This window comes from Myiozetetes cayanensis, unplaced genomic scaffold (assembly GCF_022539395.1).
Source record: "Myiozetetes cayanensis isolate MyiCay16 unplaced genomic scaffold, myiCay2020 scf5-8, whole genome shotgun sequence".
NCBI lineage: Eukaryota > Metazoa > Chordata > Aves > Passeriformes > Tyrannidae > Myiozetetes > Myiozetetes cayanensis.
Genome location: NW_026087742.1, coordinates 63509832 through 63798189, shown reverse-complemented (window position 1 = coordinate 63798189; position 288358 = coordinate 63509832). Strand labels below are relative to the sequence as shown.

The window sequence follows — 288358 nt, the reverse complement described above, 5'->3', positions numbered from 1 at the left end:
TTAGTGAATCACAGAATGACATGCACTGCCTTTTTTTAATATCAGAATGTTATTTGTTACTCATTTGTTTTTAAATGTCAGTGACCTTATGCATCCTCATCTGCCACTTTTGTCCCTACCCATGTATCTAATTCCTTCAGTGTGTTTACCAGACTCCCAGCTTGGTGTAACCTACCAAATTTATAGAAATATTCTATTCTGTTTCTAGTGTTTCAAGAAGTTATTAACCAAACCTAGGATAGATATTTATGGCAACCTGATAAAAATGTACTGAATACTTTAGGACAAATCATTGCTAATTTCTTTGAGAATCACTTTTCAAACACGTGTGATGATTTCTTCTATCCCGCATTTCCTTGGCTTGCATGTGGAAATTTCACCACATCAGTGTAAAAAGACTTAAAGCCAAACAATACCATATGTGTTGGTTTTCCATCAGCCATGAGAGAGAAGAGAATTTTTTCAGAGTGGCTGTACAGCATAATGCCAAGTATGGGCACATAATTAATAATTTACATGACAGTCTTCATGTTCTGTCTTGCCCTGTCATTAGAGGTCTGTGGATGGATGTTGTCTGCATTTCTGAGACATATGGTTTTGTTTAACTGTGGTAAACCAGCAATTTCAACTGGAGGAAATATCCTCCTAATAGAATATATTTACAGATATTACCGAGCATGGAGTAATCTAATGTTATTGCCTAGAATGCAGGAGAAGCATTTATCCAGTTAATTCTTGTCATGTATGGGAGACTGCATATAGTTCTATGTAATTTTACCCACCAAACCTTCTGCAAATGAAGTCAGAAAAGGGTTTCCATGCCACGAGTGCAGATCTAAGCAAACCTTCACCATGAAGATTAGCAAAAGTAAAAAGGAGTAATGACTGAAGGCTGTATCAGAAGATGGGAAGGTAGCATTGTTTCATCATTGCAGACGACAGCTAAGAAAAAGTGAGCCTCTGAAGTGTTTGAAGCTGCAGTAATTTGTTTATCTAACAGTAAATGAAAAAAAGAAATCTAATTTCAAGCTTCTTTGATAGATAGATAATTTGTTTTCTCAGAGTCTATGTCATTTACCTTACTCTTTCTAGGCAGTAAACAGGCTTTGCTGAAGGTGCTTCTCACCAAATATTGGTACTTTTAGACAGCATTTTTTATTACCTTTTACATAAAATTATCACTGAAACAACAGTGCTGTGCAAACTTCTTTAGTTCCAATGTTATTGAGCCCAACATTTTTCATTTTAATATGTGTGCTCTCGCTTACTCATTTGTCTCCCAAAATGCTACAGCACCAACTGCACTTTTGCATTCAGATATCTGCCTAACAATTTCTTAAGTTTTTTAATGCAAGGCACAATATGTTGAAATTCAATCTGGCATTTTTTAACATGGCAAATGTGTAACTCATTAGCATAATTTCTTAATTTAAAATAGTACGCACATGCCAAGTGTTCTGACTTCTTCAGCTTTGCATTTGAAAGCAAGGTTCCCCTTGCAACAATGAGATGAAGTCAAGATCCATAGTTCAGAGCTTTGGTAAAACCTGAAGTACGTTAGATGACATGAATTAGTTTAACAAGCTATCTAAATGTTCTGCATCTAGTTAAAGCAAACCAAACTGTATATTAATATGGTTAACGAAGAAAAGTAGACTACTTTTTTGTAGTCTGTATATGACAATATATTTTACTTCTCCTAAATCCAAGTCCATAACCTGTAAGCACAAATGGAAGATGCTGTATTGCTATCCATACTGGGTATAATCCTGTGTAAAGCGCTGGGTCTAAGCCACGTGCTTGCCTGGACAGTTTACTTATATTTAAGACTCAGGAGTTTTACACACACAAACTCTTGCAAAACCTTTAAGTGCTCTGATACCTTGAATCACACAAAAAGAAAAAGCTACACACTTTTCCTCAAGAGAACCTCTTAAAAGAGGTTGTTTTTTCACACCCTGTTGTGGAGGTATGCAGCAAGGCTGTGAAGCCTAGCAGCAAGGAAAGAATGTAAATAAGAAGTGAACATCCAATCATATGTGAAGACTGGTAATAATATATAGGTAACAGAGCTAAGAATAGTTTTGGTATGTAAGATTCTACAGGCAGAGTGTGTGAGTGCAGCTGTGTGAGAACACGATGTAATATACTGGATGAAGCGATAAAAAGCTCAATTTAGGCCATCATCATGAAGTACCCAGTTTTTCTTTAATGGTCGTCCTCTACTTACTACAACACCCTGTCATGTATATAATATTGTTCTCTTTTCTTTTTTGAAGACATTAAAGCAAAGCATAGATTAGTTGAAAGGACAGCTGGCTTGTGATGTCTACAGGCTAAGGCTCTCAAACTTTACCCACAAAGTCTTTTTACTAAGAATGTTTCTGTCACGTATCTATCTTGTAAGCTAATATAGAACAATAGAACGGTACATGTGAAGTTTGCATATGTGGAACTTTGTGTAAGGGCTGAGGACAAATAACTGGATGGGTGACTAGGTTAAGGGCTGAGATTAAGTCAACTAAGCAGGAGGGCAAGAAGTGCTGGGTATGACATGAGAAATTGTCTAGTGCAGCAAATAATAATTTGAGAAGTGAACAAAAACTACAGGTAGCACCATGAAGGATGGGTAGATCTCACAGGAAGTCAAAGGTAATTAGGAGCATTTTTTCATTTGGACTGAGACTGAGATAGACAAAATGAGATAGATGGATTGCAAGAAGGAAGATGTTAAAATGGATGAAAGGTGTGCAAAGTGAGCAGCCCAGGATGTTGGAGGGTACCTGTTGGGAAGCCTCGTGCTTGGTTGCTGCCCCTGGGAGGACCTCAAGCCAAACCCACTGTTCTGCCCATAGCCTACAGATAAGAAGAAACTATGGAAATAGGGAGAAATTAAGCATTGTACAGTTTTTGTATCCTTGTATCTATGTATTCAGCATGTCACATGTAGTTCTGAGAGTATATTCACTGTTTCCAGACCAGTTAGATTTTTTTGTTGTTAGCAATTTCATGTTTGTATCAATTTATTTCTTCTGGTTTTTCAATTGTTTTCAAGGATTGTCAGTACAGTTTTGCATCCAATCCTGACTGAAAAAAGCCCTAAACACCCACTTTCATTAAGAAAAAAATGTTTACTTCAACAGAAGTTACTGCTCTTTATGTCTCAAAATACCTTTCATTGAGTTTTCCTTTAAATATCAATTCACTTTGCATCTTTTCTTAGTTCTAATCTCACTGTCTTAAACTGACAGGCATGAAAAATCAAATATGTAAAAGTGCTTCAGCAGCCCATGTTGAGGACCACCATCTGGTTAACTAATTTAGTCAAGTATTTGTTATTTTACACATCAAATAAAAATCTCCAACCTTTGGATTCAAAATTAAATAACATCTGATGAAAATTCCGTTGTTTAAAATGTTTATGTGTTCACAATGCAGTGGGGTACTTCTTTTAGAACTGCATTATGGAGAAGACAATAGGTAATTTAAATTATTTTGTCTTGTCCCATAACAAAAATGACCTCTTCAACTGAAACTGCATACTTTCACTCTACTGACTGATGCTCTTTCTTATATGGTGGCTTTTATCTACTGAGGCTTTCTAAATTGTGTTTTAATTGGTTTTGTCTCTAAATCACTGCTAATGGGAAATATGCTTTTCTTCCTTATATGGTGAAGGAAAAGCTTTTTCTATGAAATATACACAATATAAGTTTGTGCTAAATTTGCTTGTCCTTTCTCTCTTGGAATGTGCTGGTTGATGTCACTATTTTCTAAGGCTTCCCTAATTATATGTTCTCAGGAAATATCTACTGTACTCTTCAAGAAAAATAATTGCCAGCTGCTTACAGGGCCATTTCTGGATATGTTATATATTGAAGGGGTCTTGGCTTTTCCCCATTCAATTAGTTATTCATTGAAAAAGGAAAAAAGAATTCCAAGGCTTTCAGTAAAATGTTTGAATGTTCTCCCATAGTTCATGGGAGTTCATGTTTTCCCATAAAGCTGAAATTAAATCAAGAGATAATCCATCTTCCTGAAAAAAATCCCAGCAAGTGTAAGATGTAGTTTTATTGCTGTTGGGATGGAAGGAGGTATATCAGCAGAGAAACTTCTATTGACTGGGTTATTTAATCATGGTCTTGTGAGGTTAAAGTGCTTTACCTCTCACAAACTGTCATTAAGGGTGGCTGTCTTGTCTGTTTGTTGACCTCAGTGATATTTCTGGACTAAAAAAGGGTTACTTCTGTGATGAAGGGTTAGCAAGACCCTTGCTGACAAGCCAAACCCTGTGGCTTTCATGTTGGCAAATATTCTCTTGTTAAGGCCTGATTTTAATTTTGCATAACCACAAATGAGATATTTTATCCTTTAACTTCCTGAGTGCAAATGACACTGAACCTCTATATCCACTGCTAAAGGCTTCACAGGGTTGGGTCCTAGCAAAAAGGTGAAATTTCAGAATTTGTCAAGATATTACAAAAAGGAATTGGAAAATTCCTACACCAGAAGTTAAAGTGTATCTTGTACAATGAACTCCAGCAGGCAGAAAGGCAGAACATTATGCTGCTCTAAGGAAATGACGTGTAATATCATTGGAAACAACACAAAAATCAAATATAAGGTCACCAGTTAGTACATGGCAACCCCTAAAAAGGACCCTTCCCTTTCTGAAAATTTTCTCAGATTTGCAATGCACTGTGCAAGTAACTGCAAAAGGAAGTATTCTCAAATATGCATTCTGAATAGTTAGCCACACAAGTTCATAAACTACCCTTAGCAAAATAAAAGACAATACAGGTTATAAGTCCAAAGCCAGCAAAAAGGAGGTCAGGAGCCTTAAAATATTTTAAAACAAAGCTGAATAGGATCATAAATGTGTGAACATCTGCTACTGGTTTCAGAAGTACACTCATAAACAATGGTGTATGACAAAATAAAAAAGGAAATAAAAATGGAAAGTAGCATCATGCTTTACAGCAGTTTGGAATGGAGCATGAAATGGAAACCAGGTACAAAGCAAGTGCCCGAAGATTTTGATCCTCTTCTCCTGCTGCATCCCTTACCCAAGAGCAGGGTGACAGACTCCTCCACAGGGATGCCTTGAGCAACAGCCCTCTAACTATTTCCTGAAGGGTAACAAAACCAGCCCTGAACACACTCCAAAGACCCTTTTTGCTATGATTTTTAGACACTCGAACTTGCAGATATGCATGTTATGGGATTTTCCAGAGTGCATTTTAACAAACCTGTCTCCACCAGCAGCAGAATGTCTGGGCACACTCCAAAGCCTGTGCATGCTTGGCTTGTATCTCTGGCTGCTTCAGGCATACCTGTATAGCATGCAAGGATGTGGCTGGGCAAACATAACCTGTGATCAGAGGAGTGCCTCAGCCTCACATCTCAGCTGGGTTGCGGTGAGACACTGTCACCATTCAGCTTAATCCACAGTGAATCTGTCCTATATCAAAGTATCAACACCTGTGGATCCAACAGGCCATTTTTAATCCCAATAGATATAGTTTGAAATACTTCTATAAATAGGATTTGGAAAGCAAACACACTGTTGTTAGATGTAAGACTGATCAAATCATAACACTTAAATATGCTTCAGCGTCTAAGGCCATGGACCCTTCCATGTTTCTGCTTAGTATAAGCATAAGTATATATCTGCTAGTTCCACCCACTCTTCATGATTTCTTCCTTTACTCTTAATAATCTCATTAGGAATATTGTAATAATGTAATTTGTTCCAGAAACATGCACAATGTAAGTCTTCCATAATTCTATCTTTCATAAGGTGATTTGGTTTTAATTTTAAAAATATTATTACTATAAGACTACTAGGAACACCTTTCTAGTAAAAAATTATCTAAACTTTAAATTCCAGACTCCCTCTGATTTCCCATTGCTATGTTGTCCCCAAAGCAATGAAAGTCTTCCAGCAGAAAACAAATCCACAGCTTAACCCAAGTACAGTCTGCAATCTGGTTGTGCTTCGCACAGCAAATATTGTGTTTCATTTAATTTTTCTGTCATTGGTATATTCCTGGTAGTTTATTTGCCTTTAATTGTAACCACATTTTAGGCTGATGTTTCATATATTTTTTTTTTTTTACAAAAATAACTATCAACAAAGACACCATCAATTTGCCAGGGCTGCTTTGTTGCTTTCTGCAACTGTTTCTCACTTTGGAATCGACTTCTACAACACCCATTAGAACTGTTTTGTATGGTTTCATTATGCTACTTTTCTTTATATCCTACAAAGTTACCGGGTCACTGCTTTTTGTTGATGTTGTTTTTACTAGATATTGTTTCAGATGCACTCATTTTTCTTTTCCATGGGCCTATAATGTTGATCTTTCTGACTCTAAAACCATCTGTACACAGAGATGGACCCTTTCCATAGGCACTCATACAAGTAATCATTTCAAAACTCTAAACATCCAGGTACTGCATCAACAGATCAGGTTGCTGAAGAAGGGAATAGTCACTCTATAAAATGTTTGACAAAAGTTGAATTTTTTATCAGGGTTCTACTTGTTTCCCATTCTACTGTGGTGTTGCTTCAGTTAAGCAGTGGCAATTAATTAAGCTCAATTATTATCAATTAAGCTCATTTTATTTTCTTGTTTGTGGCATGTAATTATCTTTGTTGTTTATTAAGTATTGTTAAAATTAATAGACCAGATTAGCCTATATGATTGTGATGTACATTTAAGGAAGTGCAACGTGTTTCCTGGAAATTTTATTTTCTGGAAATCATGAAAGCTTCCATAGATTTGTAAAACCAATAACCTCTGTCTTATAAAGTGCTGAACAACATCAGATGTAAAGCCAAGGTAAATTAACTACAATGAGTGCAACAGCTGCTTTTGAGGGCACGGTTTTGGGGAGAGATAACATACCTCTCTGTTTTAGCATATGTGGAAGAAGTGCTGCTTATCTTCTTAGCAACCTAAGCACTTCTGTTGCAGTGGAGCCAGGTAGGCTGCCAAAAATGGGAAAGTAGCAAGGGCACATTCCTACCACTGAATTCAACACCAGTAAAGGAATTCCCTATGGCTGGGCATGAGAAAACCACATGGGATTAAAAGAATTAGCATGCTATCTGAATTTTATATATGAAAGAATCTGGGTTTATTATACTTAATTTAAAAGTTTGCTATGCATGTAACTTCTACACATGAATATTCTACTATTAGCTTGGGATTTATGCAGTGGATTCCCAGATCATTTTCAGTTCATAAATTAACACACTGGACTGAGTCCAAGCAAGTGCTCTTTCTGAGTTCAAGCCCAGTGCCTTAGAGAGCACTCGTCAGCTTTCTGGCAGGCGTATGCTGGCCTTGCACTGCAGTGCTTCCAGGGGTCACCGTTGCAGGGCAGATCACACAAATACATAAATCCATGCTTACTTTTCTCAACAGAGGCCTTTAGCACCAGGGTACAGATTATTCTGTGTAATGAGTCATGATTCACTCCCCCCGCTCCTTTCTTTTGGAAACTTAGTATTTGGCACCAAAGGCTTGAGAAGCCACTGTGCCTGACAAGTGTCAGGAGGAGCAAGGCTGTGTAGATCAGCATGGCGTTGGAACTGGGAGACTTTCTACAACCACTCCTTTATTTTGTCCAAGCTATGCTGAATGTGTATGAAATATGCATAAAGTGATCTTGACAACAGGGACCCATGTACACGACCTATCCCAGTGGGGTATATACATTGACTGTCCCAAAGTGTTTTCTTTTTCTTGCTCTCTTTCCAGTGCCCTGTGTGCTTTACTCTAAAGTGGTAAAACTTCAAGGAGAGATACAGGGTAAGTCTCATAGTAGATACTGAGCTAAAGGTCTTCAGACTGAGGCAAAATCCAAGTCTTTTATTTTCTTGATGAGGACAGGTTGCTACACAAGGAATGGCTGCCACTGTCATAGTCTTCCTTGACTCCTTCAACAGTTTTCAAAAGAAAAAATGTCACCATTCCATCTTGACATGTCCTATTCAAAGCACACTCATAATTATCAGACTTAACAGAGAAGATCTGTCAGTCAGCTTAGACAGATGAACATGTGGATTTCAAATGAACGATAGGATAGATGTCAATTTACTCAGCTCTGAAGTGTTTCTGGGAATATGAACCCAGATGCCTAGAGAGGTTCAGAGTAAAAGAGTAAACTACCCACAGAACCTACATACTTTTAGCTTTAGGTGATCTGATCATTGAAATGGCATTTTCTCCATCACAACTTAGGATTTATGAAGCTAAATTCCATTTAAGTGTCATGTCAGATACATAAACCTTTTCCTGGATTTCAGCCAGCCTCCAGGCTAGAGAGCTATTTGGCCTAGTGGTTAAATGGGTATCTTACTATATGAAAGTTATCATCACCCTTTAAAGCAGAATAAGTAAGCCAAGTTCTCCCAATTCCACAGAAAAATTCCCTTAACCCCCTGAAGTCTTGTAACACTTACACTTGTGCATCTTGGATCCTCCCCCTTGGATTTTCCCCTGACCTAGTTAAGTAATACACTTTTGCAAGTTAATTTATAGTATTTTTTGGTAAATGGCAACTAGGGAGCTAATTACGCTATGCTAATGATGTATATTGAAGTTTAAAGAAAATGTCAAAAGATCATGAATTGAGGAAGTTATAACAGGGAGGAAAAGCCTATTTTGTTGACAGTCCCTTCATGCTCTATTTGCAATGGCTCTGATACATGTAAACATCAGTGATCTGCCAGGTACAAATTGTTACATCTCCGAGTATGCATTCGGTGATGCATTCCAAGGAACGGTAGCCCTGAACACAGTTTTGTGAAGAAATGGCACTTAAGTGATTTGATTTCTGTAAAAGCACTGATCTCCCTTCTATGCAATGGGCTGTCTGAAGATTGTTCTAAAGAGAATGTCAGCAGAAAAAGCTTCTAACCTCATTCTTATATGGAGTTACAATTAGAACATCTGACATTTACTATAGAGACTAAAATTGATGGAGGAGATTCCCAGCTCGTGAACTTGTTAACTGTGCTTCCGGTAACTATGGGTGATAAAGGGAAGTAAAAAAAAAAAGATAAAAAGCTTGCTTTTTCACTACCTGCTGCTTTGCCAGGCCTTCTGAAGGTTAGGAGTGCCTTTGTCTGATGGAAATATTAAAGGAATGCTTTTATCATCTATGAAGTGTTGTAGCAGTTTGCAAGTGGACTGGCAATCCTAGTAAGCTCACACAGGTGTGAAACCTCGAGATGTCTGAACTCTCTCCAAATGTATGTCTTTATTTTCTGAAGCTGTCAGTGTAAGACACCCAGAGTAAACAGGAGTTACCTTTTTTCACAGTAGGAAACCTTCCCTTCTCCAGGCTGAACAGTCCCAGCTCTGTCAGCCTTTCTTCATAGGAGAGATGCTACAGCCCCTTCACCACCTTCACAGACATTTGCTGGACTATCTCTACTATATCCATGTCTCTTTTGTACTGGAGGGCTCAGCACTACATCCAGTACTTCGGTATTTCCCACCAGTGCTGAGAAGAGAGGGTTCACCTCCCTTGACCTGCTGTCGATGCCTATTGTTCAGTAAAAGCTGCAGTTGCCAGGGTATTTTGGAAGGAATTCATTGTGATGTGTCACATCAACCCAGATGTGTTGGGCCTTTTGGGTGTTCAGAAGGAACATGTCATTCCTGTATCACTGGCAGAGTCAGCTGTGGGACAAGTACTTTGCCAAGACTGAGGCATCTTTTGATCTACTCAGAATTTCACTTGCTGGGGGAATAGTCAATTTGTAAGTCAATTTGTACTGCGTGGTTTTGAAGCCCTCAATACTTAGTAGGAGCTTAAGATGAAGGTAGGAATGATAACTGTGAATACAGGGGCTTTATTTCTGCTCTGGTTCCATTTTCTGAAAAGTGAACAGTTATGTAAAAACCTGGTTGTTCATCAGGAGTTCAGTGACGCTGGTGAACTGTGAGCCAGCACAGAGATTTCTGAGTTACATTGCTAATGTTTCAGAAAAGGCTGGCAGGCAATGCCAGTAATGTGAATGTGTTCATTACAGTGTCATTAGTTCATTCTCTTTTGCTGGTGTTTAGAAAAGGGTAAATGTTATTTTTACCACTCTTTAAAAGGGAAAGGAACTGATTTCTTTTCTACTAATACATGGGAAATGTCTTACTATTTGTAAAAATATTGTATTATGAAAGAAAGATTAAAATATTTATGTTCATAACTTTGAAATTTCCAATCTATTTTGAATAGATTTTGAAAAATAAATTTTGAATTCAAAGTCTTGATTTATAAATGTTTCTGGAAAATTCAACTATGTGATTTTATTAATCATTAGTAAAATATTTTTTTACAGATAATTTCTAATGAAAAAAGATTGTGTCCTTTAGTGAAATCCTTTCAACTTTGCTAACTTTGTGAGATTTTTAAAGAACCTCTGAAACCTCTGGTGCTGAGCTGAGGCCAATGTGCTTAAAATATATTTACACAGCTCTGTGTCCAGAAAGTCATTCTGTAGGTTAAGTGTGTAATTAGATTGTGATGGGACCACCAATGAATTATTGAGCGAGTGACTGAGTGACTAAAATACATAAAATTGTACTAAGTCATATTACAACCTAATTTCATTTTTTCCCAATAACTGTTGGATAAAAAAATCATTGTGATATAATTATAATGTTATAGCAGTCAGATCCTCTATCAGTTTGTGTAATTGGGTGCCTTTTCACATGGTACTATTAAAATGCAGTTATGGCTATGCTAATTATTAAATTCTGGCTAACAAGCTGTGCTGAAAAAATTTTTAAGGAGTTAATCAATATAAAACAGAGATCTTCCTGTCTTCTCTGTCAAATGAAAATTTTAAAATAACAAGTTGAGGTTAATAAAAAATATCTGATAAGAAAATACTTGACTATTTTAAGCTGTTATTTGATCATATTATTTTCTGGAATTTCATTTTAAAACACAAAATGAAAGATCTGAAAATGCTGAAATAAACATTTCCTCCATTGCTAATCAAAATATTCTGTGAGCTTTATATGGGTTTATATACATGATTTATCAAAATAACAGGGTTTGGTATAATGTATTTGTTATTCTTCTGAACACATTTCTCCCCCTCTATTAAACATTATTTTAGCTTCATTAATTTTGGTCCTTTGGAAGTTCAAGATCAAATCAGCAATGCACAGATTAGCTGATGTGACTGCAATTGCATGGAGATCAGAAATCAGAATGTTGGTGAAGAATCCTAAGCAGCAGTTGGACAAATGACTCATGAGGCTTTTTATATATCAACACACTTTTGTATGGAACTAATGAGACAGGACTAGTGGTCTGAGTGTTACAATGGAATTTTGGTTCTCTTTTTAGAAGGCAACCTACTTCATCTCAAAGTATTTTTTGAATCCTTACTTCACTCTGCTTTCTTTGTAATCACTACAATTTCAGTTAAGAAAATTTAGCTTGATTTGCCTCACATGAACTAGAATCCAAATCAGTAGTGAAGAAATTCTAGTTACATACTTATCTCTTTCCTTTTCTTCTTTTTCTTCAACAGCCTGAGCTGAGATTGTATCACTTAAACTTTGTTTTATAAACTGGACATTGGCTTTTAAAACATTTCCCTTCTTTTCACCAGATAAATTGTCAAGTGATTTGAAAAATACGTAGGTAGTCACAACTGGATAAATTTCTGTTCTGCTCAGTGCTGAAATGCCTAAAAGTCTGGTTCCTGGCTCTGGGCTTAGAAGTTGTGACATTCACCCCTACAGGGAAAGAAGGGCTTTGTCTGGAGCAGGGGGACTCCAACTGGTTTCCTGTTTACCCCACTGAGACACCTAACATGTAATGTTTGTTTTAAACTGGGCCCAGGGTTGCTGGGTGCTGGATCAGCAAGCTACTCGCTCTAGAAGACATTGCTAGTCCAACCTGTGCATGTCCAACCTGTGCATCAGTACCAGGTTATATGTTATATGGTCCCATGTTACAAATTATATGGTCGCATGGGAGGAAACAGCTGACCATCGGAGGCTGGAGAGAGGGCTCTACTGAAGTACACACACTGTTTTTCTCACCAGCTCTCCTCTGGCTCTGCAAATGCTGCAGCTGAAATCTCTTCCATGAACTTGAGAAACTCCAGGCTCTTTGAATGATTTATGGGATTATGTGAAGTTATAAATCTTCTGCTACAGCTAAATGCAATGATATTGTTTGTATAACAGTTTGCGTCAGCTTTGCCTGACCACATCTGTATCAATGCTGAATTGCTGAAGGACTGAGTAATGGCTGTATAGAGAGCATGACTGAAATAACATCAGGCTTCCTGGCCACCGAAGGGAACTGTCCCAGCTTCAGTTGGTTCCCAGGGAATTACCAGAATTTGTACAAGCAGAACCACGAGAGCTACAGTTAAGCTTTAACAGGGTGACCCTCTTTGAAAAAATTAGGATAAACCCCCAGAGGTTTAGCTGGCAGAAATGTCCACCAGCTTTGTCCAGCTGACCTCTCTGTATGGAGGATATTCGTATTCTTAATCATCCTGTAATTTGTGAATAAATACTAATTTTGTTGTTAGATATTTATCATTTATGAAGGGAAAAATGTAATTCAAATGAAGTGATCTCTTCATCATAAAACATTCCCCCACTTATTTAAAGGATGTGATCTGACAAAAAAGGAAAAGTAGCTTGTTTTTTATAAAAAACATAGTAAGAGCTTTCTTGGATGAGGGTGAACACTGGTCTTTTCCCCTTAGCAAACAGTATTCAGGCATTGTAAAATCTCAGAGAGGCCAATTACATTTGAAGGGATGTTTTCTCAGGAGAGACAGCATGGTTGACTACAAAGGAGAACTATAGAAGTTAAATGCACAATAGAGGCTAAAGAGCAGATTATTATTATTAAAATAGAGACAGATAACTGCTCCCACAGTTGTCCTGTGTCTTGGATAAATGTCCTCAATGTCATGCAGGAAATGAAATCATTTTGCAACAAAGGGTGCATTAAAAAAAAAGGGAGAACATGTGGCCGAAGGTGAAAGTGCAAGAAAAGATCACCAGTTATTTGAATAAATAAAATAATGAAAGGAGAATTTAAAATGACAGCCTTTATAATGAAACAGAAACTTTCAACTTGTTCTATGAACACATGAGCTCTGATATCTTTATATGTATTTTTAGTCCAAATAAGTCACTGTGACTTATTTTAAAGCTTCCTGTTATTATTGCCTTAAGGGTTAACCTTTAACGAATTCTAAATATGCAAATTAAAATTACACAACATGTGAATTAAATTGGATATTTCATAGATGTTTTCTTCACAGAAAGATTGATAATAGTGAAAATTACTATGACCAAAACACTGCACTCATATGCATTTACATGTTGGGCATTATCTAATTAATTAATACTATGAATACTCTCTCAACTGACTATCATTCCAACTATTTTGAGATGAATTGTCAGAGTGCTCAAGAAAAGAAATACCTTATTTTCTTTTCCTGAAAATCTTGGCACTCAGGTTCCACTGGCAGGACATTTGTGACACACGAGGTGAATACCAAAGGATGAAAGGTGCTGAGAGAAGGGTCATATTTCCTAAGCTGGTCCATTATGATATTTACTTTTGAGAAAAGTTTCTATATGCAGTTTCAAGTTAATTTTTTCATGTCTTTATAGAAACTAATATTCCTTATTGCACAACTTCCAATTAAAAATGTTATAGGAACTTCTTGACCTCTCTCTCCAGAGCAGCAGAGAGATTTCTGTTTTTCTTTTTCTTGCTCTTGTGGTATACAGTCTCTTACTCAGTATAAAGAACATATGTTTTGAATGGTTCAGCATTTCCTTTAAATAAGAAGGCGAGCAGTGTCTTTTACACTTTTCCTCTTTTATGAAATAGGACAATGCACCAACCAGACACAGTCATAGTAATGTGTATATAAAGCTGTTATATCAGTGACCTCTAAGTGCTTTTTAAGGCTTTGAAGATTTATTATTATTATTATTATTATTATTATTATTACACTGAAGATGACAATCTTTACCAGAAAAAACAGAAACAATGCTCTTGATCTTAGTACTTTTCTTCAGGTGTTTGTTTTGCCACACTCTTTTATGGAGTTTACCAAAAGCTCTGTATGCCTTAGCTAACCTGTTGTCTATTTCTGCATCACTCTTACTGTCTGAGGAGATGATGCTTCCCAGGTAATTAAACTGCTGGGCTGATTTGAGCTCTGTTTCACCAATGGTGATATGGGGATGATGGGAGACTTCCTGAGGTGCAGGCTGATATAAAACTTCTGTTTTCTTCAAGCTGACTTCCAGTCCAAAAAGCTCAGCAGCCTCTGCAAAGCAGGATGTTAAACAATCCCTCAGCCTTGGCCATATTGATCACCACCATTGGTCTACCCTGGCCTCCAATCAGGAGGCCTGGAGACACACCATCTATAACGCTGCTGCTGCTTTTGAGAACACACTCAGGATCACTCTTGAGGAGAAAAGACAACGCAGAAAGAATCGCGTTTTGTCGATATCACCTGGGGAGTCTTTCTGCTGTGCCTTCTGCAACCGGACTTGTCTATCTCGCATTGGCCTTTTTAGCCATCAGCGCACTTGTAGCAAGCGTGGGTAGAGCCCCTCTCAAATCTTCATTCTCGAAGCCTAGCCATGATGATGATAAATTATGTGCATAGATTTGTTTGCCACCTTTCTTCATACACTTTTAAATTATACACACTCTCTCAAATATTTCAGTATTTTTACAGTTAGTTAAAAATTCAGACTGCCTAAATGATTTGGCAATGAAATCTAAATACTAATGATTAATTTTGACATTGGATACCTTAAAAGACTGTACACTCTGTACATCAGGCTTACAATCATTACAATGTCTCTTCCTTTTCTGGGTGAAGAACACTCAGGCCGAGTGAAAGAAAGCAAATTCCCAATTTAGAAACATGAAATAATCCCCTGGATAACTCAAGTGTTTTTGTACTTACTGAAAAGGAGACTCAATTCACTATGGAGAGCCTCACTCTAGCGCGGATTTACGTATGGCAGAAAGCCTTATTGCCAAAGGTTAAACTGCTAGAGACTTTCTTATGGTCCAGGGTGTCTGCATCTGCAGGCAGAGAACACAGGTGTTCTCTGTGCTGGGTGATTGCACCAGCACCTGCATTTCTACCGGCTTGTGGAAACAGTCAGAAAGTGTTGAAAAATGGGTACATGTACTAGTCTACAAATCACTCAAAACTGCAATTTCTGCTACCACCACATAAAGTGCATTTTCAGCTGAGACCAGCTTGTGCATTGAGCCTAATCTAACAAAAAATATAATGATAAGAGCAATCTAATAATATTGAGATTGAGCTGGATAGGATGAAACAGAAACCTTTTCCAGGTGAAACTTGGGGAAGGAGATACAGCTTTAGTGATGGGATATATCTCCCACAGTATAACTCACCATGAGGGATGGAGTCAGTCTGCCTCCTTTGCTTTTGCCACAGTATTCAAAACCTATCCTGGAAAAAAATCCAACACCACCAAAAAACCAACCTACCAACCAACCAACCAAAAAACTGCAGTAAAATATTATCCCAGCTTTTTCTGTCGTTATATTGGAACAATCCCTATAAATGAAGACTGTAGTGGATGATCCAGGATGTTTGGTCTCTTTACTATGTGTCTGGCTGACAACATTATGATGTCTCTGAACCCTTGTAATCAAGCAAATATCTCCATTGCTTCTGGAGCAGACTTGTTGGACTCACCGAACTTTAGATCGTGCTCTTGTTGCTTAAGTCCTTCAACTGTGTTTTGCCCCTGAGACTCGTCCTTTACTAATTTTGTGGGTAGAAACAGATTTCAACTGTGCGGATAGGATCTGTTGTCTTCTCAAAATCTTATTCCCTTCCTTTTCCACACTCGTTTACCTGACTCAGCACAATAATGCTCTTGTGCATACATAGTTGGGTGTTCTTCTATTAGAAAACAGGGGCTGGTGAGATGATGGTATGTATATATTGAGGATTTGTCCCAGTTTCAGTAACAGTGTCACAAATATGCCCCTGGGTCTGGAAAGAGAAACCTCTCACAGTTCAGACATATGTATGATGTTCTCTAAAGCAAAACATTCCTTAATTTTATCAGCAGAAATAAGGCCTAGTATAAGTAAAAAGAGATGAAAAATAGCTCAATAAACATCTATTGTGTTGAAAGGCATAGTAAATAGTAATTTTTTTTCAGGCAGGTCTCCACAGGAAGTTCTTTGTGGCCCTGTGTGATTGTCTGAGTAGCCTTGTACTGCTCTTTTATCAAAACCTGTGTTTTCTCAGCCTTTAGGTTTTCTGACTATGCTGGTAACTACGCTTCAGGGACCTCATGCAATACAAGGACAGTGGTTGTATCCACGTTGTTCGGAGGCAGCTCCCTTGGCTCATCCACACAGAGAATGACCCCAAGCCTTATCTCAACCTTGCCGTTCTTCGTTCTGTGCCTTTCAGTCCAGAGTGTCAGAAGCAATATGAAGTCTGTGTTGCAGCCCAGCAGAACAATGTGTCATGAATACGAAAGCACTTACTGGATGTTTTGGGATATAGTATGAAATCATGTAAAAGGGATTGAGAATGGAAAGCCCACTGGACAACTGTCAGAGGGAGCAATGTCTGTAAACTGAGGATTCAGTGCGAACTATCAGTTGGTGATAGCCAATTTTTGTCTTAAAGAGAATTCCAAAGAAACCCTTGGAGTCCTACACTTCTATGCAATGGACAAAAAGGGAACTCAGAGAGATCTGTAAGTTTTTGGTTGCCTAGAAATATATGTCAGTCCATAATCTTCTTACCAGTGCCTCTCCAGTTGTCCTATAATGATCCCAGTGTATTTGCTCCAGGATGCCTTATCCTGAAGTATTTGTTTTCTTTTTTTTCTTTTTAGAAACAAAATTCATTCAATCTACATTACCCCACCATAAAATTTCCCCTAGAAAGGTGCATCTGGTATTTGTAAATTGGTACATTTCCATATGTGCCCTGTGATGGAAATCCCATATGTTCACCTTAAGGTCTTAGAAGTATTTTTTAAATCTTAGAAGTGAAGAACTACCAAGCTGCTGTGGATATCTGATGTGATGAAAAGAATGATTGGGTTAGGTGGAAAAAAAATGCTAAAAGTGAATTAGTCAGGCCTGTTTCAGGGAGTTCTGGAATGCCATTAACCAAACAGATTCTTTCTTTCTTAGATGCAATATCAGGAAGCCAGATTCCCTGGTTATACTTATGTTTCGGTAAGTAATTTCCTTGAGTAAAACCCTGAACATGAGTAATTTACATCAAGCTGTGTTTTAACTAACTGCATCTGGGACTACAACCTGAAAGTTCAATTTTTCACACTGGTATTTGAAGGCCAATAACTTCTGCAGCTTTATCTAGGTGATAGTCATAACTGCAAACATTCCTATTTCCTGCATACTGAGATGTCAAGAGCCATGATCTGTCTATTTACTGTAGAGCAGATGGTATCTACCTCAGTTTCAAAGTCCAAGAGAAGACTGATGCAGATCCAAACCACCTACCCTTCAGGAAATCCCACTCACGGTGCCTTTTCTTGTAGTTAGTAAGTGCTAGAAGCAATAATATCTCATGTACCAACCCACTGACAACATGCGTTAAAAAGTTTTATTCAGATTCATAGAACAGATCTTCCTCATTAGTCACATAATGAATTAAGGGCAGAGAGACAGTACAAAAAGAAAGGAAAGGGATTATGATATAATCCTGCCTCCACTAAAATTGACAAAATTCCCAGTGGGCTCTACAAGGGTAGGGTGTCTCCTCCCAAATTATATCCACTTACTGTCTCTAATAAAACAGCTGGTAAAATCTTCGTCCAAGTAATACTTTTTGCACAACCCAAATTAAGCTTATGAAGTGACCTATACATCTGGTACTTTGTGGGTCAGTTAATGAATACTTCACTTTCAGCCCTGATGAAAGGTTTGTGTAGCTGGAAGCTTGTTGCAGCTTGAGCCATTGCCCAAAGAAAAATCTCTTGCTTTCCTGTAGATTGTTGAAATGACAAAGACAATAAAAAACCCAATAATGTTATCACAGAAGGAAAACTAAATAATTAAACTGCATCAGTAAAAGTTTACCGCATTAAATAGTGGACAAAAATTAACATAGGGATTTATCTAACTACAGATGAGGTTTGTTAACTTGATCATGATGTTCTTGTGTGACCTGAGAGTACTTAAAAATTGCTGGGCTTGTGTATGACATGCCATCACCCTCATGTTCTGGTGAGCCTGGGTCATACAAGAATTTCCTTCCACACTGTGGCTTCCCTGAAGGGGAGACATGGTGGCCAGAGTGGAGAGTGAAGCCAGACTGCTGGCTTCTGATAGTGCCTCATCACCCATGAATGAATAAAAGAGCATGCAGGAATGGACATACAAAAAATCTGGTTTTGTATCATTGTATCTTCATTACTCCTTATGTGGTAATTTTTCACTGTGAAAATATTTTTAATAGCATTCACACAGAAACCTCAGAGTTAGATCATCACCCCACTATGTGATTATATGGTGGAGTGGAATTTCGGGCAGGGAGAAAACAAAATATCCAAAATAGCTGTTTAGCACTTGGTCTAGGATCTTAGTGTTAAGGTGTCAGTGTAGTGCATTTTAACGATTAAAACAGAATTTACCATTGACCTATCCTTAGAACAGAAGGAGGACAGTCCATAATTATTGACATGGTTAGGTACTTTAGCCTTTCTAAGCCACAGGCACATAGATAGCATCTGACTCTGGTTGCTTATATAAAATTTAGAGGAGGGTTTTTTTTCATATATCTGTTCAGAGTGGCTGGTTGCCATCCTAAGCTCATTTGAATCATACTATGGAACTGGGCTGCAAATTTTGACATTTGCAGTTCAGAACACAACTACAAAATGTGCAAAACTATACACAGGATAAATTCACGGTGACTGGGTAGAAGTCTGTATGGACAGATGAGGCAGACACAATTTAGAGGCAGACACAATTTAAAGATTTCCAGTGAGCAAACAGAAGATGCACATACTTTGCACATATTGTTTTAGGTTTTTTCTCTATGATCAGCTACTACAGACTCATTTTCTCTTGTTAATTCAGTTGTTTGTGCTCCTACTCACAAGCAGAAGTCTGTGAAGCCAGAAGCCTAGGAGCTTTCTGAACTTTGAATCTCAGGGTCTAGATGCCAAGAGCCAAATGACTTGAAATAGTTTCCTTCTGCCTGATTCCTGGTATCATGGCTGCCAATGGACAAAGACTTTCTGAGCAGTAAGATTTTCAAGGATGAAACTGAAAATAATGCTGAATTCTATAACCATCTGCTGACCCACTGACATAGTTTTCCTTGATTCATGAGGAGTGTCAACAGTTACATGACATAGTTTCTCATTGTATTAGTGTTGAAAAAATAATTTGATTTTGGGATAAGGAAAAAAATAAATGTGAGCCTTTCTAGTTCCTAAGAAGTTATTCACAAATGCAATGGAATCTTTAAAGTATATTTTTAGAGCTCTATTTGACCTTACTGGAGTAGGGGTTTTGGACCAGATGACCTCCAGAGATTCCTTCCAATCTTAAGCCTCCTGTAGCTCTATGGTTTCACAGAACCACACATCATGAACTAATAAGGCTTCATATGATGAGGAAAAAAAAAGAAAAAGAAAGTGGCAAACCTATGAGGTTATCCACAAACTAAATCCAAGTCAGTAGTTTATTCAAAACTAAAATTGTTTTTCAAATGTACAGATGTTTCAGGAAAGTATGAGCACGTTAATTACTGTTACATTAACAGAGATGTTTATCCCTCGTATAGTTAAAACAGTTGCCATTTCTGCTGAAGGAGTACTTGGTGGAATATGTCTGCCTAGTTTGATGGCAGTTAAGCCAGAAAGGGGAGTGAAATATGGGAAAGTGGCTCTGAAGACGGTGTGAGAGAATGACTGTGGGAAGGTACCACTCATCTGGGTAAAGCATTATGAACTGTAGTAGTGGGGAACAATCCAGCCTTGGCAAGTAGACTGATAACATGATCTAAGACGACTTTTCCATCTGTAATGTCTCTTGATCTGTAGCTGGAGAAATAATAAAGACACATTTGATATACAGCTGTTTTGTTCCAGACTTGCTTCTGTTTGGATTGTGGCATGACATCTCTCTGGCTCCTGTTTTTAGAGTCCTTTCTGAGGACTGCAGAAGGAGGAGAGCACACATTCAGGTATTGTCCTGATAGAATTAGGGCATATTTTTACACACATGAAGATCCATTGTCTTGGAAACGCTCCTGGGGCTCCTGCAGAGTTGAAGAGCAGGTGCCTTACAGTGGTCACACACAATATTGCTGAGGTCTTGGCACCGTGGGATAGGCCTCTCCAAAGACAACCTCATCCGTATCCAATTTCATATGAAAATTCAAAAGAAAAAAACCAAACCATCAGCAACATATTTCTTATTTTAAAGAAGTTCGTTGCCAGGATTCCCCTTAAAAAATTGTGCTTACTGTATTTCCTGTCTATCACTAGCTGAGATCCAGAAATGAGTTATCCTTCTGCCCTCCTTGGAAAGAACAGACTTTCCGAGTTACATCATATCTGCTTTTTTTTTTTCTAGAGATGTAACAAGGGGGCTCAGTAGCCTCCCTCACCACTCTATCTGTATTTTCCACTGCCACACAGGCACTCTGTAATCATGGTCTTCACAAAAGTATTGTTAAGTCCACCAGACAAATGGATCTAGGCGTCTGTAGACAGATGGATCTCTTCTTGCCATTGAGAACTGTAGGGTCTCGATTTGCTATAGACCATGGTGACAGAGTGACAGGCAGGCACCTGAAATCCGGGGGATTGCAGGGACACTGAAGACCTTAAGAGGTCATTTTCACTTCAGTCATCAACCTGGAGAGACCGGGGTAAACTTCTGCAGATCATACCTTAAGTTACTCCTGTTTATGCCCCTGAACACCTCCCTGTTTCTTGCCAGTAGTTTTGCACTGATGTAATTCTTTCAATTAATAAACATACTGTTTTAATACTGTCTAACATCAGAATCACATCACATGGTTTCAATGTGGTCCTGACTCAGGCCACATGTTCCATTGGTGGGAAATACAGCTGTATTTCAACTGTTAAGTATTTCATTGAGAAAAAAATTAAAATAAAATTGGACTAGTAATTAGAGGGGTAAATGCCTTTGATCCAACCCAGACATGATTAAAACAGCCCAAGAAAGTATCAGGAGGAATTGTAATGAAATGAATGAATATCAGGTAGGCATGCAGAAAGCAGTGCTCCTCATAGCTTAAACATCCGACACACCATGACCAGCAGCATTGTTCATTTCATAGAATCATAGAATAGATTGGGTTGGAAAAGACCTCCAAGATCATCACGTCCAACCCCTGATCCAACTCCAATTACTATATCATGGCACTAAGGGCCACGTCCAATCTCTGTTTAAAAACCTCCAGGGATGGTGAATCCACCACCTCTCTGGGCAGGCCGTTCCAATGCCTGATTACCCTCTCTGTAAAGAATTTCTTCCTAACATCTAACCTAAACTTCCCCTGGCAGAGCTTGAGCCCATGTCCCCTTGTCCTGTTGTTGGTTGCCTGGGAGAAGAAACCAACCCCCACCTGGCTATAACTTCCCTTCAGGTAGTTGAAGAGAGTGATGAGGTCACCTCTAAGCCTTCTCTTCTCCAGACTAAACAACCCCAGCTCCCTCAGCCTCTCCTCACAGGACTTGTGCTCAAGTCCCTTCACCAGCCTCGTTGCTCTTCTCTGGACCTGCTCCAGCACCTCAATATCCTTCCTGAACTGAGGGGCCCAGAGCTGAACACAATACTCAAGGTGTGGCCTCACCAGTGCTGAGTACAGGGGAAGGATCACTTCCCTGCTCCTGCTGGCCACACTGTTCTTGATGCAGGCCAGGATGCCATTGGCCCTCTTGGCCACCTGGGCACACTGCTGGCTCATGTTCAGCTTCCTGTCAATCAGCACCCCCAGGTCCCTTTCCACCTGGCTGCTCTCCAACCACTCTGTCCCCAGCCTGTAGCGCTGCAGGGGGTTGTTGTAGCCAAAGTGCAGGACCCGGCACTTGGCCTTGTTGAACTTCATTTCATTGAGTCAGCCCAACTCTCCAGTCTATCCAGATCCCTCTGCAGAGCCCTCCTGCCTTCTAGCAGGTCGACACTTCCTCCCAGTTGGTGTCATCAGCAAATTTGCTGATGATGGACTCAATCCCCTCATCTAAATCATTGATAAAGATGTTAAACAGGACTGGGCCCAGCACTGATCCCTGGGGGACACCACTGGTGACTGGATCCCAGCTGGATGCAGCCCCATTCACCAGCACTCTCTGGGCCCGTCCCTCCAGCCAGTTCTTAACCCAGCAGAGAGTGCCCCTGTCCAAGCTGTGGGCTGCCAACTTTTCCAGGAGTATATTATGGGAGACAATATCAAAGGCTTTGCTGAAGTCCAGATAGACACATCCACAGCCCTCCCCTCGTCCACCAGGTGGGTCACCTGATCATAAAAGGAGATCAGGTTGGTCAGACAGGACCTGCCCCTCCTAAACCCGTGCTGGCTGGGTCTGATCCCTTGTCCATCCTGTAGCTGCTGTGTGATTGCACACAGGATGATCTGTTCCATAACTCTGCCAGGCACTGAGGTAAGGCTGACAGGCCTGTAGTTACCAGGGTCAGCCTTGCAGCATTTTTTATGGATTGGGGTGATATTTGCCAACTTCCAATCATATGGGACCTCCCCAGTGAGCCAGTACTGTTGGAAGATGATGGAGAGTGGCTTGGCAAGCTCTTCTGCCAGCTCCCTCATTACCCTAGGATGGATCCCATCTGGTCCCATAGACTTGTGAGGATCCAGGTGGCTCAGTAAGTCACTAACTATTTCCTCCTGGAATACAAGGGGGCTATTTGGCTTCCTATCTCTGTCTACCAGCTCCAGAGGCCAGTTGCCTTGAGGGCCACCTGTCTTACTGGTAAAAACTGAGGCAAAGTAGGTGTTAAGTACCTCAGCCTTCTCCTCATCTCTATTAACTATGTTTCCCTCCGACTCCCTCAAAGAATGGAGGTTTTCTTTGCCCCTCCTTTTGTTATTAATGTATTTATAGAAGGACTTTTTGTTATCCCTAACAGAAGTGGCCAATTTAACTTCAAATTGCGCTTTTGTATCCCTGATTTTCTTTCTGCATGATCTAGTTGTCTTCCTGAATTCTTCGTAAGTAGCCAGCCCTCTCTTCCATAGTCAATAAACTCTCTTTTTATCCCTGATTTCCTTCAGAATCTCCCTGTTTAACCAGGCTGGTTGTCTTCCCCGCCGGCTTGCCTTTCGGCACACCGGTATGGCCTGTTCCTGTGCACTCAAAACTTCCTGTTTGAAGCACATCCATCCCTCCTGGACTCCCTTGTTTTCAAGGGTTGTTTCCCAGGGTATGCTCTGGACTAGACTTCTGAATAGGTCAAAATCTGCCCTCCGGAAGTCCAGCGTAGAGGTTTTATTGTTGTTTCTCCTTGAATCTCTGAGTATTGAAAATTCTATTATTTCATGGTCACTATTTCCTAGGCGGCCTTCAACCACTACATCTCCCACCAGCTCCTCTCTGTTTATAAACAGCAGGTCTAGCGGGACCTTATCCCTGGTAGGTTCATTTACCAGTTGATGAAGGAAATTGTCCTCTATACACTCCAGGAAATTCCTAAACTGCCTCTTCTCTGCAGTATTGAGCTCCCAGCAGATATCCGGCAGGTTAAAGTCACCCACAAGGACAAGGGCTGATGATTTTGAGACATCTGCCAGCTGCTTGTAGAATAATTCATCCTCTTCATCATCCTGGTAGGGCGGTCTGTAACAGACACCCATGATGATGTCAGTCTTGTTGGTCTTCCCCCTGATTTTGGTCCACAGGCACTCAACCTTATCGTTGCTGACCTCAAGTTCAACAGGGTCCAGAGACTCTCTAACATATAAAGCCACCCCTCCACCTCTCCTCCCCTGCCTGTTCTTCCTGAAGAGCTTATAGCCTTCCATAGCAGCACTCCAGACATGCGAGTCATCCCACCACGTTTCTGTGATGGCGACTACATCATAGCCTTCCTGCTGCACAATTGCCTCCAGCTCCTCTTGTTTGTTGCCCATACTGCGTGCATTAGTGTACATGCACTTCAGGTGGGCTGTTGATTTAATTCTTAACTCAGGCTTTCCAACCTTAGGCTGATCACTGGAGAGCCCGGTTTCAACCCCTTCCCCCTTCAAACCTAGTTGAAAGCCCTCCTAATCAGCCTCGCTAACTTATGGGCTACAGTCCTCTTCTTCTTCCTAGAAAGATGAATCCCATCTGATTTTAAGAGACTAGGTACCATGGAGTTTGCCCCATGGTCAAAGAAACCAAAATTTTGATGGTGGCACCAATTCTTTAGCCATCTGTTGAGGAGTTGGGCTTTTTTACTCCTCTCTTTATTTAACTCCTCATCCATCCCAGATAGTACAGGAACTGAGGCAAATATCACCTGTGCTCCTGTCCCCTGAACTGACCGACCCAGTGCTTTAAAGTCTTTTTTAATTATCTTGGCACTTCTTTGATTAATGTCCTCACTGCCAGCCTGGACTACCACCAGAGGATAATAGTCTGAGGGCTGAATTAACTCAGGAAGTCTCCTACTAATATCCCTCACCCTGGCCCCAGGAAGGCAGCATACTTCTCTCTGGGATGGGTCTGGGCGACATATAGGGCCCTCAGTTCCCCTCAAAAGGGAGTCACCGACTACAACTACCCTTCTTTTTTTTTTTATACCTGTGGTTGTAATCCGTCTTGTGGACAGGGCCGAACAAGGAGGCTCTCTAGAGGGATCATCTTGGCTGTCCTCTACCTGACTGTCTGGGTCCAGAGTCTCGTATCTATTCTTCAAGGGCACCCTGAGGGGTGATGGGGGTCTAGAAAGAATTCTTTTACCTCTCCCATTAGGGACCTGTTTTCATTTCCCCCCCATCAGATTGGTCTGCTCCATCTGCCTTATGGCAGGAGAGGCAGGGCTTCGCCGTCTCCTGTTGGACTTCCTTAGGGTTTAAAAGGGTTTGACTCCACCAGTCAATTTCCTTTCACTCTCCCTAATGCACCTTAATCTCTCTACCTCTTCCTTAAGTTCTGTTACCAGGCACAAAAAGTCACTCACCTGCTCGCATCGTACACAGCTACCTCCTACACCATCCTCCGGTACCAACATCAGGCTCAGACACTCAGCACACCCTGAGACCTGGGTGGCTGCATCCTTCTTCGAGGGGAGTGTCTGAGCAAACACTCTCCTAGTATTAACAGCAGTAACGGCTTTTGTTTTTCTGGAAACCATTGTTAGCTTTAAAAAGCACACTCACCTACGAGAAGTGGGAGCTGGTTGTGCCCTGCCTGCTTGAAATGCCTTGCAAATTGCTGTGCCACGCCCCTGTTTGTCTGCTCTTATATAGCCTCCCCTAGCACTTGCTAATGAGCTTGACCCACCCCTCACTCACCTGAATCGGTTCCGAGGAGGAGGCAAGCCTGGGCAAGTCTGGGCAAGCCTGGGCAGCAAATGGCCAAGCAGCTCTCCTGGAGGCTCTTATATAGCCTCCCCTAGCACTTGCTAATGAACGGTATATCCCTCAGCAAGTCTGCAGGTGACACAGACCTGAACAGTACAGGTGACACAGCAGAAGGAAGGGATGCTGTCCAGAAGGACCTGGACAAACTTGAAAAGTGGGACCATGAAAACCTCATGAGATTCAACAAATCCAAATGCAAGGGGGTGCACCTGGGTTGGTCATCGCAGATACAAGTAGTGACTGGGAGATGAACTCATTGAGAGCAGCCCTGCAGAGAAGAACTTGCGGCTTTGGTGGATGAAAAGTTTGACATGAGTTGTCAATGTACACTTGCCGTCCAGAAAGCCAGTCATATTGTGGGCTGCATCTAAAGAAACATTGCCAAGAAAATAAAATGCAGGGGTGCTAGGTGGTGAAAGAAGCTGAGGACAAAGTCCTGCGTAGTGTGAATGCACACTGCATGTGCCACTGGATCTAAATGCAAAAGTAAAATCTCCAGTTCTGTTTTTATTTAGCAGTATAGATATGAAAAATAAAATCATAAGTCAAGACATCTGAGCAGGCAAGAGATGCATCAGGTCAGAAAGTGAAGCAAGAATACAACCCAAAGGCATGAGGATGGGCAGTCTTTATGATTCAAAGTGTAAGTGCTGATGCCATTCCTCTGAGTTGCACAGTCTATTATAGAGGTTACTTTTGTTTAACAAGGAAGAAATCCACAAAGGAAAACTTAACGTCCATGGTATTTAACGTTAAAAAAGCAAGAAAAGAAGCATTTAAATATTGTATGACATTAGGAATAAATTAGCATGGCTATAAAGAAGACTGAAAAGCTCTCCTGAACAGAACTTAAATTCTACCTCTCAGTCAAACCCATGCTGGGCTCCTAATGATACAGTGTCATCCTGATCCTAATTACTTTTACCATGCAAAATTTTTCTCCTCTCCACATAGAATCTGTAGCTAATTTTCGTCTTTTGTGACAGCTGTTAAACACAAAACCCATGAATGTTTTAATTAGTGTTGGTAAAAAAGAAAAAAAATATATACTGAAGCAAACTTTTGTTAAATATATGTTAAAAATAGATTATTGGTATACTGAAAAAGAACCCTTGGCAAATATGACAAGCTTCCATTTTCCTGAAATGCTGTAAAAACATACATTTGGAGAAAGGGGACACAGAGGAGAAAAGGGAACCTTCAAAATTTTCACACTTGGGGTTTATGCAAAAGAGAAATGGAGAAAATTTTTCATTTAATTATTAAACATGAAGTCCTGTGCCACCATGAATGTCTAAAAGGCTTTCTACATCCCACACAGTTCAGTAATGCATCTTATGCTATCGCTGGGAATTCTGCAGCTCAGTACTCAAAAAATCAGGTCTTCTTTCATCTGAACTGTGCTTAGGCCTTGGTATCCCTATTCAGACCCTCCACCTGGGATTGGCATTTAGCAGTCCTGAGCTTCAGAAAGTAAAAGAATTAATCACAATACCCATTTATCTCTAGAGATGCTGCCTCCACCAATTATCTTACTAGAATACTTCGTGGTCAAAAAGTGAAATTCATTAGTTCAGTATTGCTATTCTAGATCTTTTGAGAGACGAAAAACATGAAAGGACATACTAGCTTTAGGTTGAAGATAGTCACTTGCATAGCACATTTTCATTTGTCAAAATGGTAACAATAAAACAAATCCTTCCTGACAGATTTCACATCGTCTTTATAAAGGAATCAAATTATTGATTTTATTTTACTGAGTAGTTTTTAATTTCTGCAAAAGAAATAAGAATCATGCATGCAAGAAATGTGGTTTGAAGACTTAAAACTCACTGAACATTATTCATCTGACCAAGACCTACTACAATGTAGGAGAAGACCCTGTCTGAGCTTGCCACCTTAGCACCCATTGTTATGCAATGAATATTTGGACAGTCTAGATTACAATTCTTCTACCCTGGAGCAGAATTTAGTCAACACAGATGATGGATTTTATTTTAAAATACATTATTGCTTCTTTCCAAAGAAATGGTGATGCACCTTGTTCCTCCTGAAGCAGCAATTCTGCTTGGCTCCTCCACTTGGCTAAGATGAGTACCTACAGCTGTGCGAGGGAAGCACATACAAGCTCTCACACAGTCTCTACCTTTTTAAGGCAGAAAGGCTCTGTATGGGTAAAACAATGAAAACAGGAAATTAAGGAGAGAAATTGAGGCAGAAGAAAGTTTGCTGGGCACAAGACTTGTGTTGTACACACAGTTTATATTAGGTAATAAAGGTTGAAGATGTCCCTGCCCATGGCAGGAGGTGGGAATGAGATGATCTTTAAGGTCTATTCCAACTCAAACCATTCTATGATTCTGTGATTTATTGTATATGCATTGGTCTGCACCTCAGCTTTATCTGAAAAACTCTTTGTGGAAACCTTTACTCATTAATCACAACCCTGGCAAAAAAATTTTTTACTTTACTTTATTTTTTTTACTTTTTTTTGTTAGTGTTTCCTTAGTTTTGTGATTGAATTATTTCAGTGACAATGAAAAAGAGTTTATTGTTGTGACAACTTCAAGATCGTTGTCCATCAACCCAGGGGTTGTTACTGTGATGGTATCCATTTGTGGACTGTCACTACAGGAAGCTGTTCTGTTCCAGCAGTCTGTGGATGAACCCTATAGCTTTGGGGTATGGACTTATTTGTAATTTCCTAGAACATTATGACTGGCTTTCTCTCACATGTATCAATGCAGATATAGCTCAATACCCTTTGTTCCTCCTTTCCTGTTATGTCATTGAGTATATGGCACAGGTTAAAATGAATGGAGATGAGAGCACTGTTGTTGTGAGTCTGAAAATCACAGACACTAAGGGCTTTGATAACAGAGAATACAGATGAAGAATTTATTGTATGGTGATATTTAAATGTGAAGATATTACCAATCCATTTTTTTCCCCATGTCCTACTCTTTTTTGAGGAGAGAACACAACCACGTTCATTTCCTAACAAAATTACTGTCCTTTCAAGTTTTACTTGACTGATAGGTCATGGTGGCACAGCAGTGAAGAAAGAAATTTAAAGCCAATGATTAAATGGCAATCAAACGCCTCAGGGAAAGGTGACAACTTCAGTTCACCTTCTAGATAGACCTAAAAGCTCTCATTCTCATGCAAAAGCTATCTAGCCCTCACCAGGGATAAAAACTTTCCTTCCACTAAAGCACTATGATGGTAGATACTGAGGGCACCTTAGTGACAGAGTCTGACAGCCCAGTAAGGCTACAAAACTTATCAGTCCAGTGCTCAAATAGCCATGCCATTATGGGAGCTGCGCTGGTGCTATGTCATTGTGGAATTAGGGAAGGTTTTTAATTGTTTAAGGAGAGTGATGCAGTCTAAGTGCATTAGCATGTGGTAAGTGAGAAAGTGAAGCATCAGTTTGCTTCTGTGAAAGCATATTTTCAAAATATAAATTACAATAAAAATCTAAGGAATATTTAGAATTTGCTTTACTGTTAAAAAATATTTACAAATGAAAGCAAGCAGAGTTCAGGCAAATTCTTTATTAAGGATTTGTTTCAAAACAGGAGTAGAAAAGCAAAATAGATAACACCTCTGAAACTTTGGTCTGCAAAATTAAGGAACTTTGAATGTTTTTTCCACTCCATGAATTTTGTCTTTTCTTAATAAAGGCAAACAAATTTTATGAGTACAAAACTAGAATTATAAAATTGACATAATTTACAGACAATTCCATATTAGCACCAGACATTAGCAAAACATGTTTTGATACTAAAGCTTTCAGACGTAGCCTTGTTTTTGTAAGACTTTTCCATGCTGAGTTAAGCGTTTGCATGCATTTTATTTATCCCTTTTATAATCTGTCTTAATAATCAAAATACACATTTAGGGAAAAGTGGAAAAACACTTAAGAATCTCGGTATATGTATAGGATTCCCTTAATGGGAAGGATTTTTCTTATAAATAAAGAAGTCAACATGGTCTGAAATACATAGCAAGAAGCTCATAGTGTTTGCTTTTCCTCCTTTTTTTTAAGAGCTTCCATTATCCTTGTTACTAGAAGGCAATGTAGGACAAAATAAAAGATACATTTAATACAAGGCATATTTGTTTGTTTAGAAAAGGTAATATTACTGGTGTCATTATGACTTTAAACACATGATGAATTTTGACTTATAAAAAGCATAAAATACTACTGAACCAAAAGTGCTATATTAACATCTCATATTCCCTTAGATTACTCTAAAAGTCACCTGAGGTGATTTTTTTCCTAGAAATTATCTAATTTCATTAAAATTTCTTATTTAGTGGAAATAATAATAATAAAAAAATACACTCTGTATTGTTCCCTGCTCTTTTGTAATCCAATCCTGCAAACACTTACTAGCCAGCATAACAAGGAATCCTGGTTCTACAGAAGTTGATGACCTTCAGCCATTCCAGGATTTAACCCTGCATAGTGCTTTCCACTAAGAGCAGTTAAAGCACCTCCAATGGAATACTCCCAGTGAGCACTTTGCTGGCAGTGAGTATCTGCATCTTCACATCTTTTTGTGGATTCATGGTTCAGTTTACATTATGTTATCAAAACAATGTCATTCTCTAATACTCTCATTTTAAAAAAAAGAGTTCCTCTTCTTCACAAAGACCATGTTGTTAATTTGTAATTCTGTGGATTCTATCTTGGAAAGCTTTTAGGAATAAGCTAGTCTTGTCCTCCGTCTTGCTCCCCCTGCAAAAAATGGAAAAAGAGACTTAGTTATTACCCATAATTATATATAATATTGTTAAACTATATACTGTATTTACTTGGGAAATAGATGTGAAGAGGAAAGATGAAACCTTGTGCTGAGCATTTCACTCTTGTTCTGGCTAGAAAATTAAAATGATTTCTCAGCTTCTTCATTAATCAAAATAACATAGAATCTGTGAGTTATAAATCCCATGGTGGGGAATTCTGGAGTGCCATTTTCCCAGTGGTAAGACTCAAGAGTTAGATCTCACTTTGATGGTTTTATTCTCATCTGAAACACAGTTTGACTAAAGCACATAATCTAAGTTTTTTCAGATATAAGGAAAAAAACCCTAGAAACCAAATAGTTAACAATACCAAGTATTGTTTGTTTTTTTTTTAAGGCAGAAATGCAACTCTTTCCTTTTGAACTCTGTATTCTTAAGAGTATTTTTTCCTCCCGACTTTTAAAAAAACTTGAGAATAATATACATGCTATAATGTTTACATATATGTTTTGCTTTTACCTTGTGTCCTTCTGCTTGGTTGTGCTTTCCGTACCGGTGCTTCTAGAAAACAGAAATATTGCAGTCAGAAGTTATTTGTTTGAGTTTGTGAATTAAACTCATAAATGTTGGAAACCCATCGCTGTCTTTCGAAGTTTGTTGTTTAAGGTTTTCAGTAAATTAAAAATTTTGTCCCATAGCATGTTGACTTGATCACCTGAAACATGAATGCTTATAAATACAATTCACACATTTCTGTCATGTGCACTCGTACATTACATCTTAGCAACATCCACACTGATCTTTTACAGATGGTCACATGATGTAGGCAGGTGCCAGGATGTTTTGCCTATGCTCTTCATTCAGCAAATGTCGTCTGACACTGTCAGTGAGGTACAAGCTCAGGTTAGTGCACAGCCCAGGACTCCGTTTCAGATTTTGGCAGCAGATGTCCAGGTCTGCTGTATAGACATTATTTGAGGGATTATTTATAAGTCATTTGCTTGAAACTCAACCATCACAAGACATTGGCCACATTTCCAGTTGTGTTTGGGGCTTGATTTGTAACTTTGTGAGTCCACAGTACGATTTAGAGATTCATTCATTTTCTCAGACTTCTGTTTTAAAAGGTAGAGCAGAGCAAGGACTATTGAATAGGTACCACCCTTATTAGCAGGTACATCCATTTTCCAAAACACTGACTCAGTGAAACTTTTTCTCATCAAACCTTGAGACATTTTTTTAAACCAGAAGTCTCCTCACTGGGAGGAAAAAACATTTGATAAACGTGAGAGATTATTCTTCTATTACTGTCACAAAAATGTTACTGAGGTATTTGTCCTCATTTAAAGCCATGAAGTATTGTACTTAACAAGCTGCAGTTGGTTGCCTTTTCATTCTGAGTTGTCTTTTCATCCTATGCATAAATTCATAGCCCTGAGATACAGGCTTGACCTCATTACAGCTAAGGATAAACACGGGGTATCTGCACCCCTGTGACAGGAAAAACTTCTAAGCTCTACACTGCCCTGGCAAGGACAGAATATGGTTCATCCATTATATGCTTTCCATACTTATGTTGTCTGCATATAATTTTGCTGTCAGATAAGCCCCATATTTGAAGATCACACCTGTCTTTCATTTTCAGGCAATAGTAAACTTTCCAGCATGCCTTATACTACTCAACACCGAAGCTATAAGACACTATGGTATACCTTCAGTATTTGGCACAGAATTAAAAATTAAAAAAGTAGAAACATATTTATTTAATTTCATTCTCCAAAAGTCATACTATTTTTTCCTATGAATTTAGTTCAAATACTGTCAGAATAACTTATTCTGCATTATTAAAATTAGAATTAGAAAAGGACATACATACAAATAGAAAAGAAACCCTAACGAAGTTACTTCTTAACTTTGAATAAAGATCCTTAAACTATGATTGTTAAACTTGAAGAACAAATTCCTGGTATAAAGCCAGGCTAAATTGTATATGGCTCCTTTTGGACCTTAACACCATTCATGCTCTTCAAACCCAGGAGCTTTCCTCAATTGCAAACAGGATTAAGGTAGAGAAATTCTGAGACCCTGTGAGACATTTACTCAGCCCAGAGGTTATATTCCCTCCACCCTACCCGCCCCTTCACAACACTGAGGAACCCTCACAGCAGCAGATCACATTAACACCGAGAAGAAATAACTCAAGTTAAAAGCAACTCACGTGGTCTTCTTCTGTGTGTGCTGCTTAAAGAAAATTAATTCTTATGGTGCATGTTCCTTCAAATGTTTTACTTAAGAGTTGTGGTTAGACATTTCCTCTTGTCTACTATGCTTGCCAAATCTTCTAGTTACTTTTAGCCACAAGATAAGCCTCAACATTTTTCACTGCAATGCCAGTGAAAGAATTCTGTTCCAAAACATTATAAAACTCTTCTTGCTAAAATACGGGCTTCAGACCTGGTAAATTTTGTGAATAAATACTGTAAAACCTCACCTGGAATGATCACTTTAGACAAAGCAGGTCTTAGTGATACTGGATTTTTAGACAAACTAACCTTCCAGATGAACTTCCTTGATTTCTCTCTCGATAATCTGTGGCTCTCCCTCAATTACTTTAGTAACCTTGGTGTACTCAGTTCCAGCTACAGTAAGCATCAAAAACAAATGAGTTAAATCTGGCAGAGCATTTTTCCAGATGCAAGGAGCCTTCAGTGTAAACAATGTCATTTTAGGGTGTAGGTGTTGCAGGCTACCATGCTATGAATGCCGTAAGGCATGTTACTCTAGGGCTGAGTCATTCATTGCAATCTTGGTTTAAAGTTTTGTTTCAGCAAAGACTGCTGATTATGATAAGCAGTGCTGGATATTTTATGAGTAGAATTAAAGCCCATATGAAATCATTCTTTTATTTAGACAGTAATAATACATTTGTTTGTGACTGTACTGAAATTTAAACAATTAATAATTTTTCAGTAAAAAATAGGTAATTTTATCTAGCCAAGAGGGCCATAAAGCATTATCACCATTATCACCGACAACCCTGAAGCAGCATGTGTATCTGCTTTTATTGGCTAAACACATGGTAAGGTATTATCATGGCAGCCAAGGGTAACTGACTAGATAAATCATGGAAGAGATAGAGAAAAATCAAATTAAAGCAAGAGACAAATTTGCCCATTTGGTCCATTCTGTAAAGCAGGATGCTTATGCAAACTAACATATAATAGCAAGGAAAAATAGCAAGAATTCAAGAGACAATATTGTCTTTTCCTAATTTCCTAGGGAGAAACTATCTCTTTTCCATACACCTGTAGGGTCACAGAAAGATGTATCTCTACAGATTACATCTATTTAATTGTATACCACTGCAACTGATGATGACTGTAATACAGTTGTAATTGTTAGATTCTGTCATCAGACCTGTTAATTTTGAACAGTTCCACAGATAAAGTTTGATCCTGCTTCATTGTTGCCTGGTTTACACCAATAGAACATAGTGCAGTATATGGAGGAATTTTCTTGCTGCAATTTTTCATTTCCAACTTTTATTTTAAGCATTCAGTCCTGAAATAGGCATCATCAGAAAGCAAATCTTTTCACATAGCTGCGACGCTTTAGATAGGGTAAGATGAAAAACTCTATTGAAGCTTTTATTTCTCTCCAATGATTATAGGCAAATCCTGGCTTAGATCTATAAAACTAAGATTTAGGTGTTTAAAACAGAACAAGGAATTACAGTCACCAGGATTCATAGACATATCTTGTCTTTTTTCTAAGGCTAACTCTGTTATCAATTAACATGGTTTTGTTTGGTGGAAAGCTGTTCAGTTGTTCATCATGAAATTTTTTATTTAACTGAAGTTTAAGTCACATTCACAGCATGGTGCTTCTGAAGGACTACAAGATTTAGGTCAGTGAACATATAGCTGGCTGTAAGCTATTTTACTGGTATACAACTTTGTAACTTAATAAAAAGTGAACATAAAATGAAGTGGATTCAGTTAATTTATGTCAAGAAAAACATCCATTTTTGAGCTTCTGATTCAGGTTTATACTAACATTTACAAAAAATCGCATCACTTGAATTCTTTTTTTTTTATTCCCCATTGCTATTATAGATAGTTCTTCTAATCTACATTAGGCAGAGAATATTCAAAATTCATAGATAAAGATTAATTTCATAAGCAGAAGTTCTTTTACCAGTTTTCTACAGCTACTGGTTATATATTGCCAGAACTGTTAGAGTTAAGAGAGCAAGAAGGAAAGGAAACCATTCCTTGGAATGCTATATTTGAAGAGAATTAAAGTTAATGTCTGGATATCCATCACCTGTAAGCACTGAAAGAAGGATGCTAAGCATGCCTTTAATTATTAACTTGAGGGCAATGAACATTCATTTTTAAAGAACTGATAAGTAAAATGAATTTGGCCTGTTACAATGCTTTCCAGTTCATAAATGTTTTACACAGATTAAAATTTGTTGAGGAAAAAAAAAAAAGTGGAATAAATCTTCATTGCTCCCCTGAGTTTTAATTAGGTAACTTTTTAAAGACTGGAAAAACCCAGATAATTTTTTTCCAAGAGCAATACCATTAAAAAAATTATTAATTGAAGTTTGGTACTTATTTCCATTTCCCAGATATTTGGTACTTAATATATAGTATTCTATTTTTTCTCCCATTAAAATTACACCTTGACTAGGTCAGTCTTTAAAATGTTGAGATCAACATAACCAAGAGCTGTTTCAGTTATCATTACCTGTTGCAAAAAGGTTAGTTATAATACACTGAATTACCTCCCTGCAGAAGTCTTTTGATTTCTTCATCTTCCAGTAAATGACCATCACCTTCAATAAATTTTGTCACCTTGGTAACCTCTGATAGGATATAGGTTATGGCAAAAAAATTGATTTACAGAAAACATTTGACAATCTTACCAAGACCATATTACTGAATTAATCCTATCATAGCACTGTGCTGAATTACAAAATTCATTTGTTATGACATCAGATTCCACATAAACACTGAAAACAACATATTTTATGATAAACATAACATCCTATTTATTAGACCCAGGAAGCCTCAGTTATGGAGCTGTCTGAAATGTGAAGATCAGGGACTTAAACTAAAATGTTACATTTGGACATTTCTGAGGTTGTGAGGTTAATCTCTGGGTAAGATTTTGCAGTATATGAGCATCATTTCTTAACACATGGAATATTAATTCATTAATTACTTAAGCTATATATATCATAAATATATATATATATTAAAGAAAGGAAAGAAAACAAGAATACTAACCTTCTTCAAGAAACTTCTTTAACTTCTCTTCGTTGTCTGAACCACCTGCAGTAATTCTGGTATATTTTATTTCAGGACCTGGAAAAAGATTTGTAAGATAGTGGCTTTAATCAGATGTAACAGGATTGCCCTTTACGTTTTTATTTCCTAATTAATACATATGGTGGTTCCATGGTTAACATGATTAACATCTGCTTATATGAGAACTTTATCTTTCACCATTTTCCAAATTAAGACTTTCAACTAAGTCAATATGTTGCTATAACAATGTCTTTTCCTTACAAGTGCTCTGGCAGACAGAATTTTAATTACAGTGTTCAAACTAATATATAACCAGGGGGATCAAAAACTGTCAACAGAGAATTATATATATCTTGTTCTATGCTTAAATATGCCTCACTCCATCTATCAATTTCTAGTATTCTTAAAGAAATATCTCTGTAGTAGGTCAAATAGAACTGAGCTTGTTTATAGACTTTGAGAGTTACTGTATGAGAAAATCAAGGGATGCAGGTGCACACTAATTTTATCTTACATTAGCTGAATAAAAATGTTTAACTTGTTGATGTCAGATCAAGTTCCCATCTTACAGAGAAACAGAGAATATATTTTTCTAAAATGACTGTCAAAAGAGTCTGGGATGACATGTAAAAGTAGGTATCTACACAATGAACATCTACCTTTGGCCAAACAAAACCTGCCTGGACATATAGAACCTAAAAGTTTAGAAAAAAAATAAAAGACTTCCTTCTAAAACAAGTCTTGCAATAAAAGCCATCTCATTCTGAAATGGTAGTGAGAAGCTTGCAAGAGCAGACACTTAGCAAATATATGGAAATAAAAATTAAATAAAGACAAGTTTTTATAGTTTTGCATTCTGTTAAAATATTGTAGTTTCTGTACATCTGTGTGTAGGGCACACAGCCAGATTTTCAGCCATACACAGACAGCAGGAAGCATTAGGGAAAATACATCTGTCCAGGAAATGCTGTTTAGGCATTAGGAGAGAACTTAAAATGTGTTACTTTTGTATGTAATATTGAACTTTGCTAAGAATTAATAGCTCAGCATAATTTACCTTGAATAATTCTTTCTTCTGTTACTTTTTTCTCTGTCACTTCCACAGGTCGTCCATCTATGATTTTGGTGTATGTTTTAATAATTGGTTCTACAAGGATTTTAAAATTTAAGACAATAATCAAATGATGAACTTTCCAGGGCTCTTTTTGAAATGTGAAAACTGATTGAAGCACACAAGGAAATACCACAGCATACTTTATGAAAAATAAAATATATTCAGAGGAGACCAGAAAGTAATTTTTCTTGAAACTTAGGATGGCCACATGTCTTTTTTCCTTAAACCATTCTAGATGTGAATGTCTCAATAACCCTAGCAAAGCAGAAAGCAAAGTTTACCTCTCTGTCTGATAAAATTGCCTTTCTATCACAGAATCACGAACTACATATTTGATTGCAGGACAATAACCAGCAAATAATTATTAGTCAAGACAGATGTTGCATGCAGAGTATTTCTAACACTGTCTTGACTGTAGCTATGGAACACAGCTAGGCAAAAAAAGCCCAATTTTTTAAAAACATGAGAAGTAACAATTAAATGATGCAATAAAATTACAGTACTTCACGAAGGTGTTATTAAAAACAGAACACCTGTCTAACATGTCACATGTGTCACCTAGATAATGTAGAAATTGATGGGAAATAGTTAATATTTCAAATTTTAACTCATACAAATTGAGTTGCTGAAAGCATACCAACCTCCATGAATCACTTTAGTTATTGTCTCCCCTTCCCTGACTATTTTGAACTCAGGTTCCCCTTCAATTAATTTAGTTATCTGTGTGATAGATGGGTCTGTGACATAGAAAGAAAACAACATGTTACAAATAGTCATAAAATATTTATAGTATCTCATGGGAATGAGATGAAGCTTGCATTTTCTCCTCCTATCCTAAATAAACCAGGTTATTGTAACAGGGGGTTTAAATTTGAGAAGTAATTTGTGGCAATACTGTACAATCTTGTGCTTCCTCACATGCAATCTTAAATTTAGATTCTGTTGCATATTTAGTACTTGCCTTTTTTTTTGTTTAGTTTAGTGTATCTGATATTTTTAACATTTGTTGACAAGTCTCAGGCAAAAAACCAGATCCTCAGCAGCAAAACAGGAGTCTTTTTTCTACATATATTTGCAAGAAGGATATTTTGCCATTTTGCTGGAATCTTAAAGAGATTGGTGCACTAGTGATCAGCATGCAAATTATACATTGGAAATGTTTGTGAAGTTGTTTCTACTAATGGTATAAATATCTAAGAGGAAACTAGGCCTTTTAATCAGTATTCATTGAAGCTTCTTTTTGCTTTTTTTGCAAAGTTTTTTTGCTTTGAGAATTTTTATGTGGTTTTTTTTTTCTTTGTTTTTAAGCTACCTAGACTTGGACAGTGGTCACTCAACTAAAAAAAACCAAAACCACAAAACCAAAACACAAACTTCTGAGATCAGCTGGAATGGCTGTAAGGTTATTTATCAGCATTAATGGCTATCATTAGCATGGGTGAGGTCATCTTGATTTCAACTGCCAAGACAATACTCTTAATCTTGTGCATTTCCTGTAGATCACACTGATCCAAATGTATCTCTGTCTGACAGGCTGAAACAGAAGATAGTAAATAAATTCGGAACATACCATTGATGCAGTCAATTAACAGTAATAATATGGTTCTTCTGTAGTGAGTGTTATGGAAACTCCTTCTACTAAAGAAGCTGCTGTAACATAAACTTCCTTTATTCCCTGCTCAGAGTTAGAAACTTAGCACAGTCCACCTCTTTTATATTCCTTAAATATCTCTCAGATATCTTTATATGATTTTATGTACAAGTCGATGTTGCATTGAATTTTTTAAATAATTACTGATCGAGATTTAACAACAGCTTTTACATATGTTTGCCAGATGTAAATTGTTGAAAATGGTCAATTCAAGCTAACTAGTATCCCTCAATAGTAACCAAAGTATACCTTTTTTTTTTTCTTTTGTAGCAACAGCACATAGTTGGATAAATTCAAATTTAGGGAAAAATAATTAATTTATTTACTGCAGATGAGAAAATATGATGGGATCATAAAGATTCCCAGTTTTTATAGACCTCTATTCACCTACTCTGGTTTCTAAATAGCTGAATAAGCCATTGCTTCTTTTATTTTCTAACACATCTGGATGAAAAACATTCATAAATATTTTAAAGAAACATTCTTAAAGATTCAGTCTCATGCTTCTGTTTTAAACTCAGAGGCATTTTTTGCATGTTGAGACTCCATTAAATACCAATATACATTGATACAAGTGATATAAATTAATTATAAATATAAATTACATCATGTCAAAGGTATATTTATTAATCTTTACAAATATTTTTTTATTTTTATATTTCTAAATTACTGTATCTTCTCATGTGATTGATACAGCAGATATATGCAAACCAAAAGGTGAAGCTATAGCTTTTTATATTGTCTAATCCAGGAACAATCCTTTGAATTCAATCTATTGGTTTCAATCAGATTTAACTCTTTACATCTCTTTAATCTTTTGTATCCCATACATGCCTATGTATGGACAATGGAAGCACAACACACTGACAGGAAAAAGGAGACATCACCCTCTAAACTTAGTGGGGAGAGATGTCACTTTTTAAATGGAAATCTCCTTTCCATAGAACTTCCTGGCAAAACTCAACAGGCGCTTTGCCAGTTTTTATCTACAGAACAGTTGAGGGTTTATGTGGTTCTGATGTGAGCTGCTGCTAACTACTATTACTACTAGTAAGCTCAGATGAGCCACAACTGGCTTTATTTGGTCTATCTATATCTGATTTATCACTGGACAGAGAGATCACTCCTTGGAGTGTGTCCCAAAGCAGAAACACTGTACTGACGATGAAAAGGAGTAGTCCTTCAATATTCACTAATTTCTAAAGTTATTTGTTTCTCTTAGGCGAAGAAAGCTTAGTTCTACATTTGACTATAAAAGTGCTCAGACATTTCATTTTTTTCTTTAAGTGACATATTTAGTTTCAGTTAACTTTCAACTTCTAAACATAATGTAAATCTACTAAAGTATATACTCTGGATTTAAGAGAGGAATAGGTACTTTCCTAGAGTGATTCACCCTCATCACAGGAAGATTTCAAAAATGCCTTGGAAGAATTATCATGTGAAATTAACCTATCCATTCTGGATCTGATTTAATGCTGGAGGCTAGGCAACAAAGATCAGCATATATGCTAGATGGTCTCTAATCCTAAATGGGATGAAGCAGACAAGTTGCTGAAAATGTAAGGACATGAAATCCTCCCAGAAACACAGATTAAGCAGTCTGGATAAAATTCTTTGCATGACATTTTTAACTGCCTTTCTCATTTAAGCTCAAACAAATTCCCTTTGAGCATTTTTATTTATTTGGGAAGCTGGATCTCATTAGCTTTAGTTAAGTTATAAATCACAAGTGATTTTAGCAGTCCCATCCCCACATTTTTTTCTTTTCAGTCCCACCACTAAGTGGTTAGGCTTTTGTCTTCAGAAATTAAAAAGAAAGTTTGGCTAAATATAATTTTCAGACATCTGACAGATATTGGTAGTTAGAACTGATTGAAAATCATAGAAAAATGAACCCATGTTTTTTGAAAGTATAAGAAACATGTCTACTTAATTTTTAAAAATAACTGCTTTAATGGAAAAAAAAAAAAAGAGTGTTGAAAAAACCTCACTAGTAATAAAGGAATTTTTTTCAAAAAAAATCATTTAAAAGTATTTTTAAATGCCTTTAGAAAAAGGAGAAAATCCATTTGGGAGAACAACTGTGGGTAATCTTTTTATACAAAATATTTCAGTCAGTTCTAATTGCAATATTTGTATCTTTGCTTTTCCAGCAAAGTCTTTAGCATCCTGGACTTGATATGTACATAATGCATCCCGTTAAAGAAATATATACAATATATATTCTGAATATGCATATGAACATATGCAGAAATATATATAACAAGGGCCTCATTTACCTTCCTTTGTGATGATAGGCTGGACGTTGCTTTCAATTATGTTAATTTCTGAAAATATAGAAAATGGAATATACAGTACATTCCATTCTTACAATTTCTTTATGGGAATGATCAGTTGGATTTGGTCTGCTCATAAGGATGTGGATAAAATCATAATTATTAATGGGTAGAAAAGTAACTCAAAAGGATCTCCATTGTAATTATGAAATAATGATGATGCATGCAAGTCACTTGCAGACAGAATCTACCGCTGTGCCATTTGCCTTTGTTTGTGCCTTATGAAACTCACCGGTCACAAGACCTATGCTAAATACATAATAATAATGGCTTGTACAATTACCTGCACAAAGATTTGCACAAATTGCTGACATATCTTAAATGTGAATATTACCCTCTTCTTTTAGGGAGCTGATCTGGTAAGCAGAGGAAACGCTCTGGTGTTCAGAATTATAGATAGAACATCATAGAGAATATGCATGTGGTGCCCTTAGGAGATCAAGTTGTCCCTCTACACCTAGGACAGACTCAAGCATTCATTGACTATCCCTTATAGTTATTTGACTCATATTCATTCACTGGTAGAGAAGTCCTCACTGGTAGAGGTCCCAGCCTTCCTATTCCCACACTCACCTAAATCAACAACTATAGCTTTCTTGATGTCCAGCATTGACCTCCCTTGCTTCATTTTAGAGGCATCGCTTCTTGTGCTGCTCTCACTGGCCATGGGAGGTAGAATATCTCAAGTTGGCAGAGACCAATAATGATCAACAAGTCCAACTCCCTTCTTCTCAAAGGACCACCTAAGACTAAACCATATGACTAAGCGTGTTGTCCAGAAGATCCTTGAACTCTATCAGGCTTGGTGCTGTGAACGCTTTCCTGGGAAGCTTGTTCCAGTGACCAACCAGCCTCTGGGTGAAGAACCTTTTCCTAATGTCCAGTCTGATTTTCCCTGATGCAGCTTGATTCCATTTCCTCATGTCCTGTCATTGGTCACCAGAGGGAGGAGACCAGCATGTCCCCCTCTGCTGCCCTTCTTGGGGAAGGTGCAGGCTGCCATGAGATCACTCACTGCTCAGCAATGAAGTCACCCTTCAGCCTTCTCTTATCCAAACTGAATAAGCCAAGTGACCTCATCCACTCTTTATAAGTCTTGACCTCAAGATCTTTCACCACCTTGGTCACCCTCCTCTGGACACTGGGCAGAGGAGGGATATCAAGAGTTTGATGCCTTTCTTATATTGTGCTGCCCAAAACTGTATCGGTGCAGAGCAGTGTGTAACAATCACCTCCCTCAAATGGCTGGAGATGCTGTGCCCGATGCCCCTGAGGACACAGTTGGCCGTCCTGGCTGCCAGGGCACTGCTGACTCACATTCAACTTGTCATGAAAGTAGATTATTCCCTTTTTTTTATTCCAGGAGTTTTTTTAACTTCAATATGTCCATTCTCAACTTGTAAAAGCCTAACGTGATGGTTTTAATTTCTACTGTGAAATGTTAGTAGAACCCCACAGAAATTTTATCAACTGTCTAGATTCACATTGCTTCACAAGCCAAAGTTTCAGCATAATCTTTGTCTTCTAAGAGTTTGTTTCAACAGGTACTACTTTCTATGAAGAAACTAAATGTAAACACTGAGAAAGGCTGCAAGAGAGCAAAAAGGAAACCTTTTTTATATTTACTCCCTAAAGAGAAAATAGTTAGAACAACTGTCTCCCATACAAGCATCACACTTGCACATCTGGGAAACAGGTGGAACCCATACACTCTGTCCCTCTGGAAGTATTTATGAAAAAGGAAGGATCTCAGTGCACAGTTTGGTCAATGTTGATTCTTGGAGAGAGAGGCAATGCAACTCTGCTGGGCATCAAACACTGAACCTTGGCTAAAAACTGAAAAACAATCTTTTCCGTATGTATCTTGCCTACCCCAAAGAGTCTGAACAGCTTACTTCAGGGTTATTTTCCAGTCACACATCTGGAAAGGGAAAAAATACATACGGTCGCACAACAGCCAGAAACATTCTGCTTTGAGTCTTTCTCTTCTTTTGCTTCATCAGCACATCTTACTTTCCCAGAAATCACTTTCTTTCGAAAAAGAGATGTACAATTCCAAATTGGAATTGGCAACGTCTAAAATGAATTCTCAAACCCATCTGGAAGTATTTAAAATGAACTTACTGTAAAACGTCAGTGGAATCTCTTTGAAGGTGCTGTCACGAACAAACTATAAAGACAGAAAAGTAATTGTAAAATTTAAGAGAAGTAGCACTTGCATTACAGTTTCCTAGTGAGTGGGAGTAGGATTCACTGCTTCATTGACCTAAAAGTTATGTGGTGCTATTTGTCTGGGTTCTCTCATTCATTGCTGAGGGACGATGTAGTCTTAAGAGCATAGCCGAGATAGATATGGATGCCTAATTTTCCTCACAGGTTATTGATGCTGGTGGCTTTAATGACATAAAAATTTGGCCACTCAATACGCTTTCTAAAGAGGAATTGCCTCAAGGATTTAGAAGTGATTTATTTTCCAAGAGTGATAAATTGTACCTGAACAAAGAGCAGATTTGGGTAAGTTCACACTGGAGTTATCTAAATGCAAATATTCTACTGCTATTTGGCATTGAAAAGCATCAGTTCTAACTATCGAGTGCAGTGTATGATTTGTGATTATATTTGGGTAATTGGGAGCTATTGAATTCATTGTCTGCTGAAGAAAGGACTAGAGAATCACTTATGAATTATAATGTAAACAGTTTCCCAGATCCTGCCATAAATACAAATGGATAATTACTGAAAGAGTACCTTAATCTGAATGTACTTAATCAGCTTCTTCAGGATTGTGAGCAGCTGATCATTTCCAACAGGCAGATCTGACAAAAGAAATAGGCATGTAAGAGGAAGTATACAACTGTGTGCATTTTACTTTCATTTACAGTGATCAGGAGATGTAATCACTCTCAAACACTCACACAAGAATGTACTTGTATATATATTGTATATACATTCTTTCATATCTGTGGAAAAGTCTATGGCTAGTCATGTCTTCCATATGTTTGACTTTCATAGAATTTGAACAAACTGCCATGGTTTCAAGTGGGAGGTTTTTCCACAAAATGAGCAGTGAGGTAAGTTTTCTCTTTCATATCCACATAAGAATTTTATCTTTAAGTTAATTAACTTTTTAAAGTAATTTCAGCTACATAAGATGTAAATAGATTTAAAGGATTGTGTATAAATTCCGTGAAATAATACTCACCTGCTGGATATAGGAGTTTGTCAATGACGTGAATGACACCATTTGTTGCCATGAGATCAGATTCTCTTGATTTCAGTTCATTAACCAGAAGAGTATCATTCACCTGATAAAGCATCAAAAGAGAACTCAAGTTACCAGGGACATTAAAAAACAACCCCAAACCCTACTATAACATTTGGAGTAGTACATCCCACTCTGTAATGTGGATAGACATGGAATGTCAAATTACTGTTACAAGACTGTAGCAGGGAGATTATTTCTATGCTTAACTGTTTTCAAGTAGAGTTTCCCTCCTTGGATGGTTTTAAGAATATTTGTCACACCAGGCTCAAAGCCACTTCCAATGAAAACTCCTTGTGTCAAGTGGTAAAGAAGAATATTCCTGAGAGCATTTTTGTCTCCTATATAAAAAAGAAAAAAAGGAAGGAATAAAAATTAAATGATAAGGAATAGTTCTTTCTGGAAATTCTAAGGATTCATACAGGCTTGAGCTGGAATTACACATAATATGAATGAAAATACCATGAACACATACAATTTGTACCTGTTTAAATGGTGATAAATGTAAACAACCCACCCATATGACAAAAAGGCACTCAGAACATAATCATAAAGGTCTTATGAGAAACCGTATGCAAAAGAACAGAAAAGCAGTCCATTGAGCAGTTAGAAGGGCTGGTTTTGTCTGTTCTTACAGAGAACAGATGCAGCTTGGAGAAGTTGAGAAAGGGGAAAACCACTCAATTTTAGGGATGATTTCCGTATTTCAAAATTTGACATTCTTGTTTGGGATGAAGAGAACAAAAAATCCAACATTTTCAAGACTGTCTTAAAATGCAAATGAATCCTGGATCCCAAGCTAATGTCCTGGTAGGGCTCCCTGGTGCTGTGGATCCATGAAGGTTGAAAGGCATAGGATGGGCTGTAAAAAACCCCATAATGTCCTCAGGAGACAGGGCACCAAGCAGAACAGCTTTAAAACACATCTTTTTACCATTACATGGAATATGGACCATTCTAAGTTTAATACTGGCATTACACACTGATATTGATTGCTATTAGGAGCTTCAGTCTTGATAAAAAAGGAATAAAAATCCTATCTGGTCTTTTTTTTTTTTTTTTCCTGGTGTCTCTTTCAGGGAATACCTTTTTTTTTCCCCCCGTGTTTTGCTCTAATTACTGATAGTATTGTAATTTACTTTCTTACTGAAATGAAATTAAATGATATTTTTATTCCTATTAAAATTATCTGAGATTTTGTGACTGGACCATTCATAGATAACATCAAGTTACATGCAAAGCCTAAATATGGCCACTCCAAAGATGTTCTCACACACTATCAGTCTGTGATAATCTGTTAAAATAATCTTTGTGTCCTTCTTACAGATTAACAAAGTATTTCTTTATATTCCTTAAAAAATTATATATTTTAAAGTTTAATTTTAATGGAGAAAGCAACATATTGTCTTAAAAGAACATCAAGACTTCTAGAAAGTAAATTGACAAAAAAATAGACATCCTGCTGCAAAAAAAAAATTATCAGGGCCAGGGAAAGTGAAATAAACTGAGTCACAATGATAGGAAAAGATGATACATAAAGCCCCTTGAAAAGTAGAATGGCAAATATAACTTTATTTTTAACTAAAATATTAATCCAAAATTACATTGGCCTTGACTACCACTTCAAGTTGTGAACTGAAGACGAAAAACAATGAAGCTCATAAACTCAAGCTTAGTTAATGAAGTAACTACATAGTATAATACAAACAGAACAACGGCATTTATCCAGTTGCTTTGGTTCACAGCCTCATGACACGCTTCATTTCCTTTTATAGCTACCTAATAAGAGTCATCTAGGCTCTCTGTTAATTTACTATTAGTCACTAGAGGCACACCACAATAGAAGGCAACTTAGACCACTACCATAACTTTAAATGGCTGAAGAGATAATTTAAATTCCCTGTGCTTCATTACTGAGTTAAAGGCTGCAAAAGCTGGGGTTGCTGTTTATCAATGCTCTGAACAATAGTCTTCCAAGTAATTAAGAATTCATGGGGTTTGACTCCATGTCTTTAAGCTTTCATCTGAGAAGTACAGGAATGGAAAATATGACTGACCTGGATGTGGCAACCGCTCCTCCTGCCTTGTGCACAGGCCACATTCACATTACTTTTAAATAAACTAAAATTATTTATAGTGCTGTGGCCACAGTCTACCCCTCCAGTCAGAAATTCTGCAGGAGATTTGAAGTATTCACTGTGCATTTCTTCCCTTATGGAAAGAAAGCATGACAATAAATAAACTAGTTTTAAATCTTGCAAAAAATCTGTAACATTCCAGAGTTTGGAAGCGTTAGATGGAAAAAATTTACATGCATTGGCATGTAGCAAAAGATGCTCAATATTTAACTTGGAGAGCAGAGGTGCTATTAGAGATCACTGGGTGGAAACAAAGGTGAGGAAAGATAGCAGAAGTCAATACTAAATATCTTTTAATGCAATGATTACAACTAGAAAAGAAATATGATAGAACAGAATTTGCAGGTTAAAAAAGCTATTAGCAAGGCTGAATGATGACAAGTTGAGGGTAATGAAGATTCTAACTTAGAAGGTAGTAAGACCACGGAGTAAGATAATAAGGAGTGAAGTTTAAATGTGGGTTAGATGCTTCTTTCCAAAAAGATATTTTCTCTACCCCCAAGAAGGAAATGCAATTAACTGCTCTATGCAAAAGGTAAACTGTTTCATCAGGTAGCCTCTGTGTAAGAAGTGCATAAGTTTCCTTTCCAATCGATTTGACCCTTGCTTATAATTCAAGTTTTCTTATGTTACTTACTTATCAATATATCCTTATCGTCATCAGTCAAACCTTTAAAGGCATCATTAGTTGGAACAAAGAGAGTCCATTCTCCAGGCCGTGACAGAACATCATCTAAATCTGCAGCTTTCACCAGGCTGAGGAAAATGCTGTTTGCAATAAAGAGACAAACCACAAATATATTTTGTTAAAATGTAGTAACTATAATTGAGTCCAGGCACCTAGTTCCCTCATTTTTTTCTGATAGTACATCAATCTTCAAACTCTTTAACTATTCACCAGAAAATAAGATAGTGGAGGAGGAAAATGAGAAAAAAAACCAGGATAATAAAAGAAGACAGTCTTAAGAATAGCAGAAAGTGGATGAAGGATTTGAAAAAAAGAAATATTGGGAGTCTGGATCACAGTAGGATTCATCAAGTAAAAACATCACAGATCAAAGTGATGAAAGGAGGATGTAAAGGTTAGTTGCTCTCTAGGAGTACTGAGATACTTGCAGGAAAGGAATAAAAAAACATACTAGAAGGTATGCTGCACCCATATGGAATAGTACCACCCAATAATTAAAACTCCAGGCTCCACAGCACATGTAGCTCTGGATATGTCATCCAATTCCTTTTGTCCTCTTACTCCTTTCATTCTGGCATCTTATTGACTTCCATGTGCCATTAGCAACCATTCTAACATAGAATATGGGAGCCTTTCCAACACATAGCTGGAGAACACTTTTTTTCAACCACACGCTTTTTTTATTTTGAGTAGGCAATAAGCCCTTCAATGCCCTCCTTGCCCTCTAAAATCCAACTACTCACAAACTCAGTATACAACTTTTTCTCAGACCAGCTGTGCTGCATATACAGGTACACTCTGCAGGAAATTCTTAGTGCTGTCAAAACTGAAACTCACCTAAATCGCTTATCATTTCTTAGCATTTCGTGCAATGTCTTTTCTGCTGGATTGATGATCTGTCTGAAGATGTGAATAAAACCATTTCTTCCTTCTTTGCTTCCTCTGACCATGCATGAATTTTCAATGCATACAGCCTTATTGAAGGAGAAAGAAGCATAGCTATTTCCACAATGTTAAAAATAACATTTGAGTATTTCCTACAGTAAAATTGCATGTTCTTACCAGGAAATTGGGTATTGCTTGAGAAAGTAAAAGTAGCAAAACCTAGAGTAAAATAACATGGTGCAAGTATTTTGGAACTTGAATTTTGTTTCCCTTGACAATGCTCTTAATTAGTTCTAAAACTAGCCTTAAACATTTGTAATCAGTGAAGTGCCAAATCCTGTTATGTTTTCCCAAAGAGTTTTCCATGCTAACAAAATTCCATTTATGAAATATCAGATTTTATTTTTTTCCTATCTTAAAAGTTTAAAGATTTTTGCTAGATAGTTGTAATGGTAAATGCTGGGGGTTTCATTCAGCTTTGTCTTTTATTGACTCTCCATTTTCATAGTTGGCATATGTATTGTTAGAAGGCCCCGTTCACTTACTGTGCGATAAACAAAGACTCTAAGTAGTTTTCCTCCAATTGTTTCCAGCTCTTGTCCGTTGTAGAGTTCATTGAGCCCAACTTTCACTTTTATAATGTGATTCTGCAGGATTGTTCTAAGAAGACGTTGATCCAGCTTTAAGGTGTCATCTACAAAGTCATTTAGGTATCAATATATAGCAACATATATAATGAATTTTCATTGAGATAAAGTTAAAAGACTATGGAAATACAGAATCTTTCTTTAAAATGCATGAGTTAAAGCTTGGACAGATCTGTGTACACAGAAAATGAATTAAGTAGTTCCTGCAAATGCCCATTCCTTAAATTGAGTCATGAACTTTTGACATAGCCCTGATTAATTATTATAACTAATATGGCTGATGATTTATGTGTGGATCTAATCCATCTTCTGAATTCCTGCTACAGTTCTTATTAGAATTATTCTTTTCTGCATGCGCACCTTAAAACCTATCCAGATTTGCTTCTGTGGTGGTGAGTTAACACTCAAATTCTTTGGGGAAAGCCGAGATGCCCATGTGGTCACCTCAGCAAATGTGCAAACACCTGTTTTATAGCATATTTATATTAGTTTCTCTCTGTTTTAATGTACTGGAGAATAGTAACTTTCTTGTATGTCCTATTTTTGGCTGGGATAGAGTTAATTTTCTTCTACTAGGTTCTGTCATGCTGTGTTCTGGATTTAGTATGAGAGTAATATTGGTAACACACTGATGTTTTTGGTTGTTGCTAAGTAGTGCTTATGCAAAATAAAAAGGATATCTCAGCGTTTCTTGCTCTGCCAGCAAACAGGTGCACAAGAAGCTGGAGGGAGCATATCCAGGACAGATGACCTTAACTAGCCAAAGGGATATTCCATACCATAGAAAGTCATGCCCAGTATAAACAGGGGGGAGCTGGTCAGGAGGGGTCAGTCACTGACTGGGCATCAGTGAGCAGGTGGGGAGCAATTGTATAGTGTGTAACTTGTTTCTCTTGGGTTTTAATTACATCTTTATTATTAAATTGTTTTTATCTCAATCTATGAGGTTTTTTACTTTTTTTTTTTTTTTAATTACTCTGATTCTCTTCCCCATCCCAGTGAAGGGTGAAGAGGGAATGATTGAGTGGCTGTGAGGTACTTAGTTGATGGCTGGAGTTAAACCACAACATTGTATAAATTTTTTGAGACCAAAAAATTTGTGAATCTAATGGAAGCAATGCAAAGATTAAGGGAACCGACAGTTCATTAATACCTTTCTGCTCCCACAGAACCTGTCTGTGCATATTCTGTGTCTTACTTTAGTGATACTATTTCCATTAGCAAATGATATGACTGAAACCAAGCTGTGCAGTCTGGTGGTTAGGCTTGCTTTGCCTTTCTGCATGGTATGTAATTTAAAAGGATGAAGTATCTCTATTTGGCTATGGCACTCCTTTTGTAAGACTTACAACAAGTGCTGGAAGTGATTTGGAAAACTGTCAGGGTAGCAGACATTCTTGTTTATTTTGACAATCTTTTAGTGCTACTAACCTGAGAAAGCACCATTCAGAGGTGCCAGGAGAGTGTATTGGCCTTCTGGTCTCAGAGAAGATGCCAGACCTAGCTGTGCCACCAGGTCAGTAAAAGTAGTCTGCTGGGCACCCCCAAGCTCAATGACTTGTTTGGCTGCAAATAAGGGAATAAGAAAAGGTATTTTAACACATAATTTCTTCCTATTCCTGATTTGTATTCTCCATGTTTATCCATAACTATTTATCTGAGAGAATCTAGGTAAGATTGCAGAAAGTATCTTCAGGGCAAGAAGTTTTTTATACACATCACTGACCAGAATCAGGAATTAGCACTTGATCAATGAGATGGATAACGCCGTTGCTTGTCACAATATCTTTGCGCTTCACCATTTTCACTCCATTCACAGTCAGGCTTTCACCATCACAACCAATTTCAACAGTATTTCCTTCCAAGGTTTCATAGACAGCTCCACCTGTGATAGCTTCAGAGCACTGGAGAGTATTTAACACGTGGAATTTCACAAGAGCTGCAAAGAAAAGAGCAGGAAGTTCATAAGTGTGTTTGGACACATATTCGTATACCTATAGTTCACATATAGGTATGGGATAAATTATTACATCTATACAATTTTTGGTAGTATACTAGCTTAGCTAGAATATTTGCACACTTTTTTTAAAGTTATTGATATTATACTATAGGCCTCTAAAAAACATTCATGGCCAGAAATATTTGGCAGTCCTTATGTTATGGAAACTCTACTGGTTATGCTGCAACCTGCATGTAGCAGAGTCGTGACTGCTGATGATATGTTCCAAAAGGACCTATGGGTACAGAGCTCCATAGGCTATGCAAAGGTATGAGAAAACCACACACTTAGAAAGCCTTGTGTTTATAGAGGCAGGAATGTCTCTCAGAACTGAACTACTAGGAACATCAATATGCCTATATTTTCCCTGTTCCCTTTAAACTATTCCCTTTAAACTGAAACTAAGTTTTCAGTGGCTTTGAATCCTTAGGGCTACCAGAAAAATCAGAGACAGAAGAAATAACTTCTCCTAGAAAGATGAAAGTAGAGGTGCCTAATTTCAGAGCCACTAAGATAATGTAGTTTCTATCTCTTATAGAATCATAGAATAGATTGGGTTGGAAAAGACCTCCAAGATCATCACGTCCAACCCCTGATCCAACTCCAGTTACTGTATCATGGCACTAAGGGCCACGTCCAATCTCTGTTTAGAAACCTCCAGGGATGGTGAATCCACCACCTCTCTGGGCAGGCCATTCCACTCATCTGTATTTCTCATTCACAAAAAGCTTACATACCTTCAGAAGCCACCTTGTCACCCATGATCCTTTCTAAAACTCCCCTTGGAAGTCTCTCAAAAGCTTCATTAGTAGGAGCAAACAGTGTATAATGACCAGGCCTTCCAAGAATATCCATGACATCTGATGTAATGGCAGCAGCCTAAAAAATAATTGTTTCTTTTTATTCTGATTATTTAAAATATTACCAAAATACATTATCTGTCTAGTTTCCCCTCATGCCCACAGGTACTTTAGTGATAGACCAGGATCAGTTTTATAGAAACATGAAAAACTGAATGGACAAAAAGGGTTTCTTTTTCAACCGAAGCACCAGACACTGTAACTTTATGCTCACGTTTCATTGCCTCAGTGTTTGAAGAGAAGAGGCCCTTTATGTACAGGGACACACTCCATTGTATTGATATGGTCTTCTTTGATCCATAAAAGAGAAGAAGCAGGCTCCTTATGTAAAATACACTTTGCCTTTTTATAAAGTTAGATTTGCAATATTAGCTGGAGTTCTTAATTCAATTTACTGAAGTAACCCCTCGTACTTAGAGGTGTGATAAAAAAATAGAAAATAAATGAGAAAAGTAAAAAAACAAAGCTAAAAAAAAAATCTTTTATTTTTGTCCACTTACTCTAAGAGATGAAAGATCATCCTCGACTTCAATGAAATCTTGAATGGTATTTCCAACAGCCGTCAGGACACGATCAATGACATGGACAACGCCATTGGTAGCAATCTGATTGCCATGGATGATCCTGGCACAGTTAACAGTAACAACCTATATTTGAAGAATCAAGTAGTAGAAGATTAAGTATTATTTTGTTCATAAACATGGACCTTGATTCTTCTAAACTGAAAATGTATATATTGTACATTGTGTATTCACTGTTAGTATTTCAGCTGGATGTTTTAAAAATTTAAAGTAAAATTTTGCAAGATTTGAAAGTCTGGCTAATCTTCTGGAAAGGCAGCAGCAGACTTATTCAGGTTATGTTGATTTCATATTCATTTTATTTTTCATTGCAATCATTCTGATTTTTTTTCCATATCTGGTTAATATGGTGATTGTATTGGTTTTTACTGATGTAATCTGCAGACCAACATAAATATTTTGATAAACATTTTGATGCATTTAAGGCAACAAAGACAAGTGACTTAACTGGGAGTTTTCTAGCATTTATAAAAATTATATTTTTTTCTACACAAGTAATGGATATGTGTTTTCTAAAATCTTAAATGTTCTTATCATGTATTCAAATTCAAATAAAATATCTGATTTAATATTATTTAGCAAACACATGAAGATTAATACTAGATTTTGCTGTCAAATTTACTATGATCATATATTTTGTCCACAAAAGGCCAAAATCTTTATCTTCATCTTTATGAAGAAAGTTTTTTCTTGTTTGAACTTTGATTTCTAAACAGCAAGCAGCACAAGTTTATTTACTCTTTCTTAGTGATTTGTCTAAACGGCAGTCAAAATTTCTTCAAGAGAAAATTTATTTATTTTTGCCAGTGGCAACTGACTTGCCGGATGTCAAACTTTCCATAACTTATTTTCTGAGCTATATAAGGAAATAAAGGAAATAAAGGCTATAACTGAATAAATATATTAGAGGAAAAAAAGAAAATAGACTTACCCCATTAGGATAATGGTTAATAAGCAATTTCTGGCCGTTATACATAGACACCAGAGTCAAGCCATTTTTAAGATCCTTTGTCAACATGCGCTTATTTAGCATGTGGTGGTGGAGAGCATTATACAGTTCAATATTTACATTGTCAACCAAATTCCTGTGAATTTCCTGAAGAAGAAAGGAATTTAATTAATTAGAAGCTTTGAAACATTTTTCCACTCGGAAAAGTTGTACATATTGTTTTGCCTTAATTTTCAACATTTTTAAGGAAACACAATTTTGAGGCCTATTAACTGGCTCTACTGAAATGATCCTTCAGTCTGGTTAGCTCACAAAAGGAAGACAAAAGGCTTCATCACAGACAAGTCATTAGAGGAGCTTTTATTCAATATTTATTTAATTAAAACCATTACTAAAAGAAGGACACCTGAATCACTGACAGTACACAACTAGACATCATGCAGCTGCTGGAATTCCTAAAGGTTTCCCCAAAACTATGCTAATAACACTAACAATATTATTATTTGTCATCCAAGTGCTTAAATAAGAGACAAATATGATGGCTTAGTACTCCTGAAACTAAACTCAGCCACTCTAGCTTCAGAAATGTATGTTAAACATGCAAATTATTTCATTATACTTTGCACATTATACTTCTATGTCTAAAATATCAATATTGTTTCTAATCTACTTTATCATATACTAGGTTCGGTTAAAACATTAGTTGAAGTAGAAACACACTTTAACTCATACACAAACCCACACTTACTGAATTTAATTGCTCCCAGGCTTCATTGCTTGGTGCAAAGAAAGTGAATGATCCTCGTCCCTCAATCTCTTCTCTCAGCTTTGATATGTCAGAGTACTGCTGTGTGGAGGTAGCTCCCACAATACCAAGTGTACCATATACATGATCAATAGGAGCAACTAAAATAAACATGAAATAAGAATGCCGTAAACTCTTCAGTCACCCGGGTTCTCATGATCAAACTTATTTTGTTTCTTTTGGTTGGACAATTGTTCTAAAACCTTTTAAATCAATATTAAACAATGTTCTTGGATTTAAAATTCCATTGTCAACATACTCAAAAATCATCTAAACACATCTGCTTGTTATTTTTTTTTTTGTGTTGCTTAATGAAAAAGTATATCAAATAATACTGAATATTGTAAGGTTTTCTTTAGAAGAGCTCTTGTGCTTTTTACTAGCCCAACAAGAAATGGGAGGCTATCCATTGAATATAGGAGTAAATTCCATCACAAAACTTTCAATGGAGGTGGTCTCCTTTGGTCATGATGGACAAAAATTCATCTTGAGAAGCCTTTTGCTCTTCTTCTTCTTCTGGTTTGTGATCATATTGATTCATCCAGAGATTAATAATGGCCATAGTCTCACAGTTAAAACACTGCTACATGAGAACAGTATTCACCTCTCCTTATTTTAGGCATCTAGAAGTGAGACATTTGCGTGCAATCTAGTTGTTCTTGGCTCTCTCTATGGTTATGGAGAGGAGTAGGCAATTCTAGAGTGTGACTGACTTCATCCTAATGTAAGAATCTGAAGGGAGATTAATTCATCTAAACAAACTTTACTCCACACTACTGAATGTAAAAGGATTACTTCAGATATAGGGATCAAAGCTATGAAATATATTCCTTCTCACATTACTCTCTCCAGCTGAAATTAATTTTATTTATGTAAAACAGAAAAGTATAAATAGGAGAAATCAAGAATTCCTGTCTTCATTTTCACTCCTTCTTAGTTAAAGACTTTTCAATTAAATTAGATTGAAGTCTTTTCAGGAAAAGGAATAATTTAGATATGCCACATCTGGTTTTCTGACCTCACTGGTAAGCCTTAGGGTATTCTGGGATTTGATGGCAATAGGAATAAAAGTTCTTTGGCTTTGGGAACTGAAGACACTAGCATTCCTCACCAATCCAGCATCTGGAAGGAGCTGCATCCAGCATCTGGAAGAGAAAATCAACCTAAACTCCATGATCAAGTTCAGTGTTTGCTGATATTTAACTGTGTTGACCATATACAAATGAGGCTGTCTGTTCTCAGGCAATAATTCTGAAAAAGAGCCAATAATTTCTCAAGATGACCACCTTTGAAAATCTCTGGTGTTGTACTGCTTCCCATATACTGATTTATCCATATGAATGAAAGCTTGTACCTGCAGGACATCCTCTTGTACCATCCATCTTCATATAGCCAGGACAGCACTCATATAGGACAGTTCTATGTGATAAAGACAAAAGCTAAGTTAAATATTATACAGGAGAAGCACATACTAATTTTAGCTAAGTCTAATTTTTTTCTTTTATTATTAATTTTTCATTACAAAGTACATGCTCTCCAGATATTCATCCTTTTTTAATCATTCAGCCTTTTCTGTATTGACAACAAATTGATCGTATTTTACTAAATTTAAAACTTTTGAATTTACAGAATGACTGCCATCATTAAAGTACTAGGAAGGAACATGTGAGGGCATGTAGAACTCATGCAGAGTTACTAAAAGATGATGTGACTAGAACAGCAGTTGAAGAAAATTAATTTATCTATTCTAGGTTGAAAAGATTAGATGACACTGAAGAAAGAGAGCAAAAAGTGAGAACATTAAAAGAAACTCAGAACAGAAGGACTCTAAAGGAAAAGGAAATATTTAAAGGAACAGAATAGAAATTAAAGTGACAACTACATGAGGTCACCCCATACTGGGTTATAGGAACTAAATAGGTATTTATTTAGGAGAAGGCCTTGTGGGTTGTATGGCAATAAAAAGTGGGATAAGAGAGCCTCAGTTTTTTAAGGAAGAATTTGAAGCACCTCAGGAATGAGAGAGCTAATTAAGAACAGACATGAAACAGGTTACGTAGAAGGAAGTCACTAAAGACTAGATGGATGGACACAAGGAAAAGTTTACTGGTAAATGTAGTGAGGATGAAAACCAGACTACAAGCAATAAAACCCAGAGTTAAAAAAGCATGTCATCACAGCATACAAAGAATTTAGCAATCCCGGGAGGTCAGGAACTGTTATATAATGATGTCAATAAAACATTCTCATTATCAAATACATGTAAGCTACACACAATAGCAAACCAGGGCTAAATGATAACTGCATACTGTCATGTTCATTTTAACATCGTGTGTCTTATGACATATGTCTTCTTAATTATTATGACAGAAATAAAATTCTACCAAGACCTACTTGAAAAGTTCTCCTCTCATAAGAAAGGGTAAATTCACTGAAAACACAGAGGTGAATTTGGCTCTTCAGGAGAGGGATGGCCAAAAAATTATACAAACTTACTAAGGTCTAAACCATAAACTTTAATGCATTAGACTTCAGATATTACTTTTGAAATTATAGTACATTATACACTACATGGTTACACTATAACTACAAGGAAAAATTGACATCACGGTTTTACATAATAGATTTACTTTTATAGATGTGGCTGATGTTGGCAGTTCAAAAGTTCTGAACACTAATTCCTTGAAGGTTTTTACTAAGTTTTTACCACTGCAATCCATGTGTTAATTTGCAGAATCTTTGGTGGCATCTGAGTACAATTCTTTAATTTTGCATAAACTAAAGCTAACTAACCACAACCACATTAAAATGAACAACTTATTCAAATGAAAAGTTGGACTCAATACTTTCAACATCCAAACTACTTGAAGAGATTAACAATTAAAAGTAGACTGGAAGAGTAATAACATTACAAAGCATGATTATAAAAGTGAGGATTATAATCCTCACAAATAATTGAAAGCAATCTGATAGAGGTGGTGAACATTAAAAATGTGGTTTTTTAAACACAATCTTTCATTCCTCTGTGATATGAAAATATTTTTTCTCCATTCCCTCATATGCGTTCACATACATGACATATTCACCCTTCTACCATGTGCATATTTTCAACTGAAAAGCCATATATTGAAAGTATTTGTATTTTTTTTTTAGTACATCCCTTTCCTTAAAGCAATTCAGTGAATGGGTATTTTATGGGAATGCAAGAATAGCATACAATTTAGGCTAAAGATTTTCAAATAATAAATGTTATACTCTTACTCCTCCTTGCATTCTTGCCAGAAGTTAATAATACAAGAAAGAATAATCTGATTGAAGAAAACTGTGTATCAGAATAGGAACCAAACTGTTCTCCCAACTGTGTGAACTGCTTTGTCATGAGAAAATATTTTTTCCTTCCTTGTAACAGAAAATCTCTCCCCCTCAGCCCATGGGAAGCTATGAAAGATCATGGTCCTAATTACCTCTTGGAAAAAGGAATGAGGAAACTGAGTTATAACTACAGAGTAAGACATGGAAAGTTTAGTCTTCATACCACATCCAACAGTGATACAATTAATGAAAGACAGGAAGTTGGCTGAATAACGCAGTTAAGAAGAAAATGCTTTTTCAGCCACCCATCATAAGATCAGTGCCTTTTTTTTTTTACCACATATATTGTTATGTAAAGTCCAGGCTTCTTTTTAGTCATCAAGGGTTACTGTAAGTTCCTACTGAGAGTATTCATGTTCCCTTACAGTTTTCTGTATTTAAGTTTTTTAGCTGTTTTCAAAACATGAGAAAGATGCGATGGGATAAAAGGGGTTTGTACGGAGTGTATCACAATAAGATATTACAACAGGATAAAACTCAGTGCAAGATGTGGTTCCTCAGTACCACTTGTATGTAAACATAGTAGACAGGGGAAGCACCACCTCACTCAAGACCAGAAGTTATCTCATCTGTATCCCTACTAGTTCAATATATAATGGTGGCCAAAGAAAGAAAGCAATTACTCAGATAAGAGGCAATGCTGCATTCTTGAGGTTTTGGAGGGGTTGGTTTGTTTATCTATTTTGGGATTATTTTCTTTGGTTGTTATTGTTTGGAGCTTTTTTATCACAAAGTTATCCTGACCTTATCCAAAGGACTATATTCCAATGGAAAAGGACAGAGCAACACTACCTTAAGTCCTTGTTATTCTTGGCTAATGGAGACAGTTTTCAGTTTATTCAAATCAGCTCTATGACTCATCTGTTTCTACTCCTTGCTGGCATGGAGATAAAATACTACGGAGAAACAGTGGAAAGACTCTTGGTCCAGACAACTTTGATTTTAGCAAATCTGTAAGTTACGTGCTGATTGTAAACTTAGAGCAGTAGAAGAAGAATGTACATAATAAAAGCACTGAACATTATATAGCTCATATATATATACAAGTCTGGGAGGACTAGTTAACATGGAGATATTACCATGAGAAGATGTGTTGTTCTTTGGATTAGCATTCTTATTACACTAACCTTTTCAGTTACATCTGTATTTCTGTTTTTAGTATGCAGAATATAAAACTCTCATTAACAGCTAAGACTAAGTTATAGCAGATGCTCTATTATAGCCAGAAAACCCCCTCAAACAGCCCTCAGGAGTTCTATGACTTAACTTACTCTCACACACATTCTTTTCCTCCTCTGTCCCTGCTCTGTGAGTGCTTGTACAATGGTAGGACTGTTAAAATAGGAGGGAGAAGGCAGGTGATAGTTTTATGTAGACTTTCATAACCAAATCCACCCAGCCCCACTGCTCAATGTTTTCCTCTGGTTGGCTGTGCCAGACTTTTTTCTTAGGGCCTTGCACAGGCACTTCAAAATGTTTTACAGCTTACACTCCTCTGAATTCTAGTCAGAATTCTAGTTAGAATAAAGTCTTCACCTGACTTCAGTTCAATGAATCTAAACTGCCTATTGCTTCAAACTACTTTTCCTAACACATGAAGCTTAACACATTTTGCTTCTGGAGCTTGGTAAAGTAATGAATTCTCTCTCAGATTTATTCTGAGAGCAGACTTTTCTCTCATGGGAAGACGTGGCATCTATCTAGGAATAAAACCACAGGAGTAAGTTGTTTCCAAAACTGCCTTTGAGAATATCCAAGTTTCAGTCTGAACCACTTTGAGGAAATACCCTTCTTCCCAATGTGTCTGCAGTAGAATAAAATTTAGTGCTAAAGTTTCAGTGGTATGACAGACTTTATTGAAAAGTTGAAGTATTTTTGATGCTTTGCAGCATGTCCAGTGAAGGAAAAGGGAAGTCAGCATTTCAATGCCACCTGGAGGAGAACTAAAAATTCTAATATAAATTACGAACAGTTAGTTTTGTCTGTGAGAAAAAGAGTTTTCTAATCGTATGTTGTATTATCTGAATAAATGGGGAACAGTTTGGAAGCAGAGGATACTTACGCTTTCTTTCCACAGATGGCTTGCTGGTACCAGTTTCTGCAAGTACTGAAGTATTTCTTTTTTGTTCCCATAACTTGCTGAAGAGCGCAAACATTTGGGCTATGGGTGGAGTGAGAAACATTTTAAAAAGAAGTTTCTGTGCATTTCTGTAAAAGTTCTATATGAAATATTGGCAAATACTGTTTCTGTTGAACTGGTTTCAGTTACCAGGGCAGGTGTGTTTTCAAGCAATCACAGTGCAAACTCTGGGGACTGCCCAGCTGGGTTCCTCGGCAAGCCCACCCTCCCTGCAGCGACAGAAGCTTCCCCTTCGTTCTGGTTTGACCCTGTGTCTCTGGTGGGCAGTGATCACCTGCTGTGCCTAGTCAAGTCTCAATATGCCTTCCATTTCTCCCTTCCCCTTGCAAAGTGAATTACCAGCCACCAGGGACTAAGTGGTGAATGCCATCAGGCTCTTTTCATTAAGGTTTTTGTCTTGTACACATCTGTGCAGCTGACGGTTGTGAGGAGATGGGGAAGAAAAGTGCCTTGTTCTTTATGTAGAAGGAAGCCCTGTCTTCTGTAAATCAATCAGCTATTTTGATTACCAACCCTTTGGACTACCGCAGGCACTTAAATAAACATTCTGGGAATTACTGGGGACCAAAGGCTAAGTTGGCATGTAAATAAAAGAAGTCACAGGCTTCAGATGAGACATACATGTTCCTTAGCATGGTAGTGTACAGAACAGGAATTTCTTATGGTCAAATTTCATGGTGCAAGGGCATTTTGTCCCTCACTTTTATACTTCTGCAATTAAAAATTTCATCAGTTCAAAAGTTAGAACATGTATTTTGCATCACTGGGAAGCCAGTGAACTTTTGTATTTGAAAAGCTCATTGTGTGTGTATGTAGCAGGCAGTAGGAATTCAGCAAAAAAAGATAGGATCGTAAACAATTCTCATTCAAAGAATGATTTTTTTCTTAAGAAGACTACAGGAAAATATCTTTAGACACATGTGTCTCCCTGACACCAGCTGTTCAAATTATTTCTGTGTCTCCAAACAGCCTGGCTTGTAAGCATTGTCTTTTGGAAACCCTGCTGAGCAGCTTGCCGCACTGGTCTAGTGGGAACAGAAGCTTTACAAAGGGTTCCCAGTATATGTTCCCATGTTAGAAAGCATTTGAATAGAGCTCATGATTTTCATTAGGATGGAATAAAGACAGAAAATACTGTGGGATAGGTGTCAACTCTATTCAAAAGTTTGCAAACATATATTAAACATATCTGCCATGCCATCACATTAATTATGAACTGTAATTAATTTCAGTGATTCTCATTCTCATCTATTTTATCCATTGAGAAATGCTGATTTGAGATTTCTCCCCTTTTTGTGAATTTTAACAGTATTCTGTCTACTTTTGAAACTCCCTGGAAAACTTTTTATTTAGGAACAATTCATGTAAAATTAACTTAAAAAAATTCTACTTGAATGACAGTAAGAAGTCACAGTGAAAAATCACATTTAATATAATGCGAGAAGAAAGGGGAGAATAAAGATTAACAAGCTTCCTTTACATTAGAAACAAAAGCCAGTTACTTACCCCTGGTCGCGTGCCCTTATTCGACTATGGGTTAAAATCTTGTCATAGTGAGCAAAAGCAGCTGCTTGTTCAAAAGCAGACAACAAAAAAGCAGAAAAGGTGAATAAGAGAAAGAGCATCTTTAGTCCTCTGTTGCCTCTGGCAAGTCTAGAAGAGAGAACTGGCAAAGGGTTTGGAGAGCTGACAATTTATATGCATGTTAGAAGGTGGTGGGAGGGGACCACGGGATCAACCTGAAACTTCGTTACCACCCTCCTTAGAACAGCAGCATTTGCTGCCAGCTGCAGTCACCTAAATTAGTACTATACATTAACCATATAAGCCCTTTCTTTTATTCCCTGAGTGACTAATTTCTTCATTGTTACACAGAGCTTATAATTTTTTCTGCTGACATAACAACAGAGAAATTTTGAGAAGTTTATACTCTGGCTTACGTTTTAGTATTTATAGCACTGAGGCATCCCGAGGTCACGATCATTGTGAGTGGTTTTATTCAAACCCAGAGGAAGATGTTGTCTGTTCCCACAAGAACAGCATTGCTTTCCTTTGTTTTCCATGTCGTCACTGTTATCAGCTATGAGATGTTTAGCTAAAGTTGATGAAAGTTCCGAATATTCTTGTCAATTATCTGAAATAGCATTTTTGTCTTGAGAAAAAAACACATTCTGATTATGAAGTAGTTTGAATATTCATTTTAATTCTAATGATAACAATGGCTATTACATAATGCTTTTATCCAGAGCTTTATGTAATATATGATTACATATCATATGAAAATCACTATCTGAAAATTTGAACATACACCTTTTTACACTTGTTAGTCTATCCTTCAAAGCCTCTTGTGAAGTAAATGGAAAATGTAATTCTGATCTGTAACTGAGGAAACTGAGGCCGAAGTGGTAGGCTCAGGCCTCCTATGAAGTGACAGTCTCAAGACCCCTGGGGCAGTTAATGTTTAGACTGCAATCCAGGAGTTTGCAATTTTCATGTCAAGGAAATAATTCTGCCATTTATATAGAAGTGTTTGCATATGAATACAATTACAAGGGAAAATCTATAGGTCATTTCAGATCTTTATGAAAATCAAGTGAGTTCTCATGGCAGTGCTTCACTTGAGTTACTTCCTTCCACTAGAGCGAGCAGTGAGGTGAATAACCAAAAATGGATGCAGCATTGGACTGACACACCTGGGAACAGCCTATCACTATAGAACAGAGACAAATGAGGCAAAGAGCAGCAGATGGAGCCAGTGGCAATTTCCTATATGTAATCATAGGTAAAGGTTATAACTAGGTATTGGTATCTAGATAATTTTTGATTAAGGTCTTGTCTTAGGTGACCATAGGACTTCATGGTTTCTAAGACTAAAAGCAGAGATGTTTGGTACTGGTAGGTGGGCTTCTATTCTACCGTGACCTCCACATATCTTACCTGCGAAAAACTCAAGATAGCTCATCTCATCTCTGCTGGAAGCACCAACATCTCTAGACTCTCACTGTGTGAACTCCATGCCTGTAATCTCACAGTGGGATCAGCTGATGGAGGTGTCAGGTCAATTCTGTGATAGAACATCAACAGTATTAGGAGAATGTCAGCGCTGTGCTCCTGTTCCTCTCAAAAGTTTTTATCTATTTCTGGTATTTGCCACAAGAAATAAAATGAGAAATATCACCTCTTAAGTGTCTAGATATGACATTTTCAGCTGCTAATTGGCCTCAGTTGACTGCTCTTTGCAGTTCTCAATCTAAAGATGAAAAAAAATTAGAGGATACTCTGTTAAATTAACTTGACAAACTTCAGAAAGCCCCAGAACTTTGCCAGTAACCTATCTTCTCGGGAGCATCTCTCTCTCTCATCTATCTGTTCAGAGTATGGCTCAGGTTCTTCTCTTCCACACTTAACATGTAGCACCAAAAGTTAGTAGAAATTAATGCTGCTACATTCACTGAGCTCCTGTTGTTTACAAAGATATCTACCACAGTTAAAGATGGAGCAATCTGAGCAGCACTAGGATTTTTCTTTCTTTATTTTTCCAGCTTTCTGATTAGTGATCCAATGTCAAATCACAGAGAATCCCATTTCTTCTTTACATAGACTATAGTAGGCTATAATTTAACACAACCATATAGCAAGCTTGGTGATGTAATTATATTTAATGAGGCAAATATTAGTAAAAAATAGTCAATGAAGACATATTGTTCACTGAAATAAAACAATATGTGGAAAAAATGAAAATAAACTTGATTATCTGAAAAAAAATTCTAAATTGCTGAGTAAGTTGTTCTGGTGAGTTGTATAAAGATGCATATATCCTAAAATGGATTTAAAAATTACTTTTTAAAAAATAATCAGATGGAAATTGCATGCTTATAATTTAAAAACTTCAAGTGAAAACAAAATAGAACAAAAAAGTCTAAAGAAAAAAGAGCAGCCCAACCACATGATTCCTATTCCTCATTTATGTTCATAATAGCCTAGATATAAAAGACAATACTGGACCCAGGCTCTAGTTTGCCTGTGATATAATGATGTGCTGCACAGCACATCAGAGTAAACATTTTTTAATTTACCAACTACAATTACTGCTGTAAATCAGCAACATTTTATTCACTTATGCTCATTGCTACTTTATTTATTTTAATTTGTTGTTTAATTATCAAGGTGGCTACACCACCAACAGCAACCTTAGTTTTTTTCTTCGTTTGGCTAAGTACTTTGTGCTAGTATACTTCCTAAGTGATGTGGTGTTGAAGTCCTAATTATGTATGTTAAAAATTTTAATTATAAAATACATCAAAACACCTAATTGATTTGAAATATTGTTTTAGTAATAAGATTATTTATTATCTACAGCAGAAGGAACATATCCAAAGAAATACCTGGAATAAGAATAGAACAAGTGTTGATTTTCATCTTCCACGAAATGTAAGTTGTGTCAAGAAGTTAAGTCTATGCTGAACAGTTTATTGTATTTCTCTAGAGACCTCTAGTGGACAGAACTCGGTAAAGTCGCTTTCTGAAAACTGTGTTAAGTGTTTACACTAAGAATTTATTGTATGATAAAGCAATTTCTTTTATCATTCCTACAAAGTGTTAGATTAATTATATGATGCAAAAATTCTTTCATTCAAATATTTAGAGGTTTGATTAACTGCTTTTGCATCAAATTGAAGTAGTAGAAGCATCTACTAGTTAATTATGGCTAATCCTACTGTTGATATGCAGAAATTTTGAAAATAAGAATGGAAGTTAATTAAGGGCTTTTCAAACACACTTCTCAGTTAAAATCTGCTGGTGTTTCAGGTCATTTAGAAAGGGTGACATATGTTATACATATTCTGTTGCTTTATTTTGAAACTTTGTTTTATAATTTATGTGTTTGCTTTTTATTGTGTGTGTGCTCAGTGGAAAGAGTAAATGGGCAACAAATTATTTAGACAAAAAGAGAGTGTCTCTATACTGCAGTTGTTTCTTTACTTAGCCTTCCTTGGAAACCTTGCTTTGGAAATTTGGATCTTTTTTGTCATTAATTTCACTTAGAACAACAATTTGCTTCTGGAGTAACCTTCAGTGTGTCTTCTTATCAACTGCTTTGTTTTTAGGAATGCCATTGATCTGTACCAGAAGAAGCCAAACAACTCATTGCTGTTTCAGTCAAACTAAGAGGTTGACAGTAGCACGTGTACAGGAGATTTAGTGTCTGTAAGTGCAAGGCGACACAATTTAGAAGTAAAGTCTTCAGTTGTAATGTAAATGAAAATTACTGCAAATAAAACTATCACCACAAATGAGAAACGGAAATAAACCTCAAGGAAGTAGTTAGGAAAGATATGCTGGTGGTCCTGTGAAGATGATGATCATGGATGCATGGCTTGATAGTCATAGTCAGTCAGTTGAGAAATTGAAACAAATTAGCCATAGAAGGCATTAATTTTTTCTCCACTATCACCACTATGTAGATGCTAATAAACCTGCTTAAAGTTTTCCGCTTATTTTCTGTCACATCAGGATTTTACTTTAAGGTGTCATAGCTCACTTCTGAAACATCACACTCCTGTTTAACTGCTGATTTTTGATGTGATAGCTTTACAAGCTCAGCTTCACATCACCTAAATTTAGCCATCTCAAAGTCAAAGATAGTCTCCTTTTGTCCCAGGTGGAGAGAGGGCAATTCAGATTTTATGTGGAAAGATTTGTGTTCTCTCCTCTAACAGCAAAGCAGATCTGGCACCTAGTTTGAACTGGACTCCTAACCTTTAGAAAGCCCAATGACATATGAGGAGATTCCCTGCCTTCACATCTTTTGTTTGTTAGTTTGTTTTTCAGGAATAGTTACTTTAAAAATATACTATGTTAAATAAGATTACTTACAGTACAATATATTTTCCGGTGATCAGCTTATGACCTGGTAACTAGCTGCTATTTCCCGTCTTAATGACTAGTCCCATAGGGCCTCTTGCTGATACTCTGCATAAATTTTCACTTTTACTTAGGTCATACTATTAAAGCACAGCTACGCCACACCTACAGGAGAAAATTAATTTTCCTTATATTTTTCAGTTTGTTTATTGAAATGTTTTAGACTCTTTTCATAAATCTCATTAGATTTCTCATTGCCAAACTACACAATTTTGAATTTTTAATGTTTCCTCATTACCCAATTTTTGATCTACAAACCCAGGGAAGGATTGTTTCTAATAAATCTCTCAAAAGTCTTTCACAGTATAGACTAATCCTTCTTACGGATGTTAGGAAAAATCTATAGCCCCAAACATCAAAAATATTCTGCTTTCTCTGTGTCAAAGTGACACTAAAAGTCCCAACATATAAGTTGTTATTTACAGTCAAAGTTAAGGGCATATGGCAAAATTTTGTAAAATATTACAGTTCAGCATAACTTATATGGTCTTATTCCTTAATCCTGGATGCTTATTCAGCTCAGTTAAAATAAAATAAGGATTAGGCAAACTCCTTGGAAAATGGGATGGTTGATTCCTCATTCAACAGCAGGTGATGCTGTTGCCATAGACAAACATTTCACTTGGTGAGAGAGTGAACACATCTGATAATGCAGCCTGAGATACATTCCACTGTATTCTCAAATTCCTGTGCTTTTACAGCACATGGTAAGTGTCAGTGCAACACTGAGATAAGAGCTGAGTGAACCAATCAATAGGAGTTAAGAAGAGATTCAGGCAGCAGTGGAATGTAGTACATGGTCCTGAAGACACAGTAGAAGCCTACATCGAGGGTGCTTGCACTGTCCACCTCCAACTTTTCAAGGATGCCCTGGTATTATATGGTATGATAGTGAACTACACTGTGTGTCCACACTTTGTATTCTTTACTACTTAAAGGAATATACAAACAAATAAACAAAAATCCTATGAGTCCACCAGTACCACACATTTTATTTAGTTAGTGAACATGTCTCTTTGCGAGTATGTTTTTGATTGAGGTTAAAATGGCAGCAAATTGTCATTGTTATTATTATGCATCCTAAATGGCACAATTAAATTCTTATTTATTGTGTTGGAAAGTTTTTTATATTTCAAAGGTCGTTGAAACTACTCTTGCCCAGGCAAAATTTGTCACACTTTTAGTTAAACAAAAGGCTGTTTATTGCAGTGCCTGTTGTGTCAGAAACTCTAAGGAGGGGTCCTCAGGATATATATGCTACAAAAATAATAGCTGTTTCATCTGGTTTGAATTTAGTGACGGTTACCATCAAGGTAAAATTCTAAGCTTCTTATTATTTACAGACAGTACAATCCTGACTGCCATGATCCCTTCATGTAACAACCAGGCTTTGCAACCAGATACTAGGGCATGAATCAAAACTGTAAGAAAGATACTGGAATTTATGGAGGTGATGGTGTGGTGTGTGGTCTTTGAGAAAGCTTTGCATGAGAAATCAAAAAAAGAATGGGAATAATAAGCATTTACAATGAAAGAGATCTTTTTAGTTAGGCATCAATAAGACTATAATAATAAAAGAGCTGTTATTGCTTTTCACTGAGTATAATGTAGGAAGACTTAAGAGTGGCTAAAAATGAAACATTTCAGGCTTTATAGGGTGGTCATGTTAAACACAAGAAAATTCTGGAAGATGTGAAACAAGGATTACCAAAACTGAGGTGGAGTAAAACTTTAAAACTTAACTTGCTCAGGTTGAACTTTTGCATATGTGTAAGGAAATGAAATGGATTTGGCAGTAAAATGAAGATTCATTAATAATTTTTTGTATCAAGATTCAAGTACACACGCCATAACTCAAATAAAGTTTTTGTTAAGTAAAGAAGGTAGTAGTGTAACTGAATGTGGGAAAAGAGAAGTGGTCTGGGCAACTAGAATGCAATTTTTTGAGAATTATCTATCAGATTCTCAAAGATTTCAGGAAACATAATCACTAATATTGTTAGCAAGATCTAAAAGTGCTTTCTGTTCAGATTACTTTTTTAAATGGAAGCAATGTGGTTTGGTTTCAGAAGTCATTATGTAAACTGAATGCAAGGTTTATCACTGATAAGACAGTGATAAATATTAAAATAGATAAAAGTATTAGCCACTGAAAAATATACCTCAAAAATTAATATAATTCTAGTTACAGAGGAGGCTATAAAACACAGATTAAAATCTTGAGTTTCAAGAGCTACTGGATATCTACAGTTTCCACTCAAACTGAGCAGGAGGGATTTGACCCTCGATTCCCACATGGTGTGAAATATCAGGCATCTCTATTTGTCTAACATTCAAGTTTGTGTTCACTGCCCAGACCTGAAATTAAATTCAGGGAACCAATTCCAGACATGACAAGACAGATTGCCTTCCTTCTTGCCATTTACATTCCTATGTATCCTGTCTAGAAACAGGGCAACTGTCCGCTGTCTCTTCTCTAAAACTAGTTTTAATACATGGTAGAAATTTTAGGGCTTTCTTAGTGTGTTGTTTGGCTATGGCACTGTAAATGTAGAATAAAAAAACCAGTATGGGTTCTGGATCAGGTCTTCTCCTTATAAACACTCACTCCAAAAAGTAGATAGTTTTTCTGAACCTTGTGGAAGCTTAAGGTGTTAGCTTTCCTAAGATAAAAAATACCTTTTCCAGGAACAGAAGTACTTAGGTTTTTAACTTTTAAAAATAATGATTTCACTCAATAAGCCAAATAAATAATTCTGCTACTAAGAACTCAGTGCTGAGGCATTGTCTTTTACCCATGCCATCTTTTAAGCCCAGCTGGAAATTGCACCATGCAGCCGCTCGCTCAACCCCTCCTCTCTTCCCACCCTCACTCCCCCTGCTGCCCCGTATGGAATGGGGACAAGAATCAAAGCAAAACATGTATCTTGAGCAAAGAACAGCTTAATATTGAAAATAAAATAAAATACAGTAGTAATGGTAACTTACAATGATAATAGAAAGGGATGAACAAGTGATACAGAATGCAATTGCTCACTACCCACTGGCCAATGCCAGATCTCCCTTCCCAAACCTGGATTGGCCTCCCTTCCAGGTAACTCTTCCCAGTTTTTATACTGAGTGGGTATGATGTTTCATGTTGTGAAATATCCATTTAGTCATTTGGGGTCATCTGTCCTAGCTATGCTCCCTCATAGTTTCTTCTGTGTACCTCCTCACTGGCAAAGCATGAGACAAGAAAAAAAGGCATTGTCTTAGGATAAACATAACTTAGCAAAATCCCAAAACATCAGTGTGTTATCAGCACCATTCTCATTCCAAATCCAAAACAAAACAATAAAACAGCTACTGAGAAGAAATTAACTCTACCCTAGCTGAAACCAGGACGGCCAGTGAGACCTTTCACTGGGTTTACATTTGTGCAAAAAACAAATGACACTGAAAAAGACATCAAATATAGCCAGACTTTCATTTTCATATACAATGTGGTGAGGTTGAAACTTAAATGCTTTTATCACAAAGACCATGAGACCTTTTTCACCATGAATATCTTAAAATTCTCAGGTTGTCTTCTGAAGAACTAAGATGATATGAAAATATGAATAATGTCACCTTTCTAAAGCAGATCATACAAACCAGCTTGAAGAAAATCAAACTTTTGTTTTTAATGGCATTTCATATATATTCACACTTCGAAAAAGGGTGTTGCTCTGGTAGATAAATATGAATTTAAGATTTAGATTTCAATTCAGCAAGTCACGTGAGCATTTTTATTGCATTTTAGACTTTTCAAAGCATGCACTGTTGGATTTGATCTGTACTTTGTGTGTCTGCATGAAGTTTTTGCACATTTGTGCATCAGGTTTTTTTCAGTCCTTTGCTAGGATATGGGACTTTTCTTAAGAGATGACATCTACTGTACCTTTTATTATTAAACTAAAACTTTGTTCAGTTTAAAGATCATGATTTTCAAGGCAAAATTTCACAAAGTCATACAAAATATAATCTATATTGACAAATCAGTAGATTTAATGATGCAGTGTTAGAGAAAATTTATTTTCTCCTTGACATATGTAAAGGGTTGAGAAAAATATAAAGTATATCAGTATTGTATTTTGGAGGGAAAATTAAAACTTTATAAATACTGTCAGGCACACAATTATTACTTCAGTGGTTAAGTGGGTTACCATAGCAATACAATCCAGTGGCTTCTGAAATACTTTATTTATCTTAATCACTGGGGGGAGAGGATTACTGTATTCAGAGTCAAGCTGAATCAAAATGAGAGAACCATAACCTCTTGCTGCAGAAAAGCTGAATTAATAGGAACCAGACTGTAATACTGGCTTTTAGAAGTAAAAACCATGGAACAAAACCAGCATCCATATCCATAGAAGATCAGAGATGTGGTAAAATAAAAATCAGATTAATGAAAGTTCCTGAAAATATCTACACGTAAAATTTCTGGATTCCTTATGCTGATGAAAAGAATTACTGTTTGATTGTTCTGTATCTGAAAAAAAAAAAAGTTTTATGATTTCTTATATAACCTAAAATAATAAAGTATAGGCCCAAATACTGCACTAAATATCTTGGATGCCAGAAATATCTTTCTTGAAGATAACTATTGCAAAAGGAGAAGCATTTTTTTGTGAGGACCAGATTTTCCTTCTCAATCATACAAAAAGTTTATAGTGGTGAAACATATGTTACAGATGCCAAAAATCTGTCAGATCCTTAAATAAATTTTAACTTCTCTAAATGTCCTGGGTTTTAATGAAATGACAGCTAATAAACTATTAGACACAAGGCAGCCTCCTCTTTTCATACCTATTCTGTGACTTTCTCACTTCAGTGCTGCTCACTGCTGTGGAGTATTGATATTAGAAACTGTAAATATTATGTACTGACTCTCAGGCTATCCAAGCAAATAATCAGTGCCTACACTTCTTATAAAACTCAGACTGTTGATTGATTAGTTCTCATGGTGTGGGCTTCTTAGACCATACTAACACAAAGAGAAATAAGTTTACATTTCTAGTTATAACTGATAAGGCACAAAATAAAAATAAACACATTCTACTAACTTTCAATGGACATTAGATTTGTAAATCACTGAGTGAAAAACTTGCTTAAGTTCTTTAGCAACTTAGACAATACATTCTAACACATGGGAAGAATTCCACCTACAATTCCATTGTACTCCACCCCCAGGTCACTTTCGAAAGGATTAAATATTTCATAGTCAGGACTATGTCACCTAATACTATGTGTGACCAAAGTTTCACTTTGAGAGACTGGAAGAGAATTTATGGAATATAGGATGCTCCAATATCGGGTCAAATCTTTGTCACAATGATATAATAATAGCCAAGTATACAGTGAAGAAACTGGTCTTCAGAAAAAAAGGTCTACTATAAGGAGAAGTTATCTTAGACTGAATTTCTCTCTTTTTTTTTCTCCTCCATTTTAAGAGAAAATTCTCCACTGAGCTGTATGATGTTAATAAGGCCTGAGAAATATAAGGACTACCTTGGTCCAAGACAAGATGTGATACCATGTCCCCCCTCCCCCTGGGAATGAGTTTGGTTGGGTTTTTTCTGACTTCTGTGTTTGACACAATCTTTGCTTATGTGAACATGCCCTCAAATATGTATGGAACAATACCTGGTCTATATTATGCCTTATGTTAGTTCTAACTAAATAATAATCTCCAGTTCTAGCTTGGATGATACCAGATAGATAGTTCTAGCATGAGTACTTACCAGTTTCAAGAATTCCTTTTTAATATAAGGATGTGTCTAAATTGATTTAGATTTCTTCCTATGTTCTGCTCACACAGGCTTTAATTTGTATATGATAATTGTCCCAGCTGCAATTAAACTGTGGAGTTACAGAGGATGAAGAGCAAAAAATGGGAGAACAACACCCCTGAAGATATTAAGATTGATCTTTGTTTCTAACAGATGGTATAGGCATAGAGTTTAATACTGATAAATATAATGCTTTGCTCTCTCGTTTTTAGCAGTGCTTCCAAATGCTTTGCCCTTCATCACACATTTTTTAAAAACACTAAGTCCTCTTTCACATAGCTCCCTCTGGCAGAAGGCTGAAGTGGCAAGGAAATAACCTGCATGCACTTTAAAGAAGCCTATAAGTCTTCCAGAGTAAAGCAAAATGAAAAGACATACAAAGGAGAATGAGACTGTCAAAATAAATTATAATCAGTCCAAACTGTATATAAAGTTGATAGCAGATTTTTAAACATGCTGCTAACATTTAATGAGAGTTGTGACAGTATGTGGGGGGTTTGTTATTGCAGAGCAACAGCACATTCATGTTGATACCTTGCCCAGACTTGCCCTAAAGTTTTGGATGTTACCATCAAAGCTGGAGAAAAAAACCCTTTTAAGTCTTGAAGTGAGCATAGACAGAAGATGTGTGACAGGGAGCTCAACACAGTCTCTAAAGCCCTGTGTACTGGGGAGCCATGTGCATACTTAGTTTAGGAAACTCCTCTTTGCTGAATGTGCCGTCAGAAATGGTGCCTGACTTAAGTCTGGTTCTCAGAAAGTCAAACAGAATGGTCCTTCAAATGTTTAATTTCTGTCCGCAGAACCACCCTCCACAGCTAAGGGTTCAGAAAGAGATTTAAGAGAAAGGGATGTTGGAGAACTAAGCTCTTCTACAGCACATGATTGCTCTTCCTCCTCAGAAGAAACATTTGGGACCACCTCGAGCAGAAGTCATTAAATAACAATGGACATCAGCCCATGGGGCTGCAAGGTAGGCTGTGCCAGAAGAGTCTGGAGCTGCCCTGTGCCAGTCACAGCTGTTTCCAAACAGCTGGTAGTGGACAAAATCTGCCCATCAAACACCCCACGTCCACAAAAACTTTGTACAATCTTTTGGGTTTTTTTTGTTCTACAGCCCATACAGTAAGGGCAAGGACCCTGGCTGTCTTCCTGGTTTTGTGTTTTGTGGAGGTGAAGTATAGTGTTTCTGACAGTCCTTACAGCTGGAGAGGAAAGGGTAGAGTTGAAGGCTGCTTGCTCAAATAGTACTTAAGCATCTGTTTAGCAAGGTAAAGTTTGGGGTGTGTTGTACATCTTTTTGTGTTTCTGAGCATTCACAGTGAACTGTTAAATTTTGTGTAGTTTCACCTGTCTTAAAAGATTATGTTTAACACCGTAAGAAAAATCTGATTCCCCTTACAAAAGTTTTTATTTTCTTTTTAATTTTTTGTATTTGAAGACAATAGTGTATTTGTTTGGATTTAAATGACAAGATGTCTTAAGGGTTTTTCTTCTCCATAAGACTTTGATTAATTTGACTTTCTCAGTACAGAGGTTCTCATGAAGTATCTTTTCAGCAGCTACCCTGGAGCTCTATGGTCTATGAAATGAAAAATTAAACATGTGCATGTATTTCAGCAAATAAATCAATCAAGTTTGGTGCACTTTTGGTTACCAAACATTGTTTTATTTATTTTCCTATCAAACTGAAGGCAAACAGATGCCAATCTTTATAGGTCTTGAATATCTAAAGACATCAGATTTGTGTTCCAACTGTGATTATTTCTGCAGGCAAGTTTTCTTTGCAGGAAAAGCTTCTGGAAACAGCAAATATTTATTGGTGCATTTCAGAGAATGATTATGAAAAATAAATTTGGTAGAATGCATTCTGTAAAAACAGCTAAGCCAAGGAACTTTGCAATCCTTTGCTGTTATGATACTGTTGGCACCTGTTACAGAGGCAGGATGTACGGATTATTGCCTGTTGTATGTGCTTGTGTTAGTGTGCAGACCACAGAAAAGCTTGCTCAAGCACCTACATTCCAATGATAAACCCTACGCAGTGCTTGAAAATCCTTAGGAGCTGCAGAAATGCTATTGGAAAAAGATTAACCTATTAGAAAGCCTATTGGCTAAGTAAAATAAAATTTTAAAAAAAAGATGTAAAATTATTTGTGGTATTCTTATTATTACAACATATTACAACATGTTCACTTCCTTGTGTGAGTAAAACTATTTTGTCTTGTAATAGCGGCGGAACTGGAAGTGCTAAATGGAGCTCAGTCTCTGAGTTTGAAGTCAGTTCTTCCAGGGAAGGAAAATCTTTCCCATCCCAGGAAGCATCAAGGGACTGCAAAGAACATCAGCCAGATGGATCTGCTGTCATTACTCTTACAATGCTCTCAGAGTAAAAGCTGTGACAGAGGAACTGTGTCTGTGGAAGGCTGTGTACAGATTGTGTTGCTTAGTCTTTTGGGGCTACTGAGGACTGATAAAGCTGCCCTTCCTTGAGTGTGGGCAGGCACCATGGCTTGGGATCAGGAAATTATAAATGGAAACTGAACGCAGAAGTTGATTTCGATCAGATGTTTGGCATTTACCCTTTATCTAACTGCTGTAGTCTATAGGTGTTAATGAGTGTCATGGAAAGGAGGATACAAATCTGAAGATTAATCTAATACACAAACCATCCTTTCATCATTACCAAAAAGCTAAATACAGCAACACTTTGATATGAGTTGAATGGAAAAAAAAGGAAACCTCATGGTTAAATATTTTATACTTGAGTATTTCATAATTATTGTCAGATAAACACCCCTAAATTTAGCAAAAGTGGTTTTTTTGCTTTTTAACTTTTTTTATTCTTCAGCTTTATAGCTGAGTCATGGTTGACTTAGATTAAAAATAAGTGACCACACATAAACATTAAAAAGGGATTTGAAAGGCATCCACTCGATTAAAGAATGTTATGTTCCAGAGCAAAGAGTTTTTCTTCATTTTTTTTATACATTATAGCCTTATCAAGTTACTGATTGGTGAAGTGAACATTCCTCTGGGGACTGCAGATGCTGTAATGAGAGTAATGATACAAAGAAAAGCTATAGTTAACTGTGGCAGGGGTCCTCTAGGAAGTGAATAAGTATCCTCTGACATAATAAACAGCAAGAGTTTTAAATGAGTCATTGCAGTTTATAAAGTCAATGACAATTCCTTGAACAAATGCATTACTATAGAATTGCCTGTGACAATGCTAACAGATTTTCTGGGAAATATAACCTGCTGCATCAGAAATGACATGGACTTTTAAAGCTTAACCTCCTCAAATGCACAAATTATTTCTATTATTTCTATGTCCACCCTCCTTATAAGAAAAAGCACATACCAATCTAAAAGCGGATCCCTTAGACCAGAAGAATAGAATCAAGTATTTTGCTACTTCCAGTCCCATATCATATTTTGCAGGCTTGCTCTCAGAGAGGCAGAGTTGACCACGCTGGACACTGACCTCTCAGGGATGGATGGGTTTCTACATGTTGAGAAGCTGAGGACTAGTCATGTGGTTTCCCTGAGCTCAGAGGTATAACCTTTGTACTTTGTCTAGGAGTACCTTGCAGGCATTATTTCCTGACGTCGTTTACCACAAAGTAGCCTACATCACTCCATACAGTCATCATTGTAGGAAGACAAATGAGGTGAGAACTTAAATCCTGGGCAAGCAAATTCTTCAATTTTTATAGTGTTTCTTCTTGGAGGCTTCCAGAAATTCACTGCATTGAAATCTAAAAAATACATAATTAAATTGTCAGTGGAGAGGATAGTACATATGGCAGTTCTTGCAGCTGTTATTGTTCAGATTTCAAGCTCTTCAGCTTTAAAAGAAGAGAGATAGAAAAGAATGAGGAAATAAGTCAGCTCTAGGCATCACCTCATCCAGTTCCCTGCTGAGAGCAAAATCATATGGGGTTTCTCAGAACTGTGTCAGGTTTTGGGTATCTTCAGGAATGGAGACTCCACACCCTCTCTGGGAAACCTGTTTGAGTGTTTGTTCATCTTCAAAATAAAAGGTTTTTTCTTACATTTAAATGGAATTTCCTGTATTTCAGTTTTTACTTATTTCTTCTTTTCCATTCACTCAACACCATTGGATATCTGTTGTCTTTACACCCTTCCAACAGTTATATGACCTTTTTAAAAACAAGTTAGCTAAGTTCTTTCGAAAAATATCAAGACACTCAGCTTCTTCTTGTGTAGAACAGAATGTGATTTTTCTTGTTTCTTTGAACTGATGAACCAAGAATATAAAAGCTGAGTGATCATTTTATTATTAAAGAAATGGCAACAGAAACAAGAAGATATGAACATTAAAACTTATCTGCATGAACGATTTTCAACCATTATTCTTGGTGCTTGGCATATTTAAGCCCAATGCCATATTGTTATAAGGCCTATAATGGACCTTTTATTTCCCCTTACAGACGTAGCATAGGGTACTTCACATTACTCTCCCTTTGAACATGAAACATAAGCCTTCAGCTAGGATAATTGCTCCTGTAATGGTTCATTTTCAGACTACAGCTTCTTGGTCACAGAGTTGACAAAAATGAAACTGTGTTTTAAGCAAATTTAATTTGTAGTGGATTATTTCTGTGTTACTTCCACATAGTCGTTTTCTAAACACAAAGAGCAGGCATGGATCTTAAGATAAGCGAAAAATAGATTCCAATAAATAGGCACTATAATTATCTGAACATTTATGCTGGTTTTGGCTGGGGTGGAGTTAATTTTCTTCACAGTGGTTAGTATGGATCTATGTTTGGGATTTGTGCTGAAAACAGGGTTGACAATATAGAAATGTTTCTGTTACTTACAAGCAGTGTTTGCACAGTGTCAAAGCCTTTGCTGCTTCTCACCCCACTCAACCAGTGAGTGAGCTGGGGAAGCACAAGAAGTTGAGAGGGGACACAGCCAGGACAGCTGACCCCAGCTTAACAAGGGAGACTCCATACTCTATGGTGTCATACCAGCATATAGAAGCTGAGGAAAGGAAGAGGCAGGGGGTACATTTGGAGTTATGGTGTTTATCTTCACAAATGATCAATACACACAATGGAGTCCTGATTTCCTGGATGTGGCTGAACACTTGCTTGCAGATGGGAAATGGGAATTAATGCCTTGTTTTGCTTTGCTTGCTTGTGCAGATTTTGCTTTACCTATTAAACTGCTTTTACCTCAACCCCCGTGTTTTCTTGCTTTTACCCTTCCAATTCTCTCCCCCATCCTGATGCGGGGGGGAGAGTGAGGGGCTATGGGGGGCTTAGTGGCTAATTGGAGTTAAAGCACAACACCACTTCTTTAAAATACAAAATAAAAGCCCCAAATCCTAAATGTGTTTCAAAAGAACTACTTAAAATATACTCACTAAAATACTTCTAAGATGTGAATGAACTTAAAAATCTACTTGCACCCCTTTTCCTGCTTTGTCTTTGGTCATCATCATGACTGGGCTTCGCAAACAAAGATTTGAAAGGGCTCTACCCACGCTTGCTACAAGCGCGCTGATGGCTAAAAAGGCCAATGCGAGATAGACAAGTCTGGTTGCAGAAGGTGCAGCAGAAAGACTCCCCAGGTGATATCGACAAAACGCGATTGTATGGCCAGAGCAATAAGGGAAATAGTCACATAAGCATATGTTATGAACTATAACTAAATTAATAATGTTTAATTAATAATTATTGATATTAATTAAGGTAAAGTTATATACCCATGTAAAAAAGATACACGTACGCTGGTAAAAGTTCAATTCAAAGTCCATGATATGTTTTAAAAAAATGAAATCCTACAGTCACCTAAATCTGTCTTTCTTCTCAACTCAGTAGTTTTAGAAGGTGTATATTTAAACTAGGATGTCACCCACTCTGGTTTTCTAGGTTACAGTTGTCTCAAAAACACGTAACAGTTCAGATGGTACCTCACGAAAAGAAAATAAAGTTTTAATTATGTCACTCAGAAACAGTGTAGACTCTTTTTTTTCCCTTACCACTGTCAGACAGGAAACTTCATAATCTAATAGATTTCTATAAAAATTCTCTGAAATCCTTTTCCCTATTGTAGTCAATTTTTTCCACACTTATGATATGTAAAGACTGTCACAGAGACATTATTGTAATAATATCTTCCTGTTCTCCTCCCAGTTTTAACAGTAGAAGCAGTCTGTGTAGGATGAAGCCCTATATTTCCCAGTTACAGGGTTGTACCCATGTCTTTACTCACAATGGGAACCAGAAAGAATTAAAATATGTAAAGATGACTGTTTGGTATGTCAACTTACTTTTCTTATATGTAAGGAACACTTTAAATATTATCATAATGTCTGAAGATTATTTAGAAATACTTATTACAGAAGAAGAGGTATATGCTGAGCTCACATATAGTCAACCTTCATATTGTCCCAACACTGCTGTCCCAAAGGGAGAGATGTAAACTGAGATGAATGTTTAAATAGGAAAAAAAAGGAAAATGGATAAAAAAATAGCATTGCTAAAAACTGAAATCTTGCATTGATGTATTTGCAACATAGAAAAGTACAGGGTTATTTATACTATTTTTGATGGAAGGCCCACACTAAGACCTTAAATCATCTTGTCCGTGAGCTGCTTTACGCTGATGATGCTGCCCTCGTCACCCACACAGAAGTAGCTCTTCAGCGTCTAACATCCTGCTTTGCAGAGGCTGCTGAGCTTTTTGGACTGGAAGTCAGCTTGAAGAAAACAGAAGTTTTATATCAGCCTGCACCTCAGGAAGTCTCCCATCATCCCCATATCACCATTGGTGAAACAGAGCTCAAATCAGTCCAACAGTTTAATTACCTGGGAAGCATCATCTCCTCAGACGGTAAGATTGATGCAGAAATAGACAACAGGTTAGCAAAGGCATACAGAGCTTTTGGTAAACTCCATAAAAGAGTTTCCATAAAACAAATACCTGAAGAAAAGTACAAAGATCAGCGTTTACAGAGCCATTGTACTGTCTACTCTTTTATATGGATCTGAATCATGGGTCATTTACCGGCACCACTTGCGTCTCTTAGAACGCTTCCATCAGCGCTGCCTCTGTACAATCCTAAACATCCACTGGACTGACTATGTGACCAACACGTCTGTCCTTGAACAGGCAGCAGTCACGAGCATTGAGGCCATGCTGCTGAGAACACAGCTGCGCTGGGCAGGGCACGTCTCCAGGATGCAGGACTACCGCCTCCCTAAGATCGTGCTCTAAGGGGAACTTGCCACTGGCTACCGCAAGAGAGGAGCCCCGAAGAGAAGGTACAAGGACTACCTGAAACAATCCCTCAGCCTTGACCATATTGATCATCACCACTGGTCTACCCTGGCCTCCAATCGGGAGGCCTGGGACACACCATCTATAACGCTGCTGCTGCTTTTGAGAACACACGCAGGATCACTGTCGAGGAGAAAAGACAACGCAGAAAGAATCGTGTTTTGTTGATATCACCTGGGGAGTCTTTCTGCTGTGCCTTCTGCAACCGGACTTGTCTATCTCTCATTGGCCTTTTTAGCCATCAGCGCACTTGTAGCAAGCGTGGGTAGAGCCCTTCTCAAATCTTTGTTCACAAAGCCTAGCCATGATGATGATGCACAGCATATTAGATCTAAATATGAATTTTAAGCAGAGTCCAAAGATGGACTATGTTTTATTCTAATACTTACCTAGAGGTAGGCCCTAAGGAAAGAGCATAATTCTTTGCAATGCAACATAACAAAAAGAGCCCAAATCATGGTCATTCTAGACTTCTACATGCCCCTAGGGATGTGAACCCCAATACATTGTGACAAATTACAATTATAAAGGTAGAATTAAATCCTGTTAGTGAGAAAGTAAAAATAAAATATTAGTAAGAATTCTTGGAGCCTTTTCTGCAAAGATTCACTGTATTTCACATTCCTGGCTTTCCTCAGTGACTTGGAGAATTCTTTGTGTTAAAGGAAAATACCTCAGAAACATCACAACAAACTATTCAGCACAAATCTATGACAGCCGCTGAGTATCAGAACTGAATCCTGCAGCTTTCTACCAAAATACTGGGCAGTTTTTGCAGGGAAAAACTCCCTTTGAGTTTCATGAGGCAAAGAATTTTTGAGATTTAAAATGTTCTGTATTTGATTATTAGGCTAAATCATGTTGCTCTTTTAATGCAAGAAACTAATGTGTTACCCTTTTCCTGAAGATTCTAATGTTTTTCTACCCAATCAGCCGAGCAGGTGATGGCACCCTGCATTACTGCACAGAGAGACTTCTGTTGCTTCATTGACTGATTTGTGTCAACATGGCAATGTGAAAATGAAACAAGGTCAGTCATTTTGCAAGGGGCAGCTGCATGTGCACATTCAACCCATAGCTCAATTTAGCTTCAATTTCCGTGGGAGTACGTGCATGTGAAAGCTAAGCATGCAGTGTCTGTACATTAAGGACTGTTTACTTTTGATAAGAGTAAGCATCTATAAAGAGAAGAAAAAAGCTCTTTGCCAAAAGTTTATGAAATAACAGAGTTATTTGAAATAAACACAGGCTAGTAAGTGTAGGATTTTTTTTTTTTATATAAAAAGAAGACATGTTTTTGAGGCTAAATTATTCCAACTATGGAAAATCTACATTATTTTTCTGTTTGTGTCCTAAAATTTTTTAGAAATAGGTCTTAGACTTCTAAGTGTGGGGGCCTCAGACGCATAAAGCTACTCCACTGCTTCAGTCTTTGGTTTTGTTTTATTTCCCCCAATTGTATCTGTCATTTTAGGTATGTAAAAAACATTTCTTTCAATTTATAATACTTTTCATCCTATCTGATTTTAAAAATTTCTGGTATTGTGGACATATTCAAGATCGTTAAATGCATGGAAAATGTTTTCTTATTTACCATACGTGTTACCTGGGGTATGTAGATTTTCTATAAAGGTCTGAAAATTCAGTTTGAAATTAAATTTTAAAAGACTGAAGTGATAAAAATAAGCAAGAAGTAATTCTTGATAAGCATCAAGACTAAACCATCAAAAACTAATGGACAAATAAAAAATAGCAAGTCACCAAAACCTCTTGCTAGATTTGTTTTTTCAAAGGCAATGACAGACTAGAAATATAATGCTTCAAACACCAGCTCATTTAATCTCACAGAATATTAGACATTAATCTCCTGAATTTGTTCAAGGTAGAACTTTGAGCTCAGCAACTGATGCATTTGTGTTCTCAGGGATTTAGTGGATGGGGCTGAGATGCTTTCAGAAATTCTTGTTGGCTCAAGTTCATTGTGAAGGTGCTGCTGTTGAAGTCACAACATTACTCACTCATTGGCTGTCATTTTATTCAAATAGAGAACCCTCTGCAGCCTTTGCTAAGGTACACCTTCAAGTGCGTTTTTCCAGAGAGACACAAGGTGTTGTCAAGCCAAGCACTTTCCCAGCTAGATCTGGGTTATTCCTACCCCTTCATTCCGAAATAGGATAATGGTGAGAGAACTTTAGGCATCTAGAGAAGACTTAGTTACTTGCAGATTCAGTGATAAAGTTTCATGAAAGACAGTGTGCTGTAGCTTGGTCAAATGCCAAAAGCACCAGACTATTTTATATGACTTAGCATCCTTCTTAGGTTCTCCTGTTAGACTTGTTCTATTTTATAAATATCTTTTTTTGATGAGAAGAAATAGAGAAATCGTGCTTAGATGAGATTTGGGACACCTAGGTTTCTTTTAGAGTATATATTTTGCCTAAGAGTGAAAAGCTTCCTCCAGCCTGCCAAAGATGCTTGAGGTATTGACAGTCTTTTTGTAGATGTGCACCTCAGAGAGAGGAAGAATTACAGCCTGTTCTTCTAAGCTGAGTGTCCTTTAAAATAAGTGCACCAATATTTTGGAGAGATGACCAGTGCTCTTCTCACATAGGAGTCTAAGTCGGAAGAAAACACTTCCTTCCCCTTTCACACTTCAGTTTTCCCCAGACTAGCTAAAGCAATTTGATACTTGGAGGTTTTTTTTCTAATCCTTAAAAATCATGAAGTTTGTGTGCTAAACAAAGTATCTACTTTTATTCTTTTCTTTTAATAGAAATGCCTAAATCTGCTTCCAGGTATATCAGTAAAGTATTTAATTTTCAATATTTTGTTAAAAAGGCAACAGTGCAACAAAGCAAATGTTAGCTTCTCCTCTGTTGTGACTGTTTCAATCTGTGAAAAGACATGGTCTAGGCATCAGGAAGCATGCTTGGATATTAAAAATATATGCTTGATGTCATATCAAAAATATAACCTAAATGAGTCCAAGTCATTTACTGGAAAAATCCAAAGATCACAAGGTCATGATCAGCAAACAAAACATAATTAAGAATGGAAAATATGTTACTAAAATACAACATATTCTCAGGGAATGAAAGGGTAGAACGTTTCTGGGAAAGAGCTAAAAAGTTTTGTTTCATAGCCAATAAACAAAGTAAAAAACTAAAAGAAAAAAATCCATTATTTGAATTAATTTCTTAATTAATTTGTATTCAAAAAGGTTAAAAAATAAAATAATCAGTAGGTTTTCCAGCAAATGGTGGAAATTCTTCAGTCATCTTCCTCTTTCCATTTGCTGAAATGGTTATATTTGAAAGAAGCAGTATGAATCTCAGATAGGAAGGTGTAAAACACAAAATAGACTCCAAGTTGGAAATTAGAAGGATGAAATACAATCATAATTCCTCATTGCTTACCATCATTTAAAGTCAGACATCCTATTCTGTGTATAGGTGTATTAGGCTAAATGTGTTAATCAAACTGTACTAAATTCCAACTGCAGTTTCAGCTACGTATAGTTTTCTTCATTCTCAGTTTTTAGATTACTCAGGCTTTTAGATTACTCTTCAATATTTGTAGTGTTTCTTTAATGCATCATATCCAAAGACAGCTGAAAAAAGATCAGGTAGTAGGCTGATGTCCTGACTCAAAATTGTTCTTTGGTGTTCCATCTCATGCCTAATACTGAAAAATGATTGAAAAAAATAGTTTTGAGTCACACAACATGTGAGATGAAGAATATGTTAATCAGGTTCAAAGGTTGGTTGCACTGTTGTGATATATGCAGAGTGAATATACTAGCTTAGAAATGGTGTGTGACTGAATGAATGACAGTGCACATCAAGGACAGAAGAAGGAAAGTAAGTATACACAATGACTAGGAAATGTGAAAACAGGGAAAAAAATGGTGGAACTGAAAGACTGAATTTTGAAGGATGTAGAGCCAATAGTAAATACACGTAGAAACAGAAAGGAAGATAATTTGGAATAATAGATAGAAACTTGAAAAAGAAAGAACCAAAGTGAGCATAGAGGTTTGTATATTGTTCACCTACATCATTTACTGATTGAATGATTTTGTGTGATTCCTGAAGCAGTTGCTGAGTATGTGACTTAGCATGCTAGGGTTTTGTCTCATAAATTTAATTCATTATTGCTATTCCCACTCAGATGGAGTGGGAACTGAGGAATAACCCTCCTGTTCATACCATGTAGCTCAGTCTTCTGTCAAACTGCAGCACCTGCAGATATAAATATTTCCAATAGTCAGCAGTCTTGACCTGTAGATGCAATACATAGTAATACTGTTGTAATTTAAATTCTAAAATTTCCAGCATATCTATTAACTTAAACAGATGTAGTGAGGTACGTTCCATCTTGCTCTGGAAGATGTACCTCTGCATCTGTGCCTATTTCTGTGTTTCATGGGATAGTTAATGTCATCTGAAGTATAAGGATGTGAACTAAGTCTTTCTTCCAATTGTATTCCTTCCATGTCTTTTAAACTGAGGAAGAAATATGCCGGGGGGGTGGTGGACAAGAAAGAAAGCATGACATATTTCTCTGGATTTTAATAATTGCTTTGACACAGTCAGGAGATAAGTCAATGTTGTTATGCTTTCTTTGATATTGGTAACAGTGTCACATAAGATCAGTAAGAAAATTGCAGGTGAGATTCCAAAGTTGACTAATGAAAATACTTCAAATTATATTTTAATACTGTCTTTCTGTGGCAAATTGATTTCCCAGGAAAATTGGGGTTTTCCTAATTTCTTATAAAAACTTTTGTCTTTTGCATTTCTAACAGCTAGTTCCAGGTTTATAACTGCTTTTATTTAATCTTTCATCACTTACTTCTCCTGAACATGCTGGATAAATCTTGGCTCAGTATCATACATCTGGTTCTCTCTTCATCAGCTCCAGGGTGTGAGTGTGTGGGAATATTTAATGTTTCAGAAATTATTCACGTTCTGCAGAAATAGAAAACAAACAAGCAAGCAAAGAAAGAAGTAGCTCCCAAAAGTAAGTGCTCTTTCCTCACCATACATGGTCCTTAATGAATAAACTTTTTCAGTATTCATTTCTCTGGGGAAATGTGGGCCAGATTTGTGTTAGAGTCTGACTTTAGACAGATTTAAATACTGAAACACTCTCTCATATATATTGCACTTTAATATTTTTTGTATTATCGTTATTATTCTTTAGACTGACTTTTAAATTACTATAAATCATACCTAATGATTTGGTAAGTAAATAATTTTTGTAGACTCTAAAAATGAGCAGAGCACATTTCTTTGTGGATGAAACCCTGACGTTTTCTCCATGTGTATCTGATTTCAGATCAGAGCCACATAATTCAAGGAAAATAAATTCATTTGGGAAATGGTCAGGGAGCTTTAGATCTTTGGACGTTACAATCCTGTAAAAATAAAATCAGTAGAACCAGTCCTCAGATGAGGTCTCTCATAATGGTTTCCTGATTTGGAATCTGTCAGTTAAGAAAATTCTACTAAATTACTAAACACAAAGTCTGGGTGTCTTGCAAAGCAACTCAAGGAAGCAACTGTATAATTTAAAAAATAGGTGCTGAAAAAAAACCCTCTAAATTTATTTAGTAAAAATGAAGGTAACTAAGAATATTAATAAACACTATACTAATTTCATAAAAGCAGATCACTCTCAGTTTTCTTTTCTCTGCTTACTTGTTTTTCTTGCTAAATTAGTCATAGAGAAATACTATTTCCGTGCTTGAGTAGCTGCATATGGATATTCATGTTTGGGATATGGCTGGACAATATTTCTCAGTACCACATTTAATTCATCCAAATAGAATTATTTCTAGTATTCCCCAGTAACCTATCCTGTAATCCTATGGACAGGTTATACTGAGATGATGCAACATAAAATATTGCTCGTTTTGCTCTTACTGTCTACCTTTAGAAAGAGGTAGCAGAAAAATATAAGATATTTATCTTTGTTAGAGAAGTAACACATTCTCTCTGAAAACAAAACATCAGACAGGAAACAATAGAGGAGGAAAAAGGAATGAAAATTACTGCAGAAATGAACAATTGTGTAGGACCTTATGAGTTTCTCTGAACGTACTTGAATACTTATATGAGACATGTTGACTCAGAAAATGATGTATGCATCTCCTAACTTGTAAACTCTATTTTGTAGACTACAAAGCTTAATCACTAACAAGAATAACTTATTTTGAAGTTACTATTCTCACTTGGCCACATTTAAGGAGTAGTCTATGCTGTCCATTCATTTTACAAAAGGTTAGTTCAAAACCTTCACGTGTTCTTAGGGTATTAATTATACTACAAAACCTCATGAAGCTCTGAAATCTGAAAACTCTCTGGGGTTTTTTGGGGTTGCAGGGTTTGGTTTTGTTATTTTCTTAAATGAAAACTGGAGTTTAGGGAAAAAGTATTTCAAACTGTAAAGATTCGCTATTACAGGAGAAAAAAAGGCTTTTTTACTAACCTGCTGAATTGAAACACAGAGATTTCTAGAAGGTTATTTTATCTTGCTCATGAACCATGGACTTTTATTGCCTGTTTAAAAATCTATGGAATGATTTTATCGTGAATGCCTTGGGGTTTTAAAAAAAGCTGAGCATATGAAACAGACATAGCTGGGGCTATTCTTGCTTTTTTTGTTCCATTGAAAAAAGTATGCAAGCTCTTATGAATTAACTCTTGATTCCATGCAGTGGAGGAGTTTTTCATGAGTTCTGCTTAGTCAAAGGATGCTGTTAAGGAAGACATTCTTGTATCAAACATTCTGTTGAAGAATTTTGAGTGCCCAGATGTCATAAACTTCACCTTTTACAGTTGCCAACAGCTATAGCTATGTTGAAGATATACATTCTCCTGTAACTAGGCACTAATTATTCACAAAAAACTCAGATTAGGCAAGTCATAGAATTTCTCATTTTAATGAGAAATGATCTATGAAAAAAATAAAAGAATGCTGAGTGAGGTGTTTAGCTCATACCAGTCAATGTAATGGTCTCAATCTATGGACCAAGAAAGCAAGATTAAAACCAACTGCAGAGCTGTGGTTCCCCTCCGAAGAGGCATCTACCTGGATTGCTCTCTGGGGATATTTTACCACATACAAGTAGTGTTGTGGTCTGCAGCTGGGTCACGGGACCCTTCAGTCTGAACCCTCTGATGCATGGCTTTCACCTCTGCAGTGCCCTTGAGGGCCATTGAAACAAGTAGAGTTTTTAAAAATATTTTAAATAAAGTCTTCTTAACACTCTAAACAATATTGGGATTAAAGCCCTTTTATTTAGTCAATTTTCTAGCTTCATGAAACATTTCAGGATGTTAAACTCTACTTCTAAAGACTGTCTTTTCTTTCATAGGGGTTTATATCCTGGTTCCTCCTATATTGATCTTAATGGAAGCTGTAGGAAGGGACAGGTAGGTTTGAAGTTTTTATTTCTCTTGAGGAGAAAGTATGCTCAGTTTTGCAAAGCTTAATAATGCCTCTACTGTGGCATTACAAACCTTGCTCTGTGCACCTCTAAATCCTTCTTGACATAGATGTCCTCTTAGAGGCATCCAATGAGAAGTGTTTGGGGTTTTTTGGCTGCCTGCAAAGCAATAAAAGTTCATTACCATTTCAGTGTAGGACATATTTTGGGCTCATATATTTCACAGAATGAGGTACTTATTTGTCATTAAATTTAAATGGAATGGTATCAGTCCTTGCTGGTGTCAAGCTTCAATGCTTAAGAATAACATAAAAATAGAGCAAATGTTGGATTTTAAGTATGCTTTATTTAATAGACCTATGTTTCAGTATTCATCTATTCAAAAAAAAAAAAAGGCAGCAAAACACTGACCACCTATTGCTATACAACACAACATCATGTCCCTATGACTAAGACACCTGCCCACCTGTGCTGTCCTCGCTGTTCTGTCTTGTATCTACTCCAAGACTTAGTCTGATGCCCAGCACAGTAGAGCGGGCATGTGATGGTGTGGCTGATGTTTCAGGTTCACTGTACGGTGCTGGGAACTTCATGCACAGGAGGCACAGGTTTTAATGATAGCAGAAAAATACACAGAGCTCAGACCTGTGGTAGTTAACTTTTTCTGATAATAATGATGTTGGCATTACAAATACTCTGGTCAGGCACATTTTGTCTGGAGCAAAACCATGTGGCTGGAATGTATTGAAAGCCCTTTTGAGTAAGCACTGTTTGTTTTGGATTCGGCTAGTGAATGGGTAGTAAGCTTAGGACTTAAAGGTGTTACAAACCATGATGAAGAATGAGAAACTTAAATCAGTGGCGGAGAAGGACTGTTAGCTGGGATATAGAAAACTTCATGACAACATGTGACACAATTACTTTACGGCATTTTTAGCACATGCTACAGGATTAAGAGAGAACTCTCTAAAAGAGTTTACCTAATAAAAATGATATGAAGGTATTCCACCATTCTTCTTATTATTTATTTCTTTTTATACTTGTAATAGTTCAGGTGCTTTCCAAACAGAAAAGCTGCAGGCCCTGCTCTGAGGAGCTTACAATCTACAGGTGGACAAGGAGAGAGATGTGAAGAAGAGAGGGTCTACAGAGCAGTCAAGAGGCCAAGATGGAAATCAATCAATCAAATATGGTTTGAACGCATTATTGCAAAGCTATACAAACTATTTTCCAATTACAGCTCTTATTTTCCACTTTGGTTCAACCGTATCTGCCATGACACAAACAGTTATGCAGGAAGGAAGCTTTCAATAGGTGAGATCAGAGTGAGTAGCACATGTGAAAAGTAGAGCTGGAAAACTCACCTAAAAGTATAGAGATGAGAAGGATTTGCCTGGATTGTCAAAATTCAGTTCAGTATCAGGACAGTTTAGATCCAGAATTATATGGCTTTGGGTCAGTTCCTACAAGGTGGAAGTAACATGTGATGGATTTAATCTGAAATGGAAATGTATTCTATGAATCTGGAGTTTCCTTCATACAGGCTAATATGAACTACAAAATCTATCATGGGAGGGCTAGGGAAGTTAAGAATGAAATAACCACACTTATGTGGTATATTCAGGGAGGAAAAGACTGAGAGTTCGAGGGTGGTCATTCTTAGGCCAGTTGCAAAATTACATTTTTAATAATGTAGGACACCAGTCAACAATTAAAAAGAAACAGACCATTTAATTTTAAAAATACTGTTTTTGACTAAGACAATAACTTACTCATCAGTTATTAAAAATACTATCAGGTTTTCTTTATACATTTATGTATTTTTTATAAAACATCCAATCAGGTTCCCCCAAATTCTGAAATTGTCGAAGAAACTCTCTTAAGGCTCGCCTTTTAAAACTTCTCAAAAAATTGTCATATTTATCCAAGTACTCAGGGTTCACTGTATGTTTGTTTAGTCCTGAAGTATCTTTCTCTTAGCAAATGCAAGTGTATTGTGAAGGCAAAAGCTAATAAGCAGCTGAATATTAAAGTGCATAGGTTGTTCATGTTAGGAAAAATTAGTCATTGAAGAAGCAGTAACTGTGGTGATTAGGATTCCTGGGAAGTAATCCATCATCGATTTTTAGCAAACCACAGATATTTTTTTCCTATAAGAAACACCTTTACAGTCTTCAAACCCTGTAAATGCATTTCTAGCAATGGTAACAGGACAGTGATATCATTGTTGCTGTGAGAGAGAAGCTGTAATTAAATAATCAAATAGACTGATCTTTCATAATTTACAGGTATTCATGTTCCTTCAATAAATAAAAGAATATAAATTTTTTTTTGATTCTGTATAGCTTTTGAAATCAAATTTCTAGCAATTTAAATAAATGATTCTAATAGCTTGACATGAATTATGCTGACAGGAGCCACATATGACTATTATGATGTCCGGAATATTTTAAGAACCTACAAAGTTAAATAAAGGTTTACAAGTCTCTTAAGCTACTTTTTATTTGCATAGAAAAATATTTATCATAGGAGTCAACTATCATATGAGAGAAATTGCATTTGTTGTAATTCAAAAAGATAGCTAAAAAGTTTCTGTGGGTTATTGCAACAGTACAAGAATACAAGATGCTTCCATTTATTAAAAAATGTAAAACAAATCATGAAAGCTAAAGCAGGCTACAAAACAGAAGGTCCTCATATTATCTTTCTCTTGACTATTATGTTACAAGATCATGTGCCACAGCTGAGTACTATAAAGTGTAATTCTGCATTTGCTAATATAATTCTTAAAACATCCCCCCCCCCAAAAAGCACTATGCAAAATATATATATTTGTAAATGCTTCCTCCTGTAAGCATCACAACCTTGTTATCACATAGTCACCCTGAACAATTGTTTCCTGTTTTCCAGCAGAGTCAATGCTAATATCCAATGCCTTGTCCAGCTGATCCTGCGGTGTGGCAGGTTCTGAGTTCTGTAACTCCCTTTTCTCTGTTTCTAAAATACAAATACTTTCCTCTTCCTGTGAATCCAAAGAGTCGCTGTTATTTTGTGACTCAGCTAACACACATTTTTTGTCAGGATTTTGGATATTTAATTCACAGTTCATGGTCAATTCTTCCTGTTCCAGTTCATCAGTTTTCTCACATTGTTCTTCTGCCTGTTGACGGGAAACTTCTTCAGAAACAGTGTATATTTTATTTGTACTCTGCTCCACAGAGTTTCCTTTTGATCGTCTGTGAAACAACCCAAAATTTTTTATGTCTGTTACAAAATTCACACGCTTTTGTTTCTCCTGAGTGGATTCTGACACCATCATTGCTGAGCCATTGCTTACATTATGCCCTTCAGATGCAATATTGGCTGATCGTGGGTGAATCATCGTTGTTATGTCAAAAAGGCTGAAGGGTTTTTTCTTTCCTTTCTTGTTTCCTTCACTCTCACTATTTTCTTCATTTTCTGACAGAGAGGCAGTGTCTTTGTTCATCTTTGCAGTCTGCAAATTAGACAGCTTGCTTCCTTTCAATAAACCCAGGACTTCAAAGCGAAAGCTGGAAATATCTTGTTTTAACTCCTAAAAATTAGGAAGAAAGATGAAACATCAGAGCATGAAAGATAATTTGACTTTTCTTTTTGTAATTAAAAAAAAAAAAAAAAAGAGAGAGGAAAAAAGTCTTATGCCAGGGACCAGTAATAAACTTCATTATCTGGATAATACCTGTTATTTTCAAGGTAGAAGAACTTGCTCTAGAAAGTTAGTTATATGCTACCTTGCTCTAGGAACTTAGTTATATGCTATAAATAACTGAATGTGAGTCTCATAATATCTTACTAAAACACTAAAACACCTAAAAACAAAAAAATAAATGCATACCTTAAAATTTTCTTCTGTCAATCCTTCTTCAGTTTTGGCATCTCTTATCATTGCAGCAACATACCTCTTAACCAGGTTTCTCATAACTTCCTAAAAATATAAAGCATTGGGTTAGGTTTCTTGGTATTAGTTACTAAACCTACATTCACTGGTTCTGCTTGGGCTTTTTTGTGTTTTAGGAACATGACAAAAAACGTATAAGCCATAGATCTGTTTAGAAATTGGTTCTGCTTTTTGATGGAATGTACTAGTATTTACCCGGGCAGGTGGAGCTCGTTAGCCCTTAAAGGCAACCCACCTACGTCCTAAGGACCTCGCTGCCACTGTCCAAGCTCGCTTGGCCCCGGCAGATGAACCTTAGGATTAAAGGGTGGGCTCAGTTCCGCGCACACTGTGTCTCACCTAAAAAATCCAATGCGCAGGCTGGAAGGTGTAAAGACCTTCCCCGGATCTTCGCTCGCGAAGACTGGCCATTATTATTATTACTAGTATTTATTATCCTGAGAAGGGCTACAGTGGGTTTGACCAAGGGTATGTCTCATGCAACCTGGCAGTGAGCAGTTGCTGATGCCTCACAAGAAGGATAAGTCTAGTGTGATTGTATAACACTATTTCCAGTTATTCTCTCTCAAGCCTCCTGCGCTGTAAGATTCAGTGATTTTCTGAATCAAAAATTATAGTTCTAGGTTTAACTGGCTGTGACAGGTTTTCCTATGCATTTTGAACTCATGTAAACTTTCAGCATTCAGAAATCCTCTGTCAATTAATTCTACATTATAGCTGGAGCAACTCCATTTGGGGTTTTGTTTATTTTTAACCTGAACTCTGATAGTTTCCACTGTTGCCTTCTACATCTAAGAATCCCAGAAATTACTTAGGCTGAAAAAGAAGCCACATGCAGTCAAGTGCAGAATATCTCCAGCGATGAAGAAGCTGCAGCCTCCCTGAACAACTTCTTCCAATTCTTTAGTCCCCTCCACTGTGAGGATGTTTCTCCTTACCTTACAGAATTTCCATTCCTGCAATTTGTGCCCACTGACTCCTGTTCTTTTGGTGTGTACTTTGAAGAAAAATCTGGCTCATTGTCTCTAACCACTCACTATGTTATTTAAGACAGCAGTTATATTCCCCTTAACCTACTCCAGGCTGAAATCCAAGATTTTTTTATGTCAGCCCTCTAACCATCTTGGTGGCCCTTTGCTGGATTTCTTCCAGTTTGCTAACACCTCTCTTGTAGTGTGGGACCCAAACAGCACACACTGCTCCAGATACAGTCCTGCAGGTGTGGGCTGGAGGAGAATAATCACTTTCCTCAAAGGGCTGCCTGCAGCCTTACTAATGCAGTGTAGTACGTGTGTGGTATTCAGTTTGTGGATAAATGGTAAACAGCTGCTCTGTGTTCATCTTCCCCAAGATTGTACAGATCTCTGTTTTACTTCCACAGCTGTCGCTTTTTCAGGGTGGAAAAGTCATAGTTTTTCTAGTTATTTCCCATATGGAATTCATTATTATCAAACCTACAGCCCACATGTTGTTTAACTTGACGCTCTTTTAACCCAACAAAATTCAAATTAAAGCTGAAAATTATTAATTGTATTACAATAATCTCAAAAAAGTAGAAGCTGAAGAAGGAAGGATTAAGAAGAACTGATTACAGGGTATCCTGTCATAACCCCAGGCAGAGGGGTTATTAAGTGAAAAGAAATTGTCTATGGGCAACTAGAGCTGGAGAGATGAAGAGCAGGTTGGAGCACATCAGTGAGCTGCACATACGCTCCTGATGAATCCCGCTAAGAGTTGAGGATATATGTTTGGTTTTTTTAGAGTGGACCTGTTACAGTGGACAAAATACTGGCTAGCATGTTACTGCTCTAGAAAATACCCTTTTGCTCCTAAAAGAACACAGTCATTCTTCTCAAAAGCTTTTTTGAAATTTTTGAACAATTTATAAGCTTGTTTGCTAAGGGGAAATAAGTATGCATTTTGTGGGTTCTATTTATTTATTTATTTATTTTTCTTTTCACCTTTCTCATTAAATTCTTGCTTTTTTTTTTTTTTTTTTTTTACGCCCTGCATGAAAACATTCCGGAGGCATAGAAAGAAGAATTGCTCAAGAAATAAACACAGGTCTTTACCTGGTATTGGTGATGTCTTCTCAAATTGTCAGCTGCACGTCTCTGAAAATAGAAAACCCAAAAAGCTATTAATTCCTGTCTGAAAGCAAAATACATAACCACTGCAAAACAGCAGGTCTGTGCACTATAAAGTGTCCACCAAGCTGTGAGAAATGGTTCAAAGTCTGTTGTAAAATGACAGTGTTGGAGCAAAGTCTATCATTTGCTTTACAGAAAAGGAGAATGCTGCTACTGGGAAAAGGATTTTCTACATTTTCATCAAAATGCTGTTATTCCAGCGTTGTCATGGATGTGATGGGCACCCAGGTCACTGCTTGTCAGAGTCTGTGATCTCGAGGTCTCTGATCTGAGATAGAAGGGGAACAATGGAATCATGTCACTCACTTGCATAGGCTGAAGAATATTTTACTGAATTGAGAAAAGTTTGACTTGCGTCAAATTAGATTTTTCTTGGAGGTGCACAGCAAAAGAACAGAAGTGAATAGACATGAGTTGCAGGAAGAGAAATTCTGTATGGAAAATCATCAACAGAGGGGGGTTAGTAAAACCATGATGTTAGCACTTGCTATGGCTCCTGATGTCTCATTTAAGATAAAGCTAACCAAAACCTGCACTATAAGAGAAAGTTCCTGCTTAGTTCTCTGTCAAAAACACTTAGTCATAGAGGGGTATATGGAGGAAAGAAATTTAGCTTTCAACATAGTTAGGTGTTGATAAGGAGGGAGGGTAAATGGGACTAACTGTGAAGAGGAGCAGCAAAAAGAAATGTGGTCAGATGAAATAACGGTACAGGTTTCAATCAGTGTTGCATTAGATTATACTGCCATATCTAAGTGCTGTCCAGGAGAAGACAGAGGGGAAAAAAAAGGTCTGAATTAATTTTTCCTTGAATTACTGTTGTCCTCAATTGCATACTGAGTCACATATCCCTATCCTCTACCTTAATTATCCCTGACTGGTGAAAGAAAGATTTACAGCTTTAACTTGGGTTCTTATATCTGCTGCTGACAAGAAAAGAATGTGTTTGACCACTGACTGCATTTCTACAAAACGGAACACTTACAACAGCTTAAAACAGGGGAAAAGGACATCCAAGAGACTTGTTAAAATTGACCTCGGTTGCATAATTAGTCAGGCACAGTAAGTTATTTTGTCATCTTCTTTTATTTGAAAGAAGTGATTACCAGTTTCCCTGTACGTGGAGTCAGTTTACACTTCAAGGTTGATTTCTTGTTTGAAATTAATTTGAGGGATGCAGTGGTTGTGTGGTTGGGCTTGGCAAAAAATAACAGATAGGGGGAAAATCATTATTTCCTAATCAGTCTGAACAGCCAGTGTGGGGGAGGGCTTTATACATAAGCATCTTGTCTTCAGTAATTTCCAGATCATGTTTCTGCATCTATGCCTCATCCAAAGAGAAGATGGAAATTCCTTGTGTTTAAAAGGGTGAAGGTATGGGTTAGTCTGCCCACCATTGGGGCCAGAGGGGGCAAGGTAGCCGTGGGAAAGCTGATACCCTCCTAACACCCATCTTTAGCCGTTTTTTAGGGGGGGAAAAAAAAAAAAGAAACCAACATATTTTGCAGTTGACCACACGATGGAGATGTTTCATTCCTGCTGAGAGAGTGCTAAGGGAGTCAGTGGCTAAGAGACCTCTCAACAAGAAAATCTAACAGGTAAAAACAAGGTGTAATTGAAACACACTTTAGGTAAAATGAGTAACTCCTATAAATAAAACAAATGCTGATCCTTGTCTGGCAGAATATTTTCTGCAGCTACTGTCTGTTCTGCTTGGATTACAGTGAAATGTGAAATAAATGTATAAGTTTAATTCCGTACCTATAACAAGAAATACCTTGCTTAACTTTTTTTTGCAACCACTTTGGAAACTCCCAGAAACAGAGGCTGTGGCTTTTCCACTCAATGCAATGCCAACAAATGCAATTTAGGAGGACTATCTAAAAAGATTTATTTTTCTATACCACTGAGAAGCTGAAAGAAAATTGATTTAATTGTATGTTTTCATACAAAGCCATATACGTGCTGCAGGTGATATTATGCATACATGAAACCTATCAAAGTTATTACCCCATCAGTTTTCTATCTCCTGTTTAAATGTTTGGATTCAGTCTCCAGTTCATAATCATCTCTCTGATTTCTTTTGAAAGTAGAATGAATCTTTGCCCAAACACATCTGAAAATCAAGTTATTCACTATAAATAAAATATCACTAAAACTCATATTGTCCTTATTTAGTTCTCAGCCTGGTTTTCTCTACCCAGTTATAGTCTAATTTGTGGTTCAAAATTTGTTTTGAGTAATCATTGTGCTACCTGCCTGAAGAAGTTGAAAACTATGGATGACGAAGGGATGAAAGTTAAATTTTACTAAAAATAGCAATCAGGGAGAAACATTCTTCTAATGACAATGTGGAATGAGATAATGAAATTGATGGGGATACTGTTGTCACTTTCCAAAAGGGGGCACTAAAATCCTTTAGGAAGCTTTAACATTAGTTCCACTAGAAGTGATACTTATTTTGGTCTTCCTATTCATGCCATTCCTCATAATTTTCAGTGTTTGGAAGAAAAATCTCTTTAGCAGTCAAAAATTTGATAATGTTGAATTACCTCTTTTGAAGTGTTTAATAAAGCAGGAATTGAAATTTAATGTCTGCATTTGACCTCAAACTACTTAGTAATAAAGGTCCAGAAAATGTAACTATTGTCTGAAGTCACGGGATATATTCCTCATCTCGAATAGAAGCATCACATAAAAAGGATTAGAATTTATCTCTGTTGACAAAGAGGCTTCTCCATGAGATGGTCCTTGGCTATACAACAAACACTCCAGATTACCAATTTCCACGCCAGGTGGAAGGTATTTCTTTGCTCAACTTTCCATAACATACATTACAGAGAAAATAGAAAATGCTCATATTCACTTAGAAGTTGAATCATTTTCCACTGGGATAATAAAGAACAGGAGAAGGAAAGAGGAGATTTTCTCTGACAAATCACAATAAAATCATGTAGGATACTTGGAAAATTGCATAAAAAATCTGGATGGCATGGCTAGAAAAGAGGTAACAGTTTATCTAAACACCAGATGCACAAAAAAAAAAAAAAAAAAGATCATATCCCTGACAATACTTTCCATTTTCTCCTCTTAAATACTCAAAATTGTAGGTAAAACATTTTTAGTGATTGATCAGACATAAAGGAGAATGTAATTTGAGGAAAACAGTAAAATTTATTCCGGTGGAATTACGGTTTCCTTTCCTATATATATTCTTTTTTGAAAATAGCATTGGATTTCAGATGGCAAACAGGAGTAGCCTTGACAAACCCAAAGTCTTGTACAGTCAGAAAAACACAGCATAATCAATAGAGTTACATTATTAATCTGGCTTTTGCAAAAGTGAGCTGAAAAGATTAACAAATCTGATATTTATATATATATATCTATATATATACATATATATATATATATAAAGAGAAGTGCATATTGTTATTTCAGAGTTTTAAGTGCAGGAGATAACTCTGATAATAGCTAAAGAGAATGCCGCATACCTGGGATACGTCAAAATGACAGAACATAAAAATATGCTGAACTCTGAATGGTAGAAGAGCTCTGTCTGATTCATAGCAGAGCTGAAATCCTAGTAAATCACATGTAAGCATCCTGGCTTTCCTTCAGATGTAACTGTGGCTAGAGAAGCTGCAGTCAGCATGGCTGTGTTGTTTTGGAGAAAAAAACCTCTCCCTTGAGAAACCTCCCCTTGACTTCACCACCCACTGCTTTACCTGTCCTAGAGCAACAAAGGACAGAAGACTCATGGAACTGACATCCAAGGAGAAGCAAATTAATCAGCTTTCTTCAGAGGCACCTCACAACCCCTACAGACCCTGTTCTTTCCCATGATAGTTCTGTTTTAAACAGCAACGTAGATGGTCCTCCCAAGCAACCACATCATACTTACTTTTACTGACTTTTTTCTTCTTCCTATAAGCCAGGTAAACACTTTCACTAGCATGTGTGCTGTAAACTATCCTGATCTTGAATGCATTCTTTACATGTTCTCCCTGCATATACTGAACTGTCAAGTGTACACATATATAAATTTTACAGCTGATTGCTGAGACCACCCTCGATTCAGTCCTAGCTTGTGATTCCTGGCTTTTTGGTACTAAGATTTCTTGTGCAGAGATCATGAATGATGCTTGACAGCTTCATTCTGTCTATCATCTGTTTTGCATCCTCTAGGCCTGATTCACCCTTTGGATGCACACTATTGCTTTTCCTACTGGAAAACCCCATAGTACATCACCATGGATTAATGCTTCCTGATAGGAAAGGTAACATTTAGAGATTTCAGGACAAAATATCTTGAAATCTGAGTTCTTCCTTACAGACAATATGACATCTATATATCCATAGAGCTAATATAAGAAAATCAGTTTATAGTGGTTTTGTTTGGGTTTTTTTCCAGTATTGGTTGTAGGGAAGGAATCAGAGTTTATAACGCAGGACTCAGCAAAAAGGAGTAGGTTCCAGCAAAGCTTATCTTACAGCTCTGAGGCCAAAGTTATTACAGGGGAGATTCCAGTGAGCCAGAGTAAGAGAGCTGTCATCTGAGATCCTTGAACAAAAGGCAGAGAAAACTCTTTATTTACTTTTGGTTGAAAGGGCATAGAGGTTCCAAATTTAATTTGTGATGTAGCTTTTTGGGACAATTGAAAAAGATCTAGGAAGACAAGGCTGAGCTGTGGGTATTGGAAATAAGTTTTTCAAAACCAGAAAGCAGTGCATTCACCTAGGACAAACTGTGAGATCACCGTGGTGTGTCCATTTGTTCTCTGATGACTTCACCTCTTGGGGAACATCCAGTTAACATCATCTGGTTTGCATCTATCTAATGTGGAAATCAGAGCACACCGTGCATACCCACATCTTACTTCATTTTGGAGCTTGGGTGCACAACCAGGCCTGGAAATTGCAAAATGTTCCAAATTGAGATAGCCCTAACAGGGCTTCTGTCATGCTGAGAAGATAGCTGAGGAACTTTGTAGTCTTATGAGATGCCCATATGGTGGACTGAATCTTCCTGGTAAGCCACAGTCACTCACTTCTTCCGGACAGATGGAAGTCTGGTTGCCGTGATGGTTCTGCTGGTGAACTCTTTGCTTCAGAGGGGTTTCAGCTCTACTTCCAACTAAGTACCTATTCTGCAGGGGAAACTGGTGATCTATATGGCCCTACTGCTTCACATGCTTTAGGAATTCCCTTTCATCAAACAATTTTTTAAAAAACTTTACAGAAATCAACTAAGAATGTCTCCTAAACAGTTTAGTAATTAGTGGTTTGCATTCAAATCATAAGAAAGCCAGGTTCAGCTCCTTCTTGTGTTCTCTCAAGACAGCACCTTAACCCCTGCAGGTTCTTAAAGATCGTCATATGGAAATCTCTCCTGTCAGATCTGTTATGCTTGGGGTAAATAACTAAATATCCACCAGAGAACAGAAGTGAACCTGGGTCTCCCTTAGCCCAAGCTATTTGCTTTCCATGGCACCTGCTCCTTCTTTCTTCAAACAGGAATTCCATCCTGAACCTGAAAAGTCTTTCCCAACAAAAGTTTCCTTGAAACTGGATTTAATTAATGAAGAAGCTTGGAGGTTACAGATTTTGTATTTCTTTTTCACTAAATAAGCTGAAAATTCCATTTGGAAAATTTCTCAAGCAGCTTTGTGAAGAGACTGCCTATCCTTTGACTCTTTTCTGCACCAATTTTCCTAAACCTAAGATGTGGATTTTTAGAAGGTGGGATTTATGTATCCTAGCAGGAGGTAGCTGTAGGAAGCAGGAGGTGATCTTCCTGAATGCCCTTTCTCACCATGCCATTCAACATAGGGCTGGGAGCACCCCATATTTTTCTTTATTATTCCACAGATCCAGGAATGAGTTTACCCACAGATCTGCAGCTTGAGAGGTAAGAAAAAGCAAAAAAAAAAAAAAAAAAATCCTTATCCTGGATGGAAAGTCTGACAAAAAATATTGTTCTGAAGGTCTAGCTGGGATGTATAAGGGTATTCTGGATGTGTCTCAGTCAAACAGGGATATTTCGTTAACCAACCCTCTGCTATACACTGGCATCGTGGCACTAATTTTAATATCACTCAATCAGTTTACACTACCTAATTATCCCTGCCAAATGTTTAACAAATGCCTAGAAGCATTGCACACTCTCCCACACACACAAGTACATCACTCTCTCTCTTGATTTTCTCTTTCTAACAAAATCTCATATTTTTTCTTCCTGTAAGCCTCTGCATTTACTTCTTTTCCTTCCTATGTCACATAGAGATGTTCTATCCTTAAAATTATTCCCCACTTATGCTAGCTCATGTTCTTTGTAAAATTTCTATTATTAATTCTAGATTTCTATTATTATTAAATTTCTATATATATATTTCTTGAAGTCCACTACTGGTTTGTTTTACTGTCATTTTCATGCTTACAAGCTTCCATTTCCGGCTGTTTCTTTGCTATGTACAAGTATGACAGTTAAGTGAAGCAATTTTGCTTTCACAACACAGATAATGGCCAACAAGATCAGTATATTGCAATAAGCCTGACTGGAAGCTTTCTACAAAGTGGACAAAATTCCTTCATCAGCTTAGTAATTGTGAATTAGCTTTATATGTAACTCTTTCTCTTTATCATATATCTATACACCCATGTGAACTTGTTCCTCCAAGTATATCTATAGATTAAACTGAATTCCAGGATATGACACGAGAATAGGTGGGAAAAACCTATCCTTATTACTCACTTATCAAGAAATAGTGAAGAAATGCAAAGAAAAGGTTGATATAGTAATGGTCCATCAAAGAATTGTATCATATTCCCTGGCTTTTTTGAAATGGATGGAAGTTTTTCTACCAGGGTCAACAGCATAATGACTTGTTTATCTGAGTTCCTAACAGACTTGAAAAAATTTATATTCACCAAAACCCTATGGTATAAGGAAAGTGCCACTATCCACATCTTACCCAAAATAGTTTTCTTTATACTGGAGTTGCCTAATAGAAGTCTAGTTACTCAGGTATTGACTTGATCTTGGGAAATACAGAAAGCATAACTAGAGAGATTTAGTTGCTGGTGGGTTAGGATGTTGTGTGGATATTTGCTCTGACAAGGTAGAAAAACTGTGTTGCTAAGTGAGGTATCTCAACTAGATGAAGTTAGGAAGGACAAATTCAAATCTACTTTACCCACTGCTACCAGAGAAAGTATGCATCTGAGATATTTCACAGGCATCTGCTGAGTCCAGGTGCAGGACTATTCTCAGTTTCCTTATGTATCTCTTCCCCTCTGTTTTTTTTCTCTAGAAATTTCCCTGCTAATCAGCACTATTAGAATAGGATACCAATGTCATTCTGAAATAACTCTACTTGTAAATTCAAGTAAGAGAGTCCAGGTAAATGCTGTTACCTTTCAAAATGTTTTCTTTAATGATAACAGCTTTGGGTAAGAATGTTTTTATGGTAAACCTATTTCATTACATGTAAAGAGACAGAGACACAAAGAACATCCCATGACAAATACTTTATACGTGAGTCTGTGGTTCACGATATGTCAATTACACTTGAACAGTGACACTTGGGTTGGAGATCATCAACCAAAAATTCTGGGACTGGTAGACAAGTATACACGTTCGATCGTGTATACACAAATTGATGTATTTTGTATCACTTTTAATCTTTCTTGAATTACCTCTAAAAAAGGCACAGACACAGTTCATATTGCCTATTGCACAGGGATACGATGCTTTCTCTTCAGTCAAATACACTGACATGAATGTAAAAAGTAAACATTCCCTGCAAGAATTATTCTCTTACTCATATGCACATTCTTTGACAGTTCAGATGCTCTATAAGGCTGAGAAAGGTTCACCTACATAGCAAAGAGGAAGACTAAAAGCAGAGTAAATTCCATTACTTACCCCTATTGTTCCAAAACTTTCAGGCTTTCTTCTGATTTTTTTCTTGCAAAGATGTCTCCATAACCATTTGATCAGATACCACAGAGACTTTGGGCTTGGTATGACATTAAAAGGAGTGGGCAGAGTTCCTCCTTCTTCAAAGTAGCTCATCCAGAGTTTTGTTCGAGCAAACTTCCACTCAATGTCTGCATGATCCTGCACACAAGAAACACAACATCAGCACAGATATTGCTGTAGTTAAGGAGGTGAAATAAACCTCTACAAAAATCTGAACAACTAAAACTAGAACAACCATGAAATCTAATGAATTATCTTGCCAAAATACTGCCATCTTCTTTTGAAAGAAGGTCCTTAATGCAAAGTAAAGCCTACGTTGCTTTACTTCAGTAAAGAGATGGTTGGTATGTAAAGTATACATCCATTTATAAGCATTTCTTTCCCTGTCATGAGCTTTTAAATCACTAAAAGTCTCTCAGAAAAATTGAAAGGGTAATTACAAGCAGAAAAATACTACATTTCTAGAAGAAAGGTATTTTATTTATTATAAATATATTTTATTATAAAAGCAACACATCATTATTCCATATAGATCAGTCTAATTACACTGCTCTGCATCAGCTTCAACAAGTCAGTAAATCTCATGCATTTTCTTAGTAATTGCCAGCACCCAAAATTCACAAGTAAGTTATCCAACAAAATCATGAGGCTACTAAAACTGTTTAGTCAAGTATCTTAAAACTGAAGCTTTATTTTATTTGTTTGCTTTTGGCATGACCGTATTTGAATTATCATATGTTGAATCAGTGTTTATTTTCTGTAGTCTCCTTAGTAGACAGTTGAGAAATAAAAATGGGCAAGTAGCTCTGACAAGAATAAAGATAGTTTTCATTAAAGGAGAAAACAGCACACAGTTGAATGAGAAGACATGACATTTTGATGAATTGCTAATGGGTCCAAAATTGTCCATGGAACATGGGCATCCAATTTCTGTTAACTCTATATTCATGTATATCCATGCCAGATAAAAATAAAAAAATAACAGCCTTTCAAATGCTAAAAAATATAAAGCAGAGACAGAAAATCTTGGGCAATCTCTTGTTCAGAAAAGGTCTTGTACAGTGCAGCTTGGGCAGGGCTCTACCCAGTCCAGCTTGGGTATGGTTTCTGCATCCTTCCAGAAAAGTGCAAAGGAATTAAAAAGAAACAGAAAATTTGTCTCAATATCCTGTCTGTAAAATGTTTTACTGCCAGAAAAACAGGATCTACGAGCAGAAAGAAGGCGTATATTCTAAATGATCTAAGAATAAGGAACAACTTACAGCAATAAGTTGGTAAGAATTATTCATCATGGCTATTAGCATGTTGAGTAGAACAACCAGAGATATTACATTATAGGTACCAAACATGGTGGCCCCAACAAATTCAGTAAATTCATGTCTTGCTTTCACATTGGTGACATAGAGATTGATGAGTCCAAATATAGACCAGAATAATGACTGCAGTGTTTCAAATAATCTGAAAAACAAAACCCAAAAGGAATAGCTGTATAGTAACAACACATTTAGTTTTCAGATTCTTCAGTTTTTTGCAAAACACACAAAAGTCCTTGACTTGACTGAGGTGAATGATACTTACCACAATATAGTCAACATAGATGGAATGTCTTTCTAGCAAAACAACAGCTTAATGTTTCAATTCTGAACCTCTAGATATATAATACAGAATCTAGAAATTATCCTGATTTTGTTCATACTTCAGAGGGATAAATATAGCTTTAGAGATCTTATGATGGACATCTTCCTTTGAAGCACTTTGACCCTTTGCCTTGACAGAAGGGAGTATAGTAAGAATCCAAAAGTTACTCAGTGTTTGTATTTCACCAGGATGTTGAAGAAGTATAGTATCCTCATACCTAGTCAGTTTATACAATTCTGGTTTGTGTTGAGAACCACTGAGATAAAAGGAGTTGTATAATTAGAAAGACATTATTATCATTAGCATATGTTTTGTTTGGCAAAGAAGAGAGACAGAAAAAAAGACAAGCATGCTGTTCTCAAAAGAAACTTGTTCTTTTATAACTAAAGTATATGATATTCCCTTAGTGAAGTTTGGAACAATGGCTAGGAAGCTAGTAACAATGATGAACTTTGGAAAATAATCCTCTGAAACTAGATAGCTTGAAAAATTTTCACTTTTGTACAATATTAAGCTACACTATAATGTTATAAGCATGGCCCCAGTGATGCTTTTTTCTTCTCAAAAGTTTGGAACAAAATTTTCTGCATAATCTTCCCTGTGGCCTCTCTCCTGCTCCTTCACTCCAACACCAGAAGCAGGTTACCCACAGAGGATGTGTGGGTCACCAGTGCTATCCCTACCACACCCAGAGCAGGGGGGCTGCTGAACTGCAGGGACTCATATCACCCTACATTATCCCACACTCTGGGATGTCCTGTCCAGAGATGGACAAAATGCAACCCTTTGATCTCCTTCCCAGCATGTGGTATCATCTGTGAAATGTTTCCCTGCAACCCAGTACACTTCTATCTTAGAGAGAGGATCTGAGAGGGCAGGTCCTGAATCTCTGCTCCTGTAACACAGTATATCTGAGTGCTAAAGTACAGCTCTGGAGCCTCTTGTACAGTTTACACTTGACTGAGCACAAATTGAAAAAACATTATTCCATCCTCCCCACAATTGCTGAAAAGTCTCATAAGGCATCACAGTTTGCCTTGGTACCATCTTCTGAGATTAGTACCAGTAGTCCCTGCTATTTCCCAGATTAATAATATTGCTTCCCTGAGAGCTGAGCTCTGAAAAATCTCCCTGTGCTTTTCTGTTCAGATCACAGAAAATTTAGACCTGCATAGATGTTATTAATATGAAATATAAATATGCTGCACCTGAGAAAAGAGAGTTGATTAATATGACATAAAGGCGGCTATTTTTATAAAATTATCTACCTTGAGAAGCAAGCAATTTTATTTTAAAAACAGCCTAGATACACAGAAGTAAGTAGGGAACAGACATTTATAGCAGGAGTTTGATTCAGGCTGGAAGTTGAAAGATGAGAAGAGAATTAGTGCTAATTTGGTAGTATTTTGGCATTACAGATGAACTAAAAACCAGAATGAAATAAAACTGATTTTAAAGGGAAAGAAAAATACATTATTTATAACAAGAATTAGAATAGAAATTTGATTGTGTTTAGGGTCAGTAGAAGATTGGACTGCATTTTCTTTCCCTGCATCAGTTTATCACATTTACAAGAAATCTTTATGTTAGGCAGCAGACTTGTTTAGTGCTTACAGGTAGACATGGAAGAAATGCGGAGTTAGAGCTGCCTGGATAAGTAAGCTCTGATCTGGTGACCTTAATTCTAAATATATACCTCCTAATCTCATATTTCTTCCTCTTACCTTTACTTTACCTTTTATCTTTCGAGATATCTTGAATTGCATGGACTTCACTGTGGTTTAGGGTGAAATTATTACGGAGCGATGTAGTATTATTTTTTTTTTTAAATTTTAATTAGGGTAATACTAAATGTGGTTGTCAGGACACCAGTGTAATACCAAAAGAAAAGGGAGTCTCTTTCTTGTAAACAGCATCAAAGTGATTAAAATATTTGAGGCAGAAGGGGAGGATAGAAATAGATCAGACACTTACGTTGAAAATGCATTATTCTGCTTTTCACATCGTATTCCTTTGCAGTTGCCAGGTTCATTTGTCTCATAGTAGAAGTACAGCTGGTTCAATCCATTTGCAAAAGCTAGCAGCACAAGGCAGTATATGAAGAGAAACTTCAAAATGTCCAGCAGCATTCTTCCTAGAGATATCTGCAGAGGTCCCAGGTGAGAATTGGCAGTGAATAACGAGATCAAGCGCAGGGAGCTAAAGATGTTTGCAATTGCGAACAGGGCCTCAGCCACCAGGGTTGGATGCCACATGTCCCAGTTCTCCCGTGGAACTAACCCACTATACTGAAAACAAGCAGAAAGGAAGAAATTACTCCTCTAGTTTTATACATAAACAAATATGCCAGTTTCTATATAAGCTGTTCAGTTAATTTGCAGATATCACAATAAACTTTTAAAGTAACAAAAGCAAGTCTAAAAATTCTGATGGAACAAAAGGAACAGTTTTGAACACCTGGATTTTTAGAATTATAGAAACTTCCAATTGTAAAATCAGGTAAATGATTTCTTTGAAGAACAGTGCAGTGCTAACAATTATGGATAGAAACCCACAAAAATATTGACAAGTAGGAAGAAAGCATTCAATCAAGGAATAAGTATATAACTTAATCACTAATACTAGACCAATGATGAAAAAGCTACTTATTAATGAACCATGTCAAACTGCTTGTGTGCCTCATTATCAAAGAGTCTGATCCCTGGAACTGAGAGTCTTTCCTGTTCCAGTTCTACCAAAAATTTCTTGAAGATGAAAGATATGACTTTGAAATTAGGCTTAACTACTGTGGCAGACTCATTATTATTTATTTCATCTCAGTAATCTGTTTTATGGAACATATCAGAGGACAGAATTTATGATATGAAGCACTCTAAAAAGAAGGGATAATATAATATAAAGCCCCTTTCAAAGAGGGACTATTGTGTAGTCTGTATTTACCTACTTTAGGCCATACAATGCTTCCTTCAAAACCGCTGTGCATGCCCTCAGCAGTAAGGAAGGGACTCCTCTGTGTCACTGGGGCAAGATGATACAACACAGGCACCACAGCATTTCAATGCCACACTCATCCTCCAAAGAAGGTGACTACTCTCAGAGTGGTTCAAGACCACCTGAGGAGCTTGAACATACATAAGTTTATGGGACCTGATGAGATGCATTCCAGAATCCTAAAGAAACTGGCTAATGTGGTTTCCAAGTCACTCTCCGTGATACTTTAAATGTCATGGCAGTCAGGTGAAGTCCCTGGTGACTGGAAAGAGGAAAATATTGAACCCATTTTTAAAAAGGGGAGAAAGGAATACCCTTGGAACAACCAGCCTGTCAGCCTCATTTCTGTGCCTGAGAAGGTCATGGAACAGATCCTCCTAGAAGCTCTGCTAAGGTACATGGAGGACAGGGAGTTGATTCAAGACAACCACCACACTTTCACCAAGGGCAAGTCCTGCCTAACTAATCTAGTGGCCTTCTACAATGGAGTGCTTAGATCAGTGGGCAGAGGAAGGGCTACAGATGTCATCTATCTTTTGTCCTTTGACACTGTCCCCTGCAACATTGTTCTTTCTAAACTGGAGAGAGATGGATTTGCTGTGTGAACTTTCTGGTGGATAAAGAATTGGTTGCAGCCATAGAGAAGTGGACAACAGCTCGATGTTCAAATGGAGATCAGTGACAAGTAGTGTCCCTCAGGGATTTGTGTTTGGACCAGTACTGTTTAATATCAATGACATAGACAGAGGGATTGAGGGCACCCTCAGCAAATCTGCAGGTGACACCAAGCTGAGTGGTGCAGTTGACATACCAGAAGGACAGCACACCATTCAGAGGGATGTGAACAAGCTCAAGAAGTGGGTCAAGGAAACCACATGAGGTTTAACAAGACTAAGTGCAAAGTCCTGTACCAATACAGGCTGGGGAATGAAGGGACTGTGTAGAGATGGAGATGGAGTACTGCTGGATGAAAAGCTGGGCATGAACTAGCATCGTGTGCTCACAGTCCAGAAAGCCAACTGTGTCCTGGGCTACACAAGAAGTGCTGCCAGCTGGTCAAGGGAGGTGGTTCTGTCCCTCTACTTCCCTTCTGGTGAGACCCCACCTGCATCCAGCTTTGGCATCTTCAGTAAAGGAAAGACACAGGCCTGTTGGAGGAGGTCCAGAGGAGTACGATGAAAATGATCAGAAAGTTGGAGCACCTCTCTTCTGAGGAAAGGCTGAGAGAGTTGGGGTTGTTCAGCCTGGAGAAAAGATGTCTTTGGGGAGACCTTATTGCAGCCTTCCAGTACTTCAAGGGAGCTTATAAGAAAGATGAGATAGACTTTTTAATTGGGCCTGTAGCAACAGGACATGGGCTAATGGTTTTATACTGAAAAAGGGTAGATTCAGACTAGACATAAGGAAGAAATTTTTTATGATGAGGGTGAGAAAACACTGGTACAGGTTGCCCAGCAAGGTGGTAGATGTCCCATCCCTGGACACATTCAAGGTCAGGCTGGATGGGGCTCTGAGTGGACTTATCATGTTGAAGATGTCCCTGGCACTGGACTACTTGATGTCCAGAGGCACTGGACTACTTGACCTTTAAAGATCCCTTCCAACCCATCCTATTCTATGATTCTGTGATTCTATGATTCAAATTGTAATGGGAACTGGGCATGCTGGACACTGATAGTTTGCAGAGTACTCCACCACATCAGGGTTTCTCTAAATGACTGCTAGTGCATGTGCAACTGTCCCAGTGCCTGACAGCAATCCTTGCACAATTTCATTTACTCATATACAAGCAGCCATAGCAATTGAAGGTCTATGGATTTGTAGATGGGAATTCCAAAATAAGAGAACAGTACATTAAAGAGTTAAGACTTATTCAGCCTTACATTTAATTCACCAGTAATATTTGTTCTCTACAGAGCAGGGAGCTAAATCTAGACCTGCTGGAGTCATGGATCAGTACTCTCTGCATTAGACTATCCTCTCCCTAATGATCATGCTGTAAAATCAAGTCTTACTGCATTTGGAATTATAGCTTCAAGAGACATGCTCTTGTGCCTCATCTACTAGTGCCCTTCAGTTCAGTTCTGATTGATTCAAGATCAGTGATGAAAAGCAGGCAGGAGAAAACAGAATTTAGTTACCAAAGACAACAGTTAAGAGATAAAACAAGAAGAAAAAGCAGAAGAAAATTTGTTCAGTGTTTATTGAGAAGAGGGAGCTGAAAACTTCTCAGTATGGTTCCTACAAGGTTTTTCTTTGAATAATATTATACAACACAGTATCGCAGATTCTCATGGCACTTTTATAAGCCTCATAGCTGCAAACTTGCACCTATTAAATAACTAGGAACAATTGCTGGTACAAACAAAGATTAAGTGCTGAACCTAAACCTGAGCATCTGAGTAGATGATCATATTGGGGAGAAGTACACTAGATGTGCTGGGGGAATAATTTTTACTAATAAAGTAAAATAAAGAACATATTTGGAACTCAGAAGAGATGGAGGTTTTGGTAGACAATCAAAAGCATCAAACTGCAGACATTAGGGAAAGTAGGGGCAGACTCCAAGGAAGTTACAGAAGAGGGGGAGATGGGAGAAAACTAAGGAACCCTTCTGAGAAAAACATGGAACTACAGGAAACTGAATAAGTACAGCATATGATATAGCAAGAGAACAAGGATTGAAGTTGAATGAATCAGATGTGGACAGCCATATCTGTGCTCTCTGTCACCTTGTTTTGCAGTCAGCAAAGAAAAATGAGCATTTCTAGAGTACTAGGAAAGCAGATATCCCAAACAGGTCAGATGAGTTGCTCTTTCAACTTTCTCATTTTCTCCTCATTGATTGTTGGGGAAGGGAAGAGGTTGTCTTACAGCTGTAGTCTGGCTAGATGTATAAAATGTCACATTTTCTAAAAGTAATGATGTTGAGGAGAAAGGTGAGAATACAGGACTTTGTCTGTGATGTCGTGTATCAAGACAGAAAACTTGTTCGTTAAAACATTCATAAAAGATCAAATAACCTCTTATTTGTAAAAATGGAAATCAAAGCCACAACTATGTCATTTCAGCTTAAAGGACTCTGCCTTCATTGGGACCAAATTCTTCCTGCATGTGTGGATACAATTCCAAAGGTGTCATAGTTGTAAGCAGAGAGTGATGGCTATTATTTTAGTTTTGAAGAAACATTATGTAAGAGAACGGAAATACTTGGTACAAAAAAAAAAAAAAACAAGAAAGGTGAAGGCCTGAGAAATAAGTTGGGAAATTATTTGTGAAATATATTAACTGTAAGAAGACAGAAAGAAAATAATGAGGATAAGAGGACTCTAGCAATAAAACCCTACTGATTTCACTAACTGCAGTAGTAGATGCTGAAAAGGAATCTAGAAATATCAACAAAAATCTAGAGAGTAAAGAAACTTCCATGAAAAAAGGAAAATAAAAAGCAGAGCAAAAAGTCAAGGTATGCTAAAATCAGGAACATTTTTTATGAAAAAAAAAAAAAAGGGGGGGGAAGAGAAACTGTATCGTAGGGTCAAACAAATCAAAACATCCAAAATTGTAGTATTTGTTCTCTCACACATGCTTGTTGATGTTCTTCTGTTCTACATATAATAAATAAATGGTTATTGTTCGAAGGAATGGAAAATGATAAGAGCAAATATAGCAACACTGAGCTTGCTGTAAATCACGATGTTGATACTCTGCAGTCCTCTATTATTTTGTGACCCTGATGAATTTCTGTCCCCACTTGAAATGCAAACAGAACCTTTTGACATGTAACAAAACCAACCATTGCTTAATGTGATTAAATAATACCTATAATTGGTTCACTGGTTGAAGAAAATTTACATGGTACATCAGTGGAAAATTAAGAAGAGCAAAAAACAAATTGAGCAGCATATAAATAGTAGAGTTTAAAGACAATATATGATGCTTTTGTGATGTCACCCAGGGCATACAAGATAGTAATTCTTGATCCTTACTCAAAGGAATTCCAATGCAAATCTAATATAAGAACCATTTGTGAGAAAAAAGCTGAGTGATCACTGTTTTCACATTAAAACAAAAGACATGATCTGTAGATCTTATGAAAGCACCAACAGAGATCAAATAGACATGTAGATCAGGCTACTTGAATGTTTAATGGGCTTTCAGACCTTGGTCAAAGGTGACCCCCCTTTTTCTGATCACAAAAAGAAAAGTTAAATAATATTAATTTCAGGGAAAGTACTTTAAATCCTTCCCTGAGAGGTCATATGTAAGTGTGAACTCTTCCTATTTTAAAATGTATGAGTCAATCTTTGCAATCATTATGCTAAATTTCAGAGCAGCAGTAGCAAGGGGGTAAGGGGATGACCTTGCAGAGAGCTTTAAAATGGTAACTACTCTGAAGAATTGAGACCATAATTTCTCAGGGACAGAGGGGTGTTAATCCTCCAATATATATTGACATTTGGTCTGTGAATCTGGTAAAATATCAATCAAAACCATTTTACAATGCAAACATGTAAGAAGATGTTAGCTTCTGCAGAACTGGTGGTAGAGGAGATATATAATTTTATTTACTACTGAACAAAGTAGACCTGACACAGTTATCCTTACACCAGTAAATACTGAGACAAATAATGTAATTTTAGTTACTTTTCAGACTTCTTTCCCAGAACAGGAACATGTTTCTGTACTAGTTCTTCATGTCAGAGCTGAGACAAATTATCAGTAATATGAACTTTCTAGCAGAATTGGAAACAAATAGCACTCGATCCAATGATCAGGTTTAACAAATATTCAAGATAAAGCAAGGAGGTTCTGCATAGAAGGTGGCACTGCACCTAATTTTACACATTGGTACAAAACAAACTATCTTTCAAAACCATAAAAAGAACCATTTTTTCCTAAAGCACCATGATTTCTATCTATAACCCTCCATCAAAACAAATGTATTGTTTAAAATTTGTCATCTTGTACTTTCTAAAAATGTCTGACAATGCATTATTTATTATGACATTTTTATGGAGAATAAAGCATTTTCAGTGGACATACTGGATAATTTAGAAAGACCTCACATGTTGATACACAGAGACAAAAAGCATAGCCCTTTAAAAATTATGTGATGTACTCATTTTATTTGAATGCTGGCAATGAAACTGATAACTTTATCTTAGCAGTCCTTCATCCTGAAATTAAATGCTTTGGTGTATTTTACACTATCCCATCAGCTGCTGTAAATATCCATCTAATTAACTACCGCATCAGTCAGAGAGCCTTAAATGGGCAATAAACACTAAGTTTTACTCTGGGAATATTTATCACAGAGGAGAGCAGCATGAGGGTACTCATAATTTTATTCAAGGGAGCTGGTCAAAATGTTTTTTTAGGTGTCTTGAGCCAATTCATATGAGCTTATATATTTGAATTAATAAATACAGAAAAGCTGTAACTTTGGAAAGCCTATCTCGCAAGGCTTAGGACAAGAAAATTAAAGCTTTACAGCAAAACATCATGATTACATTTGGCCTCTTCTCAATCTCATCTGGCATAGTGTTAAGGAACTCTGTTGTAGGTATGTGAAGGAAATGTGGCTGGATATTAAATCACACTTGCATTAGTCTGTTCATTATATCATCATGTGTTTCAGTTGAGTACCACAACTGAGGCTTTTTAAAGGAACAAAAAGGTTTTTAGATACAACACTGAACATGCAGTAAAAAAATAATAGCTGCAGAATCAAAGAGTGCTTTATGCACTGTGTTGATTACCACCGACATGCAAGCATCAATTTGGAGAGTAATGGATGCACAGACACTGTCACCTTTGAATGTGATTACCGTAAGCGGAAGCTCTCTAGGAGATGAAAGGATTATAATGTCTTCTAATTAATATTATTCTAAAGTGAATAATTGGTCAACTCCAATACTTTGGAAACATCTGTTTCAATGAACTGTTCACTTTGTTACATGGGAAAGTGAAATGACTATTTATCTTCCAGTCATTTTATAAGGCGTCCTTGTGTATAAAAAGGCATTTCATTATCTTTAAATAATAGCTTTCCACATTTTGGAACACCTTCCTCTTTCAGGGAATAGCTCCAAATTTCTTTGAGTGAGAAGACTTCCAAAGGTTTGCAGTCAGAGACCCAGCATGCAGAAACCTTTTGTCAAAGGAGAAGTCTGGTGTGTCACCATATCCCAGGTCTTTGCTCATCCTTGCTCCTGGCCGTCTGACATATGGACATTTGTCAACAGACACAGGAGTACAGAAATTAGAGGTTCCTAAGTTCCTCTACACTTATGGCAGGGCTGCAGCAAGAACAGCTGCTGCTTGAGGAGATGAAGCTGTAACTAGCTACTTAATGGCTCTCTCCTTGGCCCAATCAAAAGTGTCTTGGAAGAGGAGAGACTTTCCTTCCACGCATACAGGGTAGTTGGTGGTAGGGTTCTTGAAAAAGCTGAAATACAATGCTGATACAGTGGCCAGCAAAAATGAGCTTATCTTTACTTGGATGTGATAAATACTCTGTGACAAAGGGTGAGAAATGCTTTAATTTCCTTTCAGATGTGGTATCCTTGTGCTCAAGACCATTATTTGATTAACACATTTCATTTTATGAGGAATTTCTATCATACTATGGATTCATGTTGAATGCAATACAGAATGTTCATACAACATATTCTATGGCTTTGGAAAGAATGGCTGTTCTGCAGGAAGATACTTCAAACAGTGAAATATAAAACTATTCACAACAAGTCCAAGAAAAGGATGAAAAAAATAAACATAGCCTCAAGTGACCATCTAATTCATTTCAGTTTTACTTTATCACGTTGCATTTATGATATATTTTCAAAACAAATCAAAATCTTCCACTTTAGTGCCCCCTCAATTTTGAGTAAATATGTTGCTAGTAGTCCTGTCTGAAAGTTTTGCATGGTGTATAAATGTGGTTTAGGGGTAATAATTTCTTACTGAAAAATAATCAAATATAACAAAAAACATAACTGTATGCAAACACTATAAAACATTAGTAATTTTCCTTTTACCTCAATATAACAGTATGACAGTTCACAACAAAATAACAAAAGATTGCATGAGGCAAGAAGAAAATAGCATAAAACCCAATGTTTTCTTTGCTTTTATACTCTTCTAGCTCCTTGTCATTGCTATAGAGGATTCAATGAGCACATCATACATCTCTTGCATTGCTAAACCTGAGCAACTCCAAATACAGAGGAAAGACTGAAGAAGTCTCATTTCATCTATTTTAAAAATTTTTCTCATTTAAGAAACTTCAAAACTTTACCTTTGAAAATGCAACAATTTTCAAAGAGATTGTTGCTAAGTACAAGGAGTTCATTACAAAATCCATGAGGTTCCACCAATCATGAATGTAGTCCTGTAATCCACCATCCCACATCTGTTTAATTTCACCCCAGATAAAACCTGTAAATAGAACACAATTCATTAGGCATGAATATTAAATAGAAAAGGCTGTGACTATTCTAGACACTTATCTTTAGGTCTAGACACTACAGATTGATTCTCCTTATATCAAGTATAAAGGGTAGGTGGATAAGTGCTCTAAAAACCAAACAACCAACCCTCCCTCCCAAAATAAAAAACACACAAAAAACTCCCAACCAACCAACCAAAACAAACCCAACAAACAAAACCAAAAATGTCTGCTTGTACAAGGGACATTTCTTTGGATTTCTTCAATCTCTTTTTCATGGTATCCTAAAAAGTATAAAAAGGGTCTTAAAACCTGTCACCAGTGCCAAGTCAGTCCTTGGCAATCAATGTAAAATAATTCAAATCGAAAAATTTATGACTGCAGGAGTCAATCTAACACATTATTTTGATTGAAACCTACACAATAAGGCAGAGAATTTCTATTGTTATTGTTAATTCTGAACTAAAGTCTTGCTTTTCCATATGAAAGAGTTGTGTCTTCAGTAGGATGTTTTTTATTGATACCTTCCTTTGGGACATGAAGGAATGGAAACTGCTTTCCAGGTGTGCAGAGCACACATTGTGCTAGACACAGTGAAACAGAAATATTCAATCCCAGTGGGAAATCTTGCAAGTTGTTTGACATGAACTTGGTTTAACAGCTTCAGAGACAACTGTGTGCAGACTCTGTAATGCTATAAACATTAAAACCTCTCTGAAGAAGATACTCCACATTATTGTGTAATATGGTGCTGTGGTTTAACCCCAGCCAGCAACCAAGGCCCACACAGCTTCTCACTTACTTCCCAACAGTCGGATCAGGGAATGAAACAGAAGGGTAAAAGCTAGAGAACTCGTGGGTTGAGATAAAGACAGTTTAATAGGGAAAGCAAAAGCCACACACACAAGAAAAGCAAAACAAGGAATTAATTCACTGCTTTCCATGGGCAGGCAGGTGATCAGCCATTTACCAGGAGAGTAGGGACCCATCACATGTAACAGTTACTTGGGAAGACAAACACCACCACTCCAAACCTTCCCGTCCTTCCTCTTCCCCCTAGCTCATCATACTGAGCATGATGTCATATGGTATGGAATATTCCTTTGGTTAGTTCGGGCAATCTATCCTGGCTGTGTCTCCTCCCAACTTCCCATGCATCCCCAGTCTCCTTGTCAGCGTGACAGTACGAAAAGCAGAAAAGGCCTTGGCTCTGTGTAAGCACTGATCAGCAATAACAAAAGCATCTCTACATTATCAACGCTGCACTCAGTACAAAGCCAAAACACAGACCCATACTAGCCCCTGTGAAGGAAATTAACTCTACTGCAGCTGAAAACAGTAAACATGGTAATAAAACAACATGGAACATTTAGATGCATTTTTCATATTATTATCTACAGAGATTTTTTAATAACAATACCATTACAGCTTCAATTTTTTCATAGAATTATTTACTTATAGGAATTTCTTACTTGCACGTTTATTAGAGTGAAAAAATTCACCACAGATAAGACCAGTCTCTCACATAGATGTTGAGATACAACATAGTTAATTCAACATGGCTTTTCTACACTTGCTTATCACATGTTCTTTTAGAAAATGTGGATCAGATTTTGTGCAGGGGCCTATAGAGTTCTATATCTCTAAGCTTAGTCTGAGCTTGCCCTTGGACCTTAACACCTTGTCTCAATGGTATTCTAGCTGACTGGATGGAAAACTTCTGATTTTTTCACAAACATAGTCCCTAAGAAGTGATACTTGGTCTATTCTTGTTTGTGCCAGGTAGGTTTTTGAGTTATTACAATTTAATTTGGTAGTGGTTTGGCTTGATCTTTCTGTTTCCTGATTGCTTTCAAAAGAAAAAGTTCCCTGCCTCACTAACTTCTGCCCTCAAACCTCTGACACACGGTCCCATCTTGTTTCTGTTTGTCATCACAGCAACCACAAAGCCTCAAGAGTATTTGAATCATCTGACTGATCCAGCAACCTCTATCTTCATAGGATTCATTTCCAGCCATGCCACCATCACCATTTCAGCATTCTTCAGAGCTGAGGCAACACATTCTGAGAAAGGACCATGCTGGGAACATGTGGACAGGAAAGTGGGATATACTCATTTTACTGTCTATAACAGCCTAGACAGGTTGATCACAACTCTATCTATAGTTTAGCAGATAAAACTAATAAACAACATATAGCACTGTTCTGAAGCTAACACTTATTTTCAAGCTGAAATCATGATGAGTCGCAGTGAGAAAACAGATGAACATGACTGCATGGCAGGAGTCAATATCCACTGTATACAGCTACATTGCTGCTGTTAACTGCCCAAGTGCCATCAAAAGGGGAACACACCTTCACAGGGCTACTAGGCAGGGTCCTATATGCCTGCCTGTTTCAACCTGTGAAATGACTTAACCACTTACTCTTCAAAGACCTGGTCACTCTCATGACACGTGTATGTGAGTATGAACGTGGTGACAGCAGCTTTAGCTCCTCCTTCTCTCCCCAGTCCCCTACAACCTTCACCATGCAGGACATGAACTTATGAATGTCCCTGCTTGCTCTTCTACTACCTTTCAGACATAACATGTTAAGCATTGTTAGGTCTTAAAAACAGCTGTTTTGTGGGCTGCAATATATCCTTCACATTTCAGAGACTGCTCTAAATCATCCCTGCTCCACCTGCAGAATAGCACATAAAAATCACTGCTATACTCAGGATGAGACCTGGCTCAAAGCTCAGAGGAGATCTGGAGCTGAAGGCTGTCTAATACAGATACAGCCCCTAAGTCTCAGTGTTAGAGAACAGTGCCTTGCTCTTTTTCATTTAATAAATACAGTTGTAGTTGCAGGGTCTTGATACTGGGAAAACTGCTATGGCATAGAAAGCAGACAGCAGCATTGATAGAAGATCCCCAAATAAAAAGGCATTGTAGAAATAAATATACACATAGAATTAAATGTGTTTTTAAATACACTTTAAAAACAGAGCATAAATAGCTTGGGATGAATAATAGGCTGAACGCTTAAACAAGAGGCTCTAGGTTCATTAGTCTTTTGCCAAGATATGCCATGGTTCACAACCAGTCAAAGACATGAACTGACACAGACCACAACAGGGCTGTTCTCTGTAAGACTGTTGCTCAGCATCATATGCTTTGACAGCACTGCTTAAAATATAATAGGATTATGTAGGGATTGAAAAAGAAATGCTGACTAATGCTGCTGCATTTGATCTGTTTTGTGAGTGAAAAGCCAGACTGTTCCCAAGCACTTCCTGGGCCTCAGAAAATGAAATGTAATTGTAAAGTTGACATTAACAGAGAAATACAGACCTATTATAGAATAGTGGAAGAAAGTACATGGCTGTTGTAAATTTGATAATTTTGAATTAGAAACAAAACTAATCCAAGCTACCAGCAATTCTGAAGTCATTCAGCAGCTGAAAGTTCTGAGTACACGCTGAAATCGTAAAGGTGGTGGTTCTAATTTTTTCTTGGTTCAAGATAACTTTAATGTTCATCCTGATGCAGGGCTTATTCTTTTCAAACAAACATCAATGCAAAACTGAAAATCCCAGATTTTTGGCTGTAATGTGGGTGTGATAGTTTAATCTTCTTGTCAGCCAAAGCATCTAAGTGCACACTCCATATATAAATGCACTCACTGAGATCTTACATGACTCCACAGAATTTGAAGCTAGGCTGATAGATGGATGCTACATTTTTGACAGCCACACAGTCCATGTATGCACAGCAGAGCTTCCCAGACATGAATTTTTGAAGGTAAATCTTGGTACAAAGTCCTAAGATTGACTGCCCAAATTCACAACTCCAGGGCAATCTCACCATGAAAGCTGTCATCAGCCTTTGCAGCTACCAGATCTCTATGGTTAGGTATCCTTAGGGGTGCTCAAGTAGAGAAATGAATGCTGGGAGAACTGGGATCTCTGGAGCTCTGTAAAGCCTCCTAAGTGTACCTGAAGGGCTATCCTAGAAAAGTGCATTCTGAAATCCCAGTGCCTTTATGCAAAGCTGAAGACTTCCCTAAGGCCTGGTGAGCTTACATGATGAAGCTATTCTGAGCAACAAACCTCAGGGATTTCAGCTGTGCTGTTTAGGTTAGATTTACAGTCACATAGCCAGAGGTATTGATATCTTGTAGATCATACCTGAATCTTTTTGTAAGAAGGAAGGGTCTGGGGGGAAAAAGTCGGTCAACTCTTACCTTCAAACAGTCTGACACAATACGCCAGTTTTGTTCTGTTATATTAATTAGGAGAATTAGGAAAAAACTAGGAAAATACATGTATCATTAAAATAAAAAAAAAAAAGAAAAAGAAAGGCAGAGATAAAAGTGGCATTATCTCTGACCTTGCACACTTTCATTTTCTATTTAGAAGATTTATAGATAGTTGGATACTACCTGACTTTATTATGTAAGGAAACTTTAGGGCAACTCCAGAGCATGACCTGACACGATAGAGGAGGAGACATGTGGTGGCAAGACTGTCTAATAGAGGCACTGTTACAAGTATGAAAGATACCTAGAGTCCAGACACTGCCTGCTTATTAATGCATCAAAGCAGTAACGTTATCACATGCTGTTAGAGCTCATGTCAGGGCTATTTATTCAGCAGCAAGAAAGGTAATGTCTCAGCAAAACAGAGGGGACATAACCAGCTTGCACACAGGTACTGGGGTAAAGGAAAGAGGAACCAGCCAAATACAGGGGATAGATCTAAAAGCAATAGCCTTTCAGACAGTCAGGTTGGGGACACTTCATTGCCCAAAGCCCCCTTTAGCTCTCGAGGAGAAACAAGTATCTCCAGGGCAATAATCCTGTCATCTGCAGGTGGGTCAATCTTCCCACTGACTGAAAAGGGAGCTATGAGGATCAGGCGGAATTAAAAGAGATGTCTAACTTCCAGGTGCCTCTATTTAGCTGAAATAATCCCACTTAGAGTAGATTTCACTATTTTAGCTGGATATTTTTTGCTATATACTCTTTGTCTCTTTGCTCCAGCTGTGTCTTTCCTATCTCTTCACACCAGCTAGATTTCACACCTGCCTCTTAGACCCTCACCTTTCCATTCCATGCTGTTATCATTTATTGCCACTTACACAGAAATTATCAACATTATGCAGCTCTTCCACCTCATTAATCAAGGACCTAAATTGAAAAGTTGAGGGTGAGACTTTCAAACACTTGCTGCACTGTTTATAACTAGATATTGGAGCAGTAAAAGAGAAATAACAGCATGAATATTTTGAAACAGACTGAGATGACAGAAACAAATTTCATTAAATGTCCCATTGTTTTAATGGGATGAAATAGACACAAACTTCAGGGCAGGAATCCCACAGACCACATAAGGCCTTGGGAATGCCAGACACCATGGAGAGGTCTTGTAAAGCACTGTGATACACACAAACTGATCAATGCAACCATTTGACTGAAGTTCAGTTTGCCTGAAGAAAGAAACTAAAATATATCAGACAAAATAAATTTAGAGAAAAAAAATGGAATCTGTGTGCTAAGTATTTGCTAAGTATTTTTTTTTGCAGTAAACATTTAGAAACATTAATGAAAAAAGTTCTTTCTTCTAAAATAAACCCTACATATTGTAAAATAAATTTTATTCAAAGTAACAAAATGAATAGAAATTAAAAGCCTTCTTACTGAAGAACAAAAGGCACTGAAATAAGAATGCTCTTAGAAAAATAACATCTTTCATTAGAATTATAGTAGTAGTAGATATCACATACTACATATGATTAATGTGTAGATATGTCAATACATATACACTGACAAGACTAGCTTTTATTTCAGATATTTATCTACAGATTTTGGTTTTGAAGCTGTATTTCCAGTCCTGAAATAATTGGACAATAGACACTGAAATGTCTTTCCAAAAACAGGGACCTGTTTTTCATAAATTAAGGGTCCGTTGGCAAACCTTGCAACTTTGAGCATGGGTAGCAGCTCAATACTTTCCCAAAAGTTCTCTGTCTCTGTGGATAAAGCCTTAGGTTAGACACAATATCTTTTTGTGGTGGTAGACAACTTTCAGATGGAAAATATTTTGGAACTATCCTATTTGATCCATTATAGCATTATAACTACCCAGACCTGTAATTTTCCTCTTAAGGAACACATTTCAGTTTCAGGTAAAAGATACAAATGACAAAGAAATAACTTCCCCATGAAATCCATTTAAAGGTGGTTTAAGTTCTAAGACAAAAATATTTAGATACACCCTGTCTAAATTCCTATCTTTTACTGAAACTTGAGCAACTGAGAAAAACAATTTTCCAGCAACAGTGGCATTTCACAAAAATTTATGCCATCTCCACAACACCACCTTTTGTTGTTTATAATTATAATTACGGTTAAAATATGGGAATAATAACATCAAAATTTGACAGAGAAAGATATGAAAGGCAGTATCCTGAACTATTTTTGGTTTCAAAAAGATTTGTGGATCCCTAGCTAATTTTGGCCTTACCTTTCCCACAAAAGGTTGGTTGCTCTGTGCTATTTTCGTTCCTTACCATTAAGTGATGGGAAACAAGGGGTTCCTCAAGGTCAGCCTCTGCATGCCAAGATCAACAACAACCTTTTGGTATGTTTCTTGGAGAACATATTTTTACTGGGCTGTGAAACCATTTAACTGACAAACTTAACTTTGCTCTACTATGTGATGTAGAGTTTTTCACAGTTACAAGGAGTGAGACAAGCTGCTAATGATCTAAAGTTCTCTGAAGACAATCATTCCAGGGAATTCAGTGAGCATTGTTGAGGCTTGAAACAGCTCTTTTGCTTTACACCTGGACTAATGAACTGATCTCTGCTGAAGGTATATGAAGGTAATGAGGAGTGGAGAGGCATCCTGGCATAATTCAGTGGCTCCCAATCTCTGTGGGGTATTTTTTTAAAAGAGTACAGCTATTTCAAGAAAACATGCACAAAATCAAACACATGCCTTCTGCTTTTCTCTGCAGAAATGGCTGTTTGTGAGGGGAATAAAGGTGCACAGTGTCTGGGTCCTGTGTCAGGTCAGGCAAAGAGGCACCAAAGAGTCCAGAGGCACCATTTATGCCCGATCTCTCTTCCCAGGAAAGTTATATATTTAAAAATACTTTTTAAATTTAGGATAGATTTTCACCAGAATACCAAAAAATGCACATGGCTACCCATATTTATCTGGAGATAGAGGCACCATTGAAAATGCTTCCCAAAGATAAAGTCTTCTGGCTTTTTTTACCATGATCAAAACAAAACATTTTTCCTTTTTCCTCCATTTCGGAAATGGTAAGACAGTTCTAGGTCAAATCTTAAAGTACAAAAAGCCACATATCAGCCAACATCACCAACAGCCAAAGAAAAAACTAAATCTATACATGTTATCCTCTACATCTGTTCCCTGGCACATGTCAATTAATAATAACTGTTTAATTTTTTTACACAACGCTTTCTTGACCAAATTTAGAGGATAATGCAGAAGGTACTGGGCACCCCTATGATCAATTATTCTGAAGTGTCTAGCTGAGTCGTAGGTCTGCATGTACATTGTGCTAAGTACTAACAAGAATGTACACTCTCATATATTCCACCAGCAGTTTGCTAACCACAAATGTCTGCAGTTTGCACAGTTCCCAAACATCTACATTCCCTATAGATTCACATACTCCAACAGTATAAACCATTCTGACAGAAAGGATGGGGAATGCATTGTTCAAGAGATCCAGTAAGGCTGCATTCCTGCTCCAAGCAGTCTTCTGAACAATGTAAATACAATGAACATTCAAGTATGCCCATAAAAGAGCAAAAAACTCATCAAAACATATTTGCTTAGAAAATGTTCTCTTTTGCTGCAGCCACTCTGAACAGCTGGAAGGGAATTTTTTAAACACAACTATTGAACACGAAGTTTGTCTGGTTGATGGCTTTCTCCTCTGAATTTTGTATCATTCTCTGGTGAACCAAATGCTCACTGCAAGGACATTCAGTACTGCTAGGTTTTAGGCCACGGTTTAGGGCAGAAGAACAAGGTATGACAAATCAACAGGAATCAATATGATCCTTATGTGAGCTGCAGTTAAGGCACACAGAGGGTAAAGTTGGGTCTTATTTCATTTCCCCTTTGCCTCACTGCTATCATGGTCAGAGGCTTCTCAGCAACTGGATGGGGAATTTGATGATGGAAAATATTGTTCTTCCTAGCTTTCTCTCAAGATAGTATTCTTGATTTTCCTGTTGTTTTTTTTCAGTAGTGATGGATTCTCAAGTATAGCACACAGGCCTATGTTTCTGTAGTGTGAAGCATCTTTCATGCTCGGGGGATCTCAACCAACAACTAATTAGAAGAACAGAATTAATTTTCCTTATGAGCCAAGGCTTGTTTATTATTTGTTTAGATGCAAGGATGGGAGATTCTTATTCTTCTTACTGATTTTTCCACAACTACTTCTTAAAGTTATAACAGCCTTGTTATACTGACTTATTGTTGCAAGGATAATCACCACAAAGTGGAGCACCACTTGTTTAATCATGTAATCATGTAAAGACAAAATTAATGCAGAATTTTCCTTAAGAGACTTTTTAAATGTAAAGTTGATAGTCTCCATGGAAATGCAGCAAATACAGGTTTTTCCTGCAAGCCTCCTACTCTAGTGACACTTTTAACATGTGTTAATTATGCACAGTCAGCTTTCTATTACATAGTAGTAGGCAAATGCTAACTACTATTTGATCTCTGGAGAGCTCAGATTGTTATGGACAACGTTGAAACTCCTTAAATTCTATGAAATATTTGTATGCTGAAATTCATGTCGACAAGAAGGCTGAAACATAGAGCTCCTCTTCCTCTCTTCATTTTAAGAGAGATAACTATTAAAATGCAAACTACATGCAGAGCTATTTGAATTCAGAGAAAAGCAAAGAATTCTATTGTTCAAAATGTTAATAGTTTTGACATGCAGTTGCTGCTCCAGGATAACCTTTGCCCTGGGAAAAGTATTTACTTGGTCATGTTTCCAGTTTCAAAGAACAATCACCCTAGCGCCACATAAGTTTTGACTCAAATGACAAAAATATTTGTCTACATTCAGAAAATGCAAAAATATCTCTATGTACCTCATATTTAGTCTCCCTTGTGTAACTGAAGAGTGCTTCATTTACTCTTTTTAAGGATATTTAAACTTGCTTAACTGTATAGTTTGAAGACATGAAACAAAAAACTATATTGCAGCCTGTAAACTAACCTTAGCTTATTGAAAAAGACTTAAGAAAAGTACTAAGCTTATTAAAAGATTATTAAACTACAGCCTGTATTATGTGAAAATAAAAGAGCAGGTTTTGGCTGAGAATCATTCCTTTAAAAACAACAACAACCCTCAAAACCAACCAACTACAATAAAACCCCCAACAACAACAACAACAACAAAACAAAACCAAACAAAAACAAACAAAAAAAAAAAAAGACCCAAACAAACAAAAGGGCTAAAATAGACACATTCACCATATGCTGTAAGCTGAAATGCCCTGTGGAGATGTGTGTGTCTCCTTCAATGATAGGGGGAATTTAGGTGCCTAATGAATTGCCTGAGATTACTATGGGTGAATTTAGGGCCTTATTACTTGGGTGGTGGGCTAAGGCACTGCAGCAAACGAATTCTGAAAGCTGATCACAGAAAATGTGAAACTGGAACACCAGGAAACCACTAGTTAGGAAACACTAGAGATCAGTGTGTAAAATACATCAGTTTAGATGCAAGAGATTTTGGAAGGGGCATTTTCTCTGAACATCACAGTCGAGATTAACCACAACGTAATTAACCACACAGTATCTGTCTATTGATCTTTACCCATGCTTGTGAGGTTTTGTTTATGCAAGAGTTTCCTGTGACTTGACCTGTACTGCTTGCAGATGAAGGGTTAGTTCAGAACAGGCAGTACTAGTGTAATCTGGCCATACGTGTGTCTATACTGCAAATATTAAAGCTACTTTTAGAAATGATATGCATCTTGATAGTCATAATCCTCAGGGTTAACAGCTTCTTCAGCCAAGTGCTTTGGGATTCTGGGTTACTTAAACCTCTTCCTAAGTAAACAAATCTGTTAGAGGTTAAGGGCAATGGAGGTTCTTCCTTTTCCCACTGCATGTTTTCTGGAGAGGAGCTAATCACCAAAATTTTAGTATTGCCTTTACCAGAAACCAGCTCCTTGCTCTTCTCTAACTGTGCCTGTTTCTCTTGGCTCTGTTAAAAGACACATTAATGAAACAATCCACTTTGGCATGTCAAGGTCTACATGTCAGCTATACCTTTGTTCTTATTATCCTTTAGCCTTGGGATACTATAAAAGCAGATACCGACCACCTGCTAGTTTTGAAGAACAGACAGAAAAGCTATTAGTATCTCCTCTTCTGTGCTGCATGGCACAGCACAGAAGAGCCCCTGACTCCTCCTCAGCAATGTACCATTTATTTCTAAGGAAGCAATCTATCAATTTAATGATTTTTATATTGGTTTCTCATTTCTTGATATTACAAAACCAGGGATATTATTTGAGGAAATTTTTTTAAAGTATTAAAATATGAAACTCAACTACTGAAGTTAGTCTGACTCATCTGTAGGAAATATCAGTCCAGGAAGCCTGATGGATTGAACAATTCTTTCCCAGTAATACTAGATACTGGTTATTTTTAATGTAGTAGAAATATTTACCCAGCAAAGGACAACACACTTGACAGTGAAAGCTGGTGGTGAGAACAGCTGTGCTACCATGGGGGAAATCTCAGAAATCAGTTCACTTGTAGAGGGCAGGTCCTTCTGACAGGATCCCTACAAGTAAGTGTACACAGGGTTTTCAGTCATGCATACTTGTTCTCCTAAGTGAAATACAGATGTAGACCTACCTCCTGCTTCCCACAGTGCTCTGCCAACGTAGAGGAAAAGCCACTGAATAGTTCTTCTCTGGAACATCAGGCACTGCCAATCAGTGTATTATGAATTCAACACTGCATTGTAAATTATACAGGATCAATGATACCAAAAGCCTTGTCAGTTTCATTGTTCTAAAAGAACCCGGGTGTTTAGGAAAAAGTGAAGAGACACTATCTTAATGGGAAGCTCTGGGAGAGGTAACAGTATCAAAATTGTACTAAAATTTCAGAAAAGTTTGTGCATGAACCTGTCTATGTGATAATGATTTTAATGAATATATGAAACTTAAATTCTTGCAGTTAAGACTACTAAATCCCTTCTTCTATAAATTAATTTCAGACAAGAGAAGTATATTTGGCCTGACCTGGTCCAACTTGCATTGATTCTTAAAATAAGACACAGGGAAGAGACCACAGCACACTGAGAGGTAGACAGGCAAACGCAAGGAGGACCTAGGTTACTTCTAAGATCACAGGACGAAAGGAAGGAAGAATCACACAGGAAGACGTTTAAGGATGACATGGCCCACACAAAGTAGGCTTCCAATAATCCCACACTGAAATTTTTATTTTAGGCTATCAGGACATAGTGGTAATATCTTCTTCCATTTTAAAAATGCTACGGAATTTTCTTATTCCTTCTGATGTAGAACATTTTCTTTTAAGTTGCATGACAAGTTCTCATCACTGTTCTTCCACAGAAAAATTATTCTGCATGCATATTTTAATGAAAATACTCACTTGAAAATGTTGGTCATCATATTTTTAATAGATGGGTCTGTCATATTAGAAGGAAGCATACTGTACGTAACTAAGTTTAATAATAACACTTCAAAAATTACATTATGCCTCATTCCAATAAATGAAAAATAATTGTTATGGTAAAGGGATTCTTTTTTAAAAGAAGACTAACGAATTAAAAAAATGGGCACTTAAAAGAATCAGAACAATTTCTGGCTTGAAGAAAATAGATAATAAAAAGAAAAACAATATGTGCATTTCAGGGCTCTGCTTAATCACAGGAAGGAACCCTGATACCCTTTTTCCCCCTTACTGTAATATATGAGATGGTGAAACTCCGGATTTTTAAACTCTGCTGTTTGTCAATGTTGCCAATTACTCTTGCTAGGTATTGGAGGAGACAGACCATTTGCCTGCTTTGGTAGACCAATAATTCATGCCAGAACTCTACAGTAACCTGCCTCAGGAATGCATGGCAAAACCACAGGGGTCAAAACACTTTTCACTGTATTTTCTTTAGTAATACATTTACCCAGGACCCACGGTAATATCATCCACTCGACGATGGTTGGCGGCGGTCCCTGCATGCTCAGGTCTGACCTGTCAATGTGCTGAGAGGCGAGCAACAGCAGGAACAGAAAAGTCAAGTAGGATGCAGTATGGCAGATAAATTTGATAAATGGCTTTCTGATGAACAGCCCTAATGGGCTTTTGGGAGCTATCAGGTAGCACACAGAGAAGACTGGAAAAAGGAGTCCTATCACAACACATGTCAACATCTTCACAACCCAGTGCCGCCTCCGCCATCCGGGGAACTCGTCGTACCAGCGGGACGCAAGCAGCTGCTGGCAGTTGGGCTGAGCAACAAACTACGGAGAGAAGAAAGGAAGACAGTCAGTCTTTTGTTACCTCTGTAAAGTTCTTTGCATGCTATGTCTGTTAAGTAATTTTTAGATAGAGATTAAAAAAAAAAAAAAAAAAATCCATAGCCTGTGCAAGCTCACCCATACTGACAATACCAGTAAGACAGGGCCAGGTCAGCCTGCCTTCTTCAATGCAAAAAGGATAGTACGAAGCCATCAGCACTTACTTTTCACGGTAAAGCTTCACTTCCCCATACAAGGAGCCAAAAGATTGCAATGTAAGTATTTCCATTATTTAACTAGCAACACTTCTGGAGAATTCACAGAACAGGAGGTGGAAGTCAATATGAAAACGAACAGCACAACTGAATTCTGTAGTCAGTGAAACTGAATTCCACAGCCATGAACAAACTCTTCTCAGTATGTTCCCTGCTAACTCTCTAAAAATCAGGCTTACATGCTTTAATACTGGCAAAACTCTTAGAGATCCAATACAAAAGTCTTTCACAATATGAACTAAGCTCTAGCATTCCCCACTGTTTCACTAACCCTTGTCAGGATATATTCCTATCATGTGCAATATTTTATGCTCTGTTTTCCTTGATGGGATTTCATGTTTGAAAATATGATCCTTAAAATTTAATTTCACAAAAAAAACCCCAAGCCCATATTTAGTATTTTTCAGATAGTTTTTCACCGAGGCTTTAAGTATACTTCAAGGTTTTATGTCATACTTTTCTCTGATCCCTAGTTCCTATTTCCCTAAAGTTTTCTTTTATAAAGGGGACACGGAGTAACCATATGCTAAAGTTGACACAAAAGGCATAAAATAGAAACAAACAAACAAACAAACAAACACAAGCCCCCACAACAAAAATAAAATGCCAAAAATCAAACCAACCAAATAAAACAAACAAACAGGCAGGGAAAAAACCAAACAAAAACCCCAACAACACAAAAAGAAAAAGAAAGAAAACAAGCAGTTTTCTTCTGTTACTGTGGTGGGTTGACCTTACTGGGTGCCAGATGCCCACCAATGCTGCACTACTACTCCACTCCTCAACTGGGGAGGGCAGGGAGAGAAGATATAAAGAAAGGCTAATGGGCTGAGATAAGGACAGGGAGAGATCACTCACCCTCACAGTTACCATCACAGTCACCATCACAGACAAAACAGACTCAACTTTGGGAAATTAGTTTATTACCCACCAAACCAGAGTAGGATAAACAGAAATAAAAGCAAATTTTAAAAATAGCTTCCTCCCACCCCTCCCTTCTTCCCAGGCTTAATTTCACTCACGAGTTCTTTATCTTGACCCCTACAGTGGTGCAGAGGGATGGGGAATGGGGACTGAAGTCAGTTCATCACACATTGTCCCTGGTGCTCCTTCCTCCTCAGGGGAAGGACTCCTCACACTCTTCCCCTGCTCCATCGTGGGGTCCCTCCCACGGCAGACAGCCCCCCATAAATGTCTACAACATGAGTCCTTCCCTCTGGTTCCAGTTCTTCATAAACTGCTCCAGTGTGGGTCCCTTTCCATGGGGTACAGTCCTTCAGGAACAGAGTGCTTCAGCATGAGTCCCCCATGGGTTCACACGTTCTACCAGAAAAAGTGCTCCAGTGTGGGCTCCTCTCTTCACAGGTCCCTCCAGGAGCCTGCATCAAGTGCAGGCTTCCCATGGGGTCACAGCCTCCTTTGGGCATCCACCTGCTCCAGTGTGGAGTCCCTTAGGGGCTGCAGGTGAGTATCTGCTCCACCATGGACCTCCATGGGCTGCATGGGCACAACCTGCCACAGGATGGTCGTCTTCATCTTCTGCAGGGGAATCTCTGCTCTGGTACTCAGAGCACCTCCTTCCCCTCTTTCTCCACTGACCTTGGTGCAGAGTTGTTTTGCTCGCATATTCTCACTCCTCTGTCCTCTGTCTGAAGTTCTTCCTGTGCAGTTACTTTCCCCTTCTTAAATTTGCTATCCCAAGGTGCTACCACCACCACTGATGGGCTTGGCCTTGGCCAGTGGCAGGTCTTGGAGCCAGCTGGTGTCAAACATGAGGGAAAGGAGGAAACTTCTGGCAGCTTCTTACAGAAGCCACCCCTGTAGCTCCCCTCATTAACAAGATCCCATCACTCAAACGCAATCCACTTACACATACATGTGTATTACACACATACATTGGATTAATTGTATCATTAGCTGAAGACTTAGTAAAGCTTTGCAGAAAATTTTTCTCTCTTATAACAAAGTAGTTTATTTACACAAAATAATTTCAGATTTGAACTCTTAATCGAATGCACCTGGATTGGGATTTCATATTATTTTGATAATACTTATAACTATAAGAGCCAAGTTCCTTTGGAGATGAATAATAGGTAACTTCTCAAACAGTTCATAAAATCCCTGGGATTACTACTGTTAGAAAATTCTCTTTAGTTTGGAATGAAATGAGAGTCAGCATGCACCTTTCTATATATGTCTGGATCTTGTCAGAATTGATAACCTGAGCAAAATTCAAACCTGTGTCATGTCAGTGTCTTTAGCAGGGACATATTTGCCCATCTGTCTCTGACTGTTGTGAAAGACAAGAAAATTTACTCATACCATAAGAATCTTAAAAATAGCCTTAAACTAACACTACATGCATTCATAGCAGATAGTTTCAAAGTTATGGTTTAACTTTGTGTTAATACAGTTATTGTATTAATAATACAACAACTTTGTATTAATACATAATGTCCATACAAAATTTTTCTACTCAATTTGCTTGAGTAGGTACAGATTAGTGCTTTGCTTGGCAAGTGAAAAAGTGGGACTCGTGGACTAATTCCTCAGTAAAATATTTTCCTCTTTTTCCCTCAGAGTGTGCCAGGTCCATGTTTGTTTCCTCTTCTTCGTAATATCCTCCTATTATGTATCCTCTCTAAAAGTAACCAGTTCCTAAGTCTTGCCTGTGTCCACTTTCTCAGTACCTTTGGGCCACAATGTTGGTGACCCATGTGAAGGAACAGCTTCCAGTGGCTAGCAAAGACTGCTGACAGATGTAGGGGACCTACTCCTTGCCAAGCATGGCTAAAAGGGAATTAATATCCCTTGCTGTAATGTAGAGAAAACAAAGTGAAAGGAGGGGTTTTTTTTCCAATGTCTACCAAGTACTGGGCTGTGCTGGATCTGGTGTAGTGAGCTGACCCACTAAAGCTCTATCACCCTCCCTCTGCAACTGGACAGAGGAGAAAGAAAAAAACAGCTAAGGATTCCTGAGTAGAGCTAAGAGCTGGGAGAAGTCACTTACTGATTAACTCCATGGGCAAAACAGACTCAAAGTGGGGATATAATACTTAAATTTATTACTAACAGGATAAGAGTCAAAGAGTGAGATATAAAACAATCCTAACAATGCCTTCCCCCTACTCCTCCTTCCTTCTCAGTTGTCCCTCCTCCTCACCCAGCGGTGTAGGGGGATGGGGAAGGGGGTGGGGTATTGCAATCAGTTGTTTCCCATGGGGTGCAGTCAGGTCTCTGCATCCCTATGGGGTCTCCACGGTCTGCAGGGGGACAACCTGTTTCACCATGGTCTTCACCATAGGCTACAGTGGGGCCACTGCTCTGAGTTCTTCCCCTGCTTCCGTGGGGTCCCTCCAATGGGAGACAGTCCTTGATGGACCTCTCCAAAGTGAGTCCATCCCTCGGGCAGCAGTTCTTCCCACACTGCTGTCCCATGGGTTGCTTCTCCATGGAGTGCAGTCCTTCATGGATGAGCTATACCGACGTGGATCCCCCACAGGGCCACAAGTCCTACCCAGGAAAACTTGTTCCAGTGTGGGTTTCCCTCTCCATGGGCCACAGGTCTCCAGCAGAACCCCACTCCATCCTGGGTCTCCCATGGGGTCACAGTCTCCTCTGTGCATCCACCTGCTCCTCCATAGGTTGTAGGGAGATCCCTGCACCACAATGGTCCTTCATGGGCTGCAGGGGTCTCAGCTCTAAGTCCTTCCCCTGCTGCACTGACCCTGGTGTCTGTATTGTTATCCCATGCTCTCACTCTGCTCTTCCCGGGCTGGAATTTCTTCTGCACTCCTCTGTTCTTAAATACGTTATCACAGAGGCATTACATGCTTTCTAATTGGCTAGGCCTTGGCCAGCAGCAGGAAGTCCTTCTTGGAGTCGGCTATCATTGGTTCCATAGGAGCAGGTGAAGCTTCCAGCAGCTTCTAACAGAAGCCACCCTTGTACCCCCCTCCTCTACCAAAACCCAGCCACATAAACCCACGACATCTGGGCAGACCAGAAATGATGCAGAGGTACCTCATGCCATTAGGAGACACTTGCTGACTGCACCATCTAGAGAGTCCTCCACGAAGAGGCGGGCACTTGGTTGCTTGGTTCTAATCTTTAAACAGATTAATATGCAAAACTGCCAGTGTTAATAGAAAAAGCATTTCTGTGCAGGCTTAAGAAAATGTTCCTGTCTCCTTATACCAGGTTTTGGACTGTGTTGCTAAGGTACAATGTACTAAAGATTGTGTTCTGAGGCACAGGAAGTTTTTAAGTAAATGCAGAAAATTTTCAAATCCCAGACACCAAAGAGTCAATTTTTTAAATCATAATTTTAAAAGAAAATAAATATGACTGTGACAAGACAGTTCTATCACTGGTTGTATCCTCTGACTATTGGAGAAAATTTATACAGACTATACACTCAATATGCCTAGAGTCAGAAGGAGCATCATTGGTAATGTACTTTAGATTACTTACTTGACATAAAATACATAAGAAGCAATAAATGGTATGGAACAAGCATATAAAATATTATGTCAGCATTTTAGGAGCTGCGTGTATAGGGAATCAGTTCTAGTACCACTGGAAAAGGTCTACAACAGAAAACACAACACAATGCCTACAGATGATGCATTTCTGAGAGGTCCAAATATCCGGTTTCATGCTGCTGTTTTTTATGTAACAACACATTGGTAAGGTTAGTTAACAATGTCCTAAAGCAACAAAAATATCTGGCTCTTCACTTCTCCTTCTGGTTCTGAGCTTCATTGGTCATATAAGTCACACTATGACACACTACAAAGTATTCTCTGGACAATTGAAAACTACCCTAAATCTCTTGATGACACTTTTTTAAATTATGCTTTTCTGCTTCATTTACCAAGGAATTGTATGATGCTATTACAAAATGTCCAAATTAATTTTCACAAATTTGACAACTTCTTTCACTTTTTGTGGTTAAGAGACTGTCATCATCATGTGCTGTGAAATATGTTCAGTAGTGATATCTGCATTTATTACGTTACCTAAATAATGAAAGAAGTTTTTGAATGGGGAACAGTTGATGCACCTTGAGGAAAAGTGTACTCAGTAGTGAACCCTACAGCCTTTTTCTTCAGCTGCACAGAGAAGGGGAGCCTGTCACTGCACACTGCATCTTCCTTTTGTCCTTGTGGACCTATTTCCTCCAGAAGAAAAGAGGGGAATATGGTGTGAACCTACCTACTGTTTGTCTACATATGTAATGTCAGTATCTGAGTGCATACAGGAACTGGCAGCAGGGAACCTTTCCTGGAACTCACAGTGTAAATGCTAGCTGTATAGGCTGTCTCAGAGACATTACTCATAGGTAAAAAACAGTTCTATAGATCAAGTAAGCTTCTGGGTGACTAATATATTTTACTACTGATCCTGAATTCTTATTGCACTTGAACTTTTGATTTACCCACTGAAAAGCTCTTCTCTTCAGGAAAAAAAAAAAAAAAGGAAAAAAGTCTTCATGGAAAAATTCTTTGGTCAACTGAAATTTATGCTACAACTACTATAAACCTTTCTATTAAAAAAGAAACAGTAGAACCGGGTAACAAAATATATGCTCCAAGCATAAGACAATTCCTGTATAAATGGATAGCATCACATCTAAGATGATCACATATTAAAGCTAAGTGGACATATAAGTCCTCTGCTGAACTGGAATTAAAAAAAAAATATTTTACACAAATATTTTGTGACTAGCAGAAATAGAAATACTCTGTGACATCAATTTGCCAGTTCTGCATGCAAAAATATTTTCATGGTAGTATAATTTTTCTTCCTTAATTGGAGATAATAACATTCTGAGGTATTCCCTTACTATTCTTGAGTATCTTTTGTAGTGTCAGTATTATGTTATTTGTCTTTGACAATGTCTCCATATAATTAGCAATCGGCAAGTTTATATTTTCACATTACAATGGTTTCCAATAGCTTCCAGCAGTTTGTAATTACACAAGGGATTTTGCTATAATGATTATTCCTGGTTTCACATCTTTAGCTCCTTCATAGAGTCTGCCCATCTGAAAATGTTCTGGTATTCATTCTCTTAGTTGTCATGCTGGGAATTGGCTCTTCTCTGAGACTCATGAAAAACAGGAATTATTCACAGTGACAGAAAAAATAAGCTGCTATAAATAATAGCAGAGCCTGATTATAGTGATATTCAAACATATATATAAAGCAGAATTTCATTTTTACTTCTGATTAAATCTGATCTTTAGTTTTGCTACAATACATATCTCTCAGTCAGTGGAAATGATGAAGAAATAACACAAGTAATACTATTAATTATATATGGTCTTTATAGAAATAATACTTCATATAGCATTAGAAAAAGTCAAGTCAGTTCTTTACTGTATACGTCACCTTTAAGTATTTATTTCATTGTATTAGGAAATATGGAAAGATATAAAAAATGTCCACTTATAATAGGGTACTCATTTATACACTTACAAAGCAGTCTAAGAAAATTTGAGGTCTAAAGTAAATTCTCATTCTGACATCCATAGGTGGTTTAGTATATATTACATTAAAAAGGATGCCATTTGTCACCTAGAAATGAAAGCTGGCAAAGAAAAGTTATTTCCTTTCTGTTTTAAGTACAAGTGAGTTATGCTGAAACACAAAGAACTATTCCTGATAGCATTCTCTAGTGGGAATGCTAAAGATCTTTTTTGGGGGAGGAACCAGGTGAAAGTGTTTATCATAAAGTTTCTTATTAATACTTTTTTAAGGTCATGGCCAGATTCTTTGTTGTACTGCCATTACAGCCACACTGGTAGGAAAGGTTAGCTCTGAGGTCTGCTCTTTGTCACACACAGTTCCCAATGACTGCGCTCCAGTTTGACAAAAATTAAGCTCAGTTGCTTTTTCTTTCTCTAGAACATCTTACTTTTCATATTTTATATATTTTCATGGACATTTAATAGAAACCCAAGCTCTTCTATTTAGTTTAACTTCAAATTTACATGTCAAAAATTGTCTTGCTTGTGAAAAGTATATTTTATTGGCACTAAAGACAGATTCAAATCCCGGTCTCATTAAGTAGACTCCTAAATTTGTTAGATTGCTCCTCCCTCTAGAGACATCACCGCATGTTCTTTTCTGTATCTTCTCCCAAAGGCTGTATTTGTGGAGTTCAGCACCTACTCCATGAGGACTACTTCATTAGAACAAATAACATTTAATTGCAATTTAAATGCTTTAACATTATTGACTGGATCAGTACTGTATTTTGCTTTCTAAAAGCTAGTGACTGTGTTCTGGACTCCTTCGGGTATAGTTATACTGTCTGTTTTCTGCCTCAGGCCAGAAGCCCTGATTCCTGTGCCAATTACTATGAATCTTCTCATGTCCATCCCATCTAAATCTTGTGCCAACTGGAGCAGACCATGTTATAAACATTATTCTTGCTGTACACAAGCCACTGGTCAGCTTCTCAGCTCTATCTGGAGTTGTGTCATTAAGGGAACTATTGAGCATGGTGTCGTGGTTTAGCCCCAGATGGCAAATAAGTACCACACAGCTGCTCACTCACCACCCCATCCTCACAGTGGGATGGGAAGAAGAATTGGAAAAAGGTAAAAAATGTGGCTTGAAATAAGAACAGTTTAATAATGTAATTAAAGTAAAATATAACAAAAAACACCAACAATAATGATAAAGAAAGAGAGAAATAAAAACCCAAGCAAAAAAAGTGATGCACAATACAGTTGCTCACCCTCCCACAAACCAATGCCCATCCCATCCCCATGTAGCGATTAGCCCCTCCCAGCCAGCTTTCCCTAGTTTATATACTGGGCATAGTGCCCTACGGTATGGAATATCCCTTTGGCCAGTTCAGGTCAGCTGTCCTGTCCATATTCCCTCCCAGCTTCTTGTGCACCTGCTCACTGGCAGAGCATGAGACACTGAAAAGTTTTTGACTTAGCACTACTTAGCAACAACCAAAACATCACTGTGTTATCAACATTATTCTCATACTAAATCCAAAACACAGCACTGTACCAACTACTACGAAGAACATTAACTCTCTCAGATGAAAACATGACACTTGGGATACGAGCACCAGAGCACACCAGCTTGTATATCATCAGGGCAACCTGTGTCAGATCAGGTCCCTTTAGCAAAACAAATGCACAACACAGATGCTTTCATCATAAAATCCAGAGTTTACATTCCTCTTACCAAGAATAGAATACAACGTTAAAGTATCTTGTTATAACTATTCTATTGTTTAACTTCAAATGAGAGGAGGAAGGAAACAAAAGGAAAACATAAAAGTGAAGACTGAATGCTTTGTTAAAAGGATGAATTAACATTATTATACAAACAATGACATTGGAGGTTTTAACATTTTAAATTTCTCATTTGCCACATCAACACAAGCAGAAGCTCTTACTTTGATTCATTACTTCTCAGTAAAATGAATCAACATAGAGAAAACTATTAAATATCTATTAAATAAGTCAAGAATTATCTGTAACTGCAGTGATTCTGATTAATTGCTTATAAAAGGCAACAGCAACTGAAACCAGAATGACGTTCTTAAGAACCAGTTCTGCATAAATAGCATTGTTAGGCTTTCCAGTGGTAAAGTGTAAGTCTAACAATAGCACTGTTAGACTTTCCAGTTGTTGGGCTTTGGGATGAGTGTGTAAAATAGCTCCAAACTTTGGAACTGTGATGCTAGTATAATACTTCTAGTTCCCATTCTGGGCAAGTTTTAGAACCACCACAATTTAAAACATTTTTGCAGGGAAAAACAATTGCAAAATCCCTGTAAGTATCTGTAGAGAGAATACACTATGAACTTATTTCTGTTATATTGGATGCCTGTTTTTGCCCACCTAGCTGTATTTCAATGCATAGCAAAAAAAATAAGACTGATATTTATATGCAGAATCCTGCACTTAGGACAGAATAACCCTGTGCAACAGCACAGCCTATTTCATGATTTAGAGGGTAGGTTTGCAGAAAAGACCTGGGGACACCAGTAAGCAAAAAAGATGAATATGAGTGGGCACATACTTGAGTAGGTCTCTGTGATTTCAATCCTATTATTCCCAAAGCACTCTTCAAATACCTCTGACACCACGTTTACTGTCTGCAGTAATAGTTTCTACAAAATACACTAACTCAAAGGGAATAGAAATAGCAGCAGTTCATTCTCCCAGTATTCATTCTAACACTGGATAAATTGAGACTATAAACACATCTTGTTTATAATCTCAAAATTTCAAGTTCATTTCAGGAGACGAAAACCAATACATAGTCTAAGAAACTTCATATATCAACACAAAGGTTTTAAAAAGAAAAAAAATTCACACCTCTTGACCAGTGAGTGATTAGCACTTATCTTAAAGCTCCTTTCCAGCCTAAATGATTCTTGAATGTTTCTTACATTCAAGATGGTTCTGTGTCCTGTACTGGTAAGCATTAGCAGCCAAAAGGAGTTAGGATTTAAGTTAGTTACAGTCCCACCATATGACAGAATCAACGAGTTCTCTCACATCCAGATCATTCTACCACTTTGTCTACTTTGTGACAGAAGGAAAAGTTACAAATTAATAAAGCAACCTTTCAAAATTCATGAGGGAGCTGCAAATATGTTGAAAGCAACTAAAGAACATAACACAGTGTGAGTTTAATTGGAGAAAAATTAGCTGTGAAAAGCTTTGAGTGAGAGACAGGAAGGAAAGCAACTGAAACTGCTAGATTTTTCCTCTGGGCATTTCTTGCTTCAGTGAGAATTTCTATTGGCATCACTGGAGACCACCCTGATCCTCATTTGTGCAGTTTGTTGCGGAGACCAAAACAAGGCAGAGAGACATTCTTAGCTCCACTTTCCTTAATTGATCATCCTTTCAGATTTGAGCAGGGTATTGAGCTATTTGGAAGAAACCCGACCACAAAAATTTTAATTCTTTCTTTTCTCCATTTTCAGGCTTGTTTTGCCTGTTACTGTGAACAGAAACCTTGGATCAGTGATATTTTGTCACACTATTTATTCTTTTCTATAGAAAACAATGGCAATCACCTTTCACTAGCACCAGGCAAATGTAATTTTCACTCTGTTAGCTTAGCTTTATGAGGTGCCATCATGCATCCTTGTATGAAAAATGGATGTAAGCATAACTGTTCTCGACTCCATGCTTATGCTGTTCTAGCCAAGTGTTAAGAGAGCCAACAGCAGAATCATGTTGAACTCCACAGTTTCCCAGTTTCTTTAGAAGCGACTGTTTATAATGTGAAGCTTGTGTGGAACTGATGATACCAAAGCTCCCCAAAATCAGTGGGAATCCAGTTCCTGGAAAGCACAGCACTCATTTGAAGGCTGACTTAATATAAAATTGATGAGGGAAAAATAAAAACACAGACTGATTACAAAGGCATTCAAACTAAATAAAGCAATAAACAGCAAATTTTTCTTTTGAAAGTAAGTAGATCTGGCTTTCTAGTTTCACAAATACTTAGGAACAGAATGTATATAGTCACTCAAGATGCTTTTCTTTCTCTTCAAATATTTAAACACTTTTTATCTTTAGGTTCCTCTTGTTTAACTTGGCTGTGTGTTTATCTGAGAATGTTAAGGGCTGAGAAATCAGATTAATCACCCAGTTCCTGCATAAAGACTAAGCTGAAATGATAAGTCTTTGGCAAGGATACTCAGTGAGCACTATTCTGAGACCGTATGCAGGAGAAATGCATGTGAGTCTGTAACTGATTTTCTGTTATGCTGCATCACTTTTATCAGTCACGTGTAGCCACGTGTGGCTTCTGTAGTTTAAACTAAGAATATGAATCTTGGAAAGTATTGCAAGGGAGTATAATTGCTTGCTCAAAAGCCTTGCTCTCCAAAAGCTAGTTTACACCCAAGAATAAGTGGTGGTTGAAGAAAATTACCTTCTATTGTGAACAGACCTAAGAAATACTGTGCTTTCACATTATGGGAAGACACCCATTACAGCTGTTAATGAAATTCTGTGTACCCAGCATCTGCCAGCCTGGAAAAATAATTACAGTCCTTGAGTAGTTCTTTTCCCTTATGAAGCTCTGTAATTTGTGGCAAAACATTTCAGTTTGTTGTCGCAGATAAAAACCTGGAGTTACTCTTGCTGTATAGACGTCTGAACACTGCTGGTGATGAAGGAATCAAAAAAGAGCTCAATTTACTTGAGCTTTACATGCTTTACTTTTAGGGATGTTCAGGCTTCACCTAGACCGAGGAAATCAGTGACTGAGTCTGAGCACTCTATCCCAGTCATACCCCACTACCTATTGGATCTTGCCTGGTTCCATTTTTCACCACTCTATGCAGCCAGCTCTATGCAAAGAAAATCTGCAACTTGCTGTTTGTATACAAATCCCTTACTATCACTCAGGATCAGGCTATGGCTTGCTTTCACTTAGCAGTACAGACAACAGATCAAATGCCAGTTCCTTGTACAATATTTTATTGATTTACATCATACCCCTCTGTGTTAGACTGGCCAAACTGGGTAACTCAGAAGATGCTTTTGTTTGCCCAACTTTCACAGTATTTTCTCATGGAGATGGAACAGAACACACTGGCTCACAGTTCAAGGTAAAGGAATATATTTTATCTTAAAATGTGGAAGAAAATGAAAATTTGTAAAAAGCTAGAGGTGGAAGAAGCATATGTGGAATGATAAAAACAAGGGTTGTTTCAGTCCCTGAAGGTTTGAGGCTACATTCTTTCTTGACAAATCACAGACAATTTGTTCACTGACAGAGAAATACACTGCATAGGCTGTTCTCACTGCCTGGATGACATACATGCCCTAGCCTCTGCTCCAGCAAGTCAGAAAGGGTACATTTCTAAGAAAGAGCTGCTCTTTAATCCTTGTGAAAGATAGCTCACTGGTACTCTGAAGGAATATTTTCTTCTGTTTTCTTTGTTCTCTTCTCTGGTGTTTTGTGGTCATATTCAAGAAATCATGATTCTTTAAACTGATATTTGAGAATCAGACATATGTTACAATTAAGAATAAAGAAACTTATTGTATAGTAAGAGAAAAGTGAATAAAGAGAGGAAAAAAAATCCCAAGCAAACCTACAGAAACCACTGAAGTTCCTATGTGACACGCAATTTGAACTTAGATTGCATGTGTACCTTTATCATCCCTTGTACTTATATTTAACATACAGACTTTAACAAAATCTGCCAGGTGGAGGACCTCTGCTGTGGCCCACAGACGGGCTGGGTGACACCTCCAGAACTAAAGTCATCTTCAGTCATGTTCTTTTTCTCTACAAAATCCAGCCTGTAGCTGCAAAGGTCTCATGGTAGTGCCATCAAATACTGTAGTCAGGGATGCAAGACATCTACTTTACCACACACCCTTCTTAAATTTACACCGAAAATACCTACTTCCTGAGGTAGTGGTGGTGAGACCCCAGTTTCTCTTTATTACTTACTGCTGCCCACTCTGTGTCAGTCAATTCCAACCCTTAGAGAATCTGCAGTGCTCCCAAATCCAGCCTCTATCAACACAGCAAAACAGTGATTTCTTCAGCATCCAAATGCTTCACTGAGAGGTTGAGAGGATCCAGCCAAAAAAAATCCATACTTCATAACTGAACTATAAAGTGATCTAAATTATGTTATAATTTTGCAGGGAAAGAGCAGCAGCAGCACTCTTAAATTTTAACTGCGAGCTCCTTTAGGGTTTCGTATTAAAACTTCAAGGATAATCCAACATCAGTCATTTTTTGTGGAGAATTTTAGAGACTCCAACATGGGATGTGACACACAAACCCCTTAATTCTCTAACCTTGACACCTCACAAAGGTAAAAACTCCCTTCCTGTTTTGAAAAGAAGACTTAATGGCAGATATATTATCACTATTGCTTTGCGGAAATGTTTTTCTTTCTCTGAAGTATTGAACTTGCTGAACTTGTTACAAAACCCCGCTTTTCAACAGAAATAGAGAGAGGACAGAAGCCAAAGGACCAGTGGTTGAAAGAATAATATTTATGTTTGTATTGGTAGAATATTTATATTGGCAGTGTTATGACTAGTCAATTTACATTAATTGCATTTGTGAAGGAAGGAAAGCAGTAAGGAAGGGAACTTCTTTCCCTTCATTTTCTTTTTGAAAATTATAGGATAATAATTTTCATCTAAATATTTTGAAGTGGAATCATCATATTTGTTGAAAAGCTGATATAGGAAGAATAACATACATTTGCTAAATAATCCATTGTTTAATTATTTTGTTACTTTTGCTACTTTTACTTCTAATATAAGAATTTGTATTTTGTTCCTGTGAAAAGAATATCTGTAAACTGAATGCTCTCATGTTCTATCTTCTGATGCAATAAATAATTTTACACTGATCCACCCTTTTGCTTCCGTAACTCCTATTGCTTGGTCCTTGCAGTCCTGCTACGATATAAGAACAGCAATATTCTTTCTGTACCCTTAAAATCTGCTTGAGGTTGAGAAGTTACAAAAATGCTTCTCTCTTTATGCTTGCAACTAAGATGCCAGGGCATATACTGGCAAACATATGAGAAAAACTAATGTAGCCAGATTCCTTAATACCAAAGGAGAAGAGAGGCGAGTATGTGTCATCCTCTGTATGCTTGATGACAGAGGCTTCAAAGCACACTGGTTACAAAACATTTGTCTCCTCAGTTCTTGTCATCAGATCATGGAAAATCTAGCCTAGAAGGGACCTCAGAAGGTCTCTTGTCCAATCTTCAGCTCAAACCAGCGTCACCTGTGAGATCAGACTGGGTTTCTCAGGGCTTTATCCAGTTAAGTCTTAAAAATCCCCAAGGATGGAGACAGCACAACCTCTCCAGGAAACCCATTCTACTGTTTGACTGTCCTCCTGTGGAAAGCTTTTTTTGATCTTCATAATAAATCCAAAAGTTTCTTCTTTCAGCAGATGATAACCATTATTCATAATTCTTCCACCATGAAACACTGTGAAGAGAATCATCATAGAATCATAGAATGGTTTTGGGTTGGAAGGGCCCTTAAAGATCACCTGGTTCCACTGATGTTTGCAATGAGGGACCCAAAGGTGGATGTGATTCAATGAGTGCTAATTAGAGTGGGACAATCACTTACATCAATACACTACTAAAGTTCCTTTTACTACAGCCCAGGTTATTGTTACCCTTCTTTTGCTGCTGGTGCTTGTTCAGATGGAGGTGCTCATGTCTCCAGGCTTGAGGGCTTCCAGGTGGGCTTAAACCACAACACCATCCAATAATATTTTTAACCTATCTTTTTCTTCCCTCTAGACTGCAAAGTTTTAACTTGATTACAACAACATAGTCAGAAATGGCGTCAAAAGCCTTGTTAAACTTAGGGTAAATACCTTTGGCCACAAACCTAGTTAGTGTCCAAGTGTTGTTTCCGTGGCATGCTGAATTTGACTGGGGTAGAGTTATTTTCTTCATGGTAGTTAGCATGTTTTGGATTTGTGCTGGAAACAGGGTTGATAACAAAGAGATGTTTTTGCTATTACTGAGCAATGCCTCATAGAGTGAAGGCTTTTTTCTGCCTCTCACCCTACCCCACGAGCAAGTGGACTGGAGATATACATGGAGTTGAGAGAGGATCCAGCCAGGACAACTGACCCAGCTGACCAGAGGAATAGTCGCTACCATATGAAATTTTGTTCTGCATATAAACTAAGAGGAAGAAGAAGAAAGGGTGGACATTCTGAGTGATGGTGCCTGTCTTCCCAAGTAACTGTTAAACATGATGGAGCCTGGCTTTCCTGGAGATGGCTGAACACTTGCCTGCCCATGGGAAATAAGGAATGAACTCATTTTTTGGAGTTTTGCTTTACTTGCATGCACGGCTTTTGATTTAAACTGTCTTTATCTTAACCCATGAGTTTTCTCACTTTTACTCTTCTAATTCTCTTCCCCATCCCACGGAGGGAGACTGAGCAAGCAGATGTATGATGCTTAGCTTTCAGATATGGTGCTTATGTTTACTCTAACTGCAAGTTGCAACAGAAAAACAAGACAATCTAAACCCAAGACAGTCTTAAGTATTGACAGGATCTTGTTTAAACATCGTAGGTACATTGTAATTTGCAATGATTATACCTGGAAAGATCAGTGTGAAAAGTGCTACTACTACCAGACTAATTTTGAAGAGGTTTAGTACAGAACAAAGAAAATTTTTTCACAGTCAGATTAGGAACATATAACCTTAATATACTATGAAAACAATTATTTATCTTCATTTAGTTGTTATTATGGTACTTACCTTTATTTGATTTGACTAATACATTGAGAATAGGGCCACAAGAAGTGAAAGAAAATATTTTTTTCAGTGTATATAAAAGCTTTATTATTTATTTCAAGATTTTGACTGGTTTCAAATAAATTCATTACAGGTTTTCAGTTTTTGGAAATAATGATGAAGAAAGGCCTCAACACAAGTGGAGTCTTGCAGTCTGTCACAGCCTCTAACAGTTCTCTCTTGCAAAACTTTCCACCTAATGTTCAGAATTTCCATGCAAAATTGAGTATTTTCCCCTCAGACCAAACCTCTGAAAGGCAACTTTGCATGATGCTTACTTCTCCAGGCAGATTCTTAGATCACACAATGCATTAGAAGGGATTCCTGTAAACAGGTTCATCATTTCAGTTTAAGGGGCTTTTCCAGTTCTCAGAAAAACAGAGTATCATCATCATGGTTAGGTTTCGCGAACGAAGATTTGAGAAGGGCTCTACCCACGCTTGCTACAAGCATGCTGATGGCTAAAAAGGCCAATGCGAGATAGACAAGTCTTTTGAACAGAATATCAAGACTTAAAAAAATATAGTTTTTTCCCCACTGTTACCTACTTTACAGCTATTACATATTATTATTCTTTTTAGCCTGTACAACACATCTTGTTGTCCCATGTCTCCTCTGCAGCAAGTGTAAGTAACACAGCTAGCAATAAAACCCATTTTTTTCTTGGATGGCCTGAGCTGCTGTTTGGAAATGTCTGCCTCTTCCCATCAGCTATGAAGGAACTCAAGGCTGGGCTGCTGACACAGGTAGCTCAGTTAAATATCTGAGGTTATGTGGAATGCGTCAGGGACTCACAGTATATGCACACCACAGGAATGGCTATTTCTAGTTTCTTTCTCTGTGGTATTAAGAAGGCAGAAAAAAACCTCACAAAAACTTGAACTAATTCTATTAATAGTGTGTCAAACCTTTTTTACCTGATGTTACACTTTCAGCTTGTCTTAATGTCAAATGCCACTTAACTGGTTTGTCTTTTTGTGAACCATACCAGAGTTGCTTATAAAGCCCTTAAGGTTAGCTATTTAAAATTACCCCTAGAACTTCAAATGCCAACACTCACACTAGAGCACTATATGACTTTCAAAACACAAGCTACTGTCTGTCATACCAGTGTCATATTCAACATCTCACTTAATTCTTTACTTTAACTCCTGGATTTGTAAAGTCTAGAAAATATTATTTTCTATTCAATTGAACATAGTTCTCATCTCTTTGGAGGCACAAGAGTGAGTTTCTCTAGTAAGCATTTGCTTTTCTCATTATTCTTTTGTTTGATAATGAATGTACGTATTGATGGAGGCAATGGATGAAAAAGCCCTTCACTATTTTAATCTTGATAGCTAAGGCTTACAATAAATCAAGGGGTAAGGAAAGAAGAGAAGAATGCTCTGTAGACATCTGGTGAAACAATGAAAAGATAAATTAAAAGAATGAGCAGACAGGCCTAAAACAAGTTTGCTTTGGCTCTCTTGTTTTATTGTTCAATAAACATGCATCTTAACGGAGAAAGCCAGGCAGTGGAAAAATTTGCACTATAACAGCATGCTGAAGCTTCAGTCAGCATGTCCAAATGTGCCTCAACCAGTTAAGCAGTCACTCTTATTTTAGGTCAATTACACCTAGAACAGGAAGGGCACAGCCAGTTCTTGGACAGGAGGACAGAAGGCTTTGTGTAAGGGCCTCCTATGAGATACATGAGAGGAGTTGCTTAATCTTGTCCTGTGATCTAAGGAAAAACAGAAAGAACAGAAATCTAGAAATATTTAACTACACTCATCTCTATGAGTTAGATGCCTGTATGAGGTCTTCATGCTGCAGGGGCAGTTACCAGGGCTAAAATAATAAGAATTATTTAAAACTCTGGAGTTTTGCCAAAATAGCTTGCAGTGGGGAGTGAAGCATAGCTGCTGGTGCAACTGTGGCAAAAGGTGTGTGGGGCAGGAAGGAAGAGCTGCACAAGGGAAGGGTTAGCAGAAGTCAAGAATGGAGCCCATGGCATGAATGGAGGCAGCCAGAAGATACAAATCCCACAACAGTTCAGTCTGGGGCTCATCATCCAGACAAGCTACCTAACTTCAGTTGTGGGCTAGATGCTCTTTCAGGGATGAGAGAAAAGATCAGCCAGATCCCCAGAAATTACATGGAGGGAGGAAAGAGGGTTGTAAACTCCTACAGTTATAGGTTTACATGTATAATGAAATCCTGTGTGCTACTTTATTTATTCATCTTGTTCAAGATTTTTTTTCTCTCTAAAATTCTATTTCTCAAGCAAGTGTTTCGTAATTCTAATTAAAAAAGAACAAAACCTCACAGTGCTAAAGCTACTCAGGTTTGTAGGGAAGCTTTTAGGTGCATTAGTAGGGATATCTTGAAATCAAAATCCAACTTCTGCTGCTGCGAGTCACATCTTAAAAGAAGGGTTGTGCACTGCTAGTTAGAGGTTTGGAATACTAGTTGTTCCTGTTTGAGGCAGACATCCCAGCACCATTTCTTATAAGGAAGATATGGAAAAGGAACAGAAATGAGATATTTCCACTGTACTTCATTAAGAGGAAGTCTCCTCTTTAAGCTAATTACTTTGAACAAGTGTTCAAAATAAAAAGACATTTCAGTGTCAGTTCATGAACAGTTTAACTAGAACTGTGATGAGAGGCTTGCAGCTTGTGTGTAGCATATAGAATTCAAAGGTTATTGATGCCTTCTGAGACATCGTTAATTAGTTATTGCTGAGATTCATTTCCCCTTATGTGGGCTCTGAGTCTTCAGAATTTGAAATCTCTGTTACCACAGGGTAGAAATTGTAGTTGATGCAGTAACTTGTCTAACTCACATCTACATTTTCAATGCCTATCGAAGTAATTCTTCTAATTGAAGTACCCTGTTTCCTTACCCAGCCAAGAGAGAGATGTCTTTGGAGTTAACTTACAAGTCTTATCTTGAGCAGACAGGATCCCCCTCTGTGCATACCTTTGTCTTTTGACCATATAAGGAATTTGCTCGCATACTCTAGGAGAATTGCTTCACCACAACTAAATGCTGTATATTAGTAGATGTGCCCTGTGACTTAAGAACATTTTTTCTTAGCAGCATTAAGTACAGCTTCCACAGGGACACCCACACTTCATTTAGTCCTGCTTGACTAGCTGATTTCCTTCTATAACAAGGTGACCTGCTTACTGGATGGGGCAAAGGCTGTGGATGTTGTCCACCTGTGCCTTAGTAAAGTCTTTCACACCATTTCCCACATCATTCTCCTGAAGAAACTGGAAGCTCATGGTCTGGATGGGTTAACCTTCACAGGTTAAAAAACCTGTCTGGATAGCCGGGCCCAGAGAATGATGATGAATGGAGTTACATCCAGCTGGTGTCTGGTCACTAGTGTGTCCCCTGGGCTCAGTATTGGGCCTTTCCTGTTAATTATCTTTATCAATGACCTGGATGAGGGGATCAAGTGCAGTTTTCAGATGCCAAGTTGGGTTGGAGTGTTGATCTGCTGGCAAGTAGGAAGGTTCTACAGAGGGATCTGGACAGGCTGGATCGATGGGTCGAGGTCAGTGGTATGAGGTTCAACAAGGTCAAGTGCCAGGTGCTGCACTTGGGTCACAACAACCTCATGCAGCAATACAGGCTGGGGGAAGAGTTAATGGAAAGCTGTTCTGCACAAAAGGACCTGGGGGTGCTGGTTGATAGAAACTGAACATGAGCCAGCAGTATGCCCAGATGGCCAAGAAGGCCAGTGGCATATCGGCCTGTATCAAGAATGGTGTGACCAGCAGGACCAGGGCAGTGATCGTTCCCTGTACTTGGCACTGGTGAGGCTACATCTTGAATTCTAAGTTCAGGTTTGGACTCCTCACTACAAGAAGGACACTGAGGCACTGGAACATGTTCAGAGAAGGACAATTAAGGTAAAGAGTCTGGAGTGCAAGTCTTATGAGGAGTGGCTGAGGGAATTGGGGTTATTTAGCCTGAAAAGAGAAGACTCAGGAGAGACCTTATCACTCTCTACAACTACTTGAGTGGAGGTTGTGGTGAGGTGGGCGTAGGTCTCTTCTCCCAAGTAACAAGTGACAGAATGAGAGGAAATGGCCTCAAGTTGCATCAGGGAGGTTTAGATTAGATATTAGGAAAAAATTCTTTGCCAAAACAGTTGTCAAGAACTGGAACAGGCTCTTCAGGGAAGTGTTAGAGTCACCATCCCTGGAGGTATTTAGAAGACATGTAGATGTGGCACCTAGGGACACGGTTTGTGGTGGACTTTGCAGTACTGGGTTAATGGCTGGTTGATCCTAAAGGTCTTTTTCAACCAAAATGATTATATAATCAATTAGAGGAAGACTTTAAGTATGTGTAGCAGATAAGCTACTTACATAATTCATACTATTTAACAATCTGTGGAGTCCTTATCTATAAACACAGAGACTTTTACATGATTTACAAAGCAAACATATGACCTGGTTTAGAGTACCTGGCTCTTGCCTGAAAAGATGTTTATCAAACTTTTTGAATACTGTGGTTGAGAGTTTGCAGAAATGGGTCTTTTGGATACATGGACCCAAATGTGCAAACATCGCTCCTCTCAGTTATGTGATTCTTAGACTAAACATCTCTTCCTTTGGTGTCAAAAATGTCCAAATATTATCAGAGTCTGTTTTTTGTGAGGTTTTGTTATTTTTTACAGGGAGACTTGTGAGTGCACCTTTGCAGTCTTTTGACAAATATTCATATACACAGTGACTGGCTACACATGGCTGCTGTGTCTCTGCTTATGTTTCAGGTGTGGGGTTTTTTTAAACACAGGATAGTTCTTAAGATTCCATGTTTCCAAAGTGATTCCTGCTTGCAGAGTTGGTAATTCAGGTTTTTGCCTCTGAAAGATTTTTATTGAGAAATCCATTATAATTAAAAATTAAAAACATTACTAAGAACATGGTAACTTTTCATTTCAGTACTTTAAAATTGTTTTCTCTAGGCATTGCTGAGAGCCTCAATTTTGAAAAGGTAATTCTTGCTTTCTATCATGCTTATACTGGTTTTTATAGTAATATGATATGGATAATATTAGGTATAAGAATTTCATTGTCTAAACTGTTAAAGTCCAAGTGTAATAAGAAGAAACTGCAGACAAACAAAATACTTTACTTTATTGAAATAAAGTGTTTAGACATCAACCTCAAATTACATATTTTAAATGATTTGACATGTTTTCATTGAAAAGTTCACTGAATTTTTGAAATTATGTAAAACATTTCCATTTCGCAGTCTGTATTTTGCATAGAAAACTAGAAAGAACTGACGATTGCATTTTAAAAAGTTCTCTTTTGAGTAAAAGCAAACAGATGGTTTGTTATTATCAAAAACAAACAATTTTTTTTTAATCCTGTAGCATAATTTTCCTAGAAAACAAGACTGAGCTATGAAAACTAATTATCATATTTTGCATTTAATATTTAATCTAGTCTGAACTGATTTCCCAAAAATATTTTCCCTGAAATTCTTTCTAATAAAGCCTGTAGTCTTGTTAAATCTAAATGTTTTTAAATGTGTAAAATTGTTAAACCCACTCCCTCTTTAACTCTGCCCCTCTGTCAGTCCAGGGTCTGCAGCTGCTGGCAACTCAGTAAAACAGGGCCTGACCCTAGGAGGGAAGCTGCTAGAAGATCATCTAGGGGTATTTGAGGGAGTTCTAGTAGTTAAGCAGCTGCATGTTTGGTAAACATTGGGAGAAATGAAAACTTGGAAATAGTTCTATGTTTTAAATCAAAGCTTTTAAAAAGTAATTCATGACCAGAAAAAAAATACTCTTCCAGAATTTTAGAAAATTTGGTCCTTCCTTCTTTAGATACATTTCAACATGATACATAACACTGCATGGAGGCTAGATAAACTATTCATTTACTTTGGGTTTTTTAAGATAAAAGCAGAAAAAAGCTTTTAAACTGTTTCCAGAGTGTTAAACTGAAATCTGGAGAATTTAACCTGTTTACATCAGGTTTACATACAGATAATATAAAGTATTCCAAATTTACCAATAATCTTGTATTTGGTGAGGAAGGGAAAGATGATAACCATAAACTAAGAACAGAAATAATAAAGGAAAGAAAAAAATAAAACCAAACCAAACTAGATAGCATTTATTCTTTTGAAAAGTGAAAGAGAAAAGGTTAATAATTACATACTTTAAATTTCATATTTCCTCTGTGTTGATCTCAAAATATCTAATCATGAAGCACAATGAGACAGTACTGCCAATAATTATAACCTCATCCTGTTACTATGTTTGAGTTTATACAGTTATAGTTTAAATGTCATGGGACAGTTAGTATGAGCTGAAATGAAACAGAGGTATAAATTACTAGTATAAGTATTTAAATTCCACTAATTAAACTTACTGAGAAACTAGAGGATATTGATTCAGTCTGTTTATCTCCCCTCTTCTTTATTTCATGTATAAAGGAAAATTTTAAGCACTGTAGTAAGCACTTTTTCACGTTTTTGTGGTTATATGCTTAACACCTAAACAGAACCAAAGCTAAAACAAAGCTAACTGAAGAGTGAGAGACACTGGGATTTGTTGTGATTTCTCTATTAAAAACTCTCAGTACAGGAGAGAGAACATGCAGTTCACAATGAGTGGCAAAGATAACTATCTTCTAATCATTAAAGACTACTACTATTCTCTGCTACTTAATTGCATTTTTGCACCACAGGTTTGCAATTTACTTGAGCTCAGATTTGCTTGTGAATCATACACAGAACTGGGGAGTTCCTTTCTACATCCTTGAGTGAAGCTGCAGTTAAATCAGATTAAATCAGATTTTTATTTGATTCAGAAAAATGGGAAACTTATTTCTCATTGTTCATTATGTGCTTAGAATGAATAGAATCAACAGAATCCAGTGCAATGAAATTGTGACAGCCTTTATAAAACCAAGCTCTCCCTTAGCTGAGATAATATTATACAGCAGGTAATTGGACAACAAAATATTCGTGCCCAATGCCGGGTGGCTGCGTGACTTCAGAGAATCTCCCTTCTCTGCTCCTGGTTGTAGACCAGGCAACAGTGTCAGAAACAGGTACCATAAGCATCAGCCACGTGTCTGTGCTTAAAATCAAACAGCATCACTGGTGCAAAATGAACAGAAAAAAAAAGGTACCTTGGATGTCCTGTCTAATGAAAGGACCGAAAGAAAATTTACCCCAAAGAAAGACTGCCCCAAAGAAATTGTGGGCGAGCACACAAAACATACGTCCTGGCAGATACTCTCTGGTTCTGCGACGTAACTGTGAACAGATGTCATCCAGTGTCTTACCAGACATTAATAAACAGTGTAAATTTGAAAGTATAAATCTCTTTCAATATCATCAGTTATTAATGAAAGAAGATAGATGGTTTTATCAGGGAATCTTCTTTCTTGATGATACACAGTAGGTTACCTCTGACATGACTCCATGGACTAAGAATTGATTCAACCGAGATGCCTTTTGCCAGTATATGAGCAAGAATCACAACATTATGTCAAGTGAGAAAGGAATGGAAATGCGGAGATGAGCAAATTTTACTGCAGAGAACCTCAAATCCAATTGACATAAAGTTTTTGGTCTGTTGAAGGTCCACTTCAGGGGCAAAGCCCACTCCATTCCTTTACAAGGCTTACTTCAGTATGTTTCATATCCACTTGCTTAAAATGGCCAAAAGAATTACTTCTAATAATTTTTGGTGTTAATTTCAACTTGAAAGGAAAAAAAGTAATCCTTAACTCCTGAGCTCTTAATCATTAAAACAATATAAAAGGACACATGATCTAATTTTATTTGTTCCACATTCATCACTATTTTGTCACTTTCAGATGCCATTTTTGGACTTACAACTAGATATTCTGGACAACCAGACATGATTTCTTACTCATGGAACTCTGAACTCAGCCCCAATATGGTTTTACAATGTCCTTCGGTAATAACATGAATAACGGCTGAGATGTTAGGAACAGGTGGTAAGATAAGAAAGGAAGACAATGCATTATTATCTGTTTTCCTGTTTTGCTGGGGGGGCATTTTAAGAAATAGAAATTGTAGTGGTTAAGTCTGGAACAGTACCATCTGATAATAATCTTCAAAAGCAGTGAATATATTGCCTAAAATGTTATACTATCAAGAGCTCATGGCTGGGTTCTAGTGCCTGAGCTGAAAGAACCTCCAGCCCCTGGAGGCTGCTGTATTCAGCATTAGTTGTAACATCCTTAACACAAGAAATAGAAAGACCCATCTGATGTATTTTCTTCATGATCTGTATCAGGACAGCCAGAATCCAAGCAATTGTTATGCCTGAGGTAGGTTTCTTGATCTTAGAGCTGCACCTACCAAAATATTGTTGTAATAATCAGAAATAAAATGACTGAATAGTTAAAGCGGCTACTGTTTGTTCCATCATCCAATATGGAACACATGTAAGAACACAGCAAAAAAATCTAATAAAACTTGATTCTACTTCATCAAGACTCAAGTGGTATGGATAGATAATTTTATAGAAATTAAAAATGTGTGTAAAATATAATAGATTCAGAGATTTGAAATTGTTTCACAAAATCAGTATTGTTTTAATATTTGCTGTTATGAAGAATCCTACATATGTTTATCACTGGCTCTATCTCAAATTAAGAAAATTCAAGATCTGTGTTAAGATTTAAAAGACAAAAAAAAAAAAAGAACAAACAATGAGAGGTCAGAATTTTATTTCAATGCATGAATCCTTGGGAAAACAGAAGTCCAGGCCTCAATTTCTTAAATGACTGTAAGACAAGACTGGCATTGGCATTTCAAGAAACAGAAACAGCAGGTGGTAAGTCTGGTAAAATATCATCTGAAAATAATTTATGAAGGCAGTGAATATGTTGCCTAAAACATTATACTATAAAACATAAAATTATGCGTTTCCTGAAGGAAAAAATGCTTATTAGAAGACTTATGATGTCAGATAGCAGTTGAGAATTTTTCCATCAGAACTTCAGTAGGTCCTTACCTTAATGGTAGCTTCTTAGGATTACTAAACTGTATTTCAAATGGACAAAAGAATCATTGCACATTTAATTATTATTTCTGCAAACCTTTCTAACATACTTAATATATTAACACATTTACTATTATATTTTGTAGAATAGAGATTTAGCAGTGATAAACAGACTACCTCAATATAACACAGAAGTTTCTTAAGCATTTGCCATAATTTGTATGAACAAGTACTACTTAATTACTAACAGCATTTGTCTTGCCTATAGACTTCCACAGTTCAGCTGACTTCGTATGTACAGGTTCCAAATAAGATCATACAACACATTCTGACATGAATTTGCCTCTTTTGCTTTTGCGTGCACAAAGAACTTCAGTACTTTCTAAAAGATATGCAGACATCCTCTGATTACAATTCTGACTATATATCAGTGAAGCAAACTTAGGAATTTTCAACTGTCATGGAAACCAATACCCAGGTAATTTTAATCCACTTTGGATTTTTAATGAAAGAGAATTTCAATGTCGACATTTTTGGAAGTCATACATTGCTACTTATCTTCTGTTTCAATATCTATTTATAGCAGCTATTTTTTGAGAAAACTTCTCTATAGAGGTAGCTGTAGTATGTGTTTAAGCACATAGCCTCCTTTTTCTGTCAGACACAGGTTAAGTTAATTCGAAAGTTAATTCGATATTTCTTATCCTATTACTGAAAAGCACTTCGGAGCACAACTAGTGGAGACTATGTCTATTCAGGTGTAAAATAAAAAGAAGTTTCACAGAACCTGTCCTATAAGAGAACATTTCAAATTCTGATACTATCAAACTGTAACAACTGCTCAAATTCATCTAATTAAAACCATACAAAAAGCAGAAATCTGGTAGAACAAACAAACAAACAAACAAAAAGATAAACAGAAATTTGTCTCAGTTAAAAGGATGTGTTTTAAGCTTTTATCTATCACATTACTACTAGTGAACATGCTTAAATATTCTCCAGCACACTCACCTCTTTTTGACGGTATTTAATTGCCAGTTTCAATCTTGCAAGGTCATTACCACTTTGTTCTTCTATCAAGCTATTATCATCTCTGTAATTAAGAATAATTTCCAATTCCCTGGAACTCCGTGTCTGATCCAGGAGATCTTTTGCAAATTGCTTGCACTGCCGCGACAGTTCCTCATACTCTGACTTAAATTCATTTTCGACTTTACTCAGTTCCTGCAGCTCCCAGCTCAGTTGAAAAGCGGTAAGGAAAGGATCCTCACTGGACAAAGCAATCAACGATGGGCTCGCCAGAGCCTTGTAGATATTGAGTCTGGACCGAGAGTGGCGGAGGCTGTCCACATCTGAACTTGAGACACATTCAACACAGTTACAGCGGACCTCGTGTGGCCTGGGCACAGACACCCCTTTCTGCACAAGTAGCTTTATGATTTCGTAATTGTTGGTGTGGGCAGCCAGAATAATAGGTGTGATATCTGGCGTAAATTCTGAAAACTGCTTGTCCAGAAGCACTGGTGGCACCTGTGAAAAAAGGCAAAACCCCTTAAAGGCCTCTTCACTGAATAAGAGATATAGAAAATTAAGCTACAAATTGTTTACCAGGTAATACACCAACTGATGGATCTTTGCTACTGGCCAGAGTTGATGGAAACACTTTAAACATAACAATTCAATTAGCTAAGATAGCCTCTTTCCAGTTAATAAATTACTTTAAACAGGGTGTGCTTTTTCATAGAATCTTTTTGTATGTAAACAATCCATGGGCAACCATTCTTCAGATCAAATTATTAGATAAACAAGGAAGAGTCATACACGAATGCTCCTGTCAGGTCCCTTGAAGTCAGAAAGATGGAAATGCTTTCTCATCTCTCAATGGTTCGTCTCAGTTTTATAGGGAAGAAAAAATCATGGGGGAGTAATAGTTATTATATCTGAAGGAGGCAGTGAACAGGACACAGAAAATTTAGAGTTATAAAATAAAATAGGCAAGTAAATCAGAAAGAAAATACATATTTTCTTAAAGAGAATGTTGAAAATAAAGCTGTGTAGAGAGAGAAACATGTGCCTGCTGCAAAGACCTTAACATTTTAAGGCTCAGTTCTACACTCACATGCACAAAGAAACATATTCTGTTTATAGACAAAGTTGGTAGAAAAAGGAGAGTTAGTAGAAAAGAGTTCTAAAAGATCATTTTTAAAGCCTCTTTTGATGTGCATTTCTGTATTTTCAGAAGACTGAATTTCAGAAGACTTTCATTTTAAGCTTGCTTCTTTATTTTACACTACCAGGCTCTGAAGTCATTCCCAGGTCAAGACAATTCATTAGACTAGTAAGGTTAAACACATAGGTGTAATTAGCCAATGCCAATTAAAAAAATGGCATTAACATCATCAGTCACAGACTTCCTTTGGTCCCCAGCTCAATAACCAAGTACAAACTCAATCCACATGTGAGAGGTGCTCTGACTGATGCTCTTTTAGGAGGAAAGAAAAAGGAAATCATTTGACTCAAAGGTATCTGAAGGCTAGGGAAATAGATGGCCACTGCAGGGAGGAAAAAATGTTTGATGTAAGTCTCATGACAGCACCATGACCATGTTATAAGGTAGAAAAACCCACAAATACACAGAAGAATAGTGAATAGGGAAAAGGTCAAGTATGTGAGAACAGCATGAGTTGAAATGAGCTGTTTAGAGCCTTGGGAAGGAAAGAAGAGAAAATGAAATGCACAGATTCTGAGAGAAACTCAATTAAGCTTAACATAAATGGAAGCCACTGGATAGAAAATAAATAAATAAATATATAAATAAAATCTGTAGATCCTTGATCTCCTCCACAACACCCTTTCTAATGAAGACACTATTTTGTACTTTTTTTAGCTATTCTGCATGTAAAACAGTTCACAGTTATTCAGTGGGACAGTGTCCATATCTAAGATCTCCCATGTTCGTGGCTGTCAAACAGGGGCCTGAAGCACTAAGTAGCGGAATGAGAGAATTACTCTGGGAGGTGGGCCCTTATATGGGAGTGGTAAAACGGGATGGAGAGTCAAGACTGGAGATCTGGCAAACCACAAATCTCTAGGGAAGCAATCCCTGCCTGTCCACAGTGTACTGCTGACCTCGAGTAGCCGTGCCAGATTGTGAGAAGGTATGTGGAGTCAACAGGCAGAAATCCCTTCTATGCCTTCCCATGCACTCAGACATGCACGCTTGGCTTGGCACTGGATCAGGCTGGCACACAGTCTGTTTCAGCAGAGGACTGTAGGATGACTGAGCTAGCTCACTCACCCTTACAAACAAAATAGTGTTGTGTGTGCAGATATACAGAGAAACTTGGGTTTAATATTACACAAGAGATAAGGAACCCAGTTGAGAATATACTGAAGGTAAGTGTGGATGGGGGAGACATGGAGGTACAAAAACAAGCAGAAGGTCTATGCACTGTTCCTGGTCTCAGCTCGGGTCAGGGCAAAAAACACAACCTGGGAATATGTCTTCTCAGAGGATTCTGGCTCTGTCCACACTGCTCTGTCAGGTCTCTTCCAGGGCACCTCTGCATTATCTGTCACCTCCAGGCTGAAGAGTGCACAGAGCCCACATGAGGATGCCCACGTGCCCAGATTGCTTCATTATTTCTGTCCAGTGTGGACTGGGGCTTGAAATTCATGTCTGTTTTCTCACCTGCCTTTGGAGTCAGTGGGGAAAATGAGACCCAGTTCCAATCCCAATCCTCACTAGTTATTCCTGCTGCTTTTCCTGCTCTCTAAATTGCAACTGCGACCAATGCTATTGAAGCTAGAAAGAGATTAAAATGGCAGAAGAGGTTCAAACTCTGCATTAGTAGAGAGGAGATTTTAAGCCATCATAGATCTGAAAAAGGTTTATAGAGAGGCATGTGTTGTGTTCTGACAGTGTCTGCCACAGCCAGTGAGACTTCCTCATGGCCTCAGGTTCAGGGTACCAGGGAGCAAAGAAAACAGCTGCAAGGGCAGAAAACCCAAGGACAGAAAGCTTTAACTTCAAACTCACTGACTGCTCAGAGTATTACTCTGTCACTTTGCATGTCACTAGCTTTGTACTTTCTGACTGTACTAAACAAACATTTGCTTAAAGCCCTGCCAGAACTGAAGGCTATCTTAAACATATCATCAGCTGCAAGCTCTGAAAAATTAAGACACAGCTTCAAACAACATGACATTACAATGATTGACTTACACATAGGGTCCATTAACTCAAAAGCTGCTTTTCTCAGAGCTTATGAAAACCTTTCATCTTAATCTAACTCAGATATCAAGGCTAATGCACACATTTTGGAATTCATACTCAAATTAACCCAAATATAGAACTGTGTATTAAATCATTTCAGCCTTAACTTACCAAAACATTTAAACTTAAAGGGCAAACCCTAAGACTTCAATTTTAATTACATCATTATTTTAACCCCTGACCCTTTACCTCCTATTTTAAGATCTTCTACTAATTTAAACCAAAGATAGAATGTCTAAGCAGTAAGGTCAAATTATTCCCTCATCTGCGTCAAAATGAAGTACTTGTCTTTGAAGTTCTGAGTGCTCTATGGCACTCAGAATATCTCAGCAGTTAATTGCTGACCCAGAGTACTTGCTCTTAAGTCATCAGACTTATAATGAATTTTACTTTGAAAGTACTGGCATTAAAGAAGCCAAAACAAATAACCAACACACACTGATATTAGCCATGCAATCTGAAGCTTTGACAGAACACTCACAGAAAACATATGAATCTTCCTTAAATCTTGGAGGATGGGAAGCTACTGGGTCTTACAGTCATTGACTGTTACTGTAACTTCCCAAGGCTCAGCACTGGTGCAACTATATTGTAAATTTTGGAGTTAGTGTGCTAAGTGTGAGGCTGCGTAAACTTGGCCAGGTCAATTCTTGCCTCCTTACATTTTGTTGAAAATTTGCTACTTCAACTCCATTTATAGGTCTGAGCAAACTACTTTGGTGACTGTGTATACTTGTTAAGTGAATCTTATGGTGATGAGTAGGTAAAAAGAAAACAAAATAGAAAAATAAGAAAGCATGGCTCAAAGTCTCTACACTTCAGTGCTCAAGGACACTAGAGTTTTCTGTTGCACTTGTTTTACCTGCACTCACTGTAAGTGGGAATGAGTCAGTCTGACTTGGATATCTAACAATCCTTTTAAATACCAAGTGGAACAGTCCTCTTCAATACGTGTTTATGTTGCCTGTATAGTCTGTGTGAAGAGAAGCTCCTTTTCCATGACTGGAAGAGAAATCCAAGTTAAATTAATGCCAGTTAGGTCTGAGACATTTTCCTGTCCCCATGACATTGAAGTAGGGAAGGACAGAAGGACAGCTGATGATCTCTTAGACATCCAGGAAACAGAAAAATTTAAAAGTTAGTTTGTAAAAGGAGGAACGTGAATCCCAGCTGCGTCTTTTTCTCCATCTAGATATCTCATAATGGCTCATTGATGGAATATCTCAACAGAGACCTAAAACTGCAGTGCCCATTTTCTACTGATTAAGTGCAAGAGCTCAGAATCTATGTTGATCTATTTCCTTGGGCAAACAGCTTGCCTGCTTCCTGTCTCTGTTATTTATTTACAATTATTTGCCTTTTGTTTATAAAAGAAAGCAAATCCTGCAATGGCTTCAAGTAGTTAGGGGAATAAATTTCTGAGTCATGTCAATCATGACAGCCTGATCGAAGGAAAAACCTAAAGCGAAGGAAAAAAAGAACATATGACATTAGGTGAATACACATAATCTCATGCAGTACCACATTATATAAGGAAATTAAGATTATAAAGGTCTCAGTTGCTTCAGTACTATTGCTCTACAGCTGTCATCAACCAAACACTTTCCAAATTCTTAACTCTACCTTTCAGTATAGTCCACAGCACACAAGTTGTGCCTATGCATATACAGTTTCATGATTTACATTCTGGTTTGTTGAGTTCTGCTCTTTGGTTTGCTATTATTGTATACTTAATGTATCAGCTGATTAGTTCCACCAGGATGGGTTCAAAAATTCCTCCTACGCCAACACCTTTCACATGCACTAAGTCACTGGTAAATATACAACTAAATTGAATCACTTGAAGATACAATGTCAAGAAAACTTGAATTCAGTTGTCACAGCACTGGAGGGGTCTCTAAACAGCCAATTCTGAAAGTCATGTTGAAATTATCCTCACAAGAATGCATAAACTGCAGGTCTGCAATGGTGGCCCCAGATTTGGCCCAAGTCCTTTGGCCAAACATTTCCTTCTCGCTGTGCATTGCACAGTTGGAGTGCTGTGAGGCCATCAAGAGTGTAAGGCAGACAAGTGGATGGAAGTCGCCAAACTGAGCTCAGGGACAGCATCATTTCAGACCAGTGTGTGTGACAGTAACCATGCAACAGCCATCTTTTATACTGTTGTCTTCTGCTTCCCATAGGCAACTTCCCTGCCCTCTCTGGAAAGGGTTCAATTTGTTCATTGTCCTTGAACTCATTACATTTCCTAAAAGTAAGTACCACACTCTGAACGTGGTACTGAAGTATTATCTTTTATTTTATAATAGTCTGCCTCCAAGTCTATTTTTTTTTTCATAGGAAACAGATGTATCCACAAAATAGATATAGAAAACAGACATGAAACAGATGCAGGAAACAGATGTAACCATGTGTCTTAGGCACTGTAAGATGACTATCAACAATCTGAGGACTAAATGTAAATTTTTTAGTAATATTGTTACTTCTTATGAATGCACATTTTCATAAGATTCATAAGATAATTACAAATTGTGTCCTTTAACATTTTCATGCCCACATTTCACATCAATGCTGTCAAGATCTTTAATGCTTGACTTCCAGATTTCTTTTCTCTGGAGCCTAATGTAATTCCAATTACGAATTCATGCAAAGTAGATATAGTAAAAAAAACAAAAAAACCAAAAAAACCCCATCAACAAACCAACAATTAAAGAAGCAGATATTTTCATGTGGATGTTTTCGAACAAAATATTCTGATTTTTTTTATTTTTTTGGAAATGTTTCTTTATTTAAAAATTTGCCCAGAATCCAACAATAAGGACCAATCCCTGAACACATTTTGGAGATTACTGTGGTTATACAATATGATTATGAAAATTCTAATTATTAATTTTATAAAATGTCCCTAAAATGTCCTTATGCAAAGATTATATTTCATGTCAGCCGAGAAAGGTATCTAGCAGAAAGAAAGTTTGATAAGGAACCCAAGACATATACCTACTTTTATATAGATGAATTTGGGCAAGGTAAACACTTCCCTTAGCACGGAGCTCAACAGAATTTATTTGTCAGACATAATCATATGCTAACCAACTCAAAGCTTGACAGCTGTGCTATCTCATGCCAACACTGACCCACAGCTAACCATGGCTCATGTCTCCTAACCTGTAATGCTGGGATTGGAGACAGGTATTTTTCAAAAGGACTGGACTCATCATTCTGGCCAGTTTTCCAGGGTTTGTGAGAAGAAGGTATGTAGAGTTAAAGCTGAGCGTGTTACCTTTAGAAGATTACTTTTAATATATCTCCTATTGGTAATGAGGGAAGCTGCCATTTTTGACTCCTTGTAAGCCTTTCTCAATGTATATCACATATGTGACAATGTATTTTCAATGATCACACCTAAGTGTTCTCATTTGGTGCTAATATGCATTACTGTTAGCAAAGGATAACTGGTTAGAGCGGTGTTTTATGTGATATCATCCTCATTTACTTTGCTGAAAATTTACTTTCAGCTTTGCTGGGACATTACTAGGAACAGAGATGTTGCCATTGCTCATACAAAATCCCTGTCACATTTAAATTCTTTTTTGTTTGTTTGAATTTTGAAAAGTTAAATTTACAAGTTTCAGTTATTGTCATTCCATCTTTTTCAAGTACAAGCTGAATTTTAAAAACCTTGGTGGTTGTTTTTGGATTTTCTTATTTGGTTACTCTTAACCTACTCTAAGACATGAGCCTATAGTTTTCTAATGCATTTTCATGCTCATCTTATTATAGCTGAAGTAATTTGTGTGTCACAATAGTCACAGCATGGACTGATCACTTCCAGTCTCTGTGACAGTCACATTGCACAAAAAGCATTAATGTAACATATTAAGAAAGATAACTTCTCCAATCTTTTCTTAAAGCCCTGCAGTGGTAGATGAATATGTTGTACCATTTCCAGGCAATGTTTCCAACATTTGTTTCAACTTTGTGCAGTTTAAGCCCATAAATACTTGTTCTGTAAAATGTGGATACAGAAAATATTTTATTTCTTTATAATAGTTTCAGTTTTTTAAGTACTCATTCCTTCACACTTTCCTTATGGGAGTTCGAACTAGGTGATCTTTAAGGTTCCTTGCAAGCCAGGTCATTCTATGATTCTACGATACTACGATCTGTGCTCATTCTGATGTGATCAGATGTGGTATTAACTTTTGCACAGCAATATGGTATTGTCTGGCTTTATGTTAGTCTTATTTTAATACCCTTTGCAGAGCTGTTATCTTAATAATTTTCAATTCCCATAAACACTTGGTTGATTATTTCTGCTCTACTTAGAACCTTGCATTTTTTATCACTGAACTGTTTTATTTTTTACAGTAGCAATTTTTTGTTTGCCAAAATCATCCTGAATTCTAATTGTGTCCTGCAACAGCCTTGTCATCTCCCCGAGCTTTGTGTTATCTACAGAATTAACATACACTCTTTTTCATCTAAAATGTCATGAATTAATGTACTTACTGGTATAGACCCCTGCAGAATTGCTAATTTTATCACTATGTTGGATTCATTCATCCTATTTCACCAAGTACTACCAGCAACTACTCTGAGTATGGTTTTCTTAGGCTGTATTTTGAGTGACAGTATATGAAATCTTACAAAACCAAAACTATATGATATGTACTCTTTTCCCCAACATACAGAGCTTGCTGTCTGGTGATGAATGATAATTATATTGTTATGACAGGATTTGTTCTTGCAAATCCTGGCAGACTACTATTCATATCTGTATTTTCTTCTATATGCTTACAATCAGAATGTTTGACTATTTTCTTCAGGATCCTCCCTGGTGTAAAAAAGTATAGATTTCTTTAATTTGAAAAAGTAGAATAGAGAATGGAAAGGAAATGCTGCAAAATGAATTGAAAACAGTTTCCATATAGAAGCAGAGGAAAAGATATTGGATTTGATAGATTTAGGACATGCATTTCTGAGACAGATGTCAAAGGGCTTCAGCACTTTATTTCTCTTATTTTTTCTTTCTTCTCCTCCCTCTATCCCTGAGAACTGATCCAAAACACAGTCTGTACACAAAAGTGGTCATTTTCAATTTATGTTTTCCTATGAGCATTATTAGTGGATGGATATGCTGTTCCATCAGTCAATGTCAGTATCTTAAGCAAGGGTGGAAAACTGCTAAAAGTAGACACTCAATAAAAGAGTGTCAGGATATTTAAAATTTGGTTTCAGATCTGAAAATTACACTCACTTTCTCACCATGTATCTTTTTGAAACGAGGTAGAACAGTGTTTCCAATAAGAGTTCTGGGCATTGCTTGAGTGCTTACAATGAGAAGTGACAAGCAAACATTGTTGTTTTCATTCAGGGACAGTGAAAGAAAAAAATGTAAAATGGTTTGAAAAATATAAGATCTAAGAAAGGAAAGAAATCCTATGGAAAGGATTAAAGAAGAACTTGAATTATTTATTTCACATCATAATAAAGCTAATATACACCTCTCTCAAGGTTTGCATGATGAATGAAGCCAATACTGAAACTTCTTGAATGTTCCAAGTAAACCTAATGGGGTCCTTCCCATCTGAATGTTTTTTAAATGGATGCAAAGATACTTCTCTGAGAATGGTTCATAAAGACAATATCATTTTAGTGAAGTTGGATATTCCATTGGATATTCCATTTCCTGAGAACCTGTATCTCTAGTCTGATTAGAAAAGTGTGGAAAAGCTCTTGCTTTTACCTGTTTTTTCTTCTTCTCCCAAAATGGCTCCAATATTTACCTGGAGAGGTGGAAGGAAATTGTCTTGCTTATACAGGAAGGTCTTGAGAGAAACATCAGAAAAAGAAGTGTTCCTAAAATCTGAGCTGGATCCTTTGTTTATCCCTGAGCTTCATGGATATAGGCACAAGAAAAGGCATTCCATTGGCTAAGGAATGAGAAAGATTGTTTTAGAAAAGGAGCTTTTGCAGAAAGAACAATAACAGATTGGTGGCCTCCCTTGGTATCAACAAACTGTTTAGGAGATACAAGTGTCTAAGAGGGTGGGAATTAGCTAAACTGGTATCAACAAACTGTTTAGGAGATACAAGTGTCTAAGAGGGTGGGAATTAGCTAAACTTCTTTACAACTTATTGCAACTATTTAGCATTGCAAAGTAATTTGAAATATCTTCATGGCTGTGGAGTAAATTTCATGTTTGAGAAAATTAAAATGGTTATACTCCCAAATAACAAAGTGGGAGTCAAGCAAATTTGCAAAACACTTAAAGAAAGATGTTTTCTCTATTTTAAAAATATGAAGAGAAGGGAATACAAAAGAGTATGGCAGGGACAAAGAAATCTCCTAAATCTTCAGAAGATACAGAAGAATTTCATAGTAATTGAGCAGGAAAGAGAAATTTCATGTTATCAACCAGGTTGTTTGTATTTACAGTAGATGTATAAAACTAGTTGGTGCAAACAAAATGGTGTCAGACGTTTTTGCATTTTCTGCAAATATTCAGCTGTATTTCGGTAGTACATAAATGTAAGGCTTTGAGGGTAGATATTTCAGGTTTCCTTTTTATTTTCTTTCCAGAAGGCCTCATACATTGTGACAAGCCTGCAAGCTTAGATAATATTTTATTACCAACCCCCAGTAGTGTTTTAGTTGCTCAGTTGAAAGGGGAACTAATTTTGCCTCCTGCCAGTCTGGGGCAAAGATGTGGAAGATATGGATCCTGGCACTGACATAAAATACAATTAAAATACTTTTGTCAGCACAGTATGTGAGATACACATCCTCTATCCAGAAAACAGTTACTAAACTGACAGGCTAAATTGGTAGTCTCCCAAGACAAGAAAGTCTCTGTAATCACATTAACGTACTCTGTCAGTCAGTCCCACTGTGACTTCTGAATCTGTTGGACTGCTCCAGCTGGATGTTAACAGGAAGGAATATTAGAAATTCTAAATTCCTGCAAGTTTTCCAAAAGAGACAGATGATTAAGATCTGAAGAAAATTCTGGAGTGTGAGCACAACTATTTTAGTATACACCAGAGAATTCAAAAGCTCTTCAAAAGCTTTGATGAACACTCATAACATCAAAAACAGGGGAAATTCAATCATGATGCACATAGCTATGTGGAAATCAGATTCCATACATTTCACTGCTCACACATCAATTTGACAAGGGATGCTCTGTGAGTGGTGTGTGCAGGGCCATATATTAGCAAGCTTCTTGACAGTGGTGTGTTTCTGTTTTTTAAATTTTCATAGTGTCTTCTCATGGCTGTAGGTTTGGAAAGATTTTATAGATTATAAGCCATGATTGCATATTTGAATCTCAGTTAAAAAGTCTTTCAAATTCTACTCTTCCAACAAGAAGTATTTCCACGAGCAAGTTCAAGGTAACTGCATTTCAGCATGGTAGTTCCCCATAGGAAAGGAAGAACTCTAGAATGGCTCTTTGAAAATATTTTTCAGTACTTTCATTTCTAGCATGAGCTTAAAACAAAAAGTGTGAAAAAACCAACAGATAATGACAGAAAAGCACTTCACCTTTCTAGATCTGTAACACTTCAAGTTTAGGCAGAAGTTTGGTTCACCAGTTCTCTTTAAAATAAAACTGTTATCATCAATATTTTCTGAACTTCTGCAAACTGCTAAAATACAGGACTAGATTTACAGCTGGTAAAAGTCATACCACCACATAGAAGTCTGTAAGGATCCTGCTAGTCAGAATTTTTTTATGTTGCAAATAAATATTGCTCATTATTTTGTACAGGTCAAGAAACTATCGTGTTTCCCCATATTTTGACATGTCTTTTGCTACTGCTTCAACTTTGGAATATTATGATTTAGCATTTGTTACAAGGTGATGGGTGCATATTGTAGAGCACATTGACTATCTCAATATTGAAATTGTTAGTAGCTCTATTTGATGGCACCAGGATACCAGTTTCTGGAGTATTTCTTGAGTAATTGTCACAGGTTTTTCTACTCACCCACCCACCTTACCTCTGATTCATATAAACACAGACAGTTTGGGTTTATTGCCAAGACATAATGACATTTATATGCAGCTTTTTTTGAACTTGAAAATAGTCAGCATCTCTCCAAAAATTAAAGAAAAATACTTTCATAAATCCATATCTCTATCTTATATACAGTTAGTCATCTCCACCTTTATGGTACAGCTGTCCTTACAGGCTACATGTTTTTTTCATCTGGCCAAATGGTTATATGAAAGACTGAACATGTAGATAGGTTGTTATAGATATAAACTGAAATATATCCTACACAGCCTCTTCCATTCATCTCTGTCTATCAATATGTTAAAACCTGTCAGAAAATAATATCTTATCAGATGCACCTGGGAAAAAAATACTCAGCTACCCACTCAGGCAGCTAGGAGTGGGAAGAACCAGCTTTTTGCTCTCACGTTCTGCTTCAAGGATGTATACTTCATGCCCCAAAAAATATCTTTGCATTGCATCCTCCATACTCATTACTAGCTAGACTGTCATTAATCAGAACATTCAGAAAAATGCATTCAGAAAAAAGTTCATGAACTTCTGTGGGAGACATTTTTAAAACAAAAATGATGCTTTAATCTCAACAGCCAAAAAGCATTACATAAGTCATTGAGACTGGTATTTTCCAAAGTTACCAGAGAAAGTTTTAGATACAAAAACTACAAGTCATCATGCAGTGGTCATAAAGTCTTTCTTTCTGCCCCTGATTTATCACTATAACTCCCAGTTCAGTAATTAGGTGAAAATTTGAAAGAACGTTAAAAAAACCCTCCAGATTCAATATTTTGTAGTTCAAGTCCACTGCAAGTGTGCTGGGCCTGCCTACAACCTATATACATTCCCTGGTCTTCTCCATGATGGCCTACATTGTAACCAGGATGAAATACAACCCTGACATAGCAGCTTTCCCATGTATACCATTGGGTTGTGTGGCAATGCAGAGGTGGGAAAACGATATCCCATGAGGCTTGGAAGGAAAATAATGGGTGAAAGCTGACTAAAGCTCTGCAGACATTAAGAGCAGCCTGACTGAGACTGAAGCTGAGCTATGAGTGCAGCTCCAAAGAACAGAACTGGCTTCATCTCAGGACACTGGGACTCCTCAAAGGGCAATTTCAAGTAGTCCAAAGATACTAAGAGGCACAAAAAGAACAGAGAGGGTGATGTGATCACATGTGGGGAATTTGCAAGGAGACAGGAGCCTCTGCCAGGCCTGATAGGAGCCCTGTTAGACGTGCGGAATCCATGCTGCCAGCATTTCAGGATGGAAAATGATTCTTCGGGCTCTGTCCTGCTTTCATGCTGTTTCCTGACTTTTCACCTTTAGACTTTTTATCTATTTCTGGGAATACTGCCAGACTGAAGGCACTTTGCCTGCGAAACTGTCTAGCCTTGCTGTCTGTATCCCTTCCCAGATAACTTAGGTGAGTGCCTGAATATCCACGTAGAAGCGTGCTTCAGTGCCCTAGTAACTATACTGTACAACATCCTTGACTCTTCCTCACACAGGACCATCCCCCTCACCCTGGATGTTCTCTCACACATCCTTTTATTCTCTCCAAAACTACATAGCAACACTGTTAAAGAAAAATCAGATGTTGAAACACATTTTGGCATAAGATCAATCATTGTTTATGCTGATGAGAATTGCATCAGTAGATTCAAGTGAAAGACAACTTGTATTGTCAACACCTCCTCTTCTTTTCTACCTTCCCACACTCCAAATAATTATCGATCAGCTACATGCGTCAAGATTTATAAAATATAACTTTAGGCGGTGACAGCAAAATAATGCCCCTTCTCTCCCTACCTCCCTAAAAGTCCTAAGATAGCAAGCTTTCCTACTGATCCAACTGATTAACTCTTCCTGTCCAAGAGTTTGCAATGGCTGCTAACACACTGAATAGCACATAATGCCAGAGCAAGCTCCCAGGTACTGGTCTGCCCATTATCCATATCAGGGTGTTGGCCAGACCACCACGTTACTTTCTGCTACTCTTTCAACACCCAGATGTGGAACAATGGACTGGTGTTTACCTGGATGAAGATGCTGTCACCCTACACCCTGTGAACAACAAAATGTCCCTGGAGAGCATTGTGGATGTGGCATACAGCACTCTTAGAATTTGTTGACTGTGTTAGATTCATAGAATCATAGAATCAATAAAGGGAGCTAAAAGATCAGCTAGCTACAACCCACCTGCCATGAGCAGGGAACCTTCCATTAGAAAAGGTTGCTCAGGCCCCTTCCAATCCAGCCTGGTGCAGTTCCAGCAATAGGGCATCCACAACTTCTCTGGGCAACCTGTGCCAGTGCCTCACCACCCCCCTAGTGAAGAATTTATTTCTATTATCTAATCTAAATCTACTCTCCTTCAGTTTAAAGCCATTTCCCCTTGTCTTTCCACAGCATTCCTGGATTTCCATCTGGTTTGCAAGGTATCAGAGATGCTATCTTTTTACATATGACCTCACCCATCTCTTCCAGATGCCATTCCTTGTAACATAAAAGTACATTATCACAGCTTGTTGTGGTTACCCCCTACACAAAACTTTCATATCCTTCCATTTAGCTCTTTCCCTCACAGATAAAGGCTAGAACATACCAGACCTAAAGTCTACCATGACCAGAGAGATTACTAAAGCCACCCTTACATGCTGATGAAGAAGGGTTGCTCACAGTCTGTCTGAAGAGAAAATGGTAAGTATCCCTATCTTTTTCTGAGGAAGTCGCAGAACCTGGTAGTGAAATCATGGACTTGATTCCATAGTTCTGAGTGCAATCCAAATGGTGTCTAACCAGATTTGCAGAAAGCATAGGAGCTGTGGGGAGATCCAGGATAATGGAAGAGGATTCTTCAAAGTGAGTGTATGTTCCTTTAGGGTAGGTGGACATTTCTAGGTCCACTGTATCAAGTAGCACTGACAATCCGTGCTGTCATCATCTTAACTTCTAGCTTCTAACATTTAACTCCTAGCCTTGAAAAGGCAGTAAAAAGTCATGAAGGTACTGAAATGATATTTAAGGTATCAGGATCTTCTACCATTCCTAAACACATGCCAGACTCTTATATCCTGTCTCTGATACCCATATGATGCATCTTTCAGTCCTTCAGAAATGTCTGTCTATATATTCAAGTCTCAGAGGTTTGGGGTTTTTCTCTTCTAATCAATATTTTTTCCCAAATATTCAGACAATGGACTGAACTTAGCCTTTCTTGGGCCTTTAAGATATTGCCAGGAAAATCCATGAAACCCAACCAAAAAAACTGTATATGCCATGGACTTGCATTTTTAGAGGCCAACACAATGACAAGCTGAGCCCTGGCTTCCTTGCTTGACTTTGACTGGCACAATAAGTAGAAGAAAGGATCTTTGCATAAAGTAGTTTATGATGTGATTTTACTGGATGTCTCAGGAGGGCAAAAAGGCTATGAGAGTTGCAGCAAGTGGATTCCTACTTCTAGGATTATGCCAGCAATTTCTCCTTTTCTCTGCACATGGTAAAGACACTAGCACCTTTGGGAAAGGCAATTTGAGGGTGACATTCGATCTGTGCATCCAAAGCATCCACAGACTGCTACAAAGTAGATTTACCTCACAAATTATCTTTGTGGTTACTAATGTTTTGGTTCAAAACGAATTAGAACAAAGCTGCAGGGGCTGGAGTCTGTCAGCTTCCACCTTAACAGAATCACAGAATCATTTAGGTTGGAAAAGACCTCTTGACGATCTTAGGATCTCTGGATCGTCAAGTCCAACCTTAAGATCATTGAGTCCAACCACCATAACCACCATTCTGTGCCCAGCAATATTTTCACATTAATTGACAGTCACACCACAGAAGAAGTGAATCAGGGACATGTCACAATGATCACGTCCCTCCCTGTCCCAAAGTTCTCCATCCTCTAGCAATTCCCTTATATTTGCAAATGGCAGTCTAGCATTAGCACAGTACTCTTTTTAGACTTCTGCAGAAAGCTGTCCCTAGGGTGTCCACCCATTAAAAATACCCAGAAGCGTCACAAGATCGACATCTAACAGTGAACAGGAAAGCATAAAAGCACTGCCATGTGCTTTTGCTAGTCAAGCAATGCCTGTAAACATTGCAGTCAATTTCCAAGCCCCAAATCTGGTCTGTCAATTAATACAATGCTAAACTATTCAAGTTTAGAAACTGAGACTTCAGCTTCACTTATTTCCTTTCCAACATTGTTAGAAGGCAGCTACACCTCTGCTTCAGTCTTCCCTGAATACACAAGAATATCTAGACAGTCAAACACCCAGCTAGAGATCGATGCCTGGGTTCCTTAAGCAGTAGAGCACACTATCGATTTACAAAGGTATTCTACTTATCTTTTATGCTGCCTAACCCCTATCCCATCTGTGGATACTGCATGCAATTTAACAAGATTAAAACATTTTCTACAGATACTAAATGTAAAGGAACAACTTTTTCCCCCCTTTTAATTTGGCATTCAGCTATCCCTCAGAGTAAGCAACAAGTGACTTGGCAGATAATTCAGGACATATGGCGTTGAAGAATGGTAATTTAAAAGTACTTGGACAAGTTTCCTCAACTTCTCAATTCACACTAATTTGTGCTATTCTCTTTTACATGTGCTCTAGCAGCTGGTACAGCTAAAAAAGCATAGAAAATATAATGAATATAATGCAAGTGACAAAAATAACCTTTTCCTGAGTTGTATTAATGTATAGTGCAAAAACCTCACTCACAAACTGGGTAACAGAAGGAGTTCAAAGACAATTCAGAGCTGTTAAAAACACATGCCTCATCTGTAGTCACCAGGTGGCACCAGATATATCCATATATTGATAATCAGCTTAAAACCACTGTAACCCATGTGGTCTTTGAAATGCAAAGCAGATCATGTATGGACATTAGGTAGAGCCCTACAACTGAGTGGTCAGTAGACTAGAGACTATAGATTTAACTTAAACAAGATCTGACTGTTTTATTGTTTGGGTTTTGGTTTTGGGGGGTTTGTTAGGGTGTTTCGGGGTTCTTTTTTTGGTTGTTTGGGGGTTTTTTGAGGAGAAAGTGTTAGAGACTAAGATTCAGTGGCATCTCCTGATTTGGAGATGTTGGGTGGAAAACTTAAAAAAATGCAAAGCCATATTATTTTAACTATATGCATTGATTCTTGGTCAGAATTAACACATTTTTACTTTTTTTCCCCTTTTCTCTTTCAACATTTACATATTTAAAGAATTAAATCAGTTCTTTCAAAATAAAATCAGTTCTTTCAAAAGATACATTTCAGCAGTCCTGAAGAATTGTAGTTTTCTGTTGATACAAGAAGACATTTTCTTCTAGCTTTCTGACATTGTCAATGTGCTCTTGAATTATATAAGAAATTCTATGCTTAAAAATAATTTTATTTTACAAATATAGCTACATTATTGTATAAGGTGAAGCTGAAATTAGCTATGTACCATACATAGGATATTACCTCATTAATATAAAAAGATAGTGAGAGCTAATTCATTTTCTTGTGGATCATATCAGATTTTTTCCAGCATCTGTATGTTTATAAATTTATCACTAATAAATATTATTTCAATTAGTTCAATGTTCAATAATTTTATCACTAACAGTTTGTGGAATCTAAACTGTTTCTGGTGCTTGGCCATATCTAGCACATGCATTTTACTTTATCTTCTTGTCTGTCCCCTATGGGAATAACTTTTCATCAAGGGCAAAAAAACAAAAACAAAAACAAAAAAACAGTAAAAAGGGTGAAATCTTGACCTCAGTGGGCCAGGATTTTATCGCATATCACTAGGTTTATACAAAGAAGGAAAACCAAACAGCCAAAGATACCATCTTATTAAAAGCAAAGAGTCTGAAAAGGAATCATCATCTAAACAATATGGTAAATGTTTACAAATAATAGTAATCAAAAAAGTCAAGCTGCAGTTTGAAGCAGTTTCAGAAAGAACATGATTCTCCAGGGAAAAAAAAAGTCAATAATTCTCAGTATCCAGATTTTATATCTTTAGCTCATTGCAATGATTTTTCAGTCAGCAAGTACCTTTGGTTACAGTAAATTCATTGCTGAATTACTGCAAAAATGTCATTCACATTTACATTCTTTTCAGCATGCCATTTTCCTAAAAATGAACCAATATGACTGTCTAAACATATGACACCCATAGAAGCTTAATGGTTGCTGGGGTCCCCAATGTATACAACAGCATACACATGTAAATAACCTGTTTGCAATTTACCGTTTTTGCATGCACTGGCTTGCAAGCAGAACTTGCATTGGCAATGGGCAAGCCTAGACTTTTACAGGCACAAGAGGAGATGTCTCTGTTCAAACGATTTGTGATTAATCTTCAGTAAGACCCCCAGCAAGTGCAATCTGGGAAATAAAGAAAGAGCAGGAGGAGCAGAACTCTTCATACAAGCCAGCAGCGGAGTTTGGCACTGAAACAATAAGCTTAAGCTTCAGCCCACAGATCGAACCTCTAGACTGGAGAAAAGCAGTTTGTGGATAATTTAACACTGTAGTATGCACCCAAAAATAATCCTACCTTTTCACTGCTATAGCATGAAGCTCACCTAAAACAAGTTTTACTATTTGTATTCAATCATTTTCATTACAGCAGCTGTGGCTCACGTGAAAAAGTAGCTCTGAAAATCTAAAGAACAGTCTAAAATTTAGGTAGCTATTTTAAGGTGAATTTGTAGACTCCCTCTAGCAAAGCCAAAAAGTAGTTTATGCTCTCATAAAGCAAGTAGTTGAGAAAGCCAGCATGAGGTGCTCTCTGGGGATCTCCATTTTTCTCCACTGCAAAGGGAAGCCCAGGGAGCCAGATCAGAGATGAGACATATCTTTGGATGGCTACCATTAAGTGACATGAACTCTGCTCTACAAATGGTAACTTCCACTATAGAGGCTGGAGAATGTGTGTTTTGAGTGGTTTGGCATGGGGCTGTGCACTGATTGTTCCGGGTTCTGGTACACTGCACTGAGAAATTTCTATACACTGTATTCTCATCTCCACTGTCAGTTGAGAAATAACTAAATGAGACAAATAAAAAGTGAATCTAGGGTTTTTTTCCCTTTCTCTGACATAAATCTGTTGTCATTTTAAAGGAGCTCTGCTTTTACTGTCTAGAAGACAAGGCAGGCATACATTATTGCACAAAGACCTACTATACTTCTTTTTTTCCATAACAAAAAAAGCATAGAATTTGTGTTAGTTTATCAGCAAAAATTATACCTTTTACCTATTATCTGCAATTATATCCACAGCAAGTACATTTTACTGTAATTATATTGTATTCATTATCTGTGGAGGGGCTGTAATCATTCAACATACCATTCATTGAAATACATTTATAGAGTACCTATAATACATAAAATTCAAAATTGATGAAAATATAATACAATATTACAACTACTTTTAAGGTTTTTCTTCCTACAAGAGTCCAATGAATATCAGAATTAATGGGCTATGTTATCCTGTCTCCACTCTTTTTTTAAAAAGAGAAGGATGTGCAAGAGGCTAACTACTTCCTAGAGATGTCTCAAGGCAATGCAAGGGCAGGCAGAAGAGGTATCACATTATAAATGAGCTGGTATGTAATGATTTTTTTCCTTTGAGAGAAGACAGAAAGAAAGGGAGAGAAGTTTGTACATTTTTAGGTGTACTTGATAGGATAGATGACTACTTAAGACAGGGCTGAAGATCTGATCAGTTGGGTCATGCCTCCTAGTGCTGCCTTGCTGAATTTGGAGATGATGACCTCCCCATGGAGGGGTTGAAACATTCACTGACTTTTATGGGAGTTTCATAATTTTTTAAAAAAATATTTTAATATTTTAATATTTTAAAAATATTAATTCAAATGGACCACGTATTACCACTACTGTTCTTTTTGTAATTATTTGCTTCTTTGAATGATTAAAGACTTCCCAGTAGGAATAATATTAGCATTATACAGAGAGGGCTTATGGGAAAGACAAAGAGAGACTTTTAACCAGGACCTGTAATGGTACGGAAAGAGGCAACAGTTTTAAACTGAAAGGGGTAGGTTTAGATTGGGCAGAAGGAAAGCCTATTTTACAGTTAGGGTAGTGAGACACTGGATCAGGTTGCCCAGAGAAGTTGTGGATGTCTCATTCTTGGAAGTGTTCAAGGTCAAGTTGGATGTGGCTTTGAGCAACCTTGTCTAGTGAAAGATTTCCCTTCCCATGTCAGGGTGTTGGAACTAGATGATTTTTAAAGGTCCTTCTGACTCCAAACAACTTGTGATTCTATGATGTCTAAACATAGATATATACAATGCATACAGCATCAAAGTAATTTATCTTTTGATTTTAAACATTTGTGTGCAAGGATGATGGTTGGTTTTGGTTTTCTTTTTGCTTACTCCCTTTGCCCAATTCTTCTCTTTACATTAGAGCAGACTACAAACTCAGAGAAAATCCTGCACGTACCTGTTTCTCCCCACTGGGCTTCTTGTGGTTTAACAGCAGCTCCACAGCACCAACCACCTCCTTCCGTATGGCATGCAACAAAGCATCTCCCACATAGACATTAAAACTTAAGAGCAGCTCAATGAGCTCAAGGTTCTCATTTTCAATTGCAATAAGGAGTGCGGTTCTTCCCAGGGGATCAATGCAGTTAATATTGATTTTGAAATAAATTTCTGCTTCCTCCAAAGCTTTCTTTACACTGGCATAATCTCCTTTCTCCACAGCATTCAGATAGGCTTTCTCTGAATGAGACAGTTCAGACTCTGCCCGTACGATGCGAAGAGGGATACGATCTCTGTAGGGAGCATTGACGCTTCTCTTGTAGTAGAACTGGGCCATATTTTATGCCATTCTAATACTTTATCTCTGCAAGATGAAAACAAAGATTAAGTCAATAATTTATTTTCGGGGTACAGTGCATCAAATTAATATTTGCAATATACAAGTATTTAAAACATATTAAAAAGTGATGTTGAAACACACACAAATGATGTCTATCAATAGAACTTCTAAGATCTGCAAAAGAGGAAGCCAAAATATTGCTTGTTTTTAACTTACCAAGTCAAAGCATATCTGTCAGCGTACCATTTGCTTGTATGCGTATATTAGACCTGTGGCAAACATGAAATGACATGATACAAGGTAGTTTGCACCAGAAGTGTAACTCCATCCTTAATTTCTTCATTCAGTCCCACTACCTCATGTTTCCCACAGTTGGAGAGTAAGCTCTTGGACAGTTGCCACTGCTCAGTAGATTTAAGGGCACTCACACATTTTAAGCTTGATTTTAGTGGCTATGTCACCTAGAGATTGGTTCAGTTGCCCGCATAAGCTACTGAGGCCCCTCTGAGATGCTCTGGTTATGTCATCTGTACTCCAGCATGTCTCAGGTCATACACAAGGTCTGTGCACATTCGGTACCTCCATGAAAATGTCTCTGACATCCTACAGCCATGTGTCACTCAGGGATTGTGTGTGGACAACTAAATACACCCCTTCTTATCTGTTTCTTTAGGTCGGGTAGAAAGAATATTTTAGAATTTGAATAGTTATTAGCATTTACATCTTCCTAGTGCTCAAATGCCCAGAATTATCTGCGGGAAGAATTGTTTTGTACAGTTAAGCAGTGAGCTTCCCTACGAAGATTTTGATTCAATCTCATATGCTATTAGAAAACCATTCACATAAAATGCTTTTCTCAGCAGAACTCACTAATGTATAAATTAAAATTCAGACCCCAAAAGGAAAACCAAAATCCATAGGAGATGAATTTCCAAGGACTGGTAGATAATAGTCACAGTTTTGATTCTGTACACTTCAGTTCCAAACCAGAATTAATACAAAAACATAGCAGCTATAAAACAACTCTAAAGTCTTACTTTTAAAAAAGCATTTAATGTCTGTGCTTTTATTCTGTATACATTATGCAAGGACTTTGCAAAAATAATTTCTTCTAACAGAATGATTTTCTCCTGGGTCTATCTTCTACCTGGGTATAAAAAAAGAAATAAGGAAGAGGAAAGACTGAAGAGAAAAATTTTACTTCAAAGAAAAAAATACACAAAAAATATTTCCCACTGTTGTCCAATTAGAGGTTGAACAGTTTATTAAATGAAGAACTGTAGTTTCTTGAAATTTTCTCAGCTGATACTGTAAATTGCAGTAAACCACTGCCTTTTCCTCCATGTCTTTCAGTCATTAAAATAAAATCTCTGTTTAGATCCCAGTTAAAAAAATAGTATATATTTTTATTATTTTTAGGTTTTGACTCCTCAAAAAAAAAATCACTAACATAGTAAGTGAGGAACACAGTAATTATCTTCTCCACTTTCCTTATGCAGTGTGATGAGAGGCAAGTAGATCAACAGGGCTTGAGACAGGTAGAAGAAAGAAAAGGAGACACATGAGAAAAATTCACCTCCATACCAATATACAGGAGCTCAGGAACTGCAATCCTTTACAAGATGTTTCCCAATTTTCCCTATAAAACGGCATCAATCTGCAGTCTGGGCTACTAGAGGTTGCACAGTTTGTGGATTATGTTCTGTTAATCTCACTCTAAGTAAACTACACTGCAGATCCATTGCACAGTTTTATGCTCCTGGGACAGATATCACATTCTTATTGATAATGCACTGTTATTTTACCAGTTAGATTTTAATTCTTTCCTTTCAAAACTAGAAGTTCAATTCAAGCAGGAAAAAGTGTATGTTCAGACCCAAATTAACAGACTTAAGTGTAGAAGTTCACAAGTAGGTATCTACAAGAAAGGTGGGCTGCTATATTTCTATGATAGCAATAGATTTAGAGTTTTATTCCTCTGCTCACAAACTGTGATCTGGTACTGGATGCTGAAGGGCATCCTGCCTGACTGCATCTGCCACCTCACAATGACTTAGGTCCCAACAATGGCTCTATTTCATATCTGTCAGGCAGACGTTGAGTTAACCCACAATGCACACACATTATTCCTCAAGACAAGTAGAGAAAACTGAGGGACTGCAACTGGAAGGTCAATGCTATAAGCTCATCTCTCTTGAAAGCACAGGAATGAATAAACAGATCATTATCTCCCTGTTTATTGGGAGTCAAACTAGGAATTAATTTATATTAATGAAACCAGGCATCATAGAGATCCTTATGGTAGCGGAAGAGTAGAGAAACCTATGGATGGGATCTATCATAATTTCACTAGGGTGATTTGAGGATTTCGTGTTTCTTTATTTTTATAAGAGTGAGGAAGACCTGTTATTGTCTCACTGTATACCATAAGAAAAACACTTGTTGGAACCTTTTTTGCTTACCTTCACATGATTCTTGAAAATTAGATCTGAGCTTACTTTGTCTCTTTCAGAAGAGACATGTTAAGCACACGTTGTCTTTCTTCTAAATAGCTGTCCTCTGCTAAGCTTTCTTTCCTTCCTGCAACACTTCCTGAAAATATCATCCATACATAAAGTTTTGTATTAACTAAAAATCTATGTTTACATGCAATTAGAGAGAAGAGATTAATTGCTGATACAGCATGCTCCTGGAAGGTGATATAAACATCAAAAATAATGGTTCCTGGGTGTTTACAAAAATAATTTGTTTGTTTGTTTTATCAACAGGCAGATAGTTTTGTATGACAACTGTTACTGTGCCGTCACATGTAAACATGCATATGACAAATTTACACAGGCACATCATGAGAGCTGTACTAGGAGTAGCCAGCAGAGGTAAGGAAGCCTCCAATTGCTTTAAGCTTCTCTGCAGGAACAAGAGGCTAAAGAAACAAGAGGTCCAATACACTAGAACAGTGTGAGGGAAATGAAAGAAAAAAAAATATGGTTCCAAACTTGAAAAAATTGTAACTGTAGTCTCTAAATTAGAGTCCACACATCTGACATGCAATAAAAAGACTTCTCAAAAGAAACAAAGACAAAATAACTCTCTCTAAATAACTGTATAGTGCTTCCTGCTTTGCCAAGGAAATATCATCAGTACCTGAGCACGAGAAGTATATAAAAAAGGAAACTATAATACTTTGACAGAAAATAGATTCTTACAAGACAAGATTTCTTTCTTAACGTCCAGCTTTATTTACACCTGCTACAGACAACTATTTCAAATTATATGGGACTAGTTTTTTTTATGCAGGAACAGTAACATTTCACCTTCTTTTTAAACCTTTAACATTTCTACTCTATTTATCATTATTTAATCATTTGATAATCCTTAAAAAAGTCTGATGTTATGAATTTTACTGACGCTAAATACACAATAGAAAATTTTCTTCTGCTGCTATATCGTGTGTGTGTGTGTATACATATATATATACACACACATATATATCTATATATGCACACACACACATGCATATTACAATCCCAGGTACAGAGAAGTTTCCCTATCAAAGATAAAGCTTAAAAAAAAAAAAAAAAAAAAGGCAATTAGAATTCCTTGGCATTTATCCAATCTCTATGTTTGCAGTATCTGCTTCCTTCCTCTACACATATGATCATATCCTCCTTATTTTTCCAGGAAACCCTTACTTGCATTTCCCTTGCATGCTGTTCCCTACGCCAAAACACTATCAATAGCCAGGTGCAGGAGGAGTATTGGAGCAACTCATCAACTGGCACCAAGGGCCTCTGTGACAAATCATTTTTACTGCCAGGGTGCATACATTGCAACCCTTTCAGATACAGGAAAAGACCAACATGTCTTCAGCAGATGAGCAGCTGGAGGGACATGGATGTGCTCCACAAGATCCACAAATGCAATTGCTGGAATACTCACTGACACTAACCTTCTAAAGATGCTTTATTTCCAACACTGAACACTGTTATACTCACTATAGCAGCATATATACTATACAGCTTCTTCTGTGATGTCATCAAAAGCACACTTCTGATTTTGCTCATGAGTTTGTTTTTCAGACTATTTGCATTAAAAAAACCAACAGGAAAAAAACCACAAAAACACAACAACAACAACAATAAACAACCGAAACTTCATTACTAACTCTGGTGTCACCCTGCTCAGGAAACCAGAACATTTATGACAAGTGAATAGTATGCTGGTTTCTCTGTCATCTTCTAAAACTATTTTATATGCAATTTTCATGGCAAAGGAAAGTTTCTGACATTTGCTATGTTCATGAAAGTATGAAATTTTCTTTCTAAAATAAATGTGTGACATACCAGCTTTAATCTGACACAGAACCCTATCTGATACACAGTAAAAATGATGTTCAAAAGAGCATTTTGGAAAGCAAGACTCTAGCTCTGATAAATTCCCAGTCCAAATGAAGCATAAAGTTCCTTCACTGTCAGTCACCAAAACAGACTGTTTCATTTCAATAAGAACAAAAGAAAATCAAGTTAAGTCTTTGATTTCTGAACACAGCATCAGTCCAGATACTGGCATACAACCAAAGTTGAACAAGTAACTTAAATGCATCTAGCATTGAGATCAACTGGATAGGCTGTGTCTATACTGCTAAACATACTTCGCCCAAAAATAGGACAGCTGAATGAGAACTGTCTATTGGGAATAACTCTGGGGTTCATGCTAACTCCCACACTTTGCCCGAAAATTTTGTAGGAAAATGTTAATTGGGCCGAGACAACAACTGGATTGATTCCAGGGACTGCTCAATAAACTTCAGTTGCAGGTGAAGCAGTTTCACTGACCACGTATGCCTTTAGCACTGTTTATTTACAACTGCTATAGCTGCCAATATATGGGGTCATCACCTGAAATTAATTTTTCATGGTTAGAACTACAATCAGCTTCAGACTTGAAAGCTAACAATTGCAAAAGTAGCAATTTGGACTTTAACACTGCATCATGCACGCAGAAGATAAACTGAATAGCTCAATATGGTGTATGTTCCCTCTGAGGCCATTGATTACTTTGGAAAAGAGCTAAACCTCCTGTTTGTTCTCTGCTTTAAAGTACCCTATAGTCCAAGTTGCACTAAAGCAAAGAGCATGACCTACAGCTGCAGTGAATGATGGGAGGCAAGCTGTCATGTTGTGTTCTGGCTTGAAATACAGCAAGGCAGGACATCAGCTATAAAGAACAACTTCCAGGGGCCAAGGTACAACGGATAAATAACACATTAAACTCTACTATCATTTTATAAGAGCATTTTAAAAAGATCGAGTCCTGGGAGAGTGTAAATGCTGACACTGAACGTGATAAACCTTTGATGCAGTGACATAGACTACTTGCTTAGGCGCTTTGGGGTTTTTTGTGTTTTTTTTTTTTTTCTTTTTCAAACTTTAAGACAGGATGCAGTTTCATAGCACTTTTGGGGGGGTTAAAGCATGGTGCTTCATATATAGTGTATGAATGTTCTGTAAGTTCACTTGATGCCGAATAGAAGGAAATTTTCATCTTCTGGGGCTGATGTCACAACAAATCTTAGCTGAGAATGACAGATTCTTCTTTTAACAGTGATCTTTAAGGTCAGCACTGGTATCGGCCTGAGGTTTAAGAAGAATTGAAATATTAAAAAAAAAAAACCCAAACCTTTAAGAGAGGCAGTACAAATTACTAATTGATCATAGAGAGGTAGGATGATTTGGTGTCAGGAATGCAGTATTGCAAAGCTGCATAATTTTTAAAATCAGAGATATTCAAGAACTTGCTTCTTCAAAAACTCCTAAAACTGAGCCTAATTTCATTTATTTCATGGGTGAAAAATCAGATGGCTCCCCCATGACAGAGCACCACTAGCTCACAGAAGTATCATTAGATGACAATATTAAATTAGTTCATCTTCCCAGTTTTACTTAAACTAGAAAAAGATACTCTTCAGAAAAAAACCAAGATGCATAGTTTTCTCTTGCTGATGGGTAGAATTATGCAAATATCCTTGAGAATCTCTGGGAATGACCCTGAAGCCTGAGCTATTTCTTCTTACTCAGAGGGGAATAGTGAAGCATTTAAGCCTGCTACCAGAGCAAAGGAGACAAAAAATGCTTTCCACTGACTGACACAAACTTCTTTGAAATGATGGATCATGAATGATGTGAGTCCAGCCTACACCCAGTAGGCACCCAGTTTCGGGTGGGAAGGACAGAGACAGCAATAACACAGATAATGATCTTAATGAGTGACTGCATCATCCAGTTGAACTGACCTTCCTGTCTCCTTGGCTGGTGCTATTCCCCAGGGTAAATTGAAGGAGCTCTCAAAAATAGTTTTCAAGAGAAAGTACTTCAGTATCATCTGGCTACACATAAGGCTGCCTTCCAGCATTTCCAACAGTAGTGATGACCTAATGCCCTGTGTATGTGATTCTGTAGTAGTCACACAGCATGGCAACAACTCTCAGGAGACATGGGGAGTGGGCTGTCCCCTGCTCCTGGATAGAGTGGGTGGTCTTTCTCCAAATGAGGAAAGCACGAGAGCAGAAAGTACACAATTTCTGCAGAGAAATCAAACTGTGGTTGGGCAGAAAGGGTCTGACTGTACAAGTTCACTGGAGGGGGTTAGCTTGGGAAATATGGAACAGGAGCATCACTTGTGGGAGTTATGCTATAAGTTGCAGGGACTTCTGTGTTTCAGGGTATACTTTCACACAGAACCACGTCTTCCCATGCTTCACATGATGCAGTTCCAGGCAGCATGCAGTTTGGCCAGAAAAGGGAGGGTTCGGGCAGACTGCCCAAATACTTCTAGTAAACATTTGCTAATAATGGCCAGTCTTCGCGAGCGAAGATCTGGGGAAGGTCTTTCCACCTTCCAGCCTGCGCATTGGATTTTTTAGGTGAGACACAGTGTGCGCGGAACTGAGCCCACCCTTTAATCCTAAGGTTCATCTGCCGGGGCCAAGCGAGCTTGGACGGTGGCAGCGAGGTCCTTAGGACGTAGGTGGGTTGCCTTTAAGGGCTAACGAGCCCCACCTGCCCGGGAAACATTTGCACAATGCAGTGTTTTTTTTTTTTAAACATTTGCTAATAAAAACACTGCATTGTGGGTCAATTTTCAGATGTACAACCTAAGCCACCCCAAGGATAACTTAAAACACTTCCTAGTATCTAAGGCCAATGGAGAGATCTGTGTACAAACATATACGCTCACATAAGCACTTTATGGTGCTACCCTCAGAGTGCTATGTGCATTTTGTGGGGAGCCTTGAAAGAGGCTGAACTAAAATAAAACAAAAGCTGGCAATAAATAAAGGCTACTTAGGAGAAACTCTTCAGGTTTGGGAATTTATTGGCCTTATTCTACCCACATCCTTAATGGCTCTGCCCTCTCACTGCTTAGAGACACTTGAGTAAGTGCATTTTAATACATTTTCCTGAAGGAATTCATAAAACTAAAATCAGGAAAACTTGTTATCTAAGCTCACCTACCAATAATAACCCACTAACTCAAGTAAAAAGAATTAAAATGATCAATCAAATCAAAATCAAATTTATATGTAAGCAGACCATTTAGACTCAATAGCAGACTATGATCCACAATCTAATTAGTTAGATAACATAAAATGAAGTTATACAAGTCTAGAAAAATATGGTTACCCATTGGTGATAAACCCCCAACCAAAGAATTTGATTTAAATCATTCAAATGTATAATTTGGTTAGTTAACTAGTCTAACAGCAAAACCTAATTACTATCTGGACCAAAGCCTGACAAAAATAATGAGAGCATTTTTCTCAAGAAATTGTACACTTATGTGATGACTAAGCCCTTCCTGCCCTTGTATCAATAAAGACTTCAAAGAATAGAATAGAAAACCAAAACTCCGACAACTCCTATTTACCAAAAGTCATAAAATGACAGCTTCATGTAATTCCAGACCTTTAAATGTATAGCACAGAACATTCTCTAATGAATAGCTTGATGAGGTATTATATAAGGCTTCTTAAATCCAGAGGAATAGTTCTTTCCAGAAATTTGCCTACACGGCCATATTGTCATTTATGCTTATGCCCAAATAACATTTCAGGATTAAAAGTATCTTGCTAAGTTAGAACAGGAGTGGAAAATATAAATAGTAACAATAAGAGAATTCTCATTGTTAGAGGGTGATAAAATGAGAAAGCTGTCATGGGGATTCCCTGGCTTACAAAGGCATGTCTATTATAATGCTCTATAGATCCGTGACCCAGCAGCAATTATGTGAGATTGCTAATAGCTCAAATACTTGGACCACCCTTCAGAAAGTTTGTATTTTCTTCCATGTGGGAGAAAACTTCAGGAGAACATGTATTGGTGTATTACAACACAAAAACTTTAAAAACAGGTCACTTTAAAATCTGAACTACAAATCTAGCTCAACACTCACTTATGAACTGCCTTCTGAGGTATTATGTACAGTCCTTTACTGTAAATAATGACTCCTCTCCCAAACATACATTTCATTATTCTACCATATTATTCACAGAAAAAATATATTTGACAGATAGGAAAATAGGAAATAATTGATACATAAAACTTTCACTGTGGAAAATGCACCTTTTCACAATTTCCAACTGGCAGAAGATTAATTCTGCATGCTTTTAGGGCAGTTTTTCACTCATCTAGTTTAAAAATTAATCATTCAAATTTATCTCTGGAAATAGGGAGCAAGCAACTTCATTTTGAAGCATCTGTGTTTCTGCACCTCGAGCCAGAGGGAACAAGTTCTAAACACAAGCTAGCCTAACTTCGATTCTCAAGGTAGAAATACCTTTTTGGCAAGACAATCAAATAAAAGTTGAAGAGAACAGGATGTGACGTTAAAATTTCAGGAAAATGAAACTCGGTTACAAGAAACTCTTTGAAACAATACTTTAATTATCAAGAAGACCAGATGTTATGAGAGATTCACAGACTTAAGAATTACTATAAATATCTCATTTAAACTATGACATAAGGCAGGTCAAGAGAAAATCAGCATGTTTCCTGGTCCTGAGAAGCCTGAACTGCAAAAGGCTTCCTGGGCCACCAAACTCAGCCTCTTACATGAGGAGCTCTCTCAAACAATCTGACTCTGAAAAGATCAGACTCCCTATCAGAAGTATATGGCATCCCCCTGCTAGGCCCACCTTCTCCTCCATTGCTTCTGTGAATGAGGAAGACTCATTCCTATGACCCGACAACTTCCTCAGTACTGAATTAGGTTCAGCTGTTGAGGACTACTGACAGGATCATCCTTCCTCCAGGACATTTGGAAAAAACCTGTAATTTCTTTAGACTACCTTTTGCCAGGCTGCACAAACCTGGTTCCTTTACATCTCCAGCCCATTCCTTGCACATTGGTGCCACCTGAAACATCCCAGGATGCCCTACTTGTCCCCAGCTGCTGCCCTGAAGGGGCTCTTATGTCACACCCTTGGTACTCTCAGACATTTAACTAGCAGTAGATGTCCCCAAGTGGTCAGCTGACTTCTGAACCTTCCAACTCCTTCCATGTTTTGCACTATGTCTTTGCCATACCACTTCTGAGTGACCAAAGTGTACATGTCACTGCAAGACACACCTCCCTGCATTCTCGTACAATGACTTCAATACTTCTCTATATTAAGCTTAGAAATTTTACTTGGTTAAGTTCTAAACCTACCATCACCTTTCTCAAGACTGTATCATAATCATCAACCTTCAATTTGCCGATAACCCATGTTCTTTTCCTCCTCAGCTCTTCTCAGTCAATAAACTTCTGGTGAAAGGAAAAAAAAATAATTTTACAAATTATTCTATAAATGCCTGTGGTACTTAATTCTGCAGTGATGCATATAAGAAAGAATTTCTCCACTTCCAGCAACCTCTCCCTCTCCAGTGCTTCAGTTTTAGTCAGTTTTCTCTTTACTTAGATGTCTCACATAGGTCTGTTAGTACTCAGTTACTACTCAGTAAGTCTTTGACTCTATGACCTCTTGTAGTTATGAATGTCAAATGTTCCTTTCCTGTAAACAGCATGAACTTTATATTTGAAAACTTTGTTCTAAATATACCCATCACCATTTTACTTTATCGAGTAAGATAGGTGGAATATAAATAACAGTGAGGCAAAAGAAAAGCGATCATCAAGAGGCTAAAAGTTATAGTGTTTACTCTTTTTTTGAAGTAAGTAAAATGACATCCACTTCATACCAGTGAATGTAACAGGTAAATACCATAGATATTAACCACATTCAGTGGTACTGTAGGTAGATGAAATATACCTAAACTTAAACAGCTTGTTAAGGTTTCTAACCTGTAATGTATTTATCTTGGTGTCTTTCTACAGTTAGCAGAAAAAAAGAAGTTCTGCTGCAAACAGTTCAGACTAATCTCCATTTCTTTCATTTGATTGTATATGTGAATATGAATCTAGGCCTGAACATCTGCATTTGAAGAAGTCTCTGAACCAAAGATGTTCAGAAAGTTCGTTTTGAAAAGAAAAAAATGGCAAATAAGAAATTGCATTTGGTCAAAACCAAAGGAATACCAATGTACAAAGGAAGACATGCCCTATCTTGATTAGTAATATCAGGAATATCTCCTGATATGTGGGATAGGCAGGTTCCTGTCACTACTGTAAACCAGATATATCAATAACCTATCTGCAGGCTATGGGTCAATGTTATTTTGAAAATGTTTCCCTTTGCAGGAAACTCTTTTCTTACTCTAATTCCCTTCTATGTACAAATACATATAACAGCACGTAAGGGACTGCACCATGAGTTATGGCACATGTCCCCTTTCAGATGCTGTGCTAAACCAACATATCAAACCGTTGGCGTCCAGTAGAAATCTCATAAACTGTCCTGAAATATTAAAGAAGGTCACCTATGCTCAAGGAATATATATGTACAATTCATTATAGCTGGTAAGCGAAGTAATATCTCCTTTTCCCTGAAATTAGTGTCCTCAAAGATGAAACCAACCCTAAGCTGCATAAAGAAGTTGACCTTCAAATACATACGTGCAAGCTATTAACATTATTCATCACTGTGCAGGTGTATCCTACATTCTCCATAATCCCCTTCATGCTAACATTGCACAGTTAGTGACATACTGAGTGTATGAATTTCTTTTTTTTTTTTTTTAATTATAGAGGATTAAGGTTATCTTTAGTGGTAATAGACAGACTACCTGCATTCCTGCATGTTTCCCTTTAAGAAGGATTTCAGGTTTCTTTCTGACTTCAGAGAATAGGAAGAAATTGAAATAATGCTATTTTGATACTGAACTTCTGGAAAAAAATTATTCCTGTGAGCAAGGAATAAAGTAGTATTACTAATACGAATGAAAACAGTTTGGTGTAGCTACTAAAAAAAAAAAAAGGAGTTTGTAAACACAATGCAGGTTTAGATACTATCTAATAGCTGCAGCATTTAATATTTCATCTTCTCACTTATTAAATTGCCATATTAATACAAGATCAGGCCAGTGTTTAGAATAATCAGCACATTGTTCCAAAGCATAATGTCTCTGAACTTTAATTTAAGCACCTTTTAACATAATTTTTAGAAAATAACATCAGGTTCCATCTAAGTCAATGCAGGCTCTCAGAAAATAGTATTTTATAAAATCAGAACACATCTTACAGTATATACACATAGATTTTGGAACTTAGGAGATCAACACCAAATAAACTGGTTTCATCTTTCAAGTAGGTGCAAGAGAGAAGGCAGAGACCCAGGCCAAGATGAATTGTGGTTGCCAGGAAAACTTGCTAAAGTGAGAGGCAAACCAAGACAGAAGATTGTCTCTGAAGTATGTAAGAGTGCACATATCAGGACATGAACATATCAAGACCTGACGAAAGAAAAAACAAGTATCCAAAATACGAATTTAGGGAGAACAGAAGGGAAATTGAAACAAGCAAACAAACAAAAAGCAAAAAAACCCATAAAAACACAAACAAAAATAAAACAAAACAAAAACAAACAAACAAACAAAACCCACCCACACCAGAACAAAGGAAACTGCAAAGAAAATTGTGAAAATCTAACAATGACTCTTAGAAATTCCACGCATAGGAGGTTCATTAACTAAATAAGGAATAGGTTATTCTGGCCTGACAGTAACATCTTTCCTGAAAGCAAAGCTAACAAATTTCATTACAGCAATGTGCCCTCCAGCCATTGCTTTGCTACACCTCAAGTGGTGTCCTCGGCAGGGATCTCTATTTGTTGCTGCTGAGCTGTGCTGCTTCACAGGACTCACATCAACTCCCAGACCGTCCACAGCCAGCTATGCAGAACACTGCTCACTGCTGAAGTGGGTTAGTGCCCTGATGTTCTGGGTACTAAAAACATCAGTGGTTTCTATTAAAGGAAATCTAAAATTACGACATTCTTTCCATTGAGAGCAAAAGCTCCAGACATGTAATAGTCCTTAACAAATAATCACGAACTGTCAGCATAGTATCATCCATCATAAAAACAATTGATACTGTTTTACCAGAGCACTGAGGAGAAAAAGCGGACAAACAAATAAAAATAAACCCTTTTAAAATTAATGCTTGTGAATGGAAGGAAGTCTCCTTTCAGGAATGATTAAGAATCAAAATATTCAAAGCAATTTTTCTTTTTTTTAACAGTAGCAAAACTTCAAGACTATCAAATGTCATGGATAGCATGTTACTGCAGCATGCAACCCTCAGTTTTCTACCCTCACTGCTTGGAACAAGGGGGGAAAATTAAATTGCCATTGGTACATACTGTACTTAAGTGCTTGCTTACCTCTGGTTGTATAAGGAAATGCTGGATAAGGTTTTAATGTTGTTTACCATAACCATTCTCATGGTAAAAATGAGCAATTTTGTTTTTCAAGGATAGAACTGTTTCTACACTAATCACATTCATTTGCTTAGATAGTGAGACAAATGGGACTAATTCAAGGGTAGCATAATTTAGACATTGCCTTTACAGAGTAGTTCCAAAGCTCATTGCACAGGGGCATGTCAGGGAGAACTTAATCAAGCTAATTGTCTCAAAACATAAGGTCAACCTCAAGGTAGAAAAACCAGCTGTTAATAAAACACTCCTCAGAAACAATTACTCAGTTTGACTGAACAAGACTCTGCATTTTACAGAGAACTGTAAGAGTAAAAAATGTCCACCATTTTTAGCAGTGGCTTAGCAACTGACAGGACCAGGCCAGACAAGAAATTGTAACAACATAAGAAAACAAGAAGTGGGCAGTGGATAGTGCAACCAAATGTGTCCATCAGAATTTGATAAATAACATAGAATTGAGTATTACACTCAATGGCAGGGGACCCTAAAAGCATACTCTTATTTATTTCTGAAAAGCTACCAACTGTTTGGATGAGAGCTGTGTCAAAGTGCTGCATATATTTGACAATCATTTACTGGCAAGTTTTTGGCATTTTACTTCAGGCAATCTCATGTCCTTAGACTACTTCTTTTTGTAAGACAAAACTGTGGGTGGGATTCAGTTCAGGGTTAAGACACCTACGTTAAATGTCTAAATGTAGACATCGACATTTGAGATAAATCCCCCAACTCCCTCTGTTTTCAGTGGATAACCAGGACGGGATTAGATTTTTTAAACAGAAACACTAATGACCTTTAAGATATTTTACATACCTAAGACATTCCTGGGGACTGGCTGGATAGACTATATCATTCTTTGTCCACAGGTAGAATCCAAGAAGGATGCCATTTCAGATGTCACTAGACACATACCTTTTAGCCAACTTTATCACGGCTTTAGTCAGAAGAACTAGAAGCACCTGCAAAGTGATTCAAGTCACCTGAGGTGTCAACATGCCAGTCAGCTGCATGGGCTATGTTCTCACCTAGCATACTTATAATGGGCACCTGCATATAGACCCTGCGTGGGTGTGGAGGCAAATCCTACATGCTGAGCCCACAAGATGATACATTAGGGTTTCAGAGATGAACTGGGTGAAAGTCATGACAGGCAGGAAACTGGCTGCCTCCAGGGCAGGTATCCTCTGCCAAGTTACTGATCTAGAAAGCCAAGGAGCACACTGAGTTTAGATGTCTGCTGGGGAAGAAAGAATGCAGACAGTCTGCAGCAAGGCAGCTGCAACACCAGGGGTGTTACTGTCAATATGTTCCCTACTGTGCAGTCTGTAAAAAAGCCACACACTGGGGCAGAGGGATGGAAAGAGGATCTCTCTTCTCCTTGGTGTCAATGGGTCAGCAAAGACTGAGAGTTCAAAGCTGCTGGCGACATACTGCAGTGGGTGGGAGATACCTGTGCAGCTGCATCTCATTGCACGTGTAAAGTTTGCCATGCACTTGTTGTTACTAATATTGAAATCAAGAATGTCTCCCATTAAATCTATACTGATAAGAAAATGAAGACATAATACATTAGCAGCCATTGTTTGGCACATATGAGGGTGTTGCAGGCGCTGCTCTACTTTTGGGGCAATTAAAGTCTTGCCTTGACACAAAGTGCTAACAGGCAACCAGGTGTTATCATCCCACAGCTTGGTACCCTGTTACTCCACATTTGAGCAAACTCAGAGCCCTTCTGGCCTGCCATCTGGTTATTTCTGATCTATGATATTTGTCTCACTACTTGCCCCACTAGAGATATATACTGCTAGGATTAAATCAAAGGTGCCAAGATTTCCCAATAATTTTCATAGATGCATGATTATCATATCACATTAGAAAGGCAAAACAGCACAGAATATAAATGATGAGCACATATGCATGTATTTCAACACCAGGAGAGAATGTTTTACAGTCCAACACACTTCACTATTCAAAATGCTTTCCACTGATATTTCACTTTGCTATGTTTCACCCCATTACTTCTAACTATAGTCACACTGACCTAGTTTAGTAAATTTTGCTAACAGCCTGCTTACTGAAAACCGCTCATCCAAGCTGTTTTCATCTGTGACATCTAATAACTAGAAAGATTTGGAGTGTACTGGATATATGTCTGCCTTTTGCTAGGGGACAATACGCAAAGCTTTCTAGTACATTCACAAGTTTTTGCTTTCACATTTTCATTATGTGACAGCATAAGATGTCTTCAGTGTCACATGTCACCTCTGAAGCAAGAGTCTTTATCCCTACCTTTACCTTCACATTTCTTCAATCAGACTAAACCAAGAATAGAAAGGGTAAATGAAATTAAGCCAGCATTCTTGAGAACACTGCTAGCAGCCTATCTGAAAAACTTCAGTTTGTGTCAGGTGAGAAGGCAGAAGCGAAGAACTGAATTGGCTGGTGACCAGCTCTACTTCTACAAGTCAAGTCTGATTTGATGAGAGCAGATGTGTGACTGCTAAAATAGCTAATCTCTGCCACATTGCTTTTAATTGTGGAAAGCAAGGCTGACCAAGAGCAACCACCAAAGAGGAAGCAGGAACAGGTGTACCTATGCCATGACAAGAGTTCTGCTATCTCAGCTATATTTGGAAAACCACGTGCTACCACACAGATCTGCATGTGACAGAACTAAGGTATAAGGAAATTACCAGTTTGCTTATTGAGACTTGCTTTGTGCTCCTCAAAACCATGTGCAAAACTTCAGTGTGTCATGACAGTGCACTGGAGCTTCAGCATTTCGTGCTGTCATGCCTAGAAGAACAGACACTGTAAGACTGCACCTGGCTCAGTAAATATCACAGTACAGTAGCAGCAGATCTCCTTGCTGAAAGCCCTGTATTTCAGGTGATTTACCTCAGATAAGCTCTATCCTGGTCATGCAAGTTGAATATTAGCAGCTGGAGTGTGGTAGGAGTGCTCCTGAAGTGAATGATCTGGCTTTGGATCCTGTGGAGGAATCTAGTCCACATACTCCAGACCGCTCTGCAGTGCCAAAGTGTAGTAGGAGAAGGAAAAGCAGGAGGTAAAAACGCTTAAAAGGGTATTTTGCTGTTATGATACTAGACTAATGTAGATGCAGCTACAATAACTCAATCTTTTGTTTTCAGATTTGAAACTTTAGTGGTGACATAAATTGCTCTGATCATTAAATGCCTAAAAAGGTTCCCCCTTGGTTCATTGGTACTTGACAGTATTGCAGTTATTTCCATGGATTCTGGTGGCAGGTACATGGAATTGCTTAATTTTTTAAGAAGCACTTGGCTCAATCAAGGGAAGGGTTCAGTTACGTATATGACAGCATGATCTTTAGTACATGAGTAAGTTCTTATTCTCTGTGATAAGTCCCTTCCAACCCAAACTTTTCTATGACTCTATTATTTAAACCCCACTTCTTTGTGAAAAGACAGTTCCCCCTCCCTCCCTGCCCTGCCCCACTCCATCTCCTTTTCCACAAATTTAGAGGAAATTGTTCTTCAAGTAAGACACTCAGACTTTCTCTTTTCCTGTTTTTCAGGAAAATGAGCTTGGATTACTCCTTTCAAACCAGAAGGACATGTTACTCTTCATGTTCACAAAACAGTTAAGTGTTCAGAGTACTGGGTCAAATCTTGAATGAAGCATTCTCAGATGGTTTATGCACACGTATGCTAAACCCAGTGTTGTTCTGAAGCATCATATTTTTCAGTATTCCTTCTGAATTTTGCTATTGGGAAAGAAATTCAAAACTGATTACAGTACGGAGAAGGGACAAGAGCGTGATACCAAACACTAGAGCCACGTTCAGTTCTGTATTCAGGACTGGCTAGCACTAAAGGCTCAGAAGCTAAAATAGAAACCTTCAGGTAGGCCTTTTACCAAGCACAATGTTAGAATTGTAACAGGACTGTAATCAGAGTATGTTCAAATTTATTACATGGTCTACAAATTGAGACTATGAACTGAAAATTATAATGTAATTTTTGCCCTATAAACTTTTTGTTTATAATTTTCCATAGCAAAATGTTGCTCTGCCAGTGAGTAATGTTAATGTTGAACAAGCATTTAAAAGAATTTGGATTTATGCTCTATATGCATTCTATAGATCAAGTAAGCAGAATATAATAATTAAAAAAAGAAAAGTCATTCTATTTTGGATGGCACTACAGACTTTAAAAATTATAGTTATTAAACTCTATCCACAACTTGTACTGACATCAACAACAAGTCAAGAGTGATTTGTCTCCAGCTACCTCTAGTTTATTTTCTTTTTCCTTCTTGATTGAAAACAAACGTCTGTGGTTGTTTTTCTAATTTTGTAACTGTTATGTATAATGGACCAGTAAGGGTAGAATACTATGAAAGATTCATTGGCTTTTTAACTCTTCTTCGGAAATTCTGTAAGTCAGCCTTGGTAGTGAAATATTGCTTCAGATGGCAGGACAAGAAAAACTATTCTATGCTTAAAAATATATCTGGAAAAGTCTCCTATAATTGAGGGATTTCCAATTGCTTACGTTCATTTGCAAGTTTGAACCACCCCTGCCATCTAGGAAATTGTGAGAGTTTCTGAATTAATTACCATGTGGCTTTTTTAAAAGCAAATCTGCTTAACTGCTACCACTATGCTGAGTGTGAATAAAGATGCTTTGTATATTCTTTTCCTTAAGATCACGTTCTCTACACACCACCTACAAATGCCTAAATAGAGCTACATTGTATTGTGATACTATTTCTGATTATTACTAAAAGAAATGTAAAAAAAAGCTCCTCACATGAGAAAGAAGTTTGTTCTTCTTACATGTTTGCTTCAGTAGACATGGTAGTATTCTAAATTACAGGGATCATTTGGATCAAATACATCTTTACCACAGATATTTCCTCTGAAAAGACATTCATATGACTTGAATGTGTACTTGTGTGCTTTGCAAAATGCAGGTGGAAAATGGAGACAGAAATTTCAAGCCATCTGGTAGCTTTTTAGGTAAATGGGATCTGAGATATTTCCTGCTTCTAAAACAACCTATAAAGTGGATCTAGTTATGACTTTTTTTTAATAGCTGGACTTTTGCAGAATAACAAAACTCCAAGGACTATTTCATCAAATTTGCAGTATAGACTTAAGGGGAAAAGGCAGTCATCTTTCATCAGGTTAATACACTACAAATAATTACCACTCCTATAACACCATCACTCTCCATCTCAAACAAATCAGCTGCCAAGTGCAAAGTTCTAAGCTTTTGTCAGCCAACTGGTAAATAGTTCTAACTTCTCCATCCCAGGCTTATAAATCAAGAAAAAATGTAGCTAAAATAAGGTGTTCTGAATTATAACTTATCACCATGGTCTAGCCAACAAATAAAACATACCTCATTGCTTATATAAGTAATTATATTAAACCTCATTACCTAGAATCTAACACCCAAAACACAAAGCAACCATGCTGGTTATTGTATAAGTTACTTTGGAATGTAATAGAAGATGTATGAAAAAGGAAACAGAACTACAAATGCCCTGTATCACATGACTATGCCAGAAACATACGTGGAAAAAAGAACTCAAATTTTTTCCTGTACTTTTTGTGCTCTTTAGCCATTAATTCACACTGTGAGTGTACCCAGGGCTGCCCAGTTTAAGAGTATAACAAACTATTTCAACCTGAGTGAGAGGACACAAGCAAAGAAAATAATCTAATCAAGAAAAGATGACAATGCAACGAATATCAATCAGGTTTAAAGTGAACTGCATGAGGAACATACTGGAGTGACTAATGCCTGTCTCCAGTAGCTTCTCAAGACACAGAACACACAATTGGGAAAGCTTCCCCATATCCTGATACTATGTCTTCACTCTCACCAAGACAAACAGCCAGTTTCATTTCATCTTTTCCCACGACAATGAGATCATCATTTCTAACTGGCATGTAAACTGTTGTGGAGGAATTCCTCCCACCTGTTTAGTTTTCTAAATTTAGTTGTCTACAGTAGTCTTAGTTAAATTTAGTTGATAACTAAGGGGAGTCCTTCTTTACAGTCAGTGTAGTTAAACAGGCTGCTACAAATTCCTCATACATATCTTAGGTACTTCCTTTAGGATCAGATTAATTCCTCCTGGAGACCTTGTGGGCTACAAGGGAGGCTGACGCTGATTTGTTTAGATTTAGGCATGCCTAAATGAAGTAGAAAGACTTTTAGTATGTCATCCAGAAAATGGATTTAGCCTACAAATTCTTTCCATGTGGGACACATGAGTTATGAAAGGCAGCAGGAGAAGGTTTAATCATGTATTAAACTGTGTTTGGATAGATGGTAATTTAGATCTGTAGTATACATATTTATAGATTTAGAGTTGTTTTGCATAGTGGAATTAATATTAACCTTTATAAAAACTTCAACAGTTATATTTGTAAAACAAAAAGTGTGATATGCCTAGTTTTAACACTTGATCAAATATTTGTAACTTAAACCTTAATTAAAATAGGTCTCAGTTTAATTCATCTTTCCAAGTAGTTACTCTGAAGCTTGACATTTTTGTGAGACTGTAAGATAGGATCTCTAAGGAAACTTTCTTTTTATTTTCATATATTATATAATGAACACAACGTCCCTGCTACACCATGTTACTCAAAATTACAGCATCACCATATGACAATGCCAGGCACACTGGAGAACTCAGATCTAAAATGGTACAATTCTCAGATTTTAAATCTTTCATTCATGCCACCGTGTGAAGGTCAGATGTTGATGTTTTCAGTTGGTTAAGGACCATGGAATGTTTTGCTTCTCAGCTTAGAATATACTTGCCAAGCAGCCGCAGGGTTTGTTCCTGGGCCTAAATCAAGACTCAAAACATTCCATGACCCTTTGCCTCATAAACTGAAACATCAGTGTCCACCCTACATACCACCCCTCCAGAAAGAGGGTACATGGGATGAAACATCATCACAAACATTCTTACACATTATTTAGGAAGAGCCACCTTCAAGGCATGACAGGAGTTGTAAATAATTATCTGGAGTTTAAACCCCATACATTTATTAATAGGGTTTTCAGCTTGTAAAGCTTTGAAAGAGAAAATTCCAAGAGATGTCAGGTTCTGCAAATTTTGATTTTAATTTTGCAAATAATTTGGCCCTAATAGCAGCCAGAAAGCAGGATTTTCCAGGCTTTCTGCTGCAATGGAGTGTGCACTACAGCTTTTAAAACATGGTGGTGGTAAACTTTAATTTACTACCTTCAATTTCACATACTTTATCATAGAGTTTCTCCAGGACACTTATCTTACTGGAGACAGAACAAGTAAGTTGTTACTAGAAACAAATATTTCAGTAGCATTTCTACCACCATTTCCTATTTTTAACAATTATATTTATCATTAGGCTTTGTACTTCAGATCATTGCTTATGTTCAGAACTACTTCTTTTCTATTTTTGGATCTGATCCTTCAGTACTAAACATTTCATTCCCACACAACAGCCTTAAAGAGACAGTAAGACCACATAGGAAACCACAAAAATAAATGTTTGGAAACAACTAACCTTGCAGCATGTACACAAAGCATAGCTGCCATGTAACAGAACCTCAACACCTCTAATATATCACAGTTTCTTTCTTGTAGTTCCAAAAAAAGATCATGGTCAACCAGATGACATGTGCACCCTGACAATAAGCTGTGAAAACCGTTCCTTATTACTTAATCTACTGCATATTTCCTGTTTGGTTCTAAGAAAGCTCTTCCACAGCTACCCCTCAGACAGCCACTTAGTTGAGAGAAGCATTACCTCTATTAAATCAGGAGGTAAAACCACCATTGATTTTATAATGAAATTCTACTGAACAGCTAGTTTAAATTACAATATATTCAGTAATGGACTGAGATCACTGATCAATGATCAGGATGGGTACAAACTAAGAGAAACAAAATGTGCTCATGTGGAAAGCTGTATCTGGTCTGCAAGGGGACCTGCAGAGAGGGGGGGAATCATGTGATCCAGTAAAATGGCTTGGGAAGTTCACATGCCAGCACACAAGAAAACCAGCTGCAGAAAGCTGGCAGAAAAAGGGTGCAATCCATTGCAGACTGGAGAAAGTGTGGAGAAAGAAAACCTTCACTATCAGGAAGGAAGAAGACAATGGTTTAAGAGGAAAACACCAGAGTCACCACCAATTTCCTTCTGCAAAAGACTGTACCCTAGATACAAATATGCTTCATGAAGACTGGGATGTGGGATAAGTCTCATGTTTCAGGGGACTCTTCATGCAAAATAATTCCAGTACTTCCCCGATGACATAATCTATGCCAACAAAAGCACTTGCCCGTTGCCATAGCATTTTTACAAGTATACTGTGTTTTTTGGTGAGTATGGCCTTTCTCATCCAGCTAAATGACATAAGTAAACAAGGAAAATATTTGAAAAGACATCTCTCCAAAGTTAAGCAAGAAGTCTCTGGAATGAATGAAGGCCTCTAATGAATTAAATATTTTCTTCCCTCTCCGTGGATCATGTCAAAATTCTTAACTTCTCATCTTTAATAAAGATTGTATTTAAGAAACTGCTTTGAGATTTTTGTGGGTCTTTTTTAATGAATCAGTGACATTTACTCACTGAGTGAATATAGTGTGTCGTCTCCAAATGGACATTACTGAGGGCAGTGCTAAAATTAAGCCCTTAAACCAAAACCAGTGATTGTTACTTAATTACTAAATGTAATAGGACACAAAGCTGAAATGATTACTAAATTGATTACTGAGTGATAAATTGCTTTGCAAGTAGTCAAAATATATTAACACAGAAGACCAAACATGATACAATTACATACAGTTCCAATTGTGGGTCTTTGTTGCAATTCCTACTTTTAAATAAAATAGTTGAATTGTTGTCTTGAATTCATGATCATAAACTTTTGTCTTAAAACATCAACCGATGTTTTTTCTTTACTAAGTATCTTTTAAATAAGGTGTGAAAGACATTGATTCAAGAAGTGCCCTGAAAGGGAAACACAGCTGAATTAAACTGAGCACCTTTCTTTTCAGCTTGATTTTTTCTCAGGTCAGACCTGGGGAAAAAAAAAAAATCTTTATTTTCTTAAGTCCCATCAGAATTTTCCAAAATGAGTAATACATATAGATATAGGTAAGATTATTTTAGTAATTTCTAGAACCATCTTTTACAGTATTTCTTTCTAGAGAACAATAAGAGTCCATTTTTTTGTTTGTTGATTTGGTTGGTTTGAGTTTTTTTCTATTTAAGCCTGTGTGTTAAGCAAATGTAGAAGAGATTATACCACTCACAAATTTTCTCAAAACAAACATTTTTTAACATGGCCTTTTGAGGTGTATTTATTCTTTCGGTTTGATCAAATTCAGTTTGAGATCAGTGGCTTTACTGATAATCAGGTGAATTATTGCATCACCTTCCACTGCCATGAGCATGAAAATACTTCTATTTGTAAAAATAGCTTATGCCAAGAACTTTTGGAGACAGAAGTTATTTTCTACTTATATGAAGTTCAATTTATATAATTTTAATTCTATACAAAACATACAAATTTCATTTTTTTCCCCACACACAATTTAGAGTATGAACTACTAGTAGCAGGTAAAAGTAGTTTACATGAGAATTTATTTTGTTAAAGGACTGCTGTAGTTCTTACATACTACCTCTACTTCAACAGAAGAGCAAGAGAGGTTGGGAAAGTTACTCGAAAAACAATAACTTGAAAGCCAGAGGGTGTGGAAGTATCTAATTAAAGTTGGACTAATAATCTCTGCTTTTCTTATTTCCTTCATATGAAAGAAGAGAAACCCAGCAATTATAATCTAAAATAAATTACACTCCTTGTAGCCTTTCTGGATGAAAACAGTGTGTGCTGTGCTGATACACATGAAAGCATAACCTACTCCTGTTCTTTGGACATGCTCAGAAGCTGTGCTGGTAGGATTAGGGTGGATTCAGTCCTTCATAATGGTCAGAAAGCACCTACTGCTCCTGTGTCGGGTGGTGTGAATGCCAGCACACAGCTGTACAGCTCTTTCACAGTGATTGTACCAGTGCCTATACTGGAGCCCCTGGTGGTCTAGTGGTAAAGGCGCGGCGCTATCACCGCTGAGACCCGGGTTCGATTCCCGGTCAGGGCCACTCCCGGGCAGGTGGGGCTCGTTAGCCCTTAAAGGCAACCCACCTACGTCCTAAGGACCTCGCTGCCACTGTCCAAGCTCCCTTGGCCCCGGTAGATGAACCTTAGGATTAAAGGGTGGGCTCAGTTCCGCGCACACTGTGTCTCACCTAAAAAATCCAATGCGCAGGCTGGAAGGTGGAAAGACCTTCCCCGGATCTTCACTCGTGAAGACTGGCCATTATTATTATTTATTATTACCAGTGCCTATGTAGTGTATGTATATTGCACATGAACAGAGTATGGGCGCACATCTTCCTCTCTCCTCTGTATTTTGCTCAGAGCTATGTTTGCTGCTGGATTTATCTGCTGTCATCGAATTAAACCTGAGCTCCAGCTTGTGATGTGAATACGTAGCTCCTTACGGTGTGGTGCAGGAACCAGCTGAGCTTGATTCAGAAATGGTGGAAATAAAGGCTGGTTATCAACACAATTCCAGCTTGTGGAGACCATAACTGAGACAACACATCGTCAAATCTGCCAATAAAAATAAACTTCTTTCTTGGTATTTTTATCCCTCCTTTTCCTCCTTGGGCTATGAAGATGGTGAAGGGCCTTGAGGGGAAGCCATATGAGGGGCTGCTAAGGTCACTTTGTTCAGCTTGGAGAAAAGGAGACTGAGAGGAGACCTCACTGCAGTCTACAAATTCCTCACAAGGGGAAGCAGAGGGGCAGGCACCAGTCTCTTCTCTCTGGACCCAAGGGAACAGCATGGAGCTGTGCCAGGTGAAGTTTAGGTTAGATACTAGGAAGCCTCTTCACCCGGAGGGTACTTGGGCACTGGTACAGGCTTCCTAGGGAAGTGGCCACACACCAAGCCTGACAGAGTTCAGGAAGTGTTTGGACAGTGCTCCTCAGGCACATGGTGTGATTCTTGGGGCTGTCCTGTGCAAGGCCAGGAGTTGGACTTTGATGATCCTTGTGGGTCCCTTCCAACTCAGAATATTCTGTGATTCTGTGATTCTTCATATTATTTTAAAGTTAAATTTTCATTAGATAATTTGTTCTTACATTTCCCAGTGTAGCTATTTGTTCCACCTTGGTGTAGCTCCAAGCAGGGAATATTGCTGCAGACAGAGCTTCAGGAACCATTTAATTTAACCTCTCTCAGAGAACAGGGAAGGTATAACAGTTAAATTGTACTAGCTAATAATCTCTGCTATCTTCCCCAGTACAGAAACAACCCAAGGAAATGTTCAGGAAAATAAAGCTAATGTGAACAGATCGCTGCCTGTGTACTTACTTTCTCTCCTCCTCTCCTCTCTTTGTACAGAAAACCTTCAACATGGAGGCAGAGAGCCCTGGGCTATTAGAAACATGCAAATTTAAAGCAATCTGAATTCAGTTTGTCCCTCACTTCTCTGTTCATCTCTTCTATTACTTATCACAAAGTAATTTTGCAGGAAAATTTAGCAACACGGAAAGACTGCGCCAGAGGTGGCAGCTTCACCCCAGCTGCCCAGAAAGCCAGTCTTAAAATACACAATACTTGTAATAGCTGGTTAGTCTGAGTGCATTATTTGGGTCTGCTCTTCTTTGTAGACTTCCATTCTTAACATGTTTTATGTCAATAATTCATAACTCAAATTACATTAAAAATTTGTCAGCATATGAACAGTTCAAACAGCTAATGAATGTGCAAATCAACTCTTACTAGATAAAGAGTATTACAAAATGTGCTGCCAAAAAAATAGGATGAAATTTGCATGTTGAAATATTGACAAAGTCTTTTAGTTTGGGGTCATTAATAAATGACAGACCGAGACTTTGCAGAGGATCAAGATGACATTTTACAGCAGATTTCAAAGCTTCAAAATTGATCTTTGTTCCAAAGGAGACTATTTCAGTATTACTGAAGAAGATAAAATGCTGAGAGATGGAAGTGTGACAAGAGAGTACATTGATGACTCAAAAGTAAAAAAAAAAAAAAAAAAATTACAATTCTGACATTATTAGTGCATTTAAATAATTTTAAAAATTAAACAAAAAAAATCAAAAAAAATTGAAATGTTGTTCCAAATATATCTAAATTGATTATTTCAATGTTCTGAAATAATAATCTCCCCCTGCAGCTTTCATCCAAAATAAAATTTTGATATCAATTATTCTGCTAAATAATTCTGCTAATAACTCTGCTAAATGCAATTTTAATTTGCCTTATTTTCACTGTCTCTTAATTTTACTGACTTTGGTTTACACTGAATGACAATTCATGAATCTCATTAGCAGAACGGATTATGTTAATTTCTTTCTATTTCAGAATTCAGATGCAGTGATGTAAATTTTTTTAACTCTTTGGTTTTTTAAGTATGCAATACCAAATCTGTGGACACAGAACAAACTGTTCTGTGTCTACTACTGAAGGTGCTCCTACCATATAAAAAATCTCCACTCCTATTGGAATATTTATTATATTTATATTTGAATACTTATATATTTTTATATATGCTATGAAAAATGGCTTTTATGTTATGATTACATATTTAAAGACAAAAATCAATTATAATTATGCTGTAAAAGACTGAAATAGAGACATTAAACAGACCTTTGGATCAAAATGTAAGGTTACAAATATAGCATATGTAACATTTCATGTGATTTCATTCAAAGCACTCACATAGTGTTTAAGTCCAATAGATGACAAGTTATATTAAAAGAAATTTCTATCCCTCATATATTTCCCCACTAGTTCGTGTAAGGAAGAACTTCATATTTGTTTGATGAAGTCAGAGAAATGCCACATAGAGATTCAGGGTTCTTCATATAAAATATGCAAATAGCAGCTATAAAAGATTCAGGTGATCTGCATAAAGCACCCTCAGGCAAAGTTCATTACACCTTAATGGAACCAGGAATTTTTAAAAAGTCCCATGTGCCCATGTTTAACTGCCTGAAATAAACCAAGAGGTGAACCATCCAATACTGATTCATTTCCTCAGTAGCTGTTTCGCTCACGTAAAGACTCATACTGAAGACAGAATTAGCAAGAACCCAGGATGCACTGCAAAAGGCACCGCAGCAGCATCACTAAAGGATCTCCATAGCACAAAAAATGTTGGTTCAGGCCTTATTTAGGAGTTTACTGATTCTTACTGTGCCTTAACGATGCAGGTCTACCACCATCCTTGCTGCTTGTGAACATCTGCCAACCACCTTGTGTTGCAAATTGCAAAATGCTTTCACAGGTGATGTTCCACCCTGTTATGGGCAACGAGAGCCTCTGACCCGTTGAGGTCAGAGGGGAGGATGCCTTAGTGCTTAGAGAGAATTTAGCTGCTGTTGAACTGTCCACTCACACATGTTGAGAGGTTTGAGTGAAGCCATTTTCAGCCTTCTCCTGAGTCCCAGGCTCTAGGCACCTTTGGCCAGAGAGAGCTAGTGTCACACTGCATTTCTGCCTGCCCAGCAGACCTATGCAGAGGAATTGCATGGTCTGTTCAGCCTGGAGGAGACTGAGGGGAATATATGACTTCCATGTGAGGGGAAGTGGAGGGCCAGGCACTGATCTCTTCTCTGTGGTGACTAGTGACAGGACCTGAGGGAATGGCCTGAAGTTCTGTCAGGGCATCTTTAGGTTATAAATTAGAAAAGGGTGCTTCACCCAGAGGGTGGTTGGGTACTGGAACAGGCTCCCCAGGGAAGTGGTCACAGCATCAAGCCTGACAGCGTTAAGGAAGTGTTTGGTGGGCCCATGATGTGACTCTTGGGAATGGTCCTGTGCAGGGCTAAGGGCTGGACTCAATGATCCTTGCGGGTCCTTTCCAACTCAGTGTATTCTTTGATTCTGTGACTTGTCCTCCCTGAGTATCTTGACCTCTACAATACAACTGAGGCCTTGATCTTTCTCGATGTTTTGTTTCTTGTCTACAGAGGTGGGTAAAACAATATGCTTCAGCTGTATTCAACCTTATACTGAGATAAGACAGCCATAAAATTTATGTATTTTTTTTATTTTCTCCATACTTCCTTTCAGCCAAAGAGATGCAACCAGCCTGAGAGGGATAGGTCTTTAGAACAGCATTGCATAGCATAGCATAGCACAGATTAGAATAGAACAGCGTGTTTCAGTTGGAAGGCACCTACAACAATCATCCAGTCGAACTATCTGACTACTGCAGGGCTGACCAAAAGTTAAAGCATGTTATTAAGGGCATTTTCCAAATGCCTCTAAACACTCCTCACCAGTAGCCCTGCACACCCTGCTGCTCCACGAGCAACTTCTCCTCCCCAGGAGAGGGAGTGTTCAGGTGCCACTTGCCCAATATTAATTTACTAGTAAGTTTTCACATCCACAAATTGGCAAGCGGCTTGAGCTGAGGATAACATTTTCACACAGTATTTGCTGACAGCCTGAGTGTGACAATTACTTTTGTTTGTGAATTTGGTTTGTTACCTCAGTTGTACTTTGGTTTTCATTGCCTGAAGGATACATGAGGCTGCATGATGAAGTAAGTTGCAAAATCAGCTACATGAAAGTGGGAATAATAAAAGGCCTCAGCTAATTCAAAAGTCTTTTCACAGGGAACAGGTCAGCAAAAGACATAAGTTCCACAGTAATTGTGAAGAATGTAACAGTTAAACAATATTTGATTGTAAAAGTTAATTAGGAATTACACAGTTCTGTATTACATATTGAAGATTAATCACAAAGAAAAGCAAATCAAGAAATACTGAATAAAAATTGCTACATTTTCCCTTATTTGCTCAACACTGCAGCTCAAATAAAGGTAAGATTGTAATATTTTGGAACTCACTATAAACTTATCGGAACACTTTGCTTTAATTGATATCAGAAGTGACAGATCACTTTAGACACTGAAGTGACATAACAGTGACCACTTCAATGTATAGTCCTTGCAAGATGTACATTTGGGGAGATTCTACACTCTGCTGTTATTACTCAAGAAAACATGATAAAGAAGGAATTGTAGTATTTTTTTTCTAGCAGGTACAATTCTGGACTTCACAGTCCCTATGAGAAATCTTACTTCTAAAACCACTGCAAATAGAAATGAGAAAATGTGCCTATTTTCAGGTCTGCCTTCAAGTGTATGGCACCTTGTTTCTGCTACGGCAGTGCCAGTGGGATCTCCACCCTCTAACCTGAGGAGCATGGTGCTGATAGCCATACTGTCAGCTCATTGTTGTATTCTCCATGTCCATAAGCCAGCAAACCTCAGATGACATTGTTCCTTGAAAGAGAGATTATCTCTCTTTAAAAAAGTCTGAGGCTGAATTTAAATGTATTTATTTGCACAGTGGCAATAAGGCAGCTGATGACTCAGGGAGGTGAAGTCCTGTCTTTAATGCCTTAGTCCAAGTGTGAAAGAGGAGACTAGCTTTTATTTGACTGAAAGTGTTGGCTGCCATTCTGATGAAGAGTCACTCATGGATTTGCTGTGTGGAGAAGGGGAAGACAAGGAGTATTGTCAAAGTCATGGAGCTTCCCATCAACAGTACTCTCTGAGCCCCATGCTTCTTGTTGTACCATGAAAGAGACCATGTCCTCCTCTCTTCCTCCCTTACCCCTCTGGAATCTCACAACTCACATCTCTTTCCCTCCTGAAGCCTACAAAATATTGTTGAGGCTATTTTGCTGTATTTAGTTGCATTTAAGATACCTTTGGGCATGCAGTGATGAGGAAAACAACATAGTAGCAGCAAAAGCAAAGGAAAATAGCTATTACCCGAGAACATCTGTTTCTCCAATTGTAAAGAAGACTCGATTACATTCTATTACAAGGACTGCACCAGCCATGCTAGATGAAATTTGCCAAATGTATCATCATCTCAAAAGAGGCAGCAACTTGACTGCTACCACTAAACAAGGTGACACAGTCCAGACAGGGCTAAAGCAGCTTCAGATAGAAGAACATAAGAGCAGAATTCTCCAGATCTACCAGTTTATGGAAGAATTTAAACTTGCGTATTTAAGACTGGTACTTAAATGAAAGTCTGCCCCTCTGGTATTTTAGACAGAACATGATTTTATGAATTTTCATTATATCTGTGGTGACTTGTCAGAATAAACTTGGGAACCATCCTGCTATGGGAGCCCCGGCCTGGCTCATAGGGGACACACTAACTGTGATGGATGGGGAAAACCATTGTTCATGACTGTGCACGCCGCAGAGGAGCATGTGTTTGGGAGATTCTATTAATGTGGGACACCAACCATGATGGACATATTTTTTTTCCTCATAAAGGAACATGGATGATAACCAACTCAGATGGTAAAAGCTTTTACTCACCACACTCAGTCAGGGTCCCATGTCCTTAAGTTCCCATAACCATTGCCCATGACAATTTAGAAAACACTCACACCACCACCCAAAGACAAACTTTGCCAAAGATCTGTAGTGAATGAGCTGTGTTTCAGACAGCTGGATCGTGATGCAGGGAACCGGTGAAAGACTGAACAAGTCAAGAAAAGCTCTCCAAGCATGGACTTCCCTAAGACTCCTCAAAAATAACTATGCTCTGCTATGCCAACAGCATTTGATCCTATTTTAACTAGAATTTTATTCATAAAAGCCAAATGGAACCCTAAGAGATTATCCTAGCAATCATTACTTGTTCAGATGCTGAGATCACTGACTGGAGAAAGCAACAAAAGGAAATCCCCTCCTAACTGGGAGACATTCCTTCCTCCACCTCTGCCAAAAGGAAAAAAAAAAAACCCAGGTTCTTTTTCAGGTCAGTAAGTCTAATTGTCGCCTGAGTGTTTCCATGTTTCCTGTTTTATCTAAACTATGTCTATGAAAGCAAAGAACAGGTTTTGAATGGGAATATGGCACAAAGAACCAGAACCTTCTACTGCCTGTATCTAAAGCATGGATGGCAGAGGTCTCAGTTGCCTTCCTGAGATTTACACACAAGGAGGAGGTCTTTGGCCTGAGTGAGTTACCTCAGTGAGATCTTGTGGGGCAGCGTATTAGCACTGAGACCTTGGAGAGAAGGGCCAAGGGACACTGGAGCTGAAGCATTGCTAGAGAAATGGACTCTCTGCAGAAAACAAACACTCTTATTTTGTTTTTCTCTACCATTTCTTCATTTACTCACACATGGCTACTATGTGTAGGGTGAACGTTTTTTTTTCCTAAAATGGCATGTCTGATGAATTAAATTTAGAGGTGGGAGATGAATATGACTATAAATAGTATATGTGTTTTCATAGAAACAGTTCTATAAACAGAGCTAGAAGAGTAATAACCTTGATTCAGAAAGCACTTACTTAAATCTCAGTAGGGTTTAATGGTACTCTGAAGGCTCTGCTGTACAAAGCCATTACAAGTGATGTTGTGAATGCACAGGCATATAAAAGATTGAATGTATTCGGCTTATGAAGGCCTTCTCATCTTTTCTTGAGTTGTACTACTTTACATGAAGCAAACCTCTAAGGAGACCATTCTTTCAGGTGATTTTGTTGGCTACATTTACTTACAAGCTTTCTGTTTTACATCACTCCCTGTCCACCGTATCCTGAAAAGCAAAAATCCAAGATAGAAACTACACAAAGATCTGGGTTAGACTGAGTAATACATTCTAGAATACAGCTACAAAATTATGTATAGGATTTCAAGAAATGTGTCACATTTTCAGATCCTTGAATGCCAAGTGATATAAAGTATTCAGACGAGAATTTCTTCCTGCACATGTGGAGATTTCTTATTTTTGGAGAACCACCATATAGAAAAAACTTTTAATATAAATGAAAAGAAAATTTCATTCAAAATGCAAGCAGTGGGGGCAATTAAAAGGAAGTAAATGTGTAATCAGTGAATCCAACTTTGGCCTCTCTAAAAAATTTTTTGTGGAATTGTTGAACTTACAGATCCCATTGAAACATTTAAATTTTTTTCCTCCTCCTTAAGACATTCATCATGAACTGCTAAAAGTAAAGGATATGTGTACATAAGTTCACTCCTAAGCACCTATTTAGGAATGACAAATATGTTTTTTTCCAGAAGAATGCCTCATACCCCCTTCACTTCCATTAAAAGGTCTGAAAAGCCATAGATATTGCAAAACTGAGTAAGAGAACTCATGTAAGCAGCTCCATATTGCAGAACTATATATACACTCATATATAGTCACAGTTGTTCTTGTGTCAAGGAGAAGTCTGATCGTGCTTATATAATATGCTTAGGAGAGACTCTTAGGAAGGGGAACAAAAGATTTCAGAATAGCTGTACTTCTGTTCAGTTACCTGGTGAGAAAAACATCGGGCTGGAATTCAAGATACCATTGGGTGAGATTGGGTGAGTCACGCTGCCCAGTGACTCACAGAATTAGGATTGTGAAACTGATTTTACCTGGGTCAAGAGCAGAATACAGAAGAGATACTCTTACTCTCATTCCTGCTGGGGGAAAAGTGCCCAGTACTGTTGTTGCAGAACTTAAGGAAGAAACTGAAGACTGACGTAATTCAAGACTTAAAAGGAAGTCAATATTCACAAGTTAGAATGCATTTAGGATGAAGCCATTGGACCTATTTGCACATGCATCCAAAATGTATATAGACATACTGGTCTGAATCAAAATACTGGTGTTACTATCAAAAAACCCCAAAACAAACAAAGCCCAAAAAGAGCTCTATAAATCATATCTATTGATAGTTATCAAAATTTGAAGCTTCTGTTCAATTAAGAATATTTGTGCTCATATGAGTCCACCTACTGTGACTGAGAAAAATGAGAAGGGTGGCCACTTTATAAGACAGTATTTTGTTCTTCAGTGACTAAACTGTTGAGAGACTGCATACATGTACTATATGATCTGGTATTTGTACCTGCCTTGCAATTTTGAGATAATCCTGAGCTGAATCAAGAGGCATGACCAGTAGGACAAAGGAGGTGATTCTGCCCTTCCACTTTGCTGTCACAAGCCCCCACCTGGAATGCTGCATCCAGCTCTTGTATCCTCAGCACAGGAAAGACATGGACCTGCTAGAGCAGGTCCAGAGGAGGGCCACCAAGATGACCAGAGGGATGAAGCACCTCTCCTATGAAAACAGACTGAGAGAGGTGGGGTTGTTCAGAGGAGGTGGCTTCAGGACGACCTCATTGCAACCTTACAGTACTTGAAGGGGGCTTATAATAAGGAGGGAGAGTGATTTTTTACATGGGCAGACAGTGATAAGACAGGAGGTAAGGACTTTAAACTGAAGGAGGGTAGATTAAGATTAGACGTTAGGACAAAAATCTTCACTGTGAGGGTGGTGAGGCGTTGGAACAGGTTGTATAGAGAAGTTGTGGATGCTTCATTCCTGTGAGTATTCAAGGCCAGGCTGAAAGTGGCTTTGAGTAACCAGGTGTAGCGAAAGGTGTCCCTACCCATGGCAGAGGGACTGGAACTAGATGATCTTTTTTGTCCCTTCCAACCCAAAGCATTCTATTATTCTACCACTATATGAATTAAACAAAAAAGAAAAGTTTTAAAAATTTATATGGTTACTTCATTTTTGCTTTGCTCAGTACATAGACTTTCAAAATTACAGAACAGATACTCATCTTATGAAATGTTTGAAACAATTTTGAATATTAAGTTAAACTGATCAGAAATAACAGTTAATGCTGGTTTTCTATAAAAATTGTTAATGAAAGTAAGCTCTACACAAAATCTCTTCTCCCAAACTATTTAGATGGTATCCATTTCACAAGCCACCACTTTCTGCAGACAGTTATTTAGGAAAAAAATTTCAATGAAAAAAATTTGGTTTTTTTAGGAAGAATTTAGAGGTGTGCTCAGGTTCTTAGTATCACCTGTGTGAACAATATAGATGTGATTATTTTCAAATAAGGCTGTATATATTTTTAAACTTTTTCTAATTGTAAGCAAATTTTTTTTCTGAGTATTTAAGGAAGATTGGGGCTGAAAGATCTAGAAATTTTGTCCCTTAAAAGTAATTGTTTATTGTTAGATTTTTTAGTGATAAACAACAAGCAAGACAGTACCATTTCTAAAAGACGGCTTCTTGGTTATACTATGACAACTATTTTGCAATTTTAAGTGTTCTTTCTTAAAAAAAAAAAAAGGTGAAATAGTATTTATTGTCTATAAATGGCAAAAGTAACACCACCCACATACTACAGTGTTTATTATACAGTTCTCTGCTATAATTCTGGTACAGCCTCTGTCTTGTAAGTAACTGTTGGGAGTATTTTTTATATATATTGTCTTTCAGTTCTTAACTTTTCCTACCACATACTAAAAGTACTATGAAAAATCCAAATTACAGACTCATAGAATCATTAAGGATGGAAAAGACACTCTAAGATCATTGAGTTCAACCATTAACTCAGCATGGGTTCTGACTCTTCTTTTTGGTATTTTTTCTTGTTACAGTCAGCTAAGTGAAATGTACAGTCCAATCATACTCATCTGCAAATTTTATGTCCCTTTATAAAGTACAGTAATTTTTTCCATGGCTGTACTTATTATCGACACATTGCAAATGCAAAATCTGATGATGAGAATGAGAAATAGCCTCATTTCCTGTAACAAAAGCAGTCCATTTCAGGAAGGATGACTTACTCCATGTTCTTCTACTGCTATGATTCCTGCTGTTTTGTCCTGCCCTCTTCTTCCCTTTTCTCTTTTAGTCATAGCATTAACATTTATGATGAGTATAAACAGACCATATTTGGCAATAGCAAGATCTAGATGCCTTGCTTGGAAATATATCTCCAGTGTCTGCCTTTGCGGTTTGTTCCTTCATTAGATACGCTTCTAGCAGTTCTGATGGAGCAGAGAGGTCTGTCTTGTCTGGCTCATAGGAATTCTTTCTTCCCCTGTTTCTCTGTGACTCACTCTTGATTCTCATAAACAAGATAATAATTTCTGTTGATAATTACCTCCAAAATGTATGTGTAAATACTTTTGCATCCCAAGCAGCCTTAAAATGAAATGATACTTACCTTTAATTTTACACCAATGAATAATTAAAATTTTAGATGTCTATTTCTTTATTCACGTTTGTAAAATTAGATAAGATGTAACCAATCACTGTCTAATCCCTTTTTTATAATGTGCTTTTGTTAATAATAACAGTGCCATTAGAAAATGTGTTCCTTCAGGATAAACAACATCTGCTTTGGACCACTGCAGGTAAGTACAATGACTTCAAGAAGAAAAGGAAGAAACTGGTTAATGAGAAGTAAGACCCCTTAATTGCAGAGACATTAAGACGTAATGTGAAGAGTGTGCTTTTTGAACTAGTATAATGAATTTAGAGGAGCTAAGTCTTGATCTGTTGGATTTGCATGGCAAGGCTTTCATGGGGGCAAGGGTGGACTTCAGGAGTGACTTCTGTGAGAAGATACCAGAAGCTTTCCCCATTTCCAGTACAGCCAATGCCAGCCAGTCCCAAGGTGGACCCACTGTTGGCCAAGGCCCAGCCCATCATCAACAGTGATAGCACCTCCATGAGAACATAGTGAAGAAACGGAAGAATTGCTGCATCACAGCAGCTGGAGAGAGGAGTCAGAAAATGCGAGAGAAACATCTATGCAGATACCTCCAGTGAAGAAGGAGGGGGGAGGTGCTCCAGGTGCCAGAGCAAAGATTCCCTTGCAGCCCATGGCCTGGACCAGATGACAACAGACACAGCAAGCCCTCAAGCCCAGAACTCTGGAGGAACTCCAAGGACTGTACATGCTGCGAAGAAGATGAAGATGAGAACAAAGAGGTCCCAAACACCCTCCAGACCCAATTCCTGAAGGGGCATGTCAGGGGGCAGAACGGGGCAGAACCGGGGATGGACAAATTGGGATTGGATGGACCTCGTTATAAAATCATGAACCCTCAGAACCACTGTATGAGGGTGTGCGTGTGGTATGTATTCCTCTAGGCCTAGGGACTCTGAAGGATCTGCTCTCTTCATCATCTCCTACACTAAATTGGCCTGGAGTCTTTTTCTCTGCAGTCTTTTAGGCAACAATGGTGAAGAAGATTGTCCCCCTGCAACTCACGGGAGTCAAATGAGGGAGCAGAGATCCATCTGTAGCCTATGGAGGACCCCACACCAGAGCATGGATGTGCCCAAAGGAAGCTGTGGCCCTGGAGGAAACCTGTGCTGGAGCAGTCTGTTCCTGAAGAACTATCCCCACACTAGAGTAGTACATGAAGGACTGAAGCTTGTGGTATGGATGCAAATGAAACAATGCAGGCTGAGACTTTTTCTTTCTGAAAGAGTAGCACAAATGTGTGATCCCCCATGGGTTTGGGTAGAGAAGTGTTGTCAGAGTGTGTGATCTATGTCAATACCATCAACATTACTGTGGTGAAAATCAGAATTGTCCTAGCCCATGGCTGGGTTATGTTTCTGTCAGTGCCAACTGAAGGGAACTCGACTATGAATGCATCTCAACAGTACAATAATATAAATTCTATTTTTGTCAGGTAGATATGAGAGAAATGAGATTAAATGATGGCTCCTTTTCCCAACAGGCAAAATGGAAAACCAGCTGAACTGTTAACTTTTTGTTAAAGAATCTCTTATTTATTTTCTTTGGCTGTCTTGAAGAGAAACACATACACTTAAAATATACCCTTCAAGTCTGAAGAAAAAGCGGGATTGTAACTTTGTGATACGTGTGATTAGCGAGCAAAAGACAGAAAATAACAGTGGATCCTACATGGCTCAGTGAGTAGTCTCCCTACTCTTATTTTCAGTATTATATGACTCAGAAAATTCCTATTCTCTTAAATTCTACAGTTCCATAGCCTGAGATGCACTTTTAACAAACTCAGAATGACAAGATCAGCTGGACAGAGAGTCATTAGAGTGCAAAACCAGTGAAAGTTCAAGTGAATGTGAAAGTTCTTCTACAATTTGCATTAAATCCATATGCTACAGTGAGTAATAAGCAGAATTTTAACACATGTACAGGAACTAAAAGAACTGATTACTAGCATTAACAAGCATTTCTACAAGATAATGATTCAGGTTTTTCAGAGCTATTTGATCTTTGTTTCAATTAGAAGAATAGAAGATATGCTCCCAGCATTGAAATACACTGCTGTAAACAAACTACAAGATAATTTACAAATATTCCTTTCTTGTCTGTGCCTAAATAAGTCATGATCAGTCATATTCCCACATGCCTTAGCTACCTCTGCCAAGTTGGCCTGAGGGAAAAAAAGTATTCTGTAACTCTTCTTTTGTAAAAAGGGACAAGGCAAACAATTTGGACTTACGGTTCCCAAAAGATAAGATGAATTTTCTCTAATTACTATGCCACTTCCTGTCAAACAAAATTTGCTTCACTCATGCTAATGCAAATGTATGTGTGTCTGTAGTTTCAGAGTGGCACAAAGGACTGAACGTGCATTTCTAGGCTACTTATCTCAAAAAAAGGAGCCAGTAGCACCAAAAAACACTCAGACAAGGGCAGCAGAATGATTAAACACAAGAACTTCCAGAAGTGGTATGACAAAGTAAGATACAAATCTACACTCTATAAAAGAATTACAGATGGAAGGTGTAATACGGGTCTGTGTAATTAATAAAGGACAGACACGGCTTAATTGTTCATTGGCTTTTCAGGTATGAGATCCAGAAGCAATCAAACAAAGGCAGAAAGAGTCAGGTTCAAGAAAAAAAGAGCTGATGAGTCTTCAGGCAGTTACTTGAGGAATTCATTGCTGAAGGATTTTGAAGATGCTAAAATTATCTATTGGTTACACAGAAGATTGGATGAGTTTATGAAATGAAAACCCAGAGAGGATTCCAAAACACAGAGAAACTGTATCTGGCAAAGAAAGACTGTGCACTAAAACTGGATTCTGGGAGAGTACTACATAAAACAATGGTATATAATGGTAGTCTGTTACTGTACTTCTGTCTATAAACAGACATTTTGCCACTGTTAAACACATGCTATTAGGCTTAAAAAAAATTAGATGCAGGCAGTAAGGCTGTGACTGTATTCAAATCAGTTGAAAAATTTCCAATCATGTCAAAACGGCTTATTTTCTTCACATACATTATTATCTATTTTCTAGGTTGTAATCTACTACAGTTCACAAGTTCATTGTGTTACTTTGCACAGATAACGCATACCCTGTACTCAGGAAATAAACACTTACATCTAGAGAAAGTAATAATACAATTTTTACAATAGTTTGAAAGAGACAAATTATCAAGATTAGTTGACACTTCAAAAGGTAATCTTTCGATTGTTTTTATTTGAAAAAAATTGATTGTTTTTATTGCCCAGCTTCATCTGTCTGTTCAAGTAGAGTATATTCATTTTCAGAGATCTGTTCTAACTATTTCTTTGCTTGGAGTCTCTCCTACTTGACTGCCAAGACACCGACTAGTTCTTGGCCTGTGTTGCTTCTTATTCAACAGCTAGAGAATATTAAATATGATTAAGAATTTTATATACCTAAATGCATGATACATTTGATTCTCAAAAGTTGCCAGGACCGCTGTAGTTCAGCAATTACATCGACAATACATAGCTGACTTTGGTGTCACACAGATAATGTTATTTAAGGCTCCAGTGGTATTATCATATTTTGTTTTCTTTATGTTTTCCCAGGAAATTTTAAGCACATTCTCATGCACCCTTCAGTTTCTTTCATGTGAAGTCTCCAAAATGGTATATAGTAAAATGCTCCATCCATCCTCTACTGCCAACACTCCAGTAAGCCAGTTTGTCCCACCTCTCATAGTGTCTCTCAACCCTGACTGCTGCTAAAATACCCAAGACATTACAACTATGCAGCAGCTGAAGTAATATCACAGAGGAAGGCACTAGCAAAGCAAAGTTTGACTTATGTAGGCTGGGGTTAAGGAAATGATAAATAAATTCATAATTACAGGATTTTTGTTTAAATGTGCCAAAGAGTATAGGTCAGAAAGCAATGCAGAATTAACATGTGTATAAGTACAACTACACTACAAACGCAACTCAATAGGTCTAGTTATTCTATAGCCTAAAACCTATTGTTTCTCAAATTACTACTACCCCTTTCAGTCATCAGCACTAGAAAATGACAAAGCAAGTGATTTTTGTAACTTTTTGACTCACTGTGATCTAGCTTTATTGTATCACTCAATCTTTTAATCTTCTACTTCCAGTCATCTCTTTCCCCATCAGCAAACCACAGTTTTATCTACTCCTAAAACCTCTTTGTAATCTCTTCAATATTTGTCTATTCCCCAGTGTGCTTCCTCCTAGTCTCTGTGTTTTCCTTGAGCAGCTTCTCAATCTTTTGAAATTGAACAGTTGTTAAACCTTCTTTCAAAATAGTGTTAATTACTACTGTCTTCTGTTCCCAACTCAAATCCAGTTTACACCTCTAATCCTGCAGAAACTTCTTTCCTTTTTTTTTTTTTTTATAAAACTTGAAATAGACAATTTGGAAATGTCCTCTCCTTGTTTTCAGCATTATAGGAAACTTGGGGATGCCTGTACTTATCTGTTTTACTTCAGTCATGTTTCTGACCACTACTAAAAGCCCAGAAGACAGCAGAAGAAAAGGAGAGAGAGAAACCTTGCACTTGTTACCTTTTTTGCAACTTCAGCCCTCTGATTAGAAACAGATTCACTGTAAGCAGTCTAGAGATATTAAGCTACGATTATTTAGGATTTCTCACTCAATAATGGACTTTCTGAGGTTGTTGCAGTCTCTTGTATACCTGAAGACAATGATTTTCCCCAGAAGAGGACTATTCAGTTTCACCGCATTGGCATTCAAGGCCTAGACAGCTGAACGAGGAGTCCCAATACCCTCAGGTTTGTCTGTGTTCTAGCATTTAGACAGACCTTGGGTAGTTTGGGGTTTTTTGTATGAAACTGTGAAATAATTAAGATTATTAAAAATGGAATATATGCTTATAAAACAACAACGAGATAAGAGTAAGCTATTTGAGGAAAAAACTGTGAAAACATGTCTGTGAAAATCTATCACCCAATCCATGAAGAAAAGAGCCTGCTTTATGGACCTCAGCAAAAATGGACTTTATCTGTTTCTCAGAACCACTGCTACTGAGTTCACTCGAGCTGGCAAATCTATTTTGTGTGCAGCTTTTGGCTATCATCTTAATTTCTGACCTGGCAATCGAAGTCAAATCCCCGTATTTTATTAGTAGCACTTAGAACTTACCTTTATTTGATCTGGGAAGCTACCAGTTTCACTGCATAAGTTACCAGCTAGCACTGAAAGGCAGTGGATAAGTTATCTGCAGATGATAGATACTGATGATTGATGACTCAGGCTTTGATCATATACACCATTTACACTTTTTTCACTGTGTCTGTATCCTCCTCCTTTATTCTTACACTTCTTACACTTAAGTGCTGGAGATCACAAAAGATAATCAGCTCCAAGGCTTCTGCTGCTGCAGTGACCCTTTGTAAAACCTCCACGAGGATCCTGAAGGATCATATCACAGATTCAGAGAAAGGTTCAGGTTGGAAGGGACATTAAAGGTCATCTAGTTCCAATCCCTCTGCCATAAGCAGGGATGCCACCCACTAGCTCAGCTTGCTCAAAACCCTATACAACCTGGCCTTGAACATTTCCAGGGATGGGGCATCCACACCTTCTCTGGACTACCTTTTCAATTCATATTATGTAAACTTTGGTCTCTACACTCAACAGCAGATTTCTGAGGAAGTTTTGAAGCAGTGTAGCACAAGAGTATCCTGTCTCCTTTCAGAAGTTTCCCCTGACAGCTATCATGCGCAGTTCATCTAAGGATCAAACAGTTAAAAAAGTTTTTGTTAGACTTACATGAAGCTGAATAATAGACTGTTGTGTTTTTAATTGGATGAGTTATTATTTCTACATAAAAGTCTACCAAAAAAATTTCCTTCTGGATAACAAACAAAGTGAAAGATAATGGATCAGTCCTGGTCAAGCCGTACTTGCTACTAGACTTAAGAAAAAAATTCTTTTCTAGGAGCTGTATCTGAGTTTGCACAGTGTTAGGGCTGTCAGCTGTATGGCCAGAAATTGCTGGCTTTTAAGAAGCCTCCACCTTCAGCTAGTCTCTAAACTCATGGGGAAGGGAACTGCCTACAAATTTTCCATGTCCTGGTTGCCATTAAGTTAAATTCACAGCTCTTCTCTCTTTGGGGTGGCAAAGAAGCCATACCTGGCCAAGAGCTGGACTCAGACACATAGCATTTAAATCATATAAGCAAGTGCAGAGAGAGGTAAATATTCACTGCCAACAAGATACAAATATAACTCTGCAGTACACACACAATATAGATACTTTAATAGGCTGTATTCCTGATCTCTGGGTAGCTCTTCTCTTTCACTCACTAGAGCAAAAATTAACCTTTCATGTGTCTCAGTCACAGAGTGCACATAAATATCTCTCTATATATGTAAATATACATGCATTCTTCTGCTACGTGTGTATATAAAGACATGCACTACTTGTATATATGCACAAAACTGTAAGTATCTATAAGCATATTTTGGCACAGAATACAATTGGGGCATCCATAACTATGGAAACCATTCACATTATGAATGCAGACACTATTATTACCTTCAAAATTATCAAAATATAAATAGAGTTATCTGCCTTTCCTATTAAACCTGGTAGTGTAATACCCACATTGGAAACTACTACCGCGGTGTTTTGAGCTACTACTCAAGAATTATTGAAATGTTACAAGATTTTAAGCAAAACTGAGGAAACTGAACATAAATTTTGATCATTCCTTCATAACACAACAGCCTGTTTTCATGGTTGACATAAGTAGATAAAATGTTGAAACTATTTTACCTTAGGTTCAATAAAGTATATGTGATCTATTAGAGGTATTAATAGTAGCTTGAACACATTTAATATATAATACTACAGTAGAGTTTTGCTTATAATAGAGATTCCAAGACTGTTTTCATTCGATGTGCTATACCCATGAAATGGCAATCAGTTCTCTGGCAATTCTATAAAAAAAATGTTCAGAACAGCTCCTGAATGTTTTACAAGCTATTAAAAGGAAATTTGATTTAAAAATTGCACGTGTCATTTCCTACTTGATTGTCATCTAAAAGCAAACTTCCCAGCAACAGAAAGAAGCAGGAATTCTTATAATCAGATGCAGTCAGATTTTAGTTCTCATCAACTATAGCAGTATACTTAAAAGAAAGATTCACTGCTTCCCTCCATGAAGATTCAATATATGAGTCTGTACACTGCAACAGAAAAAAGTACTTAGACAGGGGATGGAGAAAAATGTGTATTACACAGGACAGATGCAGGTTGCAACCATAGCAACGATGGCAAATGTTTTAGGACTACATATTTTTCTAAAACACTCAAGAGTGGCAAGATTTTGGATTAGATTCTCCACAACTTGTAATTGCATTGACTGCATCACAGTGGAGAAGTAGACACAATACATTTTTCATAAACTGCTAAATTATTGAGAAGAAACAAGAAGCTGCCAGAGCATTATAATTCTCTTGAAAGCAAGGGGACAAATTTTCAAAATTACATTTTCCATGTGAAGCAACACATGTATGATTGATGAGAAGGCACAATTGTTTCATTTTGTATTTTGTAAAATTTCATATAAGTGTGTTAGAATTTCAAATTACTTTGACAATTACTATCATTTTAAATTCATCTGTGATCTTCATATTTCTCTAACACCAAAGAACACACACAGTAGCAACCTACAACAAATATATAAATATTCAGGAAAATGTCTCATACTAAGAAGAGGAACAAAGCCAACGCTTAACAAGAAGCATCCTCTGAAGCTCTGCTTTCAGTAGAACACCAAAGCTTCTTTACGCTTGAATACTTTCTTGAATTAAGGTTAAATTACAAAACACAGATAGAATCTTATTTCTTAAAATGAATTCCATCATGCGCTGACCATAAAGCTCTGCTATTATGAGTTGTTGATTGATTTAGGTAATTTTTATTGTAGACTTTCTTTTTCATAGGTTTAAGTAAAGTGTTAAAATAACAGTAAATAGACAATTAGGCAAGAATTAGGCAAGAAAACACTAATGGAGTAAGATAACTAAAATGCCATTTTACCCCACTATATTGTCTACCAAACCACTATGTTTCCAGAAGAAAATCAAGCCTTTAAATATGTCTATTACTTAACTGTCAGTGGGAGTATGATGGGCACAAGCTAACCTATTTGAATGCACTAGTGTCTCTCAATTGTCATGGTCTTCATTGATGCTTATTTATTTACGTGATTGCTTTGAAATGAAAAGGCCTCTTGCTCTGTCCATTCTATCCTCCTCGAAGTCATACTCATGCCCTTGCTATCTTGCCCAAAGTCAGCAAACCTTGGTTTTAAGAGAAGCCTGGTTGTAAATTACCACTGAAAAGAATTATTAATCAGCAATGACTCTTCCTGAAAATAAGGACCCTGACATGTGGGATTCAGGTAGCATAATTTACTCAGGATGACTGAGATGATTTCTCAGGATGACTGAGAAATCCTTCTTTGATCCTAACCCATCCTTATAAATCCAGCTTATGCAGTCAGTTAGTTCAGTCAGTCAGTGCAGCTCTGAGCCTAGACTAGTGCCTAACCAATGAAATGCAACCCAGCTCTCTGAACATCCCTGCTTCCTTCCCCTAAGGGCAAAATCACACTGAAAAGAAGGATGTTTCAAATCTCTGCTCCACCTGCTTGTTTTAAGTCTTGTGAAAGAAGAAAATTTTAAATTAAAAAAAAAGTAAAAAGAGTTATGTGAAAGTTTAGTTCTACATAAAGACATTGCAGCAAAATAAATGTAATCATCTCAAATCACATCAGTACTTGGTACCACTGGCATCAGTGCGTAAACAAATATGCACAAAGTTAATATCACTAAGTTAAACAATCATTAACAAAATATTTTTATGTAATTGGGCAGACAAAAATATTATTTTTCAATTGCTCTGCACTGACCTTGATCTCTTTTACAAGAAAATACGAGAGTAGTTACAGCCCAGGCATTAGTGCAGATACCTACCTATGCCATCAATTTGCAATATGTGATCTCTGCGCCATAGGTACCAGGTTACTTAGTAGTTTTGAAAAATTACTACAGCACATTCTTCATATTAGACTTAGGAAGCTTTATTAATCACTATGTGACACGATAAAGTGCTTCAGTTTAAAACATTTGAAAAAAAAAAGGTGAGACACAGATTCGATAGGATAGGAATCCAAAACACTGACAGCCAAAGCTGGTTTGTCATCCCAATTTTCCCTTATTACAAATAGGAAAAAATGCACCCCCTGCAGAGGGCAATTAATTTTCTTCAAGATAGGTCATATGAATCACCGTCTGAAGTTACCAAGTTCTTTCTAAAGCCTATACAGACTCAGAGGTTATGGTGTCTAGATGAATTCAAAGACAAGCAGTTAGTTACTGCCTTTTGAGTGACAGTTTTGTAGCTAAGAGGCTTAAGGCAAATTAGCCAACTGTTCTGTAGGCAACTTGGTTTTGGTTTTATTTACCAAAAATTCCTTATGTAGGGAGTCTGCTAGCTAGTTAATGCCTCTATAGGGAAAGCATATGTTTTTGAAACTGATGTTGTTGCAGGTATAAATGTTCTATAGAACACACCAAATTTGAAAAACAAACTCACTATGCCAGCATAAACAAGTCCAAGGGATTGATTGCAGCTCTCATCAGTTTCAGTGATTACCATCAAAAATGAATGTCCAGTATCTCTCCCAATCTAAAAAAAATGGTGTCAGTATAAGCAAAACACAAATGGGATATTTTAGTTATTTTCCAGTGGAAGATAGGAAGGATCCATGTAGCAATCAGTGCTGAAGCACAGCTGAAGCGCTGATTTTGAAGTGTTAATTAATAATGAACATTTCCACATGAACAGCAGTTAAAACAACGTCATCATTGAGAGATAATTTCTGTTGTAATGATGTGTTCGGTAGACCAAGCTACACTGTGGCATTGGCAATGCTGAGAGCATTTGAAGAGAGTCTGTGTTTGCTTTCCCTTGCTCCACAGATGCAATGTGTTCCCTCCAGAAAAGAGACACCTTGCACTCGCAGGAGGCAGGATGTGAGCACCCAGAACTGTATGTTCTTCTTTTGCAATAGCCCAGCTAACACTCCCATTTCCCTTGGCACAGCTAGAAGCTGTATTTCAGCTACCCAATGCAACCATAAACTCTTCAAAACTGTGAGAAGAGACAACGGGATATTTAAATTCTACTGCAGCCATCTGTTATTGTTACAATATCTACATCAATATCATGAAAGTCAATAGGACATTAAGAGACCTTAGAAGAAAACCATGTCTATTTATTGTGTTCTCTGAAAATAGTTATTTGGGGGGGGGGGAGAGGAGGGTTGAGACCACTAGGGTAAGGTTCTTCTTGCCTTACATCAGCTTGTGAAATCAAACAACAATCAGCAAAATCAAATACCTGATTCTTTCCACTCAATGTCAGGTATAAATTGGATGGATTAGTTTGTTCACTAGAGGTTTCTGTCTCTCTCTAGTGACTATACAAGGAACGTAAGCGATTGGTGTTTATAGCTACAGTCAAAATTGTGGGGGTTAGGTGAAAAATAAACAACAGACCTTTGCTGCAAAAATCCTTTCTTAGAGCTTTCTAAATTTGTCATAAAAAATGTTTTTTATTTAAATTACTATACACAAACGTACTGGGGGTAGCCTTAAATCAGAGCTAATATGATCCTCTATTTCTGCTACAATCCCATTGTTCATTCCTTTACTCAAAAAAGTAAATTGGCCTGTTTTACTTTTATAATTGGAAGGACAGTAGCAAATCAATGCATGGAATAAAATATTTATTGACAAGATGAACTACATTTAAATTACATCAATTTTTAGGAAGAAAAAACACAGAAGGCGATATAATTTTCATTGAATGTAAACTTAGTGCTCCATCTTCTTAGTCCAGTACTCTCAGGTCTGACAACGAACTGCTACTCTCCTAAAAACATCTGTATGGTAGGGAATGCTACAAATATCATCTTCAAAATAGAGGCTTTTAGTATTCTTCGCTTGATTTAGAGCATCACAGAAGGAACACAGGCAAAGGTTTGTCCATTAATTTAATGAACACCGGACGGTATTGATTTCCTAGGACTGCTAACTTCCCCTGATGTGAGTGGGTACTTTGATTAAATGATGGTTAAAGGGAGAAAAAGAGAGAAATTTCAGTTCCCAGTCAGTCTCATGCAAAGTCTACTACAGTAAGGTCCTTACCAGCAGAATGCCTATATCACTTCATAAAGAGTAAGCAAAGCTCTCAGGCCAGGTAAACTTCTCTCTAATACAGAGCTATGTTAATGCTCCTCTCATGCTCTATGACCTGGGTTAATAATCATGCCCACTACTCAGCCATCACTGAGAAATTCCTCGGGCTCTTTGGCAGCAGCTGTCTCTCTCTCACAGACATGAGAACCAGACACCTGAGCTGAAAAGTGACAAAAGTTTTAAGCAGTTATTGACAGTTTGCATAAGACTCTAAGTTTTGAAGAATTCTGTGTAAGGAAACTGGATTGCAGTGGTGACAGCTGGCAAACTTACAGAAGGGTACGTCCAACAGGCAGTTCCGAGTTCATGCTATTTACAGATTGTTAGCATAGCACCTTGGAGCATGTGCATGTTTATAAGTATGCATGTTTTGGTTTGTTTGTTTGTTTGTTTTTTCTGAACGTACATTTTAGCCTGATGATTGCAACCATTTGTCCTGGATCTACTGACTTCTATGCTTATTCAACCTTTATGATGTACTACTACAGCCTGCTCTGCACAGTAGGGATGCAGCTAATCTAGCTTAAGAAGAAAGGTTCCTTGTCTTGGCTCTTGCTGCATAGTTACAAAGACAGGATGCTTGTTCTGGTATAAAGGAGACAACAAAATACAGAGGATGGTTTACTCTCTGCTTCTGCTGCCTTTCTGTCTAAGAAAGGAACAGAAATACTACAGGTTCACCTTAGTAGCTGACAAATAGTTACTTCATGTCAGTTCAGGCTTATCACAGATGTAGCCACAAAAGGATAGCCTGTATGCTACAAGACCTACATGAAACTGATGTCCTCCTACAGTGCCATCTCTAAGTCAGCTGAACTGCACTTTGCAAGACTAGCTGGCACAAGGACATGAGGAGCCTATTAGCTGTTTTTCCAGTATGGTCTTAGGCGTGAATGAAGGTAGAATAAGATTTACTATTCTCTGATCCAAGCAAGGATGTATTTGTAGACCTTAAAACTGGTATCAGAAGAAATCACTTCAAAAACCAAACCAAAACAAACCAAAAAGATCTTGTGTATCCTGGAAAACCAGTGTGTACTCAGCTAGGACCAGAAGACCTTAGGAACACCACCACATGGCTTGGCTGCTCAGTGACTGTCCATGCACCAGTGGTGGGATGAGGGCCTTTGCCTCCTGGGCAAAGGTTGATTGCTCCTCAGAAGTTTTCAATGATACAGGGAGAGTATCTACAGAAGAATCCAACAACCCCTGCCTCAGAAAAGCACAGTGAAAAATCGCTCTCCATCTACTGTTACCCTTTCTACCCATCAAATAATATACCAGATAATTTTACTACAATATTCAAATGGTTCATCTGACAGGCACAAGTATGCCAGAGGCTTTTGAGATTAATGCATTGAGCACAGACTCAGTGACCAAGCAATTGCAGAAGCTGTCACAGACTTCAGAGATTAGGTTTGATCAGTCCATAATCATAGACAGATCTAAAATTTACTCAAATTCAAGGAAGTTTTCCTGTCCCACTTCAGCCCACATTTGCTGAAAAACAGCTTAGCTGTAAAAATCCTTAATTTTTATCCAAAGTTCTTTTCAGTTTTTGTCTCACACCAGTCACGATCTAAATTAGAAATATGTAGTTGTAAAACACTAGAGGAAATACTTCAAGAATTTAAACCAAAATAGAAGTTTGAAGGGAAAAAAGAAAAAAACAAAACCAAAAAAACCACAACCCACAACTCCAAGAAGAACATGATACAACAGATAACTCATTTATTTGTTCGTTTTGTCTTCATGGCACACTGAAAAACTTTTAATTCACTGCGCAAAGAAATTATGTCTTATTTTCAGTTGTTCCTCTTGACAGTCTCAAATTCTATTTGACTGAATGATAAAGCACCTATGAAGGATTTCTGCACAAGTATCTGTTACAGAAAGAAGATTTAATTTGCTCAGCCTTTCTCTTTATTGACTACATAAAACTACATTAATTAATACAATTTTAGTCAGGTGATTTGTTTTTTTTTTTTCCCCACAGCAACAAATCCCAGTGGATGTGAGAATCCTGGAAACGTTGTTGCTGGTGTTATACTAACAATATGCTACACTACCTAAAGTAGTTTCAGTGTAGTAAAGTAAGAGTAAGTTTGGCCTTTGGATTCAGGACTTCTAAAACAGGTGGTTTCTGAGATTTTGTTTGTTGTCACAAAACATGGTGATGGAAGACTGATTTATACACAAAGGTTTACGTTCAACCTTCTTTCAGTAATTAAAAATATAATTGAGAAAGTAACCAGAATATAACCCACCACTACTTAAAACTAAACAGAAGAAGTAATGATAAATCTGATACTCATAAAACCATTAAGTGTCTGAACAGAACAATGCTTCATCTGTTCTTCTCTGCTCTTTCCTAAAACAGAGTCTTATTCCTGCTGCTATGTTGCCTTTCTGTAAGAAAAGTTTTGATGACTTAGTCATTATTTTCAATATTAATTCAGTCCCTTTAGCACTAATTACCAGCATCACCAGAGGCAGGCAGAGTTGCCACACAGGATTTTCCCTGTTGATTCCTCTTCACTCCAGTGACTCAAATCCCAGAAAAAGCTGCCATGGGGACCAGCATAGGGACAAGTCTCAGGAATTGGGAGAAGCAGTCATGTACATTTTCCCTTGTCATTTAACTCAGTCAACATATACACACACATGCAAAGGTGAAAGTTAATCCCTTAACAGTTTTCTTTATGTCTGCCCTTTAATATATAGTTGGTGGGCTTTCCACACTGCAGTAATGCAATTCTACTGTCACCTCATTGCTTGGAGCCCAACGTTTTCAGGAGATAAGCAAAGATATCTCAGAAAGATAATCAAAATCATACCAGATCTGTAGTGACCTCAATTGACTTAAATTTCAGTTAGCAGTATTTGGCTCTAAATAACATGAGATAAGAAGAAATGGAATTTTTTTCTGGAGCTATTTTAAGGGCAATGACTACTATACATAGAGTCAGAGTAAGTGGCTGAAGTTAAATTTAAAAGACAGACATATTTTTGTTTTGATGTTTCCAAATAAAGTCTCATCTAACAAGTCTGAACAGCTGATGAAAAACAGGGAAAAAAATAGTAAAGAACTCAATCCCTATGCAAACAAAACCAAGATTTTTCACTGTAGAAGGCAACACCAAAGGAAAACCAAACTGTGTGGTTTCAGCTATTTTAACATAAAAGGACAAAGCTAATTTCTGATCTTGCTTGAAAAAGGGATGTAAACTCAGGTCTTCTGTAAATCCAGAATTTCTGCTATTCTAAGACAGGTCTAAAGCAGTCTCACTCTGATGCCTGGCTTCTCTGACTGTACATAAAACTCTCGCTTATGTGAATGAGGTTACATTAATGGGAAATTCAGTATGCTTGCACAGATAACCTTGATAAGCTATACAGGTCTGGGCTTTGGAGCAAGTAACGTAAACACTGAAGCATCTATGTCGCTGCAGTACAATTAGATTTGAAATGTCAAGCAGACTGGACTTAGAGGTGCATTAATGTTGGTGTTTACCTTAGTTTGTAGAAGTTAAACTATTTCCCATTCTGTCTATACTTAATTTTATGGAAAATCTCTATGTGCACTGTTTCTTATAAAGAGAAATATTTCTTTCTCAGATTAAAACAAGATGCAATATGTTACTGTTTTCTTTTTTTGAGGAGTACCCATTTGCTGTAACAAAAACACCGACTAGAAAGTGTTTTTATTTACTTCCACCTAAAAGGTGTTGTAGCATTGGAAGAGCCATCTCAAAAGTCGTGCTTAGAGAAATATAAAATTTGGTTGCCATGCTAACAGGAAATCACTCAACTGAGTCCAGTAAAACAAAAGTCCATAAATGACATTTCCTTGTAAAAACAGGGAAATATTAGATTAACAAGGAATGCAGGTTTTGCCAGCTGCAGACAATTTCGCAGATGCATCTCCTTGTAGAGGGGTGAATTTCTGCCGGCATTTAAACCTCCAGAGCATCAGCTGCTTCTTCCCAACAGGACCATGGCTTATGTCCCATCTCCTCAAGAATCAGGACCTTGCAGGTGTAAACTCCACGCAGGGATGAACCCCACTAGCCCCTTTCTGTGCTCCGTGAGTCGTCCCACGGCCCAATTCATCCTCCTCTACTCCAGCCACCTGCATCCCACCGTCCTCCAGGTCCCTCAGGGACGGCTTCCTGATAGGACCCCTGACAAAACCCTTCTCTGGAGGGTCCCTGCACACTGCGCCGGCGGCGAGCGAGATCCCCTCGCGGGGGCACCTCTGCGGGGACACCCCAGCTGGGGTTGCCAGTCCCGGGGGACAGCAGCGGCAGCCTCGCTGCACCCCGGCTCCGCGCCGGCACCGTGGGGAGCACCGCGGCGCGGCTCCCGCACCCCACCCGTGTGCGTGACATGTGAACTCCCGCTCTGGCGCTGCCGGGGGCCGCGGTGCGCTCAGCGCCGTCCGGGCCCGCGGGAGCCAGAGGGGCGAGGCCGGGCCGGCGGGACTCCCACCTACGGCCACCCTCGCCCGTGCCGGGCGCAGGGGGCAGATGCGGAGCCTCCTCCGCCCCCGCGGAGCGGCCCCCGCCCGCTCCCTGGGACTCTCGGGCGCTCCGCTATCCTGCAGGTGTCATCCAGTGACCGATGGATGCTGCTTCCCACGGCAGCGGCTGCTAGGGAAAAACATGTTTATTACATACAAGAGAAAGGAAGAGATCCTAATGCTCCTCTGGACTGCCACCAAGGGTGTTCACGATGTCGTTTTATGTTGCTTGCGTTGGCACAAAAAGTTACCTCAGACAGTCCTAGAGACTTTTTTCTTTTTTTTTTTTTTTTTTTTGTAAGAGGAACAAAAAAGTAATCAAAAGCTCAGAAAGAGAATAGATCAAAGGAACAAAGTTGACGCGAACTTACTTGGTTTAGGTGTTCGCGATGACAGCCGGCATCTTCCGTCAGCAGTTTTAATAGGTCACATTTTCCCATGGAAGTTGTACCCTTTTCAATCCCGTTTGCAAATTAAATCCTTTTAGAAGGTGTCTGTTTTATTTCACTGGCTGTCGTCCATCTCATCCACTATCCTCGTTTTTTACTTTATTTTCTCCATGTTTGCCATACATTCAGGCTCTCTCGGACGCACGCCCACGAGTCAGCGGGTGCCCATCACCTCCGGCCGGGGGAACCGCGCCTGCCGCCGGGCTCCGCTGCAACAGATGAGGAGCAGGTTCTTCCCCGGCTGCTTAGTGCGACGTCTCCTCGTTCCCTCGGGGAGCCTCATGCCGGCTGTAAAAAGTAACAGCTCCTCCCGATGCGGCGGTCCCCTCCGGAGCGCAGGCTGCGCGGCGCGGCGGGGGAAGAAAAGACACCGAAATACCGGCAGAAGGAGCGCAGAGCGGCACACGCCGGGGTTCTCCGTCCTCGCCGCTGCTGCTCCCTCCTCGGCCGGCAGCGAGCTCTGCCTCAGCGGTCGCCCCTCCGCCCGCCCGCCCCCGCCGCGCTGCCCCCGCGGCCGCGCCGCTCCCTCGCCCGCCGCGCCCGCACCGCCGCGGCCCGCCCGCCTGCGCCCCCTGCGGGCGCGCCGCGCACCGCGCCCGGCTCCGCGGGGCTCCGCGCAGGGGACGGCCCCGGGCGCTCCGCCGTGCGGGACTCACCGGCTGTCCCCTCGCCAAGAGGGAGCAGCGAGAAGGCACCCACTGAGAACACGCACCGCTCGGGACCGCTCAGGGGCGGACGCAGCAAGGAGCAGCCTCGACTCTGGAGAAAGTTCGCTGTCACATCGCTCCGCATCTGGGAAAGCCCTAACCCGCTCCATGCAGCCGCGGTGCGGCTCCGTGAGTCCGCCTCCGCGGGGGCCTCGCCCGGCGTGCTTCGAGCACGATTGGATCCCGGCAGCGCGCCCGGCGCTCCTTTCCCGCGACACGGTAGAGGCTCTGCCCCGGTGCGCCCCTGGGCCCGGCCTCCAGTCGGGTGGTCCCTGCCCTTGTGCTGAGCCAGCCTCGCCCGGTGCGGCTGGGTCAGCCCGGCCTGGACGTGAACGGGACCGAGCCGCAGCCAGGATTTGTAATAGAGGAGCGGAGGAGACGAGGCTACTAGACACCAACTCCTCACTTTACTTTTATTTTCCCTAAAAAATTATAACATAACTTAAATGCTCCAACTTAGAAATATGATAGGAAGAATATGCAATGTGCAGAGACAGAGATGCACGACAGACCATGCTGTCTTTTTTTTTTTTTTTTTTTTTTTTTTTGAGAACACTTTAGATTCGGCCCCATGTTGGGGTCTGGACGCGGTGCAGGCAGGGTGGCACCTGCCACCGTACTGAGTACGTACTGAGCCCGCCCTACTCGGGCAAGCATCCCTCCACTCCTACCCATCCCTGCCTCACCTCCCCGCCGGGAGGCTGCTCCCCGCGTGGCACCGCCGGGCAGCAGGCCACCGCTTTCTGACTTTGGCCGTCTCGTTGGGTGAAGGGCTTCCAACTTGGCATTCCGGGGAAGGAAGGAGGTGAAATAAGCCAGGGAAGGGCCGAGTCTCAGCAGAGCGCGCACAGACAACCCAGCTGCCAAGAGCCCCCTTGCTGCCTGCCCCGCCGGGGCCAGGCGAGGCAGGACGGCGGGTGTGGGGTGCAAACAATGGGAAGAGCGAGAGTATCCGTAGTGCTGGGTTTCAGCTGTGTCCCTGGAAGAGGTTCCAGCGCACTGAGCAGTGAAGCCCTTGCTGAAGCAGGCGAGCCTGAAAATGCCATTACAGCGAATGTGGAGGAATTGCCAGCCATACTGTACTCGAAGGCACCAGACCTCCACGGGCAGTAGAGGTGATACAATTAATCTGCATTAAGCTGACCAGTGAAAATGCCAGATCGATTCTGCTCTGGAACTTCCACAGTTGCAACATCCAGCCTCTGCATCAGGCTGCTGTGGGAACCACTTGCATACGTATTTTAGACGTGCCTCAAATTAGATATTGTTGAGATTTCAGCAGAAAGATTCTGCCTTTGAGGACCTGCTCAGAAAAAAGCCACTGAGCAGTGCACAGTACAGGCAGGCTGTAACAGGTCTCTGCATGCCTCTTCCTAAGAGATGTTGAACACATGAGAGAGCTCATATTGGTTCAAATACACATCAAATGCCAAAAGCGGCTGCTTTGGGAAGCTGAGCCAGTCATTTGAGTAAACACACATACATGTGCATATGTATGTGTATACACACGTAGACACGTACATGCATATCCACACAGAGGTCAGGAGAGAGAATTGGGTAAGTAGAAGCACCCTAGACAGCTGAGAGCCTCCAGTGAAGGCTATGGCATTGCATTGAAAATGGTAGTGTGAGCCCATCTAGCTATTGTTGGAGTATCTGTACCCCTTGTGCAGGCTACCAACACTACCGATATTGCACTGTGTTGCTACGGATTGGAAGTGTAATCATGACTTACTTTCAGAGGTACTTCACCAAGCAGAGAATGGGTTTTTTCCTCATGAATTTCCTTATTAGATCTTGAGAAGCCAGCTTCTGTTTTGAGTGAAATTTTTATTTTTTCACAAGCAAATACCTCTATAATTAACAGTATTTCCTTTGTCTTTTTATGCATTTGTGAAAAGAAATGTGATATTTCTACTTTGCAGGGGTGAATGCAATATAACACTATCAATGTGCTTTATGTTTTCTGTCATTTTACGAATGATAACCTGTTAGCAGTCTCCTGTGGGTCTTGCCAATCTTATAATTCGCTGTTAAACTAATGTTCAGATAAAATCTCTGTGTGGTATTACTCAGTTGAAAATTAAGTAAACAGAATTTTATCTCTGATTCGGGACAGCCGGGTCTGGATATTGGCAACATTCTGAGTGTATGCTAGTATGTTTTATTCCTAACACGTACTAGCTGCCAAGTGTTTCTCAGCAGTAAGTACTGTGGAAAGAAGAGCAAGCAAAAGGGGAAAAATTAAACATTCTGTGAAACCTGTATCACATATTGAGGTTTTAGGGGTGATAGGTAACAGCATGGCTGGACCTTCCTTTAATCGGCTCACAGTGTCACACCAAATTACATTCCTCTTGGAATCTTCTCCATTTCTACCCCCCATGTTGCACCATCCCCTTCAAAACACCTACTGATGCATGCCCAGGTGCTGACCATTTGCAATTCAGCTAAATCTTATATATCCAAAATCCCAAGCAGAAAGATTTTTTCCCTTCTTTCTGCACTTTGTGCAAATATCACTAGGATGTATCTCTCAGTTTGATTTCATAAACTACTACAAACAAAAAACACATAAAATTAAAGGCAACTTGAAAAATAAGATAAAGTTGGAGCACTTAGAAAATACTGATTGATATTTCACCTTCTAATATTAATGGGTACAGGTAAAAACAGCTGCAGGAGCTGCGATTCAGCATTAATTTACCCAAATCAGGGAAGCTGAATTGTCTTACCTGGAGAGATGGCTCATTATCTTTAAAGAAGAAAGAAAAAAGCAATGCAGAAATTTTAACCCTATTTTCTCAGTCAGTACCAGGTAAAAGGTGCCATAATATTTCTGTATCTCATCTTCTTTTCTTTATGTGTTAATGACAGCTTTTCTTACTAGTAGTATGAATGTTTAAGGGACTATGACATTTTCTTTAAAGATGGAGATTTATATGCATAAGGAAGAAGTTTAAACTATTTAAAATAATCTTATTCAATTATTTAAAACATTAATTGCATTAATTTTTATTATTTCTGTATGGTGGAGGAAGATTTCCGCAGATTTCTATTCCTTTCATGTAATTTTAAATATGCTTCTACTGATGTACTGCTCATTAGCAATGATGTAAAAATGTGAAATCACACAGTACAATATCTCTTGTTGCAGTTTAGATTTTTTTCCTGTATTTGTTTTGGAGACTACACTGGTACACAGAATAAGGATTATAATTTTTTTTTGCTGTAGTAATCTAATTTATGAAATCTGTAACAAGTTAATTCCATTGGTTCTATTGTTACAGACCATGCACTTGTCCTAGACAGAACTTTTTGCAAGCAGTAAATTGTTGTTGCTGCCAGCCCACACCAAGCATTCCATACTATTAAGTCTTTTCTTTCGCATAACTCAGTGTATTGCCATTTATGTACTTAAATAGCATTAGACAAAACTCGAGTTTCCAAGACTTGAGAAAAAGGGATTCCTTTCATTGAATGACTGAAGAACATGAGGAATCTGTGAAAGAAGGGGGGAACCCCAGCAGAAATCTTTCTCTTTTTTTTTTATGGAACATTTATTGGCAGAAATACAGTTCTCATGAAGGTTTACTGGGGCAAAAGGGTTGTGAGTGAAGACAGAGACAGAAACATGCAAGGGAATATGTATAAATAGTAACACTTTCCTTAAAACAGGCAAGTACTGACCTTAGCTCTGGGTCTCTTTCACTCAGGCTGTTCTTCTATGCCAGATAGACTAGAATCTTGAACTATATTTCTTTGTTTCTTAGTTTTAGTTTGTTTTCATTAAAAGGTTAAAAAAATTAGAATGGGTCAAACACAAGTGAACTACTGGAAAAAATTTCCAATACCAAATTTTGGTGTTTGCTCAACCATACTTTCAGGTCATGACAAGCCAGTTCTTTTCTGAGTTTTTCCTCAAGACTCCCAAGTTATTCAGGTGAGAAGATGTTTGGGGTTTGTAATTTTATAGAGGTAAGCAAGTTCCTTAGCTTTATTGACAGTTAAATTGCTATTTAATTTTATTAAATAGCAAACTTACATTGGGAGCGTGCAGAATTCTAAGTAGAAATCCCATTTTGTTACTACTTAAATTGCAACAATTCCTATTTTTGGTGGACAGCAATTAAACTTCTTTGCCTACATTTATCTCTTCTACAGAATTCATATCTGTTAATTTTACTGACATGCTACAAGCTCTTTCTCCTTTCTTCTCCTAGCTAGAGTTTTTGAATAATTTAAGCTTATTTTTCTGATATCAGAGGATGGAATTTGGTGCACTGAGGTTCACTGCTTTCTTTTGCAATTTTTTAATGAGTAGCAGAGTAACATCACTGAAGTTTTTGCTGGTTTTTAAAGCTATTTAACTTTTGTCCTCTGTGATTATATTCAGATGTCTGTGCTTCCTACTAAGCGCTTACATTCTGTTGGAATACCTAGCTGTTACATTTTTGAGGTTTTTCTGTCAGTCTTTCTCTAGGAGTTTTAGGAAGGTACAGGTCTAATGGATTGAACTCAATGCTAGAGTGGGATGCAGTTCTAGAGGAGAGACATCTGAATTAAAGTGTACACATCTGAACTGCTAAGTGTCTTAATACAATGATAGGAGCTTAGAGAAAACCTCAGCTTTGAGTGTGGCTTTGACTTTTGGACAACCTTAATAGTGTCTAAGCATTCTACTGAAGGGGGGGAAAAGCAAAAGCAAAGTGGAGATGCCTTGTGCTGCTTGAGATTCCCAAGGCTATCCAAGATGCCTGCAGAAGGTGAACATATAGTTTTTGACCTGCCTCACCTTGCCAAGGAAACTGTTGTATGGGTGATCTGTACCTTTCTGGAGGTTAGACCAAATATTCTGTGAAATTATATAGGCTTTGGATACCTACACACAGACATCTGAATCCCTTTTGGCTCTAATAGGAGATGGAATCTCACATGTAAATACTAGTGTTATAGACACACGCAATCAGATGTTGGAATCATCATCCTCAGAATTGCATGACAGAAGCTGTAAGACAGCAATGGCAAACCAAAGTTTGTTGAAGAGTAAACCTAAGCAATTATCCCTTTCTAATTTGCTGAAGCAGTTGAAACCTTTACCTGTGTTTATAAGGCTGGTAACCTTGCAAAAGACCTGAAATCTGGGAAACAAATGGGATATTTCAATTGGGAGACAAAAGAAAACAAGAGGCAGAATTCCTGGGCAACTAGCCAGACATTTTAGGTATCTCTAAGTATGTGGAATAAACAGAAAGAACGAGATGTCTTGCTACACAAACAAAGCTATAACTTCGTAGGATAAATCAAAGGGTTGGAGTGTTGATAGAGAAGGGTACAGGCTGTTCAGGAAAGAAAGGCTGGGAAAAGGAGAAGGCAACATTGTGTTACCAATAATGTGTTTATGATCTGCTAAAAGAGAAGGCAGACACCAAAAGTGAAACAGGGTTTCAAAAGATTGGTCTACCTTAAATCAGTGTGGGAGAAGAGGTGATTGAATGTCTTAAACACACAAAAAGGAGGCTCTTCTTGGAATTGTGGAGTTATATTTTTACATGGTGCTATTGATGTCAAGATCACAAGGTTGATCCCCTTAAGGGCCATTCACTTAAGAGTTGGACTTGATGATCCTTGTGGGTCCCTTCCAACTCAGAATGTTCTGTGATTCTTTGTGTGATCTCATAACGTAGAGTATATGCCTAGATTGTATTCTCTCTTAATGCGGTGAAACAGCTGAAAAATGTAAAGATGGAGACCTCTCAGACCTTATAAAAATGAGTTTGAAATAATAGGATTGAGAACAGAAGAGAACAGCACTTCAAAAAAAGAAGGTGATGACATACTTCAGTGTCTGGTAGAAAAAGGTTGAAGATTTTATGGAACATATGCTCAGAGAGAGTAAGCCATGAGAAGCTGTTGCAAAAAAAAAGCAATATTGGCAAGAAAGCAGTAGACATTCAGGATGTATAACCAGGAGTGTAACACATGAGAAACTGTTGTTTTGCTCTAACTAAGCAGAAATTTACGTCTGCTTCAGACCTCATGTTTGACAGCGGTGTATAAAAAGAACCTGCAGGGAGGCTATCATAGATCATAAGGTAACGTGATCTCTCAGGAATATATCAACTGGGCTTGTTCTGCCCATGAAAAGATACTTTTGAGTTATGTCATATAGTTTATAGCTCTGAAAAAAGACTGTGCTAAGGTGAGAGCTAACATATTCATCAGAAGCAGGAGTAGTAATCAATTCTTCATCTTAGCAAGGAAGACCTAAACTATACATAAGTAGGAAGTTATTAACTATAAAAAGAAGTAAATACTGGGAGATTTCACATGAGAAAGTTGTGGAATCCTTATCTTTGAAATGTGAATTTTTTCTAAAAGTAAGTGGGTCTTTTTCTACTTTAGAATTCTCTAAGTGTCTGTAATGAGCCATTTTTTCCTCCAAAACTTAGTGTACCCCTTTTTATAGATGATATTTTGGGAACCTGAGTTTTCATGCTTTTAAGAAAGACATGCAGCCAATCTGTTTGCACTCTAAGTTGCCATTTGAACAGCGTGATTCGACTTTGGAAGCATATGTAGCTTAAGAGACCAAATACATTTGAAAATGGGGAATTCTTCCCTTTGGATAGAGTCCCATGAAAGCCAGGAAGGTACCAGGGCATTCAAGCAGAGGACTTTGGCTTGTGTCCATTGTGATTTGAGGCAGTAGGACTTTAAATGAGGAATTCAACCTCTTAACCATAGACACCTTTTTACATTCCTTAGGGTGCCCCAAAGGCTCACGTAGGCCAGCAGGTGTAACCCCAACCTACAGCAGGTCCAAATCCACCTAAAGCAACAAGTGAGATTTTCCAGTGTCCAGGAGCTCCACAGAGCCTAACATGGCACCACGCAACTGAGTCCTGTCCTAAAGGTGCTTTTTGGCAGTTTTATCACTTCAGTATTTTTTTTAACTAACATTTTGGTAAAGTATATGTATCTTTTCCTTGACCTGTATTTGGAATTCTGTTTTAATTTCAAATCACAGATTAATTACCCAAGCTTTTAAAAAAATATAATTCTTCTCCTCCTCTCTCCACCAGACAAATACATTAGTAATTCTTTTAATGTGTGAGAAAGGGAGAAGTTTTTAAAATGTATGGCTTTTACAGGATATTAATTATGTGGTTCCTAAAACTGCAGAATGACAACAGTTCAAGCTGGGTTGGGGAGTTTTGTTGAAAGTGTGTAGAACCTCAGAGCATATAAAATTCACTTATTTTGCAGACAGATATTAGAACAAGTAGGGGATGGAAGATATTCTGGCTTGAGTCATCAGCTCTCTTCCTGCCTTGTAAATACCTCTTCTGTGCTGTTCCTGAGACTCTTTCTAACTTATGATATGGCAATCCCCTTTCTCTATTGCTCCATTATGACTGTGTGCTCAATATTTAGGAAGACATCATAAATACCTGTAAAACCATTAAAGGACCTGTAAGTAGCAACAACAGTTACAATAAGAGGTTTGCCTAGAATGGATGCTGCACTGATTCTGCATTTTGGATAAAAATAGTTGGGGTTTTTTTTAATAGTTTTCGTGAACGTAAAGTGCTGGAAGAGGATTATCTGTATATAAAAAGGATTGCTTGTAACAAGACTGGCTGCTGAGACTTATTAATAGATAAGAATAATGGCCACATATATTTTTTTATGGCAGCTCATATTGATGGCATTAAGAGAGGTAGAGGACATCAAAGGATATTTCAAGATTGAAGTTACTTTCCTTTAACATTGAAAACAATTTCTTTTCCCGTACCTTTTATGATTTTATATAGCTAGGCAGAAATAAAGAGAATTGACTCATGTTTTTATTATTATCATTTTAAAGTGCTCTGGTAGATTTCTGATTTTTTTTCTTTTGTCTGTGTGACAGAACAGTATGAAATTGGCTTCGTGGATTTCGAAGTACTTAATGCAGTCTTTAGCTACATTTTTGGTATTACATTCTCCAAGTGATGTTAAACGCTGACAGAAATTTACTTCACATTTGATTATGTGTAACAGAAATGCAAGATAATTTGTTTCATAGATTTCCAGAACATTGCTTAATGATTAATTCTGAGAGATTGAACTTATATTTGTCCTAAAATAAATAGATACCACTGTATTCCCCAGTTACTCCAGTGTGTTTTACCCATAATTATTGACTGAAGAGAAGTGGCAGAAGATGGGCAGGACAGAGAGAAGAACAAGCATGGCGAGAATATGGCTAAGTTGCTGTTCACTTCAGCCCTGAGGTGTGTGTGATTTCTAGGCGCTGGTTTTCTGCGGTGTTTTACAGCCAAGCAGAGGCCGCTGGATGGTGCTGTGGAGACAATTTGCAGTCATCGCACAGACCTGCAAGGTGCAGAGCCTTGCGCGCATCTTCATGAGGCATGAAAGAGGCTCACACAAAGAATTAATTTTACCCTTCTCTTTCTTTTATTTCTTTTCTCACATGCTTTATAGAATTTCATGCTAAATTCTAACTCAAAGAATAAAAGTCAGGTTTTATCTTGTTGAAAAATGTGCATCCTGTATTTGTGTGTGTGTGTGTGTGTGTGTGTGTGTGTGTGTATATCTGTGTATGTACTTTTCACTGAAGGAAAAGGGTCAAGATTTTATGTCGGTTCAGTATCTTTTCTTGCACTGTACTTAGAGAAATATGGTACAGTTTTATACAGAGCTGTTTGTTTGATTTATTTGGTGAAAGTCTAGTACAGCATGTCATCTCTCTGGGCATTTTGTGCAGGTATGTCTTTGTGCAGAGAGCTTTAGCTGCTTATCACTGACTCCATGGGAACAAGGGGAAACAGTCTTGCTCTGTCTGTCCCCTGTTTCTGGTCACTGCTGCCCTTGCTGTGGGCAGGGTGATTGATTTACAGAAAAGCTTCTTTTCCATCAGTGCTGTTGTGGGACCACTGTGGGGGATCAAGAAAGTAGAGATCTGTCATAGTCAGACTGTCATCTCCTGGAGACCCTGAAGCCTCTGTATGTCAGGATAGTTCAGCACTTAATGTAGTGCTCAGATCCTGCTTCCATGGGCTCCTAATTTCTGAGCAGGTCCTAAGAACTCCAGTGAGACCACCTCACCAGATGTTAAACAGCTACAGTACAAGAATCTGTATGAGATACTTTCTTACATATGAGCTGCATTGACGTTGATGTAGACAAAATGATTAGGCAAAAAGTTTTCATAGATGGGATGCATCTTGCCATAGGAATGCCATTTTCTCCTCAATCACTACAAAGACAGAACCCATCAGCACTTAGCCTGCATGTAAACATCTGCAGTGAATCTCATCCTGACAGCCCACAGAAACACAGCTGAGCATGGCCTTCTGGGAAAGGACATGTAAGCAATATTGCAACACGGAAGGAGGAATTTGTCCATAAGTGTATGAAGCAAACTGAGTTATATCACCTCAACTGCATCCTTTTAAGTTAAGATCCGGTTTGCTTGATAAGCTGATTGTTTTCATTTTCTAAATGCCACAAGAACTATTAATCAAATACCAGAGGCAGAACTGAGAAAAATGTTGAAATAACTATTTCATCTCTTTGAAAATAATTATTTCTTCAAAATCAGTTTGTTAATGTTTCTCTACAATCAGATCAGTCCAGATCAGTCTTGAGTATTTAGATTTTGAAAATACAATGAATGCAATAACTAGAATGATCATGCAGATAAGCCTGAAAGAGGAGAAGATGCAGTTAATGTAAATACATTTTTAATATCAGAATGAGAGATCATGAGGATATATTTCCAATAGTCATTTAACTTTACTCATGATGCTTCTCTAAGGGAGAAAATGTTTGGAACAGCTGGTCAGATAATATGAAGTAGAGCTTAAAGACTATTTTCAATGCTACTGAAGTTATACATGTTGCTGTAAAAGAATGGTAATAAATAAGTGTATTTAGTAACATTAGGACTTTGCATGCAATAGGATAGCCTGTTTGTGTAAACTAGCACAACACTGATGATAATAATCATCAGCTAAAGCTGATTTTTCAAGTAGGACTTAATTGAAAAGAACTTAAAAAAATGGCAAAAAAGACTCGAATATGAAAATCCAAAATCTTTATCAATAACTGCGTTCTGGAGTTTAGTTGACAACATATTCATTGAAAAATGTAATCTGGTGCTAGCATTTTGACTGAGATTATACCACTTATTTTTACCACTGTTACCCAAAGACTTTTCCTAAATACATAATGTAGTATTTAATGACTTGCTAGAAATCTTTTTTTTCCCCACTGTCTCAGATAATTTTGTGGGTGGAAATACTTCTCTGTGTAATTGTATCATTTGTGCAAGTGACTGTCAAGATTTTCCAGAATTTTTAGGTTTATTATGCATGTTAAAATTTATGAATAGTTTCCCAAAACTAATGAGATTGCTTGTAAAAAAAATAATTTCTAATCACTGAGATCCTGTGACTTTTAGATAATTTTTTTTTTCCTTGGAATGACTTCTGTAGCAATTTTATGTCTATAGAGACCTTTCCCTCTGCTAAAATATTTGTATTTGTCATCATTCAATTTTAATGTTAAATGACTTCATAATTTAAGAACCATTTCATCTGTCATTTCTATGCTTTCATACTTCACACATGAATAAAGAATATTTCTCATGCTTTGTCTCCTAAACAACGGTTGTCAAAACAGTCAATATCAACAATCTAAAATGTTAAATGTAAAAGTGATTTTAAAAAACTAATTATGATGACACTTTCATGTCTTGTTTCTATCCGGGAAAACTGCTAAGGTCTGATGGCTCATGAAATTAATTTATTTAATTTAGAGGCAATAAATCTTTTGAAAGTAACCTTCTGTGTGATTAGTCTTAATAAATCACTGTTGGTGAAAAGAAATAACCTGTGTAGAGTAAAAAGTAAGACATAACGCCATTATCTTTCAATACAGACTTTTTGAAGAACATAGTTGGAACATATGGTTGGATTATCTTTGGCTTTTGGAGAAAGCTGAGAAGGGGAATGGGGTAGAAATCCCTTTAATGGAGAACAGCCTTACGTTTCCCAGTTCTTTGTTATTCCACTGTCTCTGCCCCTTGAAAAGATAGCACTGGTACCAGGTAGCACTGATTTTGATCTGTGGTACTAGACAAGAAACATGACCACAGTTATGATGAAAAAGCTTCCTTAATTATTTTCCTGATGTGGGAGACATCACTCTCTTCATCACTGCTTTTCAGCCACAAGCGAGGGCTGCTGGAGCCAGGAGGTGTGCAATACCCACAAGAGGCACAGCAATGCTGGAGAAGCTGAGAAATGCACTCAGACTTGTTTTCAACTTCATCAGGCAGGGTCTTAAAATGAAAAACAAAGCTAATCGACAACTATATTAGTAGGAAAAGACTGTAAAAATGGTATGATGCTCAGTCTCAGACTCTGTGTTAGGACCTCTGAAAGTCTTGAAGCACATACCAGTGTTGGTGACTGCAGTGCTTCACTGGAGAGGAGATTTCTGGAGCTGATAGAAGTGCTGTATTGGGGAGCCTAATGCATCCTAAAGCAGAACTGGCTACCACTGAACTATGTCTGACAGATGCTTGTGCAGCTCTATGCTATTTTTAGTTGGAAATGCCATAGTCATGCCACCTAAACTGATTTAGTGCTCAGTTCCAAGTGTTGGTAGAAAGCTTCTCCTCAAGTCTAGACTAATTCATCCTCTTGTTATTGCACAAACAATTGTATAAACTTAATTGGCCTGTTAATTAACTGATTTTTGTGGGAGTCATGAACCTACGGAGAAAGAAAGGAAGAAGAGCTTATGTAGGTGACAAAAACTTGAGGAGAGATTAGGAGTGATAGTAGGTAAGGGCTAAAAGGGACTAAGTACGATGTGTTATCTTACCTGAAAACAGAAATTTAGTGGTCTTAGGTGGATAGCCTTACTTAACATTGAAAGAAACATACAATTTATATATGTTCAATAAATAAACCACTTCTTCCAGGTCCTGTGGAAAGAGCTTATTCAATTCATTTTTGCAGACGACAGGTACATACTTAAAGACTGCTTTCATATTTCTTCTCACTTTCATTCTCTTTAAAATGCCCAGGACAAATACTTTGAGTCATTTATCTATACTAGTGACCACTTCTATCCAAGTAAATATTCTGCACTGCTATCTGACCAAGTTGCACACTTCTATTAATATAAGCCAGTTAAAGTACTGACTTGTATTTCTTGAGGATTTTTTTTTGGCTTAACCTGTATTTCTTGCATTGATATGCAGGCAACCTGAGATAGTCAGGTTTCCTTTGTCTCTTTATGTTCAGACTGGCTCTCCATCAGCTTAGAGACACAGATAGTAGTAAGTGTACTGCCTTGAACCTTGCTAGAACATGGGCTGTCATCATCCAAGAACCAGGAAGTGACAGTCAAACAGCTGGACGTGTCTAAAACAATTTCCAACCCCTCTTCTAAACCCCTCTGGATTCCTGTAAGGCAGCACATACCCACAGGTGCCATGCCAGCTCAGCAGCATTGGCTTCTTCATCCACAGCCACCAGCCTAGCAGGCAGCAGGCATCTGTCCCTCCGGGGGCCCTGAGGGCAGGCATGGGCACAGGGACCTGCAGGTTGGGTCGCTCCCTTCCTTCCTCCCTCCCCTGCATCCCCAGCCAGGTCTCAGCTTGCCTGCTCAACATGGGGCTCCCACACACACCATCACTCAAGCTACACCCTCTTACCAGCTATAGCAGAGAAATACTGTAGATACATCTTCCATGTATACAATTCATCCAAATTTCCTTATTTTTCTCTCTTCTGAATGTTAAAAAAACCTTAATATACTGTGGACAGTGCACGCTGTACTGCAGTTGTTTCCCTATCAGAAAAAGGATAGAGAAAAACCATTTTAGAAGCCCAAAATGTTTCATTAATAGCCCTATTAGGAGCACTAAATCGTACGCACGAGCCTGAACTACTCTGGCTTTTAAGTTCTGGATTCAAACATCATATGAAGAACTATTTTCTTTTGAGGAATTAGATACTTTTTCTTTGCAGTCATATCCACTCTCACAATTTATGTGACTTGTACTGAAAGATTAAAAGCTGTTTAGATGAGGAAATTTTTCACCAGGAGCAGAACCAGTAACTCTGAAAGTCAAACTCAGCAGACCTTCCTAGGTATGCTCCAAAAATACTCTTTAGTGTTGCTCCTTTGTTTGACATGTTGCTTTAAAGTATTTTTTTCAGATGCATTTTCAGAAATGTTTTTCAAAGCTACTGAAGCTCACGTGAAGGTTTGGAGGATGTCAGCTTTGCCTTGCATGGAAAGTTAACCCTATATTGTACATGGATTATTAGTTGTGGTTTTTGGGGTTTTGTTTGTTTGTTTGTTTGTTTTAATTTCTTGGCAAAAAAAAGGTCTCAGCCACCATCTACTGCACCTTGCCAGTCTCACGTGAGAAGTAAATCTTCTATGATAGCAGGATATGACTGGCAATTTTCTGTCTATTGCCTGTAAAATCATGTGTCTAATAAAATCTAAATCCATCTTAGAAAATGACAGAAACTGAAGAAAAAATATATAGTCTTTCTTCCTGTGATTAATGACTCTTTACATAATAAAGAGACAGTATTTCAGTTACAACATTTTCTCCAATGTCTTGATGTATCACATGGAATATTCTAGTTAAAGCTATAAATGAATATGCTTGTTGTTTTTCTACTTTCTTTCTCTTTGTCATTAATCTTCATTAGGGAACCTCCAACACATTATTTAGAAAGACCCAGACACTAACAAATGTGTTTCCCAGGCTGGTACACAATCTGCTTGAAGACATGAGTGACATTAAACTATTTATAACTGTCTTGTTCACAAATAGTTTTATTTTTACAATAGAGTTTGGTAATGTTTCATCTTACATCATTAATGATATACAGAGTGCATCTGTGTTTTTAAATAGAGGACACAGTCACAGAATTTGTGTTTATACTGGCAAACCTAAACTGTGGTGATTGGATTTTACTTGTTTGGCATTTAATTTAGTTCTGGGGTTTGGGAGAATTTTTTCTATTTTTTCCCCCTTATTTTTCTTTCCCCCTCTCCAACTCCTGTTCAAAGCATGCAAAATATTCCAAGGGCTGTGCCACAGTACTACTTTTTATGATAAGAAACAGAGGTGTAAAATGAATGCCAAGGGATGTGATGTGAAGTCATGGGTGGGTGCTTGGAGACCCACCTCCCAGATCTTGCTGGGACAGTGTTGGCAAGGAGGTGAGGGAGCCTGGGCAGATGGTGCCACTCTTGCTCTGCCATGCTGTGTTTTGCTGTGAAAGGAACATGCAGAAAAGAAACTCCAACATAAAATAACTTTAATGCTATACGTAAAATGTGAGGACAAAGGCCCAGGAGTGCAATGAAGAGCTAAGTTTTTTGACACTGCAAAAATAGCCAGACCTACGCAGGTAAAAAGCTACTATGTCTTTTCCTTCTACTGTTTTTAAAACCGTATAAACATGGAGCAAAAATATACTAAATAAGGAAAGTCAGGGATTGAGCTTGAACACTGGACTTTAATTACCCCCACAGTTTAGGGTTTTCTTTCAACACCCTCTAATTATCTGTAAAACAAATGACACCAACCAACCAAACCTCAATCCCTGCCCCCCCCCAAAAAAAACCAGAAAAAACCCCAACAAAAAACCCACACACCAATCCCCCCCTACCCCCGCCAAAAATACCCCACCAAAAAACCCCACCAGTGAGTGTTTACCCACCCTCCTCTCACTTACACATTTCATTTTGTATTCTTCATAGGAAAGTGCCTATTGTAAGGAGACTATAAATATGTTGATCTATTACATCAATATGAGATGAATAAATGAACTCGGCATGAATGAGCATAGTTTGGCTATAATAACAATGTTTGTGTGCTCTACAGTGTATATTTACTGATACTCATTTTCTCTGTTCATTTTCGGACTTGATTATTGCTGAAATTCCTTGAAGCAGAGTATACCAGAGCAAATATATTGGTTGTTTTTTTTCCTAATAGATTTTTTTTTTCCCCATGGGAATAATTCTACTAGTCACTTGGCAAATATGCTCAAAAATAAAGTCATGTAAATGCCTCACTTTCTTGAAAATAAATGTTATAATACTTTAGAGATCCAACAATAAACTCTATTTATTTGATTGGAGTCACCAATATCCACTGTGAGATATTTGTATGGATCTATTTTTGCATAAGTAATCTTTATCCACATGAAAGTAATTACAAAAATTTTAAAGCACAATTTTATCTATAATTAACTGTGCTTTTATATCCTACTTTGTGTAGCCTAATGTTCAAATTTCATACATTTAAAATCTTTGCTTCATATTTTAATTATTTCAACGTTAAAGTAATTCAGATCAGACTTTATGTGTCATGTTCATACATTATTTAGTGGGTGATTGTATGTATTTACACAGAATTGTGTTAAATTATTAATTCTTTATAAAGCTATCAGATTTATTTTAGCTTTGTAAAGAGAGGAAACTATTTATTTTTCTAATTATTTTCCATTGTTACATACATTCTTTTCACTCTTTCCTTATTATTGCTGTCTCCCTTAGATACTTGATTTGAGAAAAAGTAAGCACACAGAAACAAACACACAAATACCAATTGCCAACCTTCATGTTACTGTACTTTAATGAACAATAAGTCAATATCCTCACTTAAAATAAGAGAGTTTGGTTCTTTCCCTTAGTGAAAAAATACCCCCCCCCCTTTTTTTTTTATAAATTTGAGAGTGACAATGTTGACTGTATAAGCGTATGGGTAGGAGAGTTGTGCACATGTGTGGAGGCAGGCAAGTGTCAGAGTGAACTGAGACTTATCGGTGTGCTGTGCTGGTGCTGCCTAGAGCTACAGACCTGTGAGGCCTGTGCTTTGTGTTAAAAAATTCCATCACAATACAGCTGGTGCCAAGGAGTGATGGAGAACCGTAGGGATACCAGTCATCACATCTGTCTTTCATGAAGAGGTGTAACTATTTGTCAGAGAATAATTAAACCTCTGAACATGAAAACTGAGGGCTTCTTGTGTTTCTGGCAGTCACTGTCTAGCTGTCAGAGCTAGAGTGCAGAGCTGTCTTGGGTGGTCCCATGGAGCTCACAGCATGTGAAAGCAGAGTGGCCAGGAAGCAGGGATCAGCCTGGTGCTCCTGCCACAAGCATGCAGCCTTCCTAGGACCTCCATAGAAGCCCTGTGCTCCCCTGCAGACCCACTGGTTTCATTATCTGTGATTTTAGAGAGTAATGACAGTTTAAAAATAGCAATGAAAGACAAGAGGATAAAATAAACTAAGAAGACTGTGGAGAAGTCAGCTTGTCAGCAATTGGGTGAAATGATAGCCTTAGCGAGGACAGTGAGACAGTTGATGCAAGACCTCCTAACTACAAATGTATGCTGTTATTTGCTCTACATAGAGGTAAGAACAAATGTTGTAAGAACATAATCCAGTAGCTCTTAATAATTTATTTAATTCAGAACAATCAGAGAACAAACATTATGACAGAAACTTGGAAAGAATCAGTGATCATCATCTAGCCCCAGGCAAATTGCATGGAACAAAACAGGGCTGTCTGGCAGACAATATCAGTCCCAGGGCTGTTTCAGGAAAACAGTATAAACTACAGCAAATAACATATTGAGAAAAAGAAAAAAATACCCAATGACAGCATATAAAAACAAGAATGGATAAAAACTTTACAGCTCCTGGTCAGTGTTTGGTTAAAGTTTCATTTAACAAAACAATGAAACTTTTTAAAATTATTTTTAAAAGCTTGTGTTTTTTAATGAAATGAAAATTAAGTTCTCTCTCGAACAGGGAGGCAGCTTGCTTGAGGATGAAGCAGCTATCGGTACTGTGAAAAGATTCTAAATATAGCTGGGATGCTATAAGGAATTACATTTGTTTTGTTTTCTGGTCAATTTTTTGAAGTGAAATAGTTTGTAGTTTTGTAGAATTGCAAAAGTGAGTTTTATTTCCTTCTAACAGTCAGCTTTTCAAAACTTTCTAGAGGTGACGATTTGGAGCACTGGTAGCAATGAGAGGAGTCTCCAGGTGTGAAAAACTGTTAACTACAGGAGCTGGGATAAGATCCGGGGCTGTTTTTTAAGAAACATATTCAAAGACAGGTATCCTCTTGTTCAAAGATTTTTACATGCAAATGGTTGTCCATAAGGCCTTGTGCAGTTGTGAGACAGCATCATGATTTATCAAACCACAACTGTATCCAAAATATTAAGATTGAACTTTAGACAAATCTCTATAACCCTCTGTATATTTAGAATGAAACTTTTAAAGGCCATGAATGGAACCTTAAGGAAACATCTGACTGAATGTGACTTCTCTCTAGTCAACTTATTCCGAGAGTTTTAGTGTTCTTTCAACGTACCTTGTGCAATACTGGATGCATGTAACTGGCCTGCCTTTTGTGGATCAATTTGTTTTCTAATGAATGTATTTTTGCAATTAATCCAAGAATGAGTTACACCAGTATGTTGACAGTTTCTAAGCTGTTGCAAACCACAGTGCTTTTCATTCTGGTACAGGTAGAGTGCTACAATGAAGTATAGCTAGGAATACTGCTGGTGAAGATCATATTTAAATCGTGCCCATAGTCCTTTTACTGAAGAATTCTGGAAATGCATCATATCTTGCAGAATATTGGGACTACATGTTTTGCTATTGCCAAGGGTAAGGATCTCTGCAGAAACTGATTTCTGGTTCAGTACCTCATTGAAGGGAGACAAGTAAAAGATCTTGCCACATCTATGACTGTAGCTGTCTTTTTGCCTTCTGGCCCTTTATGCTTAGAAGAAGTATAGAAATAGTGAATGAAGGAAAACATATTAATTTCTTAAGTATGATTTGCATTTTTCCTTTTGAAAACAGTTGCTTATCACCTTTCTTTCTAATTATTTAAATCATAAACATTACTTTACTTTGTTTTTGTTTTATATTTGGCTAAAAATTCCAGAGTAAAATACGGAAATTTTAGTTGATGAATAAGAAATCCTTCATTTACAAGGGCAAAACCAACTGAAACCAAACCAATACAATACTCTATTTCATCTTTCATAAAAAAATTAATGCTTTCACATGTTAATCGAATTCATGCTTCTGGACAAGAATTCACTGAGATAAAACATTTCTTGCCAAAAAAATACAGGTGTATGTATTAAAAATAGGACAGAGAAGTAGTCATTAAACAGAACATAACAGTTATATGCAACTGAGTAAGGCAAGAAGAATCTCACATTCAGCTGAATCTCAGAGATACTTGTGGCATGCAAAATGAAATTAGCCAACACAATTCCCCACTAAGAATCAGGTTTATCATCCCATTGGCATGAATAATTCCACTGATGGGAGTTTTTATAACAGTACATCTTGTATCTGTGGTTTTTTCAAACAACACTGCTTTCTTTCCATGGAACAGCAGGAATCAATCTTCACATTAGTGTGTGATCAGTTACAGATGTGTGTGCCCTTTCCTTATCTCTGATACTCAAACCAGTCAATGAGCTGTGGCGCTTGACTATTGCAAGATGAAATAAACTGCGTGGTCATATTAGAAAAACCTAAATCTTTACTTGTGAAGGTAATTATGAGTCATCCAGCAAAAGATTGCAATGACCCAGGAACCACTGATGGTGCTCTGCATCCAAGGTAAGGGTGAAGGCAAAGGCTGCTTTATTCACCCCACTGTAAAGTTTTCCTGAGTTGCGATGTAGCCTCATAGTTCCAAAGACAGACAATACATTTGATGGTCAGAGTTTAGGGTACTAATATTTTCAAAATATAGGATTTTGCTAGTAAGGGAAAATGCAGAAGCCAATGATCAAGATTTCCTGGAAATAAAAATGATCTCCACATTTTCTCATCCAAATTTCTGAAGGGGAAGTAGGACCCTGTCCAAGGGAAAAAAGACCACATGTGCAGCCCCAAATACGATAACTGCAATTCCATGCTCCTCTTTTCAGTGCTAATGAAGCAAATAGAAAATATGGATGAACTGGCAAAAATTGGTTCCAACACAAAGTTTTGAAAACTTCAGTAGTCGTTAACAGAGTTGTATGACAATCATCAAGTGGCTTGCTAAATTCATGTAAGATTTTTCTTTTGTTCCTCAGGCTTACTGGGAGTTCTGGCTTCATAAAACTCTTAATGCTCAAAGGAAAACATAGGGTAATGTGTTATGTTCCCATGTAAAACTATAGAACTTTGTACGGTTTCCAATGGAAACCACAATACCTCCCCGGCATCTCCTCCCCTGGCATCAGCAGGTGTCATGTTTTGCGAATTATTTAAATCACATTGGAAGGTTATAGTTAGGAGCCAGCATGAGTACAGAGAAAAGGAACAAAAGAATTTCAATAACTTATACACAGAAAAGAAAAAAACCCACCTGAATTCTTTCAGTAACTATTGGCAAGTCAATGAACTTAATACAGATCAAAAAGCACACCTTGTTATATCCTGTCACTTACTAACAGAAAAGTTCTTACTGTGCTGGTAGTAATTATTATGACTTCATCATACTGACTGTAGTGGATAATGTTAAATATTCTATTCCTAGCTTTACAGCCAAATGATAGAAATATATATTTGAATTGGTAATAAAAGTATATCCCAATATCACAGGTAATGACTTAGAAATCTAATGCTTTATTAAATGTCATTATAAAAAAAAAATGATTCAGGAATTTTCTATTGAGAAGTCTGCAGTGCTGAAGGAATTGTCAATTAGAAATACAGACTGCAAAGCAGAGCTCTCTGAGTAAGAAAATATTTGATAAAGACTATAGAAAAGACAGGGGCACACTACTCCATTCATAGAAACCTTGTGCCATAAGAAAATAACCTGTTAGCCCACAAAAATGGCATCTGCAGGTTCCAGAAACCACTAGAAAAGAGGAGGCTGTTATCTATTTAGGAAATAATATTAAATAAACAATTTGTCAGAACTCAAGAAGTCTACCACCCACCTGGCCCATCATGTCTAAGAAGTATTAGGTAGGACACTCCTGAATCTGAGGGTGGACATGATAATGGTGGCAGCCATGAGACACCCTAAAAGAGGTTAAGGAAAAAGAGAGTGATCATAAGAATTGTAATATTTTAATGTGTTTGCTGTGTCTATCAGAGCACTTCAAGAGTTACTGTTTCTCAAGGATGCCTGAAACTCGTGTGTGATTATGTGATTATGATGGATACTATTTAGAGCCTGGGCTGGCTCAGAATGCGAAAAAAACACATTAAAAAAACCCAAACCAAACCCAATCAAACAAAACAAAACAAAACAAAATAAAAAAACCTAAACTACAACAAAAAAACCCCACAACACAACTAAGAAAGAAAACCAGAAGCAAGTTATGTCCCATATCAACAAAAGATTGTCATTCAGTCTTGATTTTGTTTGGTCTGTGAAAGGGTTGAAGGTGGAAGAAAGGTGAATGTCAAATTCATCCCTGCTCCTGTGTTCCCCTCTGCTGTTGACAAAACAGCAAGGGAGGAAAAGGCAAGCAGAAGAAGAAGTCCTAAGTTACTGCAATGGTTATTTTACTTTTTATTAAGAAATTAGGTGTGATCCTTTTTTCATTCTAAGTACTATGAATAAGGAATATAAATATTCCTCAGAGCTCCGAGAAGCTGAATGTTTACCTACTAAGTGAGAACAGAATAAATAATCATAATACTGAGGAGAGTATATATTTTGCATTTAAATTAGTGTCAAACCCAAGTCAAAATTATGCTCTTTTTCCTGCCCATGGTATGTCTTATCAGGAGCAACACCAGTTACCTAGTTGATTACATTAGCATGAATCAGCGTAAGTAATTTGACATTCAGGTCTTTATTTTGTACCTTGTGAACACAGTTTCATGTTGAAGCTCTCTCTCTCTATGTATAGTAATAAAAATGCAGGACTAGGGAGAGCTGCAAGAGGCACTGCAATTCATCCTATATTGTGAGGCAGAATTAAATGTATACTACACATGATGCCCTTCAAAATATTTGCTTAATTAGTTCTTGAAAATCATGTTGTATTGGAATTTGCTGACCTTCTGATGCAGTTTGCTCAAGTGCTTTAACTAGCCTCAAGTTAGAAAGATTTTTTACTAATTTTATTAATATTTCTTCTAAATCAGGTTTTCTGCAAAATAACTTGGTACAGCTCATCCTGACCATAAGGAACACACAGATGGAATAATCCATCAGCATTTTCTTTTCAGAGACACACGTGTTCATGTCTTCTGGTTGTTTTTCCAAGTCACACATAATTACAACCTCTACATGCTTTGTTTTATTTATTACACTTTTTCTGACTTCTAACTTTCCTGCAGTTTTTAAGGTGTGGATACCAATGCCAGACATATGTACTCCCATCAAAGCATAACTAGTTCTGAGGACTTGTCATGTCTTACATGTAACATACTTGCTAGTTTTGAATAACTACATTACACCAATGACTCATATTCCATCTGTGATCCAGTCCAAGCTGAGATGCATTCTTTGGTAGTCGTATCTACACAATTTCCCCCCTTTTGTACCCTTGGCTTTCAATTTTTTTGCTCCTTAATTTCTGTGAAAGCAATATCAGGCAATATCTGAGGGAAGAGGTGGCCCAGAGTGTGCTCAAGCCAACTCTTGTTATGGCAACTTAAGGGACCCAGATCCTGGACTTCAAGCCCGCATTTCCCCCGTGTGCTCTCCAGAGGTAGGCTATGGGATGCCACTGACAGGGTCCTGCAGTTCAGCTGAAGTCTTTGGCTGGTCTTTGAATATTATATTTTTGTTAATATCTACTTCACAAAATCACTGTATCCAGATCACAGTTCTCTATTTTGCTTACAATTTGGGACCCAATAAAACCTCACTCAAAGCAGCATCTATGGTGTAATCTACTTGTCTCCTATCCAGTGGTCTAAGAATCAGGCTAAAGAAGAAAAATACATGTAATTGGCATAATAATTTGTCAGTTAGCATTCTCACTTTATCAACAAGAATATTTCAATATCTACAAGTTTAATATTGCATGATGTTTTGCAAGATCCCTTTTGATACTGAAGCTAGTCTAAATACCTGACCTATAAATACCTAGATCACTCATTGTATACCCTTTAAAAGATAGCTATTGTGTTTGCTCATTAAGGAAGGATCTTTGAGGTTTTTTGTTTCCTCCAGGGATTCCTGAAGGTATCTGCTAAAGAGTCAGAGTGCTCTGCCAAGGACTGTTGGAATCCTGCAGTATATTTCTTGTCTTTGTGACAACTCTAAACATTAAGTAACAATTTTTCTGATTTGACCTGTTTCTGTTGTCCATTTTAACTATGCTATGCATGGCTATTATTAAACTTTTACAGAATCTCAAAATGAGTTAGATAATCTAAAAAAGAAAAAAGCAAATTCATTCTTATCCATGTCAACAATGTATTGTTTGACTTCCTTACAAAGAGACCTATACTGCTCAACCTTTTCTAATATATTTTTGTAAACTTTTTAATTGTACATGATTCTTTGTATATTTCATTATATACTTTATTTTTCCTTGGTGTTCTCACAACACGCTTTTCTATGCAACCTCAGCACTCTGTCAATGAACTGACTACATACTTGACAAATCTGAAAGGATTAAAGAAGACAGTTGAAAACATATGTTTAAAAAGCCCTTTTGAGACATGATTAAAATATGATAGAGATGTCCAGCAATGAGTGGGAAGGAAGATCTGACAGTTGTCCAAGACTAGGAAGTTTTGGAAGTAAATTATTATTAAGTACATTTAAAGACTAAAAAACTCTCAGGGAAAGCAATGTGTATGTGGGAAATCACTTTGAAATCTTTGGGTTCCTAATCTACAGAGGAAGATACTTTTGAAAGATTTTTCACTTTCAGATACAATCAACAAACTTCCTACCCTTAAATAAAAAGAATATATTTATAAAGCTTATAAGTACAATAATTTTATTAAAATAAGCTTATTTTTTAAGCTTTTGCTTTTGGGCTAACACTATCTACAATACCATACTTTTTGTAGAGCCGCATACAAAAACCACCGAGATTAACAGACTTTTTTATGGACACAAATGCTCTTCAAGTAGATCCAGGAATATGTTATAGACCAGCTTTTGCACTACTGTGTAAAAAATGCTTGTATTGTACTAAATCCTGGAGAATTTTCAGATTCAGTATTCTAACAGTCAGAGGCATAAGCAACAAAGTGGTAAGAGCTGCAGTTAGAAGAGCAGGGGAATAATACTTTTTTTGAACTTCTCACTTGAATAAGTGTGAGTTCCATAATATGGGCTTATAATTAATGATTTGATATTTTCATATAATGTCAAAATTAATGACAAAATAGTGTGAAAATGTTTCCTCAATAATTTTCTTATATAAATAGAACACTGAAAAACATACAGTTTGAATCCAAAAATGGCTTCCTTGAATTGTTTCAAGGTTCATTTTGTAATGTGGGGTGGTTTTTTTGGTGTTTTTTTGTTTGTTTGTTTGTTTTGGAGATTTTTATCCCTTTTTTTTTTGTGGAAAAAAATGTAGAAAGCATGGAAATGAAATATCTGTTGCAGGCCTCTTAAAATTAATTTGGGGTTCTTTTTTCTTTGTGAATTCCTATTACTTGAAAGCTATAACCATAAAAAAACTGTAAGGTCCTATCTCTCTCAGAATAGTGAAGCTAAAGAAGGCATTTCATGCCCTTTAGAATATGTGGAAACACAGCTGAGGATGTAGAATATATTGGAAATAATTTGCCATGGAAAGGGGATTCAGGTAAAAAAGAGTGGTTTATGCTTGTTCTGCCTCTGTAAAAGTACTCTGTAAAGTACATCAGCTTTCAAAGCAATTCTGCCCTGTTTTCAGCTTGAATGCTACATCTACACTTTTTAGTCAAAAAATCAAAACAAAACAACCAAATCCCACCTTTTCCTGGTGGAAATTGAGATTTGATGAAATGTATTTTTCTTAAAAACAGACACACTCTCATGAAAAGTTTCAATTAAAAAATTGGAGAACTACACATAGGAATCTCATGTGAACTCACTGAAAATAGATAATTCCATTTAGAAATGCTTCTGTCATAGAAGTTATAGTGTAATTTCCTGCTATCACTACTTTCTCCTTCTGGTCGCATTCCCCAGTCAGACTCAGCCTTGAATGATTCACTAAAGATAGAAGTTCCAGGAGCAGGAAGCAAGAGTGCACTATGGGAAAATGTATTCTAGCCAGGGAATCTGTCATATGGAGGATGGCAATAACAGAAAGCATGTGAACCACTTTTGCTATCAGTCTGGGGTAAAAGCTGTCACAGTCTTTTTGTATAAAAATGTCTGTTTTCAAATTTCTAAGTATTTTCATCACTTGATTTTCCAGTGAGATATAAACAGTTGTTATGAGGGGGAACAAAAGCTGTCATCGATATCTACTTAAATGAAATATCTACATTTGAATGTTTCATCCCTACAGGAATGAATGAAGCCCAAATATATAGCACCTATTCTAAGCCAGGTCTAATGATATTTTTTAGAAAGCATGAGAAAGATTTTGAGATAGCATGTCATTGTCATTCAAGTTGAAATCTAGGCATTACAAAGTAAAATGTGGAAGTAGACATTTCTGTAGGTAGCTGAGAGATGATGTTTCTATTTTAATTGGTTCTTCATATTGATAGCCATGAGATTTAGAAGTCAGGACCAGAAGTATAATGTCTAATTTACCAAACTCTACAACAGCTCTTATAAACCAAAATTACAGCCAAAGACCCAATGCAAAGAGCTTCTGAGTGACCCTATGAAGCCAGTATATTTACCTATTTATAACACCACTGTGAAATATATGTCTAATTTTGTGTTTGTTTAAATTGGGTTGAAAATATGGTAAAACTCCATTACAGTTAGAGTGGGTATGTGAATATACTCTAACTAAGGAGCTGTCTCTAAGCCTGATCTTACAAATCTTATAAAAATCAGGCCATAGCAGAATTATTGATGGAAAAGGATAGCCCACATGAAAAGACTCTCTTGAACTCAGAATGTGAAATAGGAGTGTCATAATCTAGCTTTCTCTGCTTTGATTGGGAATACTTTCAGCTTCTACTACTTTCAGTATCACTTCAGGACTTCAGTTATAAACCAAATACCTGTTTTATTGGTCATATACAAAAGAGGGTAATAACATTGAAGAACAGCTCCCAGCAAAAGAAGAGCCTTATAATTTAAAATTGGTGGCACAGAATCATTAACTATATATTTGCAAAGTTTGAGGAGCAAGCAGGCAGAAAAAGGGCAGATTTGTCTGTATCTACTTTGGTTTTTCATGTGCCTGCAAACTGTGTAATTTGTTATCAGGGCTATTGTTAGAGTAGCAGAAAAACGATGTATTTGATTTCCAATATTGCTTAAACAGATGCCATCCAGAAACTTCCCTTTCAGAGACAACTCCAGGGTTTACTGAAACTTCTGACATGAGATTGTAATAAAAATGAAGAGTTGTATTGATCATTTCCATCCAGTCTTATAGTACTACCGTGATGCCCTTGGTGTGGATTTACATTCTTACCATTCTTGATTCCTTGTTAGATTCTGGTTTTGAGATTTTAAAGATCTGCAAGTGCTTCTCAGTAGTAGCCCTACTAGTAGTAGTATTGTGATTTCTGGAGGTCAGAGCTAGATTCTCTACTAATGTCTAAGGAATTGATTATCTGTCTTGAAGACTCAGAGATTTTATTCACAGTGAAGCAAAACGTGTAATTATATTTCATTTTGTCGTAACAATGTCTGCCTAAATACAACTAGCATGCAAAACAGTAGCAATAATGATGTTCACTATGGATTTCAGCATACACTAGCAATCCAGTCATATATCCAGAATCCTTGCTGTGCTCCTAGAGATTTCACTGAAGCCTGTGCTATCATGCCTGTATTTAAGTTAACTGGAGTATGGTTTCCTGAACATAGGTAGATAAATTGAGTGAATATGGATGAAGAATACAAGAATAAATATTAACTCTTCAGCATGAAGAAAGTCATCATAGAAAACCTGTTAACTAGATTTTCTTATTTTGACAGACATATTGGCAGAGAGTATTTCAGGGAGAGACTTTGGAAGGGTAATAAAGCATTGTGATTGCATGCAGCTGGATTTGTTATTCAGAGAGTCTTTTTTTGGAATGTGACACTCTGTAGGAGCCCTGTATACAATGTGTAAAAAAAAATTACAGAAAAGCTTAAATAATTGAGTATGGAAAAGCTGGGGTTTTTTAACAGTGACATTTAAAATTATATCTAAAGCAAAATACATTTATTTCTTCCTGTTATTGATATAAGGAGGCAGTCCTCTCAGTGTGACATTTGCCCTTGCTTGGAGAACAACAAGAAAACATACGCAATGCTTTAAAATTTTATTCTGGGCATACAATAGAACTAAATGTACATTTCATTGCCAGAAGAGAAATGTAATGATTCACTGTCCCTTATAGTTTCTGAGAAGTACAAATATAAGTCTGATCTCATCAGCTATGTCTCTGAATCAAGCATATTTCTATAGACTCTTGATTTTTTCCTTCTCTATATTCAGTTTCTTCTGAAGCAGATTTATGCTGTTTACTTCCACAGTTTAACCAGGATGGGTATCAAGAAATTTTTTGTCAAAATGCTTACAAGTTTAGATTTTCCCTTAGTAATAATCCATTGAGAGAATTACTCTTTCCATATCATGATACTGTGTTCTCCTAATACTGTTGCTTATGTGTGTTTTCCCCTAGAAACTGTCGAGCAGCCCATTGGAGATTTGTCATGTCTCCCATATGCACCGAAAAATAAATGTGGAGCGTGAAGTTGGGGCTCTCTTTTATTTGCAACAGGTGTTGGCTCACTACCACTTTTCAGTTTAGTCCCTTCTAACTATGAGAACAAAATGTTTCAAACTGGCCTGGTTCTGACTTTAAAGCACTGTTTACATTTGAGATGGGAGATAAAACCAAGGGGTTTTATGACTTTAAAATTAAATGAATGGCCTTAAAATGTTTTAGGATGATATCTTCTAAGACAATGTTCATATGTCAATGGCCCAGTGATGGGCAAATTAGTGAGCACAGACAGTTGTATTTCTCATCTCATTAAAACTTTCAAGACTTCAAAAACATTCCCAATTCCAAGTTTTCCACAAAGGAGTAGATACGAACGGAGTCCTAAATGGTCAAACCTCTATGATTGTAGATTTCTGCATCCCACATAATTGCCTTTATTATTAGATTGGCTGGTGTTCAGGGCTTGGTTTTCCTTCCTCTCTTCTGGCTATTCCTCCTCTACAGGTTTAAACTTTTCCACTGTAAACTCCCTTTACCCCAAACCTTACTGATACAGTTTTTATTCACTCACTGTTTTATCACCACAAAACCTTGAACAGAAAACACTAAAAGAAATTCCTAACTGTATTGTAAAGCAAGTAGGGCTGGAGCATGGGTTGGATTTGCACACTGGCTGAAGGTCACCTTTTTGGAGCAGGAGTCAGCCTGCTACCTGCTTTGACTGCATCCCATCTCAGTTGGTACTGTCTTCGTCTCACATCTTTTTCGTGGTAACCCTGGACAACAATAATTTAGTCAGGGCAGTCTCTTGCTGACAGGGTTCACATAGGACCTAGCCAGTAAATAAAGCTAGAAGTCCTAGCAAAGCAGGTTGGAAAAAAATGTAAGGAAATATCCTGTAAAAGCAGGTCAACCGCACTTGAACATCTACAGAGATTAATTTAGGTCACACAGCTTGTCATTATTTTTTCACAACACACCTGCTAATTTTTTTAGTGTCAATTGAGTTAAAAAGGTAACCACCATGTCACACTAACTCTAGTTCAGCTTTTTGGTTGCCTACCTATCTGTTAACAGCTTCTGCTTTGGGGAAGGAAGGAGAATGTAGTGATGCACTTACCCAGCATGTGTGTATTGGTATCCACCTGTTTCGAGGAGAAACCGTTGAGAGAAATTCCTGTCAGAGGAGGGGGCTGAGAGCTGACAATGTGGTAGTAAAGTGATGTCTTATCTCAGCCTCTGGTTGTAAAACCTCCTACGAAAGTTGACTTAGAGAGGGAAATGTGCTGAAGAGGCTCTTGGAGAATGAAATGGGCACAGTACCAGTGTAAGTACCACGAATATTTTCCAGGAATGGGTCAATATGGGTCTTTCTCTTCCTGCCTCTGCACATCCCCACTTCGTATTTCTGCCACCATTTTGTAAAGAAGGGCAGTCACTCTCCTAGAAATGAAAAGAAATGTTTTAATTAGATCTCAGAAGGGCAAAAGCTCAACAGCTGGTCTGTAGGCGGCAATGGTGCCTGTAAGAGACAAACTGTGATGTGGGAGAAACATTCTAGTCTTTTCTTCATTCTTTAGAAATCTTTTTTCAGAGGTTTAAAGAAATTTATAGCCTTGTCCGTTCTCCAAACAGTGTAGTGTATTATAATACTGCAATATAATAATACTATGATACTGTTTTATACTGCAAACTATGGTATATAGCATGATAGCTCTGAATTCAGTGTATTCACTAGCCTTAATTTTAGACTTCACTGATTCATATGCTTTCCTATCTGTGGGAAGTTAGTATCATCAGGATTCAATGCTGAATTTGTCTTGAAAGCTGATATTTATGTTAGAACATTAAGTTCTGCCACAAGGAAGTTGAATAGCTCCTGCTAGTCATAAAGATTGCTCTGATACTTACTGACTAACGCCTATCGTAACATACCCTGGAATCATGGTCCTTGACTGCAGTAAATAATATGATGGCTCCTTCTCAGAGAGTGGGATGTGAGATGTTATCAGAGCATGCACATCAACATAGAAACTAGGGAAGGCTCTCACTCACTTCTGTTAACACACCCATGATTTAAAACCACCTGTAATTGCCAGCTCTTACACAGCTTGAACATAGATAGCGTCTAGCTCAGTTTATATGTATTTCTATTTGCACTTAATTTACTTTTCAGGTAGCTATACCAGGCTCATTTTAAATGTTAATACAAGGTATCAAGATGATGACTAAAAATGTAATAGAGGGTACAGAATGTCAAAAACAAATACATGGATAGGAAAATATGTTTTCATATTAAACAACAATAGAGACACATAAACAATTACATAATAATGCTCTGCAAAGTGAAGATTCCAGGTTGAAAGGTTTAGTCTTGAAAGAGACCCTTATAATAAAATTTTAACATGGGAAAGGTTAGCAGAATAAAGCCCATAATCAGATTAGAAAACACTAGACAAAATAATATTTAAAAAAGCTTTTGAACACATTTACTTTTCCTTTGTGGACATTTGAAGGAAGTCAGTATTTTAAAACTATAATTATAGCATGTAACTATTTTGTTTCCAAATGTAGTTATTAAACCCCCAAACTCTTATACGTGCATCTTTAACTTAATACAATCTGATTTTAGAGGCTGACCTATTTTTGTACCACAGTTAAAACATGATGACTTCTTACATGTTACAATATAGTAAATTTACAATTACTTTTTTTTCCTCTTAAAATGAGCCTTTTTGATAACTTTTTAGTGCTGTTTTTAATGGCAAAATCTTATGTACTGGGATAGAAATGATTCGTGCTTCTGAAAGGAATACAAGTATGGCTTCCTTTGAAATGCATAAATAAATCAATTTCCTTATGTTTAATAGTTTTCCAAACATGCAAATAATTCAAATTATTCATGGTTAAATCAGACTTATTTTCTCACATCCTGATAGAACAAACTAAGAAGCAGAAAAAGCTATTTATCATTGTGAATAAATTTAACATCAGAAGATTATTTATCAGATTTTTTGAGCTTCAATTATACATGAAGGATTAAAAAGGAGTGATTCAGAACAGAGTTTATTCTTAAATAACACAAAATCAAAGATCGTAGTTTAGATATAAGGCTGATTGTCTTCATGTCTGAAAATGAGTAATATGGCAATGATTATTTCTTGGAAAATGATAATTGATATCAGACCTAGTTAATATTTAGCATTTTTTTAATGCACTGCAGCACTGAATATTTAAAATTAGAGGTAAAAAAGTTGGGAAATAGTACTGTGTAATCTTAGCCCAGTCAATGTATTGATTAGTTATTGAGTTACATAAATGTAGTTTTGATACATATATATCAGCAGCTTTCAGTATTTATATCCACCAAGACAAGACTTTCACAGAAGAGGGTTTTTTAATTAGACTAACTGATGCAGTTGGAAAAACAAACAAGATTTTTTGGCACAAAGCCCCTTCTTAGAGTTTGGAATGAAAATAAAAAAAACACAAAACCCAAAAAGACCCCTCCCTAAATCAACAAGATATTGTCTATTCTTTAGAACAGGTGTGCTGCAATCAGAAGGCCTTCATGTCTATGACGACTTTGTCCAATGCACTTCCAGAAGAAATCTTTGAAGGTAGCTATAGTGTTCTGTGAGCTTTATTCCCAAGGTAATGTTCATAATATTACCTGATTTCCTATCATATGTTTTCAAAAGCAAAACCACTTCTACCAATGTGATACTGCTCTGCTGCACCTCTCAGATCCCCTTTATTGTAAACCGTATAGTATTATTCCTGAAAAAGAAAGGGGGAAAATCAGAGGTTGTTCACTTTCACCATAAGAATTTAAACTCTTTCCTGATACTCCACAGCAGCTCAAATGCATTTAATCTTTGATCTTCATTGCCTTACTGCAAATTCAGCTAGTTGAGAGAATAGATTTGGAGAAAAGCTAATTCATTATGTTTAGAAAAAAATCTTTTTCGGACTAAAAATAATCCTTTCTCACAATATGATAAATTTAATCAACTCATGGAGAGCTCTAGTGAAGAGCAAAGATGTTATCTTGTAAATGAGGTATGGTATGATGGAAGGAAGACCATCATCTTCTATAGAATATGCTAAGTCAGAACCATAATGGGCCTTGAAATAGTCATGTATGCTAATGGCCATTCATCAGCTTACACAAACTGTGAGCCTGTGAGCAAAACACTGTGGGAACAGTGGTAGATGTTTTAAAAGCAGGTTAGCTATTTAAGCAAAAAAGAATGAACTTATTTTAAATTTTATTTTAAAAAAATCAAAAGATTGAGGTTTGTTTTGAGAAATACCAGTTTTAACGTTCTCCTGAAGGCCTAAAAAGTGGTGGTTTCCTTCAAGCAGCAATCTTCGAGAAGGCAGCCCCTCACGTGTTCTTTCTGAAGACTTTTACTCCCCCAGCTCAAGGAATAGAATATAAGAAACAGAACAAATTATTCCCTTTACTTACACAGCTTTACATACTTTGTATTCTGACAAATAGGTTGCAAAAATGCCAAAACTTCCCCCTAGATTTATTGAAGTAAATAAGATCTACTTCAAGATCAAACACTTGGTTTGTACCTTTCCATGAGAATAGAAGAGTTGCATTTACTTATAGAAGCTTGTAAAACTTATGAGTACTGATTTGAGTCTGGTGTCAAAATCAGATCTTCTGAGACTGGATTTGGTTTTTTATCATTTAAAATCCATCAGTCCTTTGCATCTGTAGGATTTAGTTTTAATCAGAGGCAAAATGGACAAAAAGGAGTGGAGGTAACCAAATAAGACTTGTAAAATATATCTTGAAAGAGGGAGCATGGTGAAGATCGTTTCTGCAGCATGAATCATTAGCATCATGATGGCAACTAAAATAATGGTCCAGCAGCAAGCCAGAAAGAAAACATGAAGGCTCAGAGAACAAGAAAATGTAACTCATTTGCAGTTGGACCAGTTGTCCTTAATTTCTGGTGGTGTCTTTTAGCTCATAGACCTAAAAAAAAAAACAAACTGTATTTCACATTTGGCCTCCTCTGGTGGGTTGTGTCCCTTGAAGTCCCATGTTAACATTCTGTAGCCTCTTTGTTTCTCCCTTAATTGTGAACAAGGAAAGAAACAATGGATTTTTTCTTCATTTACTATTGTCTGCAGATTAAGGGCATGATTGCTTTTACACTGAGTAACAGCCTGTGCAGAATTTATCCTGACACAGGGAATGCCAGGTTTTTTCTGAAACTAATAAACTGCTGTTGGCAATGGTAGATGACTTTTAGGGGTAATGGATTATAGCCTAATTCTTTTTATATCTTTAGCCATTTTATTTGAGTCTACATGTACTCAAGAAATGTAAACATTTTAAATGATAGACTTGCTGTTAACTTTACACCCTGAGTATTTTAAGGGTGACAGAACTTAAAATATAGATTCTGAAAGTCTTCTCGATGAAAATAAACAACACTCCATCCAGGCGTGGAAATCCAGATATGAGCTACATCCACTGCTCATATCCTAAAGATCTGTAAGCTAAGAGAGATTCTTTGATTTTTAATGCCACCTGAGACTACTTCACCAGAAGGCAGAGCAGCAGACAGATTCATACACAGCTCCATATAACCATATGTCCTGCTCATTTTTTCTAGTTCTATCATTCTGCAGCAGGTAACGTTCAGGAGCAAGGTCAAAGGACATTTTTCAGGGATTCATGTAGTTGCCTTCCCCTGTATGAATATTACAAGCAGTGGGTGGTATTCTGACAACACCCATGTCTTGTCATAATGATGCAGTTTACTGGTATTAATAATAAGTACTTATTAGTAGTAAGTTAATGGCATGAAGCTGAGTCAGGAGAGGTTCAGGTTAGATATCAGGAAAAACGTTTTCACCCAAAGGGTGATTGAGCACTAGAACAGGTTCCCCAGGGAAGCGGTCACAACACCAAGCTTAACAGAGTTCAATAAGCATTTGGACAATGCTTTCAGGCACATGGTGTGACTCTTGTCGGAGCCCAGAGGTGGACTCGATGATCCTTGTGGGTCCCTTCCAGCTCAGAATACTCTATGATTCCATGATTCTAGGATTCTACTTTTCTTACTTTATTGGGAGATGAAGCTAGTGTTACACTCAAAACTCTTTTTTGTTTTTGTTTTTGTTTGTTTGTTTGTGGTTTTTTTTTTGGTTTGTTTTTTGTTTTGTTTTGTTGGTTTTTTTTGTTAGGGAAAAGAGGAAACACACCTTATATACAAAATCAAAAGTTTATTGTTAGTATATTTAAAATGGTAACAGTCCAATTAAAGAATCACCACTATTCCAGGAGTAGTTGTTGCAGAAAGAAAAATTATATAACTAAGCAGAAAAAGTTCCAGTAATTATAATAACTCAGTTAAACTCATTTTGCATACACTTATTTTCCATCCCTTTTCCTAATTTTCTGGTTAATTTTCCTCTGCTCCTCTAGGTTGTAAAGCTGCTGGTCTCATCCTGGTGTTGGCAGTGAGGGTTTTACAAGAAACTGTCATCATCTGCAGTCCTTGCTGGGAGGAGTAGGATGCCCATGTTGATGGTTTCTTCTTCCTCACTCTAGGATCCATTCAGGATCATTTCTGTATGTTTGGTAACATACTTTTAAGTGCCAGCCTTTTCCCCACCTCTTACCATCCCATTCACATTCTCCCCCATGACACATCCTGAATCAAAACTTCTCAAGGCCTTTTCCATGCTATTATGCCCGTATTTCTCTACACTGAAGGATGAAATCTGTGACCGGCAAAATACCAGTGAAAACCCAGCTATGGATCAGTACTGAAGCTCTGCTAAGTTGCAACTTCACAGAACGACCCTGAGGCAAAGCTGGCCTGTGGAGACGAGAAGCAGTAGCAGTATGTCCCTCAACTTCTTTGTCCCCAGGTGTTTCTTCTGTTAAAGGAAAGGGATGGGGAGGAGAGTGACTGTCATCAGAAATTAGAGTTACAGGCAACAACCCCCGCCTCCTCTTTGACTGGTGCCACAGGTCCGGTGATGACCATGTCAGCACAGCGTGGAGCTGGGGACTGGGATAGATCATATGGGAGGGAAATGGCACTGAAAGAGCAGAATGCCTTGGACTGAAATTTTGCTGTTTCTACACCCTGGAATGCAACAGAAATTACTCCATGGAGATTGAAGAATAGACAGAAATCCTAAGGGCTCTCTGTTTTGCTTGCTTTTATATCTTGGAATGGGCAGGAGAGACAAAGGAAGATATCATGGAGTGCTAAGAAATGAAAAAGCAAATAAACTTCTTTTTCTGGAAAATTTCACAGAGCCATTTATTGTGTACAGAGGACACAATACACTGTAACCTACTGACGATCACATGAACCAGATTCTCATCATGAAGCACTTGTATTTCAAAGAATAAAAATCAGAGCACAGCAAGCACACAAATAGGCAGAGTACTTAAGTGAAGAACATTTTGCTAAGATTTATTATGGGCAGTTACATAGCAGTGACAGATTACTTGGAAAAGCACTGGTTTCATGCTGAAGGTGTTTGGGAGGTTAATATAAACTGAGAATTTGAAAACACCTTTTTCTTCACTTCAGGTCATTCTGTAGAAAGCAAAGCAGCTTTGAGAAGGGTGATATATTTTAGTTTGTTCCACTAGGTATAGCAGCAAAAATAAAGACTGTAATCTTCTGGAAAGAGTTACTGGAAATTTCTGTTTATTGTTTGTTCTTCCCTTTTACTCTTTTCTCTGACTTCCTTCCATCCTTGTTCTGAAGGATCTTTCTTCTCTGGCAGCAATTTGAAGAAGGCAACAGTCACCTTGAATCACTGGATGGTGGGAGCTGAGAATTATGAAAGCTTCAGACTGGGACAGTATTTTTTAAAAATTTAATTTCAAGTGACAGAGTTTAAATGAAGAAAAAAAAAAAAAAGGTGTTTATTAGACCAAAGTAGGGACTTTCATTATTTTCCATCAAAATTTTGTTTCTTAAGATATGATGACTTCTTTGTCCTTGTTCTAGAGTAGAGGAAGCAAAAAATAAATCCAACTAAATTCCCACTAAGGAAGGAATCCAGTTATCTCCCATTTTTCCCTTTGGTTCAATTTATATTGGTTTAAGAAACAGAAAATTGTCACCTTGAAAGCAGTAGCATTTTTTTTCAAGAGGTATATTTATTTTTCAACACACCAAAAAAATGGTAACTAGTTTGTTCCTGACACTTCCTGTTTTCTTTTTATATTGTTTGTATTGTATTTATGAGTACTTTTGGTTAATTAAATTTCTACAACCATCCAAGAAAAACCAAAGAGATCTGTATTGCAGCCTAAACAGATTTTCGATTCCACAGGAATGTAATTTTAAAAAAGAATTTTATTTGAAATTCCATTATAAATGCTTCCATGATTCCTAACCATTGTCAACCCCGTTGCTTTTCGAAGTTTGCACTCTTCACATTTAATTTAAAACTGATATCCTAAAAATTACAACCCAGGATGTTTCTAGAGACTACAGGAACACTTTGCACAAAATATGTTTGGGGTTTTTTTCCCAGAAATTCAAATTCCTCACTTTTTCTCTCTCTATTTAAATTCTCTGATGTCAATTGCTGTGAAGAACAAGAATCAGCCTGGCACCTGGAGAGCAGGATCTGTCCAGGTTGGTTGGGTCAGCTGCCTGCTGCAGCAACAATATGGGCAGCCAGCTGTGGTGGTTGTCAGGAAGCCTAAGGGACATCAACCAGAGTAGTCAGTGACAAGCTTGGTGGCATTGGCCACAACACTTAAGAACAACACTTAGCAGAAAATCAAGGACGATTTTAGAAAAGCCACATATTCACAGAAACATTTTTCTTTTGACAAGCCAGCATTTTCTGGAAGAAAAAGAGAATCACACCAGAACTTATAAACTCTTTTCTAAATGATATTTTAATTATAAATTATTGTTTCTTAAAGGACATATAATATTAAGACCTAGAAAATTACACTTCGTTTGCAGAAAGAATTTTTTAAAAAAATTGAAATCCTGAGGGAGTACAAATTTCGGGATGCAAATATCAGAATAACATGTTTTCTGTGATTATTTATCTTCATTTTTCCTTGTATTCCAGTCAACATGACCTGTTGTGGAAGCCAGTAATAAAGATCAGTGTCCTAGTGAATGTAATAAGTAACTAAGAAATGAAAAATGTCCGGGTTTTAGGTAAGGGAGTCACCATCATCCACTTTACCTGCTAGACTTTTCTTGTCCGTGTGTTCAAATTCATAATGCCTTCTGTCTCTTTGTACTCATAGGAAACTTCTTTTATACTCTCAGGTACAAAAACTTTCCCCAAAACCATTTTTTTCAAGAAATTACTTATTTTGTAGATAAGGGCAATTTGTAATAAGAAAGCAGTTTAAGGTTACTTTGATCATTTGAGCCTGTTCTGAGACATGAATGTATAAACTTTTGACTTCTAAAAATCTACAGATTCCACTTTTCCAAGTTCATTCCTTAAGGTATAGTATTTTTACAAGTAGTTGAGTTAACCATACACACAGAATGTCAGATGGGCCGGTTAAATCTTTGCTCGACATACCATTTCCAGACCGAACAAAAAATCTCAAAAGCTGACATAAAAACTGTCACTGAGATGTGGGAGGATAATGAGTCAGGGGAAAGGAGACCATTGCCAGGCACAGCCTTTGTCAGCTTAAAATAAAAAGAAGAGCCAAGTCCTGGTTGTGTTACTCTGCAATCGGTGATTGGCAAATGGCACTTTCAGAGTACTGTAGCTCTTAAGATAACTGGGAATGAAAACTTGCTCTTTAACAATATAAAGATAGGGAGGAGATCCAGTGAGAATATGAAACCTGAATATGACAGTATGGAGGTGCGGTATTGTCGCTAAGACTACTCAAGGTCTGGCTTTTGAAGAGTGGAGATTGCTGACAGTGGGACAGCTGAACACCTTTGCTTCTGAGGTCCCTTTGCTGCCTCAACTATGCATGTAGACTCTTGTGAAATGTCTCTTTAAGTGCCACAGCCTGGAGGGTGTTGTTTCACAATGTATGCTGATTATTTTTAAAAATGGACTGTAAAATTCTATACCAGAGGAACAGTTTCAGTAACAATTTAGCTGTCTTCACTACGCTGGCAGAAGGTCAGCTTACAAACCCAGAGTAAGTCATCCTTGCTGCTGTGTCAGAACTATTCTCATGCATCTTATGAGTTAAGAACTCGACATTTTGCACTGCTATTTTTATACATAGCACATTATTCAAGGCTTTGGATCATGTACAGTAAGTATACAGTAACATGAAAAACTGTCTTCATTAGGAGATTTGGCACACATGAAGGCTGCTTTGAAGTCTGTTTCTATAACAAATCTTGCATAAACTCTGTTGTTCAGATGTGAATACTTATTATTGATCCTTTCCCTGTAATGGAGATGCACATTATTCCAGTTTGAATTATGTTACCATGAGGGAGATATTTAAATTACAAATACTGTTAACTGCATGTCACAGTCTTTTCAGACATACAAGAAAAAACAAACAAAAACAACAAAAAACCCCAAAACATTTCAACAGAAACAGATATAATTGACTAAAGATAAGAATGTTAAAAACTCTAAGGGAAAATAAAACCTAGTGATTTGTTGCCTCCGCTATTACAATCCTATTCCAAATACCTAGTTACAAATTAGATGTTGTCCACTGAAACAGATATCCCAAGAAGTTGATTGCCCTGCAGAAATGCCCCTACATGACTATATCAGTTTTGTGAATTTATTCAATGTTTTTGACTTAAAATATTAGAGAGAGTAGGAAAAAAATAAGCTAAATCTGTTTTGGCAGACAATTCCGGTTCTTTGGGCCTGAAATGTTTCCTTTTTAGTGTGTCATGTAGAAAGCATTTTAATCTGGATCCTTAATGAACTGCCCTACAAAAAATGTTTGCGTTTTCAGTGTTCCTAGATCTGTGTTAAACAATTTCTCATGTTTGCTTTGGAAATGAAAATCAGTTGCTTTAAGACCCTGGAAGCAGTATGTTCCTAAATCTACAACAGTCTGACAGAACAACAGGGTTTGACACACTGGGATAGCTATGGATTTTTCCAGAACTGACAGTTTTAAAATACTGAAGCATGAAGAAAAACATCAGTGAGGGAACTGAGCAAGGGGCTGAGCCCCAGCCCCACCTAAGATCAGAGCTTCCAAGCGCAATGGATCCTGGAACTGCTTCAAACTTGGTTTCCCAGAGAAAATGACACTTTTTTTTTTCTTTTTTTCTTTATTAGTGCTGCTGTTCTCAGCTGTTAAAGGTGTACAGTGGATGTGGGGTCTGCAGGAAGCTGTATGTTAGGAGTGGATCCAAAGGCACGCATTATAGGGTGCTTCTTTCTTACCACTAATATTAGACCAATAATAAGATAACACCTCCCCTGATAGCAATCTTTGATCTACTTACCCAATGCTACTTTTCAGGATATAAAGGTCTGTGAAAGGATGAAATAGATACTATTTCACATACCATGCTGCGCTTCCTGGGTTACAAAGAGGTCCTATTGCTTAGGCAAGGGGCTGACACACTCTTCAGGTAACACAGCTTGCAGAATGTCAAAGGTGAAGGTTCTGGATGCAAAGTCTTGACTCCTGGTTGAAACAAGTATTTTTGGAACATTTCAAAGCATTGCTTTGACTAATACACTTAAGAAGAAACATCCTTGACAAGCTATACATACTGATATGAACTCTGCTATGGGATGTTCACAGCTCCTTGCACTGTAAATAATGCTCATAGATCCCAAAACATTTTATATCTTCTGTAACGCTTTTGGAATGTAAGAGCTTAGACTGAAAACAAAATAAAATAAGCCAGTAGGTTTCAATTATGCTGTGCTAGGTTGAAATACCAAAGCACAAGCCCTAAATTATGAAAGCCCTCTTGACCACAATAAAAAATTGCTCAGTGGGTTGGATATGGGATAGGGAAAAATAAGGACCTTTCTTTTGCATATTACGCAGCTTAATGAGGCAGATTTGTTTTGTAGGCTGGCTGTCACATGAATTCTTATGTCTCCAGCTTTCTTGTCAGGAAGCCTGTGGGTGAATGGTTCTATTTGAGCCCACTTTTTTTGGTGGAAGAAATTCCCACACTAAAAAATATTTGGGATTTTTTTTAGGCAATATTTTAAAGTGCTGAGCAATTATGTTGGCACATGAAGAAAGAAACTGTGTAACCCTTTCTTGCTAGGTTACTACATACCTAACAGATTTCAGCCACCTACACCTTTACCGGTGCACTGAACGAGAATTTTAATGTGCCTGTAAAATACGTTGCTATCCTACTTTTCTCTTTCATCCCTGTCTTTTCTTTCTTAACTACTACTTGTTAGGCAGTTAGAGAAAAAAAGCCTCAACACCTAGGATAGGTGACTTAAATTATTTTTCTAATTTTTGTTCACATTGTTAGGAAAAATGGCTCATTTTTAAACAAACAAAAATGAGTGAAGCTGAGGAAAAAAAATAAGTGCCACAAACACACACACAAAAAGATCCCTTGAATGCATGATTTTTTCTGGGCAGATAGATAATTAGGTTGTATGAGACCTTATTTTTTGAACATCTGAAGTGTAGGTGGACTTGAGGAAACAAAGCATTAAAGCTCAATTTTGCATTTATTTTATTGTCTTTGCACACTTGTCTCTGTTTCCTGTGGTGCCAGCCACCTGTCCAAGCCCATGTGTTCAATAGGGCATGTCATGGTGTACCACAAGGATCTTGGGTACCGTTCTGTTTAGTCCAGACCTCAAATTCTGCAATTCTCTTTTACTTTATACTTGTCTTATGCCTGGGTGTGAGTTCAAGACCAATATAAAACATCAAGGCATTCTGTTCTTCAGGGAGTGACAATGCCTTATATTTAAAATGAAGGGATAGTATCATGGTGCCAAGTACACAACTAAAAAATAAGCAAGTTTGTATAAAAAGTAGAGAGTATTTCTCTGTGAGCTTTCATGGGCCATTTTGGAGTATGAGTTGTTGGCTGCTGCTATAACAGAGAAATTTATGTATGACAAATATAAGGTAGACTCTGTACTGCACAAAATAGGGTAGCTTGCTTGGCAATGTATCTTACAAGCATATAACAGAAATTAGAGCCACAAAGCTTGCAAACTTAAGATTTTGAAGTTAGATGTCAGTCTTTAATTTTCAAGTCATAATATCCTCACCTCCACCTCAATTGAGTTAACCATGTCACACATGGCAACCAGTGTGGATTGCATTCTCTTTTATCAGCTTAAAATTTATTTGGAAATTAATCAGAAACAAAAGCTTTTGCAACTGTGGTTGTATTTCTGTTGCTCATTTTCAGGAGACATCATTTTCAGAATGAGGACACTGCTGGAATAGAATGATCCCCAAATGGTGAAAAAGAAGAGTATATTGGGAGTACTGGAGATTGTGAGTCAGTGTCTGATTCTGCGTCACTCATCCTTTGTGGCCTTGGGTAAGTGACTGTATATTGGATGCTAAGAGCTTCTTTTAAAGATTTTAAATAATAAATGTATCTACATCCATTGGCCAACTTAATTGATTCACTGCTGTTTGAAATCTCAACTGACAGTTTCTAGAATAGAATAGTCTGGCTGTGTATAACATCGTCCAGGGCATTTCAAAAGATTTGAAATTCAATTTCAATTTTAAACATGAATATAAGATTCTAGTGTTAAGTGTTCAGTGTCAGGAACATACACTGGGAGCTATTGTAAATTTTCCTCAGTGACTAATTAGGCTTTATTTTGACCTTCATTTGTCTAACCCAACTTTCAGTATGGATTGGATCTTGTTATAACTTTGGCAACTGGATTGAAGAACCTGTTATACATTTTACTCTCAGTATAGGTTCTTAAGGGAAGTCTTTATCACACTAGAGTTTTTGATATTCGAAATGTCTTCAGTTCCCAGGATACCATTAGAAGGCAAGACTTTTGATTTCTCAGTTTCCAGGCTATCAACAGTCCTCATACATTGCGACCAGCATATGTGGATATGGTGACCGTGACATCTCTGTCAGTACAAAGGAAACGTAGACACAAAAATCCTACTTGGGAATGCATATTGGTCTTACAGGTGTTCTGTAAGAGATTCAGTTGTTGCTCTTCCATTCCTCCAGAGCCCTTTTGAGGGACAACAGTCCTCTCCACCGCCAACCAGCAGAAGTTCTACTGTTCTCTCAATAACACATATTTTCCAGATATTTAACTTCTATTGACAGAATAAAAAAAGCTTGTTGTCTTCTTCCATTCAGCAGACAAAGTAATCTAATTTTTTAGCCATTGGGAACTTATCCTCTCTATCATACTTATTATTTACCAAAAATATCTGCCATCAGCAAACTTTATCAGTTTACTTTGCTTTGTTTTATTCTAAGCTATTGAAAAGAACTGCATGTTTCATAAAGCTAAAAATCAACTTCCACAGATCCTTCTGGTCCCTCAGAAACTCACTGGCTTATTTTCTCATTAGCTTTGAGATATACCATGCCTATTTTTAATGCATTCTTGATCCATCATATTAATATCATATCATTTTAGTTCTTAATCAAAATGTCAAGCAATATTGAGTCACGATCATTACAGGAGTTGAGGTATGTCACACAGCATCCATTACCTTTATTAACCAAACTGACATCATTAAAAGGGCAAACTGCTTGGAAAAGATCTAACGGGTTTTCCTGAAGCATTAATCATTCTCTTAATTGTTCATTAACAGAGTCTCAGCCATTCCCGTATTTACTGATGCTGGTTAGAGTGGTCTATTTTTATTACTTTGTTTGAGCAACACTGTGTATGCATCATTACCCTTTTTCAGTCTTTAGGAACCTTCCTGATATCGCAAGAATTATTGAAAAGTAGTATTCATTAACTAGAGAACTCCTTCATCAATTATTTAAAATTTGTTGGTGAAAGTTTAAAATGTTTTTACCAGTTGCTGTCTTACTGAGGTGTCTTATTGAGGCACAACTGGCATTTCTGGAAAATTTATAGAGATGTAGAATTTTATTTTTTTTTAAAGAAGGTTACTGGAAATGTTAGTCCTCCTTTATGAGCTTAAGGAAAGACCAGAGAATATCAATACAGCACAAAAGAAATGGAAACAACTTTTTCTCTAGTCCACAGAGGATAACAGAGCTGTTTTATTATATGACAACAGAACTGTCTTACTATATGGACAATACAAGTGATGTCAGTAGAACTGCCCTGTAAATAAAGATGTATGTATTCAAAGTATAGTAAGAACTTGCAGTGGATTAAAGTTAAAATTACAGTGTTGTGGTGATTTGAACGCTGTCTGGATGCCAGGTGCCCACCAAAGCCATTCTGTCACTCCCCTCCTCAGCTGGGTAATAAGAAGTAAACCCAAATCTTAAAAACACCTTACCCCCACCCCTCCCTTCTTCCTTGGCTTAATTTAATTGTCAATTTTCTCTGCCTGCTCCCCACAAGCAGTATAGGGGGATGGAGTTCATCTAGCATAATTTCAGCTATGTAAAATTTAGGCATATCTTCTAAACTAGACATTTATTCCTTGTTTGCAATTACTGGAAGTTGTGCTCAGGAGTACAATTCATCCCATAGATGCTGAGCAGCTGAGACTGGCTCAGGCATCTTTTGTGAATGACCATCAATATCCATGCAATCCAAGGAAATTAGATTAAACTAGATGACTCGATGTCCAACACTTATCTGGTTAAAGACATGTGAAACCAACTCCATCCAACATCACTGATCCAAGGAGACCTGTAACACAAAAAAATCTCACCATTCCTCACATCTTGTATAAAACTATAATCATTACACAATTCTTTTGTATAATGAGATAGAAGTTTACTGACATAGAATAGAAATATCAGTTTAAATTAAAACCAGTTTAAAATATAAAATTTAATTCAGATTTAGGATTATTTTAATTTCTTTGTCATAGAAAACAACTCTTAGAGAAATGCCAACTATTATACAGTACTTCTCTCTAATAAGAACAAATCATCTTTCTTAAATAAAATAGAGATACATTTATAATCATTGTATGACTAATTGTATAAATATATGTCAGGTTTCTTATTAAAAGGAAAGTAGTATTCATTTGAAATCATTAACTGAATGTATTAGGTATATGAAACTTGTGTCTGATTCTTTCCTGATACAGAATGCAAAAATTTCCAGTTTAGATTTAAGTTTTTATGTGCTCAGTCAGAGAGAGATTGTCCCTCAGGAAAAAAGCCCCTCATCTTTGAAAAGCAGAGTCTTGACTCTGTTTCTCCTTATTCTATGGCAAAACAGAAAGTGCAGTCCTGCCTCCCAAAAGAAAGCAAGTTCCCTTGCTTTCTTCTTGCTCTTTCTCATCAAACCAAGCACACTGTCTAGTGGTCTGAGCCTGGAGAAGACAGGGAAACTGAGCACAAATCACACCCAATAAAGAGGAGAAGGGAGGTGACATGTTTGATTAATCATTAGCATCTTCCTGCTGTTATCAACACAATAGAGCACCTGTGGAAAGGAGCAGGCAACCCCTTTATACCTCTCACTCAATGCACATATTCACTTGATTTACAAATTCAGAATGTGGTCTTTGATGAATAATGACTAATTTTCAGTAATGAGACATGTTCAGTAATGAGGAGTGAATTTCTCCTCAAATGTTATCAAGTTGAAGAAAAAAAAAATTAAAAAAAAAGCTTTCTCACAGAGAAGAAATTGTGGCTCTTTAAATACTCCAGTGCTATTAAAAATTTTAGACCTTAGGAAATGATTGATGAAATTTCAACAACAGGGAAATGGTGACTGCGAATCTGTCTGTGAAAACAGATGGTGCTTGACGCTTCTCTGGAAGAACCTGTCAACCCCATTAGAACACCAGGTCATCTAGATTAAAGTATAGAAAGAGAATATGCTTGTACTAAAAGGCTCACTATGTAACTTTAAAAAATATTTGTGCATTCATTGCCTAGAAAAGACTACAGCCTATGAAAGGTGTAAGTGGTGCAGCAGTCTGTGCACAGAAGACGGGAATGATCTAACACCATGCAAACTGCAGAACACAGCAGCTGAGGAGAAATCTTTTCCTGCTGACTCCTTTTAATTATGACTGTATCAAGCTATTAGTCATAAATTACCTTCTGTAAAATCTTATGAAAAATTATTTTTTTAAATCTTTTGGGGATTGTATACTACTTCAAAAAAGAACAATCTAATTACTTTGAGAAGGTAGATACCTGAGGATCCATCATTAATGTTGAAGGAAGACAGGGAGTCAATATGGATATCTTGGCTTGGAAACCTCTTTCAAGAACTAATGTTTTTCCATATCTGAGTCATATAGTGCAGAAAATCTTGTAGAGAGGTCATTGCTGAGGTGAATCAAATTACTAGAGAGCCTAAAAACTACAGCTCCTCTCTTTTAACCCTTAAATCAGAATTTTTACATTCTTTTTTAAGTAGTGGGTGTGGAATACACAGAAAGTGTTATTTTTCCTCAAAATATCTTATTCAAAGAAAACATGCAATATGATAATGCACTATTCTAAAAGGGCCACTTTCTTTTTCTTATTTATTTATCATTCACATAATACTATACAGGCTATGAAATATTTTACAAATTCTTTCGGTGATCAATAAATTTATCTAAAGCATGTGTCCAGGATTGCCTTTATGTAAAGGAATATGTTTGAGGAAAAATGTCTTTCAATTTCTGAGTAAGGCATTGACATACTTAAAATGAAGTACAGAGAATTAAGGGACTCACCCAAATACAGTCACAGGTTATGTCCATATGAATAAACTGAAAATACTTGAGAATATTTCAATGCAAACTAATGTTTACGAGAGTTGATTTGACCAAAAATTGGACAGTAGATTTAGATGAATAACAGAGATTTCTTTAAACACACAGTTGTTGGATCCTAATCTGGAACTGTACATCATATTGCTGAACCTGTGGTTTGACTCCAAGGTTAGACTTCATGGCTGCCCACCTTGTCCAGCTCTTGGAATGCCTTTAAATGTCCCTTCGTGGATGAGTAAGGTGGTATCCTACACGCATTTATTATCCCTAATTTCATTCAAAACACTTCTACAGGCATTTTTCTCATAATTCAGAGGAAACTCAGGATCATTATATATGATCTGAATCTGAATCACAAAACCGTCTTCCACCTGCTCACTGTCTGCCGAGTGACTGCTAATGGCATGAGGCTTATTTTGGTTCTGGGACATTACTAGTAAATCTTTCAAAGCCATTAAACTGAGATTCTGTTGCCACCAGAAAGGTAGGCAGAATTGGAGTGATAATAACAATGAAGAAGAGCATTTTGTGAAGAATTTCTTTCCTTTTATTAAGTGGAGAAATGGGGTTAGTCATCATGCTGCTTCAATTTATTCAAATTTCATGTTTCTATATTCATTTTTTAAATTTACAGCCTAAAAAGGAAGGCGGTATTATGCTTGTATGTGAGCAATGACAACAACTGAAACATCTCGGAGAGAGTTGAAACTTTCCATCAATTCTTTGGTCTTTCCTTAATTTCCATAATTTACTAAACTGTAAGAAAAATGATGTCTATTCTAGTTGGCCGGTCTCATTATGGTTTATTTACCCTTTTTAAAGTAGAGAATATGTTGATCTACTTCTCTGATTAGATAATCTATGTTCTTTGCCTCTCCTTTATTTTTGGATAAGTAGTGAATCCCTTAGATTTATTTTTCAATTAGTTAAACTAGGGAGGTAGATTCTTTTAGTATCTGATCTGCTGATGATAGTGGAAATGTCTGCAGACAGTATTTTATGGCTTTACTGTATGTAAACATGCCAACTTGGATTGTTAGGCTTCTGAGAAATACCTGTAGGTGTGACCATGATATACAACAGTGTTTGAAAATTGGGATTTATTTCTCCAATTTTAGTTCCATGGATCTACAGATGAGTTAATCCTCTCATCGATATCCCATACTTAAGAAATATGGGCACTTCTTAGAAGTGATTCATCTGACCTATATTAACTGTCTGCTTTAGGAAGAGGTTAATTATGCCCTGATGATGCTTATTTCTCTCCACTGCCAACATGACTGTATTACTTCAGAGACAGATATTTGCATGGCAGACATCAGCACTATATCAGGCTCCTACTTCATATTATTTCTTTTCTGGAACTATAGTATCCATGTGTGTTATACAAGTCTAAGGTACAGGTAATTCCCAAAGCAGGTTTGACTGTCTTCAAACTGGAGCTGGGCTTGGGGCTTCTTGCTGTGGCTGTGCTAGCAAAGTAATTACAAATTACAAAATAATTACAATCCCCAGTTTGCATGTGTGCCTAGTGACTGCAGGCTCTCTTAAATACACTCTATACTTCATTTTCTCTTAACTCCATATCCCTAATTTCAAAGGGTCTAATTTATGAGCCTTGTGTGCCTGTGTGCAAAAAAAAAAAGTGAATATGCAAGGTCTGAAGAAAGATAAGAGCTTTAATTGTAATTTTTCAAGTCAGCCTACATAAACTATATCGCAAAGACAGGATAGCTCAAGATGCAGATTTGCTCTCTTTAAGCAATAGGTTTTTTTACAGATTTTTCTCTGACCAATAGAATAGATAGTTTGAGATGGACTTTGTTGGGTTTTTTTATGAACAGTTTTTCACATTCTCATGTGCTCTGAACTGAAGGCTACATTCTTTTATGTTAGCTGAGTGTATAACCATAAAATTAACTTCATAGTTATCTAGACTATTTTTTTAGTCCAGGTTTTTTTGTAAGATGTACTTGAGACAGTGTAAAGACCCATTAAAATATAACAGAATTCTCTCTTCCTCTCAGCTGCCCCAAGAATTATGAGTTCTTTACTTTGATAAGCTGTAGCTCAGCAGTTTAATACTTAAAGCTACCTTCATCGTGTCAGGACTTTCTAAATATGGATTCGACTTTCTTTCTCTTCACAGGAATAAGCAAATAAATTACTGATAACCCTTTTTAGAAAGAAAAGAACTAAAAAAAGAACAAAATCAAATGCTTCATTCAAGAAACACTCCTGTGGCAGTTGGACTTGATGATCTTGAAGGTCTTTTCCAACCTAAAGTATTCTATGATGCTATGATATTATATCATCTTCCTATTCTTTGCCTTTTTTTTTTAAAAACAAATATTTCTGTTGGAAACCTTCTATATTCCAAAATCTTCAAACTATAGTCTCATTCGTAGTTTCACCTTCTATCAAAAGTAGCAAGACCGAGCAGTTTATGTGGGCAGATTCTTTGGATCCTGGCATTTTTCTTAGCATCCACATTACTTGAGTTTATGCCATATATTTTTAATCTGAGAAAAAAGCAAGATGTCTCTGTACTGCAAATAACAGGAGAAGTGGCCAGAGTCACGGGAGGGTGCCATACCATAAACTAATACTCTTCTGGTGAATGTGATCATCCTTAGAAAATTAAAGAAAGAGAGAAGCGAATGTGGTTCGTGACCCAAAAGAAAAACTTGTCATTCTAATTAAATTTCAGCATCACCTTTGTTAATAAAATGGATTAATGAAATAGGAATAAACAGCATCCTCACACCACAAATACATCATGGAAGAAATTCCTTTCTTTCCAGTATATGTGTAAATGAATACTTGGAAATTTAATAATTTTTTGTTAGGAACCATTTAAGTTTCCACATATATTTAAACAGTGAAGACAACTGTCTTTCTTTTGTACATCAGGCTCCCTTGTGAGCACTGATATCATGTGGGTACTGGGATTTAATTAAAATGCCTATTAATAAGATATCTCTATAAATATCTTGTCTTCAGTAGGTAGATATTTATTTTTAAAATGTTGGGTTTACTGTGCAAAGTAGAGCTTTCTTCTTTACAACGATAATTTGAATAGGAATGAAATCCTATTCTTTTGTTTTCCAGTGAAGCATACTACTGATAAGGCTTTTAACTCATGTTTTGTCATTAGCAGATATAAAAGCACAGTAATTTCACAGCAAGTTCTGAGTCATCGCATTCAACCCTGTGTCACAGACAAACTGAACAAATGACTATAAATATATGATGTTCTGTTTAAAACAAACTTTACATTACATGTGAGGAAAAGGAAGTCCAGAACTTCACTTTTGGACTGCTAGAAGACTCCTTTTTCTAACTTCATACTTAAACTTACTAATGGTTCCCTGACACGTTACATGCTTTAAAGCTATCCCATATCTCAGTTTACCTTACCCCTGGATTTGCAGCAAGTACTCCTTTGACTGTTTTGCACTTGTGTGGCAAGGTTTTGGTAGGTGGGGCTGCAGGGTTGGCTTCTGCAAGAGAACACCAGAGGCTCCCTCCAACAGAGCCAGTGTCAGCTGGCTACAGGACAGACCTGCCACTGGCCAAGGTGGAGCCCATCAGTGATGTTGGGAGCACTTTGTATATGATAATATATTTAAGAAAGTTTGAAAAATACTGGGAGAGAGGAGTTAGAAAATATCAAACAACTCTGCAGAAGGAGGAGGAGGACGTGCTCCAGGCGCTGGTGTTTTACAATTATCCTTGTTTCTCATTATCCTACTCTGTTTGATTGGCAATAAATCAAATTAATTTCTCCAAGCTGAGTCTGTTTTGCCCATGATGGTAACTGTTGAGTGACCTTCCTGTCCCTATCTTGACCCATTGTTTTTTCATCTTATTTTCTCCCCTGTCCTGTTGATGGAAGGGTACTGACAGAACAGCTTGGTGAGCTCTTGCCAAGGTCAACCCACCACAGTTCTTTATCTTGCACAGTAGGGAGCTCTTCAGAGTTCAATATAAGAATAGTAATTGTGAGAGGTAATGGGGAAAACATGGACTGAACAATGTTAGAGAGTAGAATAATTGTGGGGAATTTTAATTGTGATTGTGGTGAGAGAGGTGGAGTGTGTGTCTAGATTTGTCGGTGTTGAAATTATGTTGTCTTGATATTTTGTTGTGTTTATAAAAAAACTGAAGTTTTTAAATTACTTATACTTTCATTTAAATTTAATTATTGATATCAGTGGACAGCCAGCAGGCAACAGATCCTCTAACACCTTTGCCAGTACATGAAGAAAGTTAAGCACTTCCAAAGCATCCTGCTGTTTTAAATTCGTACCTTTTTCAGGCACCTAGCTTAGTGTAATTTTCTTTGCAGGCTGTTTGTTCAAATTCTTTTAGGCTTTTGTTTACTTTTGTGTCTGTTTCTGAGATACTTACTGTTACAGGATCTGGAATCCTTCTCTGCAACATATATATAGTTTTCCATTAATTTCTCTAGAGTCATGTTCAGGTGGAAGCAGCATTATAAAAGTTATAGTGTTGTATGCAAGTTATCTCTTTGTAATAATAAAAACTTGATTCCATACTTTAAAAAATATTATTTCTAGATCCACAAGTAACCATAGTGCTGATCTTTGTCATTTATAAATTACATTTCTTTTTCTTGTGACAGTTTGGCTTTTCTGACTGGGAAAAGACAGATTTTTTTTTTTTACTAAACCTTATTTATTTAGGTTTTTTCTTTCCTGAGGTGTACCTATATCCTGAGGGTTTTTTGAGTTTTTTGTTTGGTTGTTGTTTTGGGGTTTTTTTGCTTTTGATCACTATCTTGAATTTATGAAAATGTAGATTTATCAACACCACAGTTTGTTTAATATTATCAACACTACAGTTTGTAAATACTTTTTCTCTTAGCAAAAGTTGAAAATTTGTACTCCTAACTTCACTTGAAAACAGATTTCTTATTTCTCCAGCACATCTTTTTTGATCCTTTGAATTAGTGGTTCATTGAAGAGATGACTGGAAAACAGAGCATGTTAAGAAATTTCTTCCTTCAGGTCCTTATACATTAATGTTGAAGCCAAGGTCTCTGCAACAGTGCATACATACTACAGAACAACAAAGGCTTAAAAAGCCCACAAAGTATTTTGCTATGGTCAAGTTAAAAGTCCATATGCAATTTTGAATTTTCTATTTCCTTAAAAAAAAAAAAAAGTTACCAAAGTTACAGGTGCTGTTTGGAATTTTGACCACATCAAAATCCTACTGTATGACATTTTTACAGGTGCATTTAGTGGGGCCTTTTTATTATTTTCCTCTTTGGCAGTATCAATGCATTCATAATTTTTTCTCCTCTCACTGACATTTTGTTTTTACTCTCAACTTGATCCCAACACTCCCATTGCACCTGCAGCGTTAGTACTTTATTGTCATGCAGAATTCCAGGTAAATTACTGGAGTCTTGCATTGAAGCAAATGTCCATTCATATGAAGACACTTGTAAAACAAAGAGCTCATTTGTATTAGGAAATGAAATGGTGCCAGGCAACATTACTGGAAGTAAATTCACTCTAAGTTGTTAGAAAAAACTAAGCCATAAATTTGCCAACTGATCAGTTGCTCAGAACCCTGGGAATAGTCAGAGAGTTAGACCAGACCAGGGACAATTTCTAAGAGGCACTTACCTCTTTTTAATACTTGAAGTCATTTTGACTGTCTCTAATTTACTGTGTAGATATATCCTTAGTATCTCATGGCATCGTCTCCACTGAATCACCTAAAAGTTAAGTGTTGCCTTAGAATCAGTATTAATCCAAGGGCTTATGGAGTGATATAACAGAAATGTCATGCTAAAATTAGCACTGCACAAGAGTGTGGGTGGGAGTTGTGCTAACTGAATGCTACTGGTCTTGGCTTTTTGCTCTCAATAGTGTTTTACCATTGATAGCTACATGTGCCATATCTTACAGAAACATTCATATCATAGCACTCTAGATACACAGTACAGAAAAAGTTCAGTGATTCCAGGTCAGTAAGCTCCTTAGGTACTGAGATAAGCAAAATGGAGGTGATGTATTCCAACTGCACAGGGAGCAGCAAAAATAAAGAAAATGTTCTCTTGCCTTTTTCTCACAAAGATGTGAATGCAGCAATATGAAGAAAACTTTTCACATATCAGTACCTGAGGTTAAATCTGTGTGTTTATCTATGTTCCAGATCGTGTCTGTCCTCCCTCCTTTTCCCTCTGTGTGTCTTATATGATCAGCAGCCACCACTTCATCAGCTCCTACAATCACTCTTTCCCAATCCCTTTCCTAGTTCTCCTGGGAAGAAGACCTCCCAACAACCATCCTGTGCCTTGATTTTCTTGTAAAATGATGTGGTGATGCCACCGGAAAGCAAAAATATATATTGTTTCAGACAGCCTGTAAAGACTATCTTGGATGATGAAAAATTACATTGGAAAAAATGGAAAAATCTTTATAAGGTTATGCCATATATATTAAGTGAGATGAAGAGGAATGTGAGACTAGAGCCCCAAAGGAAAAGGAGTGCTATAACTTACTATGCTATATTTGTAGTATCATCGTACTCACTGTTAATGCAGAAATGCAAAGACTTTCCTTCTTAATATATGTAGGGAAATTACATTGTGATGATGAAAATCTAGATAAATAAAGATGTTTTATGTCAACTTCTGTTTCACTGATAATAGAGGCCTGGCTATTAGTGGAATTGTCAGCTGAAAACTAAGGGCACTGGTTTTTTTTAGCATAGGATATCTTAGTGGATATCCTGCATTAGAAATAGAAAGGAAAATCTGTAAAAACATTTTTTCAGCATCTAGTTGCACCAGTTAGGAACAGTATTTAATTCTGTAGCTATGATTTTACGTAGTAACTGCTGCAATATATTCACTTCCAACATAAATGTTGGCAGACAGAATGTATAAGCAGGTGCCTGTCATTTCTCTGACTAGTTTATTCTTCACAGAAAGTCTCTTCCTAAGTTTTGCATAAAGATGAACTGACTTTAAAAGAATAAAAACAAATTTCAGAAATTAATTTAAACAAAGAATTCAAAACAAAACTACTCAACTGAAACTTACATTTTTAATGAGGTTATTGTGTGAAGCCTTGCTTTATTGATAACAAGGCAAGAAAAATAATTAGGCTTTTATTATCTGACTCCTGTATTTTTTTTAATTTAAAAAGTACTTCTACGTGCTGGATTTTTTGGGTACCTAAAGCAATCATTTTTGGTTTTCTCAAACCAAACTATGCATTTTATTCTGTTCAATTTGTGAATTTAAATAAGGTCTGTATACCCAATATCAGTATGTACAACATGATTTACAAAAAACAAAAGATAAATAAGAAATTAGGCTGACTGTATTGCTTAACCTACATTTCTTTTTTCAATATGCATGCTATTATTTTTTACTGTTCTTACCTTTTTAAAAAAGAATTTGATTCTCAAATTTTTAGAGTTGCCAAAAAAAGGTAAGCACAGTGGCAAGACATTTTGATTGAATGTTCTTAAGTGAGGTAGATCAAATGAGAAAAAAATGTGAGTAGCATGTAAGGTATCTGATTTGAGAGGAGGGTATGGAACAGAACATGATTTCAGAAAGAGGAAAAGAGGGAGAAAGAGGTTCAGCGTACTTCATGAGAGGATGGTGAAAAATCGTGGTATTCTCTCTTTCTACAATATTTATGGTTTGTCCAATGTATAACACATGCCAGTCTTCTATTTTCATTCGTGTAAGGTGTTGGTGGCAAGATTTTGGTAGTAGGTGGAAAAACTGCATCTGCAGGGAGTCACCAGGGCCTGCCATTTGCTGAATTCAGCCAGTTCCAGACGGCTCCTAAAGAGATCCACTTCAGGACACACCTGAGCCTGTCAGCCAAGCTGGTGGCATCTCTTGAAAACCGTATTTAAGAAAGGGCAAAATGCTAGGCAGCAGTTATTTTGTAACAGTGCTTCTGTTTTATTTTATCTCATAGATTATCCTATTGAGCATACAAAAAAAAAAAAAAAAAAAACCAAAAAAACCAACCCCCCCAAAAAAACCAAAAACAAAACAAAAACCAAAAAAAAACCCAACAAAAACCTCTATCCCAATCTGTACCTGCAGAGGCGAGAGCAATTCCTTATTTAAAATTAGGCAGAAGACCATATTCATGGGTGTGGAGAAAGGTCAGACTAAAACACACTATTTTTCTAAAGGCTGCAAATATCCCAGAGACAAAAAAGGCTTCGAGATAAACTGAGGTGTGAAAGTGGAAACTTGTTCCCCTCTAGACCTCTGTGACTAGACCTTTCTTGGTGCATGTGATGGCCATTGAGGTCTGTGTCCCCTGATTCAGTGCAGTTAAGTGGTCTCCTATTCTGCCCAGCTGGACATGAGCGTGTCTCTTCCTCTGTTACCAAGTGGGCTTACCACTAATATCTCCTCAACAGAACACCATACATTTCACAGGTTTCATTTGTGTCACATTTGCAAATAGTGTTGTGACACTCAGATCCAAAGAAGAGCAGTTTCCTATAAATTTTTGTTATGCAGAGATGAACTTTTCTGCCTCTGTGACCCCTGATGCCAGGCTTGCACAACTCTTCCATAACAGAATATCAGCAGAAACTCCTTTCTTTTGCCATCCTGTTCCCACAAGATATTCTTGAGAGCTCTGTCTGTCTGTCATACTTGGTTGAAATATATTTCTCATTACTTTAAATTCAGATTACCTTTGATTAAAAAGGATCTGGTTTCTGAAATAAGGAAGAATGTGAGACAGATAAGCATCAAAGTAACCCGATCACAGAGGAAAACAACTAGCTCTGTGGCCACTTGATCTAGGAGAGCTGGGAGTCTGGCAGGCTTTTAACTTAAATTACCTCATATCTGCTAAGGTGTGAACTAGATCAAAGCCTACTCTGCAGTTGGAGTCATCATGACTTGACTTTTCCAAGAATAACATGGAGTTTTTCACTCTACTGTTGTTTGAGTCCTAGAGATAGCATGAAGGAAAAAAAAAACCAACTCTCTGAGTCTTTCAACCCAAAGGTTTTTTTTATTTATTTCATAACTTTATGTCACTTGACAGTCTTCCCTCACCTGCCTTCTTATCCAAACCATGGATGAAAAACAGGCAAAATTCTCACATTGTGACATGCATGGATTTTGATTCTCTTCTGTCAGACAAGTTTCTCATATCAAGTAGAACATTTTTCACTGCTGAAATTGAGAACACTTCAAAAATATGGATGATGCAAGCATTTCATGAAATGCTGGAGTCACTGATCAGTTCCTGAAATTACAAGAAGCACCCTAAAACATTCTCATAAAGATTTTAATAAAATTATTACATGAGCTAGATATGCTTCACTGTAGCACAGAAGCTTCCAGTAGGATGTCTTTGATCTCTGTCTGCACTCCCATGAATGTGAAAATGGGGTGAGAAAAGAGGATATAAGCCAGGTGATATAAGAGTAAACATATGTGTAATAGAAGCATGACTGTCACAGAACATTTGGCTTACGTGGCAAGGTTTTGTTAGCTGGGGGATTGCAGGGGTAGCCTCTGGGAGAACAGACCAGGGCCTATGCTGGTCACAGCCAGTGCCAGCTCACACCGTGTGACCAACCCACCACAAGATGCAACTGAGCCTGTCAGTGACACTGGTGGCACTGCTGTGAGAACATATTTAAGAAAGGGTAAAAACACTGTACAGTAGCTGTGAGAGAGGAGTGAGAAAAATATGGGAGTAAGAACCCTGCAGGCACTGAGGTTGGAGAGGAAGCAGGAGGAGGTGTTCCAGGCACTGGAGCAGAAATTCCCCTGCATCTTTTGGAGGACAACATCAGAGGAGATACCCATACTGCAACTCATGAAGAACCATGAAGGTCATGCTGCAGCAGGTGGATATGCCCTGAAAAATGGTGCATCTCATGAAGAGACCATGCAGGAACAGTCTCCTGGCAAGAGCTGCAGCCTATGGAGAGGAGCACCCATAGAAAGGTTTTTTTCTGGTGGGATCTGTGGCCCATGGCGAACCCACACTAGAGCCTCATGTGAAGGCCTCTCTTCAGTGGGAAGGACAACACACTGGAGCAGAAGAAAAGTGTGAGAAGAAAAGAACAGCAAAAAAGAGCTGCTGGGACCACAATACCCCCTTCCTGATTCTGCTGTGCCACTTAGGGTGGTGGGTGGAAGATCTAAGGAAAGAAGGAGTGACATTGAGCCTGCAAAATAGTGGGGGTTACAAGGAAGCTTTTTTGGTTTTATCTCCTTGTTTTTCACCATCCTACACTGTTTTTAAATGGAAATAAATTAAGTAAATGTTCCCAGAGTTAAGTTTGTTTTGCCCGTGATGGTAATTATTAAGTGATCTCTCTTTCTTTATCTCAACCCACGAACATTTTTTCATCTTATTTTCTCCCCCTATCCTGTTGAGGAGGGTGAGTGATAAAGCAGCTGGGTAAGTGTTTGACACCAAGTTGGGGTCAAACCCAGTGCACAGAGCAAATTATGAGTTGATGGAATAAATACGTTTTGATCACTTCCTCCTCTTCAGGAAACATTGCCATAATTTGGTTTTCATCATCTCACTGTTCAGACCCATGCATATACAAAGACAGGGTTTAGCACATTTAGGAAATGCTGATGATTTCCAAAAAAAGAGAAAGTTTCCCATTATTGTGATCCCTGGAAAAGAGGTGTGTCAACTGTGACCTCTGTCAAGGATACTTGGATTACCAGTTAAGGACAACTAACAATGGTATAGAAAATAGGGTAGCTGCATAGTCATTATATCTGAATTGGTGGTTATGTGCCACTAGGAGGGAAGTTGAACACTGAGTAAAACCAGCTGGGTGCAGTTTTGAAACATGTTCTCAAACAGAAGTGCTGGCATAAGGTAAATTTTACAAGTAGAACTCTAGGACTGACTCTCACGGTGAATGTAATCTCAAAGCAAACAAAAGTAAAGAAATAGACAGAAATGTAGATAAAAGTCAAGACAACATATTATCTTTTGTTCTATAACTAACTCTTATCATTATTGTCCCTGAAGAGATGTAAGAAACTTTACATCTTAAGTGTGAAAACACAGATGCACTTTTAGGACTTTTGCCAGGAAGATATGTCTGCACTTTTCTACACATGACCAAAGCTGGTATCCTTAGTTTTCTCCTTTTAGTCATTTAAGTCCCAACTGTTATTTATCTCCTGCCTGCCCTGACTGCTTCAGTCCTCACAATTCCAGCACGAGAAGAGTCAAATTTCCCTCTGCTTGATAAGGGTGGACAAAAACTTGTCAACAGCACCTAAATAAAAATAAAAATAAAACCAACTTTTAAACTAACTTTTCCAAAGATTTTGGACACATTTAAATGTTTTTAAATGTAAAAGTAATTGAGAATGAAAAAAAATTTGTTTGAGATGCGGCTCACTTAGGTTTTTATTTCTAGTGGTTTGCAGCAAAAATGAGTCCTTGTTCTCACTCCTTTGATTCAAGTGTTTGCAAGTATCCCCAGGTCTTTCTCTGCAAAGTAACACATGGATACCAGTCTGCTTTGTTGCATGGAGTTATTACAAAAGGTACTTAATTAACAAAGCTCTGTCTGCTGCTGGATATTTCAATGTTATTACTTTTTTAGCTTTTGATTTCTTATGCAAAGAATTACACTTTTTAAATCTCTTTTTTGAAAGTCTCAATATACTTCACACATATGGGAAATGCTATTTTACCTATTTTTTGGGGGGGGGGGCAAAGAGACATAGACATCTGATACTTTGCCCAAGATTATTCACCACATTTGGAATATTTGGGAAGAGAATTGAAAGTTTGTGATTCCTCATCCACAACTTCTGCTCTGTGATAGAAATTAAATAACTGATCAGAAAGGCATTATGTTAATATGTGGCTTTTTTCCAAATGTTAGTAAGAGATCTGTCATTCATGGAAGAACTATGGTCCTTGTTGTAAAGAAGGCTGCTGTTATCTGTTATCCTGGGCTGCATTAAGTAAAGCATTGTCTGCAGGTCAAGGGAGGTGATCCTTCTCATCAGCATTAGTGAGGCTATAGCTGGAGTCCCGTGTCCAGGTCAGGGCTCCCTGGAACGAGAGAGAAATGGAGTTACTGGAGAGATTCTGGCAAAGGACTATTAAGACAGTGGAGTGACTGGAGCATCTCTCATATGAGGAAAGACTGAGAGAGCTCAGCCTAAGGAAGACAAAGCTCAGGGAGAAGGTATCATCAATACATATAAATACCTTACTGAATGGTGTAAATAAGATGGAGCCAGGCCGTTCTCAGTGATGCCCAGTGACAGGACTCCAAGGAATAGGCACAAACTGAAACACAGGAAGTTCCCTCTGAACATCAGGAAACACTTTTTTACTGTGAGATTGATCAAACAGGTTTCCCAGAGAGGTTTTGTAGTGTCTCTCTTTGAAGATATTTAGAAGCCATCTGGATACATTCCTGGGCCCCGTGGTCCTGTTTGAGCAGGTGGGTAGGACCAGTTGACCTCCAGAGTCTCCTTCCAACCTCAACCATTCTGTGATTCTGTGAAGTGCTCAGAGCTTGGGAGATCTTGATCTGCTGAATAGGCACCATTTCTGTATATGTGATTACTAAAAAAATGTAAATAATCTTGCATTTGGGTGGTAAGATTATTCTTTGTTAAGAGAGGTATCCTTGATCACTGGGTTCTGAGGCATGTGCTTCTGTCTATAGCTTTCACTCTGCTAAAGTGTGTTTCATCTACACTGTCAGGACATTTTTCAAGATGGGTACATTGATTTTTGTATAATAGCAGCTTCACATTCTCCATTGCCTCAATACTCTTTAGGTCCCTGAAAACTCAAATCTTCAATAACTTGAAAATCATGTGAAAAAAACATGACCTAGTCAAGCATTTTCTCCATTTTTTTTCTTCCATTTCAATGACAGTAACAGCTCTTTCTTCCTGAGTCAGAATTGTAGTTTGGCTTCGTTAAAGAAAAACACTTCCCGATTTACCATTATGGGATCTGTTCTTACTGCTTGCAAATCATGTTCTAACATTAAACTGTGCATAACTTATCGTAATTGTAGCCATAACTATTACCTACCTCTAAACAGAGGAGTTACAAAACACCTGTTTTAATATTACCAAGTAATAATTTTGTTTTTCTCTTTGACTGTTTTTGTCACTCATCCTAGTTTTATAATTCTGTAGAAATGAAGTTTTAGTTCGTATGTGTGCATGAAAACTAAAAATCAGTTTTTGTAGATAAGTAGAATGACCATGTGTGTAAACTCATGAAAACAAGAAATTTTGGGGTAAACTATTAAAGAAATACACGGAAAATTTATCTGTGTGTTAGAAATCATTGTACCATTAGGAAAAGATAATTTAATTTCCATTGTTTATAAATTCCAGCCAGATTCCAACCCTATGAATTCACAACTGTGGGAAGCTGCATTTTTGGGACCTCTCAGGTCACCAGGGGTTAGAAAGAGTGGCATTACTGTGATTTCACAGTGCTGACTAATTAGAATCAATAACTAATTGAATAAAAGAGTTCTGGTCATGACAAACCTTTATTTTCTTTCTTCTTGGAATACTTGGATTCATTTTTGTGACAGGATTTTACTGGATTGTACCAGTTCCTCCTAATGTCTTGCCATGAGAACTTTACAGTTTAGGTGTTATAACAGAAGAGTGAGTTGGAGCTGCCCTCTGGTTAGTTCATCTGTGCAGGTTATGTTATCTGTGCAAGGCTGCTGCTGGCAGGCAGAGAGATGCTGAACATGTGGATGAACATTATTTTTATTATGATGTGGTCAGTATTTTGGTATCTGGAGATATACTAAGGAATAACAACATTCTACTATTGCAACCTCAAAACATTTTTAACAAAAAAGGAAAAAACTGGACTTTTAGTTTCCAGTTTGTTTCCATCTGCTGCTTCCTATTTTACTGCCAATATAGACCCAAAGCTCATGAAACCCTCTATATGAGTAATTAATTAATGCAGCTGCTTTTTATTTGGCCAGACCCATAAGATGTGGAGCACAGGCTCTGATGTACCAGTTAGCATTTTTACTGAGGGCCTCAAAGACTGAGGCAGAGAGAGAGCTAGAACAATCTATATACCCAGAGTTCACATGTTGCAAATAACGTATAGGAATGGCTTAAGAATGTACCTATTGCACTCAGCATGAGTACTGAACACACTAGATTGACATATTAAATTTTGTTTGTGTCACATATCAAATTGTTGCTTGCCTTCTGTGTTCAATTTGTTTCTGATCAATAATTCATTAGAGCAATTAGTTTTGAATCTTTATTAGTATGAGGACATTGACTAAAGTACAAGGTGAACAATTTGTGTGGAGTGTGAGGTGAAATGAGTAAGAGAAGTACCATTATAGTAAAATATGTGAATGCGTCCCTGCATATCTGATGAGAAGCCCAAGAAGGTCAACTAATGAGCAGATAAGTGTCAGTCCTTGTGGGAGACTGGAAATGTCATCAGATTTGTTATGTGATTTTGCATATATAACCTCAGCTTAAAATAGACACATTTAAAATATCACTGGAACTCTTGAGAATTAATCTAATATCCTTCCAGCATGTTGTTTAACAATACGTGTAATTTCCACTGTTCTTAGAAAGTTTTTGCATACTAGCTAGGCACATGTGCAAAAAACTTTTGAAGAGTCATCATTTGCATTTCTAAAGAGTTCGCATCTGTTTATGTCTCTTTCCTATCTATCTCTTCAGAATAACAGAGCATGAGAGTAAGTAGAACTGGACATGGCAGTTATAGGAGCTACTTGATTATTTGCTTTGTGCACTAATGATTAGAGGCACAGGCAGGCAGGCAGCAGTACTAACAGAATACAGCAGATTCTCTAATTGCTATGATTTTGAAAAATCAGTCTCAGACACTAAATGCTAAAGATTGTAATGATATCGAACTAAATGAAAAATAGAAATTCTGGTTTCTCCATTGAGAGAGATGTCATTTCATCCATGTGGATCTCAGCCTTCCAAGTGAACAACTGCACTTCGGAGCTCTACACAAAGGTCTACAGGCATCCTCAGATGTTTCCTTAGCAACAAGAGCCACATGTAGGCTATCTAAACTGCTCTTCCTGCACCAGGTTTCCTTGGCAGCAAGAACAATGTTTAGAAAGGAAAACAAAAGAGGCAGATCAATTCCAATACAGGATTGAATTTCAGCAGTTCCCCTGTGTAGACAAGGCTGCGAAAGAAATGTTGTTCTCATGGAAAAAAAAAATTATTTTTAAACATCTGTATGGACCTGAGATTTCCTCTGCTAAAACTGATAGAGAAGGTACAGGGCTTGTAGTATGTGCCTGTCAGACTGTCACAGCTGCCTGCGCATCAGAGCGTTGTCCCAAGATTTGCATATCCCCAACAGCAGCATCTTCTCCTGCAGGTCCGGTGGATATGGTGGCCCTGGGGAAGCAGCTGAGGAGATGAAGACTGAGAAGTTGTCACCCAGAGCTGGGTACTGTTAGTGAGCTCAGGAGGACAGTCCAGCAATTTGTGAAGGGTGGTGCTTAACTCAGTGAAATTTCTCTATCAGAGGATCACCTTCCCTACCAACATCGTGAACCATTTCACCACAAACCAACCCATGGTCACCACTGCTTGTAAGAATAGGAAGAAAACAGCACATGTGCTAGCCCTAGCTGTCACTGGCTATAAACTTATCCACTGTGCAGGTTGCTGGCTAGGATACATCTATCCACTGTGTAAATAATCAGGTATGTCCATCTCCTTAGCCAGGCAGATTATCCCCTGGCTTTTTGTATAGTACAGAGACATGGAAATAGATGTACCAAGCCAACTAACTTAAAATATTTTTATATTTCTAAAGAAAACTTCATCTGAATTGTAAACTGCTTCAGAGGTATTTCAATTTAATTAAAATCTAAAATACACACATTGCATCATCTAGCTATCAGATAATGAGATTTTACATTTTATTACTCCATTAAAACACAAAATAAAAAATGTATCCTTTGTATTACAACTTAGGGCAACAATACTATCTGAAACATCAAGTAATGAGACACTTTGAAAGAAAGAATAATGGAAGAAAGCCTAGTGACTAAGGATACAAAGGAGTTTTCTGGAAGCACTTCCTTCTGTCTGTACACCAGCTCACTGGCTTTAGGGGTAGATTCTGAGATTCTATTTTAATAAAGGAAAGAAAATGGATTAGATATATAATGTATATTTATGCACATATATAAACACAAAAGGCCCAAATTATCAAATATTTATATTAGAAGGAATATTAACTTGAAAACAAAGTGAGATCAAGCTCATATATTAAAAAAAAGATGAGATCACTGTTACTGATTTTTTTAGAAGTCACAAAAGTTCAGTAGGAAGTCTTACTGTTATTTTTTTATGAATTTGAATCTGTTTCTATCGAATTCACTTGACATAGATGTGATTAATAATTTCTTTAGGCTTACACAAAGAGTTCTTTGATAGCCATTCTATATTTCACATTCACCCCTTACTAATGAATCTCTGTCCCAGACTTCTACCCTCCTCCTAATCACTTAAGTTTGCTCAGACCTCTAGGAATATTTTAAAATGCTTGAACGGGTGCCTGAAGCAAGCAGTGGCTGAGCAGCATTGCTAACTAGAGATGACAGCACATAGCTGCTACAACTGAGGTCCTAATTCAGTCAATCAGTACAGCTGCCTGAACAAGCTGGGTGCCACAGTCCCAAAAAGGCATGGTCTTCATTAGATCCATTCACAAATCTGCTTTTCAAAACAATTTCTTGTAAGTGCAAGTACTATATCTTGAAATACAACTTTTTGTGTCTCATATTTTTGTTGATCTAAATTGTTGTACAATATTAATAATGATTTCTGTATGCATCTGTGGAGGCTGATGAATTCTGGGGCTCTGTCAAAGTCCTGAATCTATTAGACAGCTATATTGGGAAGCCTATTTAAAGCAAAGCTTTTAAAATCGTTTCACAGTCTCTCATGGAAATGTACTGAGGGAAAAAGTGAATACCACCTGCTTAGTTATCTCTAACATTACTTAATATTTTGTCTTTTCGAAAACCAATAAGAAGGCAGCACTAGATACATGTATAGCTATTTGTCTTCAGAGTTCTGTGATCCCAGGAGCATATTTTAAATGCACCCTGATGTGTAAGGTTAATTTAAATCACTGTGAGAACTAATGAGTGGGTCTTTGAAAATACTGTCACTCAGGCTGAATTATAAAATTGAAAATTAGTGACAGAATTTCTGTGACACGTAAGAATGGCAAAGAGGAAGTAAAGCACGAGACTACCTCCAGATGTGGTAGAATTATGATCTCTGAAAACATCCCTTTAGTCCAGAACACCTTTGATTATCATACAGAGTCAGTTATTTACCTCTTTCAGGCTGTTTTGCACTACTACAAAAACTATTTGCACCATCTTGGACTAGTTGTGGAAGAAGGATGTGATAATGCCTAAACCCAAAAAGTGTAATTTGATAATATATGTTCATGTTCCAAAGTATGAAAATGGCATTCTGGAGAGAAGTATGAGTAAAGAGCAAAATCTTTTATACATAGCATATTGCTAAAATAGGTGTTCTGATATATGCAGTCAGCAGTCAAAATCTAACCATATTTTGAATAAAAAATTTGATTGAGTGCCATATTTTGTTCTTTGTTTGTTTTAATTCACAAGGTTTGGGGTGAAACCACAAGAAATAACTGAGACCCAAATAATTGTACTCCTTTGAAATCCAAGTGCTACAGAGCTGATTTTGATCACGGGCCATTTCATCTTTCCAGGACAAGAAGTTAACGATGGTGCTGCTTCCTTATCTAAGAGCTGACTTTGTTGAACTAGCTTCCTTTCCAAGTATGGTAGGACTTTCCCAGCAAACTTCAAAACTCTTAATGTAACTTTATTGGAATTTTCTACTCCCTGTATTACATGTTACACACTGGCGACCAGCTTTGCAATACAATTTTATTCCAGACAGTAACAGTAAAATAAACAGGGATTTACCCCAAAAAAATGAGGTGATTGTCTGTGGCATTTCAATTTAAGATTTATCACTATTTCTATAGTCCTAGTCAAATACCCTGCTTAGGACTTTGGCTGAGTTCACTGCTACACAAATAGAGTCACAATACTCTCTGAGTATTGTGTTTCTGAGCAGTTTCCTTGAGATTTTCTTGTGTGAAGAACACCCCACTAGCAGGACAGGGTTTTTAGAAACAATGTTTTCTGCATGGACTTAGGACTGAAAGGAGCATATTTTCTTCTTCTACATCTGTCTGCTGCAGGACATCCAGTGGAAATCTATCTGATTTGCTAGGGGGCAGGTATCTCTGAATATCTTTGCTACACACAGACAGCAGGCTTTTTATTTATTTATCTTTTCTTAGCACTGGTTATCATGCAATTCTCAATACTGAATGTAGTCCTTATACATATAAATAAGGCACATGCTGTGGTACACTTATCAAGCCTTCTGAAATGCTTCATCAGATTCAAGCTGGGCAGGCACATTCTTAATCAGTCAGAGAACAACCATTGGCCTCTGCCCTTTTGTGCAGATCTAGCAACCAGAAGCTCTCAAAATTGCTGTTTCGCTTAGCTATCAGCTGAATTTCTTGGTCTTCACTCTTACGGTGATAAGTGTTTTTCATTCTTGATAGATACAGAATTTTCTACTTGCCTCCTGTATTTTATTAGTATAATGAGTAGATGCTTCTTTCACTAATAGATGGTGCTGCTGAAGGTTATCAGTGAGACAGCAGAGGTAGCTTTTAACAAGCTAGCCAGGGCATGGGTAGAAGTTTAGGGACAATATCGTGAACAGATTTATCCTCCTTACTGCACACAGGAACAAACCAGAAGGGCTATATATCGGAATGCAGGACAGGAATGTCCTATTTGTCTTCCAAGTAAGCACCTATATGCTGATCATCAACTGAAAAAAAAAAAACCCAAACAACAGTATTTCTAAGTAGGCAGTCTGAATATGATCTTAGTGAATTCATTAACAGCCACGCCTCACAAGAACATCTGTTTTTACAGATGATTAAAGGATTCAGGTAGGCTCCCATACTGACTTCTTTTGCCAGGCTAATCTCTTTTTTTCTTATAACTCAAAACAGACAGAAGAAGAGTCAAGGAGCACAGTGGGTAATGGGAGTAGTAATGTTTCTCAGTTGCACTTCTCAGGTCTTCAGGACCACTCCTTGATGTGCCTGTCACTGAAGGAAAGGCAGAAGAAGGATATCTGCTCCCACTCTCCTTAATGGAGAGAGTCTTGGGAGCTACCTTGATGGAAGATGTTCTAAACTACATACAAGAATGTGTTTAAAATTTGGATCTGTAGGGTGTCTTTCCAGTAAACCCAGCGCAGTTCCTTGCTTCTGCCTCAGAATTTTTCTACGTTGTGGGCTGTTTCCCCTTAACAAGTGCTATGTGCTGTTTTGGACACCACAATATAAGAGGGATATAAAACTATTAGAGAGTGTCCAAAGGAGGCCTGTGAAGATGGTAAGATTCTAGAGGGAAAGTCATATGGAGAGAAGCTGGGATCAGTTGGTCTGTTCAGCCTGGAGAAGAGGAGACTGAGGGGAGACCTCATCACAGTCTGCAGTTTCCTCATGAGGGAAAGCAGAGGGACAGGCACTGAACTCTTCTCTTTGGTGACCAGCAATAGAACTTGAAGGAATGTCATGAAACCATGTCAGGGGACACTTAGGTTAGATATTAGAAAAATATCTACCCCACAGGGCAGCTGAGCATTGGAACAGGCTTTCCAGAGGAGTAATCACAACACCAAGCCTGTCAGAGTTCAAGAGGTATTTGGACAATGGTTTCAGGCACGTGGTGTGATTTTTGGGGCTGTCCTGTGCAGGGCCAGGAGCTGGACTTCAATGATCCCTCCAACTCAGGTTATTCTATTATTCTAACTCAAATGTGTCAAAGCCTCAGAAACACTAAACAAAAGATTTTAAGAGTAATAGGCATAATGGAAATGAAAAGCAGCCTTTGTTGCCTAAACCACATCTAACAACAGCAGTTCCAGCTGTCCTAAAATATCTTATTGCTAGCTTACAGTCTGGCAGATCTGTGGGACTTGAGTAGGTCTGTAGAAAAGTCATCATGATGGGAGTGGGAAGATATAGCAAGTATCTTAGTGGATGCATGGTATGTTGCTGTTGGTTCACAATTTGTTTTCAAGAAAACAGATGACTGACAGGAAAAATATGAACTCATCTCTCTGCTCATTTCTGGTAGCTTTGATTGCTGTGTTTTAGCCTACTTCAGGTTGTCTTCAGAGACACTGCTGCTATCTTTAGTGTGTCCCTATGGTGAAGTACTGGGTTCAGCTGCACAAGGCAGGCAGAACGTGCCTGTGAGAGGCTGTAGGTCTGACCCTTGACTAATAATGCTGGCATGAGTCTGGCTAGAGAGGAGGGCTATGCAGGGAACTACCCTCAGTGATAGCTTCTGCCATCAGAAGGAGCATTGAATGATCTAAAAGCAAAAATTATGTGATGTATATTCCGTGGCCCAGCTCTGGCATGGAACTCTTTCTGGGGGACAAAACAATAAAGGAGAGATAATTTAGTAAAACTGAAATGCATCCCAGTACCTGTTGTCTGCTTCGAAAGGAATAATTAGTATATCTGCTTTCCAGGGCTCACAGTGGTGTGAATACAGAGAGAGAAGGTGAAGCACAGAATTACCTAAGGGATGTGCTGGCAGCTTTGAGGACAATACAGGCCCTTCAAAGACCCACATGAACGTGTAATAAAAAAGTTTAAGACTAATATTTCTTGTGGTGACTAAATCAAAGCCTTGGTTAAAAAAAGCAGAAAACTTGGTTTTCAGTTGGTCTCAAAGTCTTTCAAGGCGGTGCAGAAGGATGACAGGAGAGTGACAGGAGAGCAACAAAGACTGCAGGAGGAGAAGCAGAGAGTATTTGTGTTTAAAATATTTGTTCTAATTATAGCATGAAATAAGGAATGTGGGAGGCATTTGCAGTTCCTTGTAGAAGCAGGTGGGCAGAGAAGGAGGATTTTTTTCATTTTTATAAGTCTGTGAAATGATGAGTTAAAACAGGAATTGATATGGGCAAGCACTGCTGGAGAGGGAAAAAAAAGAACAGTTTGTTGAAGGACAGCTTTAAAATATGATCACCATCTTAAGAGTATGCTGCGGTAGAAAACTCATCAAAAAAGAACAAATTACTTGACTCAAACCCCCTCCATTATTTTGAATGCAAAATGCATTTTAAGGCAAAGTAGCAGGTTAGTAAAGCTACCTCAGACTGCTGAGCACTCCTTATTAATTGTGCTAATTCAGTACACTCACAACTTTTATATCATGGAACAGGCATTACAGACAAGGAATTTTTTCCCCCAGGTTTCTTGAGCATTTTCATGGAATTTATCTTACAAGAGATGGATTCTTCGGGGCTTCTGATATGTCAAAGTGGCACCAAGAAAATGCTGAATGATAATATAAATTTACAAAACATCTTCCTGAGTAATTTTGCTGCTTTTTTATGGGTTTATTTTTGTTATTGAAGGGTGTTTGGTTCTTCCAGATTCTCCATCTATTGATTTTGGTAAGAATGTTCATGCAGTAACAGCATACATGTAATAGAGTAACATGGAACTCAGAAGTATGAGGATTTTCAAATGAGAAGGTTTCTCATGAAAAACTCAAGAAAAAGGTTTCTAGTTAGTTAAATAGGGATCTCTCTCACAATGAGCTTTCAGTGCATTGTCTCCTGGTAAGTGTTAACTTACAAGTGTGTGAAAAGAGGGATTTAAGCATTGAACCTTCCTCCTTTGAAGGAAAAATTGGGAAAAGAGTGCACTCTCTGCATTGCTTCTAATCAGCTTTCTCCATAAAGGTGTGCTCAGATTTATAGTCTTGGGTCTTTCTGTACTTTTTGAAAGTCAGTATGTAGTATAGCCAAAGAAGTCCAGACTGTGGGAAAACAAAGGGCTAGGAAACTTGTTTTGAGAAAAAATTCACTTGTTTTGAAAAAAAATTTACCAAAAAATAGTGAGGTCAGGAAGACAGATCCAATGAAAAGACTTATTCATTCTGATGTGTTAGATTTCTGTGTGGATCATTAACTTATATTTTACTCAACATGAATACATTTTTCTATAAGTTCTCCTGCAATATCATCTGGCTTAAAATTGAAATATTTTTGAATTCCACTTTAGATATCTGGGAATTTTTTCTTGCTGGTATAAGGTTAGCTCCAAGAAGAAAAATGGTATGTAAAATTCCATATGGAAAGTTTTAATGGATGGAATCTGTTCACAGAAATATGAGTTACTTTCCCAGCAGAATGTTTGTCTAGAATAAACAACAGTTACTATTTTTATAACATATCATCAATACATTTTTTCTGAATTTTTAGGTTCAACAATGCAAATTTCTGCCTCGGCTACCTTTTCTTTCTCTAGGCTAGAGGGTACATGAAGCAGGGTCTGATCTGTAACACCCTTTGGGT

General features: G+C 37.6%; 2 protein-coding genes across 17 annotated transcripts; both read right to left on the bottom strand.

Moving 5' to 3' along the window:
* Positions 1–29188: 29188 nt before the first annotated feature.
* POSTN (periostin) lies at positions 29189–60802 on the bottom strand. Of its 12 annotated transcripts, XM_050331624.1 has the most exons (23): positions 60649–60794; positions 59065–59163; positions 54985–55049; positions 53574–53731; positions 52808–52972; positions 51796–51942; positions 51173–51314; positions 50163–50375; positions 49868–50002; positions 48335–48483; positions 47742–47878; positions 46854–46984; positions 44289–44419; positions 44019–44121; positions 43565–43632; positions 42941–42986; positions 40760–40807; positions 37468–37563; positions 36770–36859; positions 35692–35769; positions 35187–35267; positions 30914–30955; positions 29189–30386 (listed from the first exon to the last, which is right to left on the bottom strand). In XM_050331624.1, the coding sequence occupies exons 1-23, from the start codon at positions 60765–60767 to the stop codon at positions 30349–30351; spliced, it is 2481 nt and encodes an 826-aa protein (XP_050187581.1). In that variant the 5' UTR covers positions 60768–60794; the 3' UTR covers positions 29189–30348. The 12 variants fall into 12 exon arrangements, with proteins under 12 accessions (XP_050187581.1, XP_050187585.1, XP_050187583.1 ...); XM_050331628.1 differs by lacking the exon at positions 35187–35267; XM_050331626.1 differs by lacking the exon at positions 40760–40807.
* Positions 60803–86011: 25209 nt separating this feature from the next.
* On the bottom strand, positions 86012–220834 carry TRPC4 (transient receptor potential cation channel subfamily C member 4). 5 transcript variants are annotated; one of them, XM_050331615.1, is made up of 11 exons: positions 220343–220834; positions 169745–170149; positions 149984–150502; positions 124028–124364; positions 111654–111793; positions 103337–103650; positions 100987–101182; positions 99668–99862; positions 91663–91704; positions 89528–89617; positions 86012–89227 (listed from the first exon to the last, which is right to left on the bottom strand). In XM_050331615.1, the coding sequence occupies exons 2-11, from the start codon at positions 170120–170122 to the stop codon at positions 88511–88513; spliced, it is 2928 nt and encodes a 975-aa protein (XP_050187572.1). In that variant the 5' UTR covers positions 170123–170149; positions 220343–220834; the 3' UTR covers positions 86012–88510. The 5 variants fall into 5 exon arrangements, with proteins under 5 accessions (XP_050187572.1, XP_050187573.1, XP_050187577.1 ...); XM_050331616.1 differs by lacking the exons at positions 149984–150502; positions 169745–170149; positions 220343–220834 and having other exon boundaries at positions 124039–124099; XM_050331620.1 differs by lacking the exons at positions 124028–124364; positions 149984–150502; positions 169745–170149; positions 220343–220834 and adding an exon at positions 122728–122733.
* Positions 220835–288358: the final 67524 nt, after the last annotated feature.

Excerpts from the sequence above, each read along its gene's own strand:
- POSTN (XM_050331623.1), bottom strand. The coding sequence starts at position 60,767 with ATGCTCTTTCTCTTATTCACCTTTTCTGCTTTTTTGTTGTCTGCTTTT. Across the intron at positions 59,164-60,648 it reads ATAAGGGCACGCGACCAGGG|CCCAAATGTTTGCGCTCTTC; the intron begins GTAAGTAACTGG and ends CTCCACCCATAG. Across the intron at positions 36,860-37,467 it reads AACTAAAGTGATTCATGGAG|AACCAATTATTAAAACATAC; the intron begins GTTGGTATGCTT and ends AAATCCTTGTAG.
- TRPC4 (XM_050331615.1), bottom strand. The coding sequence starts at position 170,122 with ATGGCCCAGTTCTACTACAAGAGAAGCGTCAATGCTCCCTACAGAGAT. Across the intron at positions 91,705-99,667 it reads AAAGTTTTGGAACAATAGGG|AGACGTGCAGCTGACAATTT; the intron begins GTAAGTAATGGA and ends TTCTATTTTCAG. Across the intron at positions 89,228-89,527 it reads TGACAGAAGAAAATTTTAAG|GAGTTAAAACAAGATATTTC; the intron begins GTATGCATTTAT and ends CCTAATTTTTAG.